General features: G+C 45.8%; 1 protein-coding gene across 1 annotated transcript; it reads right to left on the bottom strand.

Annotated features, from left to right (window-relative positions):
- Nucleotides 1-48673: 48673 nt before the first annotated feature.
- PKIA (cAMP-dependent protein kinase inhibitor alpha) lies at nucleotides 48674-282662 on the bottom strand. The gene is made up of 5 exons (XM_069220391.1): nucleotides 282385-282662; nucleotides 229061-229230; nucleotides 75901-76078; nucleotides 63690-63762; nucleotides 48674-50623 (listed from the first exon to the last, which is right to left on the bottom strand). The coding sequence occupies exons 3-5, from the start codon at nucleotides 76049-76051 to the stop codon at nucleotides 50401-50403; spliced, it is 447 nt and encodes a 148-aa protein (XP_069076492.1). The 5' UTR covers nucleotides 76052-76078; nucleotides 229061-229230; nucleotides 282385-282662; the 3' UTR covers nucleotides 48674-50400.
- Nucleotides 282663-288358: the final 5696 nt, after the last annotated feature.

Here is a 288358-nt window from a genome sequence, read left to right as displayed (position 1 = left end):
TAAGTGTGTGTTTCTGTACATAGATAGCTTCACTCTACCTTGTTAAACACCATCTCAGCTTCTAGTGAAAGGAAAATAGATGGTATCTCTTTGCATTCTGCTACATCGATCAAGGCTGTTGCATTGCTAATCTAACATTACCACATACTCTTCTGTGCTTTATGAATCTTGATTGTTGGGGGCAACAGAGGGTGCCAATCAAGATGGCCACTCTCTGAATCGTCTCTCAAGGTCGTATTAATAATCCAACCAATATATCCTGAAACAACCCCTTCCACAGGTACAAACTTGTACAGTCATCCTCTGTGACTCCTATGAGCAGAATCAATACTGCAATTACTCTGCAAGGCCATTTAAACAAAAAAAACAAATTCAAAGTAATAATATTACTCTTCCTATAGAGACTAAAATCCATGTATACCCTAACCAACCTCAATGTGGCCTACAAAATCCACACCTTTTGATTGGAAGGAGCCCTGGACTTTATTTTCCATCTATTTTCCATCTATTGTTTGGTAACCTTTATCTTGAATCACTTTAGACTTTGCAATACATATTTCCTCATGTTTTCACACGCTCTCTAGATTTGCATATGTCGGTTCACTGTAAATACTTACTTAAGCTGCATGCATATGGACTTTGAAGTCATTTTACTATCTATTAGCCTTTCACTTAATGCTGTTATGAGTATTTCTCTATATTTTGAACTCATGATCTCTTATACCTGATCACTAGGTATTTTCCTTCTTCTGACTAATTTGATCATTGATATCACACTTGTTTGAGGGTAATACATTGGGGCCCATATTTATACTTTTTGACGCTAAACTGCGCTAACGCAGTTTAGCGTCAAAAAGTTTTGCGCCGTCTAACGCCATTCTGAAGCGCCATGCGGGCGCCGTATTTATGGAATGGCGTTAGACGGCGCAATCAGACCGGCGCTGCCTGGTTTGCGTGGGAAAAAACCACGTAGACCAGACAGCGCCGGCGTAGGGGGAAAATGGCGCATGGGCGTCTTAAAATGGGGCAAGTCAGGTTACGTCGAAAAAATCGTCTTAACCCGACTTGCGCCATTTATTTTCGACGCCCATCCCCCATCAACATGACTCCTATCATTGTAAAGATAGGAGTCATGCCCCCTTGCCCAATGGCCATGCCCAGGGGACTTCTGTCCCCTGGGCATGGTCATTGGGCATAGTGGCATGTAGGGGGGCACAAATCAGGCCCCCCTATGCCACCAAAAAAATATATAAAAAAAAAAAAATTATACTTACCTGAACTTACCTGAATGTCCCTGGGGTGGGTCCCTCCATCCTTGGGGGTCCTCCTGGGGTGGGCAAGGGTGGCAGGGGGGGTCCCTGGGGGCATGGGAGGGCACCTGTGGGCTCATTTTGAGCCCACAGGCCCCTTAACGCCTGCCCTGAGCAGGCGTTAAAAAGTGGCGCAAATGCACCGTTTTTAGCCACGCCAACTCCCGGGCGTCTCTTTTGCCCGGGAGTATAAATACCACGTAAAGGCCTGGGAGTAATTTTTTAGACGGGAACGCCTCCCTTGCATATCATTAACGCAAGGAAGGGGTTCACGCTAAAAAATGACGCACATTCCGGGAACTTTGGCGCTATTCGCCTCTAACGCCATAGTATAAATATGGCGTTAGTTGGCGTTAGTTTTGCGTCGAAATTGCGTCAAAAAAAACGACGCAATTTCGGCGCAAACGGAGTATAAATATGGCCCTGGATTTCTGAACGAAATGATTTAAACATATTGTGGTATGCTGTTTCTGCAAATTAATGGAATATCTTCTACATAGTGTCTTTCATGTAATGTGTCTGTCTTTCTTTGTGATGTCTCATCCAGCTTAAATTTGGGGCTCTATGGTTTATGATTTGACCATTATTTATAATTTGTATCTTATGATTTGGTTACTGTACTTTTCTTTTGAATTTATATGTTATATGTCCACTGCCTTGAGTAAGCCGCAGGCCTGTGTGCCAGAAAGGGGGCAAAATACATGTTGACTGGCTCATTAACACACAAGGCTTAATGTGACAAATGATATTGGAATTTTGAATTAAAAACTATGAATAGAAACATATTAATCAACTTTTGATTGAACCAATTCTCTTCAAGTATAGCAATGACTTGAAAATCGACTAACCTACACTTGTGTCAAGTTTGATTCTATTGAATTAAAATTTATCCTAACAGTACGTGAAAGAGTGGGATGGCTAGAGCATTGCTTAAATAGGATACATTACAGTACATAAACCAAAGACAAGAATTAGGGTGAACAGCTTGCTTTCCTTCCTAATAACTATAAGAGGAACACAGCAGGACTGCCCGTTATCTCACATATTATCCAGTATAGTGATAGAAGTCCTGGCTTATATTATACTAAGAGCATTGAACCATCAAAGGGGTATTAGGTTTGGCTCTCGTAAGATTATACTATTAATATAGGCAGACAAATCAACCCAGTACAAAATCTGAGCCCAGTCATTGATAAAATTATAACGTTAGGCAAATACTCTGGCATCAAGATCAACTCGACTGAGGGCCTGATTTGGATATTGACGGACGGGTTACTCCGTCACAATGGTGACAGGTATCCTGTTCCGCGAAATCTAAATCCCATAGAACATAATGGGATTTAGATTTTGGCGGACAGGATATCTGTCACCTTTGTGATGGATTAACCCATCCGCTAATATATAAATCAGGACCTAGGTTTGTAGTGATGCCCTTAAACACTAGCAGATGGTCTCCTACCCTTCAGTATCCACTTTAATGGAAATATGAGCCCCTTTGGTATTTTGGCATACAGTTTTATTGGGACTTATCCACAATTATAATTGAATACTATGGCAAGTGTATGGCACATATTCCCAAACTAGTGGAAGGAGGGCTGAAGCTATTGATGACTAGTAGAATCACACTAGTCAAAATATGATCCTGCCTAAATTGTTATACCTTTTCTTAAATATTCCAGTTCCTTTAAACAAGGCCTTTTTTTACCAAGACTAAGTGCGCTCATTGATGGTAAGATTAACATGGATAGGACAAGAACCTAGACTAGCCAGACATAAATTATTGTTGCTATATAGTCAGGGAGGGATTGCAGCATCCAAAGTTGAGGTGTACAACTTTGTATCTCCAACCCACTTTGCACAATGGTGGCTGCTCAAAGGAAAGCAATCAACTCATTCTGATCTTGAGGCGGATTTGGCAGCTCCAATCCCACTACGTGAAACCATCCTGCTGCAGCCCAGTCAACCTGCTAATGAAATACACCCAGTCAGATGCTTAAGGTGGGCCTGGATCAGACTGGCTTCAAAGACATTTTACTCCCTGATGATCCATTATTGGAATATCTGAATGATGCCTCCTCCAACTCCCTAAATATGTTAACTTATGCATTGAATGAGATATATCCATCCCTCCTAGATGAGCCGTCGTATTGGCAGTTTCTATCTGGAAATATTGAAAACACTAGCCCACACAAGCCGTTTACATGCTTGTAGAACTGTTTTGTAAATACCCTGCATGCTAACAATTAAAATGTAATTCCTACATTGGGGCAATATTTGAAACATGCTATCACAGTTGTAGACTGGCTACATTAATGTTGTCAAACTGAAAATTTCTCACCTAATGGCAAGTTTCGGCTAATACATTTCAAATATATTCACCACACTTATTACACTCCTGCTAGTGTTGCCAGATGTAGCATGTTCAGAGACTCACAATGTTAGAGATGTGGAATGTTGGATGCAGAATTTCTCCACATTGCATGGTCCTGTACTCAGATAAATGCCTACTGGCAAAAAGTCGCTAAGGAACTGGGATTGATGACGGACCTGACTCTTATTCCTATGATGAGCATTCTGGGTTATAGCAAGGGGATACCTAAATCCTTCCACAAATTTGTCACCCTTACCTTGCTACTTGGTAAACGTAGACTTGCAATGCATTGGAGGGGTGCGACTGACCCGGGATGTGCAAAGTGTTAAAGGGATCTTGCTACTTGTTGTAAAGACACTGAAACATTTGTCTCGCTACTGACAATTACATTTCAACCTAAGGATGTCTGGGATCCATTAAATCACCTTCCCATAATGACTGATGGAGACTCAAGTACTTGATGTGTCTGCTGTGTCTTTTGCGTGTAACAGAGCTCCCCAAATGTTCTTAATGATAAGATGCTAGAGTTATATCGGGTTGCTGCACAGTTGCACTATCTACTGCAGTGTTGACTACTGAAGGACAATACTCATTTTCAGGAATTCTAGCCATTGTCAGTATGCTTTGAAGACATGCTTCTTCGTGGTTGTAAAATTCAAATAAAATGATGTTAAAAAATAAATAAATCCTGAAAGGAATGGCAAGACTATTAATGGCTATGCCCCATTTAGCCCTGCTATAAGACCTTTTATAAAGATTTTAATACTGCAACTAAGTAAGGCTATAGACATGTAGGAATCCTACTCTTATGGGTCCTGATTAGGTTTTAAAATAAGGTTTAATGTTGATTCCATCGTGAAAGGAATAACTGATTGTGATTCAAGGAGGTGGATGAACACCTTTAAAAGGGGTTCAACCAGGTGTGAGAGTAGGCCTTGTGGGCAGATGAAGAATATCCATTGGATTCAGGTGCTTTTCGATTAGCAAGTACTTTGATTGCCCATGTGAATCTGTTCTGTGTGAGATAATTTAGTTCTAGAGGGGAATTCATAATGTTCCTGAGAATCTCATTTCTGGGAACAATAAAGAACATAATAGTACTTTAAAAAAACTCTTGCTGTATTCTCAGCTTCGGTTTGGAGGGCCCCAATCATTATCAATGATTACTATGATTTCTAAAGCACATTTTATGGTCTACTAATCTATAATCCTTGTCTCCTCACAAGCAGTATTGTTATTGAGTGGAAAATAAGTTTTGTGCTACATTACCCATCAGTAGTCTTTCTAACTTATCTATAGCTTTTCCGAATGCTCTGTAGATCTTGTGGAACCAGTCATTTCTATGCTTTAAAGGCAAGTCTGATATCTGTTGCTCTAATTCTTATTTTTTCCTAGAATTTTTTTTAAAATACGAGTGTTGTGGGCAATTATTTAAGTTAAGAACTGTTTCATGGCATCCCCTATCATATGTCAGGCCTCTTCGGAGGTTTCTGTGAAGTAATAATGTAACGTTTGTGTAATGGTTGCTCTGAAAGCCATGTCTCTGTATGCTATTTCATTTAATTTCAAGGTTCTACATGGGGGATGAGTAACCTGCAATCAGCCAGTTTCTAAACATACAGGGGAATGATCGCATAGAAACTTGGGCCACCCGTACAAAGCGTTTTTCTAGTCACAAACGGGACGATTCGAATCAGCCCGTTTGCGACTAGAAAAATGCTTTTTGGGATGTACAAGGCCCAAAAAAATGCGATTTGGTAACTTGTTACCGAATCACAATTTGGGTTTTGCGATTCATTATTAGGAAGGGGCGTCTTCAGCGCGTCCCTTCCTAATACTGTATCTAAATGGTATGTATGATTATTTTGTGACCGTGAATGTGGTCGCAAAACAATCGCAGTTAGCACCAATTTCAAATTGGTGCTAACCCATTCGCAAAGGCGAAGGGATCACTTTGTCAATGCATGCAAAAATGTTTCATTTTCTTTCTTTTTAAACTCAGCCTGTTTTCCGCCAGGAAGGTCCATTTGCGAGCCACCGGTTATTGCAAAAGAAACTTAGTGGAGTTTCTTACATTTAGAATTGTGATTCCATAATTGCGATTCACATGGAATCGCAATTCCAAATATACATACTTGTGGTGCCTGGCTCCTTTGTCAGCCGATAGAACCTGTGATAACCTATTTCTGCAGGGGCAGCTCCTCCATAAGGGTGGAGGAGGACCACCCCTGTCCCCTCTTCCCCCCTCCCCCACCAGCAGCAACCGCTGCAAATTCTTTCACAAAGGCAAAAGTGTTTATTATCCCTTCCTTGTGAAAGGGGTGGGGCATTGATGGTGACGAGCAGAGGGGAGTGCACGGTGCACTCCCATCAGAGCGCATGTGTGTTTGGCCAGCCGTCTTGGGCCGGCCAAACACACATGCGCACAGGGCAACTGTGTTGCTGGCCTGGAGAGACCCTGCACAGGCTCCCAGTCTGCCTGGGAGCACCCTGGCTGGGTGCTCCCAGCCAATTCTGACGCTGCTTTGAGCAGCGTCAGAATTGGCTGCAGGGCAGGGTGGGAGTCTGTGCCTGCGTGCAGGAGAGGAGCAGGGGACAGGCACGGGAGCAGAGGTATGTTTTTTTTTACATTTAATTTTTTTAATGTTATGAATTACTCTCCCCACACGCTGCTGCGCCCCGCCCCCAAGAATCCCCGCGAGCCACAGATGTATTTCTATAAATAAAACCTAAGTCAGCTCTAGAGTATGATTGATGTAAATTTTTAAATCAATACATGGTCATAAAATCACTCAGCAACAGGATATTGGGGCAGTTTCAGCAGGCCTGGGGCTACTGCGGGCTGACCACCGGAAGCTGGCGGATTGAATGCAGGAGACAGAACACACTGCTGCAGACCTTCTCCCAGCATAGGAAGCACTTACGCACCAAGTCACGGAGTTGACCAACCGAGGGCGTTGACTGGAACATCGAGCAGAGGATGCGGAAGGTCGCAATAGACGTAACAACATCCGAAGGTCGCAATAGACGTAACAACATAACAACATCCCAGTGGTGGGTCTCCCGGAAGGAGTGGAAGGCACCGACATGGTGGCGTACCTAGAGAATTGGTTCGAAGACAGGAATGGCGATAGAGGCCGACCCGATCGCAAAACAACACTGAGAAGGAAGCAGCAATCAATGCTGCAGCAGACATCGCAAGGCAGCAAAGTCTGGGATCCCACTCAGGGACTACTGATGAGGGTGGATCAGTAATGGACTCAGAGGCTGATAGGTCGGACCCTGAGAATGAAAGACTGCCAATGGTAACCCCTCAATCTGTGGACGAACTCTTATAACTTCCTGTATAGTTGCACTACCGCTTAACAAGATTGTTTCGCTTTATTCACCACTTATTGGCTCGAGAATAATGGATGTAAGCTCCCTCAAATAGATTGATAGCGGCAGATGAAGGATGAAATAGACTGAAGAGGCAAATACCACAATACATACTGGTGGAAACGCAGTTGTTCTTTATGGATAGGGGCACACCGGAAGCCTACTACTATGGTACTTGTTGGGTAGGAGGAGCATTGCTGGCTTTAGACTGCTGGTAGCATCCCTCCCACTGGAGGAGCATATGGAAACACCTCAGAAGACATGGTTTTGTTTGCAGAAGTTGACTTATTTGGGCGGAAGGCAGTTGCCATTCAGCCCTAGGGTTGGGGAGTTCATTCATGGGGTTTTTGTTGATGTTTTTATAAGGCAGGAATTACTTTATTGGAAGTGTAGGGAGGCTGGGGGAGGAAGGGGGAACAGATGTGTTTGGAAGACAACTTGATGCGTTGACATCTGCATGGATACCACGGCAAAACATATTACATGCATGACTTGGAATGTCTGGGGTCGGTAGCTAAACACCATAAAGTTTATCAGTACATAAAGTGCAGAGGTATACATATTGCGATGCTGCAAGAGACACATTTGGCAGGAGTAGAATAGCTCTACTAAAGCAAAAATGGCGTGCCCATCTTTATGACGCGAGAGGAGTTGTGCGATTTACAAACGAGAATAGATAGACTGTTCTGCTCGGGGGGACTCTCTCACGCGGTGCGGACAACATAGTACCTGGGACGTACCCTTTAAGACTACAGCCCTCTTATTCTGGGGTTTGCAGTGCACCCACTTAGGCTGGCAATTCCATTATGAAAGCTGCATCCTGCAGTATTTGAAGACAATAATTGCAGGGACTCACTGGGAAGGGCCATAGCAGATTATTTCACAGTCAATCAGGGGTCTGCCTTTTCTGCGTTGGTTGAATGGGAGGCATTTAATGTTGTGTTAAGAGGACATTGTATGGGTCAAACTATAGAGACATGAAGGGCGCTACAAAAGGAATTACGGACCCTTGAAGCAAATATACATGAATTAGAGACCACTCAGAGGTCTGAACCTCAGAGGGAGATGCAACTACGGGAAGTACAAAAACAATATGGTGCAGTGTTAGATAGGTTACAAAACATTGACTATAAAGCATATGTAGATTGGACTCATGTAGAGGGAGGTAAATCTGGTCACCTACTGGCTTGGTTGATCTGACCATCACACATTTACGTAAAGGGACAGGACAACATATCCACTCTCCAGAGTTAATTAACAACGAATTGCCGTACATACTATGAGACATTGTATGGGACACCGGAGTCAATACCAGAGGCTGACCAAGAGATACTTCTGGACAGACTCCCTTTACCTACCATTCCACATGGGGTGTCTGAGACCCTAGGGGGAGCAATTACTGCACTGGTGCTACATACAGTTATCAAGGAAATGTCCAAGGGTAAAACGCCGGGACCTGATGCTAATAACCTTATATACTCTTGCCTGGGAGGGAGGCAAATTGCTGGCATCGACTAGGAATGCACTAGTGGACCCAAGACGACTAACCCAGGGGCACCAACATCGCATACCACCCTCTCTCTATGTTGAATACAGACTTTAAAATCCTTAGTAAGGCCCTGGCGAATAGAATCCTTCCAACTAAAGTCCATGAGGATCAAAATGGATTTATCCCAGGTAGGAGCACTTCCCTTAATCTATGCAGACTTTTTCGTATCTTATGTTACCCAGATACACAATCCCAATCTAGGGCCACGCTTATGTCAGTAGACCTTGAAAAAGCGTTTGATTCTATTTGCTGGGATTTCCTGACCAGGGTGATGCAGCACATGGGCCTGGGGGAAGCTGGATAAAGTGGGTGATGCTTTTATACACAGACCCTACTGCTAGAGTACGAACTGGGGTTACGGTGTCTCCTGAATATGCCATCTTTAGAGGAACTAAACAGGGCTGCCCTCTGTCCCCTTTATTATTTGCCATAGAACCATTGGCAGCCTGGTTTCGAACAATCTGGTCTACTGATAGATGGTCATCATCATATAATTTCACTATATGTGGACGATCTGCTACTATACCTAGAAAACAATGAAAGGGGAGTAATAGATGCTGTTGCAAGACTGAAGGAATTTGGGAAGATATCAGGTTTGCGGTTGAATCATGCAAAGAACTGCATTTTCCACATGGGGTGTCTGAGACCCTAGGGGGAGCAATTACTGCACTGGTGCTACATACAGTTATCAAGGAAATGTCCAAGGGTAAAACGCCGGGACCTGATGCTAATAACCTTATATACTCTTGCCTGGGAGGGAGGCAAATTGCTGGCATCGACTAGGAATGCACTAGTGGACCCAAGACGACTAACCCAGGGGCACCAACATCGCATACCACCCTCTCTCTATGTTGAATACAGACTTTAAAATCCTTAGTAAGGCCCTGGCGAATAGAATCCTTCCAACTAAAGTCCATGAGGATCAAAATGGATTTATCCCAGGTAGGAGCACTTCCCTTAATCTATGCAGACTTTTTCGTATCTTATGTTACCCAGATACACAATCCCAATCTAGGGCCACGCTTATGTCAGTAGACCTTGAAAAAGCGTTTGATTCTATTTGCTGGGATTTCCTGACCAGGGTGATGCAGCACATGGGCCTGGGGGAAGCTGGATAAAGTGGGTGATGCTTTTATACACAGACCCTACTGCTAGAGTACGAACTGGGGTTACGGTGTCTCCTGAATATGCCATCTTTAGAGGAACTAAACAGGGCTGCCCTCTGTCCCCTTTATTATTTGCCATAGAACCATTGGCAGCCTGGTTTCGAACAATCTGGTCTACTGATAGATGGTCATCATCATATAATTTCACTATATGTGGACGATCTGCTACTATACCTAGAAAACAATGAAAGGGGAGTAATAGATGCTGTTGCAAGACTGAAGGAATTTGGGAAGATATCAGGTTTGCGGTTGAATCATGCAAAGAACTGCATTTTCCCCTGTGTGAAGGATACTCACCCCCCACAACCCCTTCCTTTGGGAATCAGATGGGAGATCTCCTCCTTTTGATACCTTGGTATTCAAATTCATCACACCTTAGAAGATATATATGAGGGTCATCTGGGTAAAGCATATTGTTCCATGAAAAGCAATGTCGTCATTTGGAGATCCCTAAAACTGCCCCTGGTGGCTTGCATAGTGGTAACAAAGTTGGTGGTATTGCCCCGCCTACTTTATCTGCTTGCACATATACCCATTACTATTCCGGTGGGATGGTTTTGTTGGGTAGATGCATTAGTTTGTGACCTTGTATGGGATGGAAATAGACAAAGAGTATCCCTTGCAATCTGAAATGTCCCCCAACAGAAGGAGGACTGAGATTGCCAGATTATGCGTTGCATTACTTAGCCGCCCAACTACAATGGATTGCCAGATGGATGGGACGGACTCAGCAGGGACGGTTGGAGCGACTAGATTTGGCCCCCTACAAAGTTAGGCTGCTGCCGCGATTGTTGAGAGCGGACGTTCCGATCCCACACCCAACGATACTGATGAAGGTGGCACTGCACTCCGGTCAGGTGAGGGCTCGTAGACCAGTGGTGTATGTGCCAGGGCTTCCTATGGTAGATCTCCCACATGGCACGCCAGTTACTTAATTTACGACAGCGGAACTCAGGAGTTGGTCGGCAGTGGGTCTGGAGATTGTTGGTGATTGTTGTCAAGAAGGTGGGCTTATTCCACTGGGGGATCTCATTGACACTTGAGGCCTACCTGACTTCTAGTTTCTGTCTCACAAGGCTGTAACTCATGCATTTGCAGAGTTATGGCAGTGTGGCTGCCAAGAGCCCCCTACACGCAGAGTGCTTCAACTTATTCTTTCATTGGGGTCAACTAGGAGGGTGATTACCTGGTTATATAGAGCACTGAGTGACATGGAGCGTATCCCCCTACGAGACTGAGAGAAAGGTGGGAGGGGATATTAGGGAAAGAGATACCGGACAAAGAGTGGAGCAGGATGCTGTCCTACCCAAAGAGTGTCTCCCATAACACTAGACATCAGTATATTCAATTTAACTTCCTACACATGACCTACCCAACGCCACATTGGTTACAAGTGATATACAAGTGGAGATGACCAGAGGTGCCAGAGATGTGGCCTGACTGATGCTGAATTCTGCCACATGATGTGGGAGTGCCCTTTGTTACAGGTCTACTGGAAGGCAATAAAAAACAAACTACATCACACACTTGGTCGCATGCTCCCCTGTATCTTGGAAGTCTGTCTATTGGGGAAGTTCCTCAGGACTACAAAAGGCAGGGTTGAGTCCTGATACCTAGATCTAGCACTAACTTTGGTGAAGAGACGTATTACGATGGCCTGGAAATCTGCCCGAGGTCCCAGTTTTATTGCATGTGAAAAAGATCTAATGAAGTGGAAGGGCAGGAACTTAGGAAGGAGGATGCTAGGGGGATTAGGAGATGTCCTATAGTACATATTTGGGGTGAGATAACGGAGAGATGGCTGAGCCCAGCTGTAGGGACTGAATCTAACATGGGGGAGAGCTCTGACTAGAGACATAAGACACAAGATGTAAAGAAATACAGCCTGAGGAACACATATATCAGATAAGGGATAAACCAGGACCAGAGGGAGGTGGAACACCGATTAGGAGTTAAGATGGACTGCCTACGAAACAGCCATTACGGTGGTCAACCTGGACCCTGGGCTCCTGAGCAAGGGCTCTTAAGCAAGCCTCTCTCTCTTTTTTTTTTTTTTTTTGGAATGGAACTAACAAATTCAATCTGGTGGCCTGATTGATAGGATTAAGTAGAATGGCTGGACCCCCCTCTCTCCATGGGCCTCTTAGCTGAAACCTACAGAAGAATAGATGGACCTAACAATTCCTACCTGCTTTAACACAACATTTTTGTTCCCTTTTCTTTTTTTTTTTTCTTTCTGTTTGATTCAAGTTTGTTCAAATAGATGATGATTAAATACGGAGGCTACAAGGTTTTCGTAGCACTACTACATAAACTGGTATTGATGCAATACATTGACAATGCTTCAGAACTTTGGCCCAAAAAGGATTGGAAATTTCTTTTGACAACAGCATATTAGAGTCTAATACAAGCAAGAAACTGCTTCTTTTGATGTTTCACATGCCTAATTTACAACTGAAATGATGTAAGCCCGACATCTTTAAAAAAAAACAAATGCCAATATAGAGATTTGGAAAAAAAGAGTTGGGAGGGATGGTCTCATCTACGTTTCAAAAGCAGGGAGAAAGGTAGTGAGAGAAGTAGTCACATATTGGATGTAGTGTTGTGTTTGAGTCTTATCCTATAATACGATGTCCATTCACAAAGTCATTGATTGTAGTAATTTAGCATGCATGTTTTTATGGTCATTAGACCCAAAAAACAGAAAATATTTTGAATCAATGTTCTCCTGTTGTGCACGCACCCTGTGGATCCTGGTTTCTCATTCTGAACATGTTGATGCAAGGGCTTAAATTGTAACTCATGTCAAGATGGAGACACTATGGGTCAAGATGGAGACACCATAGTTTTTGTCTGAGCATTGCAATAGACTTGCACAGGGGAATCAATATTGATTTTTCTGTAATAAGGCCACAGTTTCTTTGCTGTATAACCAGCTCAGCATGACTCTGCACTTCATTGCAGAATCAAGTATTTGAATGCTGAAAGAGACCACTATAAGACCCTCCATCCAACAATGGGAAAGTTGGTTATAGCATCTATTATCAGCATCATGGTTAAGTCGCTGATCTCATCCAAAAACATCAGAAGTTTCGAAGACAATCCGTTCAAATTATTTTGTTGTGCTTCTATATAATTGCAATTTTTGTTTTATAAAAAAGTTTGTATTACAATGTAGTGTCAAACCATTGGGTACTGTGTTTCATTAACTCTGAGTAAGCGAAGGGATTAAGGAATAAGAAACATAGTAAAAAAATCAATACAAGTATGACAAATATCACATCTGAAAAATATTGAACAAAGCACTGCTTGAGGCGCTACACCAGACTCCCAAAAAGGGAAGATGGTGGGATAGTATTATGACTTCAGCCTGCTCCCGGACACATGCCTCTCCTGCTTTGATGGTTGTGCAATTTTTTTATAGGAGTATTCTGATCAGAGCGAGCGGGATGCAATGAGGAGAGGACGATTGGAGATTCTACTGTGTTCTAGGTCAGCTGCCTACATTTCCTGCACTTTACTGCAATATCTGTTCTTGATATTTTAACGTCGGACTGCTGTGTATCTTCAAAATAACAGATAGCCTCCATTTCCTGGGCTTTCCCCCACTCAGAAACAACCACTGTCTCACCCCTACTGTTTGACAAAACAGATTGACCCATTGTGATGAGAAACAAAAGAAAAAAGGTAGGACACAGGAGGCTTCAAACCCTAGTGAACCAACAATCATTCTTTTAATTAATTTTCATGACTTTTCCCACACAGTTTCAGTTTTTAAGTAGGAACTAAAGGCATACATTATCATCACATAGGAGTGTCTGGAAGATTCTTCCAGGTATGTCATTTGGAAGCAGGCAGAGTCACCCCTCATCTGAACACCTTTCTATCACTATTTTGCTGCACTCCTTGCTGCACATTGAGTTGCACAGCAGCACCTTGAGGACCTTTGCCTCTGCATGTTGTTTTGGCATTGACAGGGTTGGATCTTCGGAGTAACCTCTTGCACATGAAACCCTCAGTCCTCAAATTTGTACGACCTCAGTCATTGTGTAAGCGAGTGTTGCTTGTCATTGCAGGTAAATAGCAGGCAAAAAGGGAAGCACTACCTACAGACAGTCTTTCCTTAGGTATTACATTTATGTATTTATTTCTGAGATAAACTAATAGAAATAAGTTACAAAGGCTAAAAGATTATGTTGAAAAATCTACTAACCCCTCTCTGAAGAGACTATTTTAAAAAATGACCATAGGCAAATGTTATTTAGTCAAATGAAAGAGCAAATGTTAAATTTAAGACAGTGTCATGTGAGACTATTGTTTTCAGTAATGGACTTTGATCTCCTTCACTACTTACCACAGGCTGACTCCAATGTTGCTCTTCTTTACTACCTCCTAATTGGTTAGCACAGCTGACACCTCACTTCTGTTCATATCTGAGGTGCACTGACCAAGCACAGATTAATTCCACTTGATTAGTGCCCCATCTGTGATGCAGGTACTATTTGTTCTACCCCACCTCCCATTCCCCTGCCCCCTTTGCCGATGTGTGTATGTTTTAGTTTAACGCTATAGCAATTATTTTTTTGATCCATTTTTTAAGATTCTCAGCTGCCGCTGGCTGACTTTATCAGTGCTTGAGTTTATTTCCTTTAATTTGCTCATTTAGAAATATTGAAAAGGGTCACTACAAGATCCCCCATCTTTGAACAGAGCTATTGTTTATCCAGTTACAAGAGAGCTAGAAAAAAAAGGTAAATGTGTCACTGGTTTTCCATTTTCTACAAATGTATATGGTTAGTTATTTTATATACCTGCACATATTTGGTAATATTTTAGGTTAGTATAAAATAATAATAATACTATTGAGTTTGCAGGACTTGTATATTTAAATAGTTCACTTTCAGTACTCTCCTACCAATTGAAATGCAGGAACATCATGAGAGGCTCCTTTTTAAATCAGAACCTCTTTAGTACTCATACTGCAGTCTTCATTTATGTGCAGCTGCCAGATGCCTGCATGGTAGCCCGTTTTTAGGTCTCTCATAGGCAGCGCATGTGCTGTCTCTTCGAAACATGCTGCATTCCGTCTGTGGGCTTCCAGCCCGCCCACAGTTGTTGAATAGTTAAAGCATCATTCTCTAAAGCTTGCTTCCGTGTGTTTTTTTTGTGTTAAATGTCCCTCCTTCTCGTGTCTTGCTCCGTCCCTGGAGGTGTGACCTATTACTTGTATATTCTCTCTTCATTGTATTTCCCTTTGTGTTTCGGCACTCTTTCTCTTGTTGCAGAGTGTTAGACCTGTAAGCTCTTGGTGTGGTTTCCCCTATATTTTTGGCTTCTGACATCCTGTTTTCGATCTTGTGCTGAATTTTTGCTGGCTTTAGGACTCTATCTTATCAATGATAACAAGTGCTAAAGTGCAAGTGCTTTCTATCTAAATTGGATTGCTGATTATTTTTTCTATGATTGGCATAGTTCATTTACTAGTAAGACCCTTGTAAAGTGCATTGTGTGTGCCCAGGACCTGTAAATCAATTGCTACTAGTGGTCTTGCAGCACTGATTGTGCCACCCACATGTGAAGCCCTATAAACATGTCTCAGACCTGCCCCTACAGTGTCTGTGTGTGCAGTTTTGAACTGCCTGTTCGACCTGGCAAGTGTACCCACTTGCCAGGCCCAAACCTTCCCATTTTCTACATGTAAGCCACCCCTAAGGTAGGCCCAAGGCAGCCCCATGGGCAGGGTGCAATCTATGTCAAAGGTAGGACATGTATTGCTGTGTTTTACATGTCCTAATAGTGAAATGCTGCTAAATTCTCTTTTCGCTATTGCAAGTCCTATCTCTCCCATAGGCTAACATGGTGATTGCCTTGAAATATTTTTTAAGTGCAGTTTCCCATTGTGAGCAGATAGAGACCTGGAGTTTGGGGGTCTCTGAACTCACAATTTAAAAATACATCTTTTGGCAAAGTTGTTTTTTAGAGTGCAAGTTTGAAAATGCCACTTTTAGAAAGTGGGCATTTTCTTGCTTAACAGTCCGTGCCTCTGCCTGGCTGCTGAATAAACGTCTGGGTCAAACTCACAGTTGGGCTGTTTATAAATTCACTCTAAACAAAGAGAGCTGAGTTGTGTGCTGAATATCCTGGTGGGTCTACCTGGGCTACAGTGGAGGGAGGAGGTGACACTTTCATCTGAATAGGGCGGTGCCTGCCCTGACACAAAGCAGTCTCCAACCCCCTAAACTGTGTTTGAGGCAGGGTCTTGTACACTACAAAGACTCTCCTTTAAAGTTTGCCTACTTCAGAGGCACAAATGACTACAAGTATTGGACTGCTGACCCCACAACTTCAGCACACTTCTGGACTGAGAACATTCTGCTAGGAAGAAGAGCTGGATGATGTAGGAGGAACTGCCACTCTACCTGTTGCTTGCTGTGCTGGCCTTCTGCTTCTGTCCTGGGAGTGAAAGGACTGGACTTGGCTTTCTACATCCTGCTTTCCAATGTTCTCCAAGGGCTTGACCTGAGCTTGCCTCCTGTTATGAAGTCTCAGGGACATCAAAGACTTCATCTGCCAGTGCCTGGGCTCCTCTACTGAGAGTCCTGACTTGCCAAGTGGTGCCAAATCCAGTTCTTGGGCCCTTGGAATTGGAAGCTGGTGGACCCATGTGAAATTAAGGCTCTGGGCCATTGCGGCAAAAAAGTCGACGTTGCGGTTATTACCTGCTTCAGTGCGATCCATCATTGCAGTGCATCTGGATTTTCCATGCATCATCCCTGGGTGTCATTTTCTTCAACGATGCTGCACCACAGTAAGTAACTGACACTTCGCCAGCCTGGTGGGAAAAGAATCCATGCATCGCCCGCCCGTCCGGCAGGAAAAGAATCAACGCATCACAAACCTGGCTGGAAAAGAATCCACACATTGCCCATCCAGCAGGGAAATAATTGACCCATCGCTTGCCTTTCCGATGCATCACCTCCTTTGCAGCCCGCATCATCTTTGTTTTTGATACATCCAAGGTACTATGGCCCTCATTACAACATTGGCGGTAAAAGACGCTTACCGCCGTGCAGAAGACTGCCAACACACTGCCGCGGCCGCGGAATTCCACCACAGCAATTATGACTCACAGTTCGGAATCCGCCAAAATTCAGACACCCACACAAGTCCGCCACACCAAAGGTCAGTGATAAACTGGAGAAAACAAAACCTCCACCGTCACGCCAACACCATCATGACACACAAATCCACTCGGCGGTCTTTCAACCGCGGTATTCCAGTGACGGTACACACAGCCGCGCTCAAAATACACACACTTTTACAAAACACAGCCACATTGGACAATTCGAAATACACACACCTGATACACATACACACACCACTCCCACACACCCATTACAATTTAAAACACACACCCACATCACCCACAAACCCCTACTACCAAAAATTCTGAAAGAAGGCCATAGAGAGACAGCACCAGCAAGAGCAACAGCATCCACAGGCACACAACACCATCACCCACAGAACTTCCACGCACCTCACACAACACCCCACTACATATCAGCACACTTATCACCACACACTCTACCCCACACATCACCTACACCACCCCATGGAACGGCAAAGACACCTCAGGTTCTCGGAGGAGGAGCTTAGGGTCATGGTGGAGGAAATCGTCCGGGTAGAGCCACAGCTATTCGGATCACAGGTGCAGCACACCTCAAATGCAAGGAAGATGGAGCTATGGCGAAGAATAGTGGACAGGGTCAACGCAGTGGGACAGCACCCAAGAAATCGGGAGGACATCAGGAAGAGGTGGAACGACCTATGGGGGAAGGTGCGTTCCATGGTCTCAAGACACCACCTGGTGATTCAGCGGACTGGCGGCGGACCCCCACTTCCTCACCCACAACTAACAACATGGGAGGAGCAGGTCTTGGTGATTCTGCATCCTGAGGGCCTCGCAGGAGTAGGTGGAGGAATGGACTCTGGTAAGACAAATCTTAACTATTACATCCCCCACACTACCTGCATGCCATCACATACCCCCACCCTCACCCTCACCCCCAGCACTCCAACTCCTCACATATGTCCCAACATCACAAACCACCCATCCCAACATCAAGCCCTGCATGCAAAAACAAAGCATGGACACCCATCCCTAAAGCATGCCCACTGCACATACCCATACAACCCCCTAAACCATCATCAAACAAGGTCCCACACAGGAATGCAAGCACTGGGGTACACAGTCACCCACCCATTGCACACCATGCCACACACAGATGTAATAACCATCCTTTTATACCCCTGCAGGATCCCTACCCAACGTCACCGGACAGGAGGGTCCACACATGTCCACACCACCAACAGACGAGGCCCACAGTGATGACAGCAGCTCTGTCCAACTGGATCTAGATGACAAGCCCGGCCCATCGGGGACCTCTGGACAGTCGGTTCCCCTCACCCAGTCACAGGCCACCACAGACCTTCCCCCCTCTGGAAACACCAGCACAGCACCCACCCAGCGGGCCCATACCTCCGTCCCCAGGACACGTCAATCAGCTGTGTGGCCACCACTACAGGGAACCCAGGCTAACCCACCACCCCAAAAACAACAGGGACCTGGGGGCAGTGGCAGTGGGCACACGGTCCAGGGGACGGAGGCCCAGGAACACAGGGGAACTGGGAGGGCTGCTGTGCGACAGGGGGCGGACAGGCCAAGGGAAACCACTCTCCACGAGGCCCTCTCCTCCATCATGGGAGCCTACCACCACTCCCCGGAGACGATGGCAACGGTACTGGCCAAGTTTCAGGAGACCCAGCGCCTGCAGGAGGAACAGTATATGGGCTTCAGGGAGGAACTCAGAACCATCAGCTTCACCCTGGGCACCATCGTAGGGGTGCTGAAGGAACTTGTGAACACCAGGAGGGACACTGTGGCACTACAAGGGCCCCCTGACACTAGCGTGGACGATGAACTGCCCACCACCTCCGCCGGCGCTAGTGGACAGGACGCCCCGCCACAGGACTACCACACCAGCACCCCACCCCCTGCAGAGGGAGAACCACCCCGCAAACGGTCCCTGAGATCCAGGAACAAGACAGAGCAAGATGCCAAGACCCCCGCCAAGAAATTAGATCACCCTGATTGTCATCCTACTGTCCCACTTTGTTACCCTGTCCATACTTAAACTGCCCCAGCTCCACTTACTATGCCCATATGGGCAATGCACCTGTGAGACAAATAGACTGGACTCTGCCATGAACATTCCTCCGCCATCACCCCTCACCATTTCACCACCCCCTCCAATATTGAGCACTTAAATAAACACACTTAAAGCACAAAACAATCTGGAGTCTGTCTGTGATTTCGAAATAGTGTATTAGCAATTACAGTGACAAAATGCTCTTTCAATTGTAAAGTCAACACAGCTCTAGTCCATGAGGAATCTAAGCAGATGTCACACAGTGGGACCCACATCTGTGAAATTGTAAGGGAAAGTCACAACTCAGTTACCATACACTGGGTGAAAACGACAGACAGTAGAGAGGTGGTAGTGTTAAAGTACATGTAGTAGGCAGGTCTGTACTCTCACCTGTGTCTCACTGGAAATATTGCTGGATCACTGAGTCTCTGTTGTTCATTTCTTCTTCCTCTGCTTCCTCGTCTTCACTGTCCACAGGCTCCACAGCGGCCACAACACCGCCATCTGGACCATCCTCCTGCAGAAAAGGCACCTGTCGTCACAAAGCCAAGTTGTGAAGCATACAGCAGGCCACGATGATCTGGCACACCTTCTTTGGTGAGTAGAATAGGGATCCACCTGTCATATGGAGGCACCGGAACCTGGCCTTCAGGAGGCCGAAGGTCCGCTCGATCACCCTCCTAGTTCGCCCATGGGCCTCATTGTAGCGTTCCTCTGCCCTTGTCCTGGGATTCCTCACTGGGGTCAGTAGCCATGACAGGTTGGGGTAACCAGATTCACCTGCAAATGGCGAGGGACAACTGTTAGACACGCACTAACCTGAAGGGATATCCCCAGACCCAGACAACCATTCCCACTGTCTTCCAGGTGCTCACCTAATAGCCACACACGGTGCCTCTGGAGTTGACCCATCACATAAGGGATGCTGCTATTCCGCAGGATGTAGGCGCCATGCACTGGGCCAGGGAACATGGCATTCACATGGGAGATGTACTGGTCTGCCAAACATACCATCTGTACATTGATCGAATGATAACTCTTCCGGTTTATGTACACCTGTTCACTCCTGTGGGGGGGACCAAAGCCACATGGGTCCCATCAATGGCACCTATGATGTTGGGGATGTGTCCCACGGCATAAAAATCACCTTTCACTGTAAGCAAATCCTCCACCTGAGGAAAAACGATGTAGCTCCGCATGTGATTCAGAAGGGCACAGAACACTCTGGACAATACGTTGGAAAACATAGGCTGGGACATCCGTGATGCTATGGCCACTGTTGTTTGAAAAGACCCACTTGCAAGGAAATAGAGCACTGACAGCATCTGCACTTGAAGGGGGATTCCTGTGGGATGGCAAATTGCTGACATCAGGTCTGGCTCCAACTGGGTACACAGGTCCTGGATTGTGGCACGGTCAAACCTGTATGTGATAATCACATGTCGCTCCTCCATTGTTGACAGGTCCACCAACGGTGGGTACACCGGAGGATGCCGCCATCTTCTCACATGTCCCAGCGGACGGTGCCTATGAAGGACAACAGCGAGCACATAGTCAAAAAACTCAGAGGTACGTACCCACAGTTTACACAGAACACCATTCATACACAAAAGGTGGAATGTATGTGTGTTGAGTCTAGGCCTAGGTATGTGTGACGCAGTTGAAAATGAAGCCATGTGGGCCCCTGAAATGGCGGCTGCCTGACCTCTAAGGTGGGACAATGGGATGTGAGATAACTGTGCTGGCGTTGTACACCGTCGCGGTAGGCGGTCGAAGACCGCAGCGCAATGCTGCATTGGTTAACATTGGACCCTATGGGTCCCAGGAGCCAATGACGATATACGCTGGTGGTGACGGTACGCACCGCGGCGGACGTGACCGCCATTTTCTATCTGTTCAATCACTCGATACCTGATCTTCGACAGAGGAGGACCTACACTGCAAGTGCTTCTGTGACCTCGGTCTGGAAGAGACAATGGCTTGAGTGTCTGGGGAAAGGGCCCCTGCCTTCACATAGGAGGAGTTGGAGAAACTCGGGATGGGGTCCTCCCCCAATACACGCTACTCCACGGTCCTCCAGACAAACAGGGAGCATGTTGTATGGGCTATGCCTGTGTGGAGAGGGCTGGATGTAAGATGGAAGGGGGGAGAGTGCTGCGTGCATGAAAGACGGTGAACGCATGTGCCACTTGGCAAGGGTAGGGATGGGGGCCAATCAGTTTGACAGTGCAGTTGGTAATAACTTCTCTTTTTCCCCTTTACATTTCATGTAGGTCAGCGCCCACCAGAAAAAACATATTTGGCGTGCCATCGCCAAAGACGTCCGGACCCTGGGGGTCTACCACAGACGGAGCACCCACTGCTGGAAAAGATGGGAGGCCATTCGCCGCTGGAGCAAGAAGACAGCGGAGGCTCAGCTGGGGATGGCCTCCCAACGTGGGAGGGGTGCCCGTCGCACCATGACCCCCCTGATGTTCAGGATCCTGGCGGTGGCCTACCCGGAGTTGGATGGTCTCTTTAGGGCATCGCAGCAGCCACAAGGGGGTGAGTACACTCTTATTCTGCGGACTTTTCACACAGTGGAGGTGTCTGGGTGGGGGAGGTGGGCTGTGGGTTTCCCTAGGCCAGGGCAAGTTCCGTAGGCAAGGCCCATCCGTAAGGCAGGCCATGTGGTACCCCACCCCACCTCTGTAGAGTGCCAAGTACACCTAGTCATGCCCCTGTGTCATCTATGTGTGCAGATGTCGTCCATAGCCTTGTAGGCCATTTCCCAGGAATTGAAACGTGGAGCCCAAGAGCGCGGCGTAGTGCAGGGGGCTTCTGTGTCTGTCATGTCTGCCAACGGTAGCGGTAATGCATGCACTCAACATGTCTTTCTTCTGTGGCCCCCCCCCCCTTTTTGTGGTCTCCCTGTTCTTGTGTGCATTAGCATCATCTGGCGGAGGAGCAGTGGCATCGGAGCACCAGGGGGCTGCATCCCACATGGCCCTGGAGGGCCAGACTATGGACTCGGACTTCACCAGTGGGACAGAGGGCGAGGGGAGCTCCACGGCGGGGACAGGAGCTGACACCAGTGACATGGACTCGTCCTCTGATGGGAGCTCCCTTGTGGTGGCAGCAACATCTGTGCCACCCCCCCTTCCAGCACCACCCTCCCAGCAGCCCCTCAGCCTTCGCCCTGTGCCCGCTCGCCCGGGAGGGTGGGCATCACCTTCGCCCCAGGCCCCTCGGGCCCTGCCCCAGTCACCCCTACTGCCCTCAGTGAGGAGGCCATTGACCTCCTCAGGTCACTCACTGTTGGGCAGTCTACCATTTTGAATGCCATCCAGGGTGTAGAAAGGCAGTTGCAAAAAACAAATGCATTCCTGGAGGGCATTCATTCTGGTCAGGCGGCCCTTCAGCAAGCTTTTCAGACCCTGGCCTCAGCACTAATGGCAGTCATTGTCCCTGTCTCTAGCCTCCCCCCTCCAACTTCCTCCACCCGACTCAATCCTCTGTACCTTAGCCTATCCCAAGCACACCTACAGACCAGCATGCACACACGTCAACACACAAGGGAAGCTCAGGCAAACATAAGCACCACACATCCCACAGGCACTCACGCAAGCATCACACACATGCAGACACACCAACATCCACTGCCTCCACTGTGTCCCCCTCCTCGTCGTCTCCCTCCTCCCTCCCAGTCTCGTCTACACTCACACCTGCATGCACTACCTCTACAGCCACTACGTCCCTCTCCAGCACACCCACCACCACACCCCACTCAGTGCAGTCACCACCCCCACTACCATTCACACGTCCCCTGTGTCCTCTCCCAGTGTGTCTGTGACACCCCCTCCCAGGATACACAAACGCAGGCACACACCCACCCAACAGCCATCCACCTCACGACAGCCTCCAGCGCATGGACCTTCACCCAAAGTCACCAAACGTACACCTCCTACAACCACCACCACTTCCTCCACTCCCAAACCCCCTCCAGCTACCCGTCCCATTGTGTCCCAAAAACGTTTCCTGTCCAACCTTGCCCTCTTTCCCACACCTCCCCCACCCCGTCCGTCTCATAGGTGCCGAACTAGCACCTCAGCCACAACATCTCCGGGACCAGTGGTGCCTGTAGTCACTGGAATCAGAGTGCACCGGCCACCAGGGCAGCCAGTGTGGCACAGAGCCACAGCACAGACAGTCCCCCACCTGTGAAGCATCAGAAGTTGGCCAGTGCCCGGCGGGAGAGGGGGAAGACTCCAGCCACCAAAGCCGCTCCCAGGGGTCCCGGTGGGAGTGTGGAGTCAGCTGTGACACCTTCCAAGGTGGGGAAGGGCCACATGAAACCCCGCAAGTCTGGGAAGAGCAGCACGGCGGGGATGACCGCCATCATCCCCGCTGCGCAGGAGGCCCCCTATAGCACAAGCCCAGCTGCCCAGGACAGGCCCGCGAGCACAAGCCCAGCTGCCCAGGACAGGACTGCCAGCACAAGCCCAGCTGCCCAGGACAGGCCCACCAGCACAAGCCTAGCTGCCCAGGACAGGCCCGCCAGCACAAGCCCAGCTGCCCAGGACAGGACCGCCAGCACAAGCCCAGCTGCCCAGGACAGGACCGCCAGCACAAGCCCAGCTGGGCCATGAAGGACTGCCAGAAAAGCCCCGCTGGGCCATGAAGGACTGCCAGAAAAAGCCCCGCTGGGACATGAAGGACCGCCAGAAAAAGCCCCGCTGGGCCATGAAGGACCGCCAGCAAAAGCCCCGCTGGGCCATGAAGGACCGCCAGCAGCTGAGTCCCTGCAATGGACACCGCCACCTCAAGCACCGCTGAACAGGGCACCACCATCTCAAGCACCTCTGAACAGGGCACTGCCGTCTCAAGCACTGCTGCACAGGGCACCGCCATCTCAAGCACCGCTGAACAGGGCACCGCCATCTCAAGCACCGCCATCTCAAGCACTGCTGAACAGGGCACCGCCATCTCAAGCACCGCTGAACAGGGCATCGCCGTCTCAAGCACTGCTGAACAGGGCACCGCCGTCTCAAGCACCGCTGCACACACAGGGCACCGCCATCTCAAGCACCGCTGAACAGGGCACCGCCATCTCAAGCACCGCTGAACAGGGCACCGCCGTCTCAAGCACCGCTGAACAGGGCACCACCGTCTCAAGCACCGCTGAACAGGGCACCGCCATCTCAAACACCGCTGAACAGGGCACCGATGTCTCAAGCACCGCTGGCCCATGAGCGGCAAGGGCACTGACACAACTGAGTCCGTCACGGGATGAATGATGCACTCTGAGCACAAAGCCCCCTCCAGAACCAGTGGATACTGTCATCCACTACCTCTGTCCTTAGCAGGATGAAGCACTCTGGGCACTATGCCCCCTCCAGAACCAGTGGAGAGATCCATCCACTACCTCTGTCCTTAGCAGGATGAAGCACTCTGGGCACAATGCCCCCTCCAGAACCAGTGGAGACTGTCATCCACTACCTCTGTCCTTATCAGGATGAAGTACTCTGGGCACCATGCCCCCTCCAGAACCAGTGGAGAGATCCATCTACTACCTCTGTCCTTAGCAGGATGAAGCCCTCTGGGCACCATGCCCCCTCCAGAACCAGTGGAAACTGTTATCCACTTGAGAGACTGTGGCTTTGCACTCCCCAGGATATGGCAGTGGGCAAACCACCCATTGTAGAGACTTGAGAGACTGTGGCTTTGCACTCCCAGGATATGGCAGTGGGCAAACCACCCACTGTAGAGACTTGAGAGACTGTGGCTTTGTACTCCCCAGGATATGGCAGTGGGCAAACCACCCACTGAAGAGACTTGAGAGACTGTGGCTTTGCACTCCCCAGGATATGGCAGTGGGCAAACCACCCACTGTAGACACTTGAGAGACTGTGGCTTTGCACTCCCCAGGATTGAACAGTGGGCAAACCACCCACTGTAGAGACTTGAGAGACTGTGGCTTTGCACTCCCCAGGATTGAACAGTGGGCAAACCACTCACTGCAGAGACTTGTGAGACTGTGGCTTTGCACTCCCCAGGATTGAACAGTGGGCAAACCACCCACTGTAGAGACTTGAGAGACTGTGGCTTTGCACTCCCCAGGATGGAACCGTGGGCATGTGGCCCCCTCGTGGATTTGGCGTTGTGCACTCAACCGGCTGAGGTGCCCCCCCTTTCCCTCCCCCTGAGGTGCCTGTTTAGTTGCTCTCTGATGCCCCTGCAGTGTCCTGTCTGTCATGGTCGGGGATCTTGTGTGGGCCTCGCCCATACCGTGTGGTCCCAGTGTTCCGCGGACTTTCTCAGAGCACTACCTGGACTACTATGCTTGGTATATATTTTGTACATGGTGTATATATATATTTCTGCCTACTTGCTTTTAATTTATTACAATGGTTACACTAATTTTCTATGTTCTTTGCATTCTTCCGGCGGGTTTGGGGTGTGTAACTGTGATGTATTGATATGCATTAGTGTGTGTGTTGTAGTGGGTGAGGGTGGGGGTGTTGCGTGTGTATGTCCCTGTTTTTTCCCTCCCCCCTCCCCTGTGTCGTAGGTGCAGTACTCACCGTGGTGTTTGCCGCCGGCGTTCGTGCTCCTGGTAGAGGAGCAGGAAGACTATTGCAGGGAGAATTTGGAGTTCCGGATCCATGGCGTCCTCGTTCCTCGTGGGGTGTTTAGAGATGAACGTTTTTCCATTGGGATTCCTGTTTCCGCCGTGTTTTTATCCGCGGCGAATCCGCCCCGGGAAAGGTGGCGGATTTGCCTGTCATAATAGTGTGGGTGGTACATTGTCTCCCGCCTGTCTGTTGGCGGTGACCGCCATGCTGTTTGTTTGTACCGCCGTGGCAGTCGGAGTGTTAAAGTGGCTGTCTTTGTTGGCGGTTTCCGCCATGGTCGTAATTGCAATTTTTTTACCGCCGGCCTGTTGGCGGTCTTACTGCCGCTTTAACACTGACCGCCAGGGTTGTTATGACCACCTATGTGTTATAAGGATACAACTACTGATTTTTCAGGATTAAGACTGTTTTAAACCTCTAAAAGGTGATAACTTTATTTGTGTATTTTTGATTTTTTTGGTCTTGTTTTACTTAAATAAATATTTCTAAACTGGTGTTGAGTACTTTTTGTTTGTGTTTTCACTGTGACTGTGTGTGTGTGTGTGTACAAATACTTTACACAGTGCTTCTGAGATAAGCCTGACTGCTTGGGCCAAGCTACTAAGCATGTGAGTGGGGGTTATCTTAGGTGTGTGACTAGATTGAGGGTCCCAACTTGTACAGGGTGTAAACTGACTGCCAACTAGAAACCCCATTTCTTACACAGAGTGCCTGTGTCTTCGAAATGTTCAGTTTTTCATATGTTTTGCTAAAGCTTGTGCGCAGTGCTTTCTAAGCTTTTATTTTTACATTGTGCTACATTTATTTGGCAAGTCTAGCATGACCAGATAACTGCATTTGGTGTTCTGTGCTTTTTGGTGCTATTTTCTATTGACATTTTAAAAATGCATGTCTCCAGTTCTGCTCATTGCATTTTTTTTTTTGTTGGAGTAATTTCAGTTATTAAAATATCATATATTTCTCTAAATTCTTTTGGGATTTTTCTTCCGTTGTGTTATCACGTTATTACTGTTTGAGTGCTGCATAAATACTTTACACATTGCCTCTAATTTGAGCCTGACTGCTTTGTACCAGGCTACCAGAGAGTTAAGCATGTTTATTTAGCGACTTTGGTGGTTCACCCTGGCAAGTTTTGTGAATATTATTTGAGGTGGGTTTCTTCTCAACTAATACTCCAATTTCCTACAGAGCTCAAAAGAGAAAAATAGGAAACAGACGGTAATGGGACCACCACTTTCCTTATAGTTTTCTAAAAGAAAAAAAAGTAACTAATTTGAGTAAGAAGTACAACACAATGACAATTTGCCTCTCAAAATATCAAGAGAAACCTATTTAACAAATAACACAAACAGAGAAAAATAAAGATGATCTTCGGCCTCACAGCATCATTAGATTAGAAATGATTAAAGCCCTGAAGTGGAGTACCCGGAACTACTTCTAACCTGGACCAGGATTTTTTTTTCTGTCAATCAATCTGCAAAGGTGTTTGAACACTGGGAATTTCTTGTATCATTAGCAGAAAGTGTAACGAAATGTCAATACCCACTATTAAGGTAGGGTCATTTAGTGGGACAATACAGTATATACTAATAATATTATCAAGTCAATCTGATAAAACCTGTTTGGTCTTCACTGATTTATTTCTACCAGATTAAGGGGGTCATTACGACCTTGGCGGGCGGCATCAGCTGCCCGCCAAGATCTGACCGCCGTGCGGCCGCCAATGCGGCGCACCCCCGCCGCGGCGATTTGGAGATCCCCGCTGGGCTGGCGGGCGGAAACCTGGTTTCCGCCCGCTGGCCCAGCGGGGATCACGGCCGCAACATAGGAGCCGGCTCCAAATGGAGCCGGCGGTGTGGCGGCCGTGCGACGGGTGCAGTTGCACCCGTCGTGCTTTTCACTGTCTGCACAGCAGATAGTGAAAAGCCACATGGGGCCCTCTCAGGGGGCCCCCTGCACTGCCCATGCCAGCAGCATGGCCAGTGCAGGGGCCCCCAGGGGCCCCATGACTCCCCATACCACCAGCCTTTTTCTGGCAGTTCAGACCGCCAGAAAAAGGCTGGTGGTCGGGGACTCGTAATCCCCTGGGCAGCGCTGCAAGCAGCGCTGCCCTGGCGGATTACATCCGCCGGGGCCATTGTGGCGGTAAACCGCCGGCCCCGGCGGTGCGACCGCGGCGCTACCACCGCAGTCAAAATACGCCGGGAGGCACCGCCAGCCTGTTGGCGGTGCTCCCGTCGTTTTGGCCCTGCGGTTATAATACCACCAGGCTCGTAATGACCACCTAAATGTTTTAGCAATAAACAGATGGAAGGTACTAGAATTGTTGCACATGATCCCTATATAGAGTGTTAAACTCCAACTATACTAGTAGACCGGTGTATTACCCATCGACAGGGAGAGCTTCTCTCATTAATAACTTGTAATATGGTGTTGCAACCCCCAACCCTTTTCAAGATCTAATTTAGATGTTCTGGATGTACCGCCAACCAGCAGACAAGGCCTTATCCTAATGCCAACTCCATCATGTATTTTCTGTAGTGGACTGACATGCATGGCAGTGGCATGTTGGCCTCAGGCACCCTCAGTTTGAGGAATATATAAAATGATCAACAGTGCATCACGCTGCCATACCATGACAAACTATCTGGCATTGTGTTGTCAGCTGAAGCACATTCACAAGAAAAGGCCACCCTGGAACTGGAAACAGATCGCCCACCCTGGTAGGTGCAGCCACTTGCACAGCTGTCTCTCTCCTTCGCTTTACCCCAAAAAGGAGCACAGCTAAACATTCACAGTGAAACACTATGATCAGGCCATGCCAATCATGCTTAAAGCTAAAACACCTTCATTCTTCTAGCCAAATGCATCAACACCTTATAAACTGATAACACAGATGTATTAATTAGAAATTGTTATTGAATGTTTAAGTAGTTTGAGTAATTAACATGGAAAATAACATGCACGTTTGAAAATGTGCTCTCAGAGAGCGGTCACCAAGATTCACAAATGTACTAATAAAATGAATAACATGTATGAAATATAGAAAAATGTACTGAATAATGTAGTAGTATGTCATATTGAGATATATAACCGTGTTTTGCATTATATTGTAGAGTTAACTTAGCCAAAGTTGTGGCCTAGTTTTACCAGGCCTCATGCAGAAGCTGAATTATTAGCGCAATGTAGAGAAGCTAATGTGCTGAACTGACCCTGAACTGTTTATTGTTTAATAAAATCTGCTCAGCAAAAATCCTATGCGTGAACCGACGGACAGATGGAGATGATGGAATAAAAAATGTATCAAGGACTGTGTAAAGCAGACGAGATGTACGTTCCCAGGACTCGAACAATGGAGACACTGACTGGAGAAGAAGATGCAACATTTTTTATACCTGACGAGCCAGATGATGAGGACATCGTACAGTGAACCAATCGACACCTTGAGAACTGTGTAATATTAGAATTCATAGATTTGAAAACCTAAGATCATTGGATAGAGTTATAACTGGTGACTAATTGACCAATTAGGAATTGTGGGATAGTCTGAGCGACTTTGATATAATGACAGGACAAACGGGGAAAACTTCAGAACTGATGGAGAGATGTTAGGGGCAGATGTCGGAGGAGAGACATTATTCTGAAATTGATGCCATATTGGGGAAGAAGAGATTTGAGATTCTGTCATTGGGCTCAAGCTCTTGAGAGCCTGATGCGCTGCTGATCGATTGATGACCTGAAGACAAAGACTGACTTTGTTACTGATCCATACCGTGGATAGGTAGCTATGGCAATGTGACTGATTGACTTTTTGTGCCTTTTCTTTCTAGGTACTAACTGCACTGTTTAATATAGTTTCTCTTGGCTATATGTTTTTCCAAATTCATGTTCTAAACTGTTTTTGCATAAAGTCCCACATGCTAAAACTAATCTGGGTTAGGTAGGGTTCTTATTCTGAGACATAGACATAGACGGTGACAAATGATTGACGGACTGATTTGCTGAACTCTGCTACTCATGTTAATATATTCATCGTTATTGGCTTATGGTGACATATTAGAATGCAGGTTTGCTCGGGTACTGATTTGATTATGTTATTGGTAGTCACTAATTAATTAATCTCAAGTTGATTTGAATAAAGTTTGAATTAACCACATGACTTAAAATGATAACCAACAGGGAAATAAATTTGCTAAAACATATGTTGAGTTATGGTTATTCATGAATGTTGACCTTTATGACTACTGATTAATGTTTTGCTTATGAGTTATTGGTTTGTGTATTGATTATTGATGCACATTGGTTACACTGTAGCTAGGATTCTCCATGCAAATCAAAAGGTTCATCGACCTATATGCGTCCCCTTGTAAGTTTATTTACTAAGGACCAGGCACGCTAGCAGTTTTTGGTAGCAGCTTGATGGTTAGTTTCCTTTGTGAACTTGTTATGTGGTGACCGATGGTTATGGTGGTAGTTTAAATTAGGGTTAGTTGTTCATTATTATTGTGATTTGGATTTTGTTTTTTGTAATGGCAATTGTAGCAAAGATGATGTCCCCTTAAGCCCAGAAATTACTTTCCTAGATCCTGGATCCTGAGAGTAGAGTTGGGTATGTTCTTGGCACCTTTGGGACAGTGTGAAAGTAGTAGATTGCGCTTGCAAAGGCTTATGCAAATCGCAGGTGAATTGTGACATATGTGAGGGAAGTAGGGAGTCTGCGTACTTCAGCTGAGGTTTAGTAGGAGTGTGCATACTCCGCAGTATGACAGTAGGGAAGTCGTTGAACTTCATATGTGTGCAGCGCTTTGTGCTAAAAAATTGCCCACGTGGTTGTTGGTGATGTACGGACCTTGGGTGGGCTAAAACTTCGGAGTATATTGACAAGTGTAGGAGACACTTGGTTTTATGTTGTAGTAATCTGTCTTCTTTAGTAGGTTGATCGGGCGTGGTCAACAAGTCAGTGTGTGAGTTAAGTGGGTAAGAGAAATTTTCGACTGAGATTTGACAAGTCCTATGTGCACCAGGGCAGACCCATTGATTAGTTGAGAGTAAAATTTGCGGGTCGAATTTTGCTTGCGATGTGGGAGACTGAGAAAGAGGAATAGCTGCTTGAATGAAAGGGCAATCAGTGAAAATCCGTAAGGTCTCTGAAGTGATTTTGTACCTTCCTGTAGTAAACCAGCTGATTTGTTTTCGTTATTGTTTTTTGGTTGGTGCTCGCAATAAATTGCATTAGATTTGTGTGAATCGGAGAGTAGGAGGACGAGCCACAGGACTTTGTCAGCCGCAGTGTGTAAGTGTGACCTCAGAGTGAGCCACACTGGGATAGGTTGGTTAGTGAAGAATAGTCGCAAGCGAATTGGCAGCCTTCCGTGAGAGACAATTGGTTGAGAAAGCGGGTGAAGGGAATCTTGGGAGTAAAAGTAATTTCCTTATTGAATCTAATAAAAACAACGGAGAAAGATGAAGTTTTTCAAAGCATTTAGGAGTGCCACGAAGGGTGATACATACATTAAGGCGACAGTGGGGGAGCCTACCCCACCGGAAAATTCTCCAGCTTATATTGTAATGGAGGAGCGAGGTGTCACGCCATGTCTTTGGTTAAAGCAGTGGTGCGAATTGACTGAGAAACAGGGATCTTTAGCGTTTCCAAAGCATGGAACAGTTAATTTGAGAATTTTGGATCAATTGCGAATGACATTGTATGAGGCAAAGCCTCTTTCAAGACCAGCACAGTTTGAGGCACTAGCAGTTTGGGAGCTCATAGCGAGACAGCAACAAGAAATCAAATTCCAGAGGAGAATAAGAAAGGCAGAGAAGTCTCTGGCAGAGGCAAGATGGGATTGGGAACAGAAAAGGTGGAGAACAGTGACATTGCAGGATGTTAAGTTGTTTCCTGCTATTACAGAGGAAGATGAGTCGGAAGGGAAAGAGGAAACTAGTAAGTGTGATAGGAGTTTGGCAAGGAGTAAGAAGATGAAAAAGACCTATGTAGAAGAGGAAGATTCAGATGTTGAGGATCTTATTACTCAGGTGTTGAGAGACAGCCCTCCAACGTGTGCGGTGCATGAAGAGGGTCCAAGTACTAGTTCTGCTCCAACTGCCCCAGCTCCAGTGTCGGGACAGCGGGACCAGTGCAAGCAGGTAATGGACAGGTACAAGAGGTAGTGCAGAGTACTCCTAATGCAGTGACTACTTTGGTAGTCCAGGCGTAGATGCACCCACCACCAATACAGAGAATTTATCCAGAGATACCGATACTCGAGACAACCTCGAACTTAGTGGTACCTGCCGAACAAGTGGTTCTGAGGCCGATGCTAGTTCAGACTGAGCCGACTCCCATGTTGATGCCTCAGGCACAGCCACAGAGTTTGCTGAAGTTCACACCAATGACAGGGACACAGTTAGATGTAACACCAGTGATGAATCAAAGCATGGGAGAAGCTCTTCCACAAAATGCGGGTGTCAGAGCGGCACCAGATGCAATATCGCTGCCAATTACTGTTGGTCCATCTGGACCTTTGTTTGCGCAGAAGAAGCCGATTGCAGGAGAACAGGGTGAAATGTCAAAAAGCCTCGTAAGGAGGTGGTGAGACAGCATGTGCAGGTGGTTTCATCTTTGGGTCTGACCTTTGATGGAACTAGACCATTAATGGACCCTAGTCTTCTTGTTGCACTTCCAGATGCTGTAAATGGCCAGAGTGTAAGTTAGAGCTTGAAGCTTTTGACACCGCAAACTCCAGGTGCAGGGGTACATCAGGTGTCATTACCGAACGCAAGTAATGTTTCATTACAGGGATTGACAGCACAGCAGTTAAATGAGTGGTTAGACAGTTGAATATCCCACAAAACACATCAAAGGGTGAAGAGCTGATTGATCGCATAAGGCTGGCTACAGAAATGACTGAACTTGTTGAGGGATCAATGGGAGTGAATAGGTTAGAATCCTATACCAAAGAAGAGTTGAGATATCTGTGTCCGAGTATCACGAGAGAAGTGGGCAAGATACATCAGAAATTGGCAGATTTGGCAGATAAGTATGACATAGAAATTGAGAAAATGAAACATTTGAAAAGAAGCTACAGGTTAGATTTTGAAGCAAAAGATTTCGGACACATGAGGTCAGCTGGCATGAAAGTGCATCTTAAAGAACTATTGCAGAGTGCTCAGATCTGGGGAGCATTAGAGAAGTGGGAAGATCGATGGGCAAAGAAGAAGGATAAAAGCAAATTAGATTTACAAGAAGGGTCTGAAAGTGTTCAGAAAGAAAAGGATCCAGTAAAAACTTTTACCAATGAGAGAAATTCCAGGAGGGCAGTTTGTTCATGTTCCTTTGCACAGAAGTGATATTCTGTCATTCACAAATGATTATCCAAAATTGAGGGAGAAACCGGTTGAATGGTACCAGCAGACAGATAGATTTGTGAAACTTTCTAAATGTCTGTGGTAAGACCTGAATACCATGTTGGAGATAGTAGTGCCAGCTGATTTGTGGGTTGAGTGCAAGAGAGCAGTGGATTGGCCGATGAGTGAACCGGAAAGAGATAGAGTTACAGGTGCACCATCACCCGGAGTGATGAAACATTATTATAAGGTGATTGAGTTCCTGAAGACGAGAATCTTGCCTAAAAACATTGACTGGCAGAGAATTGACAGGACAGTGCAGGAGGTAAAAGAGTCGATACATGCGTACTATGAGAGGTTGTTGAAAGCGTTCATGGAGTACAGTGGCAAGGAAGCGATTGAGCTGAAAGACATGCTACACTTTGTGTTCAGGTTCGTGGAAGGATTGAGACCTGAAATAGGTCAGATGATTAAGAGTCATTTGATTTGTTGGCAAGCAAATCCGACTGATGAGGTATTGCAGTATGCAAAATACTGACTGAGCTGAAGCAGAAAAAGCTAAAGGAGAAAGCAATGGTTATGCAGATTAAGGCAGCTCAAACAGGAGTGCAGGGAGCTTTAGTGCAGCAGATACCATAGCAGCAGGGAACTGTTATGTTCCAACTTCTGGTGAGAGGTAGAGGTCAAGAAACTAATAGGAATCGTGGTCCAGATTTGAACACGGTAGTGGTTCAAAATGATGTGCAAGGGTGAAAAAGATGTTGCTGTGTCATCTTTGCAGAAACATCGGACACTGGAAGCGGGAGTGTCCGATGTTGGTGCAGGATGGTGTTGTTCAGCAAAGTGGTGAAGTCAATACGTTTCAAACTGTAAAAGTTTCAAGAATGAGAGGACTTAATCGAAGTTTCAGAATAACATGAATCAAGTGCAGAATTTTCAACCCATGCAGCAGATGCAAATGCCATGTGCACAAATGACACAGTTGCAACCAATGCAGCAGCAGGTTTCGACGGTACATAGGCAGCAAATGCAGATACCTCAAGCCCCGATGGAACAGCAACAGATGATGCTTACTCAGCAGGTCGCAGGTCAGTGACAAGACAGAAGTAGTGACACAGTGCACCAATTCCCATTACATGGTGAGAATGAAATAAATGACGAATGGATGTGTGATAGTTCGGATGAGGAGCCATGCATGCTTGCAGCATCCCTAGAAGTAGATCAGAGAGGACCCTTTGTGAGAGGAAAGGTGATGGGTCATAGAGTCTCATTTCTGGTGGACACAGGAGCAACGCGCTCTACAGTAAGAAGTGCAGAAGTTCCGAACTTACCTCTTTCAGCCAGGACAGTTCAGGTTGTAGGGGTACCGAACAGACAGTTGATAAATCCGATGACAGATCCAGTACAGGTTGAGATTGGCAACTTTCAGGGATTGCATAAGTTTGTAGTCTGTGATTCAAGTCCAGTATCCCTACTGTCAAGGGACTTGTCAAGGGACTTGTTGTGCAAGACCAGATGTTCGATTAATTGCTCAACTAAAAGCTATGTGTGAATTGATGTATGCATTCATTGTCTGTTACGCAAAATTACAATAAACAGATAAACAGAATTGTTCAACTGCTGGAATAGAGGTTCAAACAAATAGTGATGACGAGGAAGAACAAACAACTGAAACTGAGAATTAAACCACTAATGAAGAGTACCCATTGATTGAGTTTTTCCTGATGTTAACTGTGAAAGAATTACATGCAGACTTGCAGGGAACAGTGCAGGAAAATGTGTGCGAACTGACAGGTAAAGAAGTCAGTTTGATTAAGGGAGTGGAGCCGAATAAGATCACTTTGAAGCTCAATGTAGTGTTCCCGCAGCTTCCACAGTATAACATGGCACAACATGTTCTGATGAAAGTGGCGCAGATAATTGGAGATTTCCTGAAACAAGGGGTTTTGAAGGAAGTGTTGAGCAGTGCATGTAATCCACCAATTATGGGCTTGAAGAAACCTTGTGGGAAAGTTTGAATTGTGCAATATTTGCAAAAAGTGAATGACATGGTGGTCAAGCGTCGTCCTGTAGTGCCAAATCAATCAGTAATATTGTTTCAGATTCCATGCGATGCAGAATGGTTCACAGTGGTTGACTTGTCACAAGCTTTCTTTTCTGTGCCTATTCATGAGGTTAGTCAGTTTCTTTTTAGTTTCAAATTCCTAGACAGAGTCTACAGCTGGTGCAGGCTTCCTCAAGGGTACACGGAGTCACCATCCTTGCTCAATCAGATTTTGAAAAAGAATCTGGATTCATTGGAATTGCCATACCAATCGACTATGGTGCAGTACATTGATGACTTATTGATTGCATCCAAGACAAGGGACGAGTGTAAGTAAGGCTCGATTACCCTGTTGAATCATTTGGGAAAATTCGGACATAAAGTTTTACCTTTGAAATTTCAGTACTGTCAGAAGTCAGTGAAATATTTGGGACACCACATTGAGAAGGGGTCAAGGAGAATTTCCAGAGAAAGGATTACAATGATTTTGCAGAGAAGTTCCCCAAATTCACAGAGAGATGTCAGAATGTTTCTGGAAATGGTAGGTTATTGTGGTCAATGGATTCCAAATTTTGCTGAGATGCCAAACCATTGCAGCAGCTGACACATAAGGATGTTACAGATCCCATTACCTTAGATCAGGATCAGATGAAGGTGTTCACTGAGTTGAGAGAGAGTTTGTGCAGGGCTCCAGCATTGGGAATGCCTGATTACACAAAGCCATTCATATTGTTTTGTCATGAAGTGATGTTTGCTCTTTGTCTTTCTTGACACAAGTCCATGGAGGTGCTTATCACCCAGTAGCCTACTTTTCAGCTACCTTGGACCCAGTTGCAGCGGTCTTACCAGGTGGTTTGAATGCAGGTGCTGCAGTTGGTCAAAGCCTTTTACAGTGTGAGGGAGTAGTGATGGGATACCCTCTGACGGTAATGGTACCTCACTCTGTTGAGATCTTACTGACAAGGACAAAAACGTAGTATTTGACTGGTGCCAGACTGACAAGGTATTAGATGAGCATTCTAGGTGCTCCCAATGTAACATTGAAAAGATGTACCGTGCTGAACCCGGCAACATTGCCTCCAAGTGGTACTGTTGAAATTGAAAAGGAAGAAGACATTGAGCATGATTGTCTTGAGGTAACTGAGTTCTGCACAAAACCCAGACCTGATATCAGAGATACCCGATTGGAAGAAAATTACCAAATTGTCTTTGTTGATGACTCATGTCTAAGAGATGGTACAGGAACATTGAGAGCAGGATATGCTGTGTGCACAATTACAGGTACATTAGAAGCTTCTTGGCTTTGAAGTGTATGTTCTGCACAAGTAGCATAATTGGTAGCTCTTACCAGAGCATGCTACATATCCGCAATGCAGAGAGTTACCATCTACACAGATAGCAAATTGGATTTGGAATTGTCCATGATTTTGGACAGTTATGGGCGCAAAGAGTTTTCCTAACCTCTACTGGTACACCAGTAAGAAATGGCAACAGAATAAAGGAGCTGCTGTATGCAATACAGTTATCTGAAGACATTGCTGTGGTGAAATGCAGTGCACATCTAAAGTCACAAGACTACATCTCATTAGGGAATGGATATGCTGATCAAGTCGCAAGGTTTTGCGCATTGAACTGTATATCATTCAAACACAAGTGGGAACTGATGTCAGAAGAAGATAATACATGTACAAGTTTTGCATTAAAAGTGATTGATACTCTGGAAGAATTGAAAACACTGCAAAATAATGTTGACAAAGAGAAGAAATGACTTTGGTCTAAACTAAAATGTGTTCAAAGGCCTGATGAGATATGGGTTTCAAAGGAAGGTCAGATGGTCCTGCCAAATAGGTTATTGTCGCAAGTGGCCAGGTATTATCATGGACAGGCACACATTGGGAGGGATGCAATGGTTCGGTTATTCAAGACTGACTCGTTCAATCCTAAGTTTAGGCAAGCAACAGAAGCAGTATGTCATCGCTGTATAATCTTTCAGCAGCAAAATGTGGGAAAAGGGACAGTGGAAAATTTAAGCCACATTGGAAGAGCAGGAGGTCCATTCAGCAGAATGCAATTGAATTTTAATGAGATGCCTGCGTGTGGAGGTTTGAAGTATGTGTTGGTGATTGTGTGCATTTTCAGTCACTGGATTGAAGCATACCCCACAAAAAGAAATGACAGTCTCACAGTAGCAAAGTTGTTGCTCGGGGAGCCTGAAATTGAACAAGAGCCTGTGGAAGATGGTTCTATTACCCCTGTAAGAGACGAAAGCGAAGAATTACAGGAGGGTACAGAAGGAACAATCTCCATGAATACAGTAGGAGAGCCTAGCTCAGCAGGGGTTCTTCCAGAAGCAGACAGTGCCAAAAAGCAGACAGAGCAAGTGCCAGACCAAGAAGGAGAGGGAGCTGAGATGGATCGAAGTCAAGGTGCTCCCACTCCCACTGAGCCTGTTGCAGGTCCATAAGAGAAAACACCTTAGAGAAAGAGAAGGAGAAGAGTCCAATCTTGAAAAGAATATTAACAGAAGGATTGAGAAAAGGAGATAATTGGCTTGAATCACAAGTTGAGAAAAGAAAGGAAGTGGTCATAAATGAAACAATAGAGGAAGAAGTAGATACTACGAGAAAAGAAGAATTGAGTGAAGGAGAAATAAGTGGTGATCGAGAGTTAAAAAGAAAGAGAATAGCAAGTCGGCGTTACGCAGGCCTTGAATGGGCGTATGCAGCTACTAATGAATGGCAACACAAGTTTATGTCTTTTTGCTTTGATAGAGAGGTTCCGAGTCAGTACTTTGATGTAACCTGAAGGTGAACAAGAAGCTGAATTGTTGAACCAATTTGAAACACTTAAAGAGACTGTTGAAAATAAACCAGAAAATAAATTGATAACCTAATTTGACATTAAAACCCCGGATGTGACAAGCTGCTAATTGACTTTGACAAAGGAAAAGGGTTCCTGAATGTGAGGCTGAACTGTGAGAGAAGAATTGTTCCTTATTTCTGATTTTTACTGCACTTATATAAGAGTTTCTTCTGCTTTCTGATTCTTTACAGATCATGGCTGAGTTAAATAATCAAGTTAGGGATGCGAGGCGCTGTAAAGATATGAGCATTGGATTGGCAATTATGTGTGGGATTTTGTTTATTGTACTGATTGTGGGTATGCCTGTTCTTGATGCAAGATGAGCCAATCATACTTCCGCTCCTGAAACTCCTACACTAATGGCTTTAGAGAGGTGTAAGCTAGATGAGAAGTATTTGCATGATTATACTAATGCTCAAGGAGAGCTTTCTTCTAATATCTTCTACCGCTTGTTGAGTGAATATGTTGAGACAATGGATGCAAGGGATTGTCTTGTGTGTACGCAAATTCCTTCATCAGTAGAGGAAAGAGTTACGTACCACAGTCTTCCTCTAACCTATGGAATAAGCTGTAGTCTGCTACTAACAAGGTTCTATAATCAAGAGTCTACACAGTATTTTTATTCTAACTAAGATTTGGTGTTTACTGTGATTTGGTGTTTTTGTTTGTTCATATTATTAGGTATTTGAGAAGAGTAGCTAAGGATCATGATATAGTATTAGCTAGAGGATTATTTGAGCCTACACTAACATTTGTAACTGCTTACGTGCATAAAAATAATCTCACATGCTTGCTTACACCTTTAGAGAAGAGCTTTATAGAACATAGTGATGACAGGAGAAAAGCACTAAAGGAGAAATTAGAAAAAGGCTTAGAGAAAAGGACTTATAAGAATGATTATGCTTACACTGCAATTAACATGCAAGGGGAATTAGCTTTAGATGCATTACATGTAGGGAAGCTTTGTATATATGGGCCAAAATCACGCACTGACAATTTATTTGTGGGAACGAGTGAATGTAGGTATGTGTTTTTGTTCCAGAGTAAATGGACTTGTATGTTGAATGGTCAGGACCCTGCAATTTCTGGTATCTATTATATTTGATATTATTATCGTCTTCCAAGAGCATGGTATGGGACATGTTATTTAGAGATAGTTTTCTCAAAGATTTATCAGATAGATGACTTAAAGAAGTTTCATGAAATTGACTGAATTACATCATAAACAACAGAGGAAGGAATCCTCTTCTGCTGTTGTGGGAGATATATTTGGTCCGGTGATTCCTTCACTGGAAGTCATCCTGAACTCAATCAGGATACGAAAGTTGTCTACTATTGTGGATAACATGCTGAATTTTACAGGGGCAATACTCCTGATAGATACAGAATTACTGTGGACAGAGCTCTGACGCTCCAAAATCGCCTTGCTTTCTATATCCTTCTAGCAAAGGACGGCGGGGTCTGTAAAATTATTAACTCGAGGCACTGCTGATCATAGTAAAGAGATAAGAGACTTACTTACTAACCTGACTAACTCAAGTAAGGATTTGAAGGAATTGAAGGAACCAGGTGCTTGGGAAAAAGGCTGGAAAGGGATTTGCTTCAGTGGGAAATTGGCTTAGTAACATTTGGAATGGGGTATTATTAAAAATCATACAGAGAATATTAATTGTGATTGCTTTCATATTAGGATTATTGGGTTTATGTAAATTGTGTCGAAAGATTAAATTGAAAAGGTCTAAAAATAATCAGAGGAGGGAAGAACAAAACAGGGAAAGAATTTATAGGGAAGATTTGAGAAGGAGACAAAATACTGAAGCAATTGAGCTATGAAAATGTTAATGATAAGGGTAGTGTGATGACATATTTAGTAATCAGAGAAGCGATTGATAACACAGATGTATTAATTGGAAATTGTTCATGAATGTTTAAGTAGTTTCAGTAATTAACATGGAAAAATAATGTGCACATTTGAAAATGTGCCCTCGGAGAGTGGTCACCAAGATTCACAAATGTACTAATAAAATGAATCACATGTATGAAATATAGAAAACTTTACTGACTAATGTAGTAGTATGTCATATTGCGATATATTACATGTGTTTTGCATCATATTGTAGAGTTAACTTAGCCGAAGTTGTGGCCTAGCTTTACCAGGCCTCATGCAGGAGCTGAATTATTAGCGCAATGTAGAGAAGCTAATGTGCTGAACTGACCCTGAAGTGCTTATTGTTTAATCAACTCTGTTCAGCAAAAATCCTATGCGTCAACCGACGGACAGGAGATGATGGAATCAAAAATGTATCAAGGACTGAGTAAAGGAGACGAGATGTACTTTTCCCAGGGCTCGAATAATGAAGACACTGACTGGAGAAGAAGATGCAACATTTTTGATACCTGACGAGCCGGATGATGAGGACATCATATAGTGAACCAATCGACACCTTGAGAACTGTGTAATATTAGAATTCATAGATTTGAAAAACTAAGATCCTTGGCTAGAGTTATAACTGGTGACTAATTGACCAATTGGGAATTCGGGGATAGACTGAGTGATTTCGATATAATGACAGGGCAAAGGGGAAAAACTTCAGAACTGATGGAGAGATGTTAGGGGCAGATGTCGGAGGAGAGACATTATTCTGAAATTGATGCGATATAGGGGAAGAAGAGATTCGAGATTCTGTCATTGGGCTCAAGCTCTTGAGAGCATGATGCGATGCTGATCGATAGATGACCTGAAGACGAAGACTGACTTTGTTGCTGATCCATACCATGGATAGGTAACTATGACAATGTGACTGATTTACTTTTTGTGTCTTTTCTTTCTAGGTACCAACTGTGCTGTTTTTATATAGTTTCTCTTGGCTAGATGTTTTTCCAGAGTCATGTTCTAAACTGTTTTCGCATGAAGTCCCACATGCTAATGCTAATCTGGGTTAGGTGGGGTTCCTGTTCCGAGACGATGACATAAATGGTGACAAATGACTGACGGACTGATTTGCTGAACTCTGCTGTTCATGTTAACATATTCACCGTTATTGGCTTATGTTGAGCCATTAGAATGCATGTTTGCTCAAGTTCTGATTAGATTATGTTATTGATGGTCACTAATGAATTAATCTCGAGTTGATTTGAATAAAGTTTGAATTAACCACACGACTTAGAATTGTAACCAATAGGGAAATAAATTTGCTAAAACGTACGTTGAGTTATGGTTATTCACGAATGTTGACCTTTATGACTACTTACTACTTATTAATGTTTTGCTTATTTTGTGTATTGATTATTGATGCACATTGGTTGCACCATAGCTAGGATACTCCATGCGAATCAAAAGGTTCAGTGACCTATACGCGTCCCCTTGTAAGTTTACTTACTAAGGACCAAGTGCGCTAGAAAAACTAAAGTGCCCTAACTGTTACCTTTTCACTTCAGTTCATGCCAAAGCACAGCAACATGCAACAAACTCTGGTCATCATGCACAACATCAAAACACTTCCCACACAGGCCACACTATAAACCACACCATTCCACCCACCCACAAAATAGTATCATGCTACCCACCTGCAAAAAAATCAATTCTTCATTAAGGATATGAAGCACTATAATAATGGGACTTCAGTACACCGACAATAACGTAAAATACCCTAACCAAAATAATTAGTGCAGTGGGAAAACACCCCGTAAGTATGTTTTATTGACTTTAGCGTTACATTTAATACCATTAATAGAACTCACCTTTAGTGTAAATTAAGGAATTTGACATGTTTCTCATGCTATTACATCTTCTAGTCTCACTGCAACCAAATACATGGGCTAGGTTATTATGTGGTCAAATGATGAGATTTGACTGGGCTTCTAGAGACCTCTTATTATGTTAGGAACGGATGTGATATAGTAGCTTCAACATTATTTTCTTTAGACCGGGCAGACCTTCATTTTTTTGTTACCGGTTTCCGTATTTATCATCTGAAAACTGAATGAGCACCTGCTAAATCTGCAGATGTACACAAATTAACCTGGTGGGTTTTTGGAATTGTGTGGCACAATGTATTTGAAGTTAACCACAATAAAATTAAGGCCATTGTAAAGAGCAAAGAAAAGGGGAACACGGGTAAGCACGAAATGGTCTTTTACTAATGGAACAATTACTATTGTCTCGGAAAATTATTATCGGCAGATTTTAATTTGTGCAAATATCTCCTGAGTGTGCCACTAGAAGAAACATAAAACGAATGTTCTTTGCTCGGTCTGCATCAGTTCAATAGGAAACCCCTAATAATGACTCAGAAAACTTTTTGATGCAAAGATATCGCCATTGCTGTTACAGAGTGGAAGGTTTAGCTTTTGAATAATTAGATGCGGGGATGCTGGCGCCTGTAATCCTGCAGTGCGGCTGGTGTTACTGCACCAAATTCTGACTGTTCGGACTTTTGTCCTCGGAACGGGTAATAACTATGTAATAACTAAGTGGACCTGAGAGAATCCAGTCCTTTTGTATATATTCCCCAAGTCCCGGGGCAATATATCTGCATCATCCGCCTGCTCAGAGCCAGTGAAACATATCAGATGGAGGGGGCAATTAGGGTTGGGGTTGGAGGGCCAGGGAACGGTAGGGGCAGGTACCGTTGGTAGCCTTTTCTGCTCCCCCTCAATTGTGTTGCGGTGGGGGCAAGGTACTCTTTCATGATCTCGAGACTGTCCTCCGCGGCCTGTCATTTCAAATGTGCGGCAGGGCTCTGGTGTGGGTTGTGCTGTGCGTCTGCCCTCAGCCTCTGGCACTGCAATGATTTCACAAGATGCGCGTCCACATCTGGCGAAACCAGGTTAGGTGTCTCTGGTCCTAGGAATATTGGGTTTGGAGTTTGCAGACCCTAGACTACTGGGCCAGAGACATCCGGCCACTTTGATTGTTGGAATTCCATCATAGTTATCGCTCCAGGTGGGGCACAGTAGTTTGTCTAAATTATGAGGAATGCTGGGGAAGTTTTTTCAATATTACCAAAACTAGCATATCAAGTGAGTTTTTCTAACTGGACTTATGTCTGATGGTCCTGAAATGTAACAGATGTGCTCAATTAATATGCACAATGGTATCAGCTACGGGAAGGACCTCCATATACTCTGTGCCTGCTTATATGAAACAAACTGTGCCACATCTCTAGAATAAATGGGCCACATTGACATTCCTAGTTGTGTTAAGAAAATACATATTACGTTGGAAGAAGTACAGCAAATGGGCAAAAGTTGACACTCAAAAATGGCAGAATTATCAGGCAGCAGAAGCCAGAGGCCAGTCTCATTTTGTTCATGGTGTTTCTGTTTCATATCTATCCCCTGTTTGTAATGTAACTCAAACAGCATGTAATACTTCTTGAAGACACATTTATGTCCTGAAATAACCTTTTTGTGTACAAATTTGAGAACTAGGGCTTATGTAATTTAGAGTCTTGAAGACTATATTTTCAGTGCACATGTCTCCTCTGCAGTCGTGCTCCTCAGTACTTATTGCATTTGCTATTTAAATACCATGAAAAAGAAATATATGCAAGTAAAAAGTTTAGGGCTATTCCTCAAGTATGTACTTTAATATCTAAATTAGACATTGTAAGTGTTTTTTTCAGGTTGCGTCATGTTCAATATTTTTTACATATTTTAAGATCCATTAGCCATGATCCATGGCCCGCCCTCAGCCATTTATGCATAGCAGGCATGGTAAACTTTATTGTTGCTTGAGTCGTCCACTACAGAGGAAGACAATGAGTTAGTTCGCAAAACATTGAAGGTAGTTATTAGCATAGAAGTACGTATTATAGTTAAGGTTATTTTGTCGTATGTTTCAACAATAGGAAGTCATACAGTTTCCACCAAACATAGAGAAACAAGAGTGTCACAATTTATGTCATATTAGAAATGGTGAATTGGAATCAAAGTGACAAAATACTAAAATAGTTACCTCTTGTTGTAGCTATCAGTGCTTCTGCAGTGTAGGCTGAGCCCAGCAGTGACAGGTAAAGTGAAGATATTCTTTGTCTCTGTCTCTCTTCTTTTCATGCCCTTCCCCCTGCCCGTTCTACAGTTTACCAGTGTAAATATCCTTTGCATGGTTGTCAGAATATCCAGGGAGGTGTGGAAAATGCCATCACTCCTGTTGGTTCCAGATTGCCTTGTTAGCTTAAGCCTGAAAATATGCCTATTTTCCAAAAATTAAAGGTTTGTCTCAATAATTAGGTATCAGGCTACACCAAAAGGGACAGGTTATATGCTAATCAACATTACTAAGACTTCCCCTCTGGCCTTGATGAGATAGGTTTTCCGTTCTGATCATCCTGGACCTGTAAAGGGTTTTAAATCTTAACATTTTACTCAGCTACCTGATGTCAGGGAGGCACTAAGGAGAGATGAGGGACACTGTTGGAAAGTGGTAGTTAAAAAATTTGTGGAGAAGGAGGTCATGGGGGGGGGGGGCATCAAGAAAGACAGTCGCACCGGGCTCCACCAGCATTAAAGCTGGCCCTGAACCCAACCAATGAACAAATAATTTGGCTGTTAGCTGAGAGGGACACTTAACTCACCATCCACTCCCTGGGACTGCCAGGGAGGAACTTGATAGTGTACTGGCCCCACCACGGTACCATTTTCAACATTTGACCACTGGATTCAGCCGAAAGCAAATCTCTCCTGCATACTGAAAGGAAACCTATATGCATTAGTAGTAGAAGGTGCTTATAAAACAGCAATATAGCTTGGCAAAACATACAGATTAAAAAATGTAGGGGAAATGGTCCTTGTTAGACCTGGCAGCTTCTTGGCATGTCTCCCCTGTCTTTTTGCCTTCTGACCTCCTGTTTTTATGGTATACTGGACTTTGTTTTTGCTGGTTTATTGTCTCTGCGCACTTTACTACTGCTGATCAGTGCTAAAATGCAAGTGCTCCCTATGTAAATTGTATTGGTGATTGGGTTATCCCTGATTGGCATATTTGATTTACTGGTAAGTCCCTAAGACAGTGCAGTAGAGGTACCCAAAGGCTATAAATCTAATGCTGCTAGTGGGCCTGCAGCACTGGTTGATGACATTAGTAGCCCTGTAAACATGGCTCAGACCTGCCACTGCAGTGTCTGTGTGTGCAGTTTTAAACTGCCAGTTCGACCTGGGAAGTGCACCCACTTGCAAGGCCTAAACCTTCCCTTTTTATACACGTAAGGCACCCCTAAGATAGGCCCTAGGTAGCCCCATGGGCGGGTGCAGTGTGTTTAAAAGGTAGAACATGTACTGGTGTGTTTTACATGTTCTAACAGTAAAATACTGCCAAATGTGGGCATCACTGTTGCAAGGCATATCTCTCTCATAGGTTAACACGAGGTGCTGCCTTTAAATAACTTTAAAGCGTTGATTCCCTTTGAGGGAAGACAGAAATATGGAGTTTGGGCTCTCTGAACTCACAGTTTAAAAATACATCTTTTACTGAAGTTGTTTTTTAGATTGTGAGTTTGAAAATGCCACTTTTAGAAAGTAGGCATTTTCTTGCTTAAACCATTCTGTGACTCTGCCTGTTTGTGGATTCCCCGTCTGGGTCAATTTGACAGTTGGGCTGTTTACACCTGTCATCTAGACAGTGACACAAAGGGAGCTGGGTTGTAGCCTGCATGTCATGATGAGCCATCTGAGCTAGAGTGGAGGGAGGAGTGGTCACTTACACCTGAAAGGACTGTGCCTGTCCTCGCACAATGCAGTCTCCAACCCCCTGGTGTGTGTCTGGGGCCTGGCCTGGACAAGGAAGGATCTTGCAAACACTTGAGACTTTGCTTTGAAGTTTGCCAACTTCAAAGGCAGAAAGGGGTATGAGTATTGGACCCAAAACCCCAGACTTTTAGAATCTTTCTGGAATCAAGAGGAACCTCTGCCAAGGAGAAGAGCTGAAGAGCTGGAGGAGGAGTACTGTCCCTTTGATGTGTTGCTTTGCTGCACTGGCCTGCAGTTGCTGCTTCTGCCTGAGAAGAGCGAAAGGGTGAAGTTTGTTGTGTATCCTGCTTGAGAAAGTTCTCCAAGGGCTTGGAGTAGAACTTGCCTCCTTTTCGAAGTCTCAGGAACATCAAAGACTTCAGTTTCCTCAACCTGCAGCACTGGGAACTGTGTGTTTTGTGCTGTTCAAGAGGAGAAACCACTGTGATGCAGCCAACAACGCTGCTGGCCTGCACCGTGACCTGCCGAGTTTGCACAGAGCAGCACTGCCCCGCTTCACACAGCGACTCTAGTCTCACCGACGCCGTCACCGGACGACTTCACCGAACCACTGCTCGCACCGCAATCTGTGGGCCCCACACTCCGGCATCGCCTGCTCAAACCACAGCCTGGGCATCCCGACGATGCCACTCCATCTGACACCATCCCATCCCGCACTGCCACCCTGGTCCTCCGATGCCAGCACCATCGACTCCAGTGTCATCTAAAGGCATCCCTGCCTGCACCGTGGCCTGTGGACACCGCTTGTGAGGGTCCCGAAGCAATGTCTTGTCCCACACTGCTCGCTTGGGCTTACCGACAACAGCGCTTCAGCAACAATGACGCTGCTGTCTGCACTGTGACCTGGTGACACTGCACGTCGCACCGCCCCACTTCACCCCACAGCCCTGGTCTCAACTACGCCACTGGACGCAGTCATTGAGCCGCTGCCTGCAGCGTGACCTGAGGGCACCACACGTCGCATCATCCTGCTTCGCACTGTAGCCCCAACACCATCCACGCCAGCGCTCCTGACATCATCTGCCCGGAGTTCGATCCACATCACGTGTGTCTTCAAGGGCCCGACGACTCCCACACCGACTCCGAAATCGACGCCAGCAACGCAGCTCTCCGGAGCTCACTGCAAGGATCACGATGCCCAGCAATTCCAAAGGTACTATTTGCTGCTCTTGCCAACACCGTTGATGGCCCGCGACGACACGGCCTGCCTGAAATGTTGGTTTTGTTGATCATGATGCCATGATAGCCCAAGGTGGAGCTATCGACTTCAAGTTATTGTATTTTTGAGTAAATCTTGCAGAATTCTTATTTTTATTACTGTATGTTGGATTTTTGTTGTATTTGGTCTTGTTATACATAGATAAATATTGGCTATTTTTCTAAAACTGGTGTGGTGTACTTTTGTAGTGCTTTCACTTATTACTGTGTGTTATGTGCAAATGCTTTACACATTGCTTCTGAGATAAGCCTGATTGCCCGTGCTTAGCTACCAAGGGGGTGAGCAGGGGCTATCTAAGTGGCCATCTCCCTAATCCTGACTAGAGTGAGGGTCTCTGCTTTGACAGGATGCAAACCGACTGCCAACTAGAGACCCCATTTCTAACAGTCCTCTAGTACGACAGTGCAAAATAATAATTTTGATTTATTTTGCTCTGTTCCCCTGAACTTGAGCATTTGCAGGGGAGGATCCTCCGCAATGGCGGAGGAGCATTGCCCCACTGGCTGAGAGCCAGAGCAGAAAATTAAAACAATACTTCAATATTGTTTCATTTTTCTGCTGCTGGCTCAGCCAGCATGTGAAGGGAGGGGTGGGTCTGGGCCACGGGAGGTGGGAGGGGGGAATGAGGAATTGATTGCACTAAGTGCGTATGTGTGTTTTGACGGCCTAAGACGGCTGGCCAAACACACATGTGCACTTAGGTGTGTACACAGCTGGGCTGGAGAAACCACACAGGGCCCAGGGTTGTGTCTGAGAGGCAATCTTAGCTGCTTAGACCAATCCTGATGCTTCTTTCATGCTAGCTTTAGCATGAAAGCAGCGCCATGACTGCTGGGGAGCCTGTTCTGGTGTCCCAGTGAATCCTGGGACACCAGAACAGGAAAGGAAGACAAGCAAGGTGGCAGGAGTGAACGGCGGTGTCAGCGAACTGTCTGTTTTAAAGAAATGTATTTGTTCCCCCTCCCTAGTCCTCGCTGTTCCCCCTCCCCCGTCCCCGTTGTCCCCCCGCTTCTCCCCTTGATATTTGCGGAAGCCTCTGCTGAGCTTTTGGCACCTTCCATCACGCTAACCAGGCCTGACTTAACATGTTAGGTGGTATTTGTGCAATAGTTATTTTTTTAAACCTTTCAGTTTAGTGCTTTTCTTTTTTTGAGTGGTTGTTAAAGAGTCAGTCAGACAATTATTTCACAAAACAATACTTTTTTTGTTTTTGTTTTTCTTAAGCACACTAAAAATAAGCCTGCTATAACCTTTAAAATCCTGTATGAAAAACTGACCTTCCATCACTTATGTTTTTTAAATCGACCTCTACTTCTTTCTACCTCCTGTCTTCCTCATCTGTATACAAGTTACTCTAAAAATCTCATGCCTATCTAATTTAAAGCTGTTTGGAAACTATAACAATATTAATTCCAGCTAGTAATTGTGCCTCACATAGCCCCCTCTAATAATCACATCAAACGAAATAAGCCTCCCACACTGCATGCAAAACTAACCCTAATAACCAATTGATTGACCACGAACTAGGCTCTGGGCAGCATGCTACTCACCGTAAAGCACTTCGACGCTTCATCAGCGGTAGTGCTATACAAATATAATTTATATTATTATATGATATAACTATTGCCATCTTGGTATGTACTGAAAGAGGAACATAACAAACCCTGCTATTAGGTCGACTCTTGCCAAATAGCCAATTGTTTTAACTCACTGGCAGGTAGGCAAGGGGGATTACAGTCTGCAGGATGGGACGACATGGACTCCGTGCGCAGGCACATCTCCCTTTTGTATTCAAGTAATCCTTATTATGGCATGTTTGGATATAAAGCAGAGCCGTGAATAACATCAACATAGCAGGTTTGATATTTATGTACACTAATAATTCAGTTTATTATCTAATCCAACACAAAACCTCACACACGATATTTATCTTAAAAACAGTTCCACTTGAGAGAAAATACTTAATTTGGCCTGCAGTGGTTAATACGGTAGGAAAAAAACAACCACGCTATTAGGTATTAAAATATATCAAACATGAAAAAGTGGAGTAAAGCATGTACAAGAAAATATTACCAAGTAATGCCAACTATTGTTCACTGATTTTTTTAAAGGATCGCTTTTTCCGGTGCTTCTTTTCCTAGTGGTTTTATCGTTATTCATTTAACTGAGTTTGTTAATAAAACTACAAATTCCAGCGTAGAGATTTCATAATATAAATGTCAGTGGGTAATCACTAACGATCCACATATATCAGATTGACATTCGTTTATATAAAACATGCGTTCTTTGTTCTGGTATAGGGCCCTAAATCCATCTTATTTTACATCGCGAAAGATCTGATGAAAATTCAAAGCAGTTTTACAAAAGTGGTTAGTACAAAGTAAGTCTAGACCATTGTTACAACAGGCAGAAATCTCGGCTCTTTCAAATATGCCTTGTAAATATCTGATTGAGATATATGAAGAGTTATAGCTAATTTGGGTACAAACGCACCAAACAGTCACGAATTAAAAGGCGATACAGGGTGTAGTAAGGGTGCAAAGGGCTCCAAGGAAACCAAAGAAAATGGGCACTCGTTGGGAAGCAAAAGGCGACCATATTTCCAGGGGGCGTAGCTTCAGGGAGGTGTTTGTAGTTTCTGAGAAATAGTTGGGTAGAGTGCTTTCAGTTGGGTATTGTGAGATGTCAGTCGGATTTCAGCAGGATAGTTACAGACAACACACGCTCTCACTCTCTGGTTTGACAGCCCCCAAAATATTGGTTATTTTACAGAATATTGTGTTTTGTCTCTTTGTACTCATACCAAACCACATTCCTCTCCCTTCCCAGTGCCCACAGGGAACCCTCTCATGCATCCTACTTGTCGCATAATGTATTTAAACATTTTGTGCCGGCCTAGTTGTCGGAAAATCTCCAAACTCAGCGCCCCTACCCCCACCCCTGATTTTACTGAGCAAGCTATGCCCCTGAATATTTCACGCCCCGGTGTTCCTTCAGCTGTTGCACTTATGACACCTGCACCGCAACAATGCCCCCCCAGATGAAAAATAATATATTGTTTCAGGTTTCGTAAAACGTTGGGGCAAAAAACGTTCTCCTCCGATAATGGACTTGTCTTTCCGGAAAACACCGCAACATTGTATTAAATCAGCCCCACCACACCAGCGGCGCAAATATTCACAGGACAAGAAGCCATTGTACTGAGTTTAAAAAAAAAACATTATCCGGCAGCGCAGAGTATGAACAGCACACGGTACAAAACATTGTAAACAAAGAAGCTGTGAAAGACAGGGGGTGGCCACGCGCACAACGCCTCGGTCTCCGTTCCTTCGGCGGTTCTACCACGAGGGGATGCTCTGAGCTCCGAGGACCAGTGCACCTGGCGGAGCAGCAGAACATGTACTAAATCTCTGGTGTCCCGCAGGCCATGGCTGTGAGACTGGCGTGCCACACTTTTTAAAATCACTCCATCAAGTGGTCATTCGTGAAATCCATGGATAACGCACCGAGATCAATAACCTCACCCATTGCTAATGACAAATGAAGATGAAACGTTGTCCTCTAGAACAGTCAGTTCTTCTATTTTTAGGATTTCACAGCGTTGGCAGAAGTCGTGCAATTCTGCCATTTTCCTTTGCCCGGGTCTGACGAGCGGAGGAACATTCCGTTCAGCGCGCCCTTGCATTCTGAAAGCAGCCCCAGCTGTTCTTGTAAGTCACTGCAGGTCGTTAGCTGCTTTGCTTTGCTGCTTCTTCTTGGGCCGCTGCAGGTTGCTCCTGTGGGGTTTTCTGTGCATCTCCTGCACCTCCTGTAGAAGAAAAAGACCAGTCATTTCAGAATGATGCATGCTTGCCTCGCTCCTAAGCTTCACTCGATGTATCCAACTTTGTATTCAGACAACCAGCCATAAACAGTAAATATGCATGTTTAGAGGTGGCAACTGTGAATAAAGCTGATTTTTTCCCCTAGGGACTCCAATTGACATTATGTAAAAGGAGAGTGACATTTGAGCTACTCGTATGAACCTCAGAGATCCTAGGACAAAAATGTTGCCTTTATTTAAGATACCCACAAAGAATTTTAGAATGTATTGCAATACCCGTCCAATAGAATTTAATTAACGTAGTTGCTGTGAACAGATGGTATCCATTATTATGTCACAGCAGTGGAAAAGGTAGGAAATCATTTTTGTTTTTCAGAGCTGTGACTATTGCAGTGAATAACAGCTTTCATAAAAGTCTGTTCACCATAGTCGATCGATATATGACACATATACAACATATTATACAAAATTATAGATCAGTAACCAAGAATAATGGGGGTGTTTGTCCCCGAGGGCTTCTCAGTGACATCAAATTCCCCCCCCGCCTTTCCACTAGCAATAGGTCCACTTACTATTGATAGAACTGGCCCGGGTTGGACTCAACGGCAAGTTCTGTTACCGCTGTATGTCTCCTCTAGATTGACAGGGTCACCAATGACGAGAAGGGGCATAGGTGGGGCACAGAGCAAGCAGCCTCTAAAGCTCGACTTCACCTGTTAACTGCATTCCCAGCAGTCGCAGTGCGTACCACCTATCTGACCACCCAGGTCAACGTCAGCTGTCCAGTCCTCCACTGTATTGCCAGAATGATTTATTCTGTGTCATTAAGTTGCGTGCACAGATGGGAAGTACAAACGTTCTAATGCAATACAATACTACTTCATTGGCATGACAAATGTGCAGGTGTTGCTAAAGAGCATGCTGTTTACAAACTCTTTTCACACACGAGGGTGGGCGAAAATGGAAATGTATAGGCTAGATTAGAGCACTCTGCTTACAACACAGTATGTGTTCACACAAATTGCAGAGTTGAAACACAGCGCCCCACTCAAATGTGCCTGGACTAGATATAAAAATGAACTACATTACAATACGCTATACCACTGTTACCACTAGTGAACTACTATCTCTCACACGCATGACCTGCCACTATTTAGACTATTAATGTTTGGTGTTTCTCGTCAGGTTTATTCTTTACCTTTATCTTTTCCCCGTACTTTACCGTGCGGAGATCTTTGCCATCGAGGTGACGATCTTCGTATGGTAAAGTATAAGGACCTTTTTCCTATTCTTTAAAAAAGGGAGACCGCTGCTGTGACTGCAGACATCTTCCCGGTGTAAACTATACAGAGATCTCCACCCTGACTGGAGAGTCTCCCTTTGTTAAAATATGGGGAAAAGTAAAAAAAAGTTTATTAAACTTGGTAAAATTGTGAAAAAATATTTTATGTTAAATATTGATGTAAATTCATGTAATACATTTATCTTAAATGTAGAACTAAAAATGCCCCGTAACTATTAACTACATTTTAGGTGATGACTATATCATTTAAAATATAGTAAATTACATTAAGTGTGTTTCTCAAATTTAAATTAAAAAGTAAATTCTAACCTAAAGTAATTTTTTCATGCATTAATAAATATTAAAAGTAACATTTATCATTAATTTTAAGTAATTTAATTATACTTAATATAATTTATTGTTATGTTATTTTAAAATGCAAAAAATATTTATTTTATGATTTAATTAAACATATGTAGCATTTTCCAATATTTCTTTCCATAGAATTATATTTACTTACATTTTAACAATTTAAATTAATTGCACTTAATTTAATAAAATTTGTATGGGGTTTTATCTAAAGACCCTAATTGTTTGGGAGGGTTTGGCAGTACCAGTGTTTGGCTATGTGTGCTGCTGGACTTACTTGAACTCTGAAATGGAGTAATCTACTGCTCTTTAGGATCCATGTTTTCGCTCCAGTAAGTTTAGAAGTGCAGTAGCAGTATGTGAATAGGAACTGGCATACTCTTTTGTGGGTGGGTGCTCTTTTCTTCCTAAACCCCTCCCTGGCCCTCACGTACTTCCTCCCTACTCCTCCCCAGAGGAAAGGTGGAGACATAAACTCTGCACATAGATTTATGCAAATAATTTTGTATTATAGTGTGTAGTACAACAAAACGAAGTTCAAAATGCAATTTGTGAAGAGGCCTCTAATGTGCTATAAAGTGCACAATTTTCTTTAGCCTTTCTTGTAATACTTGACATTTCTTCAAAATTTTCTAAGAGAGAACCTACAGACAGCCTGTTAGAAGACGGTTCTGACCATCAGGTCTGCCCTGATTTTTCGATTTTTGACCACCTGGTTTTTTTACTTTTTACTGTGAGGAAGCCTCCTATGAGGTGACTCACGCACAGTAAACACATGGTAAAATGGACTGCGCATGTTTACCGGCGGTGCTGCCGTGCCAAGGAAAGGCTGCTGTGGCGCAGCAAGGGCAGGAGGCCCCGGGCAGGTTACATGTGATCATGTGTGCACATGTATGTGCACCCATGTGAGGGCTGTGGGAGGAGGATCCCTGGTTTGCGCAGCCCAAGAACTGCGCTTAGGTAATCCTGCTGCAGGAGGAACTATGCAGAGTGGGTGGTGACCTGGAGTAGGTCTCATGAGAGGGGCGTACACATGTGAGGGAGAGTCAGTGTGCTTACTGTCTTTTCACTGTAGGGACACTCAGTTCAATGCCAATGTCAGTGTGCTTAAGGTATTTGCATTGTAGGGATATACCATTAAATGTCAATGAGAAAGGAGGGCCTAGGGTGCAACTCCAGTTCTCTGGGGTCCACAGACACCAGAGTCACACCAAAGTACATTGTAACCTGTAATAAAAGAATGATGCAGTAGGTTACAAGAGCATAGTTGTATAACTTATGGGTCATCCATGGATGTCATCTTTTTCTGACTCAGCTCAGGATTAGGGCCAATTCCGCTCTGTCCAGATGCTTGAGCAGGGCCTTGCATCAATCACCCAGCTGTCATTCCGTGCCAGGAGCAAGCTGGAGAGGCCCTGCGAGGAATGTCAGTGAGGAGGGGTTGAGACTTTCAGAGCACATGTGGCAACTAACTCCTGGAGGATGCCATTTTGAGCTATCCCAGAAGACTGTGCATGAAGGAGGGAATAGGGGCAAGGAAGTGATGTGGTACATCTGGATAGGCCAGAGGTGCAGACCTGCTGGACACTTCCTCCCCCACTTAAAAGGTCCTGCACAGGGGAGAGTTCGCTCTCTTGGCTGTGCTTCACTGCTGGACACTGGGACTGCAGACGAGCGTCATGGATAACTGGAAGGAAGAACCTCCTGACTGCCCTTGGGGCAGGGATTCTGCCCCTGAAGGATTCCAGGTCAGCGAGGCGAATGACAGGACCAGGCAAGCTGGCCCCATTCCCCCCCCCAGAGGACTAGTTGGGGGAAGGACTGGGCTAGCGCAAGGAGAGCGTGCTGCCTAGAAGGAAAAGAAGAAACCCAGAGGAAAGGTTGGCGCAGGGAGTCAGTGGCACTGGCTCCCTATGATCTGGGACCCTTCGAGGCCAGGAGGCCTAAGGAGAGTGCTCCTGGTGGGAAGGGCTTGTCACCAGGAGTTAAAAGACACAATAGTGATGAAAATCGGCCCTTGGGGGCCCGAGATGTCACAGGAAAAAGTATGGCAACCTTTGACCTTTGAAAAAGAAGCTACGAAACGCGTGGAGCTCCGCAGCTGCTCTAGGCTGTGCTCCCAGGGTGGGCCTGGGCCCAAGGGCTGCCCCCCAGAGGAAGAGGAGCAAGGGGAGTGTCGTCGCACTCCCTCTTTCAGAAGAGGAAGGGGCCCCAGACCCCATCCTGGGGCCCCGAGAAGAGGAGGACCTCGGGGAGCACCGTCGCGCTCCCCGCCACGACGAGGAGGGGCCCGGACCCTATCCTGGGGTCCCGAAGATGCTAGGAGGAAGAGGGGAGTGCTGCTGCACTCCCCCGAGTGGTCCGTCCGGCCGCAAGCCTTTCCGCGTCTGCCCGCTGGAGCAGGAAGTCCACACACAGGAAGCAGGCCAGCTCCCGTGGCAGCACCCAGAGGTGCTGGCCATGCGGGGAGCCAGTGGAGGCGGCCAGGGGTGGGCTCCTTGGGCCGCCCTCCATCGAGAGAGGGCAGGTGTGGTGAGGGGGTGTCCGAGTGGGACCGGCACCCCCCTGGAGGAAGAGTAAGCTCACTGCACAGCGGCTCTCCCCAGCGCAGTGGGAGAGCCACTCATTCCTTATGCGGGCCACAGCTTGGACATACAAATCAGCGTGTGGTGGTCCCAGGGAGATGGGGCCACCACCAAGTGCATGCCCAGAGACAGGGGGAGCTGCAGGAGCAGTGCAGCCTCCCCCCAACATCATTTGGTGTCCCCACCCTACGTAGGGTGGGACAAATGAAGGATAACCCCCCAAGGGTTTGACCTGGTGTTTGGAGACCAAGTGTATGGGAACTTTTGTTCCAGCTTGTGGGATGGTGCCTACTAGAAGTGTAGGCTGGTATTACCCGATGTATTGAACTGTTATTCTATGGTCAATTAGGAGCAATCCAAAAGTAATCTAAAAATAACCCTAATGGTTATATTGCTTGAATATTGTCCTATATGTTCCCTGATTATGCTAATTTGAATAATGCCACTGATAGCCACCTCTTGGCAAGATGGAAATATTTAATTGCAAATGCAGGTGTATTCATTTCACCGTACTGTCCAATGTTCAATACTGTCAAATGTTCAAATGACGCAAGGGGGGCACTGGGATTGTTTTGCCATGTGGATTGCTGGATTATATTCTTCCTTGAGGAGACCTGAGAAATTACACAATGTTCGCCCAGAGTGATTCCATCACTTTGTATATATTTGTAGATTGTTGCATAGTATTGAGTAGTGTGTGTGAATAATAAATGTACTTTTACTTTATCAAAAGAAAAAGCACAGACTGGACAATCATTTATTGAGAGTCATGCTTGTGTGCTCGTGAATGGGAATTACTAGCCCACACCACCTCCCTTGAGTAAGCCTTGGACTGCTCTGCAACGCTACCCTATGAGAGTCAAGCGCTACAATGGGGTGTTTGGTTCCCAGTGGCGGTCGTGTGCGGACTCGTTACTTGTGCAGGCCACACAACTAATGACCCACCTTCCAACACAGCCTGTGTAAATGTCCTTAACTCTTATCTACATATGACCACTGTTTTTGATCCCGATGGTTTAAAAATTCATAATTTGTCATCATTTCAAATTATGTTGCTGGCCCTAGGTGATTTGAAATGTACCATTCACCAGAGTATTACATGAAAAAGTGCTGGACAGAACGAATGCCCAATACCTCCATCACAAATAACTTTGAATCATATTTCATATAAAGCATTGTGCTCTGCAGTGTCCAAATGTTTACATAAAAATCCATATGGAGAACATTAATACCCCCTGTAAAGTTGCTTGTCAGGCCAGTCTTGTCCATGATCAACCTTTCAAGCGTACCTGGTTCTGCCCCTGGCCAGTGCTAATATTGCACTTTCAGCTGACGTTTACCACCTCAGTCTAGAGTGAATCCAAGTACATTTGCAGTTCAAAATAAGCAGCTCAAACCTGCCTAATATTAGGATATATGCCACAGGAGTATCGAGATAATTTAAGTAATCCCACTTAGAACCAAAATTATGATGGCACCAAGCACGTGGTGCAAGTAAGCCCAAATCTCCATAGAAGAGCTCCCTTGTTACTTCTATCCAAGTATCTATCCATCATCGTTTTTCCCTTCATGTGACTGCTTATTTCCACTATGGTGTTGTGCATTCAATCTTTCACCATTCCATTAACCATTCCGTCCATGTATCCGTGTGTTCACACATGCATCATCTATGCATGCATCCATCCACTCATACATACATCATTTGATTTACCCATCCATCAGTAACACCTTTCAGCCATCAATTTCTCCTTTTGTCTATCCATTCATCCATCCATCATCCATTCTTCCTCTCAGATTTCTATTTTCTCGTCCATCCTTTCACCCATCCATCCATCATCTCAGATTTCCATTTATTACACCATCCTTTCACCTACCCACCCATCCATCCTCTCAGGTTTCCATTTACTCTGCCACCCTTTCACCCACCCATCGTCCCCGCAGATTTCCATTTAGTTTGCCATCTATTCATCCATCCATTCATCCTCTCAAATTTCCATTTACTACACCATCCTTTCACCCACCCATCCATCCTCTCAGATTTCCATTTACTACCCCATCCTTTCACCCACCCAGCTATCCTCTCAGATTTCCACTTACTCTGCCATCCTTTCATCCACCCATCCATCCTCTCAGTTTTCCATTTACTCTGCCATCCTTTTATCACCCATCCTCCCTAGATTCCCATTTAGTTTGCCATCCATCCATCCATTCATCCATTCATCCGTTTATCCTGCCATCCATCCAACCATCCATATCCATCCTCTCAGATTTACATTTACTCCGCCATCCTTTCATCCACCTATCCATCATCTCAGATTTCCATTTACATTACTATCCTTTCACCCACCCATCCATCCTCTCAGATTTCCATTTACTCCGCCATCCTTTCACCCACCCATCCATCCTCTTGAATTTTCAATTACTCCACCATCCTTTCATCCACCCATCCATCCTCTCAGATTTCCATTTACGTCACCATCTTTTCACCCACCTACCCATCCTCTCAGATTTCCATTTACTTCACCATCCTTTCACCCACCCATCCAGATTTCCATTTAGTTTGCCATCCATCCATCCATCCTTCCATCCATCCGTCCCTCTGTCTGTCCATCCATCCATCTCAAATTTCCATTTACTCTGCCAACCTTTCAGCACCCACCTACACATCCTTCCACTCACTCACCCACCCACCCAGCCAACCACCCACCCTCTTATCCAATTATCCATACATATTTTCACCCACTCATCCACCCATCCTTTCGCCCACTCACCCTTCCATTCACATATCTATCCTTTCACACACCCATTCATCCTTTCACCCATTCATCCATCCATCCTTTCACACACCCATCCTTTCACCAACCCATCCATCCTTTTACCAATTCATCCTTTCACCAACCCATATTTTCACCAACCCATCCATCCATTCATCCATCCTTTCGCCCTCTTATGCATCCACTTGTCTATGTTTCTCTCCCTTTTGTAGCAACGCACCTATCTTTCTTTGGGTTAATTATGATTTCTTATCTGCCAGGTTGCAGATACGAACCCCATAAAACACCCACCGCCGCTGCAGCTGCTGAGGCGGGGAGTTCACTACCCCCTTGATCCTATGCAATAAAGTACCCCCTGCTGTATTTTATAAGGATACTGTAAGTCACCAAGAAGTTTCATGATAATATATAGGAATGATCAACCCAAAGCTGGGGCACCCAATAATCCCTTAAACACAGGCAATCAAGTCATTCAAAAAAAAATTCAATCAGGAAAAAAGCAGTCACATATATAAGCCAAGACATGAATCTAGCATGACTAAATCATAGAAAGCAAAATTCCCCATTAAGGGTAAATATTAAATAACACCCTCTTTTGCAGAAGCTGGTATATTTCAGAAATAAAAAAATACAAAGATATACAAATAGGTGCTCCGTGTGATGGCACAGTGAGAAAAAGTGATATGAAAGTGAACAATTATACAGATATATATAATATCATACAATGCACCATAAGCCCATTCCTCCATTGATCACAAGATATAAGATTTAGAGTCAACAGAGTTCAAATAATCCCCTGTCAAGAAAATTATAGTCCCAGGAAGGGCAGAAGATTAAGTCAACGTCTTAACCCCCTATAAGGAATTAATTCACAGGGTCATCATCAGGACAAACAAAGGTAGACACCTACAAAAGAAAAAGAGAGAAGAGAAAAGAAAAAGAACCAAAGAGGTCAAAATAAACGGACTTTCCAACAATACCAGTCCTTCTAACAGTATCCGGTTGAACTTGGCTTACCAATTCAACATGATCATAGAGACAAACAACCTGGTGGGCCTTCCATCAAAAAAATGTTTTCTTCTTTCTCCAGACAAGACAAAAATATTATGCTTGCTCATAATGGGAACCTATCTGAAACTAATAACATCAAAGAAGAGAGAGAGGAAAAAAGTGTAGTGTAGGTGAAAAAGTGCTCCTATAAATGAGAGCAACCACTGAGTGAACCTTAACAGTAGTATCCCTCAAAATAGGAAAACGTGTCTCCCCAATGCAACCATGCTTATAGTGAATTAAACAAACACCACTACCTCCAATACCGCCGTGTGTTGTGCAAAGAAAAGCAGCCCAATGACATCTCCAAGTCGAATCCAGTAACTCCAGTCACCAAGGGACCTTGACAGGGCTACCCTCTGCATGACACTTATCAAGTAATACAATGTCCTAAACGTTCTGCAAAGTGCAGTGCCCAGGGGTGCCTCACTACTGGTCCAAAAGATCCCACTGCACCACTCCTAAGCAATCACCCAGTAGGGCCTGCTTCCCTACTAACACGTCCTGAGGCGCGGCTTGAGGTGCAGCACTACAACCTCACCAAGTCTGACGGGAAGGACACTTCTTTCACCTCAGCATCCCATATGCACTCGGCAATTGCAACTCACCCACAAAAACATGCAGAAAACATATATGACCTGCGTGAGGTCACTCGACCAATCAACTCAGAGAGGTCTGGAGTCCCAGAAGTACCAGCTGCGTCTCAAAGAAGAAAAGCAACTAGACCGCTACTTCTCCCAGGACACACTACAATGCCCCTTCCTGAGACAATCAGGGCTGTGTCTTGTTCATCTCATTTAACTAGACACTAATCCTAGCCATCACTATTATTGAAAACCGTTTAATCAGGCCAATAAAGGTGTACACGTTGGAAACAAATGGAAAAACACAACCCCTAGTATACAAATGATCCAGTCACATCCAAAACAATTAAAGTAGACATATATGCTGGGAGCGAATCTGGTGATTAATAACCAGCTTGACTGACTCACTATTAGCATATTGTTACTACCAGCAAGCTAATATGGACAGGAACTCTTATCCCACCTTTTAAGGACTGGAGATGATGTAGGCCTTCTGTGAGTGCCCTTTGAGGTGGGTCAAAGAAAGAGTGACTCCTCCCGGTCGCCAAAGTGCAGCCTTACACAGAATATATGTGAAAGGTGATAGTCATCTCCTTTAGAGGGTCCTATGTAGAATGAAAACCCCGCCTTGAGAAATAATCTCCTTTGGTATTTTGTGTATATTTTGATTGATTAAATCGACTGTTTTTATGTTAATCAACAAGGCGCCAAACTCCCCCAGGAGGGAGAGAAGAAGAATGTAAGTTAATAGTTCTGACATAGGTAATCCACAAGGACTTTAATCCAAAAATGCTTACAGGAAAATACCATTAAAACAGCAAAAAGTACACTAAGCAGCAGAAAGGGAATTGGTACAGCAGTGATTCAAATCTGTTGAGAAAATTCAGGCACACAAATGTATAATAATAGGTTGTTGCGTGTGATGAAAAATCAGGGAGCGTAATGTTTTGTGTCTCATCAACCTTTTCCAACCCATTTATATGCGTATTGCAAAAATAACAACTGATGTACAAGGAAGTTACACTCCTACATCTTAGATTGGCAAAGTCATTTGAGGCCCAACGGAGAGACCACTGTCTTAGACTGGACAATATACACGATCGGGCTTCACCATCTACTCGGAACTCAGGGTATCCTATATCACATGAAGAAGAAACCCAAGTTTGGCATTCTGTCTGCCATTTACACACTCCAGCACAGGAGACAACTCCTTTGGGCTTCCATAGGCATGAAAACATCAGAGTGACTCTGACATACCGAAACACCTGTGCAGCATGGCACGGTGAACAGTGACACACTAAACAGGAGTATGTTTGCAGGAAATCTGCCTTTTCTGCGTTTTCACAGCAGATGTTTTGCTGATTTTAGAACTCATAAATAATAATCCAATTTCTTACAACACTCAGGACTTATTCTGCTCTGAACGCTGCAGAACTTGATTTAGTTCTGGAGAACAAGACACCCCCACATTCAATCATTAGCTCAACCTGATTGCAAAAATAGATTAAATGGTAGACTGCAAAGAGACGCAAGAATGAAGGATGGTACATGGATATGAGAAAGGTTGGGCACCTTAAAAATGGTCAGATTGCCCATTACAGCTATTATAGAATTTGAACAGAAAGCTTCCCAGACGAACCACAGTGAGCTCTTGTGAAACAAGGCATCATTTAGAAAGGCCCAGAATGCAAACACGTACATAAATAAGCACGTCAATTGAGTAGGCATGCTTTCCCCTGGTGACACATGATAGATCTTCTCTACTAGTATATTTAAAAGACATAAAGTTTGAGTGAGCATCATTACTCGGTCCACCAGTGAAAATGTGTTCTGTAAATGCATCTGCAGACCAAGAAAAGAGAGCTTTGGACAGCATAAAGGCTTGTTTTGGTGAGCAGTCTACCTTTTTGTCTCTTGTGTATTGGGTAGTCCAGCAACACTTTGATATCAAACATTGTAGAAAGGAGGAAGATATATCTTTGCATCTTGACTGCACACCTGATTCTGAACCAGACTTTGCATTTTAAAGTTATATGCAGGCCCTAGCACAGAAACCATCACTAGATGAAAAATAAATCATGGAATGCAGTACGCTTAAAACATATAGAAAATACCGTCAAAATCACTTAACACTGGTGCACAGAGCTTCTTAAGTCACAAGTGGGAAGGCAGAAACATATGTCAGCCACCTGGTTAGGCCCACTGTTCGCTCAGTACAGGAATGACCATAGAGCTGCAAGGCATTAACACTGAATAAACTCTGAGACCTTCAAATTTACAAATAACCAATACCTCTGAAAACCTGGTCTTTGGATTTAAATAAAAACACATCTCCCTGGCAGCCCTCTTAATGGGGAATAAATGCCCTGTTTCTATTAAACCAGGTAAGAGCCTATCCCTCACAACTGCAGCACTGCAAGCATGGATGTGATGCACGCTAAGAAACTATCTTAAACACCCCAGAGGTGAAAAATCAAACCGAAGCACAGGTACAGTATTTCAGTAATTGAACTCAATTAGACAATCCATCACATTTTAGGACTAGCGTATAATGGCAAAGGCAATGCATTTAATATCAAAATGAGTACAAGGAAGAAGGTCTCTTTGAGGCGCAGGATGAGTAGAAAACACCTGAAGCCTGGTTTATATGCATGGCCTAGCACATCCACAGTACAGTGTAATATGCCAAATAAATCTAGAGGGCAGGAGCATGCAGCTTAACATCTCTTGCTCGAGAATCCAATAGAAGATATAAGGCATCGGCACTATGACCCTTCAAGAACAATGGAGTATAAAGTGCCTAAGTATGACCTTCCAAACATCACGAGCACTATAAAGGGCACACAGGATCAGGCATCACAACTTAACTTGCCAAAATGGCCCATAAATTAGTCCTCTTTCTTTTTTAAGGTACTTTCATACAAGACTGAGCCTTCATTTCCTAAAAGCAAACACTCATGAAGTTCATTGGCAATAACATCATATTTTGACTGATTTATCCAATTAAATGATGGCCCAGAGGAAAGTGTTCTTGGATTTATGGTCTTAGATACATGTTAGAGATATAAGATTTGGATTACTGGAACCCACAATGAATGCAACCACTTCCCAGAATGGCAGAATTAGAAAGTCCATGTAACCATAAGGAATTAAATAATTTTTAGACAAATGGATTTTAGTGTAATAGATGCACTGACAAAAACAAAGCCGCAGAAGTCTAATATGAGTTTTTTCCCCTCATATTTGTTTTTACTATTTTATATAAAAAATGTGACAATGGGCAAATCTTATGAGCCCGACAGAGAAAGAAGACTCATGACACCGATTTTGATATCTGAAAACTATTACTAATGGGAGCCAGAATGAATACAAGATATAAGATGATTTGCTAGTAACTAAGAGAAAGTAACATACACATCTAAGTCTATTTTTCTCTTATAACCAAATACTACTATTAGAGATCTAGCTGCATTCTGTACAAGGCTGAATAACAAGGAGTGTGTCAGAGGTCCTGCTGAGCTCAGAACAGGGCAAGTTAACTGGAGCACTTGCTCTCTACGGGGACAAGATGTTTCCAAAGAAAGAATTTAATATAAGTAAGAGAGTACCTGAAGACTGGGAAGGAAGGTGGCAGAAGCAGAGGACTGAAGCAGTTTGGACAAGGCAGTGATTAGGGCACAGGGAAGTCTGAAAGGAAAACTAAGATGATGCAAGTACAAACAACAGGAAGGTATAACAAGGGAGATGAAAGACAAACTATCTTAAATGATAGTTTGCCTGGTCCATGGACGTAATCTCTCTCTATGAGGTCAAAAAGATGTTACAAGAAGGTAAGGAGCAAATACATTTCACAGAGCTTGGGGAGATGCTCAGCAGCTCTGACGGAAAAAAAGCAACAGGTGAATCTCAGTGCCATAGACACATGGTTTCAGAAATACATTTGCACACTTGTTAACAAAGATAACCAAGATTGGATAACAAGTACAAGAAGGGCAATAGGGAACAGAACAAAGAACACCAAAACAGAAACTGGGCTCAGAGTAAAACAGGATCGGAATCGAGTGCAGGAAAATCTCAATTGCAACCTGGCTCCACCTAATGAAACAGGAGAGAGATAATACAGACAAATTGGGATGCAGAACCCAAGGGAAAGAGTCTGAATGTAACAAGACAGAGTAGAAAGAGTGCAGGCAAAACTGTGAAAAATGACTATAACAGAAACAGAGAAGCAGGATAACAAGTGACAGAAACAGATACTACTAAGTAGCAAAAACAGAAAAACAAGTTCAGGGACATAATGGAAACAGAAGCAAAGAGCGAACCTGGAAATACAACAGCAGGAACACAACAGGGCACAAGGAGACTCAGCAGGCAAGCCAGTTACCAGCCACTTTACTCTAGACTCACCAGAAATAAATAGTAGGAGGCTCAGTGGAGCAGCACAGGTGCAGGGAGAGAGTCAGGTCAAAGAATAAACCAGCTGCAAGGGAAAAATGGGTACAAAGAATTAAGGAACCAACAATGCAGGGAAAGATGAACTGGTACGTGGGATATGACATGCCAGAAAAAACGTGAGACCCAAGACAGGAAACAGGAAAACCTGGAAAGGAGTACGGAACAAAGACAATGGGGAGAGAAGTCCAGAATAAAAGTAAAAAAGTCAGAAAATACACTGGATTCAGGAATCAGGGCATAGAACAAAGACCTTCCACCAGGACATTGTTTGGGCAAGGTTTGGGGAAAAAACTACTACCAGGACCATAATACATTAGGACGGTGGAGAGAAACTAGAATGGAATGTAAAGTGTATTTAAGAATTCAAGAAGTAGCAGAAATTTCAGTTATATATCGATGTAACAGCTGGAGCGCACAGGACCCTGGTGAGCACTATCTCGTGTTCGAATGGTAGAATCCTGAGAATCCTAACAGCCATGTGCTCAATGTACCCATGGGTGAGAAAAGGTAACACTACAAAGTGGGCTTCGCCGTCATTAGATCAGATGGTGTGCTACTGTTACATCACAGTCAGTACATCATGGGTAAGTACATTACAGTTTTCACACATCTACACATTTAGATATGCATATATATGTATATATTTTTATATATTTATATATATATATATATATATGAATGTATATACATATATATTCACACACACACACACACATATATATGTAGATATATGTATATATATATTACCTAGTTGCAGTTGCCACTAGGTAGTTATAGCTAGGACCTAGTTTCTATTGAAAAAAGCGTTTTTTGTTTTGCTAATAACTTTAGTGCCGTTTGATGAATCTTCATAAATATCTTTCAAGAAAATACAACACTCACTTCAGCACTTCAGCTGCTGTCTGGAAAGTTTTGGGGTTATCTGTTAAGCAGGGTCAAGAAAAAAGAGGGGGTCCCAAAACACATTTTCTCCATTCATTTTTCCAAAGGGATTTTGAACAGTGATATCACCAAAACCACTGAACGAAATGACACCAAATTTCGCATAAAGGTAGCTCTTAGCCCTGGGGGATGGGGTCCCTGGTGCCAAGATCAGCCTGAAGAGGGGGGACGCATGACCCCCTCCTCCCAAAAAAATAAATGTTAGAAGGTCGGGCCTCCGGGGATGGGGTCCCTGGGACTGAGATTGGCCTGTGGAGGGGGGCCACACAGTCCCCCTCCTAAAAATAAAAAATGAATGTTTAGGCTGGGCCCTGGGGCATGGGATCCCTGGGGCCAAGATCAGCCACGGGGAAGGGGGTCACACGGTCTGTGCAGCCCCCACCTCCAAAAAATGTAATGTTTGGGCTGGGCGATGGGGTCCCCGGGGCCCAGATCGACCTGGGGAGGGGTGCCTTGCAGGGTTTGGTTGGCATAGGGGTTGGCTGCAGGTACACCCACTGCGCCAAAGGCTGGGGGTTGCATAGGTTTGGGTGGTTATAGGGGTTGCCCACAGGCCCGGCGGCCAACTACCACCGCGAACGGTGGTGGATGGATGAACGCATAGTAATGAAAATTACTTTATGTTAAAAAACTGTTGAAATTCACTGAAAAGAACAAAGGTTACAGGGACTTATAGTTAGGAAATAGAATTAGAAATTCAATGAAAAAAACAGAGGTTAGAGGTATCTTTTAGTTAGGTTCTGAATTTACTCGTACAAAACCATAGAAATTCAGCAGTTATAGTTAGAGTACTTTGAAGTAACTATAAAACATGTCCTAAGGTAACTATAACTTCCATCCTACCCATGCACTGGTAATTACCCCAGATATTACAGCAGTCATGATAACTTCTATACCCTCCTTAAAAACTATAAATTAAACATTAGCAGTAAAATATTTGAAAAAAAGGCTGTGCATGGCGTGTGAGTTATAGATACTTGTAAGAACACTAACTGATGAATTTCTATGGTTTCAAACAAGTAAATTCAGAACCTAACTATAACGTCTCTGTAACCCAGTGCATAATTTGTGCTTGTTGTTTCCGGTGCGAAGCACCAGCACTTATTTTTGAGGGCCAGCCCTTATTTTTCTGCCTCAAGCATTTACTGTGAGCAAAAGACACATTTGGGAACGACGGAGATAGAGAAAAACAAAAAATCGTCACAAAGGGGAAAAGCAGAAAGCTGCAAGAGTGAGTTGACGGGGCAGGGAGTGGCAAAATAAATGGAGGTCCAAGGCCCGAGATGGATTCAGGATTGCGCTGCCTCAGTATTCGTGTTCGCACATTTAATTGCAGTAGCCACATGTTTAAGAGGAGGGCTTTGGGCACTGGCATGTTTTTATTTACAAATTAGGCACCGCTGTAACCTATGGTTTTTTCATTGAATTTCTAAGGTTTTTTTATTCTATTTCCTAACTATAACATCCCTGTGAGCTTTTCAGTGAATATATATATATATATATGTATATATATATATATATATATACAGTCACTTCTGTTATAGTTAGGATTATGTCAAGTAACTATAACTCAGGCCCTAAGGTAACTACAACTCGCACCCTAGCCAAACACAGTTTTTTCGTCAAATATTTTACAGCAAATAGTACATTGATATGATCAATGATGTTATTAAAGATTTCATGAATGCCGTAATCTGTGGGGTAGTTAACAGAGAAAGCCTCCGCTTCCAGCAAGTGAGAGCTGTTTGACAGCTTTCACTTGCTGGAACTGGAGTGTTTGCTCTGACTTGGTTGGAGCTGTCAAAGCTCCCACCAAGTCAGAGCAAACAGCTATGTCCTGGGGGTGGGCACCCTGGGACATAGCAGGAGCGGGCCCTGGGTGGTGCCGGTCCCCAGGGCCATAACTGGCTCCACAGGGGGGCCTTGCAGCCCTCCTCCAACATTAAGTAGCCATGCGGTCACCCTTTAATTATGGTTAAAGCCCTAGGGAGATGGTGGTCCCCTGGACTGTCGGGCCCGTGCAGCCCCCCTTACTTATGGTTAAAGCCCTGGAAGGTGGCGTCCCTGGGGCTGCAGGGAGGGATGAACATGGCCCCTACATTCATTTGCATTAAAGCCCCAAGGACATGGCGGTCCCCGGGGCTGCGGAAGGCCTGCATGGCCCCCACGCATTCATTTTGTTTAAAGACCAGGGGAGGTGGTGGTCCCAGGGGCTGCAAGGAGGTATGTGGCCTCCTCTTAATTATGGTTAAAGGCCTGAGCTGGTGGGGTCCCCGGAGCTGCAGGGGGGCCAGCGGTCCTCTTGCATTCACTTTGTATTCATGCCCTGGTGAGTTGGCAATCACCAGTGCTGTGGGGAGGGATAAGCGCAGCCCCCCACCTTCATTTTCATTAAAGCCCCAGGGAGGTGGCGGTCCCTGGGGCTGCAGGGGGACTGCGTAGCTCCCCCACATTCATTTTGGTTTAGCCCCTTGGAAGTAGCGTCCTTGGGGCTGCAGGGGTGGGATGAATGCAGCCCCCTACATTAATTTTCATTAAAGCTCCAGGGAGGTGGCAGTCCTCAACATTTAATTGCCCTGGGATCTGGCCCACTCAGGACTGCATTTAAACAAGTGCGGGAGCCCCTTGCTTGTTTTTTTTTAAATATATTTTTCAGCTGATTCTCCTGCTAAAAATGAAAAAAACACTTTTTTTGCTTTTTTAATCAGGGGGTCCCTTTGGGAACCCATCACCAGAGCTAAATGATCAGGGTGTCCCTATTCTCTCCCCTTTTCTGTTTTTTTAACTTTGTTTCTGGACTTGGCTGAAGTTGAGTCCCAATATGGCTGCAAACCATTCCTTGTTGAAGTGTTGGCAGCTAATCAGATCTCAGCACGAGATCGGGAGGGTTCGCGGAGCCTTCAAGTCCCTATATATAAAATTTGTTTTTTCTTTAATTAATCAAAAACTATTGAACAGATTTACACCAAATAATAAAAAGGTAGCTCTCTGGATCAAGAACTACCTTTCTGACAAATTTGGTGTAATTCTGACCAGTGGTTCGGGCTCTATTCCTGTTCAAAATCCCTACGGAAAAATGCATGGGGAAAAAGTGTTTTGGGACCGTACCTTTTTCTCGCCCCCACCCTTGACAGATCACCCTGAAACTTTCCAGACAGATGCTGAAGTGAGCGACATGTCTTTTCTGGAAATATTTTAAAAGATTAATCAAACAGCGCCAAAGTTATTAGCAAAGCAAAAAACACTTTTTCTATAGAAACTAGGTCTTAACTATGACTACCTAGTAGTACCACGAGGTAAAACACCATAATGTAAAGGGTAATGATAACGTAATGTGATGCAAAGTAATAACATGCAACATCTGTCCTTTAGTGATATAATAATACTTTCTTCACTTGGAATAGTCCCTCATTTCATTTCTATTCGGATGCTGATACGCACAGTTTATTTTTTAATTTAATGTTCCACTAACTTATATTTTTTGAATATGTGTGGCAGCGGTACACCACTGTTCTCTTTAGAGGAGAGATGAGGTGTAGATTAAAGTTGCATATTTCTTGGGGGAAAAATCACACTCAAGGTGCAGAAAACGTGCGCAGGAATGCAACAATTCGTTGTTCTCATGTTAAATTCAGTTTGTTAATCCCTAAAAAGGCAAAGGGAGAACAGATCAAAGGATATCCAGTTAAAAACACAAATTTATAACAGGCCATTATGTGTTTCCATTAACGTCAGACTGGACTTGGGGCACGAAGTAAAGCGGAGCCATGAGTACCTACTGCTAAACGCAAGGTTAAGATTTGTGTATGTCAAGTGTCAGTCTTTAGTTTCAAAAAAATATTAGTCCAGCAGGACATAGCAAAAGTTACTTTCCAAGATTGGTTTAGTTCATCAGATATGCTGTGCAGGAGTCATCAGTCAGCCGCAGGCACCTGGTGAAAGACAAAGGAGTTTTCAGAAGGATGACACCAATCTAAGCTTGCTGGACATGAGACACGCCTTTCTTTGGGCATTATTTGTCTATGCCTCTGAAGGATGCCGGCGGATTATAGCTACTATAGCCTTAGAACACGCCGTAGCGGGCTCTACCGGCTATTAAAGGCCCGCTCCCCGCGTTTTCGGCTCGGCGAGGGCATTTAACAAGAGAGAGGGACTTTAATAGCCGGTAGAGCCCGCTACGGCGGGTTCTAAGGCTATTAGAACATTCTGCCACTCAGGGCAGAATGTTCTATTAAAAAAAAAAATGTTCACGGAGCCCGAGGGGATTAAAATCCCCTCGGGCTCCGTGAGGCTTTGTTCACAGCTGTTGATGTGAACAAAGCGAACATTGGAATGTTGGCGCTGCGGGCTTTTACCGGCCTGTAAAAGCCCGCAGCACTCCATTGTTTTCAATGGAGCTACCAACATTCCAATGTTCTAATTGAAGTTAGATACCTCTCGTTAGATACCTCAGTCAGAAGCGTGTGTAGGTTTGGAAACGCTTACAGTAAGGCAGGCTGTTCTTCAGTCCAGCAAAGTAGTTTATAAGCCCGAAGGATGCTCATGGGTATCTGTCTAAAGGCACAATGTTGCTAAATCTGTCAGCTTAAAAAAAAAAGAAAATCAGCAAAGTCAGAATTGAATTCCGTTCACTTCCAGGAACGCTTGCTCCTGTTGACAAGTTACAGTGAATGTAGTCTGCTTGAAAACCGTTCCAGTATTTTCCCCTAGAACCCGCAAAGGTTCACAGAACCTTCCGAGTAGCATAACACTTAACTGATTAGCAGCGCTTCCTGTCCACAGTAACCTTCCTCTTTTAAAAAAGTGGCCATTCTTCTAGCCTGGGGGAGGAATATGAGATTTAGCGAAAAAATATATTCGACAAGTGCCTCCCCTAATTTTTCACATTTTAGACTTTGACCTCTGCTGTAATATGATGCCTACAGCTAACTGAGCCTCAGCTACATATGCTGAGTTACAATGATGCTCCATTTTGTCTCCCAGAGCACCTCCTAGTATACTGGCACTGATTCTATACTGTGCAAGGCCACCAGACCATAGCTGAGGGCCATCAAATATTAATAAATAGCAATACGCAGGATTCATTCCAAGTTCGGCCCTAACAACCAACGTCCATAATAATAATAGGATTCTTACTAAGTACAAAGCCCCATTATCCAACTACCATACTTATCACAGCTAATCCCAATAATACAAATTTCCATATTCAGACATACAAAAATGGGACATTCCTATGACTTATTGATATATATTAGATTGATGCTCTGCTTCTCCCCAGGGGTATTTATTAAAACGATTCCCATAAGTATATAGCTTTTTGTTGTGTAACTATATCAAATTTAGGATTTTCTAAGAACTATATAGCGATATTGCTTTTGAGAGCATTTAGCACTTACAGAGAGAACTTTAGTATTTTGTCCACTCATTATTTTGATGCACACGTTTGTCTCCCAAAGCATTAAATAATAAATGATAAGGTACGTTTTGACTATACGGTTAGCGTACACATATGCATTTTACATTGTTATTCACTTGCATGCCTTTCACTCCTGTCCTATCACCGTTCTGCACCATCTTAGTCCTTTTAGCATTGTCCTCCATTTTTGACAGCGGTAGAAGGCCCTTATAGTCCTGCAAAGCTCCTACAACACACCCAGCCATCTCTGAAGGCTAATATTCACAAGCAGTGTAACAAAGCATAAATAAATGGGTGGAAACAACCAGCAATGCAAAGTAGGCGCAATCGAAAGTAAATGTACTCAAACTGAGTTATTCCTGCAAGTTTTTAAAAAAGTGAAAAATATGTTTTTGTGTCACCTCAAAGGACACAGCTCAGATACAGTAACGGCATTATATTCATCCTCATCTTAATTGGAATTTCTCCACAACAATTTGGCAATCGGACTCTTCTTGGAAAACAATCGTACTTGCTTTACTTTCAACTACGAAGCTGGAAATATTTTGTGAGTGCAATAATATTTGTAAAATATAAAATGAAGTTACACAATTTATTTTGCCCTTATTAATCCCCATAGCTTCTTTCCGTCCTCGCAATGGGAGATCTTGTTCACATTTATGATAGAAAATCTTCTTTCAACACTCTAAAATCAAGACTTAAACTTCTACTGCAGTTAGCTCCTCGTTACATGTTCAACCTCTAATTAATTACATATGAGTCTGACGTACCTGATAGGCAAACCAGTTCCGTTTCCAAAAACTTGAATACCCTCCCCACCCCCTCCCCTTCACTCTCACGACCTCCTGTTTCTAGTCGTCTTTCAGATACCGATTAGGTTGTGATATAGTTTCAACTCCAGCGTGATTTATGTGTTTATTTGGACTTTTATCACCTTATTCTCCCTGGCACTGGGTTGCTGCATGTAGTCGGCGCACGGGGAACACATCTTTGTGAAACTTTAGCAACCAGGAAATACTTCGTGTTGGGCACGCCCTCGTGCTGCAAAGCACCTGCAGGGGCAGCGGCAAGATTAGCAACTAGCCGCAAGGTGAGTGTGCGGCTGCTTTTGGGACGTTTAGCCTGAACAGGCCATGTTCCTGTATCTGCTTTTGTTGGGCCTCAGGTTGAAAGCTTACAGCACTTTTATGTGAGGCAGCAGAGCGCCTGACTGGAACAGGAAGGTATTTGCCAGGAAAGAGACGGGAACAGGAAAGCATTTGCCAGGAAAGAAACGGACAGTACCGGGCTCACGTAGAGCCCTTATTACAGGCCAGAGAAGAAGTGATGTAAGTGCAGGCCTCTTCTGGGCTGCTTAGCGCAAGGGGGGACATTTCTTTTTAACTGTGACATGAAGAATCACGAGGCGAAATTGTGGAAGCATTTATATTAACATGAGAATTATATATGAGTGCTGAGTCTTCAGAAAAAATGGATTTCCAGGACTTGTCGTTGTGTTTTGATGACTAGTAGAGCTGGTCTTCAAGACTCGTGCACCATACACAGGTATGAAAATTTAAATTCTTAATTTACACTTCTACTAGCGTGGAGAGGTGCGGCATCTATAGCCTTGGCCCGGCTTCATTTTTGAATTTCTGCACGTATAATGAGCTTATTTTCAGAATTGTATCTCTCTGTGCAATGTTATGGTTAAGAGCGGACTATAAAACAGTTGTAATGCCCTCGAAGATCATATACAACGTCACAGATCTATTTATCGTTTCTAAAAAGTTCACCTTGAACACACTATCGAAGGGACAGATGAGGGCCAAGGTTTCAGCTTCCTCAGTCAGCTCTGGTTTGTCATAAACACTGCCATGTTTCTAAAGGATGCCAGATTTCTGCTTCCACCTAGGCACCGTACCCCTGTCTGTTCAGATATCCTAGCGCTGAAAAGCCCTATGCTTAATATTGTATGCTCAAGGATACATTTTTAAAACTACATTTCAGAGGTGGTAGGACAGTGACCCATGTGTTGCTGAGTTTGTGGGACATTGCCCTTGTCCTGATCAGACAAGGAACCACTCGCACCCCTCTCCATAGGTTACTAACCAACCATATTTGACAGTGCTGCATCTGCAATGTTTATGTCTTCTTCCTGCATAACCACAAAGGACCATAAGTGAGATTGAGGAACCGTCCATCTAGGTATGTGGATAAATGATATCTTATTGAATCTGCAGATAAGACAAAACATAGGGGGGTCGGGTTGTTAGGGGCTGGGGTGGGGGTTTGGGGTAATTTTGTAATCAGGGCTGGTGGGGGGGTCGAGTTTTTAGGGGCAGGGGTAATTTTGTATTCAGGGCGGGTGGGTTATAAAGGGTGGGGGAGTCGGGGAAATTTTGTATTTAGGGAGGGTGGGAGGATGGGTTTTTAGGGGCGGGGTGGGGGGTTCGGGTAATTTTGTATTCAGGGCAGGTGGGGGGGTCGGGTTTTTAGGGGTAGGTGTGGGGGTTCGGGGTAATTTAGTTTTTAGGGGTTGGGTAGTTTTATTTTTGGGGTGGGGGTCGGTTTTAGGGCTCAGGGTGGGTGGGGGTATCGGGTGGTTTTTAAAGGTGGGGGTCGGGGGAGCTTGTGGTTTTAGGGGCGGGGTGGGGTGGTTAGGGTAATTTTATTTTTAGGGGTTGGGTTGTTTTATTTTTATGGATGGGGTTGGTTTTAGAGCTCAGGGTGGGTAGGGGGTATCGGGGTACTTTTTAAAGGTGGGGTCGGGGTACTTCTGTTTTTAGTGGCAGGGGTCAGGGTAAATTATTTTAGGGTTTGGGTTTTATTTTTGGGGATGAGGGTCGGTTTTAGGGCTCAGGGTGGGTGGGAGGTATTGGGGTAGTTTTTAAGGGTGGGGGGGTCAGGGTTCTTCAGTTTTTAGGGTGGGGGGTGGCATGCGACAACCACGCATGGCATTTCCACATATGCCAGTACTAGGCATGCCTTTACAACGAAAAATCATTGTAAAGGCATGCGTGGTAAAGGCATGCGTGGAAACAATGCAGTCGTTGTTCGCGTTGTTCAGGCATGCATGGTTGCAGCATGCGTGGTTCCATCATACAACCATAATGACAAGCCTCAGGTTAACAAATAATTCAATGGCACCAAATTCCCATTGCTCTTTTTCTAGGCTATTGTTGAGCAATCTACTGCTTTCTGGGATTTGGAATACTAGTTCCCTTCATTTGAACTAACACATTTGAAAAAAAAGATTAAAAAAGAGAAGGTCAGTGCTGGAGCGTTGCATCCTTAATTACTTGGAGTCATAGAGTGCCTGGTATTAGCCTGTGTTCAGGAAGGCCTACATAGACTGTATACATATGAAACTTCCTGAAGCGGACTTGAGGTTCCCAATTTTGGCACTTTGTGCTATCTTCTTAGAGGATATTTTAAAATCCAGTAATGCTGTAGTTTGGTGCTCTAGCCATAGCAATCAGGCAGTCTCCAGACTCTCTCTAACCAGGGCGGGGCCCATTAAATCTGTGTAAGTGGACAGGCTTGTGGAAGGGACTAAACTGAAGCAAGCGTGCAGGAAAGTGACATCACTCAAGCACAGCACCAGGATACGCCAGCACCAGGATTACAATTGGTGTATACCCTGACTATCGAACTCAAAATATCTAAGACAAAATATCAAAAGAAAAATATTGACAAGTAAGTCGAGATTTTCTATACCTAACTCCACATATATGTTCCTACATGGTACATATTTCTCTAAAGTATGTAGATGTGGATTTAGGAATAGTAAATCTAAACTTTCCTATATGCACTTTCATTTCATGATATTATCACTCAATATCCTGTCCTCGGTATTTACTACAATGTAGTTCGTGTCAGTATTCAGATGTACAACCATCATCACTTCAGCCCAAAAAGAGACCAAGAAGGGCTACACCTCACAATGTTTCTGTCAAAACTGCCTGACTGCTTTGGCTAGCGCTGACATCATGTTAGAGTGGCAGTCAGCTAAATGATGCACTGCCATTCAAATTGAGTGCCACTGCGGACAAATATTTTATGTTTGATATGAATCTGCAGCACACAGTTCGAGGATATCACACAGATTATTGAATTGCATGACAAATTATTTTAATGCAGTAATGGGGTAAAAGTGATGCATTTCTGTTAATCTAACTCCCCATGAGTGATACTTTTCAGGGCTGCTAGTATTCCTGGGCAAAAACTGGTCAATTTTTCCAGCCACTCGAAATAAGGGCTTTAGTCCATACTTTAGTTCCTTTTCTCTGTCGGTGGTAAAAAGAAAACAAGCATTTGCTATGCAATGGGTCTCTCATTTGCTCCAGTTAGAGCTATTAGTGTTGTAAACTCCTAACCGGACTTTTCTTGACACATAAACTGAAAATGAAAAGTACTACAGTTTCACATAAGCGAACCAAGGGCCGCCATGAGAATGAGCGTGAAGGAGACACACATAAGGAAAAAGAAGTTCGCTCGCAGTCAAACGCATGGGCAAGTGTGGAATTAGCCACGGGGCGGTAACCAAACCGCCCCAAGGTGGGACAAATGTAAAGCATTTACCAATGATAACAAAGGATTTTTGAAGGGCAAGCCCATGAATGAGCGATAGTGATGGGCGTGATTAAAAGCCCAAATAGATAACAACATGTCAGAAAAGCAGAGTTTGCGCACTGCTATGCTCAACCTAAAAATTGAAAAGTGCTCAGTTGCATTGCTCATTAAATTTGGGAGAATAATGTGAGAGGCATCTGTGGAGAGCATCAAGCCTCAGTCTCTTGTACTTCCCTTCCCTGTTCTATCTAGGGCTACGCTGTCCAGATATTCAAAGAGACAGTTGGAAAATGGCAGTGCTTTTTACAAAATCGGAAATAAGAATGAAATGTTGGCTCACAGACTAGCTTGATGACCATTATCCTTCGAGACCCACCATCTGCAGCACATAAGGCAGTAATCCAGTAAACATCACCAGCTCACTACAGTTCTAAAAGACAATGTCATCCTGTATTGCAGACATCAAGGCTTCTTGGCCGTGTTCTATCTTTCCTGCCACCCCTCCCACTCCTCACCCCCGGTGTCCTTAGTCAGTTAAGAATTAGTCAATGAGGGATTTGAGTATCCAGTTTCTAATGCCCCCTACCAAGCAGTTACACACAACTTATTCACCCCATAATACTTGAAAAAGAAATATCGCACTGATCACAATTGAAAGGAAACTCTCACTTTGTGCTAACGGGTTGAGTATATGATTATGGAGAATTTAGCAAGTGTGGAAAGCCATATAATGATACGTATCATCTAAATGCAAATATTAGTACAGTATACTGCAGGCCACTTTAGATATTTATAATATACTCCTTTAAAACCCACGCACACAATATACTATTTAATATTAATGTATAATTTTCATGATATTGCGTCTGATTCTCTACCTTCAGCATCCCCACTTTCCTTTTTGTTTTCTTTCCCTACACTCTGTTGTGTAATGAGTAGTAGTTTAGCTAAGAATATAAATGTGTAAAAGGTAAATTGAGGAATTCTGGTATTTGAGTATAGTTCTGAATAAGATTTACAAGAACGTTCCCGCCACTTTTGTGCTTTCTTTATTGAACGTTTCTATAATTAGCTGCATTAAGAATGCAAAAAAATGTATACACACATACTTCCGCGGTGTAAGGTTTTTTAATCTGTAATATATTCTGCTGCAATAACAGTAATGTGAAAACTATTTTTCATAATGGCATGTTTCTCAGCAATATTGCATCTGTGTCCTAAATTGTCTCAGTTTGCACAGTCAGAACTTACCGGCTTTATTTATATCTAGCTCTGATAGCTTCTGGGCTAATTCGCTGGAATTCGCGCTCTCCGGGGAATCAAGGATATCATGGAGGGCATTACGGCGGCCTGTTCTTCCTGATGCAATGAAATCTGCATAGGTAGACTCCACATCACTCATTGCTACCAAGTATCCACATAGCAGTATCTAGAAGAAATGAAAACTTAGGGGTAAGCGAAATGTTTCTACCTGTCTTTAAATGCCTTCAAGAATAAACACAATGGAGAGGAAAAGACACAAATAATTACAAACATTGGCAAAACCAATAGGTCTAGCATTATCCACCAGTCTTCTGGCAATCCTTGTTTGAAGGCAAGATAGAAAGTAAGAGAAAAAAGAATGTGAGATTTAAGGCAATAAAGAAGGTAAGAAGGAAAGGATAGAAAGAAATAACAAGAAGAAAGGAAAGGAGAAAAGAGAGAAAGAAAGTTGGAAAGACAGAAAGAAAGAAAGAAAGAAAGAAAGAAAGAAAGAAAGAAAGAAAGAGAGAAAGAAAGAAAGAAAGAAAGAAAGAAAGAAAGGGAATAACAGTGAAGTAAAGAACAGGAAAAGGGAATAAAGAGAAAAATAAAGAGAAAGAAACAAGAAAAGAAAAGAAAGAAGGAAAGAGAGAAAAAGAAAAAAGAAAAGGAATGACATTGAAAGAAAAAACGGAAAAGAAAGAGAGAAGGAAAGAAGGAATGAAAGAAGGCAAGAGAAAGAAAGAAGGAAAGAGAAGAAATAAAAAGAGAGAAATAATGAGAAAGAAAAGGAGGAAAGAAAGTAAATAAACAAAAGGAAAGAAACAAGCTAAGAGATAGAGAGGGGAAGAGAGAGAAAGAAAAAGGAATAAAAGAAGGCAATAAAAAAGGAAAGAGGAATAAAGAAAAACAAAGAGAAGGAAAGATAAGAATCCAAAGAACAAAGAAAGAAAAACACGAGTAAGAAAAGAAAGAAAGCAGTAGGAAGGAAGCAAATTAGGTAAGAATAAGAGAAAGAAAAATGTAAAAAGAGGACAACAATGCAGAACAGTTTCAAATGGACACAATCTGAGCTTGTATGCTGTGAAATAGCAACAGTCAGAAAAGCAAAAGTCTCCCAATTGAATTTAGGACGGCATAGGCAGGAGACAGAATCTAATAAAATGGAATGTGGACCAGAGGCGTCCTGGATCACACAAGGCTCTAAACACAAAGGCAAAACTAAAGTAATTATGCATTAAAAACAAAAAGACTGTCACTGAAAAGGAGCTAACTTGTGCGTGGGTGTGCTCCTTGTAAGAGAGCAAAATGCAGTCACTCAAAGTGAAGTTAACCAGTGGCCTGAGTAAGCTGACCCATTCCCCTATGATTTATGCTGTAGAGGGCTGACGCAAAATGTGAATGATACAACACAGACCAATGGACGAAAAGAGGTGGTTGATAGCTGTTGTAATGAAGGTCTGGAAACACTGGAATCTTGTTTGTAAATTTTGTTTAATGTAGCATCAAACCCAGTGACTGCTCTGGCCAGGTCCTACAGAGTAACTGCTCCAGAACATTCAAAACACATTAAGCCAAGACCTTCCCTGAAGTAAGCATGACATAGTAGACATTCTTATGAAACATCACACAGAACCTACACATTTAAAGCAACTTTACTACAAACGCCCCTATGTGTATTTGTATTATGCATATTTTAGTAAAATCAAAAGGCCTTGCCTAATGCCAGACCTAAAATGTGTTGAGCATCCAAGAGGCCACAATTTAAAACAAGCATTGGCAAGGAACGTTGCATAGTAATGGGAAGGAATACAGAAATAGGATGAGATTATATATTTATTTCTGTGGAAGCAAAGAACTGTAGAATACTGTTAGTGTAAGTTAAAAGGTCAGGCAACAGTTGCACTGTCAAGCAAGACCTAAAAATCATTTTAGGTTAATGACTGCCCTCCTATCATCTGTACTGCTGCCAGCGATGCTTTAACAGTATTCCAATGTCATGTGTGAGGACCCTGTAAGTTCAAACTTAAGTAAGTGGATAAATACACAAAACAATGACAGCTGCCAGGAGGGCAAGCATTTTTTGTGGAAGCACACAACTTCTGCCCAATCAAAATGTGATGATTATATAATTGTCTGGCAACAGCTATGCTGTCAAGGCAGTTCATAAAGAAATAGGGAACGTGTTTATATTGTACGTTTGATAAGAGCAACTGAAAAATGTATAAATACTAATGAAAGATCAGGCTATGGAAATGAAGTGAGTCAAAGAGTAAATGGAGACTGGTATTAAATACAGAGACAATTATTAATATAAACTATTAGATTGCTACAGAATGAAACACAAAACATTTTAAACAATGAAAAACTAATTGGAAAACAAGCTTTGGTTTGAAAGCACAGAAAATATATAGGTCTACTACAAAATTACATACATTTATGAGAAGAGGATTGGACATAAAATGAATTGGAAACAACAGAGTATCCAGATTTTATTTTATAATTAAGGATGACAACCTGAAGAATTAATAACGAGTTATACAATACAGCTTTACGAAAACAACAGGGAGATAAAACAAACTTTGGCAATACCAATAGTATAGACATTTGTGTAGTACATAAACAGAGACACAGAACTTGTTTTTGAAATACAACGGCTAGTGGGTTTCAGATTAATTGCATTCCAATTTGTGAACAGTATAACTTATTTGATAAGCCCATATGGTATTCTCTGGCTTAACTCCCACAGTCGCTGTACAGATAGATTGTGTTTTGGTGTGTGCTTCTTAAACATGGACCAACACACATCCCAGCACCAATACACAAGGACCGCTAAACATTGAGACACACTTAGACAGGCAGACACCTACGAGCATGCCCACAACACAAATGCACCGATATACCCAGGAAATATACAGAGACACATACAGTAGACACACAGTCACAGACAACACAGAAAATGCACACATGCTTTGACAGGTGTAAAAAAGGAAATATGAATGTTAGATACTAGTATGAACAGAGGGATGTCTGGTGAACAAACCAATAGGCAACCAGGCATACACAAGCGAACACTACTACAGAGCTTCAACCCTTTTTAGAGTTTTGCAGAATGGGATAACTGCTTTGAATTGTTGGTTCCCTAAACCCATCAATTCCATGGGCCACCCTCCTCATTTAGAGTTGGGGAAAGTGCCATGTTCCTGCCAGTTGAACCTCCACTGGCTCTGCTGGTGGACAGTTTTGATCCGGCAGTCCATCCACCAAAGGACAGTCATCGTCCCCTATTTTGAGTGTACTGACTCACTGATTTTCCCTCCCAGAAACAGTCACACGTAGTTGGTAAGATGAAGGCAGGGTGATAATTGGTACTAGAAAAATATAGACCTGGTGCCTCCCTAATCATTAGTATATCTGAAGATTACACTACACTTAGGTTTGAGAAAGGAGTGGACTGTCATTGCCTATTCAGTGCATGCCCTGTCAATAGAGAAATCACCCCCAATAGTAGTAGAGCATTGAGCTCCTTGAAATCATCACTTGTAGTTACCAATACAGTAGATTCATGACTCACAAGTACATTTTGGGCTCTTTGGTATAATCACTTATCTGTAGCGCACAATTCAGTCCCACACATGCTAAGTTAGCACTTTATTCACATTCAACTGCACTGTTTGCATGCATACATACTTTCTAAAAAATAACCATCTAATGTTATATATAGAAACATATATTTGATGATTATGTTTTTGCCAGTTATGCATCTATATTTTGTTTGAAGAGTTAAAATACCAAATTTGGCAACACCAATTTAAGTAATGGGCTTGCTTTTTACATTTAACTCTGAAGTATGCAATGGACTACACCATTCACAACTGTCTGAGATATGTCATTCAATTTCTAGCTTATCTGAGTGATATGCAATAAATCCTAACCTCCTTTGATACTGTTGAGACAAGTCGTTTTATCAAGCAGCACATCTCAACATGTCAATACATTATACTTGTGAAAGAGCATAGCTTGGCTGTGCCACTACATGTTTCAAACAAGAACGTGAAAGGGTGGTCATTTTCTGGTGGTCACAATTTGATTTTCACATTTTGTATAACATGATGAGTTGATTTTATATAATTTCTACACTGCAAAGTATGTGAATGGAGTGCATCTTTGGATATAATATTTAGCCAATGTTTTATGAATAACTATTTGAAACTAATTCTTTAAAAGTATTATTTTGCATAATTATTTTGTATATTCTCACATGTAGTGTTTAGAATGAATTTAATCTGGAAGTATATTCGTGTTTTATTACTTTGGCTGGAGTAAAGGTCTACACATATAATTTTCTTTTTACAGTTAACTTTCAATATGAAGTTGTTTTTCTTAAAGGTTTCTTTCGAGATGCAGTTGTTATGAGCAGAGACGGAGTCAACAAGAAGCTTATTGTGTGTGATAGATAAGAAAGACTGAGACGTACTATGCAAGGACGAAGAAGAGTATTCTGGAAGCTTGGCAGTTGGAACCCTTTTGAAATCACAGAGACCAAAGAGTATCGAGATCAGGTGTACTAGGGCTTTAAAGGTGTAACTTCCAATTAAAATTAATTGGGGTTTCAATTGAGAAGCTTCAACTGTGATGTCATTGTCTTGGGAAAATGTGATTTAAGGAACGGTAGGTTAGTGAGAGATTAGATGCTTTCCTACCTTTAGAGCTGAATGGACCCTTCTGAGGTACAGACCTCATATTTTGTACGTTGCTTCATGCCACCGCACCTCTCTTAACAGAATATTTTACTGAATTTCTGTTTGCAGACCTTTCTCAAATACTCTTTAGAATCAGAATAGTCAGGTTTTAGTTTAAATGACTAGGCAGCAGAACTTGGTTTTGGTGAGCAAGAACCTCATGCTTTTTCTGATTTTCTGCTTGATGGCAATCATAGTTTTAGGGGGTCCTTATGAACACAGCGGTAAACATGCTTTTTCCGTAGACTGCCAGCCCCCTTGAGACCCCGCCGGCCGCACGTATGAAAGGCAGAATTACAGCAGTATTTTGTGTGTTCCTTAATTGTAGAAGATAGGATTCACTTTGTTGCATTGCAGACCACTCCTAGACATAACACATTCCTTGCTTGGTTTTAATGGTTTCTTTAGAACTGGCTATGGACAGTGTTAGTTTTCTGGCAAGAGCCTAGTGTGATCATAATACACAATACAATTTTCATAATACACTGTACAAAATACAATATATGGTTATATTTTTCAGCAGTATTAGCTAGAAGGACTGATGAGGCATAGTAGTTCTGATCTGTGCACGTTTTTTTAAATGTTAATTGTGATGTATTGACATTGTGTATTTTATGTGTTTGAGTGATGCTTTTATTGTAGGCATCCAGATAATTGTTGAAGGCAGTCACATTTTTTACTAGGGCGTGAGGTGAAGCATTCAATGCCTCACAGAGAGAGGTACAGGAAAAAATCACTGGCAATGCCAACATCTCTTGTTTAAAAGTGCTAACACATCCAAACACAAGCATGTACAAATGTAGATTTCTGCCTGTCTGTATGTGTATGAAACAGCACTTTAAATCTCTCCGTATTGGCATAGTAAGTGCTTGTTTATAAGTCAGCCTTAAAACTATTACAGTTGTCAAAAAGACATATACACAAACTCCATTAAACCGATTCTAATAAATAAAAAAATAATCTAATAAATAGATTAGAGAAAGAGGAAAAACAGAATCAAAGAAAAATGCACACACTGGTGCATGCAGGGAAGGTGAGTGTGGGCAGATAAAGCGCTGTTAAAGAGACAAAAACACACAGGACAGAGAAAGCAAATGTGAATCAAATATGACTCAAAGAGAACCATGTGCTTAAGTATTTGCTAACTTTCATTGTTAGAAAGCTTATTCAGACTCAACAGGTCCCCCAATCTTTTTGAGAGGTAGCACTGGAAAATTCTCATGGCCTCAGTGTGATGGCTTAAGCATTACATTTTCACAAACTTAGCATAATGATGGACACCTAAATTGATCAAGGCTGGTAATCATCAGGGCATCCTAACAGGACACTGGTATTCATAGGCAGGCCTTTTGGCTTTGCCACTACATTTGACATGTTCACATCAAAGCCCTCCACTAAGAATGTGAAGGTTAGTGCTTTCTGCAAGTGAACCCCTCTAGACTTAATTGGTTGCTTTCCTTTGTGTACCAAACACCATCACCATTGATTTAGAGGAGTTGTTAATGTTTTATTTTCCCTCTAGGAAATACATATTAACATTAGAAGTTATTGAAAGGCACTGGTAGTCCCAACCAGGAACATGGAGCATCCTCAAATCAAATTGGCACCTTTTTGTCTTTGATGGCTATCACTAGAGCTGTAAACATTTGCAGGGCCCATAAGAAAAACTTTTGCAAAGCCTCTCTCTGGTTTGTAATCTAAGGAACACGTTATAATAGGAAAAGAATATTTGCGCTGGAAGGAAAAAACACATTACTTACTGCATACCAGACCATTTTTTCAAATACATATTGTTAGTAACAGCAGAATGGCCCCGCAAAACAGAGGCTCTGGGCAAAGTGTTGCCTTCGTCCTTAAGGACTGGATGCAATGATAGTGTATTTGGATTCCTTCTAGATTGCCCAAAATAAGACTGAAACCTTCCAGTGTCACGATGCCAATGTGTATTTAATATATACATAAATGTTGTTGCATGTCTCCTTAAGAGGGCCCTGGTTAGAAGGAAAAACCCCAAAAGCAGTAAAACATTAACAATCTTGATTTAGCTGAAAAGCAAGGCACCAACCCTATCAGAACTAAGGCTGAGAAAGAGCCCAGCACAGATCTTTCAGAACAAGATATCCAGTTATGAATCCAGCTATAAAGTAGATCTAAAACCAGGGACAAAAGCAAGGAAAATAAGGGGCAAATACTTTGTGACACACCGATCCCCTATCAGTGAGTTCTTATGTATGGTCTAAAAAGTAAATATATTGCAGGAGATAGAATAGCTTTGTCTTGGATTGGGAATATGAGGCAGCAATCATGAAAAGTCATCTTCCTATGAAGGGTTATATAAAGGGTTGCTGCACCTGCATCTTCAGAGATAGCCTCTTGATTGTATAAGAAGAACCCCACATTTGACTTCCTTCCCTTGGAAACTTCAAATGCCCTTACCGCTGCCCTTCAAGGTTCGCTCTGTATGCAATCCAAGGAACACCTCTCTGGGCATCTACAGCCACAGAACTGCCAATGCTGTTTAAGTGGTGAAAGGAAAGATGGTTTTACATGCGCTGGGCATGGGAACTGAAAATGCTCTGCCTTAACACACACTGAGCTGAGCATGGGAGACCAAGGATGGTCAGCAGTCTCATAAATACACTGATAAGTTCCTGGCACAGATATAACCATATGCCCCACATCTGGAGTTCCAGATTTTATCAGGTTGCTGCTGATAAAAAACAGTTACCCAACAGTGGAGCATGAAATGAGTTAGCATGTTACTAAGAATACTTATCAGGTGGATAACCTATCAAATTAATTAGAGATTGAAAGCAACCTTGAAATATTTGAACATCGTAGATTTCTTAAATCTCATTGTCTGTTGTCATTGTACTGTAATTGTTGGAGGTTCAGAAGCTAGCTGGTGATACCTATGAGGAACATAAGGTTCCAATTGTAAACAATGTAAAACTGGAGGTATTCTCTAAGCATGAGGCAACTTCAGGTGAAAAGCTGCAGGTTGGATGGTGAACCACTTGCTGAATCTCAATGGCAACAAAACTTTAATTGTGATCATCAGAGGTGACTGTACTGCTTCCACTGTACTGTGCCACTGATTTCTCACTCACCTCCAAGAGAACGTTACCTGACCCAGCATTGAGGGTGAAGAATCTTGCAGTATTTTACGTTAGTAGGTGAATTCCAATCTAGAACAAATGAAATCTTCTTGGATCCATATAACTGCCAGAAACAATGAGTCTGAATCCAATATGCTTTGACACCTTCTCAAATTCACAATTTTTAGGTTAATAAGTCATATGATGTTACTAGAGTCCTGATAACATTTAATTTACATGCTCTCTGTATATTATATTTTGATAAAACGCAATACATAATCCAGGTATTGTTATGAAAAGTGATTTAGAGTATCAGAGAAGATTGAATTGATAAAGCATTGAAAAATAACAGGAGCAATGCATATACTGAAAGGCCTCACTAAATTTTCAAAACTCCAAAACTGCACACAGAAAGTCAATGTCCCATTGTTGACTTCTTTTACATGTAGAATATGATAGGCACTTTGCAGGTCAAGGTGAACATTGTACTCTTTCCAAATGGCCTTTGCTAAGGTGTAAAGGATATCTGTCTTTGATTGTAATTTGATTTACAACTCCACAATCTACACAAGGACTAAGATTTTAATCTTTCTTTGGAATAAAATACAGAGGTGCCCCAGCTGCAGATGAAGCATGCACAATTAATCAGTTTTTAAAGTATTCCCTTAAATAGGCTTTTGGTATCCCTTTCTCATTTTCCAACAGAGAATAGATGCAACCAAAAGGTATTAATGCACAACCATGCTCTTAGCAAGCACTGGGGTGGCACAGACGGGAGGTTAGCCAAAATTAAATTTGATGTGGAATCTCTTATTTCTTCAGTTGGTGCCCAATGACCATCTGAAGCATAAGAATGAACGTGTCAAAACTGTGTTGATAATGAAACTGCTCTAGTAGCTGAACTGACATATGGATTGTTGCTGCTCAACCAAGGAATTCCAAAATCTGAGCATAATTTGAAGACAATACAACAAAACAAATCAATATATAATTTCCAAAAAACCTGCAATATGACAATATGTTGTTTTCAAGAGCTTTATCATGATCCTTTAACAGTCCACATTCATTACTATGCAACAGTGCCGGAACATTAATAGTCTTCCCTTTTTGGGTCTTCAAAACGAAAGACATACACAATAATTAGCTATCAAAACCACTCATGGAAGAACCAGTACAGGGAAGTCAAGGTACAGCTTCTCTCTTCTACTACAGTAATGTGAGAAAGTAGCCTCTTTCTAGCATGGTTACCCCCAGTTTTGGCCTGTCTGTCAGTGTGTTTTTACTGGCTCACTGGGATCCTGCTAGCCAGGACCCCAGTGCTCATAGTTTAAACCCTATTTGTCAGTGTGTTTTTACTGTCTCACTGGGATCCTGCTAGCCAGGACCCCAGTGCTCACAGTTTGTGGCCTAAGTGTGTGTCAGTATGCTTGACTGTGTCACTCTAGTTCTGCTAATCAGAACTCCAGTGCTTTTACTCTCTCTGTTTACCAAATTGGTCACTATAGATTAGTGACTTCATATTCCAATTCTGACTGGCACACTGGACCCCCCTTATAAGTCTCTAGTATATGGTACCTGGGTACACAGGGTATTGGTTTTCCAGGAGATCCTTATGGGCTGCAGCATTTATTTTGCCACCCATAAGGAGCTCATACAAATCTTTTATCAGGACTGCCACTGCAGCCTGAGTGAAATAGTGTACACACTATTTCACAGCCATTTTTCACTGCACCAGGTAACTTATAAGTAACCTATATGTCTAACCTTCATTTACCTTCATTTAGCACATAGGGTAGGTGCAAAGTTACTATGTGTGAGGGCACCACTGCGCTAGCAAATGTGCTCCCACATTGTCCAGGGCCAAATTGCGAATGCAGGACACCATTATAAGCGTGCACTACATATATGTCAATACATATATGTGGCTTCAGAATGGTAGCTCTGAATATGGCCATGGGAGGTGTCTAAGATCATGGAATTAAACCCCCAATCCAAATCTGGTATTGGGGGGCCAGTCCCATGCACCCTGGGGGCTCCACCATGGACCCCCAGTACTGCCAAACAGCTCTCTGAGGTTTCCACAGCAGCCCCAGCTGCTGCCGCCTCACAGACAGGTTTCTGCCCTCCTGGGGATTGAGCAGCTCAATCCCAGGAAGGCAGAGTAATGCATTTCCTTTAGAAGAGGGGTTTTACACCCTCTCTGATTAGAAATAGGTGTTACAGGCATGGGAGGGGTAGCCTCCCAGAGCCTCTGGAAATGCTTTGAAGGGCACAAACGGTGCCCTCCTTTCATAATCCAGTCTACACCAGTTCAGGGACCCCCAGTCTCTGCTCTGGTGCGAAACTGGACAAAGGAAAGGGGAGTGACCACTCCCCTGTCCATCACCACCCCAAGGGTGGTGCCCAGAGCTCCTCCAGAGTGTCCCTGGCTTTAGCCATCTTGGATTCCAAGGTGTGGGGACCCTCTGGAGACCTCTGAGTTGCCAGTGCCAGCAGATGATGTCAGATACCCCTCCTGATCGGTGCATACCTGGGTAGGTAGCCAATCCCCCTCACAGGGCTATTTAGGGTCTCACCTCTGGGTGTTTGCTCAGATTTGGTTTGCAAGACTCCTCCAGAACTCCTCTGCATCCTCTGCTTCAGCTTCTGACCGTCGGATCAACCGCAGACTGCTCCAGGAAACGCTGTAACTGAAGCAAAGTATCAAGGAAGGCTACTGTGACCTGCAACTTCAGCTCCAGCCAGCAATGGCAACAGTTATCAATGTGTGCTTACTCTGAGGACTGCCTGTCTTCGTCCTGCACCAAAAGGACCAAAGGAATCCCCCGGGGAGGGACGGAATCTCTTCCCTGTTTTAGCAGGCACCTCTCTGCGATGACAACCAGTACTCTGGGACTCTTCTCCTGTCGACGAGCATGATCCCTGGCACACAAGTGGTGGACCAAAGTGACCCAGACTGTCCAAAGGTCCAGTTGTCCAAATTTGGTGGAAGTAAGAGCTTGCTTCCCTGTGCTGCGACAGTACCCCTGTGCACCGCGTATTCTGCAGCTCTTTGGGCTTCTGTGCACTTCTTCCAAAAGTTCTTCATGCACAGTGTAGCCCAGGTCCCTAGCACTCCATCCTGCGACGCACAGCTCTCTGAGTTGTTCTCCGGCGGCGTGGGACCCTCCTGTGTACTGCTGCGATGACCGCACTTTGCAACTCCTTTGTCCCCATGTCCTGGGACTCCCATGGGTGCTGCTTGGTCTCTGGTGTGCTGAGAGCCCCCTCTGTCTCCTTAGTCCAAGTTGAGACCCCTTGGTCTCTCCTGAGCCCGGGCAGCTCCTCTTTGACATAAACCGCGTTCTTGTGTGAACCAAGGCTTGTTGGTGTAATCCAGCGACGCAAACAGCCTGCGTCCAATGACTCGACATGGGACATCTCCTGCTCCAATCTGGAACCCGCAGCTGTCTTCTTTGATGCATTTCTGTACTTTTCTTCCAACCGGAGAATCCACTTTTGCACCTTCTTCCAGGTTGGCAGGGGCTCCTGTTCTTCCTGGACACTTTTTAGACTTCTGGACTTGGTCTCCACTCTCCACCGGTCTTGAGGTCTAGGAATCCATCGGTGGTTGCTTGCAGTCTTGCTTGGTTCTTGCATAATTCTTCATCACGACTTGTAGTGTGTCCTGAGGAAACGTGCTGTACTTTATTCCTGTTTTCCTGGGCTCTGGGGTTCCTTTAAACACTACACTTGCCTTGGGGGGAATTCGTTATTCGTATTCCACTATTTTAGTATACGGTTTGTGTTGCCCCTTAGGCATTTTGCAATCTATTGTGTTTTTCACTGTTTGCATTATTTTCTGACTGTGTACTTACTTGATTTTGGTTACTAGTGTATATATTGTGTAAAATACTTACCTCCATGAGGAGTATTGCCTCTAAGATATTTTTGGCATTGTGTCACTAAAACAAAGGGGGTCATTCCAGCCTTGGCGGGCGGCAGGAACCGCCCGCCAAGCGGGAACCGCCAGAAGACCGTACCGTGACCGCGGCGGTCATTCTGGGGTTCCCACTGGGCTGGGGGGCGCCCGCCAAAAGGCCACCCGCCAGCCCAGTGGGAAACACCCTTCCACGATGAAGCCGGCTCCGAATGGAGCCGGCGGAGTGGAAGGTGTGCGACGGGTGCAGTAGCACCCGTCGCGAATTTCAGTGTCTGCGAAGCAGACACTGAAATTCAAAGTGGGGCCCTCTTACGGGGGCCCCTGCAGTGCCCATGCCATTGGCATGGGCACTGCAGGGGCCCCTAGGGGCCCCACGACACCCCATACCGCCATCCTGTTCCTGGCAGCTGAAACCGCCAGGAACAGGATGGCGGTATGGGGGTCGGAATCCCCGCCGCCATGGAGGATTCCCATGGGCAGCGGAAAGTCGGCGGTACACCGCCGACTTTCCGTTTCTGGCCGCGGCTGTACCGCCGCGGTCAGAATGCCCAAAGGAGCACCGCCAGCCTGTTGGCGGTGCTCCCGCGGACCCCGACCCTGGTGGTTTTTACCGCCAGGGTCGGAATGACCCCCAAAGTATCTTTATTTTTGGTAACACTGGAGTATTGTCTTTTATTGTGCATAAGTACTGTGTGACTATAGTGGTATTACAGGAGCTTTGCATGTCTCCTAGTTCAGCCTTGGCTGTTCTGCTATAGCTACCTTTAGACAGCCTAAGCTACTGGAACACTGCCTACGTTTCACTAATAAGGGATAACTGGACCTGGTATAAGGTGTAAGTACCTTGGGTACCCACTACAAACCAGGTCAGCCTCCTACAACTAATGCTTGTAAGTTACTCACACACTTTTGTGGATGAGTAGGACAAGCATGAATACAATATTCTGAATCTCTGCAAAATAGGAACAAACCTGCCTTTTTTCTGTGTTCCTTTCATCCTCGGTCAAGGGATCCCTAGCCATTTCTGGCCTTCATGCGAAATGTTTTTTAGTTGAAAGACCCACTGCAGACCTCCATCTTTTATTACATCATTCCTGAAGCCAGCATTCTGTTAACAAATCAATCAATTTAGCTAATGCAGTAGGACAGTGAGAATGAATCAACCCATGCTTCATCTTTTGTTTCAATCTATGACAAAATAGCAGTCTTTACGTTCATTCCGCCTTCCTAGATATGACATAATGTTCCTTCAGCATAATGCTCTAAATCTGGGTATTCAAACATCGTCAAAAATCAAAGTAAAAAGAAATCATTATTTTCCAAACAAGAATCAAAGGCATCAAAAAGAGAGGAGACAAAGCTAGGGTAGGACCAGCAAAATAACTAATCACATATGCCACTTTTCCTCAATAAACTGTGTAGGGCGGAAAGCAAAATGCGCTGTGAGGAAATTTGAAAATTCCCATAACTTCAGTGGGTCTCCCAAAAAACATGGGACACTTGAATGTGGTACTGAGATATCAGTAAACCTCAGTGCTAAGCTGTGCTTTGAGTTGAATTTTCAAGGCAAAGATGTTGTAACTGTTGTGCCAGAACTAATGATCCATGGTATGAATAAACTTAATATGTTGTTGGCATCACAATCTGTCAAGGACTGGATGCTGTGAAGGTCCATCAAATTTCTTTCTTAATTGCTCGAGGGAAGGGCTATTCACAGTAACAACAATGCCATCTTGCACTTAATATACATGTGAAAGGCATCAAGTGTCTCACCAACAGGGCCATAGTTTGTAATAAAAAAAGCATACTAAGGGTAGGAAAAAGAGATCTTAGCAATCTTGGTTCTTCCTAATTGAAGAAGATGAATTTATACAGGAGTGGAAAGGCAAGGCAACAAAACTATTCTGAACCATGATCGCAAAAGAGCCAAAACTAAAAATCCAGACAGGAAGCCAACAACCAAACTTCAAAAAACAGAGACAATTATAGTAGAAAATAAGTGTTGAACTCGCATTCATCTTAGTAATGTCTGCTTACATAACGTTTAAAAAGAAAATGTCAGCACAGGAAGTAGATTAGCTCCACCTTGGTTTGAGAACTTCAGGCAACAATCACCTGAAAACCCATCATCCCGGGAAGGGTTTTATGTAAGGCTACCCATGTCTACATTATCAGAGAAATGGCATCTTGCAGGTGCAGGGATATGAACTCAGTTTTGAAATCCCTTTTCCCATGCTGGCTTCCATGCCCTGAGTGCCGCCATTCCAGGTCACTGCTCGCATAAGCCATGGAACAGGCATTCTGGGTGTCAGATACATTATTTGCAGTGAAGGGAAAGATGCCTTTCTGCAAGATGAACACAGGGACTAATGTTGCACTCCCTCATCACGTGCTGAGAATGGACACCAGGAACACACTGCCTTCTCATAACTGCAAGCTGCTTCCTCCTCAGGAAACTTCCTCTACAGATGCACCACCTGGACAACATATTCCATGACAACATACATGACATCATAAAGGGTTAAGAAAAAGTTGCCAGTATGTAACGTGCAAAGCTTGGATTTCATGAATCAATTTCGCTTCACACCTACATCTGTGTTGAGCTTCCCGGAGAGATTAATGAAACAGACATCACCATGCTCTGGAGTTCGGCTAGGAGTAGTTATAAAGTAGAGGGAAATGCCCCCCTTTACTAAACATTCCCAGAGCTGCTCACAGCCCATGCAAACAAAATTACAGAAGTTAAGTATAACTGTGAGAAGAGACAACGTTCTCTTGCCTGAAAATGTACGGACATGCTTCTGCAGAAGGTTATTTGAAATACCGAGGACCAACACTGTTCTGGGAGTCAAGATTTATTCGTATTTTTAAACTCCCCGGCACCCTACAGATTCTCTTATATGATTACTGTGAACCCCTATTATGAGTTATACAAGCAAGACAACTGACTGCCAACCAAAAAAGGCACATCGGTGCGGAGGTCCGGAACTAGGGGTTCCGACCTCCAGCCCCCAAAGCACAGGAACAAACCACTGACCGTATTACAAGCCCAAAGTCGCAGTGGCGGGCACTCATGATGGTTAGCCAATGGCAATCCGAACCACGGCGGAACACAACCACACATTAGATGGCTTTAAAAACAACACAGCTGACACACATTCCACACTGGACACACCTGCAAAGGGCACTATAAAACACACCCCTTTTCACACTACAATCCTCTACATCACCAACACAACACACTGAAGCCAGAGCTAATTATTCAACACAGCAGCACAGATACTAGGCACCACGTTTTTCTCACCATCTCTTTTCACACCCAGCACACACTTTTGTCTAGTAACACCCTTTTGCACCACCCCTCTTTAGTAAGTTACTGTCACATTTTTTTTAATTCACATTCTAAAAATCCATGTTTTTCTGAGGATGAGTTGAGAGTCATGGTGGATGAAATCATAAGAGTAGAGCCACACGTGTTTGGAGCACAAGTTCAACATACTTCTCTCAGTAGGAAAATGGACATGAGGGACGGGATAGTTGACAGTGTGAATGCTGTAGGCACCACCCTGTGCACAAAGGAGGACATCAGCAAGAGGTGGAGCGACCTCAGGGGCAAGGTCCATTCCCTAGTCTCCAAACACCAACTTCAGGCCAAGAAGACTGGCGGTGGCCCTGCCAGTAACCCATCACATCTCTTTCTTTAGGAGGAAAAGGTCTTGGCCATCCTGCATCCTGGGGGCTTGCCAGAAATACCTGGGGGAGTGGAGTCTGGTAAGTTACAACACATAACATGTCATAAAAATGCAATGTCATGCATGCCCACAGCTCACCTTTACTGTCACTTCACTCACCAGCCCAATGTTGAATTGTCCTAAGAGCCTTGTTTGTTAATTGAAGTGTACTCACCTGGGGGGAGAAGATTGTGTGTTGTGTGTGTGTACTACAGGGAGTTATATGATTGCAACTCCCAGCAGGCACAGTTCTACAACTCCAACTACCAGACCAGTGTTTCCTTCTCCAAATGCCCTTGTTTGTCAACTTCCAATTGATGTGTACTCACCTGGGAGGATAACATTTGTATAGTGTGTGTACTAGAGAGAGTGGCATGACTTCAACTCCCTGGAGGCTCTGTTACTGTAATTCCAAACACCAGCATAGTGGTCACTTGCCCATATACCCCTGTTTGTAAACTTACAAATGAAGTATACTCACCTGGGGGATACCATTGGTACAATGTGCGTAGTACAGGGAGTGACATGACTGCTAAGACCAGGAGACTCTGTTACTGTTATTCCACTCAGTCTGCCAAGTGTCCTCTTCTCCAAAGACCCTGGTGTGGTAACTCACACATGAAGTGTACTCACCTGGGAGGATAACATTTGTATAGTGTGCGTAGAACAGGGATTGACCTGACTGCAGCTTCCAGGAAGCTCTGTTACTGTCACTCAAGACACCAGTCAAGTGTTCTGTTCTCACAATACCCTTGTTTGGTAACTCACAAATGAAGTGTGCTCATCTGTGGAGATAACATTTAAGAGGTGTGTAAAGTAGAGGGAGTAGCATGACTGCTAAAGCCAGGAGGCACTGTTTCAGTATCTCCAAACACCAGCACAGTGTTTCCTTGTCTAAATACCCTAGTTTGTCAACTCACAAAGGAGGTATACTCACCTGAGAAGATACCATTTGTATGGTGTGTATACTACAGGGAGTTACATGACTGCTAAGGGCAGGAGACACTGTTACCATTACTCCACTCAGCCAGCCCAGTGTCCTCTTCTCCAAAGATCCCTGCGTGGTAACTCACACATGAAGTGTACTCACCTGGGAGGATAACATTTGTATGATGTGTGTAGTGCAGGGATTGACCTGACTGCAACTCAAAGAATGATCTTACTGCTACTCCAAACATCAGTCCAGCGACCTCTTTTCCAAATACTCTTGTTTGGTAACTCACAAATGAAGGGTGCTCACCTGGGGGATGGGGTATATTTGTCAGGTATTGGGGAGTAGTAAGAGTGACCTCACTGCAACTCTCAGGAGGCACAGCTTCTCCAACTCCAACCACCACACCAGTAGCCACTTGTCCAAATACCCTTGTGTACTAGCTCTCAATTAAAGTTTACTCACCTGGGAGGATAACATTCAGATAGTGTGTGTAGTAGAGGGAGTGATCTGACTGAAAAATCCAGGAAGCACAATTCCGCCAACTCCAAACAACAGTCCAGTGTTCAGTTTCCAGATACCATTTTTATTAACTCACAAATGAAGTGTATTTACCTGTGGGGATGACAGCTATTAAGTGTAGGAAGTAGAGCTAGTCACATGACTGCTAAGGCCAGGAGGCTCTGTCTCTCCCACTCCAAACACAAGCCCAGTTTTCTCATGCCAAAATACTCCTGTGTCTTAATTCTCAAATAAGGTTTAATCATCTGGGAAGATAACATTTGTATGGTGGAGGGGAAGTAGAGGGTGATTGGAAAGCAAAACCCAATAGGCCCTGTGTCCCTAACTCCAAACACAAAAGCAATGGTCACTTGCCCAATTCCATCTATTTATGAAATCTCTATTGAAGTTGACTCACCTGGGAGGATACCATCTGTCAAGTGTGTGTAGCATGGAGAGTGACATTACCTCAACTCCCAGAAAGCACTGTTTCAGTAACTCCAAACACCAGACCAGTGGTCACTTGGCCAAATACCCTGGCCTGCTAACACACAATTTAAGTTTACTCACCTGGGAGGGATCAAGATACAGATCATGCTCAACTCAGAGATGTGTCTGGCCACCTAGCCCCATCCTGACATGCTAACCCAAGATAAAACTATTGAGGACAGGAAAGACACCTTACCTAGTGTGCAAAACAATGATCCCAAAGGCCTCAAGATGCATCACCAGAAAGGTATCAGCAGCAGACACATTCACAATGCACTCTCCACATGATGACTTCAATTACATATACAACAAAGGCCTCCTGGGTCTGTCTGCCTAACAATGAACTAGGCCTAAAAATGGCCAAAGATATAGCTTGCCTAGCCACTCTTTTGCCAGAACTGGTGGCAAGATGCCATTCTCAGGTCATCATCCTGAGGGCTATTGATCTGCACATTTCAGCAGCTGCTTGACTTACATGGAATTGGCATACTTCACAAATGTCAGGTCAATACAACCAATAGCATGGATACCTGTCACAATAGGATAACCTGCAAATCAACTATTTACAAGGACTTTGTGAAATGTCACTGTAAACTGTTGGAGATAGATGTCACAATACAACCAGTAACATTGTACGTTTCACATCAACAGGTCGATCTGCCACTGGCCACACAGATCCCACAGAGAAGGTTGCCGCTACCCCCATGGATGAAACACTCAGTGACGAAGAAACTCCTGGACTTCTGGACGTGAAGGATGGTTCTGTCCCATCTGGACAACCTGGTCAGACACCAACAGTGAGCCTCTCTGTGGACACTACATCACTTCTCAGCCCGGTTGCCCTCATAACACAGACAGCCCTTCGCCCCCCAACCTGTTTCTGTAGGACAGTGGCAACCATCATGTGCCCCCCCAGTCTAGGATCCTGAGTCGCAGCACAACACCTCTGACAATGATGGTCCAGGAACCAGTGGGAGGGGGCACCCTGTGGCAAGGGCACCGGGCCCTGGGGGTAGAGTGCGTGGGAGGGATGCTGTGGGCCAGTGGGATGAGGCCATTGGAGATTTTCCTGTCCAGGACACCATCAGCCACATCTCAGGGTTCTATCAGGAGTCCCGACGCGTGATGGACCAGGTACTTGCAGAACTCTGTGAAATCGAGCAACTGCAGAGGAACTTTCATTGTGAAATGCGTGAGCAGTGTGATGCTCACAATACAAACATGGCCTCCCTAACAGGGATGCTAAGGGACATTACCACTCCCTGATCAGGGATTGACAACAACACACTACCCCTTCCTTTGGCGCATCTGCACCAGACCCTTCATCGGTGCCAGCCACTGAAAGGGAGGCCGTGTCAGGGGAAGAATATGCCCCAGACACCCCTGCCTCTGTAGCAGCAGATCCCCCACCCCGCAAGTGGGGATGTCCAGCACAGGATCCCGGAGGTGCGGATCGCAAGACACCCATCCCTGCCAGAAAATGACACACAAAGTCATTGTCTGCTTGCTTCTGTTCCACATTTTGCTATGTAGCGTTGTAAGACCATGTGAAGCAAATGAGGAAGACACATTATACTAATGCAAGTAGGAATATGTTACAGGTACAGTGTCCTGCTAAGGATTACTACCAACACACACAAACACATTTCTACAGGTGTCCAGTTACCCCAAACATTTTATTCCACTGTACAGCACATAGGCTGTTGAAATGTTTGGATTGTCATAGGCAAAAATGTCTGACTCATATTGTGTCAAGGAACACATACCAAGGTACTGCTGCTCAAACCATGGAAGTAAGGGCCTTGTCAGACATTGTCTTGTAGAATTGGCAAACATAAAAGTGGATGGTGTCACCAGCTTGAGCCTTATCACATACCACACGAAAGAAATCCAACATCACATAAACCAAGGTAAGAAGGAGGGCAGTACAACAGTCCCTGATCAAAAGCACAACATTATCTAATGACCATTCATCTGATGGTATGACACAAACATATGTCAGTGTTGTGGCACAGTGGCCTGCAATGGTGAAACAAATCTACAGCTGCATACAGGTCATACACAATTAGTATTTAGCCTACGTGAAGGGTGAATGCCTTGCTTGCAATTGATGATGACATATTTCATGCCCAAATGATCACACACATGATGCAATTGTCCCAACACAGCACATAAACAAGTCCAATGTGCCCTTCTGACCTTCCACCCAAACACTGTTGAAGCTGCCTTGGTACAGGTCTCACCCCCCCCCCAAATCTGTGACCTACATTACCTGGAAAAACATACCTATTACACAAACCACACAGTAAGCATCTCAAAAGGAAATTACATTGCAATGCGACTCACACAAACAAAGTAGCTACAGCAAGGTGGGGATATGTCAAAGGCCCACTCTTCATGCACCCTTTGGATGAATATTGCAGAGTTTCAGCTCCCTAGTTGTTGCCAAAACACAACTCCACACATTCTCATGACTACAGTTGTTCATACAGTCACAGTCATTGCATCACAGGACATACTTACACTCATGAAAAGTAGCAATTGATGAGATCTTTCCGCAAGTTAGATGCTTCCTCTTCACCACTGTCATCCTCACTTGGCATTTCATGAGTCCCACCCCGTGGCACTGCAGGCTCCCCCTCCTTTGGGATGTATAGGATAGTCCTGCGCAGGATGATGTTGTGAAGCATGCAGCATGCCACAGTGATTTGACACACTTTCCGGGGTGAGTAGTGGAGGGTTCCACCTGTCCGGTCCAGGCACCTAAATCTGGCCTTCAGGAGCCCATAAGCCCACTCAACTACTGACCGTGTTCTTCCATGGGCCTCACTGAAGTGGACTTTCCCTGGCGTAGTTGGATCCCTTAGTGGCATCAACAACCAAGAACAGTTTGAATAAACAGAGTCTCCTGTTAAGGAATGGGGCATATGTGCATCAATGAGTCACTCACTTCATGACTGTAGCACCAAATATTGCACACACACAAACAGCACAGATGTGACTTACCAACCAGCCAGACCCTCTCAGGGGATAGTTGTGACATCAGCTGGGGTATGGTTCTGTTCTGCATTATGAAGGAATCATTGGGTGAACCCGGATAATGGTCACACACACGTGAAACGTAGAGATCTGTTAAAAGGACGACTTTCATGTTGATGGAACGGAAGTTCTTTCAGCTGCGGTATAATTGTTCATTGGCCTGCGGTGGGACCAGGCCAACATATGTCTCATAAATGGCCTAAACCGCATGTGGGAGGCGTGCAATACCATAAAAGTCAGCCTTCACATGGGCTAAATCCTCACTTCCAGGACACCAAATTTAGCTGTCCAATGTTTCAACATTGCTGAGAGGACATCCTTTAACACCAGACTGAACATAGATTGGGACATGCCAGCTGATAGGGGCACTGTATGCTGGAAGGTCCCTGTGGCTAGGAAGTGCAATACTGACATGACTTGTACAATGGGTGGTATGCTGGTTGGATAACTAATAGCTGGCATCAGATATGACTCCAACTGACAACATAAGTCCACTATTGTTTGCCTATGCAGATGGTAAAGAAGGATAATGTGGCGTTCCTCCATGGTCTGAAGGTCTGGCAGTGGATGGTAGACAGGAGGCTGTCACATTCTCCCTCTCCCTGGATACCTATGTATGACAAGACATGATTTCTAACATTAGTCATTGTGTCTACAGCAACATACATTATGCATGCCAATGATATAAGGTGACAAGTCATTTCTTAAGGGCTAGACATGGCAACCAGGACACATCACAGCTGCATTTAACACAAGGATCGCATGTGACCCCTGTGGTTTTCCGCGCGTGTCCCCAAAATGTATCTGGACCAAACTTAAAGATGTGCAACACAATTGCCCCTCCAAATATGACTGGCTATCCCTACTGCCAAAATGTCCGTCAGCGGGGATGGACTGTGACCCACTGTTAAATGCCATCTGTGCCCTGCAACATGCTACAATGGTGTTTGAGTATAGTACCTACATGACAATAAAGGATAAGCATGTTTTTGAGTTCCAAAAACATTTTTGGAGGTGTAATGCAGTTTCGGAGGCCTAATACAGCATTTCAGGCCTCCAAAATGGTGGCTGCCTGACCTATTCCACTGGACATTAGGAACCCCACACTACTGCCCGCGGAAGTCGTCATGGCAGTTGCAACTGCTGCGGACACAGCCATAGGTTAATGTTGTTGCCAGTGGCGGTCACGGGACAATGGCTGTGTTTGCCGGTGGTGACGACCGCGTAATTGGTGGACGTGACCACCATGTTCGCAAAATCACTCACTTGACTCCTGACATTGCTGTCAGCAAGACCTCCACTACCTGAGCTGCTGTGTTCTGCCTCTGGGAGCAATCATGCCACATCCAGCACATGATAAGGGCCCTGCCTTCTCTCCAGATGAGCTGGAGAGGCTAGTGGATGAGGTCCTACTCCTGTATGGACAGCTCTGTGGTACACCAGAGGAGCAGGTAAGTACCTCATGTGCACAGTGTTCTCTGTATTTCACCATCCTTTCCCTCCTCACAGACTACAATGTGGCCATATGTGCAAGGTTGTCATGTGCCTCTTGTTGCAGTCTGTGTGGTATCAATAGGATGTACAATGTGCAGGTATTGGTGGCCAGTGCCATATGTAAAGTTCAGTCACATTTGTTGTATGAGGTTTTTGAGGTCCTAGATCTCCCTTTTGTTGGATGCACATAACTAGGTGAGGGGACAATACTGACATCCACTGACATCTCTTACTTCACGATTGTTGTAAATGTCAGACAACTTATATGTGCATGACAGCATGAGCTCTGCCCTTCAGGTTGTTGCACACACCACATGCGGAATAGCTGTTGGCTACATGATGTACTGTCATGTGTGGAAGTGCCAGTATTGGAGAGACATGTAGGTTCTGTCAGCTAAGCCTGCAGAGAGCAGGGCCTGTCACGTGTATCTCCCAGTATGGGTCCTAATCCATGCTGGGGTAGAGTCACTGTGGATATACAGCTGTGGCACTGTGCCCACTCCTTGTACCCCAGCAGATCATGTGGCCAATGTGAGCCTCTGGTGGCAAATCCTGCCCAGTATGTCTCATTCCTTTGATTAGATTAGGAATGAGTACAGAGGTAAGTCATTCATCTAAGCCATATGTGCACTTAGCATCATTGTCGATGTGTGTCTTTGACTAATGATAGGTCCCTTCCCCCACAGCCCTGTTGTCACCTTCACACAGGTCATGTTTGTCTTGTACAGGCTTATTGCACAAATGGCAGTCCCACAGTGTAGACAGTGTGTTGATTCATGGGAGGTCATGATATATGATTCAGTAGCCTGGTCACATAGCAGAAACTGTACAACACATGCCTTTGTTTGTTGTATGCCATCTCTGTAGGATAGACGCATATGTCCAAAGAACTGTTATGTGGTACAGGTACATAGTACAGAGCCACATTCCCTGAAGTGGCATGAGTATGCATTTGTTATGGCATATGTCCACACATGGACAGGGAAGACACTTTCTGTACCCACCATACCAGTACCTTCATTGTTACTCATGTGTAATGTTTGGGTTTGTACTCTAGCAGTTGCCTGTAGGGACTGTATGCAGAAAGTAATTCTCACAGAGTGTGAATGTGTTGGTCCATTCATGCTTAAGGAGTTTACCCTTCAGAAGCCACATAGGTATGTAGTGTTTCATTGTGGCTCAAATCATACTCAAGTTGCTATAGCATGGGCTACATGATGTCAGTAACTTGCTTAGTCATTGTAGGACCTGAGTAGGGTAGTGGGTTAGTATGCAGATGGAAATATATATGTCTGTAGTCATGTCATTGTACTTATTGGCTTGTATGTGTCACACCTGGGGTGTACTTACAAATAGGAAACTCCTAGCTTGATGTTACTGACATGTATGCCATTTGTGGTGAAACTTGTGATCATGATCTCTTGATTTGTCTTTTGCATCCATGGAGGTCAACACCCATCAGAAGGAGGGATTACAGAGAGCCATCGCCTGGAAAGTGTAGACCCTGGGGGTCAATAACCGGCAGGGCGCTCAGGGCAGGAAAAGGTGGGAGGACCTGAGAAGCTGTGCCTACAAGGTTGCTGAGGCCCAGCTCAGGATATCCTCCCAACGTGGGCATGGTGCCTATCGGACCATGACCCCCCCCCCCCAATGGCTGCAATCTGATGGTGGCCTATCCAGAGCTTGATGGGCTTGAGGGCAGCACAGCAGCCACAAGGGGGTGAGTACATGGCAGATTCCTGCTTGATATATTGCCAAGTGAATGATTTAGGGTTTGACAGCTCCCCCTGACAATCAGGGATGAGCCATGTGTCACACACTAGATGAGTGATTGTTTGTGTAGACATGTCATGTGGGGCATACTGATGTGCCTTGCATATTGGCCCAGGACCTAGCACACAGCTGGGTAGAATCCACAAACCACTTGCCCTGCAAGGACGACATATGGCTGTGTACATTGATCAAACAACTACTGTTTGTTGTTGCAGTGTGTGTAATTTCTATGCAACAGAGCACTACTTCTAAATGTTACAGGCCATTGGTAAGTAAGTGATGGATCAGTGTCCTCAGCCATGTGTCTGTATAAATGTGTATGTAGGCATCTGCCACCTAGAGGCCACTTGTCGTCAGCATATGGCGGGTGCTGGTGCCTCACTGCAGTCTGTAATATGAAGATGTCCAACATACATGTGACAGAGCTTGCATTGTTCTTTGGATGCAGCTAAGGGTCAGTACTTTCCCTTGGTAAGTTGGGAATGTCCATTGACATGATTTATGTCCCATCTATGTTTCCAACATTCCTTGTGCCTACATGTCAGCATGTGTCCCTTTTTAATAATCTGCTGTTTCATGAATGGTCTATCTATATTGAAGGGATGATGTCTGTAGTCCCTCACATATATGTGCATGGCAAACTGTGTGTAGAGTGAGACATTTACAGTGGGGGTACATTTCATGTTGTGCCACATATAGGAGTATGTTACCATTGTTTGTTGGCTGACACATCCCCTTATGCATCATAGCATGTCATTTGGCATGTACAACTGCAGTATCGAGGAGGGACATGACAGGTAGGCCTACAATTTAGAGCCACAATGTGAATATCTGTGCCCTTGATGTGGCGGCATGTGGAGAGGAGAGGTGCACTGTACATGTTTAACGGGTAAGATTTGTGACCTGACTGTTGACCCCATCATGGAGTGACTAGCAGTTATGTTGGAATCACTTGTGTTTGGGTACAAACATTCATCCACAGACAGACATCTGGGTCTGTGTGACCATAATGGAGACAATGATGTAGCATGCAATTGGGCAACATGTGGGGGGCCTTCAACAAGTACTTGCAAATCTCAGGGCCTCTCCAACATCCAAGGGAATAATGGTGTCTACTAATGCATTCAGAGTATGGGATGCCAGGGTATGGGATGCATTCAGAGAAAGGGATGCCAGACATTAGTGGTGATTACCCTGGGCTTGCTGATTCATTGTGTTGTGGATTTTAGGGTGCATCTCTCCATGGTATATTGCACATGATGTCTACACTGTCCATTTCCATGCCACATGTGTGGAGTACCCGAGCAACATTAATATTACCTCCACGACTCTATTGGGACAAATATCACTTGGTGAAGTATGCACTGTGGAACTGCTTCCAGTGTGATATAAGTATTTCCATGTCACCTTCTCCAGGATATTGTACTTTTGTCATCAACATGGCAGGATTCTGGAGCATCATTTCTTATTGTTGAGTCATCATGTGTGTGACAAATAGATTTGTGCTTGACCTTGTGTGGGATCTGTGGGAATGCATTTGGCGTTAGCCTACTATTAGGTGCCAACAGATAACTGAGGTCTGCTCCACAGGGCAACACTTTAAGGGTGATGGGATCTCCTGCTTGTTGAATGGTTATTGTGATATTACAACTTCAGCCATGCAATTGTGGTCTGAGATCCTGCATTTCCTGTGGGCAACTGTTGACAATTCATATGACATGCATGCATATGGTATGACACATGTATGGGCCATTTAGGTAGAGTTTGTTCCTGGGGCCTACTTGATATCATGGTGATGTTTGCAAATTAGAGTTGTTGAAGTGTGATCATGGACATGTGATGACTCTATGTCTCTTTGTATTTACAGCATCAGCACCAGTAAGCAAAGGAGATGGGGCACAGTCAAGTGGGGAAGTATCGGGCCACAGGACCTCGGGTCAAGACATCACTGACACAGGGGAACCCAGTGGCCCAGAGGGTGAGGTGAGTGCCACGGGGAGACTGGAACATCTTCATCATCATCAGATTCTTCCTCCAGTGGACACTCCCTAGTGTTGGGGGACCCATCGGGGCATTCCCCTGTACGATCTTTGTTCACCACCCCCGTTCTATCTCCGCCCTCTCTGTTGCTCCCCACCCAGCTGGCCGTGCCCAGTTACCCAAGAGGGTGGGCGTCTCCTTTGCCGCAGGCACCTCTGCCCCAGCCCCTGTTACCCCTGCTGATCTCAGTGAGGAGGCTATTAACCTCTTGAGAAGTATCTCTGTGGGTCAGTCAGTCATTTTGAATTCCACCCAGGGTTTGGCAACTCAACTACTACAAACTAATGAATTCCTGGAAAGCATTCATGGTGCATTGGCTGGCCGACAGAGATGTTTTTAGGCTCTGGCCTTCTCACCGACAGCAGCTAGTAACCCCTCACCTTCCATCCCCCCTTCACTTGCCTCTTCCCAATCCAAATCCACCCTCCCCCTAACTAACCAAAGCACACAGACACATCTACTCGCATGCACATCAACACTCAAGAGCAGCACACACAAACACAAGCATCATAAAACACACCGGCATGCAAGCAAATAACAACCATCCACAGACTCAACAGTCACCACTTCACCAGACACCCTTACCAACCCCCGCATTATACACACAACATCAAGCATACCCACAGGCACCACACCAACACTCAGTGACTCACCCACCACACCCATCATACCCACAGACACCACCCCAACAGACCCCCAGGCATCCCCCACAAGCACCATACCCTCAGACACCACAACAACAGGCACACAGACATCTACCACATGCAGCATGCCTACAGTCACCACCCCAATAGGCAGACCCACATCCACCACCCCATCCCCCAGCACCACCACCTCCCAGACCCCAAGACACACAAACGCACTCACTTACCCACCCAATATACACCAACCAAACACAAGCATACCTCCTGGAAGTACGCACACAACACATCAGACAACCACTCTCTCGACCTCCAAATCCCAACCCCCTTTGGCTGACTGTACTGTACCCGTGTACCTAAGAATATTTTTTTGTTAGGCCTTAACCTTTGCCCTGTTCCCTCGACCCCCGTCCCAAAACTGGGGTCCCCTCCATTCCACCTACAAGGCCTCCCCTGGAAGCACCCATACTTCTCCCCCCAGAAGAAGCCACCCCTCCCACATCTGGCCACCCTCCCCACCCCCACAAGGATGATCCCTGAAGTGCCTGCCTGCTCACTTGATGCCCCTTCCTGTGGAGGTTCCCTGGTAGTTAGGTGTCAAGTGTTGGCATACTACTGTGCTATTATGGACTAATATATGGCCTGGCCAATGGCCTTGGCCTATTTGAATTTAGTTTTGTAATAAACCCAAACAGTTGTCTTTTTGGGTACACATTTGTCCTGCAATTCCTTTTCTACCTTTAAGTTGTTCCTGAGTAACTTGTGTTGTGTGCCTACAGTTGTGTGTGTTTCAGCCTGCTTGCTGCTCCATTTGCTGGTGTTTGCAGTATCTGACTTTGAGGGCAGTGCTGGTGGCCCCCAAGATAAAAGTATATGCTGAATTTATGAATATGTGGGTGTAAATGCAATGGTGGTGTCATAGCATTGTGTTGTGTTTGTTATGGTATAATTTCATCTTGTGTTGTCCAATGTGAGCATGTATGCCATTAGACTTGTCTCCCTGATATGGATTATGTATTCATCCGATGTGTGTCAGCTTGAGTTTTGTTTGTGCAGACATGGAGTGTCTTCAATTGTGCTCCCTTTGTTTGCATTAAACTGTGGATGTGTCCATTTAGCTGTGTGTACCTTGCAGCTAGTTCCCGTAGAGACATGTCCCATGCAGTTGGAGCTGTATGTGCTATATTGACTTACACTTCCACATTGTGCACATAGAAATGCCATTTGGGTCTAGTAGTGTTTGTCCCAGAGATACCAGAGGGGCCAATTCCTGTACAGTAGTTATTTTATGGGCAGTTGCAAGGTGATAGGCGTCCCAGTGCAGCCTCCTTCCCTGAGTGATCCTGCTGGCTCCATCCCTACTGTGCAGTTATTGTTTGCATAGTGATCTTTGTATATTTGTATTTCTGTCTATTGTGCATTCCATTGTCCTTCCATTGTGTTGCAATGTGTGTGATGTGTGTGTCCATTGCAAGGGTGTTTCATGGGAGTGTTATTTGTGTTACATGCCACATCCATGCATATGTGTGTTGAATGTGACAACAGTCCATGGCATTTGAGGAATGTGAGTGTGTGTGTTGTATTCATATATATTCTGTTGCTGTGTTCCTGGCGTTGTGTGACACAATGTTTTGCACCCTTCGCTGTCCCTGTGCCTGAGATGGGCAGACGTGTGTTATTGTGTAGTCTTGCAGTTCAGTGTGAGTGATCTTCCCAAAGGAGGCATATAGTGACTGCATGTGTCCTTCTTTATATATTATTCCAACTATGTACACAACCAGATGTGTACTTGGTGCCCGTAGCATGACCCCCATATCATATGGATGACAGTGCAACGATCTGTTCTTACAGTCGGTTGAGCCCACGGTGGTGTGGATTTTGTGCATCTTCGATTAGCAGAAGCAGCGGCAGGATGTGTGTAATGGGCTGCATGGTGGAACCAGACATTTAAGCCTGCCTGCAGGTGAGTGTCTCCCTTTATACCTTTATACTGTCTGTTTTCACCTGCTGGGAAGTGATGGTTGGACTGTTACGGTCACATTGGTGGTAAGCATCCTCATAATGTGTCCGGTGAAAATACGGGCTTTGCCAACCTCTTCATGCAGCCTGGTGACCGTGGCAGTCTGTGCTGCCTGGCAGTGCAGGCGGTACAATGGCAGTCTTTGCTCCATGTGCCAGTTTGACTCGTAATCTGGTGAGTTGACCACCATCCTGACGGCGGTCGGACTGCTGCTGCCACCATGGCAGTCGATGGACCGCCAAACTCGTAATGAGATCTGTTTGGACTTTTTTCCTTATGCAGGATCATCCTCAATCTTTTTGCCTCCTATTTTTTCTGACCTGTTTTTGTTGGCTTTAGAACTCTGAACACTTTACTACTGCTAACCAGTGCTAAAGTGCATATGCTCTCTGTGTAAATTGTATTGCTGATTGGATTTCCATGATTGGCATATTTGATTTACTGGTAAGTCCCTAGTACAGTGCACTACAGGTGCCCAGGGCCTGTAAATCAAATGCTACTAGTGGGCCTGCAGCACTGGTTGTGCCACCCACATTAGCAGCTCTGTAATCATGTCTCAGACCTGCCACTGCAGTGTCTGTGTGTGCAGTTTTAAACTGCCAATTCGACTTCGGCAAGTGTACCCACTTACCAGGCCTAATCCTTCCCTTTTCTTACATGTAAGACACCCCTAAGGTAGGCCCTAGGCAGCCCCATGGGCAGGGTGTGGTGTATGTTTAAGGAAGGACATATACTAATGTGTTTTATATGTCCTGACAATGAGATACTGCCAAATTCGGTTTGCACTGTTGCAAGGCCTATCTCTCTCATAGGTAAACATGAGGGCTACCTTTAAAAATGATTAAAGCGTAGATTCCCTTTGGGAGCAGATAGACATGTGGAGTTTGGGGTCTCCGAGCTCACAATTTAAAAATACATCATTTAGTAAAGTTGTTTTTAAGATTGTGTGTTTGAAAATGCCACTTTTAGAACGTGAGCATTTTCTTGCTTAAACCATTCAGTGACTCTGCCTGGTTATGGATTCCCTGTCTGGGTCAGTTTGACAGTTGGGCTGTTTGTACCTCTCTCTAGACAGTGACACAAAGGGAGCTGGGGTGTAGCCTGTATATCTTGATGACCCATCTTTGCTAGGAGGGAGGGGAGAAGTGGTCACTCACACCTGAAAGGGCTGTTCCTGCTCTCACACAATGCAGTCTCCAACCTCCTGGTGTGTGTCTGGGGCCTGGCCTAGGCAAGGCAGGATTTCACAAACAAGAGAGACTTTCTTTTGAAGAAAGCCTACTTCAAAGGCCAAAATGGGTATAACAAGGGCACCCAAAATCACAGACTTTAGATCACTTCTGGACATCAAGAGGAACCTCTGCCTGGAGAAGAGCTGAAGAGCTAAGGAGAAGTGCTACCCTGCCTGTGACTGTGCTTTGTGGAGCTATCCTGCAGTTGCTGCTTCTGCCTGGTGAAAGGGGACAAAGACTGGACTTTGTTGTGCATTCCTGGTTGTGAAGAAATCTCCAAGGACTTTTCCTGAGCTTGCCTGCTGTTGTTGAAGTCTCAGGGCCATCAAAGACTTCCCCTGCCAGCACCTGGACTCACTGCTGAGACTCCTACCCTGCCAAGTGGTGCCCTATTCAGTTCCTGGGGCCTTGACAGGTGAAGCTGGCATATCAAGATTGAAAATCCATGCATCGACCGCTGCATGGGGAAATTTCCGACGCAACATCCGAGACACGGCTGAAGAAACGACGCGCCGTTGGCTTCGCGGCTGAAATTGATGCACCGCTTGCAGCATCGCTAACGGAGGCTGGTAAAGTCGCAACCCACACAGCATGGTTTTTGGATAACTGTGCTGCAGGATTTTCGACGCAAACCTTGCTGGGTGTGGAAAAATGGTGCAACGCCTGCTCGGACCCGAGTGCTGCCCGGATCGACGCATTGCTCTCCTACGGAGAGGAAAACCGACGCACGCCAACCTGACCGCAGAATGAGAAACGATGCACGATCTCGCTTGCAGGTGATAAATCCACGCACCCCTTACCTTTTTCAACGCACACTCACCTGTGCATGTTATTTTGATGCTACCCAGGTACTTCTCAACGCTAACAGTGTTTTACCTGTTTCCAAAAGGATTTAAGACTCTTTTGTTTTTAAAATTATTAAATTGACTTGTGTATGTTGGATTTTTGTTGTTGTGGTCTTGTTTTGTTTAGATAAATATTTCCTATTCTTCTAAACGTGTGTTGTGTCATTTTGTAGTGTTTTCATTAAGTTACTGTGTATGTTGATACAAATACTTTACACCTAGAACTATGAAGTTAAGCCTGCCTGCTCGTGCCAAGCGACCAAGAGGGTGAGCGGGGGTTAGCTGAGTGTGATTCTCCTTTCCCCTGACTAGAATGAGGATCCTTGCTTGGACAAGGGGTAACCTGACTGCCAAACAAAGACCCCATTTCTAACAAGGTCCTTAGTCTAAATATCAATACATTTTATTGACCTGTACCTCTTTGAAGTTTCAATTGGACCCACCTTATACAGCAGGATTGGATCGCTATTATACATTCAGTGTGCTGGCTTAGATTTTAGCTATTGGTCTTAGGATCGATCTCCACCATCGAGGGCAGTTTTGAATATTTAATTAAGAAAAAAATGATGTAATTTAGCCTTTTCTATGTTTGGGCACTTGGTAGCAGAAGCAATGGTGCTCTCCATGATGTACCTTTTAATAGGATACAGTAGTTACCTTCAAGCCACTTTTTCTAGTGTTTGTACAATACTGGATGTTAGAGTGGGCTGCCACAACTACAGAGTCTTCTAAAACTGCATCTGCTACTATTCTGCTTGATCCACAACTCACTTGACTTTTGCTTCTGTGCTAGATTTGAAAGTCATGTGTAACGTATGCCACTACCTACCAAAACCGTTTATGTTCCTTGTTTTTCACCTCCTGTTTCACATTTCAGATTTAGTCACTCGTAGTTGGTTTTTCTGCTCCACAAATACACACAGACTAAGTTGTGGGTATGTCTTTTTTCTAACTGTATGCATTCTTCAATGGATCATAGAGTTAGCCAAAATACTTCCCACCTTTTCCCTAGAACAGACTAGCTAAAATCATGTGACAGCGGTACCACTTCTGAGTGGGATGAAAACGTAGTCGATCACTGAGTAGCCATGACTGAGCCTGAAGTCTGGGTTGTTGCATGATGTTTTAATACTGCTTCCAGGACTGAAAAAGTGATATCTCTTGGACAAAAAGTTCTTTGGGAAGGGAAATAACCATTGCTCCCACCTTCTCATTTTAACATTAAAGTATTTTGCAATTAGCATAGGTTAATGCACCCATAAAGATTTCCTTTATGATTACTCTCTCCAGAAAGGCGAGGCATTGCTCGAGTATGGTCATTTCCTTTCTGAAGCATTAGAGTGAATTGCACCAGTTTGTTAACAAGCTTCCCATGAACCAACCCTGTGTGCTCTTGAGGCTTCCCTCTACTTTGATGAGAGGTGTTTGAAGACACATGGGCCCTCATTGCAACCCTGGCGGTAAATCCCGCTTTCGGCCGTGCTGAACACCGCCAACATACCATTGCGGCGGCAGAATTCCGCTACAGGTATTATGACTCACATCTCGGAATCCACCACAATACAGACACCCACACAAGTCCGCTACACCAAAGGTCAGTGATAAACTGGTGATACCAAAACCTACACTGTCATGCCAACAAGAATACGCCCACACTATCACGACCCATGAATCAACGCGGCGGTCTTTCAACCATGGTAATCCATTGGTGGTACATACCGCCGCGCTCAAAATACACACACATTTACAAAACACAACCACATTGGACAATTCAAGATACACACACCTGACACACATACACACACCACACCCACAACACTATAAACACACACCCACATTACCCACAAACCCTTACAACAATTCTTTTGGAAGAAGCACAGAGAGAGGGATTATTAAACACAACACCAGCATCCACAGACACACAACACCATCACCCATACAACATCTATGCACCTCACACATCACCCACACCACATTATGGCATCTCAAAGACACAGGTGCAGCACACCTCCATTACTAGGAAGATGGAGCTATGGCAGAGAATCATCGACAGGGTCAACACAGTGGGACAGCATTCAAGAACACGGGATGACATCAGGAAGAGGTGGAATGACCTACGGGGGAAGGTGCGTACCGTGGTTTCAAGACACCAGATTGCTGTACAGAGGACTGGCGGTGGATCCCCACCCCCTCCCCCACAACTAACAACATGGGAGGAGCAAGTCTTGGCAATACTGCATCCTGTGGGCCTCGCAGGAGTAGCAGGAGGACTGGACTCTGGTAAGTCATATCTTTATTACCATATCCCCCACACCCCACCAGCATGCCATCACATACCCCCACCGTTACCCTCACTCCTATCACTCCATCATCTCATATATGTTCCACTATCACAACCCATACATCTCAACACCAAGGCCCTGCATGCAACACCTATGCATGGACCACCATCACCAAAGCATGTCCAGTACAGATACCCACACAGACCCCAAACCAACTATCACAAAGGAGCAAACACAATTATGCAAGCACAGGAGTAGAGGGTACCTCACCCAATGCACAAGATGGCATACACAGATACTAAAACTATGCATTTACACCCCAACAGGACCCATATCCAACGTCACCGGACAGGAGGTGCCAGACATATCCAGTCCCCCCACAGAAGAGGCCCACAGTGATGACAGCAGCTCTGCACGCCTGGATCAAGATGACCAGCCCGGCCCATCAGGGACCTCTGGACAGTCGGTTCCCCTGCCACTGTCACTAGCCACTACAGACCCTTCCCCCTCAGGAAACACCAGCAGAGCACCCACTCAGTGGGCCCATCCCTCTGTCTCCAGGACACATCAATCAGCAGTGTGTCTACCACTAAAGGGAACCCAGGCAAACCCACCAACCCAAGACAATCAGGGACCTGGGGTCAGTGGCAGTGGGCACACGGTTCAGGGGACAGAGGCACAGGATAACAGGGAAGCTGAGAGGACTGCTGTGTGACTGGGGGAGGATAGACCCAGGGAACCCACTCTCCACGAGGCACTCTCCAACATCATGGGAGCATACCACCATTCCCAGGAGACCATGGGCATGTTACTGGCCAAGTTTCAGGAGACTCAGTGGCTGCAGGAGGAACACTACCTGGGGATCAGGGAGGACCTGAGGTCCATCAACACCACCATGGTCACCATTGCAGGGGTGCTGGCAGACCTCGTCAACCCCATGAGGGACACAGTGGGACACATACGGGCCCCTGACACTAGCCTGGACAATGAACAGCCCTCCACCTCCGCCGTCACTAGTGGACAGGAGGCCCCGCCACAGGACCAACAGGCCACCAGCACTCCACCCCCTGCAGAAGGAGAACCACCCAGCAAATGGTTCCTGAAATCCAGGAACAAGACAGAGAACATTGCCAAGACCCCCGCCAGGAAATAAGACCCTCCTGAATGTCACCCTTCTGTCCCACTTTGTCACCCTGTCCACCTTAAACTGCCATTGCTCCCCTTCCTATGCCCCATTGGACAATGCACCTGTGAGTCCAAGAGACTGGACTCTACCATGGACATTCCTCCACCATCACCCCAGCCCATTGCACACCCCCCTCCACTTATTAGCACTGACATAAACACCCTTGAATCACCAAACAATCTGGAGTCAGTCTGTGCTTTCACAAATGTGTAATTGCAACATCTCTGAAATATAGCAATGTCAATGTACTTGTTCACATTCCAATGTTACACAGCTGTAGGCCAGTGTAAAAATAGCAGAGGGCACAAATTGGGACACAGATCTGTGAAATGGAAAGCCAAAGTGACAAGTCAGGGTCCATACACAGAGTGAAAAAGGCAGACTAATTCTAGGACCGACAACAGTATGAGATGTGGGAAGCAGTTCCATCCTCTTACCTGTGTCTCACTGGAATTGTTGCATGATGATGTTGTTTCGATTGTCTAAATCTTCTTCTTCTGCCTCCTCTTCTTCACTGTCCACAGGCTCCACAGCTGCCACAAGACCAGCATCAGGCCCATCCTCCTGCACAAAAGGCACCTGGCGTCGCAAAACCAGGTTGTGCAACATACAGCAGGCCACGATGATCTGGCACACCTTCTTCGGTGAGTAGTATAGGGATCCACTTGTCAGATGGAGGCACCGGAATCTGGCCTTCAGGAGGTCGAAGGTACGCTCTATTATCCTCCTAGTTCGCCTATGTGCCTCATTGTAGCGTTCCTCTGCACTTGTCCTGGGATTCCTCACTGGTGTCAGTAGCCATGACAGGTTGGGGTATCCAGAGTCACCTGCAAATATCGAGGGACAACAGTTAGACATCCTCCAAACATTAGGGAATCTCCCATACCCAGAGAGCTAATGAAACTATGTGGGGACTTTAGGCTCACCTATTAGCCACACATGGTGCCTCTGGAGTTGCCCCATCACATAAGGAATGCTGCTATTCCTCAAAATGTAAGCGTCATGCACTGAGCCAGGATACTTGGCATTCACATGGGAGATGTACTGGTCTGCCAAACACACCATCTGCACATTCATAGAATGGTAGCTTTACCGGTTTCTGTACACCTGTTCATTCCTGCGGGGGGAGACAAATGCCACATGTGTCCCATCAATGGCACCAATGATGTTGGGGATATGTCCCAGGGCATAGAAGTCACCTTTAACTGTGGGCAAATCCTCCACCTGAGGGAAAACAATGTAGCTGCACATGTGTTTCAGCAGGGCAGATAACACTCCGGACAACGCGTTAGAGAACATTGGCTGGGACATCCCTGATGCCATGGCTACTGTTGTTTGAAAAGACCCACTGGCCAGGAAATGGAGTACTGACAGGACCTCCACTAGAGGGGGGATTCCTATGGGATGGCGGATAGCTGACATCAGGTCAGACTCCAACTGGGCACACAGTTCCTGGATTGTTGCATGATCAAGTCTGTAAGTGATAATGATGTGTCTGTCTTCCATTGTCTACAGGTCCACCAGCGGTCTGTACACCGGAGGGTGCTGCCATCTCATCAACTGCCCCAGCGGACGTGCCCTATGGAGGAGAACAGTGAGCAGAGTGTCATACAACACATAGGTTTCACAAGGCTGTTTAGCACTAACGTTAAAATTTCTCTATGTGCCTTTGTCTGTCGGTATTCCTGGCCTAAATAGGTGTGACGCAGTTATTTGGCCTGCCATGTGGCCCCCTGAAATGGCGGCTGCCTGACCTGCGAGGTGGGACAAGGGGAAATTATGTAACTGCGCTGGCGTTGTACACCGTCGCGGTAGGCGGTCAAAGACCGCGGCGCAATCCAGCATTGGTTATCTATGGGTTCCAGGAGCCAATGACGATGTACGCTGGCGGTGACGGTACGCACTGCCGCGGACAAGACCGCCATTTTCTATCTGTTCCCTCACTTGCTACCTGACCTCAACAGGAGAGGACCTACACTGCTGCTGTGACCTGTGTCTGGAAGCGACAATGGCTGCAATGTCTGGGGAAAGGGCCCCTGCCTTCACTGCGGAGGAGTTGGAGAAACTGGTGCATGGGGTCCTCCCCCAGTACACGCAACTGTACCGTCCTCCAGACAAACAGGTGAGTAAACTGTTTGCATGGTGGATGGCACATGATTGTATGGAGTGTCGTGGATGGAGGAGACTGGGGGGGATAGGGCAGCATGTGAGGATGGTGTGTGTATGTATGTCTGGGCCAGGGTGGGAGGTTTTTTGGCCAATGAGTGAGAAGAACTGTATGGGGAGTAACATCTATTCTTACTTCACTTTTCCTCTAGGCCAGTGCCCACCAGAAGAAGGGGATTTGGCGTGCCTTCGCCAAGGAAGTGCGGACCCTGGGGGTCTACTATAGACAGAGCACCCACTGCCGGAAAAGATGGAAGGACCTACGCCGCTGGATCAAGGAGACGGCGGGAGCCCAGCTGGGGATGGCCTCCCAACGCGGAAGGGGTGCCTGTTGCACCATGACCCCCCTGATGTACCGGATCCTGGCGGTGGCATATCCGGAGTTGGATGGGCGCTTGAGGGCATCACAGCAGCCACAAGGGGGTGAGTACACTCTCATTCAGCTGACTCTGCACGCATTATGAGGTGTCTGGGTGGGGAAGGTGGGCTGTGGGTTCCCCTAGGCGAGCGCAGATGCGCAAAGGTAAATCGTGTAGCCTCATTCCCTGTCGAACCCCAAAGGTGGTATTTGCCCTCTACACCTAGTCAGGCTCCTATGGCTTCCAGCTGTCCATCAAATGGGTCTAGGCAGAGTTCCCCATGGGCATGTGCTTTTCCCCTTCCCTGTCAGTGCATGGCTTAGTGCATAGGGCTGCTCCCTGTGTGTTGTGTCCGCCAACGGTAGTAGTGTTGCAGGCATTGACCATGTGTCTCCTCTGTCTCCCCCCCCTTTTGTTTTGTCACCCTGTCCTTGCGTGCATTAGCATCATCTGGCGGAGGAGCAGTGGCACCGGAGCAGGAGGGAGCTGCATCCCACCTACAGTAGATGGGGATTCCTATGGGAAGGCGGATAGCTGACGTCAGGTCAGGCTCCAACTGGGCACACAGTTCCTGGATTGTTGCATGATCAAGTCTGTAAGTGATAATTGTTAGAAATGGGGTTTTTGGTTGGCAGTCAGGTTACCCTCTGTCCCAGCAAGAACCCTCACTCTAGTCAGGGTAAGTCACACACAATCCAAAATTAGCCTGTGCCCACCCTCTGGTAGCTTGGCACGAGCAGTCAGGCTTAACTTAGAAGGCAATGTGTAAAGCATTTGTGCAATAAATCATACAATACCATAATATTACACCACAAAAATACACCACACAGTGTTTAGAAAAATATATAATATTTATCTGGGTATTTGCAGGTCAAAACGATCAAAGATGCAATATGAATTTGTAAAGATATCACCGAAAAGTGATATAAAGGGGGTCATTCTGACCTTGGCGGTAAAAGGCCCTTACCGCCGGTCAGAACTCCGCCATACTACCGCCGCGGCTGCGGTAAACCGCCATGGTCATTCTGACCACCAACTGTGAATCCGCCAAAAACCCGACATCCAAGGAAGGCCGCCTCATAAGCGAGACGCGAAAAACTGGAGATGACCAAACCTCCACCGCCACGCCAACACAAACACGCCCATGCCATTCTGACCCACGAATCCACGCGGCGGTCTTTCAACCGCGGTATTCCATTGGCGGTACACACCGCCGCGCTCAAAATACACACACAGCTCCAAAACACAGCCACATTGGACAATTTGAAATACACACACCTGACACACATACAAACAACACTCCCACACATCCAATCAACTATAAAACACACACCCACATCACCCACAAACCCCTATGACCGAAGAACAGAGACGAAGGAGAGAGAGACACATCACAGAATAGAGAGCTACATCACACAGAGGCACACTACACCATCACACACACCACATAGAAGCACAAAGCATCACACACCAACACACTCTTCACCATATACACCACCCCACACCTCATCCACACCACCCCATGGCACCCCAAAGGCACCCACGCTTTTCGGACCAAGAACTCCGGGTCATGGTGGAGGAAATCATAAGAGTTGAACCCCAGCTCTTCGGCTCACAGGTGCAGCACACCACTATAGCCAGGAAGGCGGAGCTATGGCAGCGGATCGTGGACAGGGCAAACGCGGTGGGACAGCATCCCAGAAATCGAGACGACATCCGCAAACGCTGGAACGACTTACGGGGAAAGGTGCGCTCGATGGTCTCGCGACACAACATCGCAGTGCAGAAGACTGGCGGGGGACCCCCACCCACTCCACCCGAATTCACAGCATGGGAGCAAGAGGTACTAAACATCCTGCATCCTGATGGCCTCGCTGGAGTACACGGAGGAATGGACTCTGGTAAGTACAATCTCAACTACTTCACCCCCCCCCAGCATGCTAACCCCCACCACCACCCTCACCCCCAACCCCCATCACACATCCTCCCTGAGAATGTCTCTCCAGCACAACCCACCCAACACCAACCCCTGCATGCCACCACAAACTATGGACACCCATCGCCTAAGCATGACCACTGCACATACTCCCCCCCCCCCAAGGGAATGACAGCACTGGGGGACAAGGGCACCCATAAATCGCACACAATAGCATACACAGAAACAATAACCATACTCTCTTACCCCATGCAGGACCCGAACGCCAACACACCGGCCAGGAGGGTCCAGAAATGTCCATCCCCCCCCGGAAGAGGCCCCCAGTGATGACAGCAGCTCTGTCGACCTGGAACCTGATGACCAGCCCGGACCATCGGGGACCTCTGGACAGTCGGTTCCCCACACACAGGCCACAGCAGACCCAACCCCCTCTGGGAACAACAGCACAGCTCCCACCCAGCGGGCCCATGCCTCTGTCTCTAGGACAGGTCAATCAGCGGTGTGTCTGCCACTACAGGGCACCCAGGCTAACCCACCACCCCAACAACAACAGGGACCTGGGGCAGTGGTAGTGGGCACACCGTCCAGGGGACAGAGGCCGGGGGAAACAGGGCAACTCGGAGGGCTGCTGTGCGACAGGGGGGGAGGAGAGGCCCAGGGAACCGACTCTCCAAGAGGCCCTAACCACCATCATGGCAGCCTACCACCACTCCCAAGAGACGATGGCAACGGTACTGGCCAGGTTCCAGGAGATCCAGGCACAGCAGGAGGAACGCTACATGGGGTTCACCAATCATCTCACCAACATCTCTACCGCTATGGGGAGCATAGTCCAGGCCCTCAACCGGATAGAAGACACGTTGCGGGACCATGTGGCACCACACAGGGCCCCTGTCACTAGCCCGGACCAGGAACAGCCTACCACCTCCGCCGGCGCTAGTGGACAGGAGGCCCCACCACAACGACAGGCCACCAGAACCCCACCTCCTGCTGAAGAACAACCACCCCGCAAGAGGAGCCTGAGATCCAAAAAAAAGACAGAGTAGGATGTCAAGACCCCCGCCAGCATGAGATACCCCCTGAAGTCATCCCACTGTCCCACATTGCCACCCTGTCCAACCTTGAACTGCCCCTGCTCCATCCTTCCACAGGCATATGGACAATGCACCTGTGAGACTGAGAACTGGACTCTGCCATGGACATTACTCCACCCCCACCCATCACCGTGTTAATATCATGTACCATTATCTAGCACCAAAAATAAATCACTCAATGCACTGAAATCATGCTGGAGTCAGGCTGTATTATTTACAAATGTATAACACATTACCGATCAATTATGTTCTGTTAACTTTGTGCTGAACACATACCGAGATCAATAAGCATTAGTCCATGGGCTAACCAAGCAGAAGTCACGCAGTGGGTCATACAGCACTGAAAAGGGAAGGGAAAATCAAACATCAGTTTTAAAGAACTGGGGGGTCATAGACAAAGTTGAGAAGCTGGAGGCTTTCAGGAAAATTAAAATGGCGTGTGTGATTCTTACCTGTGTGCTACTGAAAATACTGTTGGATAACTCTGTCCCTGTTGTCTGTGTCGTCCTCTGAGTCTTCCTCCTCTTCACTCTCCACAGGCTCCACAGCTGCTTCAACACCACCATCTGGACCATCCTCCTGCAGGAAAGGCACCTGACGTCGCAATGCCAGATTGTGAAGCATACAGCAGGCCACGATGATCTGGCACACCTTCTTTGGTGAGTACATCAGGGATCCCCCTGTCATATGCAGGCACCTAAACCTGGCCTTCAGGAGGCCAAAGGTCCTTTCTATGATCCTCCTAGTTCACCCATGGGCCTCATTGTACCGTTCCTCAGCCCTGGTCCGGGGATTCCTCACTGGGGTCAATAGCCAAGGCAGGTTGGGGTAACCAGAGTCACCTATTAGCCACACACGTTATCTCTGTAGCTGTTCCATCACATAAGGGATGCTGCTATTACGCATCACATACGCGTCATGCACTGAACCAGGGAACATGGCATTCACATGGGAGATGTACTGGTCAACCAAACAGACCACCTGGACGTTCATAGAATGGTAACTTTTCCTGTTTCTGTACACCTGCTCATCGTCTTTTGGGGGGACTAAGGCTACATGGGTCCCATCAATGGCACCAATTATGTTGGGAATATGTCCAAGGGCATAAAAATCACCCTTCACAGTGGGCAAATCAACCTCCTCAGGGAATATAATGTAACTCCTAATGTGTTTCGTCAGGGCAGACAACACTCTAGACAAAACTTTTGAAAACATTGGCTGAGACATTCCAGATGACATGGCCACTGTTGTCTGGAATGAGCCACTTGCAAGAAAATGGAGGACTGACAGCACCTGCACCAGAGGGGGAATTCCTGTGGGTTGGCGGATGGGGGACATCAGGGCTGGCTCCAGCTGGGCACACAGTTCATGGATAGTGGCACGGTCAAGTCGGTATCGTAGTATGATGTGGCGTTCTTCCATTGTCGACAGGTCCACCAGCGGTCGGTACACGCGAGGATTCATCCTTCTCCTCGCAAGTCCCAGCGGACGGTGCCTAGGAAGGACAACATGGAGCACAGAGTCAAGCTAATCACTGGTACATTCACCACAGCTTGCATAGCACACGGTTATCTATGTATTGAAAGGCGTGTATGTGTGGCAATGCAAGGCCTAGGCCTGTGTGTCGCAGTAGAAATTATGCCATGTGGGCCCTTGAAATGGCGGCTGCCTGACCTGTGAAGTGGGACAATGGGATGTGAGGTCACTGCGCTGGCGGAGCACACCGTGGCGGTAGGCGGTCGAAGACCGCTATACGGAGCCGCATTGGATAACATTGAAGCCTATGGGTTTCAGGATCCAATGACGATGTGTGCCGGCGGTCGCGGTACGCACCGCCGCGGTACGCACCGCCGCGGGCGTGACCGCCATTTTATATCTGCTTAATCACTCGAGACCTGATCATCCACAGGAGAGGACCTATACTGCAAGTGCTGCTGTGAACTCGGTCTGGAAGAGACAATGGCTGCTGCGACTGGGGAAAGGGCCCCTGCCTTCACGTCTGAAGAGTTGGAGAAGCTCGTGGATGGGGTCCTCCCCCAGTATGCGTTACTCTACGGTCCTCCAGACCAACAGGTGAGTACACCGGGTGCACATGGAATGGGCGATGCCTGTGTGGAGTGGGGTGGATGTAAGTTGGTGGGGTGGGGGGCGAATGAGGAGTGCAACGCACGACAGATGAGAGCATGTGCTATACTGCAAGGTTGGGGAGGGGGGGCCAATCACATCTAACATGCAGTAAGTTGATTAATGTTTTCTTCCCACCCTGTACATGTCACATAGGTCAGCGCCCATCAGAAAGTCGAGATTTGGCGTGCCATCGCCAAGGAAGTCCGGGCCCTGGGGGTCCACGTCAGACGGGGCACCCACTGCCGCAAGAGGTGGGAGGACATCCGCCGCGGAACCAGGAAGACCGCCGAGTCACTGCTGGGGATGGCCTCCCAACCTAGGAGGGGTGCCAGTCGTACCCTGACCCCCCTGATGTCCCGGATCCTGGCGGTGGCTTACCCTGATTTGGATGGGCGCTTGAGAGCATCACAGCAGACACAAGGGGGTGAGTATCAGCACATTCTGCTATCTTTCTGCGCAGTGGAGGCGTCTGGGTGGGGGAGGAGGGTTGTGGGTGACATTAGGCCAGGGCGCTTTCTGTAGTGTAGTCCTCTCCCTTAGGCATGGCCCTGTGCTCCCGGCCCCCACCTCTGGAGGGTGACAAGTACAGCTATTGATGGTCCAGCCTCACACATGTGCACGTTTGTCGTCTCTTGACCTGTTGTCCTAGTCAGAAGTACTGAGTAGTGTACCCCGAATGCGCGGCTTAGTGCATGCGGCTCCTGTGTCTGTCCTCTTCGCCAACGGTGTTGACATTGCATGCACTCAACCAGGTCTTCTTTTTCTCCCCCCACCCTTCTTCTTCATCTTCTTGTACATGTGTGCATTAGCATCATCAGGCGGAGGATATTTGGCATCGGAGCACGAGGGAGCTGCAAGCCACAAGGCCCCGGTGGGCCCAGGAACAGACACCGAGGGCACCAGTGATCCGGAGGGCGAGGGGAGCACCACAACGGGGACCGGTGGTGAGAGCAGCGACACAGACACGTCCTCGGATGGGTGCTCCCTAGCGGTGGCAGCAACATCCGTGCCCCCCGCCTCTACAGGTACAGCCGCCACCCAGCGCACCAGCCCCGCCCTCCCTGCAGCCCCTCAGCCTACGCTCCGTGCCCGCTCGCCCAGGAAGGCGGGCGTCTCCTTCGCCCCAGGCACCTCAGACCCTGCCCCTGTCACCCCTGCTGCCCTCAGTGCGGAGCTCATTGACCTTGTGAGGACGCTCATTGTTGGGCAGACTACCCTTTTGAATGCCATCCAGGGGGTAGAAAGGGAGGTGCATCGGAGCAATGCCTACCTGGAGGGCATTCATTCGGGTCAGGCTGCCCATCAACGATCGTTCACTGGTCTGGCCTCAGCACTGACGGCAGCCATTGTCCCTGTTTCCAGCCTCCCTCTTCTGACTGCCTCCACCCTGTCTCTGTCTCCTGTTCCTCAGCCTATCCCATCCACACCATCTGACCAGCCTGCACACACCTCAACACCCAAGGGCAGCTCATCCAGACACAAGCACCACAGATCCCACAAACACTCACCCAAGCAACACCCAGATGCAGACATTCCAACAGTCACTACCACCCCTGTGTCCCCCTCCTCCTCGTCTCCCTCCTCCTTCCCTGTGACATCTACACTCACACCTGCATGCACACCAACATCAGCCAGTGCTTCCATCACCACCACACCCTCCTGTACAGTCCGCACGCGTGCAGTCACCACCCCCACTGCCATTTACACGTCCCCTGTGTCCTCTCCCACTGTGTCTGTCACCCCCTCTTCCAAGACACACAAACGCAGGCAGCCACCCACCCAACAGACATCCACCTCACGACAGCCTACAGCACCAGCACCTTCACCCAATGACAGCACACCTGACTCTCCTACAACCACATCCTCTTCCTCCACTCCCATCACCACTTCTCCTACCCTTTACCTTGGCCCTAAAAAACTTTTCCTGGCTAATCTTGACCTCTTTCCCTCCGATGACCTACCCCCTCCATCTGCAAAGAGTCCCAAGAGCACCACAGCCACCACCAGCCCAGCTTCGGGTGTCACTGTTGTGCATGGGTTCTGGAGTCCACCCTTTGCCAGCAGTGACACCTCCATCAGCAGCAAGGACACATCCAGCCCCCCCCCCCGGAAAGAGGACCAGGAAACACAAGGGCCGCCATGCGAGGACTGACACGGCTGCCCCCAAGGAGCAGAGTTCGCCCACTTCACCAGCCACAACATCTAGGGGAGGCAAGGGCCCGAGAGCCCCATCTAAGGAGCGTAAGGGCAGCAGGGCGGAGAAGTCAGCCAGCAGGAGCGCGGAGCAGGTGGGCCCCACATGCCACATCCCAGCTGTAAAGGAGGACACCAAAGGGCCCAGGACTCCGTCACCGAAGGGTCCAGAAACATCACGGTCGGAGGGCGACTGAGCAGGGAGTCCAGCCCAGGTCTGGCTCCCTTGAACCTACTGGATGTGCACCGCTGAACAGGGCCCGCCGTGCAGAAGAGCACCGCTGAACAGGGCCCGCCGTGCAGAAGAGCACCGCTGAACAGGGCCCCGCCGGGAAGATAGGCACCGCTGAACAGGGCCCCACCGTGCAGAAGAGCACTGCTGAACAGGGCCCGCCGTGCAGAAGAGCACCGCTGAACAGGGCCCCGCCGTGCAGAAGAGCACCGCTGAACAGGGCCCCGCCGTGCAGAAGAGCACCGCTGAACAGGGCCTGCCGTGCAGAAGAGCACTGCTGGACAGGGCCCCGCCGGGAAGATAGGCACCGCTGAACAGGGCCCTGCCGTGCAGAAGAGCACCGCTGAACAGGGCCCGCCGTGCAGAAGAGCACCGCTGAACAGGGCCCCACCGGGAAGATAGGCACCGCTGAACAGGGCCCCGCCGTGCAGAAGAGCACCGCTGAACAGGGCCCGCCGTGCAGAAGAGCACCGCTGAACAGGGCCCGCCGTGCAGAAGAGCACCGCTGAACAGGGCCCCGCCATGCAGAAGAGCACCGCTGAACAGGGCCCGCCGTGCAGAAGAGCACCGCTGAACAGGGCCCGCCGTGCAGAAGAGCACCGCTGAACAGGGCCCGCCGTGCAGAAGAGCACCGCTGAACAGGGCCCCGCCGTGCAGAAGAGCACCGCTGAACAGGGCCCGCCGTGCAGAAGAGCACCGCTGAACAGGGCCCGCCGTGCAGAAGAGCACCGCTGAACAGGGCCCCGCCGTGCAGAAAAGCACCGCTGAACAGGGCCCCGCCGGGAAGATAGGCACCGCTGAACAGGGCCCCGCCGTGCAGAAGAGCACCGCTGAACAGGGCCCCGCCGTGAAGATAGGCACCGCTGAACAGGGCCCCGCCGTGCAGAAGAGCACCGCTGAACAGGGCCCCGCCGTGCAGAAGAGCACCGCTGAACAGGGCCTGCCGTGCAGAAGAGCACTGCTGGACAGGGCCCCGCCGGGAAGATAGGCACCGCTGAACAGGGCCCCGCCGTACAGAAGAGCACCGCTGAACAGGGCCCGCCGTGCAGAAGAGCACCGCTGAACAGGGCCCCGCCGGGAAGATAGGCACCGCTGAACAGGGCCCCGCCGTGCAGAAGAGCACCGCTGAACAGGGCCCGCCGTGCAGAAGAGCACCGCTGAACAGGGCCCGCCGTGCAGAAGAGCACCGCTGAACAGGGCCCCGCCGTGCAGAAGAGCACCGCTGAACAGGGCCCGCCGTGCAGAAGAGCACCGCTGAACAGGGCCCGCCGTGCAGAAGAGCACCGCTGAACAGGGCCCCGCCGTGCAGAAGAGCACCGCTGAACAGGGCCCGCCGTGCAGAAGAGCACCGCTGAACAGGGCCCGCCGTGCAGAAGAGCACCGCTGAACAGTGCCCCGCCGTGCAGAAGAGCACCGCTGAACAGGGCCCCGCCGGGAAGATAGGCACCGCTGAACAGGGCCCCGCCGTGCAGAAGAGCACCGCTGAACAGGGCCCCGCCGTGAAGATAGGCACCGCTGAACAGGGCCCGCCGTGAAGATAGGCACTGCTGAACAGGGCCCGCCATGCAGAAGAGCACCGCTCCGCTGGGCCCCGCCGTCTCAAGCACCGCTCCGCTGGGCCCTTCCTGTCAAGCACCGCTCCGCTGGGCCCCGCCGTCTCAAGCACCGCTCCGCTGGGCCCTTCCTGTCAAGCACCGCTCCGCTGGGCCCTTCCTGTCAAGCACCGCTCCGCTGGGCCCCGCCGTCTCAAGCACCGCTCCGCTGGGCCCTTCCTGTCAAGCACCGCTCCGCTGGTCCCTTCCTGTCAAGCACCGCTCCGCTGGGCCCCGCCATCTCAAGCACCGCTCCGCTGGGCCCTTCCTGTCAAGCACCGCTCCGCTGGGCCCTTCCTGTCAAGCACCGCTCCGCTGGGCCCCGCCGTCTCAAGCACCGCTCCGCTGGGCCCTTCATGTCAAGCACCGCTCCGCTGGGCCCCGCCGTCTCAAGCACCGCTCCGCTGGGCCCCGCCGTCTCAAGCACCGCTCCGCTGGGCCCTTCCTGTCAAGCACTGTTTATGGTTCACTGTGCCCACCATGCCACCTCCTTGACCAGTGGAGACTGTCATCCACCTGATGGACTGTGGCTTTGCACTCCCCAGGATGGCAGAGTGGGCAACCCACCCACTGTAGAGACTTGAGAGACTGTGGCTTTGCACTGCCCAGGATGGCACAGTGGGCAACCCACCCACTGTAGAGACTTGAGAGACTGTGGCTTTGCACTCCCCAGGATGGCAGAGTGGGCAACCCACCCACTGTAGAGACTTGAGAGACTGTGGCTTTGCACTCCCCAGGATGGCACAGTGGGCAACCCACCCACTGTAGAGACTTGAGAGACTGTGGCTTTGCACTCCCCAGGATGGCACAGTGGGCATGGTGGCCCCTTCGTGGATCTGGCATCGTGGACTCATGTGGCTGTGGTGCCCCCCCCTTCCCTTCCCCCTGAGGTGCCTGTAGTTTTTTCATCAGATGCCCCTGCAGTGTTCTCTCCAAAGGACTCAGGTCTCCTGTGTGGGCTTTGCCCTTGTGTCGCTACACTGTAGCCCACGGACTGTTCTATTTAACTTTGATGTAGAGGACTAATTGCCTCGGTTCTCCATGGCAATGTGTATAGTATTATTTTGTTATGGATATTTTGCATAGTTGACCGATACATATCAGAGTCTATTTTTTATATAAATTTTTCTTCACAATTTAATTATGTCTTTGTATTTTTCAGGGGGGTTTGGGTGGTGTCACTGTGCATTGTTGCTCTGCATTGGTGTGTACATAGTTTGGGGGGGTGGGGGTCGCATATGTGTGTGCCCGTAACCTTTCCTCCTCCCCCCTCCCGTGTGTCGTAGGTGCAGTACTCACCGTTGTCGTCTGTGCCGTCGTTCGTACTCGTGGTAGATGAGAAGGTAGACGAGAGCAGGTAGGATGTTTAATTCGGGTTCCATGCTGTCCTCCGTACTCGTGGAGTGTGTTTTGGTGAGCGTTTTCCCGTCCGTAGTCTGTTTCCGCCGTGTTTTTATCGGCGGGGCTCCCGCCCCGGAAAAGGTGGCGGATTGGTGAGTTGTAATACTGTGGGCGGTACATTGTCTGCCGCCTGCCTGTTGGCGGTGACCGCCGCGCTGTTTGTCTGTACCGCCGTGGCGGTCGGAGTGTTAATGTGGCGGGCTGTGTTGGCGGTTGCCGCCAGGGTCAGAATTCCATTTTTTGGACCTCCGGCCTGTTGGCGGGTTGGCCGCCGCTTTATCACCGGCCGCCAGGGTTAGAATCACCCCCAAAGTGTCTTAAGTCTTTAAAAAGCAAACAAAGGGGGTCATTCTGACCCCCGCGGGCAGCGGAAACCGCCAGAAGACCGTACTGCGGTCAAAAGACCGCAGCGGTCATTCTGACTTTCCCGCTGGGCTGGCGGGCGACCGCCAAAAGGCCGCCCGCCCAGCGGGAAAGCCCCAGCAACGAGGAAGCCGGCTCCGAATGGAGCCGGCGGAGTTGCTGGTGTGCGACGGGTGCCAAGCAGACACTGAAAATCCTAATGGGGCCCTGTTAGGGGGCCCCTGCAGTGCCAATGCCATTGGCATGGGCACTGCAGGGACCCCCAGGGGCCCCACGACACCCGCTCCCGCCATCCTGTTTCTGGTGGTGAAAACCGCCAGAAACAGGATGGCGGGAAGGGGGTCGGAATCTCCGTGGAGGATTCCCTGGGGCAGCGGGAAACCGGCGGGAAACCGCCGGTTTCCCTTTTCTGACCGCGGCAGTAAAGAATGGCCCCAGAAGCACCGCCAGCTTGTTGGCGGTGCTTCCGCGGTCGTTGGCCCTGGCGGTCCATGACCGCCAGGGTCAGAATGACCCCCAAAGTCTCTTTCAAGCACAAAGTACCTGGTCTGGAGTGGAAAATCTCCGCAAATGGCCGCAGAAGAAGAGATACGTGGAAAAATGGTGTGTGCGTCGATTTCTCCCCAGCACACATGGACTTGCGTCGTTATTTTTAATGCGGGGAAGTCGTGCATCGTTTTCCGGCGCGCGGACAGTCTCTTTCTGTGGATCGCGGGAATTACCAGATGTCCCGGGTCTGTGCGTGGATTCTCCTGCTTGTTTTCCTGCTGCGCGTCGTTCCGCGGGGCTGTGCGTCGAAGTTTCGCTCTCACGGCAGCCATCGCGTCGATTTCTCCTCTGGAAGTCGGGCGGCGTTGTCCTTGCGAGGCCGTGCGTCGAAGTTCCGGTCGTCCCGAAGGCGTCGCATTGATCAGCGTCGGTGTGCGGCGTTTTAGTCGTCGCGGGACAAGCTGTGCGTTGAAAATTTCGGCGCATGAAGCGTCCAAGTGAAAAAGAGAAGTCTTTTTGGTCCTGAGACTTCAGGGAACAGGAGGCAACCTCTATCCAAGCTCTTGGAGAGCACTTTTACAGGCAGACAAGAGTTCAGCAAGGCAGCAGGCCAACAGCAAGGCAGTAGTCCTTTGGAGAAAGCAGACAGGTGAGTCCTTTGAGCAGCCAGGCAGTTCTTCTTGGCAGGATGTAGTTTCTGGTTCAGGTTTCTGTTCCAGCAAGTGTCTGATGAGGTAGGGCAGAGGTCCTGTTTTATACTAAATTGTGCCTTTGAAGTGGGGGTGACTTCAAAGAGTGTCTAAGAAATGCACCAGGTCCCCTTTCAGTTCAATCCTGTCTGCCAGGGTCCCAGTAGGGGGTGTGGCAGTCCTTTGTGTGAGGGCAGGCCCTCCACCCTCCCAGCCCAGGAAGACCCATTCAAAATGCAGATGTATGCAAGTGAGGCTGAGTACCCTGTGTTTGGGGTGTGTCTGAGTGAATGCACAAGGAGCTGTCAACTAAACCTAGCCAGACACGGATTGAAGGGCACAGAAAGATTTAAGTGCAAAGAAATGCTCACTTTCTAAAAGTGCCATTTCTAGAATAGTAATATTAAATCCGACTTCACCAGTCAGCAGGACGTTGTATTACCATTCTGGCCATACTAAATATGACCTTCCTGCTCCTTTCAGATCAGCAGCTGCCACTTCAAAAATGTATGAGGGCAGCCCCAATGTTAGCCTATGAAGGGAGCAGGCCTCACAGTAGTGTAAAAACGAATTTAGGAGTTTTACACTACCAGGACATATAATTACACAGGTACATGTCCTGCCTTTTACCCACACAGCACCCTGCTCTAGGGGTTACCTAGGGCACACATTAGGGGTGACTTATATGTAGAAAAAGGGAAGTTCTAGGCTTGGCAAGTACTTTTAAATGCCAAGTCGAAGTGGCAGTGAAACTGCACACACAGGCCTTGCAATGGCAGGCCTGAGACAAGGTTAAGGGGCTACTGAAGTGGGTGGCACAACCAGTGCTGCAGGCCCACTAATAGCATTTAATCTACAGGCCCTAGGCACATATAGTGCACTCTACTAGGGACTTATAAGTAAATTAAATAGCTAATCATGGATAAACCAATCAATAGTACAATTTACACAGAGAGCATATGTACTTTACCACTGGTTAGCAGTGGTAAAGTGCCCAGAGGTCAAAAGCCAACAACAACAGGTCAGAAAAAATAGGAGGAAGAAGGCAAAAAGTTTGGGTATGACCCCGTCAAAAAGCCAGGTCCAACATGACCCCCTACCAGCCTAAAGCCAGGGGAGAACAATCACTATCCTGATGTACTTCCCTGTTTGAGGCGACAGAACAAGGACCCAGGCCCACAACAGCAGGGGCATGCTCTAGTTCTTCGCCTTCCTGACTCCAATTGGATCCCTCTGTCCATACTCTCAGGGCCCACTAAGCCAACCCATGGGGAACCTTTCTCCTTACCTGCGGATCCCATCTGTACAGCACCTAACCTTACTTTGCTCACAGATGTATCTCAGGAGCAGGATAGTACCACCAGGAACAACACAGTGGTGTTGCCCACTCTACCCCCGGGGTGTGACTCTTGTCCCCTCCCCAGGGATAACTCTGTCCACCTGGACAGCAAGCCACAGTGGTTACTGACAGCGGTCAGGGATGAGAGCCAGGCCCCAGGCCTCTCAAGGCTCTCCCACCACTGGGGTTGTGGAGAGTGGGGGGCGGTAGCCCCAGGTGCTGGGCACCCTTTAACCACTCTCCCTTCCACCAGGTCAGGGATGACAGCCTGAACCTGGTCCTCCCCTCTGGGGCTCCGTACCCTCCCTCCTGGAGCGGTACCCCCAGAGTCCAACATGGTCAGGGTGCTTATAGAAGCCGCCCTGCACCATTCCTCCACCAGTGCAGGGCTGTTAACCTGCAACTGGCCCTCCAACCTGGGATCTGTACCTTCAGGTTGGACTAGAGCCCGGGGTGAGGCTTCCCTCTCCCTGCCCTCCCTTCTGGGGTCCAGCACCCTCCAACTAGGAGTGGCCTCCTCAGAAGACAACATGGTAGAGGCACTGTTATCAGTAGCCCCTCCCTCCAGGTCCGGGGGGACACTCTGAACCTGGCCTTCCAGCCCAGGGTCTGTACCCTCAGACTGGATCACTGCCTGGCAAACCAGGACTTTCTGGGGGGCACGCCTACCCCCCACCAGGTCAGAGTTTAACCTCTGAACCTGGCCATCCAACCCAGAGTCACCACCCTGAGGTTGAACAGTTGGCTGGCACACCAGGACTTCTTGGGGGGCACACTGACCCCCCACCAGGTCAGAGTTTAACCTCTGAACCTGGCCATCCAACCCAGGGTCACCACCCTGAGGTTGGACAATTGACTGGCACACCAGGACTTTCTGGGAGGCACAGCTACCCCCCACCAGGTCAGAGTTTAACCCCTGAACCTGGCTATCCAACCCAGGGTCACCACCCTGAGGTTGGACAATTGCCTGACACACCAGGACTTTCTGGGAGGCACACCTACCCCCCACCAGGTCAGAGTTTAACCCCTGAACCTGGCGATCCAACCCAGAGTCACCACCCTGAGGTTGGACAATTGCCTGACACACCAGGACTTTCTGGGAGGCACACCTACCCCCCACCAGGTCAGAGTTTAACCCCTGAACCTGGCGATCCAACCCAGAGTCACCACCCTGAGGTTGGACAATTGCCTGGCACCCCAGGACTTTCTGGGGGGCACACCTACCCCCCACCAGGTCGGAGTTTAATCTCTGAACCTGGTTATCCAACCTAGAGTCACCACCCTGAGATTGAACCATTGCCTGGCATACCAGGACTTTCTGGGGGGCACACCTACCCCCCACCAGGTCGGAGTTTAACCTCTGAACCTGGTTATCCAACCCAGAGTCACTACCCTGAGGTTGAACCATTGCCTTGCATGCCAGGACTCCCTGGGGGGCACACTCACCCCCCACAAGGGATACACCGTCCCCAAGGGCCACACAAGAGTCTGGCTGGCGCAGGTCTCCTGACCTCTGCCCATCTGGCAGAGTCTGGATTCCCCCCAACCCAGAAATGGTCTCACCAAGGTCATTCCTGGGGGGCTCTGCTCTCAGAGCTGACCCCTGACCCTCCAGGTTCTCCACTGGGGTCTGTAACCCCCTCTCAGCCCTCTGTCTGGACTTCTGTACCCCCTCACTAAGAGTGGTACTGCCAGACACCAGAACTGGTGAGGCGCTGGCTACAACCGTCCCCCAAGTTCTCCTGACACTGTGGGGTCTCCCTCAGCAGATGGCCCTACGGTACAGGCTAGGCTCCCCTCCTGGTGTTCCCTCATGGAACCCTCCAGGACCTGGGACTGGATGTTGGGCACCTTTGGCCTCAGCTCATCCCCATTCCCTCTCCTCTGAGACTGGACATGTGGTCCCTCACCCATCCCACTACACTGGAACCTACCTGGGACACTGAAATCCTTCTCTACCTCACCTGGTTGGGAAATACCTAGACCACTTCCCTCAGGAGCACCCCCAAATGCCTCTTCAGACTCTCTGGTACTCACCCAGAGGTCTGCCTCCCGTGTAAGTTCCCTGGTGTCTGGGAACTCACACTCCAACTGGTGTTGGCGTAGCTCTGGAAAATATGGACTAGACATATGCTATCCAGCAATTACATCACTCAGCCCCTTACATGAATTAACCAAAGTACCCTTCACCCAACCATCCATTGACTCAGCTTTGAAAAGCACCCCACATCACCCCCTTGAGACTGGTGAGACAGTACCTGACTATCCCTGACACTCAACCCACACTCATCTGGGATGTCTTTGCACTCCATAACCAGGACTTCTACCTGGGGGGAACTCCTCTCCCTGTCACTCTCACCTAGAGTCTGTAGAGTGCCCTTCCCACCAGTAGGAATATGACTCCCCATGCCAGTCCCCCAATCCACCTCAGGGACCCTGTGCATCACTGGAGCTAACTCATACCCCTGAACCTCCTGATGTGTGTCAACTCCCTCCTTCAAGTAGGGTACCATGCCTCTTGGCATGTGCACTTCTTCAGCAGCAATGGATATAAAATTGTTGCTGCCACCATTCCAGCTGGACTCAGCCCTCATGACTTCTAGCTCTTTCAGTTTTAGCTCATAAGCCAAAATCATCTCTTTTATCTCTAAGTCCATTTTCCACTCGTCAAACTCCCTTTCCATCCTCAACTTTTCTGACTTCAACCGACGAGCCCTTTCTGCCTGTCTGTCCTGCAACTCTTCAGGAGTCAGACCATTAGAGGACCTACTGCTACCTCTCCTGGAGACCCTCCCCCAAGGTGTAACAGGTACCTCCACTACACCATTGTGTAGACTCTGCACTTCCCCATCCATATCCTCTGTGTGCCCCCCAGCCTCCTTGGCTGTCACCCAGGCCCTCAGTGCCTCTTGCAGCTCCCCCTTACTGGTGGAGGTCTTAAGAGGATAGGCAAGATCTTTACAGAACTGTTTCAATTGAGCAACTGAGTACCTTTCCAGGTTCCCTAATTCAAAAACAGCTCAAGCTGTTGCATCTCTAGATTGAGACATGATGGGAACAAGTACAAAGTTCCAAAGGCAGAAAACAAGTTCCCAATGAAATAACAATAATCAGTCAAGGGATCAGGAAAATCATGGAAGTAGAACAAAAAGGAGTCCCAAAGAGAAAAAAACAAAATCACAAGACAAGTAGTATGTGGTCATGTAGTGGTCTGAAATCAAAACAGTAGTGTACACTTAATTACTGTATGTCAAGTACAAATACAAGTCCAATCCTACCGCTGCCCCCAATGTTAGAAATGGGGTATTTGGTTGGCAGTCAGATTACCCCCTGTCCAAGCAAGGACCCTCACTCTAGTCAGGGTAAAAGAGAATCACCCTAAGCTAGCCCCCGCTCACCCCCTTGGTAGCTTGGCACAAGCAGTAGGCTTAACTTCAGAGTGCTAGGTGTAAAGTATTTGTACTAACACACAGAGTAACTTAATGAAAACCCTACAAAATGACACAACACAGGTTTAGAAAAATAGAAAATATTTAGCTAAACAAAACAAGACCAAAACGACAAAAATCCACAATACTCAAGTCAAGTTATCACTAAAAATGCAAAAAGAGTCTTCATGTAATTTTAAACACACACTAACACTATTAGTGTGAAAATGTACCTTGGGTGCGTCAAAAATAACTCCGTACTGGCGAGTGTGTGTCAAAAAGGGCTTGCAATGCATCAATATCACTCCTGGGTGAGACCTTGCGTCGTTTCTCCTTTAGTTGGGTCAGCGTGCGTCATTTCTTCTCTCCGCAGGAGAGCGATGCGTAGATCCGGTCAGCACTCTTGGGTCCAGGTAGGCCTTGCATTGTTTTTAACCGCCCAGCGGTGTTTGCGTTGGAAATCCAGCCGCACGATGATCCAAAAACCAAGCAGCGCAGGGTTGCGGTCTCACCAGCCTCCATCAGCGATGCTGCGCGTCGTTTCTCCAGCCCCGGGTGTCGATCTTCGGGTCGCGTTGCAGGCAAGCGTTGATTTTCAGCCGCGAGGCCGGCGGCGCGTTGATTTTTCAGCTGCAGATCGGAGTCACGCCGATCTTTTCCCCGCACGGCGTTCTATGTGTGGATTTCTTCCTCTTAGGCTGCCAGCTTCTCCTTTCAGGGTCCCAGGAACTGGCAGAGAGAAGTCTTTGCTGTCCCTGAGACTTCAAACAACAGAAGGCAAGCTCTAAATCAAACCCCTGGAGATCTTCACAAGATGGAAGGCATACAAAGTCCAGTCTTTGCCCTCCAACTCTGGCAGAAGCAGCAACTGCAGGATAGCTCCACAAAGCACAGTCACAGACAGGGCAGCTGTTCTTCCTCAGCTCTTCAGCTCTTCTCCAGGCAGAAGTTCCTCTTTGTTTCCAGAAGTGTTCTAAAGTGTGTGGTTTTGGGTTCCCTTCTTATACCCATTTTCTCCTTTGAAGTAGGCCTACTTCAAAGCAAAGTCTCTCTTGATTGTGAAATCCTGCCTTACCCAGGCCAGGCCCCAGACACTCACCAGGGGGTTGGAGACTGCATTCTGTGAGGGCAGGCACGCACTTTAGCACTGGTTAGCAGTGGTAAAGTGCTCAGAGTTCAAAGGCCAACAGCAACAGGTCAGAAAAAATAAGAGGCAGGAGGCAAAAAGATTGGGGATGACCCTTCAAAAAGTAAAAAGTCCAACATTCAGCAATAATTTTGTATGAGTGAGAATAGTAAATCTAACCCCTCCAAAGTCCAACACTTACTCTGCTGTTGCTTACGTTGGCATAGGAATATTAAACCTGACCTCCCCAAAGTCCAAAACCTTCCTTACTGTTGGTCAGCTTGGAATTGGAGTAGTCACTTTAACAGTTACAATTCCTTTTTAGCTGTTTTTTAAATTGCTTTATTATATCTTCATTTTAATGTAGACTGTTATGTTTATTATATTTTAAATGATTTTAATTTACAAATTTTTATTTTGTGTGTACATGAAACTTTTTTTATAGTATAAGTATATTTTTAAGCGTAATATTGCTTTTAAATATAATATATGTTTTAAAGTTATTGTGATGAATAATGGTTCAAATGAAATGTGCTTGCCTATTTTAGAAAATATTGCGGTTCTCTATATATTTGTTGTGATATTTTAGACTATACATCCAAAGGCCCAGATTTATGAAAAGTTGGGCTGCACTTAGTGCAGCACCACTTTTCTTGCTCCCCTAATGCCCCTCTAATGCCACCATGTGTGCGCCATATTTAAAATACGGTGTACTGCGGTGGTAGACAGGGGGACTAGTATCATAATTTTTGCCGCTGGTCCAGAGCTTTGCAGGACTAGCGTCAAAAAGTTTGACGATAATCCTGCAAAGCCCCAGAGGCCCATTGAACACAATTGGAGCCTCTTTTTAATGCCTGCTCTTCCAATGCCACATTAGCGTAAAAAAAATTACGCTAATGTAGAGTTGGAATGGCGCTAGGCCACCATAAATCTGGGCCATAGTATGTAAAGTCACTATTTGTGTCCTCACTATATTTTGGTGATATTGTGTTGCCAATATTTTGTCAGGAATATTTTGTCATACAACCATATTTATGTATTCCCAGAAGCTATACAACAGACCTGTTTAAAAAAAATAAGAACTATCACTTCTCCTTTGTTTACATGGTACCAGAATAAGTCTCAGAGAATGTAATTATACTATCTCCAGTCCAAGATGTTTGGAACAGCCAACAATCAGCGATAAAAATCTCAGCAATTTCTAAGAAAAAAGTATGTGCATCATATCTGATTCAAGCCACTTATTTTAAGGTATGTAATGCTCTTTGATTTTTGTGTGCTTTTGTTTTCATGACAGTGCCATTTGAACCAAGTGCCCCTACCATTGACACAATAGTCATCTTCCATTTTGTTGTGACTAATTAGTGTTTTTCAGCGAAAGGAAGAGTTTTTTGGGAATGGCAAACTTCAAAGAAGAAGGAACCCACTTCAAGTGGCTTAATGTACTGTGGATAATATTCTGCTGCCTGCAGGTAGCTAATGGAACCTCTTCAATGTGATGTTGATATAGTAGCTATGTTTTACTTGTCTTATCTTTTGTGTTAGTTCTTTTTAGGCTACTGCAGTTGTTAAGCAGAGTTAATACAGCAAACACTTGGGTAACATTTACGGAGTACAACCTTAGCAAGAGAATGTCTCTTGGAAAGTAAAACTTCAAATGTACTTAGTTGAGGAGGGAGAAGGCCTGTTAGAATGCTCACGTTTTTTCTTGGTTACAAAAGGTAAACTAGTGTGAAAAAAGACTCCATATTACATACTGTTTCCAATTATGCCACAAAGAATTGGCCACCACAAGGGCATAACATTTGTCAGGGTTTGAGCACCATTGAGATCTTGCTAGCTATAAGGCATGCAGATTTAAATGTTTTCAGAGAATTGTGGATAGTCAGTTGTAGGTGGCCGTTAGATCTTGCCTGTCCAGCTGGATTATAATCTCAGCATTAGCACTGTTTTACTGACTCATGCACATCAGTAATTAGGGAATTGTGGAGTCCATGTGAATTGTTGGAAATGAGCAGAAAAGAAGGACATGAGCTGCTTAAGAGATATTTCCTTGGTGCGAAACTGTTCCCGGGCTCTGTCCAAGAATGAAGGGACCCGCGGAGAGATAGACGCAGTCTAGTCTCTCCGCGGGGGGATTCGGGACGGGGGAAGTGGCGCACTAGGCGCCTGATTGGATAGGGGTAAGTGGGGGTGGGGGTTAGAGTAGGTTTATAAGGGGGGTGGAGGGTGGGGTCGGGCCTCTTTGCGCGCCGACTTAGGAGGGGGCAGGAGTTATTTAAGTGACCACCCACCCACCCAGCTTAGGAAGACAGGGGGAGGAAAGGTTTTATTTAGGTAGGGTAGCTAGGTCAGGTAGGTGGGGGTCAACAGTCATTTAGGACAGGTGAATTGTGAAGAGGTAGCAGGAGATGGGGGAGGGTGGAGAGCCAGGTGCGGGTTTGTCCACCCTTCCAGGGGGAAAACAAGGAGGTGAAGCATCAGAGCAGGGAGGGGTAGGCTACAGGCAAGGAAGGCATGGGCGGAATAGGGGAGCATATACGGCAGGAAAATTGAAGGGAGACATTTGTCGAGAAAATGAAGGAGAGGGAGTTCTAAAAGTTAAAGTTTTGCTTTAAAAGATATACAGTTAATGTTTTGAAGTATTGCTGTGTTAAATCCTGTTCTAATAAATGACCTTTTACACCAACAAGAGTGTCACGTATGTATGTCCCGATGAACTTTGATCAATCATTTTGAAGGTTGATGACAATGGAACTGTAAAACATTATTTATTGTATGATTAATTAAAATGTTTACAATATTTGTAAAAGAGCAAAAGGATTTGGAGCAAACAGTCTGAGCAAGAATCAAGTACATTAAGATGAATCATCAAAAAAAAAGAAATGACTTGGTGGTTGCATTCAGCGTTTGAATAAAATCTTAAAGGTAGCGGCAGACATATAAAGTGCTCAACAGTCACTTGGATAACCCTAAAGTGCAAGTATTCTAAAAAGAGCCTGAGGCCATAGCAAGGGAAATGTGCCCTCGCACGATAAGTGTGAAGTACTAAGTGATGACTAAACACTTTAAGAATATGTCTGTCCAGTCGAGTGCGAAAGATTTTAAATAAATCATTATAAAAGAGAAAATAAAAGACTGTAATTAAGAAGCTATAATAGCTGTAGTGTGAGATTCACAAGTTCAGGGAATAAACACTGCCTGCCATTATTGGTTTACTGAAGGAGGAAAAAATATCGTCAATCTTTCAGAAGCCTTTAAGCGATTCATATATTAGGCTGATATATTTGCCAAATTTGGCCAGGTCAGTTGCAGTGGTGGCCAGCAGCTTTAGGAAGGAGGGGGTGGGAAGCACACACACACACACTCATTCTTTCACACACAAACACGCATGCACGCACATCCATTAACAACACTCATAACATTCAAACATGCACGGACACACCAAACATTCATTTTAAAAGTTCACACACACTCATTCTTTCACACACACACGCACGCATGCATGCACATCCATTAACAACACTCATAACATTCAAACATGCATGCACCAAACATTCATTTAAAAACATCACACACACACACACACTCATTCTTTCACACACGTGTGCACGCACATCCATTAACATTCATAACATTCAAACATGCACACACGCACCAAACATTCATTTTAAAAAATCACACACACTCATTCTTTCACACACGCACGCACATCCATTAACAAAACTCATAACATTCAAACATGCACGCACCAAACATTAATTTTAAAACATCACACACACATACACACACACTCATTCTTTCACACATGCATGCACGCACATCCATTAACACTCATAACATTCAAACATGCATGCATGCACCAAACATTCATTTTAAAACATCACACACACACACTTACCTTCAGCCTCGGAGGTCCTAAGAGGGTTGGGACTGCTGCATTCCCTCATTGGCTGACCTCAGCCAATGAGGGAAGGCAGCAGTCCCAGCCCCGTCACAGAGTGGGATGGGGTCAGTGAGACTGCTGACCCCACCCCACTCTGTGATGAAGTGTCACTGATTGATACTCGCCATAGGCGCTTCAGGGCTTAACCCTGAAGCGCCCAGGGTGAAGTCAATGGGTGACGCTTTCCTAATCACCCAGGGGAGTGCCTCGAGGCACCTTTGCTGAGCAGAGGAGGTCACTCCCATAGGAGCTGTGACAGCTCAGGCAGCCAGGAGTCTGCACAAATCGCACGTCTGCTCCTGGCTGCCTGACCTGAACATGAAGAGTGTCTGTCAGGCTGACCTTTGGCCACTCCTGGTCAGTTGGCGCCGTCATTGTAAAAACAAAATTCCTGGTCTCATTGCAGATTCTTATTCTGTGGATTAAAAAGAGCAGTTTTAACAGGGTGCCCGAACGTTCAGCAAAGCGGGGTAACAATATAATAAGTGGTTAAACGACTCAGTTATGTATCCGCATAGCCTGCAATTAACAATCATGGGAAGGGAGGGCCTTTTAAGGGTTCATTTCTTTAATCTGCAGACCCATCAACCTTGCAGCCATGATTTGTTTAAGGCAATCTTTCCCAATCGAGCACTGAAGCTATGGTGGTGGATTCAAACAGTGTGGATGGTTTTTAACATAGGAAAGGGCCACTACGTTTGGCACTGGTGTGCTCTTTAATTTCAACATGTTATTTAACATTGACAATGATTTTGTCTGATTTTCAGGAAGGTTTCACCGCATCGTGCAAGAGCAGGAGTTTACTGACACCCCTAACAATATTGGAGCCACAGCAACCTGCCATTCGATGTCTTGACGAATTGCTCAAAGAATTCAGAACACTTGTTTGTAGACCTTGAACTGGGCTATCACTGACTGTTTCATGTGGTTCCATATCTAACCATGAATCTCATATGCTAGTACCCATTTCATTATTTTTCTACTGAAAGGAACATTCCTACAGGAGCCCCCCTGTAGCCCCCTTCACTTGTTCTCTGCTAGCCTTTTCATGGCGGTTGAACATGCATGAAAAGGCTGGTGGAGAGAACAAGGTTGTAATCATCTGAGTTCAGCGCTGCCCTGGCTGATTGCAACCTGCATCGCCATCAGTCTGTCAGGATCTGAGATCCTGGCCTGGACAAACCTCGTAATATGGCGGTCGGACAGCCACAGCTGTGTCGGTCCGACAGCCAGGCTGGTGGTCTTCGGACCAGCCTCATAATCTGGCCCTAAGTCTGGTGAAAGGTTTATTTTGCCTGGTCAGAATGGCAGTTTAAAACTGCACTACAGCCTGCAGTGGCAGGCCTGAGACCGGTTTTACAGTGGCACTTTTTCACTGGTTGGCAGAGTTAATGTGTGCAAAGCCTTATGGCTAATGAAAACTGGTTCAGTAAAAGAAGGCAAAAATCTGAGGTGACCCAAATTTGGTGTAATTCTGTCCAGTGGTTCGGACTGTAGACGTGTTGACAGGTCCTAAAGGAACTAACATTTTTCTCGTAACAAGAATCACAGGGCCACTTAAAAAAAAAAATTGTGTGAAGATTCGTCAAATGGTGCCAAAGATATAGGCAAGTCAAAATACGCTTTTCCTATGGAAACATGGTCCTGACTATAACTACCTACTGCCGACTGCCAGTAGGTAATATAAAAAAATAGAAGGTTTAAGTAACTTTATAGTTAGGTAAATATGACTTGAACAACACATTAACATTTCGAACTACAAAAAACACAGAAATTCACCAGTAATAGTTAGCAGAGCTAACTGTAACTTGTGCCCCCGCTATGCACTGCGTATCACCTTACATATTACATCACTCATAACAGACATGTTCTATGACATCATTTATGACATCACTGATGACATCTTCTAGCCATAACTGGTGAATTCCTGTGTTTTTTAGTTTAATGCTGTCACTGCTATATTCACTTAAATAAATGTTACTTTAACTTTAGTTTTTTTCATTGAATTGCTAAGTTTTGCTTTAACCAAAACAGATCTATTTATCACACCTAACTTTAAAGTTACTTTAACCTTTGGCTTTTTCAGTGAATTTCTATGCTTTTTCAACTCCCCACCACTCACAACCTTCGTGCGCAGCGGGGGTTTGTCCACAGGGTCTGGGCTGTAGCCAGGTTTTGGGCAACCCTCCCACAGGCACCCAATCCCACGCTGTGCATGGCCAACCCACCCAGAGGAAGCCAACCCGCCCACAGACAGTCAACCATACAATGCACATCGCCTTTCATCTCGCGCGGCATGGAGTTGGCTGCAGGGCCTAGTTGCACGCCAGTCCCTGTATCTGACTGCCCACAGGCAGCTACATGAAGGCAGCCAACCTCATATTACACATAGCCTTTGACCATGCATGCCTCAGGGTTAGCCGCAGGGCCTGTCTTGCAGCATGCCATGCTTCCATCTCTCTGCAGTCAGCCAACCTTTTGCTGCACACAGTCTTTGGCAATGCGCAGAGGGGTGTTGCCATGCGGCTTGGACTGCTGTCAGGCCCTGTGGCCAAGCCCCCAGCAGTCTGCTACCACCACAATGGGCACAGCCTTAGGCATGCACAGCCATCGGCTGGCCTTCAGGACCCCATTCCCTGAGGCAAGACATTTATGTTAAGGGAAGGGGTGTGCAGCCCTTCTCCAATCCTTAATTGGCCCCAGGGACCCATCCCTGAGTCGAATTCCAATAAAAAGGGAAGAAGGGAATGTAGCCTCCCTCTCCAAGCCTGAAAAAGCCGAAAGAACCCTATCCCCCAGGGCCAAATATAATGAAACAGGTGAGGAGGGCATGCAGCCCCCCTTCCTGAACCTTAATGGGCCCTAAGGACCTCACCCTCAGGGTTAAATACATTAAAAAAAAGGAGAACAGGTCACTTGTCCTCCCTACCTGAGCCTTATTAGGTCCCGGGTCCCCATCCCCCAGGGCCGTTCATGTTTTGAAAGGGAGGGGGGGCTGCATGGCCCCCCTTCCTGAGCTTTTTCAGGCCATGACGACCTCATCCCTCAGGCTGACTAATTAACTTAGGGAGGGAGGTGTCTTCTTTGGCCCCAGGGACCCACCACAGGGACCAACATCTAAGAGGACATAGACATGAAGCCTCTCTCCCTGAGCCCATCTCTGTGGTCTGTATTTCTTTCAAAAGGGATGGGGCCACGTGGCTCCCCTCCCTGAGCTTTAATAGGCCCTTGGAGCCCCATTGACCAATATATAAATATATATATATATATATATATATATATATATATATATATGTACATGTAGGAAGTTGGCTCTGTATATACTATTTCAAAGTAAGAAATAGTGTGCACAGAGTCCAAGGGTTCCCCTTAGAGGTAAGATAGTGGCAAAAGAGATAATTCTAATGCTCTATTTTGTGGTAGTGTGGTCGAGCAGTAGGCTTATCAGAGGGTAGTGTTAAGCATTTGTTGTACACACACAGGCAATAAATGAGGAACACACACTCAAAGACAAATTCCAGGCCAATAGGTTTTTATATAGAAAAATATATTTTCTTAGTTTATTTTAAGAACCACAGGTTCAAGATTTACAAACAATACTTTAAATGAAAGGTATTTCACTCAGATATTCTAGGAACTTTGAATAGTCACAATAGCATGTACAGTTTTGACAAAAATGGCAATAAGCTATTTTAAAAGTGGACACAGTGTGAAAATCAACAGTTCCTGGGTGAGGTAAGTAAATGTTAAGTTCACAGGTAAGTAAAACACTTACAGGGTTCAAAGTTGGGTCCAAGGTAGCCCACCGTTGGGGTTCAAGGCAACCCCAAAGTTACCACACCAGCAGCTCAGGGCCAGTCAGGTGCAGAGGTCAAAGTGGTGCCCAAAACACATAGACTTCAATGGAAATAGGGGTGCCCCGGCTCCAGTCTGCCAGCAGGTAAGTGCCCGCGACTTCGGAGGACAGACCAGGGGGGTTTTGTAGGGCGCCGGGGGGGATACACGCAGGCACAGAAAGTACACCCTAAGCGGCACTGGGGCGGCCGGGTGCAGAGTGCAAACAGGCGTCGGGTTTATATTAGGAATCACTGGGGAGACCCGGGGGTCTCTTCAACGATGCAGGCAGGCACAGGGGGGGCTCCTCGGGGTAGCCACCACCTGGGCTAGGCAGAGGTTTGCCTGGGGGTCTCTCCTGCACTGGAGTTCGGTTGCTTCAGGTCCTGGGGCTGCGGGTGCAGTGTGGTTTCCAGGCGTCGGGTTCCTTGAAGCAGGCAGTTGCGGTCAGGGGGAGCCTCTTGATTTCCTCTGCAGGTGTCGCTGTGGGGGACCAGGGGGGTCAACTCTGGCTACTCACGGGCTCGCAGTCACCGGGGTGTCCTCCCTGTAGTGTTAGTTTTCCGCAGGTCGAGCCGGGGGCGTCGGGTGCAGAGTGAAAAGTCTCACCCTTCCGGCGGGAAACGTGTGGTCTTTAAAAGTTGCTTCTTTGTTTCAAAAAGGTGCAGTTTCTTGAACAGGGCCGCTGTTCTCGGGAGCTTCTTGGTCCTTTAGATGCAGGGTAGTCCTCTGAGGCTTCAGAGGTCGCTGGACGCTGTTGGATGCGTCGCTGTTGCAGTTTTCCTCGAAGTAGGGAGACAGGCCGGTGGGGCTGGGGCCAAAGCAGTTGTCGTCTCCGTCTTCACTGCAGGGCTTCAGGTCAGCAGTCCTTCTTCTTCTTCAGGTTGCAGGAATCTATCTTCCTCAGTTCTAGGAGCCCCTAAATACTCAATTTAGGGGTGTCTTTAGGTCTGGGGGGGGCAGTAGCCAATGGCTACTGGCCCTGAGGGTGGCTACACCCTCTTTGTGCCTCCTCCCAGTGGGGAGGGGAGCACATCCCTAATCCTATTGGGGGAATTCTCCATCTGCAAGATGGAGGATTTCTAAAAGTAAGAGTCACCTCAGCTGAGGACACCTTAGGGGCTGTCCTGACTGGGGAGTGACTCCTTCTTGTTTTCCTCATTATCTCCTCCAGCCTTGCCACCAAAAGTGGGGGCAGTGGCCGGAGGAGCGGGAATCTCCACTAGCTGGGAGGCCCTGTGGCGCTGTAACAAAGGGGGTGAGCCTTTGAGGCTCACCGCCAGGTTTTACAGTTCCTGCAGGGGGAGGTGAGAAGCACCTCCACCCAGTACAGGCTTTGCTCCTGGCCACAGAGTGACAAAGGCACTCTCACCATGTGGCCAGCAACATTTCTGGTGTGTGGCAGGCTGGCAACAACTAGTCAGCCCACACTGGAAGTCGGATATGTTTTCAGGGGGCCTCTCTAAGATGCCCTCTGGGTGTATTTTTACAATAAAGTGTACACTGGCATCAGTGGGCATTTATTGTGCTGAGAAGTTTGATACCAAACTTCCCAGTTTTCAGTGTAGCCATTATGGTGCTGTTGAGTTCGTGTTTGACAGACTCCCAGACCATATACTCTTATGGCTACCCTGCACTTACAATGTCTAAGGTTTTGCTTAGATACTGTAGGGGCATAGTGCTCATGCACCTATGCCCTCACCTGTGGTATAGTGCACCCTGCCTTAGGGCTGTAAGGCCTGCTAGAGGGGTGACTTATCTATGCCATATGCAGTGTGAGGTGGGCATTGCACTCTGAGGGGAGTGCCATGTCGACTTAGTCATTTTCTCCCCACCAGCACACAAGCTGGCAAGCAGTGTGTATGTGCTGAGTGAGGGGTCCCCAGGGTGGCATAAGACATGCTGCAGCCCTTAGAGACCTTCCCTGGCATCAGGGCCCTTGGTACCAGGGGTACCAGTTACAAGGGACTTACCTGGGTGCCCGGGTTTTGCCAGTTGTGGAGACAAAGGTACCGTTTAGGGAAAGAACACTGGTGCTGGGGCCTGGTTAGCAGGGTCCCAGCACACTTTCAAATCATAACTTGGCATCAGCAAAGGCAAAAAGTCAGGGGGTAACCATGCCAAGGAGGCATTTCCTTACACAACCCCTCCTCCCCCAAACGAAAGAGGATGAGACTAACCTTTCCCAAGAGAGTCTTCATTTTCTAAGGGGAAGAACCTGGAAAGGCCATCTGCATTGGCATGGGCAGTCCCAGGTATGTGTTCCACTATAAAGTCCATTCCCTGTAGGGAGATGGACCACCTCAACAGTTTTGGATTTTCACCTTTAATTTGCATTAGCCATCTGAGAGGTCTGTGGTCAGTTTGAACTACAAAATGAGTACCAAAGAGGTATGGTCTCAGCTTCTCAGGGACCAAACCACAGCAAAGGTTTCCCTCTCAATGGCACTCCAACACTGCTCCCTGGGGAGTAACCTCCTGCTATTGAAAGCAACAGGCTTGTCAAGGCCATCATCATTTGTTTGGGACAGAACTGCCCCTATCCCATGTTCAGAGGCATCAGTCTGCACAATGAATGGATTGGAGTAATCTGGAGCTTTGAGAACTGGTGCTGTGCACATAGCTTGTTTCAGGGTGTCAAAGGCCTGTGGGCATTCTATAGTCCAGTTTACCTTCTTGGGCATTTTCTTAGAGGTAAGTTCTGTGAGGGGTGTCACTATGGATCCATATCCCTTCACAAACCTCATAGAGTAACCAGTCAAGCCAAGGAATGCCCTGACTTGAGTCTGGGGTTTTGGAGCTACCCAGTCCAGAATAGTCTGGATCTTGGGTTAGAGTGGCTGAACCTGGCCTCCACCTACAAGTTGTCCCAAGTAAACCACAGTACTCTGCCCTATCTGGCATTTGGATGCCTTGATAGAGAGGCATGCTGCTTGCAGGTCCTGCAAAACCTTCTTCAGGTGGAAAAGGTGATCCTGCCAGCTGGAGCTAAAGACAGCAATACCATCAAGATAAGCTGCACTAAAGGACTCGAAGCCAGCAAGGACTTGATTCACCAACCTTTGGAAGGTGGCAGGGGCATTCTTTAAGCCAAAGGGCATCACAGTAAACTGATAGTGCCCATCAGGTATAGAGAATGCTGTCTTTTCTTTTGCTCCTGGTGCCATTTTTATTTGCTAGTATCCTGCTGTCAAGTCAAAGGTACTCAAGTATTTGGCAGCACCCAATTTATCAATTAACTCATCTGCCCTTGGAATGGGATGGGCATCTGTCTTGGTGACAGAATTAAGTCCTCTGTAGTCCACACAAAACCTCATCTCTCTCTTGCCATCTTTGGTGTGGGGTTTGGGGACTAAGACCACTGGGCTAGCCCAGGGGCTGTCAGAGTGCTCAATGACTCCCAATCCCAGCATCTTGTGGACTTCCACTTTGATGCTTTCCTTAACTTGGTCAGACTGTCTAAAATTTTTGTTTTTGACAGGCATGCTGTCTCCTGTGTCCACATCATGGGTACACAGGTGTGTCTGACCAGGGGTCAGGGAAAAGAGCTCAGCAAACTGTTGTAGGACTTTCCTACAGTCAGCTTGCTGTTGGCCAGAGAGGGTGTCTGAATAGATCACTCCATCTACTGAGCCATCTTTACGGTCAGTGGAGAGGAGATCAGGGAGAGGTTCACTCTCAGCTTCCTGGTCCTCATCTGTAACCATTAAAATGTTTACATCTGCCCTGTCATGAAAGAGTTTGAGGCGGTTCACATGGATCACCCTTTTGGGGGTCCTTCTAGTGCATAGGTCTACCAGGTAGGTGACCTGACTCTTTCTCTCTAGCACTGGGTAAGGGCCACTCCATTTGTCCTGAAGTGCCCTGGGAGCCACAGGCTCCAGAACCCAGACTTTCTGCCCTGGCTGAAACTCAACCATAGCAGCCTTTTGGTCATACCACATCTTCTGGAGTTGTTGGCTGGCATCTAGGTTTTTACTTGCCTTTTCCATGTACTCTGCCATCCTGGAAAGTAGGCCTAGTACATAGTCCACTATATCTTGCTTATGCTCATGAAGAGGTCTCTCCCAGCCTTCTTTCACAAGAGCTAGTGGTCCCCTTACAGGAGGGCCAAACAGAAATCCAAAGGGGGAAAGCCCTACTCCCTTCTGAGGCACCTCTCTGTAGGCGAAAAGCAGACATGGCAAGAGGACATCCCATCTCCTTTTGAGCTTTTCAGGGAGCCCCATGATCATGCCCTTTAATGTCTTGTTGAATCTTTCCACAAGACCATTGGTTTGTGGATGGTATGGTGTGGTGAATTTGTAAGTCACCCCACACTCATTCCACATATGTTTCAGGTATGCTGACATGAAGTTGGTACCTCTGTCAGACACCACCTCCTTAGGAAATCTCACTCTGGTAAAGATACCAATGAGTGCTTTGGCTACTGCAGGGGCAGTAGTGGACCTAAGAGGAATTGCTTCAGGATACCTAGTAGCATGATCCACTACTACTAGGATATACTGATTCCCTGAGGCTTTGGGAGGTTCAAGTGGACCCACTATGTCCACTCCCACTCTTTCGAAGGGGACCCCCACCACTGGAAGTGGAATGAGGGGGGCCTTTGGATGGCCACCTGTCTTACCACTGGCTTGACAGGTGGCACCGGAGGCACAAAACTCATTTACATTCTGGGACATGTTGGGCCAATAGAAATGGTTGACTAATCTCTCCCAAGTCTTGGTTTGTCCCAAATGCCCATCAAGTGGAATATCATGGGCTAAGGTCAGGATGAACTCTCTAAACCCCTGAGGCACTACCACTCTCCTAGTGGCACCAGGTTTGGGATCTCTTGCCTCAGTGTAAAGGAGTCCATCTTCCCAATAGACCCTGTGCGTTCCACTGATTTGTCCTTTGGTCTCTTCAGCAGCTTGCTGCCTAAGGCCTTCAAGAGAGGGTCAGGTTTCTTGCCCCTTACACAGCTGTTCCCTTGTGGTCCCCCTGGGCCTAAGAGTTCAACCTGATAAGGTTCCAACTCCATGGGCTCAGTTCCCTCAGAGGGCAGAACTTCTTCCTGGGAAGAGAGGTTCTTTTTCTTTTGCTGTGTTGAAGCTGGTTCCCCAGTCTTCTTTCCTTTTCTCTTGGAGGGTTGGGCCATTATTCCAGGCTCCAACACCTCTTTTTCACCCTGAGCCTTGCACTGTGCCCTTGTCTTGACACACACCAGTTCAGGGATACCCAGCATGGCTGCATGGGTTTTGAGTTCTACCTCAGCCCATGCTGAGGACTCCAGATCATTTCCAAGCAAACAGTCTACTGGGATAGCAGAGGAGACTACCACCTATTTCAGGCCAGTGACCCCTCCCCATTCTAAAGTTACCATAGGCATGGGATGTACTTTAGTCTGATTGTCAGCGTTGGTGACTGGATAAGTTTGTCCAGTCAGGTATTGTCCTGGGGAAACCATTTTGCCTGCCACCATTGTGACACTGGCACCTGTATCCCTCAGGGCTTCTACACTAGTCCCATTAATTAAGAGTTGCTGCCTGTATTTTTGCATATTAGGGGGCCAGGCAGCCAGTGTGGCTAAGTCCACCCCACCCTCAGAAACTAATGTAGCTTCAGTGTGAACCCTGATTTGCTCTGGGCACACTGTTGATCCCACCTGGAGACTGGCTATTCCAGTGCTAACTGGAGTAGTAGTGGAAGTGGAACCTTTCTTGGGACATGCCTTGTCTCCAGTTTGGTGTCCCTGCTGATTACAGCTACGACACCAGGCCTTTTTGGGATCAAAGTTTTTACCCTTGTACCCAAAATTGGATTGTGAAGAGGCTTTGGACCCTTCCTCCTGAGCAGGTTTTTGGGGCCCTGTGTTAGACTCTTTACTTTTACCCTTGGATGTCTCAACACTCTTCCCCTGGGGAGTCTTTGTGACCCCTTTCTTTTGGTCACCCCCTGTGGAAGTCTTGGTCACCCTAGTCTTGACCCAATGGTCTGCCTTCTTTTCCTATTCTTGGGGAGAAATTGGACCTAGGACTACCAGATGCTGATGCAGTTTACCATTGAAACAATTACTTAAAAGGTGTTCTTTCATAAACAGATTGTACAGCCCATCATAATCATTTACACCACTGCCATTAATCCCACCATCCAGTGTTTTGACTGAGAAGTCAACAAAATTAACCCAGGTCTGGCTCGAGGATTTTTGAGCCCCCCTGAAGCTAATCCTGTACTCCTCAGTTGAGAATTCAAAGCCCTCAATCAGGGTAGCCTTCATTAGGTCATAGGATTCTGCATCTTTTCCAGAGAGTGTGAGGAGTCTATCCCTACACTTTCCAGTGAACAAGTGAACATTTCCCAAAGGAGAGCACCCCAGTGAGATGTGTTTACTTTTCTGGTTGCACAAGCCCTCTCAAAAGCTGTGAACCATTTGGTGATGTCATCACCATCTTCATAATTTGTTACAATCCCTTTGGAGATTTTTAGCATGTCAGGAGTATCTCTGACCCTATTTAAGTTGCTGCCACCATTGATGGGAGCTAAGCCCATCTCTTGTCTTTCCCTTTCTATGGCTAGGAGCTGTCTCTCCAAAGCCAATCTTTTGGCCGTCCTGGCTAACAGGAGGACATCTTCATTGAGGCTGCCCTCAATGCTTCCAGAGCTGTTGGACTCCCCTGTGGGAGAAGCAGCATCTCTGACTATCACTTGTGGAGACAGGGTTGGAGGAACCCAGGTCTCCCCAACTAGGACTGGAGGTGGGAGATTATCCTCCACATCACTAGGGGCCAGATGTAGCAAAACTAGGTTTTGCGACTCGGAGCGACTCACAATTTCCGAGTCGCAAAACCATATGCAGAATGGTGTCTCAGACACCTTCTGCGAGTCGCTATGGGGTCGCAAAGACCCACCTCATTAATGTTAATGAGGTGGGTCTCATTTTGCGACCCCATAGCGAGTCCCTGCACTCACAGGGATGGTGGCCTGCTGAAGTCACAGACCTCCATGTCTGTGACTGCTTTTTAAATAAAGCAGTTTTTAAAATTTATTTTGCAGCCCGTTTTCCTTAAAGGAAAACGAGTTGCAAAATAAAAAAAATAACGAAACCTTTTGGTTTCGGTTTTTCAGAGTAGGCAGTGGTCCATTGGACCACTGTCTGCTCTAAAAAACCCTTTTTGGCAACATTCACAAAGGGGAAGGGATCCCATGGGGACCCCTTCCCTTTTGCGAATGGGTTACCACCAGTGTGACACTGGTGGTAACTGCAAATTGCTTTGCGACCGCATTCGCGTTCACAAAGCAATTTAGCATAGCGATGCGAGTCGCAAATAGGAAGGGAACACCCGTTCCTATTTGCGAGTCGCATTCACAATTTGCGAGTCGGTACCGACTCGCAAATTGTGAATGAGCATCGCAAACGGCATTTTGCATGGCGCAAACTGCGATTTTCGCAGTTTGCACCATGCAAAATGCTTGCTACATCTGGCCCTAGCTTCCCCCTCTGTAAGGGTATCTTCAGAGGAGTTGTCTCTAGAAAACTCTGCCAAGAGCTCCTGGAGCTGTACTTTGGTAGGGTTTGATCCAGTTTTTATCTTTTTGATTTTGCAGAGAGTCCTTAACTCTGACATCCTAAGATGCAGGTAAGGGGTGAGGTTGAGCTCCACCACCATCTATTCTGCAGTAGACATTATTTCTCTAAAAGTTGGGATACTTTTTAAGAATCTAAAACTATCTCTAGAACTTAATCCAAACTTTTACAAAACTTTTAAACTCTAAAAGAAATGCTAACAGGGACTAACACAAGACCCTAGCAGGACTTTTAAAAATGTAGAAAAATAGATCAAATTTCAAAAATCAGTTTCTAATGACAATTTTTGGAATTTATTCGTGTGATCAGGTATGGGCTGAGTAGTCCAGCAAATGCAAAGTCTTGTACCCCACCGCTGAGCCACCAATGTAGGAAGTTGGCTCTGTATATACTATTTCAAACTAAGAAATAGTGTGCACAGAGTCCAAGGGTTCCCCTTAGAGGTAAGATAGTGGCAAAAGAGATAATTCTAATGCTCTATTTTGTGGTAGTGTGGTCGAGCAGTAGGCCTATCAGAGGGTAGTGTTAAGCATTTGTTGTACACACGCAGGCAATAAATGAGGAACACACACTCTAAGACAAATTCCAGGCCAATAGGTTTTTATATAGAAAAATATATTTTCTTAGTTTATTTTAAGAACCACAGGTTCAAGATATACAAACAATACTTTAAATTAAAGGTATTTCACTCAGATATTCTAGGAACTTTGAATAGTCACAATAGCATGTACAGTTTTGACAAAAATGGCAATAAGCTATTTTAAAAGTGGACACTGCGAAAATCAACAGTTCCTGGGGGAGGTAAGTAAATGTTAAGTTCACAGGTAAGTAAAACACTTACAGGATTCAAAGTTGGGTCCAAGGTAGCCCACCGTTGGGGTTCAAGGCAACCCCAAAGTTACCACACCAGCAGCTCAGGGCCGGTCAGGTGCAGAGGTCAAAGTGGTGCCCAAAACACATAGGCTTCTATGGAAATAGGGGTGCCCCGGTTCCAGTCTGCCAGAAGGTAAGTACCCGCGACTTCAGAGGGCAGACCAGGGGGGTTTTAGGGCACCGGGGGGACACAATCAGGCACAGAAAGTACACCCTCAGCGGCACTGGGGCGGCTGGGTGCAGAGTGCAATCAGGCGTCGGGTTTCTAATAGGAATCAATAGGAAGACCCGGGGGTCTCTTCAACGATGCAGGCAGGCACAGGGGGGGCTCCTCGGGGTAGCCACCACCTGGGCTAGGTAGAGGGCCACCAAGGGGTCGCTCCTGCACTGGAGTTCGGTTCCTTCAGGTCCTGGGGGCTGCGGGCGCAGTGTGGTTTCCAGGTGTCGGGTTCCTTGAAGCAGGCAGTCGCAGTCAGGGGGAGCCTCTGGATTTCCTCTGCAGGCATCGCTGTGGAGACTAAGGGGGGTCAACTCTGGCTACTCACGGGCTCGCAGTCACCGGGGAGTCCTCCCTGTAGTGTTCGCTTTCTGCAGGTCGAGCCGGGGGGGCGTCGGGGGCAGAGTGGAAAGTCTCACGCTTCCGGCGGGAAACGTGTGGTCTTTAAAAGTTGCTTCTTTGTTTTAAAAAGTTGCAGTTTCTTGAACAGGGCCGCTGTTCTCGGGAGCTTCTTGGTCCTTTGGATGCAGGGTAGTCCTCTGAGGCTTCAGAGGTCGCTGGACCCTGTTGGATGCGTCGCTGTTGCAGTTTTCCTCGAAGTAGGGAGACAGGCCGGTGGGGCTGGGGCCAAATCAGTTGTCGTCTCCGTCTTCACTGCAGGGCTTCAGGTCAGCAGTCCTTCTTCTTCTTCAGGTTGCAGGAATCTATCTTCCTCAGTTCTGGGAGCCCCTAAATACTCAATTTAGGGGTGTGTTTAGGTCTGAGAGGGCAGTAGCCAATGGCTACTGGCCCTGAGGGTGGCTATACCCTCTTTGTGCCTTCTCCCTGTGGGGAGGGGGGCACATCCCTAATCCTATTGGGGGAATCCTCCATCTGCAACATGGATGATTTCTAAAAGTAAGAGTCACCTCAGCTCAGGACACCTTAGGGGCTGTCCTGACTGGGGAGTGACTCCTCCTTGTTTTCCTCATTATCTCATCCAGCCTTGCTGCCAAAAGTGGGGGCAGTGGCCGGAGGGGCGGGCATCTCCACTAGCTGGGAGGCCCTGTGGTGCTGTAACAAAGGGGGTGAGCCTTTGAGGCTCACCGCCAGGTGTTACAGTTTCTACAGGGGGAGGTGAGAAGCACCTCCACCCAGTACAGGCTTTGTTCCTGGCCACAGAGTGACAAAGACGCTCTCCCCATGTGGCCAGCAACATGTCTGGTGTGTGGCAGGCTGGCAGAAACTAGTCACCCCACACTGGAAGTCGGGTATGTTTTCAGGGGGCATCGCTAAGATGCCCTCTGGGTGTATTTTTATAATAAAGTTTACACTGGCATCAGTGGGCATTTATTGTGCTGAGAAGTTTGATACCAAACTTCCCAGTTTTCAGTGTAGCCATTATGGTGCTGTGGAGTTTGTGTTTGACAGACTCTCAGACCATATACTCTTATGGCTACCCTGCACTTACAATGTCTAAGGTTTTGCTTAGACACTGTAGGGGCATAGTGCTCATGCACCTATGTCCTCACCTGTGGTATAGTGCACCCTGCCTTAGGGCTGTAAGGCCTGCTAGAGCGGTGACTTATCTATGCCATAGGCAGTGTGAGTTGGCATGGCACTCTGAGGGGAGTGCCATGTCAACTTAGTCATTTTCTCCCCACCAGCACACACAAGCTGGCAAGCAGTGTGTATGTGCTGAGTGAGGGGTCCCCAGGGTGGCATAAGACATGCTGCAGCCCTTAGAGACCTTCCCTGGCATCAGGGCCCTTGGTACCAGGGGTACCAGTTACAAGGGATTTACCTCGGTGCCAGGGTTGTGCCAATTGTGGAGACAAAGGTACTGTTTAGGGAAAGAACACTGGTGCTGGGGCCTGGTTAGCAGGGTCCCAGCACACTTTCAAATCATAACTTGGCATCAGCAAAGGCAAAAAGTCAGGGGGTAACCATGCCAAGGAGGCATTTCCTTACAATATATATATATATATATATATATACATATATATATATATATATATATATATATATATATATATATATATATATATATATATATATATATATATATATCTACACACACACATAATCCCCAAACCTCAAATGTAGATAAGGACATCAGCACTCGCAGGTTTCAGTTTAAGCATCTTTATTTAAGTCACCAATAACACGTTCACATCAAGATGCCACCATCTTGGTTGTATATTTACCTGCTCAAAGTGCAACATGGTATAATAGCCGTTGTGAATATACTTTACACAAGTTCTTTTACAAATGTTTTTTTACTTGCTCTGCAAAGTCAATAAACAGAATTTTAAAACACTATTAATTCATGATTTTGTTCAGGCACTGGATGACGCACTCCATGTTAGGAGAATCACATGATAATAAATTCATGATAATATACAATTGCAATAATTAAAAAATAAAGTTATCAATACTTTTCAAAGTGACGGTACATCCAAATACTTCAGCTGCTAAAAATGTCTCTGAGAATAATTCAGCATACTATAAACAAAGTGTACCATGAATAGTTAAACATTGTTGTGCATGAACATATTTGCAGTACGAACAAGTGGCTCAAGTGCATTTTGAACACAATTAAAGATTTAGATCATAAAGTAAATTTCATTACTACAGGAAGTGCATGCACAAAAGTGAGACCAAGTGGGCATACACAGTATTGCCCACTTGTTAAAATTAACAAGTTTATCACAGCACATATACAGTTAGGAATTTGGTTTTTGGTTGGCAGAGGTATCCACCCTGTCCAAGCAGGAACCACAATCCTAGTCAGGGTAAGTCACAAACACACTCTAAATTAACCTGTGCTTGCCCTCTGGTAGCTTTGCACTGAGCAGTCGGGCTTAACATAAGAGATAATGGCTCTCATTACATCCCTGGCGGTAAATGCTGCTTACCGCCGTGCAGTCGGCCGCCAAGATACCATGACCAAAACGGTAATCTGCCATGGGTATTATGACCCACACAGAGAATACCGCCACTATACAGACACCCACACAAGTCCGCCACACCAAAGGTCAGTGATAAACTGGCGATAACAAAATACACACCGTCACACCAACAGGAATACATCCCACAGTATCACTACCCATGAATCAACGCTGCAGCCTTTCAACCGCGGTAAACCATTGGCGGTACACACCGCGGCGCTAAAAATACACACTCATATACAAAACCACACCACATTGGAGTATTCAAAATACACACACCTGACACATATACACACACCACACCCTCACACTCATACCACTATAAAACACACACCCACATTACCCACAATCCCTCACAATGAAAAAAAAGAGACCAAGCACAGAAAGACAAGCAAAGAGCACACACTCAATCAGAGGCACAGAACACCATCACCCATACACCATCCATGCACATCACAGTATACACCCCGACACATCACCCCACACATCATCTCGCACATCCACACACATATCACTCACACCACATCCAGGGCACCACAAAGACACCCCAGGTTTTCTGAGGAGGATCTAAGGGTCATGGTGGAGGAAATTATCCAGGTAGAGCCACATGTATTCGGATCACAGGTGCAGCAGACATCCATTGCAAGGAAGATGGAGCTATGGCGGAGAATCTTCGACAGGGTCAACGGCGTGAGACAGCACCCAAGAACAAGGGATGACATCAGGAAGAGGTGGAACGACCTATGGGGGAAGGTACGTTCCGTGGTGTCAAGACACCAGATTGCTGTACAGGGTACTGGCGGTGGACCCCCACCTCCTCCCCTACAACTAACAAAATGGGAGGAGCAAGTCTTGGTGATCATGCATCCTGAGGGCCTCGCAGGAGTAGCAGGAGGACTGGATTCTGGTAAGTCAAGCCTTAACTACTTTAGCCCCCCCCACCCTACTTGCATGCCATCACATACCCCCACACTTTCCCTCACTCGCATCACTCCACCAACTCACATATATTCCACTATCACAACCCACCCATCCCAATACCAGGCCCTGCATGCAACAACAATGCATGGACACCCATCACAGACCTGCATGGACACACATCACCACAGCATGCCCAGTAGAGAGACTCACCCAGCCCACATAATCACCACTCACACAAGGCCATGACGACAGGGAAAGCACAATTATACAGGGAAACACACCCATTGCACAAGATGGCACACACAGATACAATAACAATGCATTTGCATCCAAACTGGACCCCTACCCAACGTCACCAGAGCGGAGGTGCCACCAACAACCACCCCCCCCCAGAAGAGGCCCACAGTGATGACAGCAGCTCTGCACGCCTGGATCACAATGACCAACCTGGCCCATCAGGGACCTCTGGACAGTCGGTTACCCTGCCACAGTCCCAACCCACCACAGAGCCTCCCCCCTCAGGAAACACCACCACAGGACCCACTCAGCGGGCCCATACCTCAGTTCCCAGGACACGTCAATCAGCAGTGTGTCCACCACTACAGGGACCCCAGGCAACCCCACAAATCCAGGAAGATCAGGGACCTGGGGTTAGTGGCAGTGGGCACACGGTTCAGGGGACAGAGGCACAGGACAACAGGGAAGCTGGGAGGTCTTCTGTGCAACAGGGGGAGGACAGGCCCAGGGAACCGACCCTCCATGAGGCACTCTCAAACATCATGGGAGCGTACCACCATTCCCAGGAGACCATGGGCACGGTCCTGGCCAAGTTACAGGGGACCCAGCGGCTGCAGGAGGGACAGTGCCTGGGGATCAGGGAGGACCTCACAAAAATCTACACCATCCTGGTCACCATCGCAGGGGTGCTGGCTGACATGGGCAAGACCATGAGGGAGGCAGTGGCACAACAAAGGGCCCCTGATACTAGCCAAACCGAGGAACAGCCTTCCACCTATGCTGGCACTAGTGGACAGGAGGCCCCGCCACAGGACCAACAGGCCACCAGCACCCCACCCCCTGCAGAAGGAGATCCATCCCGCAAATGGTCCCTGCGATCCAGGCAGAAGCCAGAGAACATTGCCAAGACCCCTGCCAGGAAATAGGACTCTGCTGATTGTCACCCTTATGTCCCACTCTGTCACCCTGTCCAACATGAGCTGCCATTGCTCCCCTTTCTATGCCCCTTTGGACAATGCACCTGTGATACTAAGAGACTGGACTCTACCCTGGACCTTCCTCCACCATCACCCCAGTCCCTTGCACTTACCCCCATACTATTTAGCACAAAAAATAAACACCCTTGAAATATAAACCATACTGGAGTCAGTGTAATAATTGGAAAGATGTATTCTTACAACATTCTCAAAGCATTGCATTGTCTATATTCAAATAATTATACCACAGGATGACAGTTGGTGGGCAGCAGTACATATAGCAGGAGCCAGAATGGGGTACACAGATCTGAAAAAGGGGAATCCAAAGGGAACAGTCAGTGTCCATAGACAGATGGTAAGAGGCAGCCATGTACAATGTCCAAAAGAATACTGAAATGTGAAGTTGAGTTACAGTCTCTTACCTGTGTGTCACTGGAAGTACTGCTGTATAATGTTTGTTCTGTTGTCCCCATCTTCTTCATCTGCCTCCTCTTCCTCACTGTCCACAGGCTCCACCACTGCCACAAGACCATCACCAGGCTCATCCTCCAGCAGAAAAGGCACCTGGCGTCTCAAGGCCAGGTTGTGCAACATACAGCATGCCACGATAATCTGGCACACCTTCTTGGGTGAGTAGTACAGGGATCCACCAGTCAGATGGAGGCACCGGAACTTGGCCTTAAGGAGGCCGAAGGTCCTCTGAATAATCCTACTTGTTCGCCCATGTGCCTCATTGTAACGTTCCTCTGCCCTTGTCCTGGGATTCCTCACTGGGGTCAGTAGCCATGAGAGGTTGGGGTAAACAGAGTCACCTGTAAATATCGAGAGACAACTGTTAGACACACACTAACCCTTAAGGACAACCCCAAACTCAGAGCCCAACTTATACTGTGTGGGGACCTTGGCCTCACCTAATAGCCACACCCGGTGCCTCTGCAGTTGCCCCCTCACATAAGGGATGCTGCTATTCCTCAACACATAGGCATCATGCACTGAGCCAGGATACTTGGCATTCATATGGGAGATGTACTGGTCTGCCAAACACACCATTTGCACATTCATCGAATGATAGCTTTTTCTATTCCTGTAGACCTGTTCATTTCTGCGGGGGGCAAATGCCACATGTGTACCATCAACAGCACCAATGATGTTGGGGATATGTCCCATGGCATAGAAGTCAGCTTTCACTGTGGCCAAATCTTCCACCTGGGGGAAGACGATGTAGCTGTGCATGTGTTTCAGCAGGGCAGAAAACACTCTGGTCAACACGTTGGAGAACATTGGCTGAGACATCCCTGATGCCATGGCCACTGTTGTTTGAAAGGAACCACTTCCCAGGAAATGGTGCACTGACAGGACCTGCACTGGAGGGGGGATTCCTCTGGGCTGGCGGATAGCTGACATCAGGTCTGGCTCCAATTGGGCACACAGTTCTTGGATTGTGGCACATTCAAGTCTGTATGTGATGATAATGTGTCTGTCCTCCATTGTCGACAGGTCCACCAGGGGTCTGTACACTGGAGGATGCCGCCATCTCATCATCTGCTTCAGCAGTTGGAGCCTATGGAGGAGAACGGTGAGCAGAATGTCATGTTCCACAGAGATTGCACAATAGTTTTTGAATTAATGTCACAGAAGCAGTGTGTGTGAATTTGAGAGTCAGTAGATGTGTCAATATGTGCTGTGACGCAGCTTGGTGCCATGCCATATGCCCCCCTGAAATAGCGGCTGCCTGACCTGTGAGGAGGGACAAAGGCAAATGAGGTAACTGCGCTGGCGTTGTGCTGCGTCGCAGTAGGCGGTTGATGACTGCCACGCAACTCCGCATTGGTTATCATTGGGCCCTATGGGTCCCAGGAGCCAATGGCAATGTACGCCGGCAGTCACAGTACACACCGCCGCGGACGTCACTGCCATTTTCTAGCTATTCACTCACTTGCTACCTGACCATCAACAGGAGAGGACCGACACTGCAAGTGCTGCTGTGACTTGAGTCTGGAAGCGACAATGGCTAGAGTGTCTGGGGAAGGGCCCCTGCCTCCACTGTGGAGGATTTGGAGAAACTGGTGGATGGGGTCCTCCCCCAGTACACGTTACTCTATGGTCCTCCAGACAAACAGGTGAGTACACTGTGTGCATGATGTGTGGGCAATGCCTGTTTGAAATGGTGTGGATGTAAGCCACATGTTGGGGGGTGCTAATGCGTCCTGGCCTGAATGCTGCATGAGAGGTGGTCAGTGTATGTGCGTCAGGCCATGGGTGGGAACTGGTGGGCAATGAGTATGAAGGTCCAGACAGGTGGGTAATTACATTTTCCGCTGTCTTTTCCCTCTAGGTCAGTGCCCACCAGAAAAAGGGTATTTGGCGTGCCATTGCCAAGGAGGTGCGGACCCTGGTCTATCACAGGCAGAGCACCCACTGCCGCAAGAGATCTGCGCCGCTGGACCAAGAAGACGGCGGAGGCCCAGCCCAACGTGGAAGGGGTGCCCGTCGCACCATGACCCCCCCTGATTTTCCGCATCCTGGCGGTAGCCTATCCGGAGTTGGATGGGCGCTTGAGGGCATCACAGCAGCCACGAGTACAGATTCTGATTCCTGACTTTGCACGCTTTAGGCAGTAGCTGGGTGGGGGATGTGGGCTGTGGGTGCCCGTAGGCCAGGGCGATTATGGTGGGGTAGGTCCCTTGTGTGCAGGCTCTGAAGCACTCCCACCCCAATGGTCAGTGGCCAACTACTACTGGGCAGGGTCCTGTGGGTGTCAGGTGTGCAGATGCTGGCATAAGTCATTGAATCCCATGGGCTGCTGACTACCTTAGTAACTGGTTGGGCATAGCCTAGTGCATAGGGCAGCTCAGTGTGTGTTGTGTACGCCAGCGGGAGTGGTGTTGCTGGCATTGACCAAGTGTATCCTCTGTCTCTCCCCCCCTTTTTGTTTTGTCACCCTGTCCTTGTGTGCATTAGCATCATCTGGCGGAGGAGCAGAGGCACCGGCGATGGAGGGAGCTGCATCTCACATGGCCCATAAGGGCGAATCCACTGAGGGTGAAGGCACCAGAGGGGAGCTCCACGATGGGGACAGGAGGGGATACCAGTGACAGCGATTCCTCCTCCGATGGAAGCTCCCTGGTGGTGGCAGACACCTCTGTGCCAACCCCAACAACAGGTACAGTCGCCACCCCCCCTACCAGCACCGCCCTCCCCGCAGCCCCTCTGCGTGTTTCCCGTGCCCGCTCACCCAGGAGGGTTGGGCATCTCCTTTGCCCCAGGCACCTCAGGCCCTGCCCCATTCAGCCCCCCTGCCCTCAGTGAGGAGGCTAATGACCTCCTGAGATCCCTCACTGTTGGGCAGTCAACCATTCTGAATGCCATCCAGGGTGTCGAGAGGCATTTGCAACAAACAAATGCATACCTGGAGGGCATTCACTCTGGCGTGGCAGCCCAACAGAAAGCATTTCAGGCTCTGGCCTCAGCACTGATGGCAGTCATTGTCCCTGTGTCTAGCCTCCCCCCTCCAACTTCCTCTACCCAGTCCCAATCCCCTCAACCCCAATCTATCCCAAGCACACCTTCAGACCAGCATTCACCCAAATCAACACACAAAAGTGGCTCAGGAAAACATAAGCACCATGCCTCATCTCACAGGCACTCACACAAGCACCATGGCCATGCAGACAAAGCAACATCCACTGCCTCCACCGTGTCCCCCTCCTCCTCTTCGTCCACCCCCTCTCAGTCTTGTCTCCACTCACACTTGCATGCACTACATCCTCATCCACTACCTCCATCACCAGCACGCCCATCACTACACACCCCTCATGAGCAGTCACCACCCCCACAACCATGCACATCTCACCTGTGTCCTCTCCCAGTGTGTCCGTGAGCCCTCCTCCCAAAGTACACAAACGCAGGCACACACACACTCAACAGCCATCCACCTCACAACAGCCTCCAGCCCATGCACCTTCACCCAAACTCAGCAGACGTACACCTCCTACAACCACTACCTCTTCCTCCACTCCCACACCCCCTCCATTTTCCCATCCCAGTGTGTCTAAAAAACTTTTCCTGGCTAACATTGACCTCTTCCCTACGCCTCCCCCCGTCCTTCCCCTAGGGCCAGGATGTCTAGATCCCAGGCCAGCACCTCAGCCACCAACTCGGCATCCGCTGTGGTCCCTGCAAGTCCGAGAGGATCGAAGGGGGCTCCCGTCAGGGCTGGCAGTGTGCCACCTACCAAAGCAAAAGACCTACCAATTTCACCACCTGCCAAGGTTAAGAAGGGGCCAGCATGCAGCACGGACAAGAAGCACGACCCACCCAGCAAGGCCTCACCCAAACAACAAGAGGAGAGTGCCAAGGTCCCCGCAGCGTCTGCCAAGGTTGGGAAGGAAAAAAAAAGCAAGGGCAAGGCACTTCAGGGCTCAGAGCCTCCAGGTGAGGGACTGGTGACCACCATTTGTTCTGACAGCCCAGCAACCTGTACCATGGTAAGCACCACCGCAACCACCGCCACCTGCACCGCCACCTGCACTGCCATCTGCACTGCCATCTGCACCGCCCCCTGCAGCGCCGCTGCAACCACGACAGTCACCAGCATCATCCCCAGTGGCAGCTGTCCGAGGCTGCTGGAGACGGCCTGGTCTCTCCCTCCACAACTACTAGCACCTGCACCATGGCCAGCACCGGCAGCATCTCCGTCGCAGACACCACCACGGGCACTGCCACCTGCACCGCCACATGCCCAGCCAGTGCCACTACATCGGACATCAGCAGCATCCCTAGTGGGCAGCCGTCCGAGGCTGCAGGAGACGTCCTGGACCCTGCACCCACCACTTGAGGCACCACCAGCAGCACTGGCACGACCAGCAGTTTGCAGCCTACGTCGCCGCAGGATGGAGTCTGGCTTTGCCTCCATGGAGTATCATGCTACCTTTTCCCTGCACATCTTGTGCCTCAGACACCCAGGTGAGGGAATGTGAACTGCCACACCCAGGTGCAGCATCACTGGGCACAAGGCCCCCAGTGGAGACAGGCATCCACTCCCCCTATCCTTGGCAGGATGAAGCACACTGGGCACAAGGCCCCCTCCAGAACCAGTGGAGAAAGGCATCCACTCCCCCTATTTTTGGCAGGATGAAGCAGACTGGGCACAAGCCCCCCTCCAGAACCAGTGGAACATGTCACCCACTTGAGAGACTGTGGCTTTGCACTCCCCAGGACCAAGCAGTGGGCAAACCACCCACTTGAGAGACTTGAGAGACTGTGGCTTTGCACTCATCAGGACCAAGCATTGGGCAAACCACCCACTTGAGAGACTTGAGAGACTGTGGCTTTGCACTCCCCAGGATCAATCAATGGGCAAACCACCCACTTGAGAGACTTGAGGGACAGTGGCTTTGCATTCACCAGGACATTGATGTGGGCATGTTGCCCCTTCCAGGAGCAGTGGCGTAGTACCATCTTCTAGCTGAGGTGCCTGTGATTTTCGACCTGATGCCCCTGCAGTGTTCTCTCCGTTTTGAGGCAGGAGTCAAGTGTGGGCTTCGCCCATGATTTTTTGGGTCACTGGTCCACGGACATTTGCGATGGACAGTGTACGGCCCTCTGTACTTGTTATATTTGTATAAACTGTTGTTTACAATCCTTAACTTTATATGCATTTTCTAAATATCACAGATTTTACTCTATTCCTTTTGTCCTTGCGTTCTTCCAGGGGGTTATGGGGTGTATCTGCAATGTTGTTGGATCTGTTAGTGTTTATGGTGTTGTGGGTGAGGGTGGGGGTGGAGGTTTTGCGTGTGTGTGTCACTCTCTTTTTCCTCCCCCCTCCCCTGTGTGCTAGGTGCAGTACTTACCGTCCTCGTCGCCGCCTTTTTTGGTATTCCTGGTAAATGAGGAGGTAGACCAGCATAGGCAGGACCTGCAGCTCGGGCTCCATGGCGTCTTGGTTCCTTGTTGAATGTCAAAAGGTGAATGGTTCCCCTTCAGAGTACTGTTTCCACCGTGCTTTTGATGTTGTTGCTACCGCCCCGGAAAAGCTGGCGGATTGTGCCTTGTAATATGGTGGGCGGTACATTGTCTTCTGTCTGTCTGTTGGCGGTGATTGCCACGGTGTTTGCTGCTACCGCGCTGGCGGACGAAGTGTTAAAGTGGCTGTCTATGTTGGCGGCTTCCGCGTGGTCGTGATTCCATTCTTTTTACCGCCGGCCTGTTCGTTGTATTACCGCCACTTTATCACCGAAAGCCAGAGTTTTAATGAGGGCCAATGTGTTAAGTATTTGTGCAGGAGCATTAAACAATAAAACAGTGAAAACACCACACCAAAAGATATCACACCTGGTTATTGAATAAGTATATATAAATATATATATCTATATCTGTTAGAAATGGAGTCTCTAGTTGACTGTCGGTTTGCACCCTGTCCAAATAGGGACCTTTACTCTTGTCAGGATAAGGGAGACACCCGCTCAGATAAACCCTGCTCACCCCCTTGGTAGCTTGGCACGAGCAGTCAGGCTTATCTCAGAAGCAATGTGTAAAGCATTTGCACATAACACACGGTAATGCAGGGAAAACACTACAAAAGCACATCACACTAGTTTGAGAAAAATAGCCAGTATTTATCTGTGTAAAACGACCAAAACGATAAAAATCCAACATACATTGCTAAAGATATGAATTTCGTAAGATTTATCCTAAAAATACAGTTCCTTGAAGTCGGTAGCTCCACCTGGGTCTATCACGGCGTCGTGATCAACAAAACCAACAGTTCAGGCTGGCGACGGTGTCGGGAAGTCCAGCAAACAGTACCTTGGATTTGCAGGGTGTTGTGTTCCTTGTGGTGCGCTTCGGAGAGCAGCGTCACTGGCGTCGCGGTGTAGGTTCCGGAGTCGGTGCGGGAGTCATCGAGCCCTTGAAGTCACACGCATTGTGGATCGAACTTCGGGCTGATGAAGTCAGGAGCGCTGGCGTCGATAGCGTCGGAGCTGCGGTGTGAAGCCGGACGATGCGACGTGCAGTGCCCACAGGTCACAGTGCAAGGAGCAGCTCGGTGAAGGCGTCCAGTGATGTTGGTGAGACCAGGGCTGCAGTGTGAAGCAGGGTGGTGCGACATGCGGTTTCCACAGGTCACAGTGCAGGCAGTTGTGTTGTCGTTGCTGAAGCACTGTCGTCGCTAGGCCCAAGCCAGCGGTGGGGGATGGAACGTTGTGACCCTCACGAGCATTGTCCACAGGCCACGGTGCAGGCAGGGATGCCTGGTGACAACACTGGAATCGATGGTACTGGCTTTGGTGGACCGGGACTGTGGTGTGGGACGGGTTGGTGTTTCATGCTACTCACTAGCAGGGCCCACAGGCCACGGGACAGGTAGCGGCGTCATCATCAGCAGGAGCAGTGTCACTGGGGATGCCAAGGCTGCGGTGTGAGCAGGCGATGCCAGAGTGCGGGGCCCACAGGTCGCGGTGTGAGAAACGGCTTGGCGAAGATGTCTGATGATGGTGTCGTGAGGCCAGGGTCGCAGTGCGAAGTGGGGCAATGCGACTCCTTGTGGCGTCGGCAGGTCACGGTGCAGGCCAGCAGCATCGTTGGCAGTGTCGCAGTGGTTATTCTTCTGTTGCAGCACAAAACACACAGTTCCCGGTGCTGTAGGCAGATGAAACTGAAGTATTTGATATCCCTGAGACTTCCAACAGGAGGCAAGCTCTACTCCAAGCCCTTGGAGAACTTTCTCAAGCAGGATACACAGCAAAGTTCACCCTTTGCACTCTTTTCAGGCAGAAGCAGCAACTGCAGGTCAGTCCAGAAACTGCAGCCCAGTCCAGCAAAGCAACACAGCAAAGGGACACTACTCCTCCTCCGGCTCCTCAGCTCTTCTCCTTGCAGATGTTCCTCTTGATTCCAGAAAGATTATACTAGTCTGGGTTTTGGGTCCATTACTTAAACCCAGTTCTGCCTTTGAAGTAGGCATACTTCAAAGGGAAGTCTCTGTCATTCACAAGATCCTGCCTTGCCCAGGCTTGGCCCCAGACACACTCCAGAGGGGTGGAGACTGCATTGTGTGAGGGCTGGCACAGCCCTTTCAGGTGGAAGGGACCACTCCTCCCTCCACTGTAGCCCAGATGGCTCATCAGGATATGCAGGCAAAACCCCAGCATTTGTGTCACTGTCTAGAGAGGTGTGAACAGCCCAAGTGTCAAACTGACCCAGACAGGGAATCCACAAACAGGCAGAGTCACAGAATGGTTTAAGCAAGAAAATGCCTACTTTCTAAAAGTGCCATTTTCAAACTCACAATTCAAAAACCAATTTCACTAAAAGATGTATTTTTAAATTGTGAATTGAGAGACCCTAAACTCCATATTTCTATCTGCCCTCGAAGGGAATCTGTGATTTAAAGTTATTTAAAGGCAGCCCTCATGTTAACCTATGAGGGAGATAGGCCTTGCAACAATTAAAAACAAAATTTGGCAGTATTTCACTGTTAGGACATGTAAAACACACCAGAACATGTCCTACCTTTTAAGTACACTGCACCTTGCCCATGCGACTAACTAGGGCCTACCATAGGAGTGCCTTACATGTAGCAAAAGGGAAGGTTTAAGCCTGGCAAGTGGGTACACTTGCCAAGTCGAATTGGCAGTTTATAACTGCACACACAGACAATGCGGTGGCAGGTCTGAGCCGTGTTTACAGGGCTACTTGTGTGGGTGGCACAATTAGGGCTGCAGGCCCACTAGTAGCATTTGATTTACAGGCCCTGGAAATCTCGGATGCACTTTACTAGGGACTTACCAGTAAATCATATATGGCAATCATGGATAAACCAATCAACAGTACAATTTACCTAGGGAGCACTTGCACTTCAGCACTGATCAGCAATGGTAAAGTGCGTAGAGACAATAAACCAACAAAACCAGACCTGAAATAATAGGAGGAAGAAGGCAACAGAGTCTGGGGATAACCCTGCAAAAAAGGGCCATTTCCAACACAACCCCCTCCCAGCCTAAAGCCAGGGTAGCTCAATCAATACCTTGCTGGACTTCCCTGCTCAGGGCGATAGAACCTGGACAATGGCCCACTACTGCAGGGGGTCTTTCCAGTTCTACCCCTTTCTGGACCCAGGTTGATCCCTCGGTCAACACTCTCAGGGCCCACTGAACTAACCCTGGGGAAACCCTTCTCCTCATCTGAGGACCATCTGTGCAGCACCTAAACTTACCATGCTTACAGATGCATCCCAGTAGGCAGACAGTACCACCAGGGCCAACAGTGTGATTTGGTCCCTTCCACCTCTGGGATCTGACTTCAGTTCCCCTCCCAGGGAAAACTCTGACCACAAGGATAACAACCAACAAAGGCCACTGACAGCTATAAGTGTCAAAAGCCAAGCCCCTAGGGACTCTAGTCTGTAATTGTGAAAAGTAGGGGGCAGTAACCCCAGGTGGCTTCCACCCTTTTTCCACTTCACCTCCCACCAGTTCAGGGTTGGTATCCTGATACTGGCCACTCATCTTTGGGTCTGTACCCTCAGGCTGAGCAGGGCACAGGGGTGGGCTCTCCCTCCTCCTGTCACTCTTGCTGCAGTCCTGTACCTTCTGCCTGGGAGTGGTACCCCCAGACAACTGAACTGTGATGGAGCCTCTGGGGGCCACCCCTCCCCACTCTTGGGATACCAGGGCCTTAGGGCGGAGGAAGTCCTACCCATGGGCTGGTGTCACCCTACACACCTGGCTGGTGTACTGCTCTGGGGAGACAAGCCTTTCAACCATCATGGTATGGCTAGCCCCACTGTCCTTAGAGCAGTGACTGGGACCCCATTCACTGTCACCTGGTGGAAGTGACGACTCCCACCCTCAGGGATCACCAACTCGCCCTCTAAATCCACCTCCCGACTAGGGATATCATGGCATGGTCTATGACCTGCCCCTGGGGGCTACCTCCCCCTAAGGCCACATTGGCCGCCTCAGTAGAGAGGCCACCAGTGGGGGTTGTCTTAGGACAGACAGAGTCTCCTTTCATGTGTCCCAACTAGGAACACTCAAAGTACTGGGGTTGAAAATGGGGATGCCCGGGGCCACCACCCACCAGAACCTCCCTCCTTCCTGTCAGAAGGGACCTGGGACCATTTTTCTCCGTCCCTATACTGGGATCAGTCTGTGTCTCCCTTGACCTCCCTCTCCTCCTTCTTCTGGGAACCTTGCCCACCTTTGGCAGAGTCTCCCCCATAAACCTTCTTTTGGACCTGAGTACTCACCCAGCCGTCTGCCTCCATTGCAAACTTCCTGGGGTCAGTCAGCTTACTATCAGTCAAGAGCTGGTGCAGCTCTGTAAAACACAGACTAGACAAGTGCTCCCATGCAATTAAGTTGTACAGCCCCTGAAAATCTGTCACATTATTGCCCTTCACCCAACCATCCAGTGCTCTGCAAAAGGAATCTACACATTCTAACCATGTCTGGAAATCAGTTTTCTTACTCTGTCTAAACTGATCCCTCTACTTGTCAGGAGTGAGGCCTTACCTAGTGAGAAGGGCCTCTGTCATGTCAGTGTAGGTGAGGTTGTACCCCTTGCTCAAAGCTAGCAAAGTGTCCCTCCCCTCTTCTTTGAAGTGGTTCCACAATCCTGCTCCCCAGTGCTTTCAGGGACACCATTCATGTGGATGGATGCATCATATCCCTGAAACCACCTCTATCTGTCATCTCCCTTCTTGTACTCTCTCCCTACATTCTTAGGAATGTGCACAATTCTGTGTGACTCCACTGGGGTATTGCTGCCACCATCCCGGCTGGACCTGCTCCTCACATCCAGCTCCTTTACTTTAAGCTCATGCTCCAAGAGCATTTTCTTCTCCTCCATTTTTAATCTCTCCAACTCAGTCTGGTGCCTCCTGACTTCTCTCCTATCCTCCAACTCCTCTAGAGTCAGGCTCATAGAACCACCACTGCTGCCTGAACCAGTGGGTACCCCCCCCCCAGTAGCTCCTGCACCCTCAGTACATCTTTCCCAAGATTTGTGTCTGCAGACTCTCCATTTGGATCCTCAGACTGCCCAATGGCAGTTCCGGCTGCTACCCAGGCCCTCAGCACCTTTTGTAGCTCCTCATTTTTACTGTGGCCTCTGACCTGGACGTTGAGGTTTTTACAAACTGCCTTCAGTTACTTCAAGGTATAGGTTTCCAACCTATCCTCCTCAAAAAACAAACCCAGGGATGCAACTGAAGATGCTTTTGAGTGAGACATGATGTTGTTGGAGTTCACTTTAACTCAGGATCAAAACTAGGTCAAAGAGAAATAAAATCAAAACCAAAAATCAGTATGTGGCACGTAGTGGTCAGCGATATGATAGTAGTGTACACCAATCACTGTAGGTCAAGTGCAAATTCAAGTCCCATCCCACCACTGCCACCAATATTAGAAGTGGGGTCTCTAACTGGCAGTCGGTTTACAACCTGTCCAAGTAGGGACCCTCATTCTTGTCAGGATAAGAAAGATACCTGCTCAGATAACCCCTGATCACCACCTTGGTAGCGTGGCATGAGCAGTCAGGCTTATCTCAGAAGCAATGTGTAAAGCATTTGCACATAACACACAGTAATACAGTGAAAACACTACAAAAGAACACCACACCAGTTTGAGAAAAATAGCCAATATTTTAACGTATAACTCAAGACCAAAACGAGAAAAATCCAATATACAGTCCTAAAGATAAGAATTTTGTAAGATTTATCTTAAAAATATAGTTCCTTGAAGTTGTTAGCTCCACCTGGGGCTATCACGGCGTTGGGATCAACAAAACCAACAGTTCAGGCTGGCCGCGGCATTGTGGGTCAGCTACGGTGTCGGAAAGACCCCCAAACAGTACCTTGGATTTGAAGGGTGTCGTGATCCTCATAGTGTGCTCCGAAGTGTGGCATCGCTGGCATTGCGGTGTTGGTTCCAGAGTTGTTGCGGGAGTGGTCGAGCCCTTGAGGTCATACGAGTTGCGGATCAAACTGTAGGCTGATAAAGTCAGGAGCCCTGGCATGGATGGCGTCGGGGCTGCAGTGCGAAGCGGGATGATGCGACGTGCGGTGCCCACAGGTCACGGTGCATGCAGTGACTCAGTAACAGCATCCAGCGGCGTCGGTGAGACCAGGGCTGCCGTGTGAAGTGGGGCGGTGCAACGTGCAGTGTCCATAGGTCACAGTGCAGGCAGTGGCGTCGTCGTTGCTCAAGCGCTGTCGGTAGACCCAAGTCAACAGGACGGTGCTTCCTAACCCTCACGAGTGGTGTCCACAGGCCATGGAGCAGGCAGGGATTCCTGGGGACGACACTGGAGACGACGGTACTGGTGTCGGTGGACTGGGGCCATTTCCAACAATATCTATACCTATTATAGCCCAGGGTAACGCATTCCCTGGGGCCCGCATCATTCGAAGGTGGATATCCCAGTGCCTACCCAGGGAACCCACCATGCACATGTTGGCAGTTGCAGAGGTAGCCCCTGGGCCTCCACAGCCCCAGCCAGCTCTTCGCATCCTGCCGGAGCCAATATTGCTCCTGCCTGGAGAGAGAAGCTATATGTGCTGCTCCCTCTGTGCAGGAGCATTCCACATCAATGTGGACAGGGAAACAGAATTACAATCTGCTCCCAGCTGGCAGGAGAATGTTTAAATCTCCCACTTGCTGGGAGCAGACTTTGTTTTTTCTTCTGTTTGTCAGGAGATTCAAAAATGCTCCTGCCAAATGAGAGCACACACGTTTCCCTGTCCAAGCCAGTGAGGGCAGGGAAACTGCTGTGTCCTGGGGGTGAGACCCTGGGAGACAGCAAGTAAGTAGCCTCTGAGAATGGGGTCCTCAGGCCAATAAATGCTGAGAGAGGGGGGCTGCGCAGCCCCCTCTCTTTTTCACAAAGTCACAGCCATGGTAAATGGGGTCCTCATGGCCTTTTAGAGGCTTGGGGAGAGGGCTTGCATTGTATGAAGTGTGAAGATGGCTATACTACCTCTACCCTCTTCCTAGACTCTTGGTGGTTCTTGGTGCAAGACTGGAAACTCAGAGCCTTATTTAGAGCCACACATTTGGGATACTGTTAGACCTGTCAGCTCTTGGTATAGTTTACCCTGACTTTTCAGCTTCTGACCTTCTGTTTTGATCCTGTGCTGAATTTTGTTTTTGCTGGCATTAGAACTCTGGGCACTTTACCACTGCTAAAGTGCAAGTGCTTCCTGTCTAAATTGTATTGGTAATTGGTTTACCCATGATAGGCATATTTGATTTACTAGGAAGTCCCTAATAAGGTGCACTAGTTGTGCCCAGGGCCTGTAAATCAAATGCCACTAGTGGGCCTGCAGAACTGACTGTGCCACACACATGAGTAAAAGTGTAAATATGTCTCAGACCTGCCACTGCACAGTGTTGACTGCCAGTACAACCTGGCAAGTTCCCCCACTTGCCAGGCCCAAAACCTCCCTTATGCCACATGCAAGTCACCCATATCGTAGGTCCAAGGCAGCCCCATGGGCAGGGTGCAGTGCACTTACAAGGTGGGACATGCACTGTTGTGTTTTACATGTCCTGATAGTGAAATACTGCCAAACTTGTTTTTCATTATTGCAAGGCCTATCTCTCCCATAGGATAACATGGAGATTGCCTTAAAATATCTTTAAAGTGTAATTTCCAATTGGGAGCAGATAGAGATGTGGCATTTAGGCCCTCATTCTGACTTTGGTGGGCGGCGGTCGCCGCCCGCCAAAATCAGGGCGCCGAAAGACCGCTCCGCGGTCAAAAGACCGCGGCGGCCATTCTGGCTTTCCCGCTGGGCCGGCGGGCGCCCGCCAAAGGAGCGCCCGCCGGCCCAGCAGGAAAGGCCCTGCAACAATGAAGCCGGCTCCGAATGGAGGCGGCGGAGTTGCAGGGGTGCGACGGGTGCAGTTGCACCCGTCGCGATTTTCACTGTCTGCAAGGCAGACAGTGAAAATCTTTATGGGGCCCTGTTAGGGGGCCCCACGACACCCGTTCCCGCCATCCTGTTCCTGGCGGTAAAAACCGCCAGAAACAGGGTGGCGGGAAGGGGGTCGGAATCTCCATGGCGGCGCTGCTTGCAGCGCCGCCATGGAGATTCAGCCCATGCAGGGGAAATGCAGCGGGAAACCGCCGGATTCCCTTAATGGGCTGGGAAGCACCCCCAGCCTGTTGGCGGTGCTTCCGTGGTCGCCGGCCCTGGCGGTCTTGGACCGCCAGGGTCAGAATGACCCCCTTAGTGTCTTTGAACTCACAATTTATAAATACACTTTTTTTGGCAAAGTTGATTTTCAAACTATAAGTTTGAAAATGCCACTTTTGGAAAGTGGACATATTAGAAATGGGGTCTTTGGTTGGCAGTCAGGTTACCCCCTGTCCAAGCAAGGACCCTCACTCTAGTCAGGGTAAGTCACACACAATCCAAATTATCCTGTGCCCACCCTCTGGTAGCTTGGCACTGAGCGGTCAGGCTTAACTTAGAAGGCAATGTGTAAAGTATTGGTGCAATAAGTCATACAATAACACCATATAGCACCACAAAAATACAGTACAGTGTTTAGAAAAATATATAATATTCATCTGGATAAATGCAGGTCAAAACGATCAAAGATGCAATAAGTAAATGTAGGGATATCCCTGAAAAGTGAAATAAAGTGTCTTAAGTCTTTTAGAAGCAAACAGTCTCTTTCAAGCACAAAGTACTTGGTTCGTGTGAAAAATCTCGGCAAAGGGCCGCAGAGGAGGAGAAGCTTGGAAACAAAGGGGTGTGCATCGATTTCCAGCGCTCGGTCATGGATCCTCTTTGGATTGCGGGGTTTTCAGACGCCCCGGGGATGGTGCGTGGATTTCCTGCACTGGCAGGACGAAGTCACAGGAGCTGCGTCGATCCGGTAGGCGTTGCGTCAAATTTTCTACCACACGGCAGGCGCCACGTCGATTCCCCTCTGGGATTCGGGCTGCATCGTTCCGGCTCAGCTATGCGTTGATCCAGTGGGCCGTGCATCGAATTTCCGGTTGCTGCGCTGGTGCTGGGGCGATCTTCTCATTGTGAAGTCAGGCTGGGTCATTCCGGTTCGGCATGCAGTGAAATTTCTTCGTGGTGCAGGCTGTGCATTGTTTCTGGCAGGGTGTGCATCGAATTTCGCCGCACAAGGAGTCCTTCTTGAAGAGATGAAGCCTTTTTGGTCCTGAGACTTCAGGGAACAGGAGGCAAGCTCTATCCAAGCCCTCGGAGAGCAATTCTTCACCTCAGCCCAAGAGCAGCAAGGCAGCAGGGCAACAGCCAGGCAGCAGTCCTTCACAGAAAGCAGTCAGGTGAGTCATCTGGGCAGCCAGGCAGTTGTTCTTGGCAGGATGCATGTTCTGGTTACAAGTTTCTTCTCTAGGAAGTGTCTGAGTTGGAAGGGGCAGAGGCCCTGTTTATACACCCAAATGTTCCTTTGAAGTGGGGGAGACTTCAAAAAGTGGCTTAGAAGTGCACCAGGTCCCCTTTCAGTTCGATCCTGTCTGCCAGGGTCCCAGTAGGGGGTGTGGCAGTCCTTTGTGTGAGAGCAGGCCCTCCACCCTCCCAGCCCAGAAAGACCCATTCAAAATGCAGATGTATGCAAGTGAAGCTGAGTATCTTGTGTTTGGGGTGTGTCTGAGTGAATGCACAAGGAGCTGTCAACTAAACCCAGTCAGACGTGGATTGTAAGGCACCGAAAGATCTGAGTGCAGAGAAATGCTCACTTTCTAAAAGTGGCATTTCTAAAATAGTAATATTAAATCCAAATTCACTAGTCAGCAGGATTATATATCACCATTCTAGATATACTAAATATGACCTTCCTACTCCTTTCAGATCAGCAGCTACCACTCAAACAATGTACGAGGGCAGCCCCAATGTTAGCCTATGAAGGGAGCAGTCCTCACAGCAGTGCAAAAACAAATTTAGGAGTTTTACACTACCAGGACATGTAAAATACATGTACATGTCCTGCCTTTTGCCTATACAGTACCCTGCCCTATGGGTTACCTAGAGTTTTAGGCTTGGCAAGTACTTTTAAATGCCAAGTTGAATTGGCAGTGAAACTGCACCCACAGGCCTTGCAATGGCAGGCCTAAAACAAGGTTAAAGGGCTACTGAAGTGGGTGGCACAATCAGTGCTGCAGGCCTACTAGTAGCATTTAATCTACAGGCCTTGGGCACATATAGTGCACTTTACTAGAGACTTATAAGTAAATTAAATAGTCCAATTGGGTATGATCTAATGTTACCATGTTTAAAGGGAGAGAGCATATGCACTTTAGCACTGGTTAGCAGTGGTAAAGTGCGCAGAGTCTTAAAACTAGCAAAAACTGTATCTAAAAAGTGGAGGGAGGCAGGCAAAATGTTATGGGTGACCACCGTAAGGCTGTCAGGTCTAACAGGACACTTTCTTGCTTAACCATTTTGTGCCTCTGCCTGGCTGTGGAATACATGTCTGGATCAGGATGACAGTTGGGCTGTTTGCGAATTCACTCTAGGCAGTCACACAAAGGGAGCTGAGGTGTGCCCTGCATATCCTGATGGGTCTTCCTGGGCTAGAGTAGAGGGCGGAGCTGACACTTGCACCCAAATAGGGCTGTGCCTGTCCTTACACAAAGCAGTCTCCAACCCCTTGGAGTGTCTCAGGGGCCAGGGCAGGAAAGGCAGAGTCTTCTGCACTACAAAGACTTTCCTTTGAAGTCTGCCTACTTCAAAGGCAGAATTAGTATAAGTTGGACCTCTGAGACCACAACTTTAGAATCCTTCTCAACTGAGAATATTCTGCCAGGAAGAAGAGCTAGATGCTGTAGGAGGGACTGCCACTCTGCCTGTTGCTTTGCTCTGCTGGCCTGCTCCTTGCTGCTTCTGTTGTGGGAGTGAAAGGACTGGACTTTGCTTTCTACATCCTGCTTGCAAAGATACTCCTAGGGCTGGATTATGCTTGCCTCCTGTTAGAAGTCTCATGGACATCAAAGACTTCATCTGCCAGCACATGGGCTCTCTTGCTGAGAGTCCTGACTCGCCAAGTGGTGCCAAATCCAAGTTCTAGTGTAACCAAGAAGAAACCAAGTACATCAATTCCAGAACAACTTCGAAACCGGCACCGCTGTAGGACTACGTGCCATTGCCTGCATCGTAGCTGTGGTCCCTGCTGAGTGCAACAACCAAGACCAGTGGCAGAGGCCTGATGCCGCAGCAGTACCTCCCAAGTCTCACCACAGCATGAGCCCCGAGTACTGTGTCACTGACGTCCGTGACACTCTACTCCGCCGCAGGACCTGTGGCCCTGTGGTGTGATTGCAACACCACAAATTCAACGCTTCCTCGTCTTGACCTGGTGGGTTCATCAACCCCACTGGGTCATAAAGAACCAATGCCTTGCCATCGATGCCACATCACCTACCCTGCAATTGTAAGGAACCAACACCTCACACCCCCTGTCTCAGAGTGAGGAAGCAACACCTCACTTCCCCGATAGCAGTAAGGAGCCAAAGCTGCACTGGCACCAGTGACACCTTAACTCCCCGGCTCCATGCAAGGTCTTTGTTTCCTCATCGTTTTCAAAGGCACTGTGCCTGGAGTCCAATGAACTCTGTGGCCAGCTCACACTCCCTTGCGAGTGGCATCAGACTGTTGGGATAACTCCGTCAAGATGTTGTGATAGCCCCAGTTGGAGCATATGTGTTTCTAAGCACTTTACTAAGATTTAATCTTTGATAAATTGTATCCTTGTTTGTGTATGTAGGACTTCTGTTGTTTTGGTCTTGTTTCACTCAGATAAATATTGGCTATGTTTCTAACATGGGATGGAGTACTTTTGTGGTGTTTTTATTGTGCTACTGTAAGTGTACAGATACATCACACATTGCTTTTGAGATAAGCCTGACTGCTCCTGCCAAGCTACCAAGGGGGTGAGCAGGGGTTATCTTAGCTGTGTGACTTCCTTACCCTAACTAGAGTGCGGGTCCCTACTTGGACATAGCACAAACCACTGTCAACTAAAGACCCCATTTCTAACAGATACTTTATGACAAATCAGCAGTATTACAAGTGCATAATAGCGTTTGGTGCTTGTGACACAGTTGACAGGATTTCGGCCATGTTTTGACAGAGTGTCCTAATACAAATCTTCAGTAATTCAAAAGTACACCACTGAAAGAGGAACAATGACACCACTCAAGTTCACAGTGGCAGGACAGACTGCACCTGCTTGCAGGGGTAGGAGACCCTGTCCTCCTTTTTAAAATGAGGCGAGTGTGCCTCCAATGACAGTGCCACGAATTAAACCATGCTCTCTGTTTCAATAATGTCCTCTTCATAGCACGGGGGTTAGCAGAGTTCAGACCTGTGCTGAGGACAGCACATTTTAGTGGATTGGGATGCATTGTCTCAGTCTGTATCACTCCCAGTGAGTTAAGTGTGCACAATGGCCCAAACCAAAAAAGTGTGCCTGATGCATAATTTGAGCACAGAAGCTCATCTAAAGTGGCGGGGAGAAACCATTTGGCAAGAAAATTGAGGTGTGTTCCATGAGTCCAACAGACAGTGCTGGCTACACAGTGGGAAACACAGTAACAAGTTGGAGACCGATCACAGCCTGCTGAATCTCACTGGGTACAGCAATTAGAGTGTCCTATATTAATGAATTTGCATGAATTTAAATAGCAAACAGTACTTGAAATTTCCTTAACTAGGAGCTGCTTGTAGGTAGGTAGCAGTTCAAAGTGGTTGTATGTCAGAACCACGCATTCCATTGCAACGCACATGGCTACCACAAGTTACAATGAGAATGCCATTGCTACCCATATCCCTTACCATGCATGCCTTTACAATGAATTATCTAGTGAAAGCATGTGTTTTAAAGGCATATGCGTGGTAAAGGTCCCTCCCCTGGCCTGATACCCCCCGCCAAGCTCAAAAACCACCATGCCCTAAAACCTAACCCACTGCCACTCCTTATAACAGTACCCCCACCCCCAGACCCAATTCCTGCGCCCTAATCCTGAAAACCGACCCTGCCCGAAAACCTAATCCCCCACCCTCTGGCCCCTCCCTAAAACAGTCGCCCCCACCCCCAGCTCAACCCCACCTCCACATTTAACCTGAAAACCACCCAGGCCTTAAAACATAATGTAGGAAGTTGGCTCTGTATATACTATATCAGAGTGAAAGATAGTGTGCACAGAGTCCAAGGGTTCCCCTTAGAGGTTCATAGTGGCAAAATTAGATAATACTAATGCTCTATTTTGTGGTAGTGTGGTCGAGCAATAGGCTTATCAGAGGGTAGTATTAAGCATTTGTTGTACACACACAGGCAATAAATGAGGAACACACACTCAAAGACCTAACTCCAGGCCAATAGTTTTTATATAGAAAATATATTTTCTTAGTTTATTTTAGATCCACAAGATTCAAGATTTGAAGTAAATACATAAAATGCAAGGTACTCCACACAGGTAAGTAAGGAACTTTGAATTAAAGCAGTAGTATACGCAGTATAGGTTAAAATGGCAATAAGCTATTTTAAAAGTGGACACAGTTCCTGGGGGAGGGAAGTAAGGTTTAGTTTCTTAGGTAAGTAAAGCACTTACAAGTTCAGGTTCCTGGGCATAGGCAGCCCACCGTTGGGGGTTCAAGTCAACCCCAAAGTCACCGCACCAGCAACACAGGGTCGGTCAGGTGCAGAGGTCAAAGGAGGGCCCAAAACACATCGTGCCTATGGAGAACAGGGGTGCTCCGGTTCTAGTCTGCCAACAGGTAAGTTCCTGCGTCTTCGGAGGGCAGACTGGGGGGTTTTGTAGAGCACTGGAGGGGACACAAACAGGCACACAAAACACACCCTCAGCGGCACAGGGGCAGCTGGGTGCAGTGTGCTTAGCAGGTGTTGGGTTTTCTGCAGAAATCAATGGTGGGACCCGGGGGTCACTCTAGCGATGCAGACAGGGCACAGGGGGGCTTCTCAGGCCAGCCACCAACTGGGCTAGGCAGAGGGCTGCCTGATGGTCACTCCTGCACTGGAGTTTGGTTCCTTTCGGTCCTGGGGGCTGCGGGTGCAGAGCTTGGTCCAGGCGTCATGTTCTTTGTTCCAGGCAGTCACGGTCAGGAGGAGCCTCTGGATCCTCTCTGCATGCGTCGCTGTGGGGCTGCAGGGGGGTCGTCTCAGGATACTCATAAGGTCGCAGTCGCCTGGAAGTCCTCTCTGCAGTGTTGGTTCTCTGGAGCTCGAGCTGGGGGCATCGGGTGCAGAGGGTGAAGTCTCACGCTTCCGGCAGGAAAAGTGAGTTCTTTAAAAGTAGCTTCTTTGTTGCAAAAATTTTGCTGTTGGTGAACAGTGCCGCTGTTCTTGGGATTTTCTTGGTCCTTCGGTTCAGGGCAGTCCTCTGAGGCTTCAGAGGTTGCTGGTCCCTGTCAGATGCATCGCTGTGCAGGTTCTTTGAGTCTAGAGACAGGCCGGTAGGGCTGGGGCCAAGTCAGTTGTTGTCTCCATCGTCTCTGCAGGACTTTCAGGTCAGCAGTCCTTCTTCTTTGTGTAGGTTGCAGGAATCTGGCTTCCTGGGTTCTGGGTTGCCCCTTAATACTAGATTTAGGGGTGTGTTTACGTCAGGAGGGCAGTAGCCAATGGCTACTGTCCTGGAGGGTGGCTATACCCTTTTTGTGCCTCCTCCCTGAGGGGAGAGAGGGCACATCCCTAATCCTATTGAGGGAATCCTTGAATCTCAAGATGGAGGATTTCTAAAGGCAGGGGTCACCTCAGCTCAGGGCACCTTAGGGGCAGTCCTGACTGGTGGGTGACTCCTCCTTGTTTTTCTCATTATCTCCTCCAGCCTTGCCACCAAAAGTGGGGGCAGTAGCCGGAGGGGCAGGCATCTCCACTAGCTGGGATGCCCTAGGGTGCTGTAACAAAAGCATGAGCCTTTGAGGCTCACCGCCAGGTGTTACAGTTCCTGCAGGGGGAGGTGTGAAGCACCTCCACCCAGTGCAGGCTTTGTTTCTGTCCTCAGAGAGCACAAAGACTCTCACCCCAGGGGGGCAGACACTCGTCTCAGTGCCAGACTGGCACAGACCAGTCAGTCCTGCACTGAAGGATTGGGTACAATACAGGGGGCATGCTCTCTGTGTGCATTTTCTAATAAATCCAACACTGGCATCAGTGTGGGTTTATTATTCTGAAAAGTTTGATACCAAACTTCCCAGTATTCAGTGTAGCCATTATGGAACTGTGGAGTTCGTTTTTGACAAACTCCCAGACCATATACTTAATATGGCCACACTCTACTTACAATGTCTAAGAATGGAATTAGACACTGTAGGGGCATATTGCTCATGCAGCTATGCCCTCACCTGTGGTATAGTGCACCCAGCCATAGGGCTGTAAGGCCTGCTAGAGGGGTGACTCACATATGCCACAGGCAGTATTTTGTGGGCATGGCATCCTGAGGGGGATGCCATGTCAGCTTTTTCTTTTCTCCCCACCAACACACACAATCTGCAATGGCAGTGTGCATGTGATAGGTGAGGGGTCCCTTAGGGTGGCACAACACATGCTGCAGCCCTTAGGGACCTTCCCTGGTCACAGGGCCCTTGGTACCACTGGTACTTTTTACAAGGGACTTTTTTGTGTGCCAGGGGTGTGCCAATTGTGGAAACAATGGTACATTTTAGTGAAATAACACTAGTGCTGGGGCCTGGTTAGCAGGGTCCCAGCAAACTTCCCAGTCAAGTCAGCATCAGTACCAGGCAAAAAGTGGGGGGTAACTGCAACAGGGAGCCATTTTCCTACACATAACCCCACCCTAAAACAGTATCCACCAGGCCCAATCCCCCCCGAAGCCCGAAAACCACCCACCCTAAAACCTAACCCTCCACCCCCTGCCCTGCCCCTCCCTAAAACAGTACCCCCTCCCCCAGGCCCCAATCCCGTGCCCTAATCCTTAAAATTGACCACGCCCTAAAACCTAAGCCCCCCACTCCTCCCTAAAATAGTTCCCCTCACCCCCAAGCTCAACCCTCCTCCACACTTAACCTGAAAACCACCCCTCTTCCCTAAAACATAACTCCGCCCCCTCTCTAAAACAGTAACCCCCAGGCCAAATACTCCCCCAGGCCTGAAAACCAACCCCACCCTAAAACCTAACCCTACACCCCCTGCCCCTGCTCCTCCCTAAAACAGTACACCCCACCCCCAGACCCAATACCCCTACCCTAATTCCAAAAACCTACAACGCCCTAAAACCTAACCCCTCACCCCGGCTCCCTCCCTAAAACAATATCCCCACCCCCAAACCCAATCCCCTGCACTTGCCCTGAAAACCGCCTTGCCAACCCTAAACCATACCCCCTACCTCTGCCTTAAAACAGTACCCCCCCCCAGGAAATACCTCACAAGCCCAAAAACAACCCTGCTCTAAAATCTAACCACCCACCCCCGTTCCTCCCTAAAGCTGTCCTCCAAGCCCAACCCTCCTCCGCACTTAACCTGAAAACAGCCCCCCATCCTAAAACATAACCTCCCCACAGCCACATTTAAAGAGTAACCCCCTCCCCCAGACCCAGTCCCCCTTACCTTACTTCGAAGGCCCATTGCAGCTCGTTCTGAGGAAACGGAATGATCATTCCATTTCCTCTAACGACGCCGATAGCCTTCATCATCATTACAAATCATAGCCCTTACCATGCACACCATTACAATTGTTGTAATGGTACGCGTAGTACAGGCTAGTCATGGAAACAGGCGCATAGTAATGGCTTTTTCCCTTCAAAGCTATAGCTGGGCATTATTAGCTTGTAAGACATATTTCTCTGAAGTGCAGCCCTCGCTCATTGTTTTTAGTATCCTTGGGCAGCTATTACAAGGTGTACGTTATTGTTGCCATAGCGTTTCGTTTTCAGGTCAAAGCAGTACCACAGGTTGAACAGGTTTTAAACAGGTTTTACATGATTGCAGGCCTGTCAAACATCTACTGGCTCGCATTTAGGTCTTCAGTTTACATTAAAAAGGGAGATCGAACCAGAACTTAAAAACAGGGACATTGTCTTACGAAGCCCATGTGGCAACTGAAGGGCTGATGAGTCACATTCGTAATGACACGACACGCGTTCTGCAGTTTTAGCATGGATTCACATGGGATGAGAAACTCAAACAGGTGAATTCACTGGAACCCAAGAACCGTATAAATGTGGTTAATATGTTTTACAGTTTCAAAATGTTAAAATTAGAGATTCTTTCGTGATATTAGACAGAAGTTGGAAAAGCAAAGGATGTTGTTCAGTACATAGGAAAAAAACACAAATACGTTCTATCTCTCTCTCTGAACTTCAATAAAGCTGTCAGCTCCTAAATTTTGTCAAGGTTGAGTATTTATTCAAAATGTGACTGCGAAAAATAGCTCAAAATAATGCACATCGCCGTTACCATATTTACGATACACTCTTGAGCATACAGTGTACAAAGGGCGTTTGAGTTTATGAATGTGAGTTTGGGAAGCGGTATTTCAAAGGCCTAGAGCCCCATTACAGAAGGTGTTTGTCGGAGCTTGGTTTAACAAAAGGTCAACACTGTATCACAAAATTGGATTTGTGATGGTAGTTCTACGTGACAAATATGCTTACATATTTAAGAAGCCACACTGCGGTTGAGGCAAAACAGCAAAACGCCAGTCCTACTAAACGACAGCAATACTTTACAATAACAGTACACCGCTCCTCCTCCGCGATGAGAAAGGAGCATCGCCCTGCTGGCTCAGAGCCAGCAGCAGAAAAATAAAATGAAAGTTCAGCATGCAGCTAGGGGCGGTCGGGCCGGGCCATGGGTGAGGGGAAGGAGGAGAGGGGGGCCGACCAAACAGACATGCTTGAGGTTTCTTCAATCCAACTGTATTTGACAGCCGGGTTGGAGAAACAGCAGAGATTCCCTGTGCCTGAGTGAATGGCAAACCAGCCCCTCACACCAATCCCCGCACTGCTCTCATGCTAGGTGATAGCATGAAAGAAGCACAGGGACTGCACAGGGAGTCTTTGATGCTGGGACCAGGATGGAGAGGAGCACGAGGCAGCCAGCAGCACTAGCGTTTGTTTTATTAACCCCCATGTGCTTCCCCCACGTGCTCTCCCCCTGCACTCCCCCACCCCCTCCATCCACCCCACCACTTTTAATATATGTCGGCTGCCGCTGTGGTACTGAGTACTTGCACTTCATTAATTTGAAAGGGAGAGTACCAGCAGTTCTCAGCACTGATGCAATATATTTAATAGGTAGAGTACTGGCACTTCTCGGGAGAAAACAGGTACTCTGAATAGTTATTACCTGCACTTCTATATTTTCATTTAAAGCACTGACCACTATACCTAAGAGCAAAGCAACACAACCACATAACAGTGCAATAACACACCATTTTACAATAATCCGCCATGTCAATAACTCACCACCAATACCAGGCAAACATACAACGAACACTGCAACAGCATACCAACGTATCATAATAGCACAGTGTAAAGCAAACAGAGAATAGAACAGAACAATATAACATATCAACAAGATACAATACCCCAACAAAAAGAATGTAACACTATTTAGCACAACACACCAGCACAACAAAAACACAATACATCAACAATACACACCATAAGAGCACAAAGGCACAGCACAATAGCATGCAAAAAAAACATACCAACAACATTGCAATACCACACAAATACAACACCAAATAACTGGCTAAGACAAACAACAATATAATGCAAAAACATGATGCAGCGACAACAGACCAACACAAGCAAGAACACAACTCAATAGCATACTAGCAAATAACAGTATGACACAGCATGCAAATAAAAAGCAAAACAACATCACAGAAGGAAACAATGCAATTCTGTTGTTTGTTTAGGTGGTATTGATGTTTGCCCTAAAGTAACTATAACTCACTCCCCCGCCCTGTACAGTTTTCCATCAATGATGTAATTTCAAATGTAACAGTGATGTAATCAATAATGTCATAGAACATGCCATGAGTGATGTAAGATGTGATAATATTAGCAGAGCATGTTGTGGGCACGAGTTATATTTACCTTAGAGCCCGAGTTATAGTTACTTGCGATAACTATAACTGGTGAATTTCAGCGTTTTTTTAATTTAACCAGTATGTTTTAACTGACATTTTCACCTAACTATAGTGACCCTTCAATCTTTTGCTTTTGCATATCAAAATATATATATATGCATATATATATATATATATATATATATATATATATATATATATATATATATATATATAAATCTAGGCTACAATATTTGGAAGCATGATATTTTTGTGATTGATTCATATTCTGCTGTACAACCCTTCAGCTATTGTTACTGTTTAAGGTGGGTGAATCTTTAAAATTTTAACTTCACCTCTGAAGCTAGGAAAGGTCAGGTAGTTTTCCAGTTCATCAAGATCACCAGTTTTCCTACATCACTTCACTCCATTAATGATTTCGTTCAGCTGCATGTCCCAATAGGAAGCACAGTATTTTCAGTTGCAGGAAATCAGGACATTAAATCAAAGACAGCAGTGTCCCTCAATGTGTCATTCAAAAAAACAAGTTGATATAATCAATATATTCAAACAATGAAAAGTGGAACAAATGAAGACAGTGTATACACAAATTACTAGTAAAATAAAACATTGCATTTTCACAATAGGTGCATAGCAATTTACTGACCAGTTTTTTTTTAATGCAAAGTAAGATATTGTTAACATACTTAACTATAACATCACTTTAACCTATTTTTTCAGTGATTTTCTACTTTTTTTAATGTAAAGTAATATGTTATTACTATAAGTAACATCAAACCTATACCTTTGGCCATGAAAAGCATAATATGTTATTACCATGCGTAACTTCAAACCTATACCTTTGGCCGTGCGCATCATAAAGTTGACCGCAGGGCCTACATCCAAGCCCTGGCATGAAGGTGACCCTGTGCCATGCACAGACTTCTGTCGTGCCAGGTCCTGCACTCAGTCACACCTGCACATGAGCCATGCTCAGTGGGGAGTTGAGTACTGGGCTTTGGTGGCATTTTAAGTAAGGCAGTCCTACTGACTTTGTCACAGGGTCCGAAAGCAAAACATAAAAAGTGGGCATATGGGCTTTATGAAGGGGGCAGCATATTTACAGATATAAACATATGTAATGTCTGTCCAAAAAGTACATATAATTATAATGATTTTTTAAAATTCACACAGCGAAATGTTTAATAAAAATAATTATTAAAGAAATTTAACAAAGTTTTATATAAAAAAATCAACATCTTTGAATTTCTTGTAACTTTTTTCAAGCTACAAAATGTATCTATAAAACCCACCACAAGAATACTCTTCACTCCAGATGAAGAGCATAGATCTCCAGTTAACAGTGTTTAAAATAAATACTGTAAGCCAATGGTCATGGGCCTAATGACCCAGGAGACTTGTTTTTTTGATGTTGCTGGTGATCTGCACAATGTTTGGTGATGCCCATGTCTCTTCTATGGGCAACACCAGTTGAAAAATATATTATTTGAAAACACCCTAGAGCATTATGGGAGGCTCCTTGGTAGGACCAGTGAATTATAAATGAGCTGCTCAGGCCGCTAATTTAATTTGACTTTTTGAACTATTTTTCCTTTTTTTGTGGGTGTCCCGTCCCACCAGGAATACACCTAAATGTGTTTTTCACTGGGGGCCGTAGGGGTGCCCCAGGGCCCAAGCAAGTGGCCCTAATAAATGGGAACATGCAGAAGCCAGCAATTTTTTAAAGTATTTTTAAACTGGGTTACCCTGGTACCCACCAGGGGCACCCCACAGTATATTTCACATTGGGGGGTGGGAGGGGAGCCCCGTAGCCCTGCTGGCTCCCCTGCTGGCTCCCCTGCTGGCTCCTCTGCTTCCGCCAATACCAGGTGCACCTGGAACCATAATTGTTCCTACCCTGTGGGAGCAGCTTTCTTTTTCTCCAGTGAGGATGAAGAAATTATGGGGGTCATTCTGACCCTGGCGGTCCAAGACCGCCAGGGCCACGAATGACGGAAGCACCGCCAACAGGCTGGCGGTGCTTCCAAGCCCATTCTGACCGCGGCGGTAAAGCCGCGGTCAGAAAACCAGAGCCGGCGGTTTCCCGCCGTTTTTGCCCCGGCTGGGCGAATCCGCCAGGGCAGCGCTGCAAGCAGCGCTGCCCTGGGGATTCTGACCCCCTTACCGCCAGCCTGTTTCTGGCGGTTTTCACCGCCAGGAAGAGGCTGGCGGTAAGGGGTGTCCTGGGGCCCATGGGCATGGGCAGTGCAGGGGCCCCCTAACAAGGCCCCATGAAGCTTTTCACTGTCTGCCTAGCAGACAGTGAAAAGCGCGTCGGGTGCAACTGCACCCGTCGCACCGCCGCAACACCGCCGGCTCCATTCGGAGCCGGCTCCTGTGTTGCGGCCCCCATTCCCGCTGGGCCGGCCGGTGCTAACTTGGTTAGCGCCCGCCGGCCCAGCGGGAATGTCGGAATGAGGGAAGCAGTATTTTGGCCGCATGGCTACCGCCGCCCGCCAGGGTTAGAATCAGGCCCTATGTGTTTTACCCTGACACAGGCAGGGGAAAAAGGTCTCTACTACGACCTAGTGGGAGCAGCTTTGTGCTTCTGCTTGGTTGGGGGGCATTACACTTTCCCTGTCCACATGCTCTGGCAGGGGAAAAAGATGGTGTTCTAGTGGTTGTGGACCATGAGACACTGTATCAGAGCTGGCCTTGGTGGATGAGGTTCCAATATCATTAAACTATTCTGTGGGGGAGGCATGTGCCTCCTTCCCATTTTGTACGTTATGGTCCCAGGGCATTGTTAGGCTCAGGAAGGGGAGCCCTGAGCCCCACCACCACATATTATTACAGTGTGAGCCTTAGGGCCTCTTAGAGGCTCAGGAGGGGGTCAGTAAATATTTAAATGCACTGGACCTCAGCCCTGGGCGGTGTTTTTTTATAGTGGGGAGCCTGCACTTTTAAAATACATTTTACCAAGGTTCACCATGAACTTGCAGCAAAATTGAACAAAAGGTGTTTTTGGCCCCACCAGGCCTAGGGTGCCTAGGTCCTACCCTGCTCATTTATGTTTTGTTTTTATTGCTTTTTCTATGACTCTGGACTAAGTCCTGAGTCTTGCGATGGCTGCTGCCACATCCTTGTTGATGTGGTGGCAGCTTATCAGATCTGCAATGGAGATGTGTCTGTCCCACAGATCCTCCGCAGCAAGAAGTATACAATGTGTTTTAACCTTAATTGCTAAAAAAACTACTGAACGGGCTTACACCAAATAAAAAAAAAGCACACTTTCATGCACACATTCACACTTTCACACACAATGCACAGTTTTCCCATCAATAGTTTTACTGCAATGATGTCATAGAAGATGTCATGAGTGATGTGATATCTGGGGTAATTAGCAGTGCATGGCAGGGTGTGAGTTATAATTCCCTTAGGGCATGACTTATAGGTGCTTGAAATAACTCTAACAGCGGAATGTCTACGTGTAAAACCTGAACCTAAGTATAGCGTCCATGGAACCTTTGTGTTTTTTATTGAAGTTTTAAGTTTTTTTTAATTTCTATGCCTTAACTATAACATCCCTGTAATTATTGTTTTTTTCAATGAATTTCTAAGTTAAGTAAAAAATACCCATCACAATGCATGGTGGGGGGGAGAGTTGGATGCAGGGCCTGGCACTGTGCTTCTCCCACCCAAGCTTGCTGCTCCTGCCCCCCCTCCTCCTTGTCATCTATTGTCCAAATTCATGCCCCTTCTCCCTCATTGCAGCCCTGTGTGGCCATTGTTCTGCCAAAGCCCTTCATGCCTGCCATGAACAGTTAGCTTTCTGCCCTATCCTCTGTTGTCCAAGTCCTAGCACAAGCCCCCTCCCTCCTGCATGGTCCGATGTGCTGTAACTGCCCTCTATTTAGCTTGATGTACCGGCCTACTCATCCTGCCCTCCGTTGCCCAATTCTATGCCCCATTATTTCCCTCCTGCTTAGCCTCTGTGCTTAGCTTGCTGCTGCTGCCCTCCTTCCTCCTATGTCTGTGTGCTTGACCCTGCTTCCTCCTTTTTGCCCACCATGTTCCATGGAACTGCCATTGCCTCTCCTATCTACTCTGAGTGTTCTGCTGAGCTGCCCCGCCCATCTGCCTAGCATGGTCAAATGACTGTCCCCGTCTCTGCCACCTCCACCCTGCCTGTATGAGTTCCATGCCTCTATCCCCTCCCTCCTGTCCACCATGGTCCAATTTGCTGCCACTCCCTTTTGCCCTCCATACTCTGTTGTGCTGCAACTGCTCCTCCTGCTTATCCCACATTGTCTGTTGTGAAGTCCCTTCCCATGCCCTGTCTTGTCTGTGTCCAGCCCCTACCCATCCCTTCTGTCCTCCAACGTCCTTTGTGCGTGCCCCTGCCCCTCCCTCTTCCCTACCATGGCCGATGTACTGCCACTAACCCACCTGCTTGCCATGCACAGCCTTCTGTGCTGCCATAGCCCCTCCCACCTGCCCTGTGTGGTCAGCTTGTTGCCTTCCCCCCTTCCCTTTGTTGTCTGTGTTTATGCCTTTATAGAATCACTGTTACCCTCCATGGTGTGTTGTGTTTCCAGCGCCCATCTCGCCTGCCCTCCTTGATCAGCTTGTTGTTCCAGCCTGCTCTCCATTTTCCATTTCCCTTCCCTCCTGCCTTATCTGGTCCATTGTCATGCCCCTGCCACTCCCTCCTGCCCTTCATGGTTTGTTATGCTGCATCTGTCCCTATTTTCTGTCCGGTATGGTCAACTTGCTGCCCTTGCCTCTCCCCTCCACTTTCTGTTGTCCATGTGCATGACCCTGTCCCCTCCCTATTACTTCCCATGGTCTGTTGTGCTGCACTGCCATCCCTTTTGCCCTATGTGGTGTATTGTGCTGCTGTAACACCTAATGCCTGCCCTGTAAGGACCGTTTGGTGCCCCTGCCCATTTCTCTCCTGCCCTCTGTTATCCGAGTCCATGTCCCTGCCCCATTCTCCAGCTCTCCGTGATCCAATGTGCCATACTTGCCAACATTTTGAATTTGGCAAGAGGGAGATTTAAAAAGACACGGAAATGTATTTTCCCTATTGACTTACATTAAAAAAGAGGAGGTTTTAAGCAGGAGACAGAAAAAATAAAGCCCTTTTGGGCCGAAAGACATTGGGAGTTTCCAGCCTGAATCAGGCCTGTTGGCATGTATGGTTGTACTGCTGCTGCCTCTTACTTCTGCCCTCAATGGTCTGTTGTATTTCCACAGCCTCTCTTGCATGTCCTCCATGTTTTTGTTTTTTTGCCCCTGACCACTTTTCTCCTGCCCTCCGTGGTCTGTTCTGCTGCCACTGCCCCTCCCGCCTGCCCAGCATGGTCAACTTGTTACATCTGCACCCTCTTTCCTGCCCTCAGTTATCTGAGTCTGTGTCAGTGCCCCTGCCATCAGCCTCCCCACAGTATCCTATAGAACAGCTAACATTCTGTATTTATTACATAAGTGTGGCCCGCCTGATGTCATCTTGATATAAACAAAACTGTAATACCTAAAGCAGTTCCTTTAGAAATTATAAAAATTAGACTGTCTAATTCCCATAAAAATTATGGTTAGTGCACTGAAAAACTAAAACATCAACATATTTTCTGAGTTCTGTAAAGGCAACAAAGCACTGTTAAATTATTTGCTATCTTGATTTTTTTATCCGGTTGATCACTTGATTATATAGAGGGGGAGAATGTGGCATTATGGCCAGAACTTCAGACTTTGCAACTGGGGAACCATGTTCGAGTTTCAGCATCAGCTCAACGTCCTTTGATTCTGGACAAATCACTTAATCTCTCCTTGCGTAAAGCCCAAAAGGAATGTGTCCTTGTGTAATGTAACTGATGCTCATGTAAAGCACTCCAAAACCTTCTGGTCAAGTCTGCACTATATAAAATATATTATAGTTTAGGGCTGTTTACTTTGGATGAAGAATTGAGGAAGATAAAACTAGAAATATTTTTCTATGTATAATGAATGAAACAATAATTTCAATATGTTAGCTGTGGATTATCTAATGCTAGCACACCTTTGGACAGTCCTTAGTTTATTTTCACTAAAGTGCACTTTGTTCAAATGTGAATATCACGCTGCAGTTTAAAATCTTGTGTCATGTGAGCAAGGGGAAAGGTTCCCCGAAACACATTGGGCAATGTGCTGCAGCAAATAAATCACCTATCCATTTTTGAACGCTGGGTTGATTTGTGTATATATATATATATGTATACATATACATGTATACATATATATATATATATATATCACAGAATAAAAAACAAATGTTACAGGGATGTTATAGTTAGGCTACTATAACTCACGTCCCACCACGTACAGTTTTTTTGACAGAAAATTTACTGCACATACTACAGTGATATTATCAAAGATGTTATTAAAGATATCCTGAGTGCCGTAATTTGTGAGGTAATTAGCAGTGCATGGCAAGGGTGTGAGTTATAGTTACCTTAGGGCACGAGTTATAGTTACTTGAAATAACTCTGTTTATAACAGGTGAATTTCTATGGTTTTGTATGTTTAAAATGTGAGCCTAACTATAACTTTCCTGTATCCTTTGTTTTTTTAAGTGAATTTCTATATTTTTTTAATTCTAATTCTTAACTATAACGTCCTTGTAACCTCTAATTTGTCCATGGAATTTTTTTAAAGTAAAGTAATTTCATTACTAAACATCAATCCAAGTACAGTTGAGCGCTGCAGCGGTTGGCCATAGGGCCTGGCCTGTGGGAATGCCCTGCAGCCAGCCCCTATAACCACCCAACCCCATGCTCGCATGGCCTCTGACCCTGTGCAGCAGTGGTTGGCCGCAGGGTCTGGCCGGAGGCCCGGCCCTGTGGCCAACACACCTAACCACCCAATCCCACGCTGCAAACAGAATTTGGCCGTGCACAGCGGTAGTTGGCCGCAGGTCCAGAGGCCTCCCTCCCCCAGCCTGTCTGAACCCCGGAGACCACACCTGCTGGGCCCAGCCTTCTAAAATTTATTTTTGGGGGGGGAGGAGGGCCATGCAGCCCTCCTCCCTCGGCTGATCTTGACCCCAGGGACCCCATTGCCTGGAGAGCGTCCTAAATATTTATTTTTATGGTGGAGGAGGCCATGCAGCCCCCCGCATATTAGAAATGATAAGCCCCAGGGAGGTGGTGGTCCCCAGGGCAATAACAGGCCCAGGAAGGTGGCCCTATGCACCCCCTCCCTATTTTTTTATATGCCCCTGAGACCTGGGCCACCTGTGGGCTTTAAAAAAACAAGTGCAGGAGACCGCGCTTGTTCTTTTTAATAATTTTTACTGCCAATTTGTGGCAATGCTGCAAATTTGCGACAACCTTTTTTCTTAAAAAGTGCTTTTTTGCCCTTGTGGGGTCCCCGGCACCAGAGCTAAGGGGTCAGGGTGTCCTGGTTGAAGTGTTGGCAGCCAATCAGAGCTGTGCATTTTCTTCCACAAGCTCATCCTTATTCGCGAAGTTGTTGGAGAGGATCCTCGGCCCTACATATACTCATTTATTTTCTCTTTAATATCTCCAAAACTACTGGATGCAGTCAGTGGAGTTTGTCCCACACCCGTACAACTGGGACAAAGAGGCACCTCTTACTTTCTGGGTTTCTTCTGATATTACCACTCAAATCCTGTCTCATAAAGACATCTTTTGCTCATGGGTCATTACTTTATTAAATCAAGAACCCTGCAAATATCCTAGCCCCTTGCTCCTGGGAACTGTGAAAGAGGCATCAGTGTTGAGAGGAGCAGTTGGAGTAGAGAAGTCCAAAAGCAGGCGTGAAAATGTAACCATAGTAAGTAACCTAAGCTCACTTGATCAGGGATGCAGCCATCAAGTATTCATCGGCATGCCCACAATCGGGAATCAGGTAGAGCGACAGCCCACCAAGTTCCACCATAATAACTGGTCCTGACGCTAGAGTTTGGGAAACAACGACTGAGGATCACTTATGCATATGCACTTGGAATTGCCATGGTCTAAAACAATTGGCTGCAGATGAAGAGGCACTGAAGTTCTTACAGACATTTCATATAATCATGCTCCAGGAAACATGGTGCACAGAGCTTATTCAAATCTCCGGGTTAATTGGCTGGCATGTCCCAGCAGTTAAGCTCCAAAATTTTAGGCACACGAAAGGTGGTCTTAGCATACTATGCTCAACCAAGATCAGCTGGGCCATCAAACAAATCGAGCTTGGAATTGACTGGCTGCTGCAAATAACGTTGGACTCCCAAGAGCCATCTGGAACAAAGAGTTAAACAGCGAAAATTTGGAAACTCTGTTCAACATACTTAAAATATTAATGAGGCAGTATAAGAAGGCCATTCATATTGTGTCCAGTGACTTCAATGACAAGACAGGAGAAAAAACATTATGGCCCATATTTAAATAATTAGCTTGAAAAACTGGGACTAAGCCGCTTGAAGACGCACTCATGGGGAGATCTTTCTCCACCGGTAACCTTTTCAAATGGAGCTACGAAATCAACAATTGACTTTACGCTAATAAATGATGAAGCACTGTCACTCATTGCTGTCTACAAAATACTAGCATGCCCTGAAAGCAACCACTTTCCTCAAGCCATACCGCTAAGATGGGCATGTAAGCGATTACCAACTTCAAACATCATCATTGCTGCTCCGAGGACCGATAACATAAAGAAGATAAAATGGCAAGGGCAAGGCTTTGAGAAAGTGATGGAAGCAGTACATTGTGACGCGGGGTCACTTGAAGAGCTTAAAAATGAATTCGAAAATCAGGAAGGCTAGGAAGCACTTATATGATTCTCTACTATGTAAATTTCCCAATAAATCATCCAGTCTGAGCTCTGCAGTTGTTGTAAAGGAAAAGCAAAAAGTTGTCACCAAAGAGCAGCCATGGTACAATAGAGCCCTGCGCAATTTAAGAAAACAAGTTTCACACAAATCTAAAAAAGTGGCTAAGGAAACACGTAAAAATAAGATCCCTGATAACTCAATGCTCCTGAATTTGAGATTACTATACAAGAAGGCCTGCTGGAAGGAAAAAAGGCAGTACTATGAAGACCTGTGGGGCAAGCTCTTGATGTACAACAAAACGAAGAACAATAGTAAATTCTGGCAATTGGTGAATGGGCTGGTTCATGGGAAATGACAGCATTCCAATGCAGGCATAGATGCTTCCTCTTGGGAATCCCACGTTTTGGCACTGTACTCAACCCCAGCACATATATCAGGGGACCTTTCACCAACTAACTGGAGCATTTCAAGGCCACCTGATTTCGGCTTTAAAATCAAGACAAAGACAGGCGCTGTCATCAAAGACATTAATATCGAACAGCTAATTGGCATTATAAAGAAACTAAAAATGTCAGGAGCTGCAGGACAGAATGGTATTCCTAATGCCCTATTCAAAGGTGATGTAACATACTGGGCCTACTATCTGGCACTCCTTTTCAATAACTTCCATGGCTCCAAGAACCTTCCAGATGCTTGGAAAGGCAGCATATTCCACCCTATCTAAAACAACGGGCAATCCTGCCTCTCCAACGAACTATAGACTAATAGCCCTGATTGACATTGAAGCTGAGCTTTATGCATCATGTCTGCTGTCACAACTATCGGGTTGGATTCAAGAGAGACACCTTTTACCACAAAGCCATACTGGCTTCAGAGCTGGCATGGGAACCTCAACCAACCAGACTGCCCTGGCCTTGTTAGGTTTTAAGTCCAGATACAAGAAAAGTCAGCTATTTGCCTGTTTCATGAACCTTAAGTCAGCGTTCAATCGGGTCCTGAGAGCCCATCTGTGGGAAAGATTGAAAATCTGGGGTCTACCCAGCTGCCTGCTGACTGCGATGATGGAACTAAACACAGGCACCTGGGTGCAAGTTAAGATCAGAGTAGGCAGCCATGTCACCAACAGAGTTTATACTTTAAACGGTCTAAAGCAAGGATGCGTTTTAGCCCCCATGCTCCTTAATTTATACCTAGCCGATGTTGCCGAGGCGCTCTCCTCGATATCAAACCATTCGCCGGTCCTGGCTCAGGATACAGTTGCATGGTTACAGTATGCAGATGACATCTGCTTCTTAGTCAAACTCCAATCGGCCTGCAGCGTAATATTAATGCTCTTAGTGGTTACATCATCAAACAAGGTTTAGAATTGAATCTGAACAAAATCAAAGGACGAAGTTTATGGTGCAGGAGTCAAATACGGCTGAACCGGTAGCTGAAGGGTCTGCGCAAAGTCAAGATTGATAGTGACGTCATTGTCCTACATTCAGCATGAGGTGTAACCAAGCACCACCAGACTTGGGATGATAGTCAATGCTGTATTGTCATTGTAAAACTAAGATCAGAATCAAAGACTTGTCCTCATCTTTCTGTTTGTTTTAAGTTTTAAGGAGGATCCGTCCTCAATTTTCTGTTTGCTTTAAATTGAAAGGAAACTACGCAGGGCAAAACCCAGCCGGACGGTTTGTATAGCCTGTTTTAATCACATCAATGCATATGTTTGTGTGCATTATAGCTCACAAACACAATGCGTTGCATTGGCGTTGGTTTTAATTAATCATGCTAATAATATTTACTGAACCATACTGGATGGATTTACATCAAATAAGTGAAAGCTTAATCTGTGTACCGAAAGCTAGCTTTCTGCCAAATTTGGTGTAATTCTGTCAAACGGTTCAGTCTGTAGTCGTGTTCAAAGGTACTATGGGAATTTACATGGGAAAGGCATGTTTTTTTTACCAACCTTTTTTTCCTTGGCCCCCTGCTTGATGGATCACCTCGAAACCTTCTGTGTGCAACAAGAATCACAGGGCATTTTTTGTGAAAGTTTTGTGAAGATTCGCCAAATGGTGCCAAAGATAGAGACAAGTCAAAAAACGCTTTTTCTATGAAAACATGGTCCTAACTAGAATAACCTAGTGGAGACTGCCACTTGGTTATAAATATATATGTATCCAATTTGTTTATTCACGAAGAAACAAACATGACACGTTTTGGCCCAAAAGGCTTTAATCACATGTTCACTACAGCAACTGACATCAAAATATAGTGTACGAACACAAAAGATGGACAAGTAAATAGTTCGGGCACCATCTTGGAAGTACATAATTAGAAATAAATACATAATTTTTTATTTTTTTTATATAAGGAATAATGCTCCACTGAAGAAAGAAGATGCACATTGGTCATGAAATAATGAGTATAATACAGTGAGATGAGAGTCACAGAATCATGCCCCACTGGGCTCGATAATTGATAGCTACTGCTAGTTGCAAAAAGAGCAAATTACTCATAATGCCTAGTATTAATACTCTGGTGCAAAATAAACCTGCAACTGGTGAAACAGAAAAAAGTAAAAAAAATCTCAAAGTAAAAACGAGACCATATTTTTTACTTTGGTATTTGTTTTGCTTTTCTCTGTTTTTGAGTTTGGGAGGTAAACTGAGACTCAGCCACATGCACACTGGATAGATCTGGCAGGCCAACAGTAGACAATTACAGTGACTGCTGCTGGTTGCTTAAGTCTGCACACTGTGTATAGCCAGACCTTTAGTAATTGTTAGGCCTGGGCGGAGTTCTGCTACGTGGAACTTCGTGAAGTGCTGCAAAACTCTGCTGCACTACACGTAGTTCTGTGAGCAGCGGAGTTTGGGCAAGTCACGCTATTCGCACTGATTTTCAGTGCAGGAGTTTCTCTTGAGCTGTAAAATCAGCACAAACTGCATCACGTGGAGAGCCAGAAAGTGCTAATTTCTTTCTGCCGCTCGAGTAGATTTTCAGCTTGAGCGGCAGCTTCCTCAACATGAGCAGCAGCTTTCTCATTGTTAGCAGTCACGTCCTACTGTGACCGCTTGTGTTCACAAATCTTGCTTGCGTTTGCCAACTTAGCGATTTTTCTTGCTCTCACTCGCCAACTTAATTTAATGTTGGTGAGAGCAAGCATCACTTCGGAGAGTTTTTCGGAACATTACGCAGAACGTGGAGTGGTGAAAACTACACGAACTCCATCAGCGGAGCGAAAGTCTTCACCCACTCCTAGTAATTTTGCTAAAGAAAATGTGGCCATCTTGGAACACAAGAGCATTTACTGAGTGGCAATCTTTAAACTGCAAAATTTGGGGGTGAGAGGTGGACTAAAATGGGCGATTTTCTTCAACTGCTTTGGTGTGTAACAATTGCTTCAGTTTCTTGTAGGGTGCTGGGACAATATAGCAAAACTTTGGTACCTTCCATACAGTTTCAACATCGAGAGGAAACCGGTTGTAAAATTTACTTAAAGCTAGCACTCACCAGGGAATATTGACAGTTTGCAGGGAAAATAATGTAAGGTCCTAAATGTGGGAAAACCTGACACTGCAGATTATGGGCAGCCAATAATCATAGATTTAATTACACTGTTACAATGCCTTTACTACCAAATACAAATGTTTATTAAGATTGACAATAACACACCATACTCAAAAGATAAGAACGACTGCGAGGTACTGCCGGTCAGACACAGAGACAAGCTATTTCCTGGTGGAAAGTTTACCTTCTGACTTAAAAGGGTTTCTGGAGAAAAGTCTTCGTTGATGGACAGTCAGCAGGTCGAGCTGCAGGCTGCATTCATTGGAGGGCTGAACAACAGCATACTGGTGAAGCTTGGGCCCTCTGTGGTAGCCTCAGCTCCGGCGGGGAACGTTGTGTTCGTCGATGGCAGGAAAGCTCCAAGTGGGTGAAATCTGAAACCAGTATCAAGGAGAGTCTTGTTGCTGGTTGGATGCTGTTCGACATCAGCCTCAATAAACCCCCTCTATGCTCAGAGTTACGTGGGGAGAACCTGCAAGTTGAGTCTGAACGGTGATTCAATGTCACCGGCTACATCTTCAGTGTGGGTCATGGTATCCACTGGTTCTCTTATGAAAAAGTTATGAAGTGTCCAGTTTTGAAAATTTTAAGAGTCAGAAGAGTACACTCTAACACTAGCCAAGGGTACTGGGCCTTCGGGGCACCACTTTGGAGTTAAGAGTCCTCTCCCAGAAGCCACTGGCAGGGTAAATCCAGTTGGAAAGGGTCAGCTGGGCTCTTGGAAAGAGGGCTTCATGCAGCTTTTTGTGGCATGGTTGCTTAAGAGGTGGTCAGCCAAGTCTCTTTCCACAGGTTCAACAGCAAGTGAGGCCTTGAATCTTCCACAGGTCCAGAGGTGTTATAATGAAGGTAACCAGAGGTGCCACATTTATGACTGCCGCTAGCTTACGGGTGGGAGACACTTCCCGACCAACAGGAAAAACATTACTGGGTCAACCCTGCCCCCTTTGACATCACTTACTGGGGGTTTGGTCCTTAACAATCCCACTATGCATTTGTCTGCCAAACTCTAAGACAGTAGAACCTTTCTTCCCCTAGACAGAGATCTGGGCACATCTATGAGGTGTGTCTAGGGAAATTACCTAATCCCTTTGCAAAGTTCTGAAATAGGTTCTCCCCTTTTGGGATTGGTACCATACTGACTACCTGGACAGTGGAAGGGGCAGACCTAGATGTGAGTTACTTCTGCTTGTAACAGGGGATGCCCTTTTGAAGCTTGTGTAGTTGGTAGTCACATCCTCAGGCTATCCTGTCAAGAAGAGGTAACAACTCCTCTCACCCAACGCCCTTTTGTTCCCTTTCCTAAAAGTCTTTCACACCTGATTACAGGGGCAGCAGGCTGCTAGTTGACAGTTGGGGATTAACTCTGCAAAGACTATTTGAGGATGTTATGTAGGAAAATAGGGCCATATGTACGACCACATTTTCCCATTGACACAGAATGGGAAAAACCTTCTGCTACATCTGGCCCATAGTGACTTTCTAATGTCACTATTCATGAAATAGACAAAATTCGCTTTTGAATTATGTTATATTTTTACTATAAAAAATGAGTGTTTGAAGTACTTTTCTAGCTAGTTCCAATCTGAAGTTAGCTTTATTGAGTGTAAAAAAGTAACCCAGTGTTTTCTATTGCAGTCAACCTTGCTACAGTGAAAAATGGGTGTGGGTCTTTTTCATTGTGGGGACATGTAGAAACATGAAATAGATATGTCCTACTTTCAAATACTATGCACTGTGCCATAAGGCTACTAAGGCTTAATTTAGGGATGACTTACTACTGTAAAGAAAGGTTTAGGCCTGGCAAAATGGTGATTTTGGCAGGTCAAAAGAGCAGTTTTAAAACTGCCCATCTAGGCGGCTGTGACAGGCCTACAGTAGTGTTTACATGATCACTTTAGTAGTGGCACAATAGTGCTGCAGTCCACTAGTGCCATTTAACTTACAGGCCCTGGGCACACAGTGTAGTGTGTACTACAGACTTAGAAGTAAGTTGATTGTGCCGAGCAGGAATTGTAACCCATTCAACAAGAGTTTAGTATTTGATGTACTCATATTTACTATAGTACCTGGGAGGCACGCCATTCTTTCTTCCCGTTGACATTGATTGATTTTCTAAAATATTATGTGCATTTGGCTGTCTCACGTCATATCAATTAAAATGTTTTAGTACATTCCATTCCCTTTATGCTAGAATGCAGCCTTAAGCGGTATGCAAATATAGGACAGCTTATTCAATCTGCTTCATTGTGAAGGAAAGTTACTGCCACACTATTTTAGGACGGATCATGCAACGAAAACCATGGTCACATTCTTAAATACTGCATTACATTTTAGGATCAAATTACATCGCAACTGATGTGAATTATTGTTTAAATCAACAACACCGCTTTGTTTTATGTACATCAGAAGGACGAAAGCTTTAGTAAGCAAGCACTGCTGTGATTCAAACCTGCATACTGCTGCTAAACACAGAAGTCAGCAGTGCGATAGTGCAAAATATATAATCGGTGTTCTTCTTGAAACAATATTTTTTCTGAGCATGGCTAATATACAGCGCATTATTGTGAACATTCTCACGCATGCACAACAGATTACTCTGACTCAGCTTTTCAAAACGCGATATGGAATACAGATTTCAAATACATTCGCCCGCCTTCTCGTTTCCAATCTGCTCCTATCTGCTCTTCTGGGGCGACACGTTTGCGCTAAAACGCGTTCTCTGTTGCACTAAAATTGCTGTAAGATTGCCCTCTAGTGGCACAACACAAATAACGTGACTCGCGCACGGAGGGGACGCCGAGGCCTATTTCAGGGAGTTGTAGAATTAGCGCACTAGCTCTCTAATGTTCACATCAGACCTGCACTGCCCATAGCGGGCATAGGGCTTTTCCCCGGGGGCTAGAAGGGTGGGGGCCGGTTCTGCAGCAGCGAGGCCCAGTTTTGTTACTAAGGACCGGTTTTGCAGCGTTGCTGCAATATGGGCCCCTGCTGCCTCCGGTCCACATAAACGTGAGATCAACATTTCCTTTCGGATCATGATGTTGTAACAAAGCTGGAGCCATCCTGTTTGTGGAAGTCGCCATCAGTGTACAAGGGTTCAGCAGTATATTAAAAAGTATATTGAAAAGGCGTCCCGCTAACAAACTGGTGCCACTCGGGATACTTTCTGACTTACACAGGAAAACACCTACGTCCCAGGCCCGTGGAATTCCTGTGGGGTAGGCCTCGGTAGCCGCACATAGTAGGCCACTGGTTGTTGAACTATCTGTTGCAGCCTCCGGAAAGCACATGGTGAAAACTAGTCTTGCCTACAAGGATGATTCAGGTCAAATGACTGTTTTCACAAGCAGAACTTCCTAGCACATAAGGTTACTGTGGCTATGTGTTATTGGGTCTTGGCTTAGGCTATCTGTAAGGAAGGTTCAGATATCGTTAATGTGGTCAAGAGTTTTTAATTTCTACTGAGATATTTTACTGTGTTAACCAACCCCTTAACTCCGCATCAATGTAGGGAGTCAAGCTATAGCACCAAATGCTTCAAAAAGGACTATGTGGAAAAATGATAAAACCAGCATTGATAGCCCTTCATTGGCCCTTGGTGGAACCAAAGATCAAGGTTAGAACACGCTAGATAATCCCTAAAGCCTACACAAAAGAAGCACATAAATATCGGCAAAAGATTATTTCCCGACATGAATTGTTGATCAGCCACCTCCTGCTCCCATGGAGTAGTGGAATGGTCTAGGTTCAACAAATCAAAGATGTCCTGGGGCATGGGGGTGGTTCTCTCTTTCTCTTACTCTCACTGAGCTGGGTTCACCCTATGCATTTCAATATATCTGAGTGCTCTGCCTCAACAGCAGCGCGACCCCGAGAAAAATCAATAAAATAATTAGAAAAGTCTGGTTAGAAGTTTAGAACACTAATAGCTCTAAATCGAGCAAACGCGAGACCCATTGCATTGCAAATGCTTGTTTTCATCAGGCTGCTCAGGAAGAGCTTCACCGGCAGCCTGATTTTTTTTTTGTTTACTGTAATTATGATTGGCGCGTAGGGCCCACTGGCATCATTACAGTAAAGTAAAAGTAACATGAGTAGATGGACTCATTTTACTTTCAATAAATTAGTGCCCCGGGGCATAACTCAGCCCGAGTACTGTTTTCCCTGGGAAACGTATTGTTAGAAAGGAGAGAATCTTGCCTTTCCAGTGGTACCTCTGCCACAGGAGAGTGACCCCAAAGCAGGGATCCATACACTAACCACCATGAATAGGAGGTCTGACCCTTTGGGCAACGGCTTGTGCTCCCCCTGGCAATTTTAATATTTCAGTTTTTCTGCTCCCTCGGAGGGGTTATTGGGGCAATCATCCCTGGGGGTGGAAAGAACACTAGACACCACTTAATAAAAATATAGCGTTGGGGCCTCCCAGCATAGGCATGTCCATGCCCTCACACCAAGCAAATGGGACAACAGTCTTTCTGCACCCCCTTGGGATAGATGGGGTAATTACCTCTGATCTGACCCCCAGGTGGGGAGAATGCCCACTAGCCCCAGGAAAAGTTTTATTATATTGTTAAATATAGGCATGGGGGCTGGCAAGCATGGGCACGGCTATGCTATCACCCCAAGTGAATGGTGAAACAGTCTTTCTGCCCTCCCGCGGGCATATGGGGTAATTACCCCTGTCTACCCCTTTGGGGGCAGAAAGCCTATTAGACACCAGGCAAAGATGTTTTAATTCACATATAGGGATGGGGTCTGTCCAACATGGGCATGGCTGTGCCCCCACCCCAACTAAATGGGGCAACAGCCTCTCTGCTCCCCTTGGGGGGAAGATGGGGTAAATAACCACAATCTGCCCCCCTGGAGGAGGCAGACATCACACTAGATATCAGGGATTTCAAAATGGCGCTAAAACAAACAAAATAATGGGGTAACTGACCCTGGCATCAAGCCATACCTTTGCCTCAGTGGGGTCAGTAGTGTCTTTCTGCCCCCAGGAGACTTGTCCCATTTGGGGTGGTTGCTCCAAACTTGCCTTCGAAGGGGGTAGAAAATCCACCTGACACCAGGGCTTTTTTCTTTGGGGGCAAGAGAAAGATGTGTGGGTGTTGCACTCTGGCCACACCACATCTTAAAAGGGACAAACTGGTCCTCTCCCCCCACCACTCTACAAAGATATGGTAATATACTGATCCCTCTCTAGCGCTTGTGCACAATTAGACAGCCATGCGCCACACAGACACCCTTGCACCATAGTGCAAAGATATCTGCATGAGTCTTGCATAGGTTTTGTACTGGAAGGGTGCCTTTTCAGCACAAAATATTATGCTTTGTCTAACTTTAAAACTTTTCATACTTCGGATTTGTGTTGTACAGTGTGGTACACATGCAAAATGGGAAAAGTTAGGCGAAATAAAGCATTTCTCCTTTTTTCAAGTGGTGTTTATTTTTTGGAGCAACTCCCAGTCTATTATTGTAGTAGATAGGGTTTTGCATCAAAATACATGGGTGGTTGCAAAGGAACACCCATGACGATTGACACAGAGCAATGCAAAGCATAACTTCTCACTTCTTTGTGTTACTTTCAGGCAACTTTCCAGTGCAAAACAGGTTTTACGCTGGAAAGTAAATTAAAAAGCACATTTCGTGCAGGTTTGCATCACCTTTGTGACACAAACCCAGTACAAAATGTTTGTTAATCTGGGCCTAAATGTGAGAGGAAGTGAGTATAAGTGAATCAAATTTAGAAAATAAATGGGGTGAAATCCTGGCTGGTATTAGGCCCCAAAACTTTCAAAGATCACCAGCACTAACCAACGAGAAAGCCTGAGCTGCTGACTTTAGAACTGGGAAACAAGGTTTGAATCCCAGCATCAGCTCAACATCCTGTGATCCTAGGCAAATAATTTAATCTCGCCATGCATAAAAAACCCTGATTGTGTGTAATGTAATTTGGTTCTCATGTAAAGTGCCCTGATACCTTTGGGCCCCCTGTTCCCCATGAAAGATGCTTGTTGCAGAAAAGTTCTGGCACTGCATTTAAAAAACAAAAACTCTTTCTTCCCCCTTTTAGCATTTAGTACTGATTATCAATCACATGTATAGTAAGCGTTATATAAATACAATTGCAGAACAAGACAATTTGTGATTTTTGCCTTGTTTGCTTGAAAACACTGGACTATAGCAGAGATTGCCTTTGAAGCGCAGACATGGGGGGTCATTCTGACCTTGGCGGTCCATGACCGCCATGGCGGAGTGCGGCGGAAGTACCGCCAACAGGCTTTGCGGTGCTTCCTTGGTGATTCTGACCGCGGCGGTAAAGCCGCGGTCGGAAAAGGGGAGCCGGCGGTTTCCCGCCGGTTTCCCGCCGGTTTCCCGCTGGACCAGGGAACCCGCCATGGCGGCGCTGCTTGCAGCACCGTCATGGGGATTCCGACCCCCTTACCGCCAGCCTGTTTCTGGCGGTGTCCACCGCCGGAACCAGGATGGTGGGAACGGGTGCCGTGGGGCCCCCTAACAGGGCCCCACAAAGATTTTCACTGTCTGCTGTGCAGACAGTGAAAACCGCGACGGGTGCCACTGCACCCGTTGCACCCCTTCAACTCCGCTGGCTCCATTCCGAGCCGGCTTCATTGTTGAAGGGGCTGTCCCGCTGGGCCGGCCGGCGGTCTTCCGGCGGTCGCCCGCCGGCCCAGCGGGAAAGCCGGAATAGCCGCCGCAGTCTTTTGACCGCGGTGCGGTCTTTCGGCGGGAACCGCTTGGCGGGCGGCGACCGCCGACCGCCGCGGTCAGAATGACCGCCATGGTCTCTCATTCCAGTGTTAATGGACAAGCATTTCCTCTCTTTAAAACAATGGTGATCAGTAAAGCACACAGTCTTGCTCAATTAGAGCCCCCACTATGAGATTTTTGTTCTGGGTGTTGAGATTCATCTGTGGCCCCTATAGCCTCTTTTGAGGTACTTCTGTCTCCGTTGGGCCTGATAAGGCCCTTAATTAGAGTGGGCCCAAATGTGTCGACCTTTTATATCTGAAGAGAGGTTGCGTAAAAATTCAAATATTGCATCTAAGGATTGTTTAAGTTACACATCTTTCTTCAAATGTGAATGGAAATAAAGGTGATACAGAGATGTGAATACAATGCAACAATCTCTTTTGCTGTGGACTTGCATTGAAAACATTGGCAGTAACCACATTGTTTTGGAAATAACGAGATGATTGAAGGATTATATGTTTTTTTAATTTTTTTCATTTGTTTGTGTATTTGCATTTAGATTTATGTGTATAATATGTGTACAGGCTATTCTTATATCTGAGTAAAAATAGAAATAATTCAGATTATGTAATTAATTTCAGTTCCAATGACTGATTTACAGTTTCATTTTCTTGAAATTAATAACTGTATTTTCCCTATTTTTTATCACTTGTTAAGTTTTTTGATTGATTTTACCCAGGTAGAATGGGGTCAATAGGGTAGATATTGATACTCTTGTTTCCTTTCAACTACCATCAGGGTAAGAGACGTATCTTCTCTTTCTCATCCCAAATGTAAAATAAAAATAACTAGCCTCCAGCCACCCAGCCTGGAGCTGTGGAATACGACAAGGTTTTAGATAGGTCAATGCTCCTTTTAAGATATCAATGGAACTGAAAATTTGGACATAACAGAAGATAAGAAATGTTTGATGTTTGTTTGTTGTAAGTATTCTGAGTAACTTCCATCTACAGCCAAATAGCTGTGGAGAACTTTATGTAGGATATTTCGATTTCAACAAAAGCATCTAAAACATGAAGTGCTTCAAGTAACACAAAATGGTATTTGGAGTCTGGTTCAGACTTGATTGCAGCACACTAGAGTTTATGGGGTACAGATGCAGTTTCCATATAAATAGTGGATTTGTTTTACATTGTCTGGGTTTCCAGTTTGATTCGAAGGATAATATGATCTTCCTAGACATAATCTTTCGGTAAAGTGCCAAATGAAGGATTAGAAACCAGGTGCCCCAGATCAAAGATAAGGACCCCAGCCACTGGACTGATTTTTTTTTCTCTAAACCTGCAATCCTATTGTTAAAAGTTACTAGTGTTTACAACCCTGTGCTGACCGGCTCCCATAAAGGTTTGTCAACGCAGCCTGGAATTCCAATACAATGTAGCAACATGGAATGCCAACTTTTGCTACCCACTGTTGCCATATCATAACAATGAATAACCAGTTTTAGAATCTGGTGCTCACGTTGGCGGCTCTCAGCAAGCCTACAGAATTATAGATTGGTAACTGTGAATAATGGGGATGTTTTTCTCCAAGGGTTCTGAGTGACATCAAATAGACGATGAGAGTGAAGCTCATGTAGTCTGAGACATCTCCCTGAGACCTCTTGTTCACCTTTAATCCATCATGTCATTTTATGCTATATATGACCATGCCAAATAATCTATCCCTCCTTCCGAAATATGGGCAGGTGCAGAGTAACGTGAAGCCACATATAACATGCCTGCCCGCCAACCAACCCACTCCCACCACCGTCGACATATACCCCCTCCAACCCTGCCAATTCTCTCCACCCAAACTGAAATTTAAATTCTTGGCTTCCTGCCCCCCCCCCACCTCTGCCACCCTCTGTGCCATCCTGTCTTCCTTCTGCCAAAAGATATGACTCTGCGCTGATAGCCGACTTGAACTGGGACAGAAAATAGGGCTGGGCACCAAAATAGATATGGCCCCTTGTAGTAAAAATCTGTCCTATGTTTGCAAATTGGGGCATTTTTTAACTTGTAAAGACGAGCTGTATATATGTTTCGTAAGGTATGGAACACTGCATAGATTTGAGCTTGCTGCAGGCAGTGTTTGCTTTAATATCAGGGGACTCAACAGTAAAAAGCATTTGCAATGCAATGGGTCTTGCGTTTGCTCGAGCTAGATCAATTAGCATTGTAAACACCTAACCGGACTTTTCTTGCCACATAAATTGAAATTGAAAAGTAAAACAGTTTCACACAGCTAACTGGACTTTTCTTGCCATATAAACTGAAAAGTAAAAGTTTCACATAGTGAGCTGACTGCCACCATCAAGGCAAAGCAGACACGCAAAGGGAAATAAAAGTTTGCGCGTAGTGAAACCTACTGGCAAAAGTGCAATTTTCCATGTAACCGGCAAAAGTGCAAATAACTGTGTAACAGGGTCGATGTCATGCAAAGTGGTCTACTTCTGCCCAGTGAGATCGCACTGCGAAAAAAGAGAAAAAGTCCAGAAACCTGGCGGAAAACAGCGAGCCTCGTATGTTTTCAGTACTTGGTCGCTGCGCTCGAGGAGGGCTAAACACCGGAAAAGGCGTGTGCATGCCTTTCACTAATGAAAGCAAGCAGATTTTGAAAGGCAAGCCCACGAACCAATGAAAGAGACTGACGTGACATGGGTGTGGTTTGAAGCCCAAAGAGAGATTACAACACGGGACGGAGCGCTTTGCTCTCGCCCCTAAAAACTGCCCCTTCTGACCATAGAACAGGCATAAAACAGCCAAAAAGCAACCGACACACTGACCTGTCAGACCAGTCCTTTTAACACGGTCTGATTGACAATAGGCCAGACCCACTGTAGCTGACAGCTGTTAGCGCAGTTTTATAGCTCCTGTGAGTCTGCAGAGACCTGCGCTGAAAGGGAAGAAGGCACTTCACCACCCGCGTTCTCCTGCCTCCGCGGACCTGTGGATATTCAGGAGAAGACAGTGAGTGGAGTGAAAATGGCATTTGCTTGGGTCTCCGGAGACCTTGGCAAGGCGGCAGAACAATGTGGAAGCGAACACTTCCTCTTGTGATGTCACAACAGTCATTGACCACTGTGGTTACCCACTGATTTGACATCAGGGAATAACAGGATTTTGATCTGGTTATAATCTTCCTATAGAAGCCACAGAAACAAGAATTAGGATTATACCATCAGGGATATGCGTTTTAACAGCACATGTTTATACAAGCTTGCGAATGCTATAGGTATGAAGCCTCCCCACACTCCTTCAGCCGCCTCTTTCCTCATTAAGTATCACCCTCAAAAAAAGAATGTTTATCTATGGGACATAGGAGAAAAATCTAGCGCTAAGTATGGTGAGTCAAATAAAAGTTACGCATCGCTGGGTTTAGTTCCATTAAATTTAGTGAGTGTTTTACCCTTATCTGTAACTGGCGTGTTTTGTGCTGTCTGTTCCTTCTGTTCTCTGACTGCCAAGAAAAGCTTCAATGGCAGCATGAACAGCTGCACTTCATCGTAGGCAGAGGAAGTGCAGTGTAATCTTCCTGTCTATTAAGCATAAATACTGAAAATATAATAAGAAACAGAGTTAAAGGTGTCTACGCCTACTCTTACACAGGAAGTCTGCAAAATGAAGAGCACACAATTTGCTATTTCATATAGTTTTAACGTAACTACAACGTACAAAATAGAAAACTATGGGCCAGATTTACAAGGCCCTAGTGGCTCCTTGCAGCACATAAGTGTAATTTTTTTTTTTTTACGCTAATGTGGCTCAAGGAAGCAATTTTCGCGGCAGTATATTAACAAAATGGCGCAATGCATGCATTGCGCCACTTTGTGACCCCTTGCACCTCATTATGCCTGCATCAGGCATAATGTATCCAAGGGTGTGGGTTCCAGTGTTAGGAGGCCCACAAAAACAGTGCAGTAAAATCTACAAGATTTCACTGCACCATTTTTTATGTCATTTTTTAACGCCTGCTCGATGCAAGCATTAAAGTGATGCACCCATTGTAATCAATGGGCCTCCTTGCACTTTGCTGCACTAGCGTCTACATTTTTGACACTAGTGCAGCAAAGTGCCACAATAGCATCAAAAATATTGACATTGTTGTCCTAATGAGTCTAAAGGTGTGCCGTCTTGTAAATACGGCGCAACCATGGTGTTGTTAGGTGGCGGAAGAAGCACGCAAGAAAAGTGGCGCATCGGGACCGATGTGCCACCTCGTTGTAAATTTGGCACTATGACGCTAATTAACAAGCCCTTTGTACTGCCGGTGTGTCACTTTTTCCCATATAAAAAGTGACACACCAGAGGTGCAAGGGGCTTGTAAATAAACCTCTATGTTTTTGTATAAAATGTTGAATTTTCAACATACTCATGCATATGACAAACATATTATTATTTAACGGAAACCGTTTGCCTTCCATCCTTCTCGGTTTTGTCACGCTAATATCCCCCCCATCGGTTCCACTCTTTCCTCTCCCTCTCCTTTCCCCCTCGTTCCCCTCTTGTTACTTTTTTCCCTCCCACCTCTTCTTCAAAATCTCCTTCTCAGCTCTCTCTTGTCTCTTGTACCTCTGCATTTCCCCTTTTATTACTGTCCCTTCAGCCTCATCTGTTTTCCTGTTTCTCCACTTCACAAACTTTTCAGTTTCTTCTTAATCTCCTCTTTTATATACCCTTCTTCCCTCACCCTTTCTGCCTTCTATTCTATGTACCCTCTATTTCCTTCCCTCTTTTCATCTTCCCCTCTTCTTTGTACCCTCTCTTTCCCTTTTCCCCTCTTTTCCTTCTACTACTTTCTGCCATCTACCCTTCCCCCAGGGCGTGACTTAAAAACATGCCAGCTAAAAATCTGTGCATCGCATAGTGTGATGCCAGGCTGGTATTTTGCTGCTTCTTGCTGTCCTCTTGCATAATGATTCAGGTCTGAAATGATGAGACAGTGAAAGAACTGTAATGAGTCTCTTTGAAGTTACATCAAAGTCATGAAGAGTGGTCATGAAGGGTGGTACTGCTGCTGAGTTAAGATTTGTTTTTCACCCTGAGGGCTAAAATAGAGAGCCCGAAAGGGACGCATCTCAGCAACTGCTTTTTGGAACTGCTGGTGCTGACCACCCGCAAGACCCAGCCCACTTACAGCCCTGCCTCCCCCCTTCCTCACACTCCTTCCCTTTTCCCATCACTCTCTTCTCACTTGAAACCACTTCCACCTTCATTTGCCTTTCCTGATCATTCCCTCTTTCTCTCCTTTTTAGCAGGTTAGCTTTCTCCATCATATCTTTTACTTTCTACGGCTTCCCCTATTCCTTTCCCTTTCTTTACTAACCCTTGAACACCCCCTCACACTCTATCATTTTCTGCTATTCCTTACTGCCTTTGCATTGCTTCTCTCTGTCCTACTTTGCTGTCTTTCCATCATGTGATGTCAAGCCCAGAAAGAACACAACAAAGCTTCATGCACCAATGCACGGAATCAGGGCAGGCCATACTGAACACCTGATGTAAACACAGATGTACCTCAAACTCTGAATCACATACTTCACTAGATGCAGGGGTGGCTCCTCCAATCAATCAATCAATTAATCATAGGATTTATAAAGCACACTACATACCCGTGAGGGTTTCAAGGCACTGAGGGGGGGGGAGGAGCTGGAGTTACTGGTCGAAGAGCCAGGTCTTGAGGAGTCTTCTGAAGGTGAGTAGGTCTTGGGTCTGTCGCAGGTTGGTGGGGAGGGTGTTCTAGGTTTTGGCGGCGAGGTAAGAGAAGAATCTGCCGCCGGAGGTCTTTCTTCGGATGCGGGGGACGACGGCGAGGGCGAGGTCAGAGGAGCGGAGCTGACGGGTGGGGGTGTAGAAGCTGAGTCTGTTGTTTAGGTAGGTTGGTCCGGTGTCGTGGAGCGCTTTGTGAGCGTGGGTAAGAAGCTTGAAAGTGATCCTTTTGTCCACAGGGAGCCAGTGAAGATTTCTCAGATGGTGGGAGATGTGGCTGTGGCGGGGTATGTCGAGGATCAGTTGGGCGAAGGCGTTTTGGATGCGTTGGAGGCGTAGTAGGTCTTTCCCCGGGATGCCTGTGTAGAGTGCGTTGCCGTAGTCCAGCCTGCTGCTGACGAGGGCTTATGTCACTGTTCTCCTTGTTTCTGTCGGGATCCACTTGTAGATTCTGCGGAGCATGCGGAGTGTGTTGTAGCAGGAGGAGGAAACTGCGTTGACCTGTTTAGACAAGGAGAGGGAGGAGTTGAGGATGAAGCCCAGGTTGCGAGTGTGGTCGGTCGGTGTCGGTGGGGTTCCTAGTGCGGTGGGCCACCAGGAGTCATCCCAGGCGGAGGGGGTGGATCCGAGAATGAGGACCTCCGTCTTATCCGAGTTTAGTTTCAGACGGCTGATTCTCATCCATTCGGCGATGGATTTCGTCCCCTCGTGGAGGTTGGTTTTGGCGGTGCGCGGGTCTTTGTTGAGTGAGAGGATGAGCTGGGTGTCGTCGGCGTAGGTGAGAATGTTGAGGTTGTGTTGTCGGGCCACTTGTGCGAGGGGGGCCATGTAGATGTTGAACAGCGTCGGGCTGAGGGATGAGCCTTGGGGGACGCCGCAGATGATGTCGGTGGCTTCGGAGCGGAAAGGGGAGGCGGACTCTCTGGGTTCTGCCGGAGAGGAATGAGATGATCCAGTCGAGGACTTTTCCTTGAATTCCGGTTTCGTGGAGGCGTGATTCCAGGGTGCGGTGGCAGACTGTGTCGAAGGTGGCAGATAGGTCCAGGAGGATGAGGGCTGATGTTTCGCTGTTGTCCATTTGGCGTCTGATGTCGTCTGTGGCTGCGAGAAGGGCAGTTTTGGTGCTGTGGTTTCGTCTGAAGCCGGGCTGGGAGGGGTCTAGGATGTCGTTGTCTTTAAGGTGGCTGGTTAGTTGTGTGTTGACAATTTTTTCAATCACCTTTGCTGGAAAGGGGAGCAGGGAGATGGGTCGGAAGTTTTTGAGGTCGTTGGGGTCTGCTTTGGGTTTCTTGAGGAGGGCGCGGATTTCGGCGTGTTTTCATTTTTCAGGGAATGTCGCTGTTTCGAAGGAGATGTTGATGACCTTCCATAGTTGGGGGGTGATGGTGGCGTCGGCTTTGCTGTATACGGCTTTGTGCAGGGGTCTGATGGAGATCCTGAGTGGATGGAGTTCATGATCTTGCGTGTCTCTGTGTCGCTCACGTTGGTCCAGGAGGTCAGGTGGTTTGCACAGGTGGAGTGTTCGGGGTGGGGTCTGGCGTGGAAGTGGCATCAAAACTGTCATGGATGTCGATGATCTTCTGGTGGAAGAAGGTGGACAGTGCGTTGCAGAGTTCTTGGGATGGAGGGATGTTGTTGGCGCTGGGGTTGGAGAGTTCTTTCACGATGCTGAAGATCTCTTTGCTGTCATGTGCGTTGTTGTCCAGGCGGTCTTTGAAGTGGGATCGTTTGGCTTGTCTGATGAGTTGGTGGTGCTTGCGGGTGGCGTCCTTATGGGCTGTGAGGCTGTCGGTGTGCGTTTGAGGAGCCATTCCTTTTTTAGCTTCCGGCAGTCGCGTTTGGAATTTAGCAGCTCGTCCGTGAACCAGGTGGCTTTTCTTCTGGCTTGGTTGTCGGTGGGTTTTTTGAGTGGCGTGAGGGTGTTGGCGCAGTCGTTGATCCACTGGGTGAGGTTGTTGGCGGCGGTGTCTGGGTCGGTGGGGTGGGTTCTGGACGAGGGCGTTGGTAAGCTGGTCTTCCGTAACTTTGTTCCAGCATTGGCGAGGTGGTTGTTGGGTGCGATGGTATGTTTTTTGTAGGTGAAGTGGATGCAGTGGTGGTCGGTCCAGTGGAGTACGGTGGTATGGTTGAAGGTGATGTGGGCGCTTGAGGAGAAGATGGGATCAAGCATGTGGCCGGCGATGTGGGTTGGTGTGTTGACGATTTGTCTGAGGCCGTGGTTGGCGAGGTTGTCAATCAGAGTAGTGGAGTTGGTGTTGTTGTTCTGCAGGTTGAAATTTAGGTCTCCGAGGAGGATGTAATCCGTTGAGGTGAGTGCGTGGGTGCTGGTGAGGTCGGCGAGGGATTCGCTGAATGGTGCTCATGGTCCGGGGGGTTTGTAGATGAGCGTTCCTCTGAGAGTGGTGTTGGGGTCGGTGTGGATGCGGAAGTGTAGTTGTTCGGAGGTCTTGAGGGAGTCGTCGGTGTGGTTGTCGACTTTGAGGGAGGATTTGTGGGCGATGACTATGCCTCCTCCGGTTCCGTTGTTGCGGTCCCTACGGAGGATCTTGTAGCCGTCCGGGATGGCTATTGCAATGTCGGGCGCTGAGGAGTCGTTCCACCAGGTTTTGGTCAGGAAGGCTACGTCTGGGGCAGTGGAGTCGAGCTGGTCCCAGAGCTCGATGGCGTGCTTGCGTGCGGAGCGGGTGTTGAGGAGTATGCAGTGAAGGTGGTTTGTTCCGGTCTTTGTAGGATTCCTTGTTCTGTCGCAGGTGAATTTGCAGGCGCGGCAGGCGAAGGGTCCGTGGGTGGTCCTTGGTGAGGACTTGGAGCATGCTGTGGTGTGGCCGGGGTTGAGGGCGTTGAGTTGGTCGGCCGTGTAGCGGTGTCTGGAGGCGCAGGGGTCTTGCGGACCAAGGGGGGTGGCGCTGGGCGCGGTCCAGGCTTGGACGGGCACAGATGGGCTGGGGAAAGGGAAGTGAAATCGGTGAGAGAACGAGGGGGGAGGCGGGAGGGGCCGCAGGGGATGCAGCGGCTGGGAAAGGGAAGTGAAATCGGTGAGAGAACGAGGGGGGAGGCGGGAGGGGCCGCAGGGGACGCAGCGGCTGGGAAAAAGGAGGGAAGCAAGAGAGAACGGCAAAAGGTGGTGGTGGCGCGGTGGGCAAAAAGCGGGAGCAACCTACCTGCAAGCAGGGTCAAAGGTTGCTCCCTGCAATCGCGCCGCGGCTGCCATAAGAGGAGGGGAGGGTGGGACTGGCAGCTGGGAGGCAGGAGGGTTCGTCCAATGAGAGGGCTGGAGGGTGGGGCCGCAGGGGAAGCACTCCCTCCAATCCTGATGCTTTTCTCATGCTGTTTAACAGCATGAGAGCAGCACCAGGATTGGTTAGTGCTGTTAACTGGGTCCTGAGTTGGAGCTTCAATGAGAGACGATGAGAGGAGAGGAGGTCGCCATTAGGTAAGTGAAATTTTTAAATTATTATTATTGTAGCCCCTATTGCCCCCTCAACTGTAAATACAAGCCGGCCACCACTGACTAGACACCCAGGATACAATCCTACAACAAACTAATAATCCCACAAACACCATTTCCTCATTTTCCACTAGACAATGCTGCTAGAAATGTCAACACAATGCCTATACTGATGCCATTTATCACTAAGAAGCCACCCACAACAGAAACTTCCTGCAATGTTAAATCCATGCCAGGTTTTCCAAAACTCTCTCCCCTAAAGTACTATGGGGGTTATTCTAACTTTGGAGGAGTGTTAATCCGTCCCAAAAGTGACGGTAAAGTGACGGATATACCACCAGCCGTATTACGAGTTCCATAGGATATAATGGACTCGTAATACGGCTGGTTGTAAATCTGTCACTTTTCCGTCACTTTTGGGACGGATTAACACCTCCTCCAAAGTTAGAATAACCCCCTATGTCTTTAGATAATTGGCCCATCCAAACATGGTTTTCACTCACCTCAGGCATGCACTGAAGTGATCTTGCAAGCAACAAATGTCCCTGCATTAGCCAACTGGTGTGCAGAGCAGCAACCCCTAACTTCACTCCCATCATCATTCCAAAGCAGAACTGTCACTATCAATTCTCACCACCCCTGCTGCTAGCCCCTAATAAAACACATTGTCCAATAACACCAATCAAGACACAAAGGGAGGAGAACATGAGGCAAAAAAAAGAGACAAACTTCCTGAAAACAGCAGTTATACTGAGAAACTCCTGTAGAAACCAACGTTCATCAGTCAATACTCTCATCATTGTATTCCACGCGCACATTGCAGTATGAAAATATTGCACCTACTTCATTGAATTAAGTATTACATGACAAGGTGAGTATGCCGTCCATCATTCTATTGTGTGGTGTTGCTATGTACCCCCTAAGTGGCTAGGGTATGCCCAGACATGGGTCCCCTGCTCGCTGCATTACTGGATTTAAGATAGCCTAGCTGATGAGGTGTGATACCCAGAAATTGGCCCTAGGGTGCTTGTTTCTGGTCCAGGGAGGCCCTCCTTTGGCAGTTCGGGCTAAACTGCTCCCTTGAGGAGCAGGGTCAACACTGATTTGCATATGGCTAGGTCCAAACTAGGGTGACGTGGCAAGCAAAATAATGATGAAATAAATCCAGATCTGTGACTGGGGGTGAGTGTTTGAAAAGCTTCCACACGTTGGCCATAATTTTATTTTGTGGTGTTGCCATGTAATACTTAGGTCAATGTAGTAGATGGAATATTTTTGTATTGTGATATGGTGTGTGCTACAGAGTATGGGTGTATGCCACAAACAGAAAGCAGGTGCCACAGATGAATGGAAAAGGAGGATACGAATGGTGAGAAGCTATAATGTGAAGTAGAGAATCTACATCCATGTACACATCCAGTGTGGAACTCTGGTAGAATAATAACTCCTAAAATATGTGCAGTGTACGCATAATTGAGAGACACAAATCAGCAATATGGCAATCTTTGTACTTGCATAGAGAAGCAGAGTAATGTAATTATATGACGTATCAGAAAACGCCTTGAATGTCAAAGACAAATGCTTTGTGTGTGACATTATGCCTTATCAGTGTAATTGCCACTACATCCGCGAGGGCATAGCCCATAGCAGCGTACCATGCAAGAACTGGAGACTAACGCATAGTCCCCTTCAAAAACTTTGAATATGCTACAGCTGACATATAACCATGTTGCATCTCCGTTGTCCATATGAATGTAAAAGATCTGCTTTCAGATTTTGCAGCATGTATCACAAATCTTACAGCAATAGTACATTGGAATTGTAACTAATTAAATGCATGAGGACAGAACTAGTCACAATATTTACAGTTCTCCTACATAAATGGATCTAAACTTGGAGACAATGGCACACAACCTACCAAAAATAATTCAATTTCACAGTCAGCACTGAACCGTGAAGTGATTAGGGCACTGTGTTATTGCTGCTGAAGAACATTCCAAAAGCAGCTTAGGAACACAAACTACTGCCATCAGGACACACACACCAATGGTAAAACGTACACTACTCAAAAAGTCCTCAGAAGCACAGGTCCACCAAACTGACATTGACAAGAGGATCATCGAATGTCAAAAATTAGAGACCTGCTGTCTAGCTTTTATCTATACTGATTGTGAAGTGATTCAATTGTACACAGATCCCTTGAATGCATTGATGGAGCATGCAAAGTACCACGTTCATGGCGATTGTGAAGGACACATTGATGGACGTCCAGTAGTGAATGTCACTGAGAGGTAATTTGATGACATATCTGCTGAGATAGGAAAGGATGTATTCCAGCTACGAGATGACATAAGACCCTCATTACTGTAGGAGGCTGGCCTGGTTTGTAGTGGGTACCAAGGGGTACTTATACTCTGCACCAGGTCCAGGTATCCCTTATTAGTGTAGAAGAGGTGTCTAGCAGCTTAGGCTGATAGAAAAGGTAGCTTAGCAGAGCAGCTTAGGCTGAACTAGGAGACGTGTGAAGCTCCTACTTTACCACTGGTGTCATATGCACAATATCATAAGAAAACACAATACACAGATTTACTAAAAATAAAGGTACTTTATTTTTATGACAATATGCCAAAAGTATCTCAGTGAGTACCCTCAGTATGAGGATAGCAAATATACACAATATATATGTACACAATACCAAAATTATGCAGTAATAGCAATAGAAAGCAATGCAAGCAATGTACAGTCACAATAGATTGCAATGAGAGCACATAGGTATAGGGGCAACACAAACCATATACTCTAGAAGTGGAATGCGAACCACGAATGGACCCCAAACCTATGTGAACTTGTACAGGGTCGCTGGGACTGTAAGAAAACAGTGAGGGTTAGAAAAATAGCCCACCCCAAGACCCTGAAAAGTGGGTGCAAAGTGCACCTACGTTCCCCAGAGAGCACAGAAGTTGTGATAGGGGAATTCTGCAAGGAAGACCAACACCAGCAATGCAACAATGATGGATTTCCGGACGAGAGTACCTGTGGAACAAGGGCACCAAGTCCAAGAGTCACGATCAAGTCGGGAGTGGGCAGATGCCCAGGAAATGCCAGCTGTGGGTGCAAAGAAGCTGCCACTGGATGGTAGAAGCTGTGGATTCTGCAAGAACGAAGAGGGCTAGAAACTTCCCCTTTGGAGGATGGATGTCCCACGTCGTGAAGAAGCTTGCAGAGGTGTTTCTGTGCAGAAAGACCGCAAACAAGCCTTGCTAGCTGCAAGGGTCGCGGTTAGGGTTTTTGGATGCTGCTGTGGCCCAGGAGGGACCAGGATATCGCCAATTGCGTGAGGAGACAGAGGGGGCGTCCAGCAAGACAAAGAGCCCACTCAGAAGCAAGCAGCACCCATAGAAGTGCCAGAACAGGCACTACGAAGAAGAGTAAACCGGAGCTCACCCGAAGTCACAAAAGAAGGTCCCACGACACCGGAGGACAACTCAGGAGGTCGTGCACTGCAGGTTAGAGTGTCGGGGACCCAGGCTTGGCTGTGCACAAAGGAAATCCTGGAAGAGTGCACAGGAGCCGGAGCAGCTGCAAATCACGCGGTACCCAGCAATGCAGTCTAGCGTGGGGAGGCCAAGACTTACCTCCACCAAACTTGGACTAAAGAGTCACTGGACTGTGGGAGTCACTTGGACAGAGTTGCTGAGTTCCAGGGACCACGCTCGTCGTGCTGAGAGGGGACCCAGAGGACCGGTGATGCAGTCTTTTGGTGCCTGCGGTTGCAGGGGGAAGATTCCTTCGACCCACGGGAGATTTCTTCGGAGCTTCTAGTGCAGAGAGGAGGCAGACTACCCCCACAGCATGCACCACCACGAAAACAGTCGAGAAGGCGGCCGGATCAGCGTTACAAGGTCGCAGTAGTCGTCTTTGCTACTTTGTTTCGGTTTTGCAGGCGTCCAGAGCAGTCAGCGGTCGATTCCTTGGCAGAAGGTGAAGAGAGAGATGCAGAGGAACTCTGATGAGCTCTTGCATTCGTTATCTAAAGAATTCCCCAAAGCAGAGACCCTAAATAGCCAGAAAAGGAGGTTTGGCTACTTAGGAAGGAGGATAGGCTAGCAACACAGGTAAGAGCCTATCAGAAGGAGTCTCTGACGTCACCTGCTGGCCCTGTCCACTCAGAGCAGTCCAATGTGCCAGCAGCACCTCTGTTTCCAAGATGGTGGAGGTCTGGAGCACACTGGCGGAGCTCTGGGCACCTCCCAGGGGAGGTGCAGGTCAGGGGAGTGGTCACTCCCCTTTCCTTTGTCCAGTTTCGCGCCAGAGCAGGGCTGGGGGATCCCTGAACTGGTGTAGACTGGCTTATGCAGAGATGGGCACCATCTGTGCCCATCAAAGCATTTCCAGAGGCTGGAGGAGGCTACTCCTCCCCAGCCCGGACACCTTTTTCCAAAGGGAGAGGGTGTAACACCCTCTCTCTGAGGAAGTCCTTTGTTCTGCCTTCCTGGGCCAGGCCTGGCTGGACCCCAGGAGGGCAGAAACCTGTCTGAGGGGTTGGCAGCAGCTGCAGTGAAACCCCGGGAAAGGTAGTTTGGCAGTACCCGGGTCTGTGCTAGAGACTCGGGGATCATGGAATTGTCTCCCCAATGCCAGAATGGCATTGGGGTGACAATTCCATGATCTTAGACATGTTACATGGCCATGTTCGGAGTTACCATTGTGACGCTATACATATGTCGTGACATATGTATAGTGCACATGTGTAATGGTGTCCCCGCACTCAAAAAGTCCGGGGAATTTGCCCTGAACAATGTGGGAGCACCTTGGCTAGTGCCAGGGTGCCCACACACTAAGTAACTTAGCACCCAACCTTTACCAGGTAAAGGTTAGACATATAGGTGACTTATAAGTTACTTAAGTGCAGTGGTAAATGGCTGTGAAATAACGTGGATGTTATTTCACTCAGGCTGCAGTGGCAGGCCTGTGTAAGAATTGTCAGAGCTCCCTATGGGTGGCAAAAGAAATGCTGCAGCCCATAGGGATCTCTTGGAACCCCAATACCCTGGGTACCTCAGTACCATATACTAGGGAATTATAAGGGTGTTCTAGTATGCCAATATGAATTGGTGAAATTGGTCACTAGCCTGTTAGTGACAATTTGTACAGAGAGAGAATAACCACTGAGGCTCTGGTTAGCAGAGCCTCAGTGAGAGAGTTAGGCATCACACAGGGAACACATACATATAGGTCACAAACTTATGAGCACTGGGGTCCTGGCTAGCAGGGTCCCAGTGACACATAACAAACATACTGAAAACATAGGGTTTTCAGTATGAGCACTGGGCCTTGGGGCTAGCAGGATCCCAGTGAGACAGTGAAAACACCCTGACATATACTCACAAACAGGCCAAAAGTGGGGGTAACAAGGCTAGAAAGAGGCTACTTTCTCACACAAATCCCCCCCCCCCAAACGAAGGACAATAAGGCTAACCTTGGCCAGTTGAGACTTTATTGTCTAAGTGGTGATAAGTAGAGAGTAGCTCTGCAATAAACTGGTTACCCCCTTTATCATCCACTATATGGTTACTTGCCTGTGGGGATGTAAACCACCCTGTTTGAAGTTTTTTAGCTAAGCAACAATGTGAAGATATATTTTCAGAGTTTCTATTAATACGTTTTAGTTTAGAGCAGTGGGAATTGTCCGCTGAACCTATTTGTAGTGATGAAAATGCCAGACAGGGATGCTGTCTCAGTAAAGCCATAGCTGGGCAAAAACTTTGTCCATATTGCTGGAAGAGAGAACAGGGATGCTGTTTCTCTTTAGTTGGAGCAGGGCAGGGATGCTGTCCTGTGAGCTCCACACTAGGGCAGGGATGCTGTCCTAAGTGTTGTGAGGCAGTGCAGAGTTTCTGCACTAAAGTTTCTCTGGGAGGGTTGGAGGGATGCTCCATGTTAACTAAAATGGTGCTCTTTTTCTCACCAATATGAGTTATCCCACAGAGAGGTACTTCCACCTCAGGGAGTACAGCTATGTAAGCTGATGATTCCCTTGGAGCAGGTGCCACCCCAGGAGAGTTTTCTCCCACCACAGGAATGGTATCCTGAATGGCAGGGTGCTTAGGGGATAGTGTGATACCTTTTTTACCTGTTGTTGGAGAGGGATCCTGAGTTTTCAGGCCTTCTCTCTTTTGCTTTTTCATTTCAGTAGAAATGAGAGGGAACAATTCCCCAGGGATACCCAGCATGGCTGCATGGGTATAAAACTCTACATCAGCCCAACCTGAGGCCTCTAGGTCATTACCTAAGAGACAGTCTACAGGTAAGCTAGGTGATACTACCACCTGCATAGGGCCAGTAACTCCACCCCAACTAAGCTGAACTATAGCTAAGGGAAGAAACTTAGTGGAGTTATGGACATCAATAATCTTATACTGTTGTCCAATGATGTGTTGTTCAAGAGCCACAAGGTTTTCAGTCACCAAAGTGATACTGGCACCTGTGTCCCTGTAGGCCTGGGCCTCAACACCATTTATTGAAACTGTCTGCCTGTACTTATCCATTGTACGGGGACAAGCAGCCAGTGTGGCAAGGCCAATGCCACTAGGTGTGACAGAAACTGTCTTGGGACTGACTACCCAAGTTTCTATGATGGACCCATAAGTGAACCCAACTACACCCTTAGTTTGACTGTTGCCAGCAGTCCCACCACTATTACCACTACTACTAAGGGCACTAGAGCTTGATGTATCAGTGGTGGTAGGCTCAGGGGGTTTACCTGGACAGGCATTATCCCCTGGCCTATGGCCTCTGTTTTTACACACAAAGCACCAAGGCTTTTTAATGTGTGCAGGTTGTGAAGAAGAGGAAGAATTTGTTTTATCCCCACCCCCTGAAGAGTGTTTAGGATTTGAAGAAGGATCTTTGGTTTTACCCTTATCCCCATGCTTATCCTGAGATTTTTCACCATCTTTCTTCTTGCCATCCTTGTCACCACCTGTATGAACTTTTCTGTTCACTCTTGTTCTGACCCATTTGTCTGCCTTCTTTCCCAATTCTTGGGGAGAGGTCAAATCTGAGTCCACTAGATACTGGTGCAACAAATCAGACACACAATTATTAAGAATATGCTCTCTCAGGATTAAGTTATACAGGCTTTCATATTCAGAAACTTTACTGCCATGTAACCACCCCTCCAAGGCCTTCACTGAATGGTCAACAAAGTCTACCCAGTCTTGTGAAGACTCCTTTTTGGTTTCTCTGAACCTGATCCTGTACTGTTCAGTGGTTAAGCCATAACCATCTAGGAGTGCATTCTTAAGAACTGTAAAATTATTGGCATCACTTTCCTTAACAGTAAGGAGCCTATCCCTACCCTTTCCACTGAAAGATAGCCATAGGATAGCAGCCCACTGCCTTTGAGGGACCCCCTGTACAGGCCCTCTCAAGTGCAGCAAACCACTTGTTAATGTCATCCCCCTCCTTGTAAGGGGGAACTATCTTGTGCAGATTCCTAGAATCATGCGCTTTTACAGGATTACTATCTGTAATACTGCTGCTGCCACCATGGGGTCCAAACCCCAACCTCTGTCTTTCTTTTTCTAAGTCAAATGCTTCCCTGTCTAGATCCAGCTGTTGCTTTTTAAGCTTCAGTCTGGACTCTTCCACTCTCAATCTATTGAGTTCCCTTTCTAACACTCTGTCTTCAGGGTGGGTGGGTTGGGCATGCCTTGACACAGAAGAATGGTGTGAATGAACCGAGGGAGACCTGTCCCTAACAGATGGCACTCTAACAACCTGGCCTAAAGGAGTAATCTCTATACTATGATGAGAACTCACATCAGTACCAGCCCTGCTAGGTGGCCTGCTAAGGGGCAGGTTGGGAAGGTTCCCTTCTAATCCTTTTACTGGGGGTGCCCCAGAATCAGAGTGTGAACCATGAGCTAATTTCTCACCAGATGTGCCAACTATGGTCTTATCCTGTTCAATGAGCATATTAACTAACAATTCTCTTGAGGGATTCTTCCCTACCCCTAAACCTCTTTCAATGCAGAGACTCCTTGCTCCTTTCCAGCTAAGGTGGTCATAAGCAGTTCTGGACAGATCCAGAGTTTGACCTGTACCAGACATGATAGAAAAGGTTTAAGGGACAGAAAAAGAAATAAAAAGTTTCAGAACTTTTTAAGGAACAGAAAAAAAAACTTTTAAAACTTTTTAAGAACTTTTTGAAAGTTTTAGAGGTACTTTTCAGCACTTAGCAATAGAGTAAGAGAAGAAAAGCAAAACGTTTTGGTTAGGTGTACATACACTGAACTTGTTTTGTATATTTTTCTCTTATGAAAAGTACAAAATGACAAAGTGGTAAGTAGTTGCAAGTACTTATCCCACCGCTGCACAACCAATGTAGGAGTCTGGCCTGGTTTGTAGTGGGTACCAAGGGGTACTTACACTCTGCACCAGGTCCAGGTATCCCTTATTAGTGTAGAAGAGGTGTCTAGCAGCTTAGGCTGATAGAAAAGGTAGCTTAGCAGAGCAGCTTAGGCTGAACTAGGAGACGTGTGAAGCTCCTACTATATCACTGGTGTCATATGCACAATATCATAAAAAAACACAATACACAGATATACTAAAAATAAAGGCACTTTATTTTTATGACAATATGCCAAAAGTATCTCAGTGAGTACCCTCAGTATGAGGATAGCAAATATACACAAGATATATGTACACAATGCCAAAATTATGCAGTAATAGCAATAGAAAGCAATGCAAGCAATGTACAGTCACAATAGATTGCAATGAGAGCACATAGGTATAGGGGCAACACAAACCATATACTCTAGAAGTGGAATGCGAACCACGAATGGACCCCAAACCTATGTGAACTTGTAGAGGGTCGTTGGGACTGTAAGAAAACAGTGTGGGTTAGAAAAATAGCCCACCCCAAGACCCTGAAAAGTGGGTGCAAAGTGCACCTAAGTTCCCCAGAGAGCACAGAAGTCGTAATAGGGGAATTCTGCAAGGAAGACCAACACCAGCAAAGCAACCAAAGTGGATTTCTGGACGAGAGTACCTGTGGAACAAGGGGACCAAGTCCAAAAGTCGCGACAAAGTCGAGAGTGGGCAGATGCCCAGGAAATGCCAGCTGAGGGTGCAAAGAAGCTGCCACCGGATGGTAGAAGCTGTGGATTCTGCAAGAACGTAGAGGACTAGGAACTTCCCCTTTGGAGGATGGATGTCCCACGTCGTGAAGAAGCTTGCAGAGGTGTTCCCACGCAGAAAGGCCGCAAACAAGCCTTGCTAGCTGCAAGGGTTGCGGTTAGGGTTTTTGGATGCTGCTGTGGCCCAGGAGGGACCAGGATGTCGCCACTTGGATGAGTAGACAGAGGGGGCGCCCAGCAAGTCAGGGAGCCCTCACAGAAGCAGGCAGCACCCGCAGAAGTACCGGAACAGGCACTTGGAAGAGGAGTGAACCGGAGCTCACCCGAAGACACAAAAGGGAGTCCCACGACGCTGGAGGACAACTCAGGAGGTTGTGCACTGCAGGTTAGAGTGTTGGGGACCCAGGCTTGGCTGTGCACAAAGGAAATCCTGGAAGAGTGCACAGGAGCCGGAGCAGCTGCAAATCACGCGGTACCCAGCAATGCAATCTAGCGTGGGGAGGCAAGGACTTACCTCCACCAAACTTGGACTGAAGAGTCACTGGACTGTGGGAGTCACTATGACAGGGTTGCTGAGTTCCAGGGACCACGCTCGTCGTGCTGAGAGGGGACACAGAGGACCGGTGATACAGTCTTTTGTTGCCTGCGGTTGCAGGGGGAGGATTCCGTCGTCCCACAGGAGATTTCTTCAGAGCTCCTGGTGCAGAGAGGAGGCAGGCTACCCCCAGAGCATGCACCACCAGGAAACAGTCGAGAAGGCGGCAGGATCAGCGATACAAGGTTGCAGTAGTTGTCTTTGCTACTTTGTTGCGGTTTTGCAGGCGTCCTGAGCAGTCAGCGGTCGATCCTTTGGCAGAAGTTGAAGAGAGAGATACACAGGAACTCTGATTAGCACTTGCATTCGTTATCTGAAGAATACCCCAAAGCAGAGACCCTAAATAGCCAGAAAAGGAGGTTTGGCTACCTAGGAAGGAGGATAGGCTAGCAACAGAGGTAAGAGCCTATCAGAAGGAGTCTCTGATGTCACCTGCTGGCACTGGCCACTCAGAGCAGTACAGTGTGCCAGCAGCACCTCTGTTTTCAAGATGGAAGAGGTCTGGAGCACCCTGGAGGAGCTCTGGGCACCTCCCCTGGGAGGTGCAGGTCAGGGGAGTGGTCACTCCCCTTTCCTTTGTCCAGTTTCGCGCCAGAGCAGGGCTGGGGGATCCCTGAACCGGTGTAGACTGGCTTATGCAGAGATGGGCACCATCTGTGCCCATCAAAGCATTTCCAGAGGCTGGGGGAGGCTACTCCTCCCCAGCCCTGACACCTTTTTCCAAAGGGAGAGGGTGTAACACCCTCTCTCTGAGGAAGTCCTTTGTTCCGCCTTCCTGGGCCAGGCCTGGCTGGACCCCACAAGGGCAGAAACCTGTCTGAGGGGTTGGCAGCAGCAGCAGCTGCAGTGAAACCCCGGGAAAGGCAGTTTGGCAGTACCCGGGTCTGTGCTAGAGACTCGGGGGATCATGGAATTGTCTCCCCAATGCCACAATTCCATGATCTTAGACATGTTACATGGCCATGTTCGGAGTTACCATTGTGACGCTATACATAGGTAGTGACCTATGTATAGTGCACGCGTGTAATGGTGTCCCCGCACTCACAAAGTCTGGGGAATTTGCCCTGAACGATGTGGGGGCACCTTGGCTAGTGCCAGGGTGCCCACATACTAAGTAACTTAGCACCCAACCTTCACTAGGGGAAGGTTAGACATATAGGTGACTTATAAGTTACTTAAGTGCAGTGGTAAATGGCTGTGAAATAACGTGGATGTTATTTCACTCAGGCTGCAGTGGCAGGCCTGTGTAAGAATTGTCAGAGCTCCCTATGGGTGGCAAAAGAAATGCTGCAGCCCATAGGGATCTCCTGGAACCCCAATACCCCGGGTACCACAGTACCATATACTAGGGAATTATAAGGGTGTTCCAGTATGCCAATGTGAATTGGTGAAATTGGTCACTAGCCTGTTAGTGACAATTTAGAAAGCAGAGAGAGCATAACCACTGAGGTTCTGGTTAGCGGCGCCTCAGTGAGACAGTTAGTCATCACACAGGGAACACATCCAGGGCCCACTTATGAGCACTAGGGCCCTGGCTGGCTGGGTCCCAGAGACACATACACTAAAACAACATATATACAGTGAAATATGGGGGTAACATGCCAGGCAAGATGATACTTTCCTACAGGTAGCATGGATAGCATGCTACACCATGAAGGGTGTGTAGTTGGAAGTCTTTTCTCTTTGTTCTGATTCTGTGTGGGAAGTGTTTATATGTCTAGCGTGATGACCACTGAGGTCCAGTTATCATTTTATGGGACCCAACTCTTAGCAGTGTGATGAATGAAGAAGTGTGAGATACAGGTGTGAAGGAATGAAGGAGACCATTGTTCACAAAAAAAGAAAAGAGAGGAATGAATACTACAAAGATATTGATTAGCCCCTGACTTGAAGAAATGGTATTCATCTATTAGAATACCAAGAGATCAGAACACAGTAGCATACAGAAGAACCTGAACCAATGGCTTTATAGAGATCTGTCACTGTTGTTTATTTTTTCCAATGAGCAACTGACCCGTTTTGTTTTCTTCTAATTGCAGGACACTGTTGGAGGCTCCAATCTTTAGGGCTCCTAAACATTCTTGGAGTATTCACAGTGACTTTGGGGTATTGTAATCCAGCCCTACGACTGTCTGATTATCATCAATATAGGATGTCATGAACTGGATGTAGGATGCAATCAGGTCTATTAGAGGTTCAGTACAATATTAAACAAGATTGGCAAAACAGAAGATCTGCCAAACATGAAGGTGGCATGGTCAGTGACTGTGACAGTCCCTTGGGAAATGACTGAGACCATCTGGCTACTCCTCCTTTCTGAATTCCCTACTTCTTTTAGTCTTGTCATGAGTACTACAGGATCAGACATAGATTCGGAAGACTATATATCAGAATTTAGAGTATTTAATAGTGTGCTATCAAAATATTATAGCAATAATAGCGTTGACCAAAATATTGAGAAAGTAAGCATATATTGGTAAATATACATTGTGTGAGGAGTTGAGTATAGTAAACCTATATATTACTTATGACATCTCAAATTACATCCTTGATGATAATAATAGTGACATAATCCATGATACAGCTCTACACATTACTTTATAAACCCTTACATCATTTTAAAAAAAAATACTTTTAGTGATGGCATATAGCCATATACAGTAATGTAGCGTCCGTACCGCCAACAGGCTGGCGGTACGGAGGCCCTTATTGGGGATTATGACACCCCTACCGCCAGCCTGTTTCTGGCGGTTTGCACCGCCAGGAAGAGGCTGGCGGTAAGGGGTGTCCTGGGGCAGTGCAGGGGCCCCCTAACAGGGCTACTGCACCCGTCGCACGGCCGCAACACCGCCGGCTCCATTAGGAGCCGGCTCCTATGTTGCGGTCTCATCCCCGCTGGCCCAGCGGGGATGTCGTAATGGGGGCCGCTGGAGTGCGGCCGCATTGGTCGTAATAACCCCCACAGTGTGTACACTTGTGGATGATTAGAATCGGAATAGTGTAAACCCTAGTGGCAAGTGTGTTTGTTAATATTGAAAGTTAAATTGTACCTCCTATACATGCCATTAAAGTTAGGTGTGCAAGTAGTACTCGATATTAAGCAAGGTAACGAAATGTTGAGCGCACCTAATGTGGGTTGCAGAGCTATGTTTCTAGGTAGGTTGTAGTTTAAAGGCAAAACTTGTTTCAAAAACGTGTGACAAAGGCTAAAACATCTGTTAACAATAAATTACTCACCACTGGGTATCTGCAGATGTACCACTTGTAATAGGTTCTGGCAAAAGGTGTCTTATCAGTGGCAACTGCATACCTGACAAATTTTTTAGCTTAAATGGTGGGCCATGTGAAGTCTTGAAGAGAGTAATTTTGTCATAGTGAAAAGAAAATTGGTCCACAGGGTTAGCATGTTGAATTACTTCAAGTCCACAAACCATTGTCAGTTAATATCTGGATTTTGTTATGGTAGCACCATGGCAAGCTACTTTTCATGCCAGGATTTTGCCCAGAAACAGGAGAATGGTGATGGGTCAGTCAATGTCAACAAATGAGCTGCTAAGTGTTTCATATTTAGCTTTCTCAAAGCCAGCCTAATGTGCCAAGCCTTTCTCAAACATGGATTTGTTTGATCAGGCTAAAGAATATCTTTTGTCTCATTTTCCTTGTTGGAAATGACCCTTTCTGCAGCGTTATTCCCAGAAGCTTTGCCTTCCTTCTTCCCTTTTTGCTGACCTCATTGTTGCTGGCTTTAGGACCCTAGGAGCTTTACAATTGCTAATCATTGCTAAAGTGCATGTACTTTCTGCTTAAAACAATGGTAACATTGGCTATACTCAGTTGTCATATTTAATTTACTTATAGGTCCTTAGTAAAGTGCACTACACAAGCCTGTAAATGAAATGCTACTTGTGGCCCTGCAGCACCGATTGTGCCACTTATATAAGTAGTGCTTAAAACCAGCCCCAGACCTGCCATTGCAGAGCCTGTGTGTGCTGCTATAAACTGCTGAGTCAACCTGGCAGGTTAACTTTCTTACCAAGCCCAAACTTTCCTTCTTAATACACATGTCATTCCTAAGGAGGCCCTGGACAGCCCAAAGGCAGGGTGCAGTGTATTTAGAAAGTAGGACATGTACCTTTAAGTTTTACATGTCCTAGTAGTGAAAAACGTGTACATTTGTTTTTCACTACTGCAAAGCCTATCTCTCCCATTGGATAATATTGGGATTACCTTATTACACTTTTTAAGTGTAATGTCCAATTGGGAAGAGATGAGAACCCCGATGTATGGAGTCTCTGGAATCACAATTTAAAAATCACAACTCTTGCTGAAGTCAGATTTTAAGTTGTAATTCTGAAAATGTAAATTTTAGAAAGTTGGGATTTTCTTACTTTAACCATTTGGTGTCTTCTCCCTGTCTCTGAATACACATCTAGGGTGGGTGACAGAGAGCTTGTTCTTTCTCTCTAGATAACCACACACAAAGAGAGCGTAGGTGTGACTGGTGGGCCATTCACAGCCTGATGGGCCATCCTCTGAAGGATGGGAGGAAGGATCAGACAACTGAATAGGCCGTGTCCTGCCCCACCCAAAGGTCTGTGTAACCCCTGTAATAAGTCTGGAGCCAGGGCTGGAATGGCAGGGACTCTGAACACTTCAAAGGCCTCCCTTTGAAGTCTCCCCCCTTCAAAGGCACACTGGGTATAAGTACTGAACCTCATACACCACCAGCTCAGTACACTTCTCAACCTGCGGATAGTCTACTAGGAAGAAGAACTGCTTTGCTGCTACAAGGACTGCCACTCTGTTGAACTGCTGCTCTAGAAGAACTACTTTCTTGCTGTGCCAACCTGCTGCCTGCTGCCCTCCTTGCCTGGGTGAGAAGGACTGTTCCCACATCACTTGAACCCAGAACCAGAATGACACTAAGGGCTTGCTTGCATGCCTCCTTTTTTCTGAAGTATGAGAGACACAAAACATTTCCAACTCATCACCTATAGCACCTGGATTCTACCAACTGTGAGAGTTGCTCTATCTAGGTGCCAATCCATTGGTGGGCCCTTGGAAGTGGGTATAAAGCATTGCTCCAGCCAAGATTCAACACATTGATACCGCTCAGAACTGGCATATCTCCATTGATGCTGATGTATCGCTGCTCCGCAAGGATCAAGTGCAATATTGGTGACTGCGCAGTGCATCGCCTTAATTTCCAAAGCATCTCCAACTTTGTGTGGCTCGGAGGGGACCGATTGTCTCCATTCCAAGGATCGATGACAATGCATCCCTTTCTCTGCTCCGCACATCTTCTTTGATGTCGACGCACAGAAGGTACTTTCTCAGCAGTTAAAGGCTGGTCTCTGATTCTGAACCATGCTCCATTGCAGTCGGACTGAATTTCAGAGACCTGACTTGGTCGAGCATGACCAGATAGCCCTGGTTGGTGCTTTATGCTTTTAAGCACTATAATTCAGTTTATTCTTTAAAAATTCACATCCTAAGTTCTACTTATTGGATTTTTGTTGTTTTGGTCTTGTGTTCCTCATTAAATTAAACTCTATTTTTTAACCAGGTGTGGTGTCTTCTTGTTGGTGTTTTCACTGTTTTACTGTTTGAAGTGTTGCACAAATACTTTACACATTGACTCTTTAGTTAAGCTGGACTGCTGTATGCCACACTATTAGGGAGTGAGCACAGGTTAATTTAGGGCATGTTTGTGACTTCCCCTGACTAGAAATGTGGTTCCTGCTTGGATAGGGTGCATAGCTCTGCCAACCAGAACTCCATTTTTTAACAGTCTTTATTAGCTTTTTTGGGTGTATCCTTCTGACTCTTCTCCTGTGAAGCGCTTTTATTCAAATGCATGAGTGGCTACTTTATATCTGAGAAGCCCACTCAGTCATCACACTTAAATCACATGCATGTCTTAATCTCATACATGCAATTGCCCCTGCACTCTGGGCATTTTTTATGGTGCTCAGTACTGATTCGGCAATGCATTGCGACTCCTATTTAACCTACTGGAAAAGTGCTCAACCAAAGATGGCCACATAACTTATTGAAAAAATACAGGTACTCTGCTAGCTAGAGATCAGCTCTTCCATCAGTCCTGTGGCTCCTCAGCGTCAGCCCTGCAGCAATAGCACTGCTCCTCAGTAGAAGACATGGAGGAAATGGAGGAAATATTTTACCCATGTTTAAATATGTACACTGTTTTATATGTTATTCATGATTTTGATATTGGTGTGCTTTCCCCATTCTGCTTTATTCCTTTTATCTAACCATTCTCTTGAACTTGCATGCTTTTTTCTATTCTTTAGTTTGTTATTGTCTTCTCCGCGCAAAGTGTGTTATCTCTATTTGGTTTCTGCCATACACAAGCATTGTTTATTTTTACGTTTGTGACTTGAACAATACTTGCATTTCTTTATTCTAGTACATACAGAACATGAAATGGTGACATTTGAAGAATCTGTGGCAGCAGGGGTGCATTGAAATAAGTTGCAGTCCCTCTTCTTTTCCCAGTGTCTAAGGTGTGAGAGTTGCCTAGGGTGTTGGGGAGTCGGCTCTGAGTCACCTCCTTGTTCATGATTTGATGGCTTTGTTGTCTATCTCAGGTCTATGCTCGTGATTCGGTGTGCAGAAAAATATCATGTGGACAAAATATTGTGTTGAGATTATCAAGGACAAAATTATAGTGAAGGTACGTTTCTGTAGGTAAGCAAAGTTTTATGATATATAACTCTACATATTTGTTCCTTGAAAATATTTATATCTTCAAGGTATGTAGATGTGAAGTTAAGAGTAGTAAATCTATTTTTACCTATTTGCACTTACCTTCGCGATATTTTTTGGCCCTCAATATTTTTGACACAATATTCTGTACGCACAATATTTTTGTTTCCGATATACTGTCAGAGATTCTTTGATTCATGATTTTTCTCCATTGTGGTTGTCCCACCCGTCACACATTTGTTCTAAATGGATGAGTTGCATCCTTCCACTGCTTACTTTAGGGGACTCTTTTTTATGTTGCCTTTTAGCAGTCTACAAAATGAAACATTGCAACCTCACCAATAGGCACAGAGATGGCATCACCATTATAAACAACAAATCTATCACCTGCACCATCACCAATGACGTAACCTCACCGATCATGGAACAAATGAACTTCCATCTCCACACTGACGACAACACCACAATCAAAGGCACCCTCGCATACAGACCTCCTGGTCCTAGATCCAGCCTCAGCCATATCATTGAGGAATTCATCACCCCGCTCGCTATTGATTCAGAACACTACGTTTTCCTGGGAGACCTCAATTTCTACCTGAACAACACCACTGACACCAACTCCACCATTGTCCTGGAAAGCCTACACAACATTGGCCTCAGGCAGCTGGTCACTGACCCCACGCATGAAGCAGGAGACACACTAGACACTATATTCACATCCAGCAACAGTGTCAGCTACAGCCACACCTCGGAACTCACCTGGTCAGACCACTCCATCATAGACTTCACCCTTGCCAGAACCCACAGCACCATCCCGAGCCACTACAACCCCCTTCACCCGGCTGGACCAAGGTCACTCAGCAGCATTGGATTGATGCCCTAAACACCTCACAACCCAACGTCACCACCAACATGGATCAGGCTGTACAGAACGTTAACAACTAGATCATCAGAGCAGCTGATCAGGTCACCCCAATCAATCAAGCCAAGACACACAAAACCAACAAGCAAGCCTTACGACTACCACCGCCAGATCAAAACTGCCAAAAAGATGACCTGGCCAACTGAATTGAAACCTGCACCAACTGGACCAAAGAGCTCTTCACCATCATTAGAGAGTTTGCCGGCTCGTCAGCTGTTGAAAATTCCACCCAAGCTCAAAGGAACTCTACGAGACCCTCACCAACCACTTGCACAACAAGATAGAGACCATGTACAGAAACTTCGATCCCCAACACCTGGAACTCCCCAGCATCTCATCCACCACCACAGCTGACCAACCGCTCACCACATGGGAAGAAGCTCAGCGCACCAACCATTGCCACTCCCCTGAGCTTAATCCACTTGGGGGCACCCACCAACCTCTTCCGTGAATTTTCAACCTCGGAAGAGATGAGATCATTGGCCAGCTCACCACATCCTCAACACCTAGCTCACAACAGCCACTTTCCCAGAAGCCTGTAAACATGCAGAAATCAGACCCCTCCTAAAGAAACCCTTTGCAGACGCCAGCAAACTACAAACCAACTGCTTCATCTCCCTGCTCCCATTGCCCGTCAAAGTCCTGGAAAAGGCCATCAACCTCCAACTCACCAAGCACCTGGAGAAAAACAACAATCTAGACATGTCCCAAGCAGGTTTCAGAGTCAATCACAGCACCGAGACAGCTATAATCACCGCAGTGGACGACATCCGCACTCTATTGGACAGAGGGGAAACAACCACCCTGATCCTACTCGACCTGTCTACCACCTTTGACATCGTCTCCCACCACACACTCATTGACCGACTACACCAGATTGGGATCATTCACAACACGCTCAGGTGGATGGCATCCTTCCTCATGGGATGCACCCAGAGTGTCCGCCTCCCCCTCTTCACTTCACATGCCAAGTATACCATCTGCGGTATGGCCCAAGGCTCCTTACTCAGCCCAACCCTCTTCAACATTTACATGGCACCAGTAGCAGACATTGTGAGACCACACAACATCAACATCATAGCCTATGCTGATGACACACAGCTCATCTTCTTGCTCTCAACAGACCCCACCTGATCGAATATAAACTTTCACAACTGCATGAAAAGCGTTTCCGCCTGGATGAGTGACAACTGCCTGAAATGCTGATATTCGGCACTTAACCCATTGGAATGACTCCTGGTGGCCATTGGAACTTGGACCCACACCCAACACCTAAAGATCATGCCCCTCCACCGCCGCACTGCACCATTGCTGACCCACTTCGGAAATGGGCTGAAAACCGGGCTCTTTAAATTACACCTGCAGCAAGCTCCTGGATACCCTTTCGGGTGATAAGCCGTGCTGAGAAATAACGACTGATTGATTGACTATTTATGCAAACAGTGCCCTTGGATGCAGAGGAATTTGTGAATTTCTAAGAAGTCAAAGTCGAAGGCTGTTAGTAGTGAAATGCAAAATGGTCCACTGTGAGCAGCCTCTTTCGTGCACCAGATACTGAGACCCTCATTGTGACTTCGGCGGTCTTTTGCAAAGATCGCTGAAGTCGTGGATGCCCAAAGACCGCCAGTCTTGGCGGTCCGAAGACCGCCGTATTTGGAGTCACCCAAGAATTTCTGGCCATTTAAGGGCAGAAAACTGACACTGTCAGCCTGACCAATGGCGAGTGAAAGGCAGTTCCACCGCCACTCCAAAAGAACTCCGCCTGCATGTTACAAGACATAATATGGCACAGCGGTTCCTGCACGATGGTGCGCGCTGGCGGTGGAAACCCCGACACCCATCCCCTCCCGGATGACCACCTTGTCCATGCAGGTATGTGAATTGTCCGAAAGGAGGGGGAGAGAAGAAGGGTGTGTTGTGTGCATATGTGTGGTGTGTGCGTGTATGTGTAGTGGTATGAGTGTGTGTGTGTGTATGTATGTGTGTGTGGAGGGTGTGTGTGTCTGATTGGAAGTGGAGGGGAGTGTCAGGGTGAGAGTGAGTAGGTGTGTGTATTGGGATGCATGCGAGTAGGGGTGTTTGTACGGGTGCGTGCGAGCAAGTGGGGGTGTATGTCAGGGAGTGTGTTGGTGAGTGGGGGTGTGTGTCTGAAGGTGTGCTAATGATTTGGGGTGTGTGTCTAAAGGTTTGTTGATGAATGGGGGTGCATGTCTGAAGATGTGTTGATGAGTGGGGCTGCGTGTATGTCAGTGTTGTGAGAGCGAGTGGGGGTCCATGCATGTCAGTGTGAGAGTGAGTAGGATGTGTGTATATCAGTGTGAGAGCAAGTGGGGGTGTTTGTATGTATGCATGCAGTCATGTGGGGGTGTTTGTATGTATGGGTGCAGTCGGGTGGGGGTGTTTGTATGTATGTGTGCGGTCAGGTGGGGGTGTTTGCATCTATGCGTGCGGTTGGGTGGGGGGTGTTTGCAAGTGTGTGGACGGGTGGGAGGTGTTTTCAAGTGTGGATGGGTGTGTGGTGTTTGCAAGTATGTAGATGGGTGGGGTGTTTGCAAGTGTGTGGACAGGTGGGGGTGTTTGCAAGTGTGTGGACAGGTGGGGGTGTTTGCAAGTGTGTGGACACGTGAGGGGATGTTTGCAAGTGTGTGGACAGGTGGGGGGATGTTTGCATGTGTGTGGATGGGTGGGGGTGGGGGTGCTGGTGACAAGAATGGGGATTCCTGTTGCAGGGTGTGTTACCGCTAGGTTTTTCATGGGGGGCGACCACTGCGAAAAGCCTGGCAGTTTGCTGCTTCCTAATACAGCTGCCAGTCTTAGAACTCCGCCAGCCCAGAGGAGTTCACCACCGGCCGTGCCGGTCCGACTGGACTGGCGGGACTGGCGGCGTTGTGGTGGTTGGCTTCCCCCAAACCACCAGACTCGTAATGCAGCAGTCTTTACCACCGGTCTATGGCAGTAAGACCGCCACACTCGTAATGAGGGCCTGAGTCTGTTGTTTTCCATGCCAATTAAACTGTGGCAACCTGCTGCTGCAGAGAGTACATTGTAGCATGGTCTGCTGTTGAAAATCTGATTTGTTAAACCTGTGTTACATTTCGATCGCATTAGGATGACAATGCAAGTTTTTACTGTGAATTTTATTATAAAAAGTTCTTAATCTAGAAGTGATCTGGAAGGGATCCTTGTCTGATTCTAAGAGAGCTGACCCACATCACTTTGTATCATGCCTATTATGTTAGGCTTATGCTGTATTTGATTGAGTCTTTTGCTAATTCCCAAAGTTGCCTGACTAACTTCTTTTGCCTTCTGCAATGAATTTGAATTATTTTCTTCATGGTTTCTATCTTGCACCTTGCTTTAGGAAGGCTTATTCAACTAATTGTGTGTTTTTTATTGATAATTTTGATTATTTTAGGAGCACATTACCTCATCTGTTCTTGAGGATAACACCACCCTGATCCTGCGAAAACGCTTTTTCTTCTATCTACCAGATTATCAAAGATAGCATTAACAGTAGCAAGGAAGATTTCTTCCTACCACGTCTGCCTAATGAAATCCAAATCACATGCCTAAAATAGATTGCCAACAGTGCTTAATTTGTGCTGGTGGCATCGGTACAAATTTTTGGGGACGAAGTCCTATTTTTCATATCAAATCAAGAGAGAAAAAGGCAGGAAAGGCGGACAGAGGGAGAAGGGAAAACTAGGAAGAGTGATAAAGAAAAAAGAACTAAAGTAGAGGCAGACAAAGGAGAACGAGAAAATTAGGAAAACATTGACAAAGTTAGAGGGTGTATGGTGATGGAAGAAAAAGCTATGAAGTGGAAGCAAGACCCAGAAGCCTTGGTATATGCCTTATCTTGAATTCAGTGGCAGGCTCCTAAGAAAACCTGTAGACCCCTGTATGCATGTTATTATAAATTTAGCACTTGTTCCAGCACTTGAAGTATGACTCTCTTTTCCACCTTGGTAGTTTTTAGATTTGAAATCTGCCACTCTTGTTAGAATAACCCCCAAATTATTGCATTTCATTTGAGCAGTCAAAGAAAATGTAAATCTCAAGTTGCCGGAAGAGTGTTTAAAAACTGCAGTGCTCATGCGGTGATCATGCACACAGTTGTACTTTTGTAGATGTTTATAATGCATTTTCCCACATATATTTTCACTCCCAAATTTGAAGCAATGCTCTACCCTTAATTGGTGTAGTACATTTCAAAAAGAGCAAAAATAGTCCTTATGTATACATAGGGTGGAGTCTGAAGGAAGGATTTCCTTGGAAATGGTATACAAGGTTATTCTTACCCAAGGCATGTGGAACAAATAAAATGAGAAAACTCTACGAAAAACATAATGCTAGAAATTCATGTGTTTCTCACAGATTTCCCACAGATTTCTGAATATAACAGCCCTGTGGATTTTGTGTATGAGGAGAGCAATCATAAATCTCTACAAAGGGTAGATGTAGACCATGCATATACAGACCATGCACCAAGAGCTGTGTAACTTTCCTTGCCAGTCTGGCATCATGTTTACCTTTTTCAGGCTTCTGCCATCTGGTGATATGATACACCTGGTTTCGATTGGACTGAGCGAAAGCTGCAACGCTTAGAATATACTGGATTGTTAAAGGAAAGGACAGGACTTGAGAGCCTGGTGTCACAAACCCGTCAGGATAGGTTGCATTTAACCGAGATACGTTTTACGCCGGTTGATTCATTGCTGTATTCTATGATGTCTAAGTATTTTTAGATGGATATAAAAAGGGCATCTTAATTTTAGGTCATCGGGAGTATAACTGAATAAAAATTGGAAATAAAAGGAGCAGGTGGATACTTGGATCATTGTTCGATACATTCCAAACCAGACAGCTTTTACATGTTAAGAAACGAAGCCAATAGAAGAACTCACGATTGTCAGCCCTTTCATAGAGCACCAAAAGTTATAAAAACTGGAGGACGGCTTTGTCATGCTTCTCAGAGAGGCAACGCCAGATCAAAACAGAGGTGTCTGATTGGTTTGCGTCTAGCGGAAGACTTAACAATAACAATAAAAGACAAACTAGTCTCCCACTACTAGCTCGAAAGAGCAGCACAAGCAAAGAAACATTTCACGCGTCATAGTGGCAATCAGTTAAAAACAGAAAGGCCAAATGAGCAAGTCTCCAGAAATGACTAAAATGATAAACTCCTTAGAAAGTCACATCTCACAGTGGCGACTTGCTCCTCAGGTCTTTTTTGCAATACCGTAGAAAAAGCAGCACAAATGTCCTACGCTCCACAGCAGTACTAATTTATTAGGTAATGGGAACATTACACTGTCCTCAACCTAAAGAAATAGAAAGGCAAATGCCCCGTAGGAGACCGCAGTCACAACATAACTATTATAGGAATGTTCAGAAGCCAATATAAGCTGAGAAACTAGCCACAAATAATCCTAGAAAGTGATAATGAGCCATAGAATAGCACAACCATTAATTAGCAAAGTTCCCTGAAAGCTCTGCCCATCTATATGTATATAAAAACAGAAAGGATGGCCGACTTCCAGTGTCATTCTTTGCTTTGCACATACAACCATCAAACTGCCAACATAAGCTCTCAATTGGTGCCAATATGTATAAAGCTGGTTGGCATTCACTGCAAACTCCACAAAGAAAAATTATATTTTGTCATATTGCATCTATATTTGTGGCGCCATAGTAAGAGTTAAATCGAAACATTCTGCAACAATACACAATAATAAAAAGGTGCTAACTTGACAGTGTGTAATTTTCAAAGTACTTAAGGGCTACATAAGGGAAGCTGATATAAATATATAAGCACTTTTTCGGTAGCGTTTTCCCGTTTAGTTTGTGTTTGAGTTTTGTGTTTAACATTTATGCTCGACACAGCTGTTTGGGCTGACTCATCTAGTGACTTATTTCAGACAGTGGATATATTCACACTGGGTCTGTGCCAACAATGGCCCAAGACTCCTAAACATTACCAGGCACTGCGTGAGTCGTGATTTCTTTCTACTTAGAGTGGCAAATGTCGTTTTTTTTAGCTCAGTATGATCTATCGAATGTACATATAGCAATCATATTAAAACCGAAGAGTAACTAAGAAGTAGCATTTCTTCCTTATAACAAAAAACGGTTTGCAATATAGATTGTGCTCTCTACAGTGCCAGACATGATAGTACTTTTGGGAAGAAGTGTAAGTTTTGATTATGGCATATCAATTGGTTACGTTTAAGCCTAAAAAACTCACAGTATCATCACTGATTTTCTTTAACATTTAACAAGAATATATGAAAACAAAGGACGAAGCTTAAAAGAGCACACACTTAAATAAAGAAACGAAGCCGAGGCTCTGTAGTGCAAACAAAACAAAGACAATCATGGTAAAACCAGCGGTCAAAATACAAAATGTAATGATATCCAGTGCCACTTACTGCTGTGTGATCTGTTCTACAGAACGGAGACGGCTTTATACTGGATATTTACATGTTGAGGCTGGCTGTTCCCAGCATCCACAGCTGTTCTATTTTTGGATATCTATGTCATCAGCTTGCCTTAGACTGCTGCAGCTGTCCCTTGAGTGGCTCTCCAGCCAATAACAGCCCTGCACAAATCACAAGAGGGAAACAAAAGAAAGCGCTGAACAATACACCCTCTTACATTCCAGTTCAATAGCACACATTCTGCCCGCACAGAGACTAGGCTGCATTTTAAAATAGTCCCCTCGTCAGCTAAATGCTTTGTGTTTTCGGACACTTGTCCGGTTGTGGTCTGAGCAGTAGGCCGTTTTCCCGTGAGCGAGGGGACGTGTTCTCTGACCGGATCTTCACCTTCAGAGGTGGGTCGCTGAAAGAGACATGGGTGGGTAGGAGCTAGGCTTTCTCAGAAAAAAATGCTAATACAGTCCATGTAATCAAGTAAAGGGCAAAGCATTTCTTTTACTAGTGGACATTGTTGGCTAATAGTGAATATTGCCACTGACATGACTAAACTCAGATGATGACTTTTATATTATGAAACGTCCAACTTAGTGTCATACTGCCCACAAACCCTAGAGCGTATGTTTGTGTTAATGAACGAATAGAAAAGTTAGCGAATATATACAGGCGCCTAATAATCGTCTAAGTCTTTGCCAGAAAACAACCAGATTCCCAAAAGCAGTGCTCTCGCTCATGAATCGAATTTTGGGGTTTGCAAATCCGCGTTTGTATTTTGGTTGCATGCACATCCCTATTCTCAGACGAGTGCTACATGCAGGAAAAGTAATAGGTGGACTGCCCTAGGAAAGGCAGCCTGTCCCAGTCTTCTGAGAATGCTAATGCTGTGGGCTGTACCCCATGTGTTAGCATTATTTGACTCTCATGAGTCATTTAGGGGTGGGGCTTCAGCCTACTGGCATCAGTAACACAGGCCCTCTTTTTAGGACCTCATAGGAGCCCAAGGGCCTTAAAGTCCGCCTAGTCACATTATTAGTATGATTCCTATGCCTACATTAGGGATATGAATGAAATATTGTACACTAACATTTATATCCTGCCTTAATGTTGATGTAGGGGATTTCCAATACAAGTAGGGAGCACAGTTGTCCCCTTACTTGTATTGTGCTTTCTTATGCGCTACAAACCATGATTCATATGGGAATGCAATACCTGGTCATCCCGCTGTGATTAAGGCATGACACACATTACTCAGACCATGTTTGAAAAATGCCTGGCAAAAATCATTTTTGCCACTTAATGTACATATTGAGCAACAGCATTTCCTCTTTATTATTGAGGCTGTGCCCAATTGTTCTATGAGAAATTGGGTTGTTGGTTGAGGGGTGAAAGCAACAGCCACAATCCTTGCCAGGGTGAACCAAAAAAGTAACTTAATTAACCTGTGCTAAACCCTATGGTAGCTTGGCACAAAAGCAGTCAGGCTTAACTTGGAGGCAATATGTAAAATATGTATGCAGCAAACAAACAGTACTAAAGTGAAAAACAACACAACAAAAATCCCTCACAAATGTACATAAATAGAGTAAATTGTCTTAAATTATTTGAAACCAAAATATCAAAAATCCAACCTTTAGAACTGGAGATATGCAATTTAAAATGTTTAGGTAAAAGTGCCAAAAGGTGCGAAGGGCCAACTGAGGTTGTCTAGTTGCGTTGGACAGGGACAAAGTCACAGGTTCAACCCAAACTCATTGGAGCCCGGACTTGGCACAGGACCAAGTTTGGCCTGCTTAGGATTGTGCCTTATGTCCTTAGTGCACAGTCTATGGTGCGTTGCTGTGCAAGAACCAACATCCGTTCCGATGAATCCGTGTGGTGAGTCTTTGCAGGGCTTTGTATCATTCTGTGTCTTTTCCGATAAACTGTGTGGCTATGATTTGTGCCACTCTGTGTTGATTCTGATGTCGCTGGTGGACGGGCTTTGTGTCGCTCTACATCAAATGCAATGAGACTGTCAGCTGTACAATGAGACTATGTGAGGCTTTGCGCTGGTTCTCATGCGGGCAAAAGCTTCCAAGTGTCCAGGACTGGGGAGGCACCACATGGGGGGATAGGACTCAAAGTAGACAGAATCCAGGTGCAGTGTTCAAGATGGTGGAAGCCTTTTCTCTCCCTGAGTCTCTGGTCAGGAGGCCAGCTGACTAGCCTTTGGAGTCCCACTGGTGGTTCTGACTTCAAGGTGCAGGTCCAGTCCTTCTTACTCAGGCAGCAGGGCAGCAGAGCAGCAGGACAACAAAGCAGTCCTTCTTGCTGCAAAGTAGTCTTTCTTCTGATTCTCCACAGGTCCAGAAGTAATCTGAAGAGTTAGGTCTGAGGGCCCACTATTTATTCCTGGTTGCCACTTTGAAGTGGGAGAAGCTTCTAGAGTCCTCCTTCTACAGAAATGCCTCCTTGCTGTGCCACAACTTATCTGGGACCACAAAAAACTAGTTTGAAATCCTTTGTTAGTGTGCTGGCAAGGAGTCTTTGTGATGTGCAAGTGTGGCAGGTGATAGCTCCACCCCCCCCCCCCCATGAAGTCAGAGATGGTCCATCCTGCCAACAGCTGTTCCCCATTATCTCACAATCTGGGAGTAATACACAAACATCAACTGCCAGCTTTAGCTAGTCATGTGACCCAGAATACAAGCTGCAGTCACCAAATGGTTGGGACAAGAAAATGGCAGCTTTCTAAAAGTGGAATTTTCAGAATTGTGACCTAAAATTCTACACTACTATTAAAGAGGGTCATTCATTACAATTCTTTAGACACCAAATACCCCCAATTGGAAATTATAACTTATAAAATGTAATAAGGTAACCCATTATTATTCTTTAAGAGAAGTAGACTTTGCAGTAGTGAAAAACGCATTTAAGAAGTTTTCACTATCAGGACATGTAAAACGGAAAAGTACATGTCCAACTTTTTAAACACACTCTGTACTGCCCTCTGGGCTGTGTAGAGCCTACCCGGGGGATTACATACATGTATTAAAAAGGAAGGCTTAGGCATGGCAAAAGGCTTCTTTTGCCAGGTCGAAATGACAGTTTACAACTGCACATGCAAGCTACAATGGAACGACTCATGGTGGCCCTCCGTCCTCGGACCCCCACCCACCCCTGCCAGCCACGCAAGAAACCTCGGCTTCATCCTGGACTCCGCCCTCACCATGTCCAAACAGGTCAGCGCCGTCTCCTCCTCCTGTTTCAACACCCTTCGAATGCTCCGCAGAATCTTCAAGTGGATTCCAACAGAAACCAGAAAGACGGTGACCCAGGCCCTCGTCAGCAGCAGACTTGACTACGGCAACGCACTCTACACAGGCATCCCAACCAAAGACATCAAACGCCTCCAAAGTATCCAAAATGCCTCCGCCCGACTGATCCTCAACATACCCCGCCGAAGTCACATCTCCCCTCACCTAAAGGAACTCCACTGGCTCCCGGTAGACAAGAGGATCACCTTCAAACTCCTGACCCACGCTCACAAGGCACTTCACAACACCGGACCCTCCTACCTCAACACCAGACTCAACTTCTACACTCCAACACGTCAACTCCGATCCGCCAACCTCGCCCTCGCCATCGTACCCCGAATCCAGCGCAAGACATCCGGCGGCAGATCCTTCTCCTTCCTCGCCGCCAAGACCTGGAACTCTCTCCCCACATCTCTTCGCCAGACCCAGGACTTCCTCGCATTCAGAAGGCTCCTCAAGACCTGGCTCTTCGACCGCTAAACCAGCAGCGCTCCCCCCCCCCCCCCCCTCAGCGCCTCGAAACCCTGACGGGTACATAGCGCGCTTTATAAATACTATGATTGATTGATTGATTGAATGGCAGGCCTGACACATGTTTAAAGGAATACTTAAGTGGGAGGCTCAAGGAGTACAGCAGGACCATTAGTAGCATTTAATGTACAGGGTCTGGGTACCCGTGGTACCGCCTTACTGGGGGCTAACAAGTAAATCATGTGTGCCAATAGGGTGTAAACCAATAGTGTCAGGTTTATAGGAGAAAGCACAAGGACATTAGCACTGGTTAGGTTTGGTAGGTTTCCTGAGTCCTAAAGGCCAACACAAACAAGTTCAGAAAATAGGAGGGTAAAGGCAAAAGGTTTGGACATGGCCCTGCAGAAAGGGCCAAGTCCAACAAGTCCCTTCTCTACCACCTATTCAAGCTCATAATGATTAAAAACTTTGTTAAATGGGTTCTAGATGTTCACCGTGACAAGCCACAACATCCAAGTTTACATCATTTTTTTAGATCATCACATTTTATGAAGTTTTGAGATAAGTTGGACTCAAAATACAATCATCAATTGGCAAAGACAGTAAGAAAAATGAGGGCGTATCAGATCTATAATTTCAAACTGGGATATTATGTCTATCAGTCATAATACCCTAGCCACAGCACACAGTAATACATATTTAAGAAACGTAGGAAATTAAAATTGCAGTGGGCCTGTTCCATAGAAGTTGCAGCCGCCTGCTCAATTTTAATTACACCTATGTATGGCTACTATAAAATAGGATGGGGGAGAAGCATAGGCAAGGGAAGAAGAGGAGAGTGAGGTAAGTTAGCACAGAGAGATACGAATATAGTAGATCATTATGAAGTTAGAAGCACATCCAACATTAGTCAGGTAAGTCAATAACTGTCATATCATTTACATGTGTCAATACAGCTAATGCAACCAAATACATCCCATGACATCATCTACTGGGTTCCACCAAACAGGGGGTCACATCTGATTTTCCTAAACCAGCTCATTCTTGCCATTCATAAATGGTTCTAGCTTGCTAAATGTATGTATGTAAATAGTTATGGTATAATTAATAACAAATTTACAAAAGGATATCTTCAAGTAATAACCGTTTACAGTAAACCAATAAAAATCTAATTAATTAAAACAACATTTACATATAAAAGCAGAATACAGAACACTTCAATATATCATTGTTCCTCGAAAGGGAGGTGAGTTAAACGAGGATGACAAACAAGGTCAAAAGAAAAGGCCTCGTGCATTATAGTGACATTTGCAGGAAATCACTGAATCAGAAGCTGTTCATATTGTAAGGGCGAGTACAAGTAAAGATGTCAGACCAACAGATCTGATACTGCTGCCTCTGAAGGTAAGCACTATCTTGAAAAATAACTAATTTTACAGCTCATATAGTAAGTTTTAAGCTTGTTTTGCAGCTGCTTTTTACTAAAGTGCAATAAACTAATTAGGCGGACAGGGTCTCAAACGTTAAAGTGAGGTAAGTACAAATATAGGCATAAGTGCAGAAAAGGCTAGGCAATTTTACTACTTGCATCCAGCAGTTTTTGTGGTTGACAAATGAATTTTCCAAATTTGTCTGTCAGTGGGTTCTTTCATAGTCAAAACCAAGTTCATTGCTTGAGCGGACATTCTTATGCCTTAACTTAAAAAGAGAGGTTTGAGCAATGTGCAATCCTCATTGTCAGGCAGCAGCAAAGTAGATGGCTAAACTATTCAAATTTATACCCACAAGCCTGCAATTGGTGATCATGGAAAGGGAGTGCCATTTTGCGTTCATCTCTTTAATCCTCAGGACTATCATTGCTATGTGTCCTAGTACTGAGTGATTTACTGGATGCTTATACTGATAAGAATGTCAAAACGTTTCGGCTCCTAGGGGATGGATATTGAAAGGTGACTTCGTTTTATAGATTAAAAATGTGCTTCACCACCTCCCAAATTGTGTTTCAAAATGCGAACTAATGGAATAATATATGTTGAAAGTTACCTACCGTGTTGGTGTAGAACCAGCTTAATGGACCAGGTGCAGTATGGCAGCAAGTAAATTCTGAGGAGTTTAGATAACTTTGGCCATGTTCACAAGAGGGCCATTAATTCCAATCTCTGTGCAAACAACAGCTTGAGCAAGGATTGGAATTCCAAGTAATGAGGAGTTAACCACTCCTATCAATTATTGATACAATATTCTCTACATTTTCCCCATGTAAGTTTTGGCAGTTAAACCCTATTGAAAGGTGCTTTGAGAAAAAGGCCCAGCAATTACCATGCAATGCAGAACTCATGTGTTAGCACTGAATTCCATGTTATGGTCAATTTCCTAATTTGAATTTGAGACTGGAGATTACCTGACTTGATACCCACCTCATCCTATGGAGTTGGTGTTTACTCGTGTCCAGCAAATACCGAATATATATGCCCCTGCCTCACTTGTGGTCTGGGCCTTTGTATAGTAAATACCTTGTGCAATATCTGTGGGCAGATACCTTGCTCGGTTTACATTATTTTTTCGTTGAATGAAAGTGTCGAATTTGAGTAAATGATTTTTGCAGTGCTACAAAATGCTTGGCTTGCATAATAAGAAAGAGTTGGTGGAGTGTACACTAGGTTGCGTCTCACTGTAATTGGATGCAAATAAACTGAACTTTAAGCAAGCATCTGTTGCGTGAGCCGAGAAAAAGCACACCATGGTTGTATGAGAGAGCCCACTAGATATGTGAGTAGGACAACTTTGCTCGGAAATTATTGGGAAAGGTTTTCTTGCACCCATGGCACAATTTTTTTTTAACCAGAATTAGTCTTAGGTAATCAAGGAATTGAGGATCGTAGCCTGTGTGAGATAACCTATCTGCAGAAATAAGGTAAAAACGTAATACCCTGTCTTTCCTCCACTGCTACTACGCTATATGATACTAAGCTATTTTTTGTTGGAACTGATAGCACATTGCCCTTGTCACCTCCTCTGTGACTTCCCTTCTTAAACACAACTTACCTAATTGACGATTCATGGATGATGTTTGTGATACCCTGGATGTCTTTCATTTTGACTTTTCCAAAGTGCTACTTATGAGGACTGTTTTTTTAAAACGATGCTGAACAAAGATATGACGTGCCTGGCAGCGTCTTGGGGCAGAATAATAAAGTGTTATTAGTCAACTCAATGGTTCTCATGTTATCGAAATGGGAAGAGGAGCAGAAGATCTGGGATTGAATTCATGGCCACAAAGTCAAACACTGGAGTGGATGGATTAACCACCGAGCACCAGATCTGGCCACAACCCCCTTCTTGGAAAATTGTGCATTTCCGGCACATTTAAATTAAAATTCAATTGTACATTCAGGTTAAAATATGTGATTGGCAAACATCTTTCTGGACACCACAGATCCACAGTGTAGGATTTCTCTCCATTTGCTATCTAGCAACACTGACCCTACCATTAAATATGAAGTGCACCTTTCAGACCTAAATGAAACTGTAAATTAGTTGGGGGAGTGATGTGCAAATATTTTTTGCGGTAGCGAAGCCTGTGATTTGCAAAATCACAGGTTGCATGCCAGCATAATGGAGATATGTTTGCTAACAGGTTGCTAAATCACAAAATGGGTTTAGAAACCCATAACAAATCACTATTTGAAAGGAGCATGTTTAGGACCCTTCCTAATAGTTATTTTTTAAGGAATATCTCAATGTTTAGCAAATGTAATCCGGTTGCAAAACATTGAAAAGTTACTGAATCCCGAGTTGGGTGGTGCCACATTTTCAATAAAGAAAAGGTCCCCTCCCATTTAGGAATGTTAAAAAAGTGTGTTATTAGAAGTAGGAGGTCCATGGGATTACTGACAACTCTAAAACAATCTTTAAAAAATACTTTAAGGAAAACAGGCAACATGAATTCCAACAGTATGTTCTGCTGACCCCAGAAGGGCACCATAACTGTGATGACACCCAACCGTAGTGAATCACAATTCACACCCTTCCTCATGATTATTAATGAAGTACATTCGATTGCGGCCCACTACAATTTAAAATTTTGTGAACTGAGCTAGTTCGGAAAATAATTTTTCATTCTCAAAAACTCAGAGGCCAGTTTGTGAATGGAAATATCATATATCAGGCCCTTGGTCACTTGCAAGCTAAAACAGGTTTAATACAACTTCAAATCTTCAACTTGGATAATGATAATCGAAGAAATGAAAGGCAAAATGAGATATGCAGAATGCTCGGAGAGACTTTTTTTGAATACGTCACTAAAATCCCATTATAAGGCAATGCTTCTTGCATATAAACAGGCCATCAAAGAAGCACAGCACTCTTGCTATAGCTCGTGAGTTCTTAACACTCACAAGACAAAAGGAGCTTTTTTAAGTACTTAATAAACTATCTGTTATCAATAACTCTTCAGATGTTTCCTTATGCTCAGACTTTTTTGGGCCGTCTGTCTACTTTTTTACTCAAAAATGTAAAAACATTTGCAGCACTACATCCAAAGTTCTTATCATGGACCCTGTCACCAGGAACACCACAGACCACCAACATTGAATCTATTCTTGTTTTCTTGCTTAGATGTTGAAAGGTATAGTAATTAATATATATTATTGTATATTCAGCTTTCATCTTGACCAATTCCTGTCAAATTGCTTTTTACTGTAAAAGATAACCCAACTTTAGCATTATTAGAATCTTTTAATACCTCTTTCTCCCTGTGCACAGTTCCCGATGCTTTTAAAATTGGCTGGGTTTTCCCTCTTTTGATACAAATCAGAACATAACCCATCCTTACTGTCTTATTACTGTACTACTAGCAGCGGCAAAAACACTGAAAGAAGCTGTGGTCAATGCTTAATTTGAGCTGGTGGTTCCCGGTGCGGGCACCAGCACTTATTTTTATGGGCCGGCTTTATTTTTCTGCCTCAAGCATTAACTATGAGCTTAAAGCACATATGGGAAAGATGGAGCAAAGAAAGACGGAAAAGTGACACACAGACAGAAGAAAGCTGCAAAAGTGAGCTGAAGAGGCAGGGAGAGGATGTAAATGGATTAAAAAGGCCAGATATGGTTTTAGGATTAGCTGCCTCAATATTCTGTGCTCGCACATTTAAATGCAGCAGCTTTGTGTTTCAGAGAAGAGCTTTGGGCACCAACACGATTTTATTTACAAATTAAGCACTGGTTGTGGTCAAGCAATTGAGCCACTACCTTGAAAGTAATGAAATACTGAATAATTGTCAAATGAGCTTTCACCCATATCTCGGTTCGGAATTATGACTGGTTTAAGCATGAAAGCCGGCTGCGGTTATACTAATGCTCTGAGGTTAATAGACGACAGCCGCATGTGATACCATTAACCACGAGATTCATATCGACCAAAGCTGGGTCTTCGGTACACGAAGCAAAGTACTTGACTGGTTCACCTCGTTTTTAACAGGCAGAGCTCAACAGGTAACAGTGGCACAGCTTAGCTTCACCCTGGTTCAATGTACTGGTGGCATCCCACAGCAATGTGTGCTGTCACCACATTTGTTTAACCTATATATGAGACCTCGGAACACGTTTGTGTTGTTTTGCCCTCAATATATAAATACATATGTGGAGTGTACCCAACTTTTGTTTGAACTCAGTAACTCCCCTCAATAGTGCCCTTCCTTTACTCTACTGTCTTTTAGCCCAGTGCAATTGTATGGGCTCCATTGGTGCAACTTAATAGGGACAAGCTCGGAATCCTTATTACCACGTATCCCTTTCTTTGCTAAGCATCTATTCAGCATGTCTTTAAAAGTTCAAAATTGCCCCGGCTTGCAAGCGTGGGCCACTATTTAGCTCTGATACTGAGGGACATTTTTATTTTCGTGCCCAAGCCTATTTTCTGTCCCATTTCGACCCTCTAAAGATCTGGATTTATAATTCTAGTTGGGAAAAAAAGATGAAGTAGAAAGTCAGTAACTTATAAACACGCAAAGCAAAGGGTCAATTCTCAGCCTTGTTAGAAGCCCACCCTCCATCGTTAGTCTCTAGTTTAACTGGTGGCATTGTAGACGTGGGTATTTTGAATAAAAGACATCAAAATAGATGAAGGGAGATTATCACTGTGATTATTGTTCAATATGTGCCATAAGCGATTCCCTATGTCGAAAGTCTCAGAAAAAAGTGACGCCATGCGCAATGAACACTACTTTTGTCTTTTGGTGTATTTATGCACTAGTTGAAACAGAGTTTGACTCATTGTGGAATAATCTGACCTAAAAATAATCTGTGAACATAATATATTACGACATTTACAATTCTGTGGCCTGCCCTTCTCTTGTAGGAAAACCCTGTATTACACTGGTTCAGGGTCCAAACCTGAAAAACACAGGAGCAGAAGATGGCCAGAGGCAAGGCTAGAAATGAAGGAGAGTAATCCTATGTGTCTCAAATGATCAGAGCCCCATAAGATTCCTGCTGGAAGGATGCCATGATGTGCTGCAATACCGACGCACACCTTCAAAGAAACAAAGCAGTTCCATCCACCATTTGCAAGAGGGGCGACAGGCAATATAGCAAACTCACACTTCAGTTCAGCTTGCCTCCCTTCTCCTGTCAGACCCCAATTAGGCAGGAAAGGGGCCCGTCCAACTTGTCAAATAACAACACAAGGTCGATATGGGCTGCCTTTCTAGCGGTAGGAGGGAGGATTCAGTATTTGAGGATGGTGCAGTCACCAATCCCAGGCCTTACGAAACCTCAAATCGGGCCATGTTTCAAAACCTAAGTGTGAATCCCTTAACAAACTTCCCTTTCCCATACAAGGTACAAAGTCATTGGTGATTACCCACAATCCCCCTCCCTGTATAACTCACAACAAACCACAGAGGTCACTTCATGGGGAAACTGCGTATTCCTTTCTTTTTCAGGCAATTGTGGGGAGTACTTTAACGCAGAAAGGGCAGAGTGAATTGACAAAAGGTAAAACATTAGTTGAAAGTATTAAACATGTAAACATTGAGCAAATTGCTAGGGCACATGGTGACATCAGCAAACTCTGTGCATTCTCCACAGATTTAACATCACATTGGATAAACAATGTTCACTATAGTTTCCGTCTGATCACTGACGGAGCGAGGCAAAGAGAAAGCACATGATTTTGGTCATGGATTGCCAATGGACATTGCAGAGATATTTGATTATTAATGACGAGACCCTTTCATGCCCCTAGAAAGCATCTCAGTGGTAAACTACCTGTTCTTGGAAGCTCTTGTCTGCCGTCGGATGCTGTTTAATATCGACTTTAGAAAGTTTTCTGGAAGTGGAAATCCTTTCCTCTGGGGAATCTGGTCAGTTGAATCTGATGAACAATTTGATGGTGACGGTTGTGGGTTTTGCATCGGTCCTGGTCTTCACTGGTTCTGAAAAAGTTTCTAAGTGTCCAGTTTTGCAGGCTTTAGGGTCAGAGAAGTACTCACTAACGCCAGCCAAGCACCACTTGATGAATTATGACTCACTCTCCGACAAGCCTCCAGCAGGGTCCAAGGCAAATCCAGTTGGAACTGTCTAGCTGAGCTCTTCGAAAAGGTAGACTTATTGCAGCTTTTGTGGCCTTATAGCTTAACAGGATGTCAGCCAACTGAACCTTGGAGTCCACTTCTATGTACTACTATAAGCAGGTCCTGCCTTTTGGGATCGCTCTCCACAAGTTCAGTAGCTAGTGGAGTCCTTCTTCTGTCTTCCACAGAGCCAGATGGGTTCTGAAGAAGGTATTAAGGGGTGTCACATTTATTCCTACCACTAGCCAGTGGGCAAGGGAGACTTCCTGACGAGTAGGGAAGAAGTTCCCAAGGTAATGTTATCCACATGCAAATCATTTTCTGGGGTTTTGGCTCCAAGCAGTTTCCTAGTGCACTGCTAAAATCCAACATTGCATAAGGTTTCTTACCCTGGGCACACAGCTGAGATATGTCTATGGAAATAACAAAGTCCCCTTGCAAACCAGCAGTGAAACAGGATTTCCATCCCCGCTGAGTTTGGTGCTATCTTGACTACCGGGAAGCGACAGGCCTAGGTGTGAGGTACATCTGACTGTGACAGGGGATGCCCCTTTGAAGCTTGTGCAGTTGGTGGGCATAACTGCTAGGCCATCTTGTCAGGAGGAGATCATGCCTCCTCCTACTGAAGGCCTTTTTTGTTTCCTGTCTTGGAATCCAATAACACCTCCTTGCAAGGGACCAGCAGGCTGCCAGGTGGCCGTGGGGGATTAAGTCTGACAAGACTACTAGAGACTTCAGGCTGAAAAAATAATTATTTCTGAAACTTCTGAAATAGATAACATAATACTTTAGCATTAGGTTGGATTTTGTGTAGCTAGAGTGTTTGAAATCTTTTTCTAGCCAGTGCCAATCTGAAGTCACCAATTAAGTGTAATAAAGTACCCTAGTGTTTTCAATGATAAATCTAGTCTTGATATATTGAAAAATTAGTTTGGGGGCCTTTTTTACTGTAAGCCTATCTAAAAACATAAAATTCTTATGCCCTAGTTTTCAAAATTATGCACCCTGCCTTAGGGCTGGTAAGTCCTACTTTCGGGTTGTCTTACTACTATTTCAAATGAAGATTTAAGTCTTTCAAAAGAGTGATTTTGACAGGTCTAACTTGCAGTTTTAAATATGCTGGACTAAACTGCTATTGCGGCCTAGAATCATGCTTTACATAGCCACTCTAGTGAAAGCATAATAAGTGCTGCAGTTCACCAGTGCCATTTATTCTACAGGCTCTGGGCACATGGGGCACCATACACTAGGGATAAATAGATAAGTTAAATGTGCCAATCAGGGATTTTAATCAGTTTGTTAGGTTTTCAATGGCCAGAGCACATGCAGGGTCCCAGTCTAAAGAGTCCAAAAACCAACAGCATCAGTCCACCAAAGTGATCATGCAAAAAGAGGTATTTTCTTACAATCCAGTCAAAAAAGTAGAGTGACTAACTTGAGTCACAGTGTGTACTGTCTATATGTTCAGACTAGAGAAAAATCATCAAGTTATTCACCTTTTTAGGTTGAGCGTAAGCGTCTGACCTCTTGTATTCTTTTAAGTATACTTCTTCTGTGGCCTCCTTGCTATTTCATTTGTTAGTTTCAGTGTCATTTAAAAATCCTTGCTTGCTAGTGGGCAGTCATGCCTCTTTGTCCCCCCCTTCATCTGTGTGGGAGCAGGGACCAACTACTGTATAATTGCGCTTTGTCCTATTTATCTGGTCTTTAGGGGACTTTATTTTTTAATTTGTTTCCTACTCTTGTCCAGGGAACCCATTTCTCTGAGTCCCGAACCACAATTCCCAATATATGGCAGACCACTTTTAGACCATGTTTATGGCTGAGATGGAAAATGTGGACCTCTGTTCAAACCCCTGTTCCCACATAGGACAGAATTATGAGTTGTGCAGATATTATCGTTTGCTGTATTTAGTGGATACGATTAAGTCTGCAATGCCTGTTACTTTTGGAGAAGTCAACCCTGCTACAGTTTCACAGGGTAAAATGACAGTAATAAGCAGGAAACTGAGATTTTGTTTACTATATGCACCAAAATCTGCAGGCTGTTTCCCATTACTGGAGAACACGTGAATTAAGTGCTATTTATCACACTTGAACAGTCAGGAATCCGAGGGTGTCAGACTTTATTGGGTGGAATAAAGCCCCACACCCAAAGCACTTGTGCTGAAGACCTTAAGTGTGATAGGAGTGCAAGGAGTTTCATCAGGCAGTGCACTGTTAATCAAACTGTATGACATGAAGCCTGGTAGCTCTCTCTCTCTCCTCTCTCTCTCGCTCTCTTCCTCTCTCTCTCTCTCCTGCCTCAGACCCTGAGCTACACAAACTGTGCATGTCTAACGTGCAAAACATGGACCGACATCTGTTGTTATTATTTTATATGTTTAACTTCTCTGAGGGTCTAGAACTGTGCTGCCGATGTGTCATATTAAAAAGAGGTCTGGTTGTGCCTCCTGATTGCTATCTGTTTTCTTTCTACTTTTAATCCTATCTTTAAATGTCTCTTCTTTCATCCTATTGTTCCTCGTCTTATCTGTCCTCTAATCAATCCCTCAAATCTGCCCTGCCCAGTCTCTCTTCCTTTCCCTTATTTTATCCCTAGCCTCGTCTCTCTTGCACGCCCCTTCCACTTTCTCTCCTGCACCCTGTCTGTCCCCTTTCTGTGATAGTCTTGTGTCTCTCACTTTGCTATTTCATATGTCTTGAGTCTGTGTCTGTGCTTTCTTTTTTTCAGTTGCTTCTGTTTGTGTAACACCTCTCCCCTCCTATTTTCAGGCTACCTTTTTGTTCCTTTCTTTCTCTAACTCTGTCCCTATCTCTCCTGCTGTATTCTCACTCTGATCTTTGTCTCTCTTCTCTCCTTTCTCTCTCACATTCAACTCTTTTCCTTGCCGTTCTTTTTATGACCTCATTCTCATTTGTTCTCTCTCTCTCTTTCTCTCATTCTCTGCAGTATCAAAGTCTGGCCAGGTGGTTTATTTATAACCTGCATCTCAATCTCTCCTCATTCCTCTTTGTAATATCTGTGTCCTTTCTTTCTTTTGTATCTTTTCTCTGGTATCTCTCTAACAATTAATCAAAATGATTAAACGTGGTTGCTTTCTTCTCTCTCCATGGCACAAGTTCCGCAGGGCTGGCCGTAGCCAGGTGACAGCAGTTGGTGGTCTTTATTTTGTCAGATCGCGTTGACACTGCATTGGTGACTGAAGGGCCCCCTCCTGTGCTTGCTCCCCCACACCGCAAGGGCTTCTGAGCCATGTATTTCGTCTCTGCAATTTACTCAGTCATATATGAAGAACTAGATACAAGTGATCGCTAGTGTCCCCCTCAGTTTTCCTCTGCCACGTATTATAGTACGGCAAAGGACTTTTATTTGATCTCGCCAGACCTCTTTTCTAGAGGTCAAAAATGTCAAATTCTGAAATATTTACCAAAAAATCCTAATCATCCGGATTCCTAGCTAAACCAGCATTATTTAGAGAGAACTAGTTTAATATGTCGGGCTGCATCTCCCTGCAATTAATAATTAGAACTCTAAAGTTGCTGGCACATTGTCAATATCGATGCAGACATTTCAGCTTCTCCTAATACTATAAATTCATTGTTCACACTCGGAACAGAATGAGCTGAAATGCTTTTTTTATGATTACTTGCTGATACTGAGCGATAAATATATCACTATAAAAATCAGCATCGAGGCTACCTCGGCAATGCAGACACACCTCACTTGTTTGAGAGCCTTTCCTGGTGACAATGCTTTGGTTAAAAAAGCACATGACTGTATAAGAGAGACAGGCGCCGTTCCATAAATGCAGACATTTCCACCACTGCAAACACAAGAAGCAATAGCCAGTGTGGTAGAGAGTAGATTATTGTTATCTAATAGCTGAGGACAGAAATGCGGGGAGTATTTCTAACACTCTAAAGAAAGACCGCAGCAAATCCTAGGGCAGAGGAAGCAATGACAGAGGAAAGCCATTCCAGATCTGACTTAATGACAAGAACACATTAGGACTTCGATTCTGTTTAAGTTGTTCAAGTTGCTGTCTCTGTCCTGCTGCACTCTTTATGCCTTGCTCTATCATTTCTGCAATGGCAAAATGCATGTAGAACTGTCTTCTCTTTATTTTCGGCTTAAAAAGGATACATTGAGAGGTGTGGCAAAGGGTTGTGGTGTGATGACTAGAGGCAGGCTTTATGGGGTGAATCAGTGACTGGGATATCAGCTACAATTGACAAGACCTTGCCCTCCAGATGAAAATCCAATGGTTAATTGTCAAAGGTATGCCATAGGCCAAGCCTTCAGTGTATTAGGATCAAAATTGTGGCATAGACTGTTCTGTGCCATGACAAATTAACAAAAAGTCTATATTTAGAAAGTCCTTTAAAACGTGGCCTTTTGAGTTCAGTAATTAGATGGTTCTTCATAAGTTTAAATTGTGAATTTTGACCTAAACCTCTATTGCGCCAGGAGATCTCAATTTAGGATGAATGTTGCACTTCTTAAAAGAGAATTTAGTAGTAGATTCGACCTTCATTTGGAATTAATTTAAAATGTCTTTGGTTAGTAATCATAATATTAGTGGTGTTCTCAAGTCCCTGTCTAGCCTGAAAAATATGTCAATATTGGAAGGAAACTTTCACTTATGACAACATATTTGTCATATTGAGTCATAACTAAATCCCACACAATAAACTGAGCAAAATCTAGCATATGTTAGCCTGATTTTCTACTGAAGTGCATTCATAAGCAATAACAAATATGGTAGTTTTTCTAATCCACCATTATTCACAACAGCATCACAAAAAACATAAATATCACAACCATAGACTTTAACAATAACCACAAAAATACTGATGACAAAAATATTGCAGAGACGACTATCTAAAATTCAACAATGTTGTAAATAAAAATAAAAACTAACAGACATCACCTACTCATTAAAATTAAGGAAACATAACAACAATCATGACAACCATAATATTGAACACCGAAAAAATGACATAATTCTAACAAAAAGACACAATATTACGTTAAATGTATAGACACGTATGAGTATGTCAAAATAAAACACATATACATTAAATAAATAACTAAACCACTTATTAGTATTTACTATGAATAGAACAAAACACATCAAGCTAGTCTCAAACCAATCAAACTAAATTTAAAAACAGTTAACAAATAGAAATGGTTTTCCTCTGAACAAACAATATAAACAGGCCAAGGAAATGCACAACAAAATGTTTAAAAAAAAAAAAAGAATTGCAGCAGGACAGTGTCTCTGTGCCAGATTGCAAACCTAAACAAGCATTTACAATGCAACGGGTCTCGCGTTTGCTCATGTTAGAGCTGATCGCGTTGTAAACTCCTAACCCGACTTTTCACCTATCGGGCAAAAGTGCATTTATGTACATAACCCGAAAAAGTGAAATTAACTATTAAGTAAAGCGCTCGACTTCTGCCAAGCGAGATCGCGCTCGTAAATTAGAGAAAAAGAGGTCCACGAGCCCGATGGAAAACAGCGAGCCTCGCATGTTTTCTGTACTTGGTCGCTGCGCTCGAGGAGAGCTAGCTACCGGAACAGGCATGACCTATGCGTGCCTTCGACTAATGAAAGCAAGCAGATTTTATTAGGCAAGCCCACGAACCAATAAAAAACACTGATGTGAATTTGACAGGGCTCTGAGCCCTTTTCTAAATACTAAAGCGTCTCGCTGCGATACGCATGCGCGAGCGCATGCAACGCAGGCTCGACCCTAAAAAGAAGTCTTTAACGCTTCAACAAACCACTAAATATTACAAGCAAGAAAAGGTTAACAATCAGTGAACGTTAATAAAACTTATAAATGATCAAAAGCATGTTATGATAGCACAGATTTAAAACATATGTTGCATCTTCATATCTAAATTACAGGCGCCTCCCCTACAAAAAGGAAATACATCAGGAAAATAAAATAAATACACAGATATCACATTATTCAAAAGTAAGTGTAGAAAGCAAAATGCTAAATTAAAATTAAACTAAAACAAACACTTTAACATATTTAAAAAGATAAAAAATGAAAGAAACCTGTAACTAAAATTGAGATAAAAAGGTAAATAAATCCAACTAACATATTTCTCTCAGCAAAAGGAAACTGCCAAAACAACACCAGATAGACTGCAAAGGACAATTCTAAAAGTAAAACAGAATAAAGACATCTGCCAGAATGTAAGTTAAAATGTGCACCTGCAGTGTAAAAATGTGAAAAATGATATACCCCACCTATTGTTTTGTGTTATAAAAATGAATGTATATTTTCTGTACTCTAAAACCCACATACAAAATGTTGAAAACAGCAAAATACTTCAAATCCCAAAGAGTGAAGCTATCATTAAATTTAAAGGCTATACCTGTAGTCAGGAGAGCAAAAGACACTGGAAATCCATCAACCATTATTCAAATGAATACTGTGGTAGGACTGCCGCTAAATGTGAAATACTTGAAAGCTTCAGAGAACAGAACCATTCACCTAATATTACACAAATAGAGATCGAGACCCAAAAGATTTAATCAATGTTGGGCAAATTTGCTTTGTACGGTTCCTTGGCACAGTTTTGGAAAAACTGTTTTTTAAACAGGTCCCACAATTTTTTGAAGACAATAATCTTTTGGATACATTCTGGACAGGACCCATGGGGAGCTTCAATAATATTTTTGAGTCCACCAGGAGATAGTTTTCAATTTACTTAATTTAAAAATCTCCCCACACAAATTAATTGCGTCTTCCTCATACACAGTGTTAGACCTGACAGCTTTAAGGTGGTTTCCCCCCCAACTTTTTGCCTGACCCCCTCCATTTTTCTGATCTTGTTTTTTCTGGTTTTAGGACTCTGTGCACTTTACCACTGCTAACTAGTGCTAAAGGGCTTGTGCTCTCTCCCTTAAACATGGAAACAGTGGATCATACCCAACTGGCATATTTAATTTACTTATAAGCCTCTAGTAAGTGCACTATATGTGCCCAGGGCCTGTAAATTAATGTTACCAGTGGGACTGCAGCACTGATTGTGCCACCCACATAAGTAGCCCCTTAACTATGTCTCAGGCCTGCCATTGCAAGGCCTGTGTGTTCAGTTTCACTGCCATTTCGACTTGACATTTAAAATTACTTGCCAAGTCTTAAATTCCCTTTTTATTACATAAGTCACCCCTAAAGTAGGCTCTAGGTAACTCATAGGGCAGGGTGCTATGTAAGTAAAAGGCAGGACATGTACTTGTGAGTTTTGTATGTTCTGGTAGTGAAAAACACCCAAAGTAATTTTTCACTATTGTGATGCCTGCTCCTCTCATAGGCCACTATTGGAAATTCTCATATACTTTTAGGTGGTAATTTCTGATCTAAAAGGAGTCGCATTGCCATGTTTGGTATGGTTGGAAAGGTAGTGAGTGAAGTTGGATTTAACATTACTATTTTAGAAATTGAACTTGGTAGAAAATAGGCATTTCTCTGCACTTACTGCTGTCTGTGCCTTACAGCCTGTCTTTAATCTATGTCTGGTCTGTGCTGGTTGACAGCTGCCCTTGAGCATTTCACCCAGACAGCCATAAACTCACCTCACTCAGCTGCAACTACATTCAACCGCATACTGATGGGTCTTGTTGGGCAAGGGTGGAGCGGCTCTCACTTACACTTCAAAGGCTAGTGGCCTGACCTCACTCAAAGGACTAATAACCCCCCCGTTCCCCCCACAGAACCCCTGGCAGACAGGACTGGGTCAAAAGGGGAAGTGGTACACTTCAAAACCACTCTTTGAAGTTTCTTCCACTTCAAAGTCACACTAGGGTACATATCCTGGGTCCGTGACCCCCTCTAATCAGACACTTTTGAACCTACAACTGGACTCTGTCAGAGGGACTGCCATGTTGCCCAAAGGAGTCACTTGGACTGCTTTTCTGAAAGAACTGCTCTTCTGCTTGTTGCCCTGCTGCCTCCTGATCCCTGACTCTGCTGGAAGGACTCTGCCTTTTCCCACAAGTGATCTCCAATGGCTTGAACTGAGCTTGCCTCCTGTTGAGAAATCTCAGGGCCATCAAAGACTTCACCAGAGAGAGAAAATCCTCTGCATTGGAAAATCAATGCAACGCCTGCAAAATTCGACCAATCGCTTGTCCCTGGGCTGAAAAGTCATTGAATTGCCTCCCAGATCAACACAGTGCCTGTTTCACCCTCTCATCACATTTTGGATTTTTCACACATCGTCCCCGGGCATCAAAATGTCCCTGCAACGCAGTAAGGAGCCAAGATTGTGCACCCAGAAATTGACACATCACCTTGCCTCTGAGAAAAGAATCAAAGCTTCACCTCTGCCACGCCCCGGAACAATTGGCACATCTCTTTATTTTCCATCGCATCACCTCCTCTGCTGCCCTTTGCATCATTATTTTGACGCATCCCAGGTACTGTTTGGTAAAAAGATACAACCACTGGTTCCTACGGATTAAGACCCATCTAAACCTTTAAAAAGTGATATCTTGACTTGTGCACATTGGATTTTTGTCATTTCTGTCTTATTTTTCAGATAAATATGATCTATTTTCCTAAACAGGCGTGGAGTACTTTTTTGTGGTGTTTTCACTGTGTTACGGTATGAGTTATTGCACAAATGCTTTACACATTGCCTTCTAGGTTAAATCTGCCTGCTCTGTGCCAAGTTACTGGAGGGTGAGCACAGGATAATTTAGGTTGTGTGTGACATACCCTGACTAGAATTGCAGTCCCTACTTCGACAGGGTGCATACTTCTGCCAACTAGAGACCCAATTTCTAACACACAGGTGTTGACCTTTTGTTGTTCATAACCAAGAGCTCCCCTGATGATTCAGGGTAGAAGCTCACATCAACGGTCACTTCCTCCAATATGATAGGGCCCCTGATGAAGCATGCTACCTTTTGGGTGGGTGAGGGCTCATGTTCTGTAAGAATTTACTTTCTTGCCTATATTTTCACATGAGGTCTAGTGATTGTACTCATCTAGGGCATCATCTGTCTCTATAATTGAAGTGGTGTAGGAGGATACGTCTTGGCACTACCTCCATTCCCTGTATGGTTATTAGACATGCTGAATCTCAGCAATAATGTGAGAAATTCATTAATAGACTAGCAATTTAGTAGGTGTTGGCCAAGATGGGCCGATACATGGCACTATTCAAGAATGATTTATGGAAGCTTGGTGCCAGCCCATCTGGATTTATAGTCACTTCACAAGTCTTTCAAAACTAAGAGAGACGACGAGGCTGCCTCCTGGAATTTTTTTATGTTGGCTCTTAGTATGGTGTTTCAAATCTTCTTACTTCAAATATTTCAGAAGGTTGCAAATTTAAGTGAAGATATACATTACTGCAATATAGCATTTCTTGATATTTGTAAAACATTGGTATAAAGGGCACCTTTTTACAATTGAAAAGCCTTGTAGTGGTTAGTAGATGGTGTATTCTATCACTTCTGGTGTTAGCATTTGATAGAAATCCTCCCTTCAGTTTGCTTGTTTCTTTTGAAAGACTTAGTAAGACCTTGGCAGAGGGAATTACTCCACCACAAATGTGAGGGATATCCTGTTCACCATATTACAAGTTCCATAAAATATAATGGGACTTGTAATACTTAAGTGGGATATCCATCACATTTATGATGAAGCAATCCCCTCTGCCAAGGTCATAATCAGGTCCTTCATCTAAAGTGTACATCATGCTGAAGAATCTTTTTGCGTGTTAATGCTGGAAAGGGTCAGAGAAACATTCTTAGTCTCAGCACCATCCTTCTGATTCCCAAAATGGTGAGCTCTGAATTTCAAGTTTAATATGAGACCTTTGGCCAGATGCCTTTTGAGCATGGGTTTGGGTACACATACCAGATAGAGAATGACTGATGGATCCATGTATATCAGTCGGGCACAGTGAAAGTCAGCACCAGTTATATAACTGCATCCCAATGGGGGTAGGATGGATCAGTCTCCATGGCCGATGTGCTAGACATTTTCTCCTGGCATCTGGTGGAAATATGTGCCTTTTTTCCTGTCTGGGGCTGTGATGGTGCACACGGTAAACATGGACAGTAAAAAGTGTCAGGGCTCTATAAATGCCCACCCTAAAAAATGGGGAAGGAGTGGAATTTTGATGCCATTTCAAATTGTGCTTGCTCCTTTCAGAACATTTTCCTAACTATAAAGCTGGCCACCAGTTTTAACTATATAGATAGACATGGTCGGCAGACAGGATTGTCCATCTGCTTTTTTTGTGGCGGTCATTTTAAAGCACTTCTTAAAAATGAGGGGATGAATCTTTTATAGTATCTTTCCAAGAGCTGTGCAAACGATGGGTGCAAAAACCGCCTAGAAAAATACAGTTTTTACACAGCATAGAGGCTGTTTTCTGCACCTGTTTCCAAGGATACCCCCATACAATAGTGAAAAAGGTGAAATAAGTCTTTGCAAATAGTTTTAGCTCACATTGTTTCTCTTTGTTCCACATTGTGCTCAAGCAGTTGCCTCCAGGTATTACCTGGAGAAAAAGTAGGGTACAAAAAAGAAAACTCAAGATTTATGTGATCGGCAGCAAACACCATTTGTGCCTGAGTCACCGCTACATCCAGAATGAGTGTGTTAGTCTGAAAAATGTTCCCCAATTTTTTGATAATCACAGCTGAAATGTGACTAACTGGACGGTGGGTTAAAAGTAGAGCTAAATATAATCTGCTTTACTAATTCTTTTGTTATTTGTAATGCGTAGGTTCCCTGTCATAAGTAAATGAATTGTTGAATGCCACAGGTACTAAATAACACGGAAATCCGTTTTAGTGGGTGGCAAAGACCTTTTAGTCTCCTTTGCATTGATTTGTGATTGGTGAATGTGTGGTGCCAGTTTTAATGAACAACCGTTTAGCACCAGGCATCCAGTAAAACAGTTCTTCAGTTTACTTGCCAACAATTAAGTGGCCATGTTTAACTTATTGTAAATCTGCTAACTTTTCTGCAAATATTCGCGAACATTTTCATGATGGCATTACATGTTTGTAGTTGGAGCTGAGGAATTGTATAAATGAGCATTCTCAAGAGGTCGACAACTGTGGGGCTTCATTCCGATCCCTTATTCAAACAAATAGCCTTTCAGTTACTGGTTCGAATCGCTGCCCTTGTGATATAATGCAGATGGCCAGTGAAGTCATGTAGCTCTCAGTTATTTATTCCTCACTTTCTAAGAATGTGTGGATCAGCTTATTGTACTTAATTGTTCTGGGCACCAGCTGATATTGTTAAACGGGACTCAGCTATTTCAGAAAAAAGGATGGCAACTGTGTAGTATTATATTTTCTAACTACAGAAAACTAGGAAGTGCAAGTTATGCTTAGTGTTTATTTCATGTATACCAGAAACCACTGGATAAAAAACATCAATTAAAAGTAGAAAACTACATAACAAAAGGGTGCACACATTTTTAGTTATATAAAAAGTTGCAATGTTTTCTTTTAAAGATAATATCCCTCTTGTTTTCTACTGTTGGTTTTTGCAGGCCTAGAGACTGGTACAACTAAACTGGAAGGACAACTTTCAGTCTCAACCTTGCACCGAACTCCTTACGTGCAGCCAACTCCCCTCCAGACATGCATTTCTATTGTGTGCCACTGGGTGTTGGCCGCAGGCCAGGCCTCATGTTCATCACCTGCTGACGATTAAGCCCTCCTTTGGTGGACAGCCAGCCATGGACCCACAACCAACATTCTTCCTTCTATTTTATTTTTCTCAACTCCGCTGGACTCCCGTAGGAGCACAGAGGTCTGCACAGGCTCCCTGGAGAGACCTATGAAAACACATTGTAAATGTGAAAAACAAAAGGGTGGCTGCAACTTTTCTTTCAGATTGCAACCAGCCAATCAGGGCCTTGCTTTTCCTATGGATCCGAGGATGATCCTTGCCTCTAAATATACCATTTTTTTTCCTTCAATAGCTCGGAAACTACTGAACGGATTTACACCAAATTATAAAAGCATGCTTTCTGGACCACCATCTATTTTCCTGCCACATTTGGTGTAAATCTATTCAGTGGTTTGGGCGCTAGTCATGTTCAGAAGCTCAAAAAATCCTATAGGCATTGAATGGCGAATAAGTGTTTTGGGACCGCCTTTTTTCTCAGCCTCTGCTTGATGAATCACCCCGAAATTTTCAACACCGCAGCTGAACTGACTGTTGTGTTAGTTTTGAAAATGTTGTGAAGAGTCATCAAACGGCGCCAAAGTTATTGGCAAAACAAAAAACGCTCTATGGAAAAAGTTGATCCTAACTATATTTATATACATGTAACCTCACTATGCACAGTTATTTTGTCAAAAAAGTTACTGCAAATATTACATTGATATTATTGATGATGTTATAAAAAATGGCATGAGTGCCGTACTTTGTGGGGTACTTAGCAGTGCATGATGAGGGTGCAAGTTATAATTACCTTAAGACATGAGTTATAGTTACTTGAGATAACTAAAAGAGGTGAATTTCTATGATTGAAAAGAATTTCTATAAAAAGAAACTAAAGCAGGAAATGGCCACGGACTAACCTACACTAGAACCCTTAACTTTTATTGTGCATGTCTGAGACCTTAACCACTAAGCCAGAGGTGACTTCTTAGTGTGCAGCGTTCAGATTAGCTATGACATTCAACCCATAGATTTTGAGGGAAAAAAACTTCAATGCTCCATCACTAGCAATTTGTAACAATGAAAACACTAGAAACATACACACTGCCAAGCAATACTATGATTTGAACCTTCAGCCTACTGAGCGACAGCACAAGACCTTGACCATTAGGCCAGAAGTGACTCTGTTCTGGTCTCCATCCAAACGTAACTATAACATTTTTACCAAACATCTTGCTATTCTGACTCCTTGAAGTCATTGTATGGAGAGTCCATTGCAATAACAATCTCTCTCTCTATTCCATCCCAATATCGGATGGAAGAGAGGGAGAAAGAGAGTGACAGAACTGTGGGGGGTAGGTTAAAGTCCTCCACAGTCGTAGCTGTCCTCCAGCATTCTGCAGGAGCCGGCATTGCTGACACAAGCAGGGAACTACTTTTAATAGCAGCTCCCTGTTTCAGGAGCAATGTTTTTATCTGTTTTCCTGCACGCATATTTGCTTGCAGGGAAACAGATGAAAACTTCACTTTCTGCAAGTGAAAGCTGTGTGACAGCTCTCACTTGCAGGAAGTAAAGTAAATGCTCTGAATTGGAAAGAGCTGTCAAAGCTCCGACCAAGTCAGATCAAATAGCTATGTCCTGGGGGTGGGCATCCAGGGACATAGCAGGAGATAGCCCTGGGAGTGGCAGTCCATTGTTGGCTTCTCAAGGGGGACCTCCCTCTAACGTGTATTGCCCTGGGGAGATAGTGGTCCCTGGGGCAGGGGGTCTGCATTGTTTTATATCAGCCCCAGGAAGTTAGTGGTCCCAAGTACTTTGGAGCGCTGCGTGTCACCCTCATATAATTTCACATTGGTCCCGGGGAGGTGGTGGTCCCTCGGACGGCTGGGGGGCTGCACAGCTCCCCTGCCTTCATAATTATTTTAGCCCAGAGGAGGTGGCATTCCCTGGGGCTGCTAGGGGGGGGCACACGGCTTCTGGTACACAACTGTTTGTCCCAGGCTGTGGCAGTTTCCAAGGCTGTGGGGGGGCCTGTAAGGTCTCCCCACATACATAAATAGTTCAGGTCCCGGGAAGTGGCAGTCCCGGGGAACAAAACTTCCCTAGAAGGGGGACCTCACGGGCCCCCCTCCTCAAAGTTTACATGCCCCGGGACCTGACCCACCCGGGGGCTTCTTAAAAACAAGCACAGTAGTTCATGCTTGTATGTTTTAAAACATTTTCCTACAAATTCATGACGTCGGCGTGAATTTGTGGCAACATTTATTTTTTAAAAAGGTGTCTATTAGCCTTGGCAGGGTTCCTCTGGGACCCCAGCACCAGAGCTAAGGGGTCAGGATGATTCTACCCTGGCTCCTTGTCCTATGTTTTTAACTTTTTCTGTTGAACTCAGCTGTAGCCAAGTCCTAAGATGGCTGCCAACACTTCCTGGTGAACTGATGGCAGCCAATCAAAGCTCTGCAAGAGCTTGCTATTATTTACGAACTCATAGTGGCCACACATTTGGAATTCCTTTAAGTTCTCAGCAACTACTGAACAGATTTGCATCAAATTACAAAAAGCACAATCTGTGTACTAAAAGCTACTTTGTTGTTGCCAAATTTGGTGTAATTCCATCCAGTGGTTCAGGCTGTAGTTGTGTTCAAAACTCCTGTGGGAATTAACATGGAAAAATACATGTTGTTTTGACCCCCCCTCCCTTTTTCTCAGCCCCTGCTTGACGGATCACCCTGAAACCTTCTGTACGCAACAAGAATCAATAAACCTGATTTAGGTGTGTGTAAAGTTGAGATAAGGAAGAAGGTGTTGAAAGAAATTACCTGTTTAATACAATGCATATTCTTGAATATCCACAAAAAACAAGTTCTAAGATGGCCGCCATATTATGAGAAATGTTATGAGTCAGTTTTTTATGTTGTTAGCACTTTTGTAGTAATATATGGAAAAAGAGGTATGGACTATGATTATTCGTGAACAAGGGAGCTGTGACTCCCGAAACGCGTTGGGTGATTGTGTTTGTGTGCCATAATAAAGAGATCACGTAAGAATACACTGTGTGGCAGAGGCGTCTTTCTGTAAGCAGGAAGGTGTTCGTTTGATATATATATATATATATATGCATATATATATATATATATATATATATATATATATCTCCACTCTCCTTCAATATAAGAAAGGAATTTGGCACTCCACAGCTGCTGAAAAATAATTTATTGACACGCTAAGGAACGCGTTTCGGCATTTATGCCTTTAACAACCTTGCGGTCGCCATCTTGGATTCTCTTTTTATACCATACGATTTATTTGACAAATATAATCATTTCTTGAATCTCATTCAGTTTTAGTTATTATGTCATATGGCCAGTACCAATTCATTTCTCACATAAAAATATTTCAATAAAAGTTATTATTTTACCTTATCGCAATTTGTACTCGAAAGTCGCTCCAAATACAAACAACATAACGATATGGATAGCCAAGAACTTGAACATATCACTAATTTCGTTCAAAATTCCTTCAAGCAAAAACAACATAACAAAATGGATAATTATAAAGTAATCATATAATTTCATCTTAATTGTGATAAATGCACAATTCCAAAATTGAAATATAGCACCTTATAAATCCTAAATTCTAAACAATTTCTATGTTACATTTTTCATACACCTTTTTCACTGAATCTTACAATTTCCATATCTACAATTGTACTACCTTATAAAAAAATCACTTAATTCTACTAATACTGGTATGATAATGTTTACCCGAATTGTAAACCTATATCCTAATTTGATTAACTATGGGCATGACATGTAATCAATATTGAATCACCTACATATATATTCAACACTAGAATTGACTGTAAATGTTTAAACAGTTCCTCACTACTATTCAATCCATTAGGTTCTTTAGTATCCAACAGGATTATATATCTCGATTCTAAAGTTCTTAATTTCAACTGTCTATTACCCCCTCTAATATTCTTAGTTATTCCATCAATCACACTATATTTTTTTCATCCAGCCTTCCATTTTGTCTATCATGGATGTGGCGCGCAGCAGGATAAATATCATATTTATTTTGTATGGCTCTCAAGAGCTGTAAAATCCAGTTATGAACCTGTAATTTGGTGCCCCCTACATATATTTTGGGACAACTACACTTTAAAATATTTATTACAAAATCGCTCTTGCTTGTATATCGTCCCCTGATTTTATGTACCGTTTTCTGTCCCACAATCAAGGATTTTATAGTCTCACCATTCTTACAAGCTTTACATTTACAGCATTTATCAAATTCATTCTGTTTTTGCAGCCACATGTCTTTTTTTCATATTTCCTAATATCACTTCTTACCAATATATCCCTCATGGATTTACTTTTCCTGTATGTTACCTGAGGTTTATTGGGTATTTCTATCCCTATCACAGGATCACCATTCAACACATGCCAATGTTCTTGTAATATTCTTCTAATTTGCATGTGGGCTGTGTTGTATGTCATTATAAATCTGTACTTATTCCTGGTTTACTTTTTTTCTTCTCTTTAACTTTCACATTAAATAAAAGGAAATCTCTAGAACGTAACTCCACTTTTCTTTTTGCCATATCTAATGTTGAATCAGAGTAGCCTCTCAATTTGAGTCTCTCAAAAATCTCATGCTGTATTATCTCAAAGTCTTTTTCAGTACTACAGGTTCTTTTAGCTCACAACAACTCCCCTAACGGAATACCCTCCTTTAGTGGTTGGGGATGAAAGCTTGCTGCATGTGGTATACTATTCACTGCAGTAGATTTTCTGTATACTGTAGCTGCCATTCTGCCGTTGTCTAACTTAACCTTAACATCTAAAAATTTAATTTCTTGTGTATGTATATTGCCTATAAATTTTAAATTCAAATCATTAACATTGATCTCTTGGATACATTTACTTGCACTTTCCATATCACCTTTCCATATAACAAAAATGTCATCGATATATCTTAGCCACATCATAATATGTTCATTCCATACATCTAGCAGAGGATTATTGAGGACCGTTTCCTCCCACCACCCCATATATAAGTTCGCATAACTCGGGCGGATCAGGTCCCCATCGCTGATCTGCAATTTTGTTCAAAGATTTCATTATTGAAGAAAAAATATTATGTTTGTGGCACCAATCAATCATCGTAATTAACATTTTGCTATGCTTACACAAATTTATAGGTCTTGATCTCAAGAAATGTTCTACTGCTCTTATTCCTTCTAGATGTGGAATACTAGTATATAGAGCTGTGACATCTAGGGTCATAAGAAGCATATCAGTTTCCCAGTTTACATCAAAGAATCCTTGTAAAAACTCTGTAGTGTCTTTCAATTATGATGGTAAACTTATCACTAATAGAGGCAAGAATACTTCTATATATTGTGATACCAATTTAAATAGACCCCCATGTATTGCTACAATGGGTCTGCCTGGTGGTTTCGAATACTTTTTGTGTATCTTTGGAATCAAATAAAAAACAGGAGGTTTAGGATAATCTACCTTCAAATACCTATATTTCTCACTATTAATTAATCATTGCTCTTTCCATACCAACAAAGTTTTATCAAATTCCATTTTTATATTGTTTACATATTTCATATCTACTCGCTTATAGAAGGTATCATCATTAAGTTGTTTGTATGCCTCATCCATGTAATCTTGTAGAGACCAAATCACAACATTAGCCCCATTATCTGAGCTTCTAACTACTATTTGCAGAATGTTTCTCAATTTTTGTATAGTCTTATTGTAACTTCTAATAGTCCTCATAGTTTTCTCCATTTCTTTAGATCTTAACCTTTTCAAGTCTTGAGTTATTATTTCCACAAATTGGTCTATGAGATCCCCACAGTAAGCAGGAATTGTAGTAGATTTAGGTTTAAAGCTTGTTCCTCCTTTTTCATCAATTTTGACACCTTCAAACTCCAATTTTTCTACAATTTCTTTTTCATCAATAGATATCATAGCGTTTTCTAATATATATATATATATATATAAACCACTGTTGGAGGCAGCTCGGTAAGGTTGGCTAAGGTGTTGCCCCAGTCCTAGTCAGACTGAGCGCACTACACCTGTCCGGGGTGGTCATGTACACCCGCTAGATAACCCGTGCTCACCCTTGGGTAGCTTGGCACAGAACAGTCAGACTTATCCCAAAGGCAAAGTGTAAAGCAACAACACAGCATGTTCCCACATCACCTCAATTGAAATACCCCAAATAGAGACTTCATACGGGTTGTACATAGAGAAAAGTTGTATTCAACACTCACACATGATCACTGCAGTGCAATTACAATGTAATCCCTTCCTAAAGGTTAATGAGCATTAGAGCACATAATAATGGACACTGTAAACCTAGGCATGAATCGTAATGAACAAAGCAACACATGATAATAGGCACCTCTGCGTTAAACATCAATCACCATATATACATTTGGAGAAGACACCTTTTCTCCCCGCATAAGGTGCACATCCAATGTCAGCAGTAGGCCAACCCTCACGTCCCCACAATCAGTATAACATGTGTAAATCAGGGTGTTCCAACAGTAGCAGCAAAAAATATTGCATATCACAGTACTCCCACCACTATTTTGTTAATGTCTTATGCTATAGTTGGGCGAAAGTCTTGTACTATCCTGTTACCTATAGATTCCACTGTTATAGGTATTTTATTTGTAGATCATCGAACTAGAGGCCAAAGGTTGGTCAATTATCTTTGAATAAAAAGCAGCATACCATTTGGAAGTTTTACGCAACTGAATTACAAGGTATATGAAAAGATCCTTGATGAAGGGCTCATAGAACCCTGCCTATCACAGAAGGGATATGGTTGTCTTAATATAAAAGAGAACCCATGAATATCTGTCATATATTCTCTGTCAAAATTCCACAAACACAAAAGAAATCCACCAAGCTGACCTATTAAAGTTGCAGATCTTTACTTTAACCATTGTCCCAATATGTGGATTTATTGATAAAAGAATTTAGCAGTGTACCTCATCCTTTCTAAAAGATACAACTAATAATTAACCACCCTGAGGGACTACCATCTGGGCAAATTATGCAGCTACTCCTTAGAAGGGGCCTATGAGCCCATCACACAATCATCATGGAAAAGGTACTGCTGTAGGTTTTGGGAATTTATTTTGAGGAAAAGAAAATTCTCATAATGTCCATTTGAATTTTACCTTGCACCTGACCAATAAATGACTTACTAACCTTATCCTAATGTTCCAACACACCCTCTATATATTACAAATATTGGGACTACATTGGAATGTTGCTTACTTCTTGAGATAGACAATCTCTTTATGTCAGGAATATGAGCTAAGATGGGTCTTTAGGGTGCGCCCTTACCTCTACAACATTCAGAAGCAGAAGAGATACATTTTTGATATAATTTGCAACTGGAAAACCTTCAAAAGTAAAATAGACTGTTTCTACACTTGGATCAACAATAAATCAGAGGATATTACTGTTAAACCTAATTCTGATCTAATTTTTGCTGGTTTTAGAACTCTGTGCACTGCTGACCAGTGCTATAGTGCCTGTGCTCTCTCCCCTTAATATAGTAACATTGGCTCAGACCCAATTGGCATATTTAATTTACCTGTAAGTCCCTAGTAAGTAAACTAGGTGTGGCCAGGGCTTGTAAATTAAATGCTACTAGTGGGCCTGCAGAACTGATTGTGCCACCCACATATGCAGCCCCTTAACCATGTCTCAGGTTTGCCACTGCTAGGCCTGTGTGTGCAGTTTCACTGCCACTTCGACTTGGCATTTAAAACTACTTGCCAAACCATAAATCCCCCTTTTATTACATATAAGGCACCCCTAAGGCAGGCCCAAGGTAACCCGTAGGGCAGGGTCCTGGTAGTGAAAAACACCCAAAGTTGTTTTTCACTATTTGAAAAGGTGGGCATCAACATCATTGATCCATTGTACCCCAGGACAGCCCTAGGCAACAGGTTTATCCTGGTCTTGGTGGACCATGCCACATGCTACCTAGAGGCAATCCTTCTGAGGACGGTGTCTGCACCTGTGGTGACCAGAACTTTGATGGAGATCTTTGCCCATGGAGTTCCCCAAAGAGAGGGTGTATGATAGAGGCACTAACTTCATGTCAGCATACATGAAGTCCATGTGGGATGCATGTGGTGTAACTTATAAGTTCCCCACACCCTACACCCCTCAATCCAATGGTCTAGTTGAAAAGTTCAACCCTGAAGGGCATGATTGCAGGCCTACATCAGGCCATGAGGCATAAGTGGGACGCCCTCTTGCCATACCTTCTCTTTGCCTAAAGGGCAGTGCCACAGAAAGGAGTAGGTATCAGTCCCGGAAAACTCCTCTACGGCTTCCTTGTTAAGGGACCTATAAGTATTGTCAAGGAGGTGTGGGAGAAAGCTCTGAGGAAACACCCTCAGGATGTGGTCAGCTACATGTTGGCTCTCTGGAATGAGATGCAATACCTCTGGAAAAAGGCCAAGAGCAACCTTGAGGCCAGAGAAGAGGTAATGAAATGCTGGAATGACCAGAAGGCCACTCTGAGATTCTTCTGCCTTAGTGAAGAGAGCTTCCACGGGGTTGGGTAGCTCTCTCCACTTTCAGCTGGGGGAACGCATGTTAGACCTGACGGCCTTAGAGTGGTCTTCCCCCAACATTTTGCCTTCCGCCCTCCCTCTGAGCACTTTACCACTACTGACCAGTGCTAAAGTGCATGTGCTCTCTCCCCTAAACACGGTAACATTGGCTCAAACCCATTCGGCATATTTAGTTTACCTGTAAGTCCCTAGTTAAATGCACTAGACAGGCCTGTACATATAGTGTTACTAGTGTGGCCTGCAGCACTGATTGTGCCACCCACATAAGTAGCCCCTTACCCACGTCTAAGGTCTGCCAATGCTAGGCCTGTGTGTGCAGTTTCACTACCACTTTGCTTGGCATGTAAAACTACTTGCGGAGCCCTAAATTCCCCGTTTCTTCCATATAAGTCATTTCTAAGGTAGGTCCTAGGTAACCCACAGGACAGGGTGCTATGTAAGTAAAAGGCAGGGCATGTACTTATAAGTTTTACATGTGGTGGTAGTGAGAAAAAAAAAAGTCGTTTTTCACTACTATAAAGCCTGCTCCTCTCACAGGCTAGCATTAGAGATTCCCTTCTACGCTCTTAAGTGATAATTTCTGATTTGAGAGGAATAGACTTGTCATATTTGGTATGGTTAGAATGGTAGTAAGACATCCTATTTACTGGTGAAGTTGGATTTTACATTAACATTTCAGAAATGACACTTTTAAAAAATCAGACACAAATTGTCCCCAAGGGGGAAGTGTCACCCTTGACTTCCACTGCTACTCTTTTTGTATGGTTCTAAACCCTCCTTGGAAGGAAAATTTGGGAGATTATGTATAATATAATTTTATTGGGATGAAAACAAAATTATCATAATATCATGATGCCAAAGGTGCTTCTATGAAGTGACAGCGCAGTGCAAAGTGACAAGGTGCAAAAAGTGCACTGGTGCTATATAGAAAAATACACGTGACCAGGATTAATGAAGTGTTATGATAGGATATCTATCCCTTAGATATCCACATTGACAAACTTAAAAAACAGTCCACCCTTATGTGTTCTGTCGATGTTTCGACCCTAATAACAGATTCATCAGTACAGTGTCATCATCAGGACAGCAAATAATATGGAGACACCAAGTAATATGAAGTTACTCTCCGTTGTGGTCCATTGAAAATCCAGGTCGAAGATTGCTTCTTCATCGATCAAATTATGTTAAAGGGCACCGATATCAAAGACTGTGTGAATTGAATCCTGAGCCGAGAACCAAACAACCGAGCTCCGTCATTTAGAAAGTAGGCATATTTCTGCACTTACGGCCACCAGTGCCTTACACCCTGTCTCCAATCCATGTCTGGCCTGTGCTGGTTGACAGCTCCCCCTGTGCATTCCACCCAGAAAGCCATAAACACAGGACACTCAGCTGCATCAGCATTCATCTGCATATGGATGGGTTTCCCTGCACAGGAAGGGTGAAGGGGCTCTCTCTGACACTTCAAAGGCCAGTGGCCTGTCCTCACACAAAGGGCTGATAACCCCCCACAGAGATCCTGGGAGACAGGGCTGGGTTGAAAGGGGGACTTGTGCACTTCAAAACTACTCTTTGAAGTTTCCTCCACTTTAAAGGCACTTTTGGGTACATAAACTGGGTCTCTGACTGCACCAGATCAGACACTTCTGGACCTACAACTGAGCTCTGTCAGAGGTACTACCTTGCTACCAAAATGACCCATTTGGACTGCTCTGCTGAAAGGACTGCTGGCCTGCTTCTTCCTCTGCTGCCTGCTGACCCCTGACTCTGCAGGAAAGACTCTGCCTTTATCCTCAAGTGCTCTCCAAGAGCTTGGATTGAGCTTGCAGAGACTACATCAAAGAGAAGAAAATCTCGGATGCGTCAGATCCACGCAGCACCTGTTGCCTCTTTTAACGTGTTCTGGGTTTTCCACACATCAATGCATCATCCTTGGGCATCAGAATATCCCCACATTGTAGTGAGGAACCAACCTGCGCTCCTGGAGACCGACATATCGCCTTGCAGCGTGGAAAGAAACAATGCATCGCCTATGCAATGAAGGAAAAATCGACACATTGCTTTACTTTTTAATGTATCTTCTGCTCTGCTGCCCCTCTGCGTCAGTATTTTTGACACATCCCAGGAACTGTGTGTTAAAAGGATACAGCCACTGATTCTTAAGGATTGAGACTCATTTAAACCTTTGAAAAGTGATATCTTGACTTGTGCATATTAGATTTCTGTTGTTTTGGTCTAAAAAAATGTCAGATGAATATTATCTATTTTCCTAAACTAGTATGGAGTACTTTTTGTGGTGTTTTCACTGTGTTATTATATGTGTTATTGCACAAATACTTTACACATTGCCTTCTAAGTTAAGCCTGCTTGCTCTGTGCCAAGCTACCAGAGAGTGAGCATAATTTATATTTAGATGTTGTGACTTACCCTGACTAGGATTGTGGTCCCTACTTGGACAGGGTGCATACCTCTGCCAACTAGAGACATAGAGGGTCATTCTGACCCTGGCGGCCGGTGGCCGCCAGGGCCACCGACCACGGGAGCACCGCCGACAGGCTGGCGGTGCTCCAATGAGCATTCTGACCGCGGCGGTTCAGCCGCGGTCAGAAGCGGAAAGTCAGCGGTCTCCCGCTGACTTTCCGCTGCTCATTGGAATCCTCCATGGCTGCGGAGCGCGCTCCGCAGCCATGAGGATTCTGACCCCCCCTACCGCCATCCAGTTCATGGCGGGAAAGCCGCCATGAACAGGATGGCGGTAGGGGGGGTCGCGGGACCCCTGGGGGCCCCTGCCGTGCCCATGCCAATGGCATGGGCACGGCAGGGGCCCCCGTAAGAGGGCCCCAAAATGTATTTCACTGTCTGCCTTGCAGACAGTGAAATACGCGACGGGTGCAGTAGCACCCGTCGCACCTTCCCACTCCGCCGGCTCGATTACGAGCCGGCATCCTCGTGGGAAGGTCGTTTTCCCCTGGGCTGGCGGGCGGTTTAACTGGAACCGCCCGCCAGCCCAGGGGAAAACTCGTAATACCCGCCGCGGTCTTTTGACCGCGGCGCGGTAATTTGGAGGGCGCGATCCTGGCGGGCGGCCTCCGCCGCCCGCCAGGGTCATAATGAGGCCCATAATTTCTAACAAATATGTTTACAGTGCCAAGTAGTTCATTTGGGTAATACTGCATGGGAGACAGTCCCACTGGAAGAGAGAGATTGCCGAACTTGGGCAGGATCCTGCGATGTGCAGAGACCAAGGCCTGCCAATTACATGAGACAGTTGGTGCAGCAAGGGGCCTGGAAGGGCTGTGCCACATAAGTGCCAGGAGGGAGGGGCATCAGTGAGCCCCGGACTGCGTGCATAGAGTAGGAGCCCCAGGCATTGGCAGGTGAGAAGGGCTTCAGGCACAGTATGGTGCTGGAATGGACAGTGGGGGAGGTGTGCTTGCCTCTGCTACCGGTACCCCCTTCTTGGGGTACTGTTGGTGGGCCTCCCGGGGAGACTTGTTGCATTGTGTTGTGTGGTGCACCTGCTTTTTGGGCAACTGAACTGCAGGGCCTTGCGGACAATGGGGGCCTTCGGAAACCGTATTATGCTACTTGGCCCTTGCACATAGAGTGAGGCAGGCATCATGTTGCTTGCTGTTGGGTGTGGGTGGTGTGAGACTGTGGACAGCCCTTGTGACAGCCAGCCTGGACCTCCACGTTGGCACAGTCTGAGGAGGGGGGGGCCCCAGCGATGTCAGACATTATGTCAGAAATCTGAGGCACTTGTGAAGCCAAGTTGGGCAAGATCGACACTGTGGCCCTTGAGGTGAACCTCCTTTGCACTGACGTATGGAGAATATCAGATAGGGTCATGGATGGTGAAGACAGTGTTAAAGATCTTCTACAGTAGGTAGGTACCCTGAAAAAGACTGTCGCTGCACTTCAGTCCATATTGTTACGAATGGAAGAACAAAGAGAGGAACCAGAAGGACGCTCCTGTAGGAATACCCTGCATTTTGTGGGCTTCTCTGAATGTGCAGAGGGACAATCCATTAAATTGTTCCTGGAGGACTGGATTGTGAGCAATCTGAAGCCCAAGCTCTGAAAGTTCTTCACTACTGAGCGGGCTCATCGGTCTCTGGCCCCAGTGCCCACACCAGGGACACCTCCTTGTGCCATCATTGCCCACCTCCTTAATTTAAGGGATCAGGATGCACTCCTTTACATTTGTTCAGGTCACCGCAGTATGAAGGTAGGAATATTGTGGTTTTCCTAGAGTACACCCGTAAGGTGCAGGAACTCCATGGAGATTATCTGCGGGTCAAAAAGAGACTGGGTGACATAAACTTTCGATACAGCCTTATTTTCCCAGAAAACCTCTGCCTGCAGCACAATGGTAAGGCATATTTCTTTACCTCACCGAGGAAGCATATGGATGGCCGGACACCCTTGGGGAGAGGATGCGAAGGCAACACGTGAGTCATCGGCCATGGGTGGTGGCGGTGGCCGACAGTCTGCCTGGCTGCAGATGCATTCAGCTGGCGCAGAGGCGAGTACTGGGATGCAACAGGTGGGGAAGATCCAAGTTCAGTCAGATGGGACTTTTGAGGACTCCAACTGCGTACCGGACACTAGAGACTGATTCTTGGAGCATAGGGGTGATCATGATTCACTGAGTATCAGCATTGATTTGGGGTGACATAGAGCTACTGGCTTGCTGCTTCCCTGAGTAAGCATACATGAAACTTTATTTGCAGCTCTAACCATTTGAACTAATGTGTGTGGAACTGGGGTGAGTCCCTGTGACATTCATTGCAATTGTTGTGTAAGGGGGAGGGGGAGAAGTTGTTTATCTTTTCTTTTCTTCAATTTTCACGTTTTCTGTCCTTACGTTATGTGCTAGCGGGGGACCATGGAGGGCTATGATCTCTTTGGGGTGGTTTGAGTGCCTACGGTCTTGCTGCCCTGTGGGATGCAGGTCCTCAGCTGGATGCAGTTGGAGAGGGTAAGCCTTTGACCTCTGTGGGGAGAATGGGGCAGTGCATGCTGAGTGTTGGCCTGGTAGTTCCGGGCCAGAGTTTTTTGGACTCACTGCCTGTGGGTGGGGGGATTCTTGGGGAGTTTTTGTTGATGGTTGGGATGAAAGTTAGGTGTACGGGAATGCTCTACTCTACAATGCAATGGTCAGGACAAGCGGTACATCACATGAGAGTGTTTGTGAGAGTATACAGAGCGTGCAGAGCACTGTGGGACATAAGAGTATGACCTCATTTAGAGGGATGGACACTGTTTGGAAGTTCCTAACTTGGAACATTTGTGTATTGGGCCTACCAAGAGAAATAGAGTACATTTTGAGGCACTATGGAATTTCAGTGGATTTTTTACAGGAAATGCATACCTGGGGAACTATATTGGTCAGTTGAGATGAAGCTGTGGGGGGACAGGCCTATTTAACCTCCTACTCTAACTGTGTTAGATGGGTGTTAATTTGAGTGGCACCTGGGACTCCTTTTGTAGGAAAAGGTGTGAGGATAGACCCTGGAGGGAGAAATGTGATAGTGTCCGGTAACTTGTTGCTAGGGACATATGTTTGCTGAACATTTATACCCCAAATATAAATTACGCTGGATAGTTTGTGATGGTACTGAGTGTGGCTGCAGAGCACGTTGGTCCATCTATTCATGGAACCGGACTTAATCATACTAATATCCTTTTCATCAATTGAACCAAACCGAATACATCAATTTCAAAATTATTTAATAATAGAAATATAAATAAGAAGATAAATACAACAAAGCCAATACAACAAGACAAAAGTTCTTATGACAAAAAGAATTAAAAAACAAAACAACATAACAACACCCATCATTCTTACAACATCACAATCTTATAATAAAATTCTTTTTACATAAAAGTTGGTGAATCATGTACTATTCAACAAATCTCATATCATACAACAACGTCATATATTGATCGAACTGATGATACAATGTTGTACATAGGGCTGTAGGAACCAGAGCCTTTGTGCGTTTCGGTGCTCCTTTTTTTAGGGGGCCACCTTCATCAGGGCGGTTCCACATTCGAAATTATATAAGGAGAGCCCAGTTCCGCCATGGGATACACACATAAAGTCTCACTCCAACTTTTTTGATGTCATCATGTCTTGATCACTAATATCTGATAGACATAAGAACAAAGGGCCCGATGTATCATCACGGTCCTTTACGATTCGGAAATAGCGATTTTTAAGAAATTGCTATTTCCGACTCGCAAAGTGCCATGTATCACATTTGCGATTCGGTAACAGCGATTTCTTAAAAATCGCAAATGCTATTACCGAATCGCAAATTGCGATACCGGCCCCATTCGCAGCTCTGGGCCTGTTGGCCCATATCTGCAAATTCTTTGCATTTCCAAAATTGCGATTTCTGAACCAGAAATAGCAATTTTGGAAATGCAAAACCCCAGGGTACTGGGGGGCTAAGACCCCCCTCTGATGCACCCCAAAAGTTTTTGGGGGAACATGTAAGGTGCACACATGCCAAAAGGGCATGTGAACTTTACATGTACAATTAAAAAATGCATTTTAAATGCATTTTTAAATTTTGCACATGGTTACCACCAGGTTCGACTTGGTGGTAATTAGCGATTCGTAAATGCCAAAATCGCATTTAGGAATGGCTTCATACATGTGCTAAGAAATCGCTAATAAGGAATCCTTATTTGCAATTTCTAATTTAGAGAGTCGCAATTTGCGACTCTCTAAACAGGGTCGCAATTTTAAGCAATCGCTATTTTTGCGTTCAGAATGTATTTCATTCATTCTGAAATGGCATTTTGCATCCGCAAACAGGCATTCGCACCATTTGCTAATGCAAAATGCTTTCATACATCTGGCCCAAAGAATGTATCCTTGATATTAGAGGGTCAATCTATACCATACAATATAAAGATAAGACACCCCATGTTAGAAAGTATTAAATTCTATTGTCCTAAACATGCAGGTAGGTCCTTCCAAATTACAATATTAGACAACTCTAAAGCACCCTATGAAAGAAAAAACATGCAGTGCAAACATACACACAGGACAAAAGACCCACATACAGACAGTCACCGATAACTCACACAGAGTACATAAAGTGCATGCTTTGATAGACCAAGGTGCTCAAACATTTATCCACCTTTAATTACAATTCCGTATTATTATATTTTTTACCTTCAAGCCAATGATAGTCCAATTCTAAGGTGGAATAGGGATCTATTCCCTTCAACTTAGAGAGTCAGACCTCCAGTTTTACCCTGGGCACACGCATGTATAGATGTATTCATATATCTATAACAGGTAATAAAAACTATGAGTATAACAAGATAAGAGGCGGTGGGAAGACTAGCCTCAATATCTCTGTTTCACTAGTATATAACATTTTTTACACATTACCTCAAGATGTATCAAAAGGTGCAGTCACGGGGTCTCTTCAGAAATATGGCTCCAATGTGTGCCAGTGAACGCTCATAAATGGATACTTCTATCAGCTACTAAAATAATATACAAGGGACAAATATGATGGAAATCCCATTGATTTACCCTGTATCATCATGAAACAAGTTATCCATCTACGTATATATACAATGACAGAATCCCTTCAGCAATACATGCAGGTTAATCTCCAATGGTGCTACTGCTACAATAGCAAAATATTAATCCAATTTTTTGGAGCACTAAAACTAAATTGTGCCTCCAACTATTGCCTGATGTCCACTAATATGGTCCAGGATATGGTTGTCATTTCCTATTTGGTGCTCTGTTTATCTGCTGATTCCCCTTTGCTGCTTTCATAGCAGGTGGGCAGGACAGTCCCCAGGGTGCTATTGTGGAGACTGAGAGTGGAGGCTTTAGCAGATCCAGTCTTTGTGTACTCTATGAATGAAGTGCTAAATAACTATTGTGAGATGAACTGGAAGAGTACGAATGCTGGGGCCTTGGAATGGGATGCGATGAAGGAGGTCCGGGGGGAGTGTATAAAGGTGACCTATGGAGTGAAACAGCAGTTGTTTTGAGAGGAAATTAAGTGACCTCATGAAGTGTATAGTTGAGCAGCTGCAGCAGTTGGGCTGAATGGAAGGAGTGTAGGAACGACTTGTTGGAGGCATGGATCACTTAGATAAGTTTGTCTGCATCAGTTACAGGCAGCAACTCCATGTGGAAGGGGGTAAGGTCAGTAGGATGCTCACCACGCTTCTTCGCAGTGATACCTAGAGTTCTCTGCTAGTGGGGGTTTGAAACGCACAGGGACAGGAGGTACACACACAGTACAGTATTACTGAGTCTTTTCAACACATCTGCAGAGGGTATACGCAGTGCCTGCTGGGTTCCTACAAGCAGCAGCTGATGTTTATGTCACTGGCTAATAGATGGCCTCCCTTTTGAAAGAAGAAATGGATAGTTTGGATGCTCATGTTACCAGCGATTTGGGCATTGAAGACAACCAATGCCACAGGGGGGATAGCCTACCGGCCAAGCTGTACCAATGCAGGGTCGGAATTTTTGTGGACTGCCTGTTGGAAGTATATAATGAAGTGCTTGAAGGGGGACTGCTACTCAAATCTATGAGGAAGATGCTGATAGTCATTTTGCCTGAGCCAGACAAGAATGTTAAGGGGGAGACTTCATATTGCCCCGTCCCCCTTCCCCTCACCCCCTTATTGCTTAGTGTGGATATAAACATACTCAGCAAGAAACTGGCCTCGAGGTTGCTGGAGCACCTGACACAGTTGGTACATGAGGACCAGTGTGGCCTTATCATGCATAGGAATACTTTGTGCAACCTGAGGAGGCTATTTTTGGTCAGGCATGTCCCAATATTGGAGGAGGACCAGTATGTTTCGGCATTGTTATATATAGAACAAGCATTTGATTCCCTGTCATGGGAAGTCCTTTGCGAGGTCCTGTGGGAGGTGGAAATATAGGAGAGAGGTATATAAAGTAGGTGCAGTTATAGAGTGCCCCGGTGGCAGGGTGTAAGTGGGTAGGATGGTGTGACAGTGCTTTTTCTTTGTTTCTGGTGACCTGGCAGGGATCCCCATGGTCGCCCCTATTTTTGGCAGTGGATATGGAGCCATTAGCATGTAAGCTGTGCTCTGTGTTACAAGGGTGGGGAATTTTGATTGGTGAGACCAGCAAAGGTCTCCTTTTATGTGGATGGCCCCTTGGTATACCTGCTTCGTTCCCATTATGTTGGCTGTTTTGTCAGAATTCAGAGACTACTCAGGGTTGCATGGGAACTGAACCAAATCAAAATTGTTCCCACTGGAAGAACAGGGGTGGGGGAGGAGAGATGCAGGACCTTCTTCAGTTGGGCCTTCTTTGGGAGGTGACTAGTGTTCGGTATCTCAGGATCCGGATTGCACAGGAGGTGGCAACATTTGAAGCCTTGAATATAAGAAAAGAAGGGGGCTAGAGGGCTTAAGCCCATGGAAAGTTCTAGAACACCCTCTGTCTATCCCTGATGGACAAGTTAGCACTGGTGAAAATGATTATTCTGCCCTGCTGCCTGTATGTCTTTCAGGGGACCAAGTTTGAAATCCCTAGAAGGTATTTTGTAGAACTGGAAAAATTATCTGTGGAATTGTTATGGGCTTCAGGGAGGAAGGGGATTAGCCTGTCCACACTCAAGGACCCCTGGAGGAAGGCTGGGCTGGAACTGCTGTGTCTGGATCTATGCTACCTAGCTGCTCAACTGTAGCATGCAGTGCATTGGTTCGACATGGGGGAGAATTGGGAGCAAAGGCTACTGCGATGTACATGCAGGGGTGTCCCCTTGCCAGAACGCTTGATGTTGGGGGCTGGGGTTCCAGACTCTGTACCGTTTGTGGTAAGGCAGGTGTGCAGAGCCTCGGAGAGAGCTGTTAGACAGGTATTGCAGGGAGCTCCCTATGCTCCAGACATGGACACTGCACCTGTTCACACTCATAGATGTAGGTTAATATGTGGCATACCCTGGGGGGGGGGGTTGACACATTGAGGGACTTTTGTATCCAAATGATCGGTTTATTAATCTGGCTGAAGCAATGGAAACAGTTAACTTGGGGAGAGGACTGTTTTTACACTTTGCCAAAGTATCAGTGATGGCCCATGAAATATGGCCTTTATCTCCTGATGTTCCACAGGACTCGCAGATGTTGGGAACGCTGTTGCATATGGCTGGGGGTCAGAGACTGATCTCACATATGTACAGGGTACTGCAGTAGGACCAGTCCTTGCGCATCATATGGGTGAATAATAGGGAGGGCGTACATGAACGGGTGAAGGGGACCTCCACGATTGCAAGATTCAAACTGCTTCAGTACTACGTAGTCCACCAGGTATATCACACCCCATCCGCGCTGCATGGCAATTATCTGGGGCTTTCATCCTCGTGCCCATGCTGTTCTAGGAATGGGGCAGATTTTATAACTATGTTATGGGGTGCCCCGAGCTAGATACTTACTGGTAGACAATCCTGGAGGCCTTCAACACAGTTAAGGGTTGGTCTGTTCCCAAGAACTTGGAAAGTGTCTGTTAGAATTGATGGTGTTTTGAAAGAAAACAAAGCTTAGTACAAAATTTCGCTTTTTGGGATTGGTGCTCGCTAAACACAGGGTGGCCATTAGGTTGCTGTCCCATGTGACACAAGAGTGGCTGATTGGTGGCGAGAAATGGCTGAATGGGCAGTGGCAGAGGAGAGTCATATGTGGAAAATATGCAGGGATAACAGGCTGGCGGATGATCTTCAGTCCTGGGGGGCAATGCTGTCCAATCTTCTGAAGCCCCTGCATGCTTTGCCACCCCACCATAAGAAGCGAGGTAGCTTGGAGGGTGGGTAGGCAGGATGGTCGATTGGGGTGTGTGCTTGGTGGGCACTGTATCTGTATGGGGAAATCTGGGGCCATTGGTATGAACTGGCTCTTGCGAATAACTGTGTCATTTGTTCAAGTATATTGTCCTTTCTGAGTGTTGTAGAGCACAATAGGCAAAGAGGGGGGCTATAGATTCTTTTTTTACACAAACTGTATACTGATGTGATACAATTGTTGTAAATAAATTTCAATAAAAATGTATACTAAAAAAAACTCTATAATTTTTCCCATAGCGTGTACATACTGTGGTTGTGGAACTCTTTTTAAACGCCATTTGTGAGCTACAGTGAAGCATTTGACAACACACATGTTGAGCAAGTGAAGTGCACATAGTCTGAGCAGGAGCCATGTCACACTCAAGGCCAGTAGGTATGGGTTTGCAATCAAAATTCATTTTTGATGTTACCATGCTAAATCATCAGTTGTGATTAATTCTTGAGTCAGCAAGGGTTTCCATATGTAAAACATGTACCTCTAAAAAGGAGCATGTTTAAAGGGGATGACAATGAATAAAGGTACATGGTTACTAGTAAGACTGCAGGCTGCTAACTTTTTTTAACTTGCGCCATTTTTTTAATTCTCTTTGTCTAACTTTGGCTCTTCAGAAGCTAAGCACAGTATTCTCATACATGAAGCTAATTGGTTGTGAGTTAAAAACAAAAAGTAAAAAATTACACAATTGGCCTCTAGAAAGATAGTTATAGCCTGCTATTTCAGATATCCAGCTTAATCTCATTGACTCACAACTTCTGTCTAGTTGTGCTTCCCAGTAATTAGTCTTCCTTTTCTACCTCCAGCCCAGGGAATGTGTAAAGAGAAGTGAGTGACCTACAGATCTGAGACTACGAGAGCAATAATGCTGTCAGATCAGTCCCACTCTCTTCTGTCAAACATTTAAGTATAGAATGTCAGCAACGAAAGGCATGCTCAGGCAACTAGATGTCAAAAAGGAACACCCATAGTAGATCATTTTGAAGAGGGAGGTAACACAGACAACCAGGAACTTGAAGGAGATTACATATAGGTGCTTGAAAGGTATCTGTTTATCTCATGAAGGAGCTGGAATGGAAGCACTGGGTAATGTTAGGAAGCAGAGACATGTCCTCTTAAGTGAGGGTCCCCATCAGAAAGTAAAAAGATGAAAAAAAAGGTTTTGTGCATAGGTTACGGGAGCTGAATCACACTGTTGTAAAATTGAGCTGAGAATTTTTCTATTTCCGCACAACACTGAGTGCTGCTGTAATGTGAACAAGGAGACCATCATGGAACAGTCCAATACTACTAAGAAATAACTAAGGGATGTTTCTGGTTTTCATTGAATTGTTGTTCCTAACTACTTCTATTATGGCGAGAGTGGCTGGTCTCCTGCTTATTCATAGAAGAGTGTCCAGGACATGTTTGCAAGAGGAACCAGAAAGATCTGTTGAAACTGTACTGATCGGTTGCTGGTTATTCTGACTTGAAGTGAGGAAAAGCCTATTTATGATCGCATAGCCTGCTGTCCAAGGAGCAACTCCTGATGTTTTGGGGTTATTTGGAGTGTCAAAATAAAGAACACAGAACTTGCGCTACAAGTTTCTAAATATGGATATTTGCTGCACATAAGTGATAAAAACTATTATTTTCTTAAACTTGGGAACATTGTTTGATATATTGCCTAAGCCTAATGTGTTGTTGCACCCCAGCAGTTTTTTAGCAGCACTGATATCCTTATTTTGTACCTGCACAACCTACCTAATATATAAAAAAGCATCCCAATTAAGAGGCATATTTACAAGAAGGTGGGACAACATAGATGATGCGCCACTTTTCTTGCACCCCCTACCCGCACCTAATGACACCATGCACCATGGTGGTTGTTAGGCTAATAGCGTCAGATTTTTTTATGGTATTGTGGCGCTTTGCTGTATTAGCATCAAAAATGTTGACACTAGTGCAGCAAAGTGCAAGGAGGCCTACAGGTTACTGTGGGCGCGTCATTTTAACACCTGCTTTGAGCAGGCGTTAAGAATTATGCCAAAAATGGCACTGTGAAATCTTGTAAATTTCACTGCTCCATTTTGCATGCCTCATAGCGCCGGAACGCCCCCTTCCGTACATTATGCCTGGCGCAGACATAATGTGGTGCAAGGGGTTACAAAAGTGGGTATTGCATGCATTGCACCACTTTGTAAATATGGCGTGGCAAAAATACCCCCTTAACACGACATTAGTGTAAAAAAATGACCCTAATGTGTTGCACTGAGGCGTTAGGGGCTTGTAAATATGCCCCCTAAATGTTTAATATCTCTTCATCCCTAAACCAGAACTGCTATGTTTCTGTCATTTTAATAAGTAAGTATTTTTGTTAACTAGTTTGGTTTGGATATTTTCTGTTTTTTATTTCACAACTGTAATTTTGTTTTAGTCTCTGAGGGAGAATCTGCAGTCTGGGTGGAGATCTCTGTATGCCAAAGTACAAGGAAACATTCCCTATACTTTACCATCAGGGAGATCACCATCCCAATGATGAAGATCTTCAATTGGTAAAGTATAAGCCAAAAATGTAAAAAGTTACTAAAAGGTTTGTGAAAATATTTGTAAGTTAAATATTAATGTACATTGATAATATATTTATTTTAAATGTAGAACTAAGGAACAAGTCTACGGTACTAATAACTAAAATTTTAAATATATTTTTAATTAATGTAGATTTATGAAATTACATTAAAGTTATTTTCCTCAAATTTAAATCAAATGCTTATTTTGCAGCAATAATTATAAAAATTAATGCATAGACAACTACAAGAAATGCAATCATTTATTATTAACGAGTTGTGGCATTAATTTTACACTGCAAAAAGGGAATTAAAATATGTTCTATTTAAATAAAACTATGTACCATATGTGATTTAAATTAACATTATTATCTTAGGAGTTTATATTTAGGTCCCTGACTCCTTTATTTTCTATGTGAGTGCTGCAGTACCAGGGGTTAGCCATGTGCGGTGCTGGACTTACTACAATTTTTTTAGTAGTAACTTACACTCGTAAGCTAGGTCCCCCCATCTCTCATTTTCCAGGGGGTGGAGATGTGTAGATTTACACTTTTAAGTCCCTTTACAGTCCGAATTTGTGAATAACCAAAGGAGTAAAGTTAGTCAAAAGTGAAAGAGAAAAAGTGTCGGTGTATATTACATATAGGTGTGTAACTTACTTTTGTGAATAGCCCTGACAGTGCTTTGTACTGCGTTACTGTTTCTTATCACTGTAACATAAGTCAATTGGAATTTCTCTTTCTGTCCAGGGGAGTTAATTATGAACAAAAATTGGGTATACTAGTAGTGAACGTTCCAAGTAACCAGTATGCATTTAATATTCAGATAGGTCCTTTGCCAGGGCAGTTTATTTCTGTCTGAACATTCAATAAAGAAAAACAAACTTTTACCAATAAAAATCTTAAGCTAGAGGTTACATACCAAGAAGTTCAAGTGCTTATTGGCTACATGATAAAAATGAGCATAAGACTCAAACCAAGGTTACATCAAAATTATATTATGGTTGCATTGTTTGGCGGTGTCTCCTCGATATGAATGTAAAGTGTGAAACCTATTATAAGATGTGAACAGTATGAGCGTTAGTGTAAGTTATGTGCACCGTAACAAAATGGACGGGATCTCATATAGAGCGGAAATATGTTCTTCCCTAGCAAAACTTGTTTCTGTTACCAAGAGAGCCATATTAAGCTGACAGTCAGTTTAAGCAGAAGGTTTATTTCCCTCAAAATGTTACGTTATGTTAAATAATGTAATTCGGCCTTTTTGGTGGGGAATGAGATGAAAATAATAACAAAAAGTGACTTAGACTGAAATATATAGATCAAAAATACAATTTAATTTTCCCCTTTCATGTTAAGCTTCTATGAGAAATGCAAATTTAATGCATTTTCCAGCTAAAACATAATTATTGATTGAAGTCCCCATTTGTTATTTTTTTAATTCAACTATTTAATATAATTCTATGAAGACTTACACAATTATTATTCTAACTTGTTTTGAACTCTGTGTATTAAAAAATGGCAATTTATCACCTTCTTTACACTGTGTGCAGAGCTTCTACCCCTTTAAATCTAAGGGAGTCATTTTTAAAGTTTTTTTCAGAGTATCTGAGCTCAGAGGATACTTCTTTGCAGAACGCTTGAAAACTAGTGGTGGGTGCAAGTGGTTATTTCCCTCTATCAAAATTACTCTTAATTATGCATAATAATGTGAGAAGCATAATCCAGCATTTAGCGCTATATTCTTAGCCAAAATGCAACCTTGCATCCAAAATGGGTCCAAGGCTGCAAAATATTACTAAATGCCACAGTATATGGACAGCAGTATCCAGCAGATGCTCACTCTCTCTTGTGCTCCTGTGATAGGATTTTTGCCCAAATTGCTCTAAATTACAACAAAAGTAGTGAGCAAATACTGAAGTTCTCTGGTGTATTTAAAAGTTTGTCCAGGCCCTTTGAAAACGCTGAACGCTGAAAAAGCTAGAGAAATAAGTGTGGCGTCCATCTTCTGGGATCATTTTTGTAGATTATTTCATCAGAACAAGGCATGCCATTTGAGCAGAGAACATCTAGCTGAGGACTGTTCTGCAGGCCTGAGTGCACAGCACACCTAATTAATCCAGTTTAGTCCAGTCATACTGTTGTAAGATGTGGGCAAAACTGCAACAGAAGCTTTGTAAGTGTGTTTCTACTCAGGAATAGGTACTGTTTGACATATGCAAAATTCGACAAAATCAGGTTACGGGAAGCCCCGAAAATCCCATTTCAGAATGGCAACATGTAAATATATAATAAGGCATATCAGAATGATTTAACTAGAGTGTTAGTGAGGTAAATGTGACTTTTTAAATACACTGGAATACTTAAATAGTCACTAAACCTTTGATTATTAACATATGTTTCCTCTCCTCACAGGATATGGTTACCCCCGAACAGCAGTGTCCTATTTGTAAAGAGAGATTGATTCATGGACACAAGATTGCGCTGTTGGCTGAAAAGGGAGCTGAGGGCATCAAACTCTGCCAGATGAAACCGTGGCAAAGAAGTATCCTCGGAGCTTGGATACTCAAAAAAACCCTTTTTAAAACGACCCCCTTAGATCTAAGGGGTTAGTAGCTCTGCACGCAGTTTGAAGAAGGGGATGAATTACACTTCAGGAAACAGCTAATAACATTCTACGAATTTATCATTCCAAACCAAAGGATTGTGACACTGAACTGCAGAATCTATGTTATAGAAGCTGCAGCAAAACTAATCAAAAGTGATGTCAATTCATCTCACTCTGCGAGAAAAGACATATATCCAGCCACAAGTGACCTCTATGCTGAAAGTGCTCTGAATTACCTTCCCAGTGGTTTGAGCTTGCTGTGTTCCCAGTTATTTGTAGGAAAATATGTCTCAACTAAAATGTGTGTAATAGGGGAGAACATCATGCAAACTATCCACCCAAGAGTCTTGGTGTTCAACTGCACCATAGCTTCAGATCAAGGTACCCTATTGATGATCTTCATAACCTGGAATTCTGTTCTTCTTGCAATGAAGTTTCAAAATGTTAATGAAATGCTGCACTTACCAGTGGTTTCAGTCCCTTACTGGATATGAAGGAAAGTTCTACAATTGTGTTAGCAGCCGATAATGTTGACCACAACATCCTCATCCTGGATGGTAAGAATAGTTTTTATGTCATGGAAATGAGCGCACTTTAACCCTAGTAATCAAAATCGAACCCATAAATCCAAGGCACGATGTTGCAGACAGTGACATAAAGAATCTCACAAACGTTCCTATTACTGATCCGCAAGACAGCTTCTAAATGGCATCACTATACACAAACTACCAGAAAATAGTTGTAGCATTAACAGACTTGAAGTTATGTGGCCGCTATCTTGGTCATTTTCTGGAAATCATGGCCTAAATTGGTCTGGAACGATGCACACAAATTACAGTGGTTCAAGTCTTCAGAATATGGGAAAGTCATTGTTTAGGTTCCTGCCCATTATTGATATGGCACCAAGTGATATCACTTGCATATTATCAACTCTTCAGTATCTTAGCAAGATTGCACATGATCAAACTGTTCCATGCATTGTTACATAACAAACAGCTAATATTTGTATTCATAGCTGAGAAGTTAAAGAAACATGGGTGTACCGTGCAACTGTTGTTGGAGATGCTGATGTGGATATTGTTCACGCTGCGATTTTGTCTTCTGAACATTCATCCACTACCATTATAGCGGAAGATACGGATTTGCTAATTCTTCTATTGTATCATGCCAAGAACTATTGTTTGAAATTGTATTATCATAGCAACATAAAACGCAGATCATCTAAGAATCCTTTAAACAATATTCTTGGTATTCAGACCTTGCTCTACACTAACATTTGCAAGTACCTTTTATTTCTACACACTTATTCAGGTTGCAACACAACTTTCATTATTTTTTTTATTGGAAAGGCTGAAGCATTCTGTCATCTACTAAAGGAAAAGCAGCTCCAAGTAGTTGAAAACATTTTTTGTTCTGAAGATTCCCAAAATTTTGACATTGAAAACATTGGGAAGAAGGCCCTGTTGGTGTTGTATATGTGCAGGAAAATGGATTCCATTAACACACTTCGTCATTGCATTTTGTTAGAAAAGGTAGTAGCTGCCAAATCATTTGTTACACCAGAACGATTGCTGCCTACCAAATATCCCACAAAGTACCATTGCTTTCGCACCTACTATCAAATCAGAGTGTGGCAATCAACCAAAGAGAATATCAATCCGAAACAATGGGGTTGATATGAAAAAAGATCATTCATTTTGGCCCATAACATGTGACTTGCCGCCAGCACTAGACTTATTATTGAATATGTTACATTGTTCCTGCACAACACACTGTGCAACCATGAGATGTGTTTGCAAAAAGAATGTGATACCCAGTTCTGCTGCTTGTGGAGAGTGCCATGTCAGTGGCTGTGATAATTGTGTTACTAACGAATATTAAGACAGCAGCAGTGATGCAGATGATTGATTTTGTTGTGTGTTATCATGATCTTGCATTTTGGGTTATCATGTTTTGGGTTATCTGTTGCAATTGGTTCTTCATATGTCATTGTTTATGTTTTCTTAAAGAACTTATTACATGCACTATTGCTATTCTGAAATATATGGCATATAAAAGCATTTTTTAAATCTTTTTTTTTTGTAGATGTACAGTCATTTTTCCGGACAAAACATAAATCAATCCATTATGGCATGGCCGCCATTTTGAAATGTGAATTTCGGGGCTTTCCGGTCACACGATTTTGTCGGATTTTGGATATGTCAAATAGTACCTATTCTCGAGTACAAAACCACTTTAAAAACTTCTGTTGCAATTTTGACCACGTTTGATGGCTATTTTTTGTAGTTTGACTAGACTAGTAGGCCAAAATGGAGTTAAACAGGTTTAAAACATTATACATATTGCATCCTTTCTAAGAACCTTATTAGAGCTGCCTTCTTATGTAGGCCTTCCTTCCATTCCCTCATCAAGCACTTACGAATGAACACCAGTGAAACACCTCCTGTCAGGTTTACAGTTGGAAATCATTACAATTGAAGGAAGCATGAATGAGAAAGGTGGCTTGGTCCTCCCTTTTTTTAGGATATAAGTGGCATGTTTCACTGCTTCAGTCACAGATGACAGGGCACCTAGTCCTTAACAAGATCTGCATAAGCCGCACAGGGTCCTGCTGGCATGGATAAACTGATGTCCGACATGCCTTTTTGAAAGCACATTCTATTTTTGTATCCACATCATTATGTGGACGCTTATGACAGCTTTCAGAGAATTATAAGCTATAGGACAGTGCAAGATAACAGGCCTGTGGTGTACTTTCAAATGCTGTTCCCTACACAACTTTACTCATCCAATAATAGCGTAAAGCTAAATGACGGCCCCTGCTGAATATGGAGAGGGGCCCCTGGCCCTTGCATATCTCACAGAAATGTATAGACCTTGGGATGGATGGAGGGTCGGAAGGATGGCCCCTAGTTGCACGGATGCAGGACCTATGTTACACTAAATAATGTCCGATGTTCCGAAGGTGGAAGAGGCTTTCAAGGAATATAATCTGAACAGTATGACAGAGAAAGCATCTGGTAGCATTCAAGCATCGGTGGATTCTTTTTGAGCACAAGCAGCCTAATGCTACAAGCACGGCTGATCTCTTATCCTGCCCCCATTGATGAGATCCCTTTGTGTGAGGTTCTGTCCTTCTCATTTCTAGAGGAGAACCAAAGTGAGAGACTGTTGGACTAAGAGGACAATTGCATGCCTCGCAACTGTCCCTGGGAATGGAACAATTAGAAAAAGCAGCCCTGTTTTATTTTACTCTGTCACTCCGATCGCAGCCTTCCATAGGCATCAGTTTAGGCAGATCCCAGATCTACCCTGAGATGTTTTAAAACAGCCATACATGTTTCATTGAGCATACATTGCGCTCGAGAGATCTGCTTTATTCGTTATTGGTCTTCATAACCAGTGAAGATTGAAGTAAAGGAAGACAAATAGGTATTCGCCTTCTGGGAGTCTTTCATTTTTGGGAATCTTTCCTCGAGCCTTTGCTCTTGCATTTGCCAACACCTGATGTACCAGATGCTGAATCTTAGCTTGCAAACCGTTTTCATGGTCCATGGCTTCTCATGCCCGCTCCTTCCAGGTGCCGAAGAGGTGTTATGGTTCAGTCCACCTGCTGCAATATATTCACATAGAAGTTTACTGCATTAAAAGAACAGAACCCGGACGAGCAAACCTTTGTTAAGGAATAGCCAGAATCGAGGCCTGCGAATTATTAGAGGAAGCGTTAGTGACGCATGTGGAGTTGTGTTTCTTATGCAGCAGTGCTGTAACTAAAGAGCATGACAGCCACCATCAAACATACCATCCGAAAATGAACATAAGATGACCTGACTTGAGGATGTAATTACGCACCCCTCCTCTATGACCCCTTCTAGAAGCTGCTGTTGAAAAAGAGAAGACGCAGGCAGCGTTACAGTGGTGTGCAGTTATTCACCGTAGCTCCTTCCAGTTTTAAATACTAGCTTAGGATCTAAAGCCTCGCCTTTAATAAGCATTCCTACGTCTATGTATCGTTGTAAGTGCATGTAAGTACCCCATCTTAATCGATGTTTTTAAGGGGGACGTTCTCTGGAACACGTATAAATGTGTGCATAACGAATGCACTACTTTTAACTTGAACCTTACTGTCGTAGACCTGAATAAAAGTGCCTGCAAGAGCTGGCGCTGCCTCCTGTGTTTGCAGTTCTACTGCCACATCTCATGTACACATTTTCAAGGCTGGCAGTGGCACCTTTTCACGCCAGGAAACAGTGGCACCTTTTCACGCCAGGAAACGGTTGGCATTAACATGTGTAAGGCTGTGTCTGTCAGGACAGCCAAACACAGCCAAAGGTCCGTCTTCTCCCTTTGCTTCCTATGGTAAAATGTCTATGAGAGATTATGCAATATGTACATTATTAGCCCGGGGGGGAGGGGCTTGATTTAATCCCAACCATTGGTAAGAACTCGGGACCGCATCCCAGCTCATCGTTTGTACTGAAGTCAAACAGCTCTTACTTGAACGACCTTTTAACACAGATGAAAATTACCGTTTTTCAAAAATGTATGTCGTAATTTTATATCCGCGGTATCCAGCACGTGTATAAAAAATCCACGTGATACTACCAAAGACATACTTTACTACTCTTTGCTAAACGGTGCCTCTCCTGCCTTACAAGCGAAGCACCTCTTGTGCCCTCGAAGTGGCGGACATACGTACATTAACTGCAATTCACAACAAAATGAGCGCATTCTTTGCGAAGCCTTGGCATTTCTACAATCCGAACTTTCTTCTGATTCTTCCTATCTAATTCTGAGGGAAGCAGGCCTTGTTGCTTGGCAACAGTGTGTGTCCCTCTGAGACCGTCCCAGCGAACTCACAGCTGCCTTTTATTGTGGCTGTGCTCGCAGCGCGTTGTCACTGGCTGGAGTAATTACCCCGCCGTGCCACAGATAGAGGTTTTCTATATGTAGCTTGCGGCCAATAAAACATAGCTGATTCTATTAAAGAGTGGAAAATCCGCTTTTTAAGCGTTCTGAACGAAACAGCTTAAACGATATATGTAGTGGTGCAAGCATGGACATTTAGTTAAAAAAACGCAATATCATAATCAGAGAAGCAGACACGCATAGCACGATTTTAGAGTCTGAAACGTACTGCATCCGATGCGATGAACCATTATCTACGACAGGATCCTCACTCAATCCAGTCTACTCACCCCAAATTATGGTCACTTGTCCCAAGACCCACAACACGTCTGAACACCCGTTTCTGGAAGTAATAATAATTCACATCAGGAAGTGCATACTTCAAGTGTCTCTTCAACCATCAGATGTAATTTTAATATCACACCGGTCAGGTTAACCACTAACTCACTAGCGGGTTGGCATACCGTGTTACACGTACGCTGACCGGAACGAAAATCAACATTTCCTTCAGCATTTAAAAACCTTCAGATGGTGTATGATCGCCTTTCCCTAGCCGGTCATGTCCCTGTGCACACAGTAATCACACACAGGCCGGTCAGCCCGTCGGTGTGGGCAGCAGCTTGCAGTGGAAGCGGCGGAGTAGCCTCGCGGGTCTCCTCTGCCAGGCAGAACGCACGCCGTGGATAAACACCGCCGCAGCCGACCTTTCACGGTGCCAGCCGGGAAGAGTTAGCCTTCGACGGTGTCACCTACCTTGTTAATTAAGTGGAGGACTCCTGATGCGCAACCTCAGTGCCATGCGCGGCCAGCCTGGCATGAGTGTGTCTGTGGTATACGTGCGTGCAGGGCGGAGAGTGTACGAGACAGCGCTGGGGGGCACAGCCGCAGCAGAAGCAACAGCTGGCCGGGGTCTGCCTTAGCCTCTGCTCTCGCTCTGGAAGGCGCCCCCCTCCCCGTGCTCTGTGTGGCGCTGGATCCCTCTGCAGATGGTCTCAGGCACACTTAGCTTCCATGGTCCTCCTAGTGTCGGTGACGTTGGACATTGCCACCCCTCCCCTCCTTGCATGCGCACCCAGAGGGTCCCATGCTATGTACACAGACAGTCTGGGAACACTCTCAGCACGCTCTATTACGCACTGTCCATTCTCCTATAATCCTGGCTATGTTCTCAAAGACATCGCCTGGATTACTTCATGTTTGTCCTTTCCAGTGACGACTGACTGAGGAGAGAGAACAATGAGAGAAATTCAAGTGCTGGCCCCCACCTATTTAACAGTCTCCACCCTAGGTGCACTTTTCAGACTGAAATCTAGTCATATAAAAACAATTGTTATTTAAGGCAGTAGTTCCCAAACATTTGACTTCTGTGGACCCCCAGTTTATCAATATTGGAATCCAGGGACCCCCACTGAATCATTATTGAAATCCAGGGACCCCCTTCTGCGTCATTACTGAAAGCTGGGGACCTAGGGGCATATTTATACTCTGTTTGCGGCTGAATTGCGTCATTTTTTTTTACGCAAATCCTACGCAAAACTAACTCCATATTTATACTTTGGCGTTAGACACGTCTAGCGCCAAAGATCCTGGAGTTTGCGTCATTTTTTAGCGTGGACACCTACCTTGCGTTAATGATATGCAAGGTAGGCGTTCCCATCTAAAAAATGACTCCGAGGCATGTGCGCCGTATTTATACTCCCGGGCAAAAATGACGCCCGGGAGTGGGCGGGTTAAAAAAAATGACGTCCAGCCGTTTTAGCGTCATTTTTTAACGCCTGGTCAGGGCAGGCGTTAAGGGACCTGTGGGCTCGGAAGAAGCCCAGAGGTGCCCTCCCATGCCCCCAGGGACACCCCCTGCCACCCTTGCCCACCCCAGGAGGACACCCAAGGATGGAGGGACCCATCCCAGGGAACTTAAGGTAAGTTCAGGTAAGTATTTTTTTTTTTTTGTGGCATAGGGGGGCCTGATTTGTGCCCCCCTACATGCCACTATGCCCAATGACCATGCCCAGGGGACAGAAGTCCCTATCATTAAGTGGTGATTTTATTATAAGCAACCTCTTGCTGGAAAACATCTTTAGGAGCTGTCATCAAAACAATAATGCATTTCAGTTTTTCACACCCAAATGAGTGACAAACACCAAGGGGGTCATTACGGCTTTGTCGTTTTCAGGACCGCCATGTTGGTGGCGGGGGAGTACCACGGACGGGCTGGTGGTGAAAACCGCCAAATTATGACCATGGCGGTCTTCACTACAGAACCCAGCCAAACTACTGCCAGTACCACCAGTGCAGTGAGGCGGCCGCAGACGACGGTAGGCCCCTTCAGACTGGCGGGGAACATGTTTCCTCTGGCCACATTCCGAGACTGCACACCTCAACCAACTGAATATAAGTAGACACTCACCTTCTGGAAGCCATACTCGTTATGAGCCGCCATGGAACCTGAACTCAAAGTCCTTCCACTGCTTGTGCTTGCGCAATGACTCCAGAACAAGTGACAGTGACGAAGACAACAACCGTAGGTACATCTACCTAGCACACACTGGAGGGAATGGCATTAGTACACAAGCACACACAATGTACACAGTCAGGACTGTTTGCGACAGCCACACACACACGTGACCACACACCCATACGAACACACACACACACACACACACACACACCTACATACACACATGCACACACATTCTACACACACGCACACCCAAACTACACACACCATGGCCAACACACATGTACCATACCCACACCAGCCCGCACACACACACATCACTAGCACTGCCTAACACAATCATACACAACACTACAGAGTCACACAACGACCTCACAACCGCAACTACACAAACGCTTCCACAAGCAATTCCATTGCACACCTACACATGACAACACATACTGACAACAACCAACACGTAACAACACCACACAACCAATCAACATTATCACACTGCCATGCTATGTTCCATATGTCACAACACACCCACACAACACACAATGCATATGACATAGCCATCACCACACACACGGATGCACACACAACAACCACACAAGGGCACACAGCACCATAATAACACATGGCAACACAAACAATACACAATTTAGCTACACACATGCATGTGCCAAGTACAAAAATATCTTACACACAATATATAGCAATGACAGCGGGACTAAGGCAGGGCCACACACACAAATGCAGCCCAGGCACAATAGCTAGCACATACAACACACACACGCACACACACAAATGTCACACACAAACAAACCAAAGCCCACAAACACTAAACAGCCATGTAGAAAGAAAGGCAGGACAAGTATGTTTCCATCAAATCCAACACCAGGTTGGGCTAGATGTATTAAGAAGGTGAAATTGAATACAAATAAATAACTATTTACAATCATAAGGCCAATGGCCAGTCCAATGTTCATGCTGCTAAAGGCACAAATGGCACTTCACTGTGCTCCTGCTTGACTCCTGACTACAAAACGACCTCCACATGGTAGGGACATCAAGAGGCCAGGCAGGCAAGCACCTCAGGGATGAGAGGGGTGGATGGGGAAGTTGGGCTTGGGAGTGGGGGTCCTTGGGCTTGAGTGTGGGCTTGCGAGGGGGGTCCATGGGCTTGGGATACGGGTCCTTGGTTTTGAGAGGGGGGTCATTGGGCTTGGGCATGGGAGGGGCAGACTCCTTGGCAGGGGGAGGGGCAAGGACACTACTGTGGGGGCAGGGGAGGACTTGGAGGTTGAAGGGCTGGACTTGTGAAGGGACACAGAGCGCTTCGGGGTTTCACCGGATGGGAGAGGGGTAGGGAACAGGGAAACTCCAAGAGGAAATGTTCCTTAGACACACAGGGGTGATCATGGCAAAAAGGTTTGGGAGTGGAAGGAGAGGGAGTGGTTGTGACATGTGTCTTGGTGGATGTCTATCAATATTATGCTTGAATACACATCTTACCTTTCCATACCCCTTTCACCCATTGGATGTGCAGCTGACTGAACACAACACATAAGGCCTCTACAGTAACAACACCTGATAAGTCCATGCCCTCTGTGACATGTCAATCACAGTGAAGACAACTCCACTCACAGACCACACTGCACCTGCCTGTCATATTCCATGGCTGGCCACTCAGTACATTGAAGCCATTACGGAGAACAACTCTGATTTAGCCAATACAAGTCAGACACCCAAAAAGTTCACATCTGATGTGTACTATGTGAATCTGTGGGATAGTCGTGTGATCAGTCAGACCCTATCAGAGAGCCAACGCAGCTGACACCCAACACATGTAACACTACTCAGCATACTGCTAAGTGCACCAACAATGGGCCACATACCACATATAACACATCCAAACATATCCACTGAGTGCAATGTCACAACAGCTGTATCACTGGAACACACATATACCATAATGGACGACTTCCAATGCCACCACACATGCAGGTACACATGTTGGAGTATGCACCATGACAACTCCAGCCTCACACACACCATTCCACAAATGGCAAAACCTGCCACAGAGCCCAGACAATACAATCTCAGAAGTGAAAGTTTAGCATTAATTAGGCACATATTGACATACACCACTGGCTCTCCACCAATTACACACCCCACTACCACATAAGGCAGCCTGAGGAGACTGAATCCAATATTAAATCACATCAACACGCCATGTGTCATGCAATACCCAAACCACTCCTAATCTGCCACTACCTATTGCCCAAGTCAAGCTGTAATAGTTACAGGTCTTCAGATGTGCCCCCAAATAGCCATAATGACATAATGTAGGCAGGTACTCAGCATTGCAGCATAGGAATTGCTAGGGCTTTGTCATACATGCCATGTACACATCATGGTGACAAATAAGGGATCTCCTAGGGCACTTACCACCTCTAGTACCATCCCATAGGTCTGAAGGCAAGATCCGCCCAAGTATAGTTCCTAGGAATGCATGATGTGTGCAGTCAGGCAACATATATTCTACATATTTCAGTATCCCAGTTTGGCTACTTACACATAACCTACACTCAGCAGATCACCTATATATGCCTAGTCAGCTATCAGGCCTATACTCCTTTCCCATGAGGGCCATTTCTGTGGATAAACTGTACTGCCAGCCCCACAATCCAGATACAGTACATGATGTACATAGTCACAGTGATAAAAGGAGATTCACACAGTAGCATATACAGGTAGGCTACACGGATGGGAGTGGACTGATACCTCAGAGCGACTTATGTAGATGGATATAGCTGGTCATACACAAAGTTTAGGGTCATACAAACACTCACATCCATTGTATGGCCAGGATGGAGTCAGACACGTGCCTATGTCATCAGTGTATCCCCACATTACAGACATGGAGAGGTATGGTAAGGTGAGATGTACATCCACTGACAGTAAATCATCTACTAAAGATACTCTGCCAGGGTGCCTAATTCCCATTACCAATTAATGATAAACATGTAGCATAAACAACAATGTCACTTTGCCTGAGGTGAGGCACCCATTCTCATTTAAGGCCAGCCACGTTCCAGGATACAGTCACTACTCACCCCCTTGTGGCTGCTGTGCTGCCGTCAAATGTCCATCCACCTCAGGGTAGGCCACCACCAAAATGCGGGCCATTGGGAGGGGTCAGGGTCTGACGGGCACCCCTCCCTCATTGGGAGGACATCCCCAGCTGAGCTTCCACAGTCATCTGGGCCCAGCGTCTCAGGTCCTCCCACCGCTTGTGACAATGGTAGCTCCGCACGCTATGGACCCCCAGGGTCCGCACTTGCTTGGCAATGGCATGCCAAATCCCCTTATTCTGATGGACATTTACCTGCATGGGTGACACAGATAAAAAGAGAATGTCATGTAGACTGGCACCATACCAACAACAGTAGACTATGAACATCAGACTCACCAAATGGCCACACATTGCCATTATCCTGGTTCACACACCTTAACTCCATGCCCCCTGCATACATATACTCCCTGACGAGTACACATACGCCATTCACCCTCACAAATACCCCTGTCACACATCAATCAATCAATCACTGCATTTGTAAAGCGCGCTACATACCCGCAAGGGTCTCAAGGCGCTGGGGAGGAGGGGGTGCTACTGGTCGAAGAGCCAGGTCTTGAGGAGTCTTCTGAAGGCCAGCAGGTCCTGGGTCTGTCGTAGGATGGTGGGGAGAGTGTTCCAGGTCTTGGCGGCGAGGTAGGAGAAGGATCTGCCGCCGGCGGTGGTTTTTCGGATGCGGGGGACTGTGGCGAGGGCGAGGTTGGCTGAGCGGAGGCTTCGGGTGGGGGTGTGGAAGCTGAGGCGGTTGTTGAGGTAGGTGGGTCCGGTGTTGTGCAGTGCTTTGTGTGCGTGGATCAGGAGCTTGAAGGTGATCCTTTTGTTGACGGGGAGCCAGTGCAGGCCTCTCAGGTGGAGTGTGATGTGGCTGCGGTGGGGGACATCGAGGATGAGTCGGGCCGAGGCGTTCTGGATGCGTTGGAGTCGTCTCAGGAGCTTGTTTGTAGTTCTTGAGTAGAGGGCGTTCCCGTAGTCGAGTCTATTGGTGATGAGGGCCTGGGTAACGGTTTTTCTCGTGTCGAGGGGGATCCATTTGAAGATCCTGCGGAGCATACGGAGGGTGTTGAAGCAGGACGCGGAGACGGCGTTGACTTGCCTGGTCATGGAGAGAGTGGAGTCGAGGATGACCCCCAGGTTGCGTGCGTGGTCCG

This window comes from Pleurodeles waltl, chromosome 2_2, assembly GCF_031143425.1.
Source record: "Pleurodeles waltl isolate 20211129_DDA chromosome 2_2, aPleWal1.hap1.20221129, whole genome shotgun sequence".
Taxonomy (NCBI): Eukaryota; Metazoa; Chordata; class Amphibia; order Caudata; family Salamandridae; genus Pleurodeles; species Pleurodeles waltl.
The sequence above is the reverse complement of the archived record's forward strand: the minus strand, read 5'-3'. Positions and strand labels throughout refer to the sequence as shown.

Excerpts from the sequence above, each read along its gene's own strand:
- PKIA (XM_069220391.1), bottom strand. The coding sequence starts at position 76,051 with ATGAGTGATGTGGAGTCTACCTATGCAGATTTCATTGCATCAGGAAGA. Across the intron at positions 63,763-75,900 it reads GCTAGATATAAATAAAGCCG|CTGGTTTATTCTTTGACCTG; the intron begins GTAAGTTCTGAC and ends TTTCCCTTGCAG. Across the intron at positions 50,624-63,689 it reads CCTCCTACTATTTATTTCTG|GAGGTGCAGGAGATGCACAG; the intron begins GTGAGTCTAGAG and ends TTTCTTCTACAG.